The sequence below is a fragment of the Sciurus vulgaris genome (assembly GCF_902686455.1).
Source record: "Sciurus vulgaris genome assembly, chromosome: 10".
Classification (NCBI taxonomy): Eukaryota; Metazoa; Chordata; class Mammalia; order Rodentia; family Sciuridae; genus Sciurus; species Sciurus vulgaris.
The window spans coordinates 87813897-88067586 of NC_136470.1; the positions used below are offsets into that span (position 1 = coordinate 87813897).

Below are 253690 nucleotides of genomic sequence, written 5' to 3' on the forward strand. Positions count from 1 at the left end.
CACCAGTTCCAATCTAGTGGTAATTGTTGCTCCAAGTGCTATGTTGTGAGTGGTTTTGAGACTATGTAGACTTAGTAGGAAAGAACACGGTGCTCCGTAAGTAATGCTGTCTTCAGTGTTTAGGATGGAGGTGGAGGATGGTGGTATATGGTGGTGTTCTGGTATCTGGGTTAGTGGGAAAATGAGACATACCATACTGTTCTGTGCAGTAGGACAGGAATGCCTTGGATTCCAAATATTCTGTTCTGTTCTGGAGAATTAAGTTCTTGGAAGTTCAAGTAGGAATGTTTTAAGGAAAAATTGAGACATAAAGCCATGAAGAAAAAAAAGTAAAGCATCTGATTAATGAGAATGTATTCACGAAGAGGGTGCCAGTGCCCCATGATGGAGGAGGGCATTTAAACCTGATAGGCTAGTGCCAGGGAAATCCAAAACCATCACATTTAGGGTAAGACAGAAGAACAACTTAGCACAAGAAGACCTGACGTAAATGTCCAGAACTTATTAAATCCTACTAAAAATGATCTCAATCCTAGAAGGATGAATTTGTTGACACTAAATTTTAAAGTATTTGAACTTCAAGTAGGCCATCCCAAATCAGCTTAAGACAGTGAGTTAGCATCTTCAGTTTCTGGGTGGGAGCTCCCCACAGTCTTGCAAACAGGTCTAAACTTGAATGGTTGTAAGATCCACTATAATTTCAAAGTGGATGTGGGCTACTCAGTCCTGCTAACCAATTTTAAGAGAAATTGGTATTTGAGGACTTGATCTAGAAAAAAAATGGAAATTAAAACCAAATGCTCATCTGCAATATAAATTGAAACTCATCTTGAAGTGAGCTGAACATGGATCCTCAACCCGGCCCAAGGGGTTTAAACTTTCAATTGTGAGGAAGCTTGAAGTCATAGTCCCGTGAGGTTCCTTGAAGCCCAACTCAGGCTGATAGGACCAAAGAATAAGCTCTTGATTCAACTCTCTTCCAACGACTATGGAGCTGTTCTCAAGGAAACATCAATTCAAGATTTTCACAAGTCAGGCAATGAAGGACAAGGCAGTTCCCTTTTAACTTTTCTTTTTTTGAGGTGCTAGGGATTGAATTCAGGACATCACATCTGTTGGGCAAGTGTTCTACTACTGAGCTACATCCCCGCCCTCCCTTTTAACCTTGACTAAGGACACCATTCTTTTCTGAAACCTCTAGTCAATTCTACTCAAAAGATATTCAATGAGGACTTTATTAAAATCTTGACTAGTGAATGTCTGAAGATTCAAGGCTATCTACTTCCCTAACATGCTCATAATAGTAAACCAAGATAAGTTGGCATTAGTATGACAGATAGCCAAGATAAGAATTCAAAAAATTGCTCAAAATTATGAGGCATCAGGGATGGGTTTTCTAGGAAGACCATCACTGAAAAGTATACGACAAATGTTGACCTTCATATTTCTCTGTTGCCACTAAAAGTGGGTAAAAACCTGAACAAACAAGTGTGGATATATTTGTTGAACAGAAGCAGGATACTGTTGTAGCATCCTTTATTCCAAGGAGCAATGAACCACAAAGATTCAAAGTGCAGGGGAATCTGAAGTCAGAGAATGCAAAATAGCATCTTTCAGGGTACTTTTCTAAGCCCCATATCCTCTATGTGACTTGGCCTCCTTGAATTTCTTTAGTTTCATTATGGGATGACATCATGGCTAGGAAATATAAATATATATTTCTTCTTTTAGTCTTCCTGCTACTCCCATTTAGGAGAGAAGGTTGATTTTGTGGGCTCTGGCAGGAAGGAGATTACAAACCATGTTGTCGATTCTTGAAATTAATCCATGAGTCCTACAAACTTTTTAGGTTTGTTCCTCTTGGGGGCATTAAATAATTCTTTTTGCTTCTAATGCGGTCCCATGATTTTATTTCTTAAGAAATTTGAGAAAGTTTACAGTTTTGAACAATTTGTCCACCCTCTGTCATCTGCCCACCAGGAACTTTCACGATGGAGTCAAAATCACACTATGTCCATTTGGCTTTGGGGCAGAATGTGCATCTTCAGCAGATCCTCGTACACAGAAAATTAGGGACACAACTATGGTGAGTACCAGGGAGCTCCTAAGTGGCAGTCCCTTGTTCACACCGTCATTAAAATCATAAAATCCATAGTGATTCATGGTTAGCAATAAACACAATCATTGTGCTACATCATAAACTGCACCTTCTGATCAACAGAAAATAAGAATGATAATATTATAAAATAAAATAACAATGATAATGCCATAACTTAAGATCTTTCATGTAGTCCAGCTACAGAATTTATACAAAAATGGAATAATTTAATGCAAACAATACTGCTTTCTGTATAAGTTAAACATTTTCTTTCATCCTACTTAGAACTACAAATTATAGATACTAAATTTTAAATCAGTTTCTCGACAAAGTGTAAACAAATGGAGGGATCAAACAAACAAAAGGAACTGCTCTAAATTCTCTCCTGCCTTTCATTTTTGGCTGATGCAATCACTGGAACCCAGAGGAGGGTACCATTTTCTTCTGCATTGGAAATGGTTTAGTATTTGCAGGTCTTTCCTAACATCCAACATGACATACTATCAGAGGGTCTAGAGCAAGTGTAAGCTTTTTTGGAGTCAGAGACAGGAATTAGGTCAACATTTATTTGTATATAAAATTCTAGATAAAATTTTCCTTAAAGCCAAGGTACCATGAAGTACCTTTTGATGCTTTTCAGAACCCATGTCTCTGGAGACAGGAAAAACCTCAAGCTTTTGATAATGTAAAATCTTTCCAATTCCCTGCTCATAATCAGTTTTTCTTTCCATGAATTTCCAAATTCAATTAATCAAAACTGCACTGATTTAGCATGAAGTAAAATATATTTTATAAGTAGCATGTAACAAAAATGCTACTGTGGTAGAAAAGGGGTTGCTTTTTGCAAGTTGCTTATTTTACCTTTATTCTATCAATGACGGCCAGTTACTAAAGCTTCCAGGATAGAATGGGTTAATGAATAAAAACAAGGGGATGGTTTGGGATTGGACGCTGGACAGACACACACACACACACACACACACACACACACACACACACACACACACACACATCCTAGCTGCCTTCAAAGTCTATTCTCCTGTTTGAATCAATATGATTCTAGCAGACAAACCACCTGGTTCTAGAGAGGGGTGGTTCCATCTTCTCCATATAGCTGAACTGACCTTCCTGAGAACGTGCTTTCATAGATTCCACATCTGCTTTCCTAACATTGCTGTAAATGTTCTTTCTCTCTCATCCTGTTCTCCTCAGCAACTCCTCCCTTTTTCCTAAAGGAAGTGGTCAACAGGTAGAAAGGAAAAAAGCTATAGGAAAATGGCACTTGAGTCTGAAAGATCAACACATTGGTCAAGGTAATACATTTGCCAAGGTAATGACAATGACAGTATTTAAAAGGGAAGTATTTGCCAGGGACAAGGTGTGATGCTATCTGTAAGCCTCACTACCAAATGCTGCTTAAAGTTTAAAAAAATGAAGTCAGTTTCCATGTACAGTTTTGTTTGTTTATCTCCTCCTAGAGGAAGCACATGCCTTTAATATCTCTGGTCACCCAACTTTTCTAGGTCATTTCCATCACCCACCTGGACAAGCTGGTTGAACTTAATGTGGTGTGTTCACAGGTTACCTGGAATTGCGCTTTCCTTTGCTGTTCTTTGTGTTCTAAAATGCTCAATATGTCTTGCTCTGGCTCTTCTTCAGTCACTTATGGCCAAAAGACCTGGTCCCCTGTTCAAGCAGCAATAATACCTCCTGGCCCCAAATAGTCCCAAGTATGTTGCTCTTAAAGTCCTCTTCTTTCTTTTCCTTTTCTTTCTCTGTTTTTTGCAAGAAATTATTGTCTCTCTGTATATCATATATAGTTCACTCTTTACAGTACAAAGTGTTAAAATGTTCAACAAAAATAAATATCAATGTTACAGTAGCTAGAATATTCAATAAAATAGATCCCTGCCATTCTTGATTGAAATGTTCAGTGAGACTTAATTTCATTTGGATATTTTTTTCCAGAGATTTGCAAAGTCTCATGTTCCTGTTATTGCAGCTCATTTCTAGGGGTAGTACAGATGGGGCAGTTCTCTTCCCAGACAAAAAGCAGGAAGAGAAAGGGAGGAATCTAGGGGTGTGGAGGATTTGAAACACCAGCACATCATGAGATCTTCAGGATGGGTGTTCCTTCATTACCAGGTAGCAGAGCTGTAGTGTTTATTGGTCCTAACTGTGGCATCAGAACACTCTCCATCTGAAGAGTCACAGTCTGAGTCTTCGAACTGCAGAGGGTTCTGCAAAGTCAAGACAAGGTAAAACTCAGTTCATTTCTACAATTTCTCAGTGAGCACAGGTTGAACATCTTCCCCAAGACACGTACTATGTTGGATAAGGGGCTACAAAGACAAATGAGACCAGGTCCTGTCCTTGTGGGACTTATGGGGGAAAGAGACATATAAAGTTGATAATGACGATGGCGAGGCCAATTGTAACAGACCTCCACACCTTCCATTTAGGTGGTATTTCTAAGTTACAGGCACTGTTGTTAAGTGCTTTACATCTGTTAATTTATCTAATGCTCACAGCATCCCAGAGAGAGATCATATCTCATAGATATGACACATAGCTAGGTAGATAGATACTATTATCCCCACTTTACAGATAAGAAAACTGACTTTCAGAGAGGGTTAGTAACTTGGCCATGGTCTAACGGTAAGTGGGAAGGCTGGGATTTGCTTTTAGACAGTATGATGCCTCCCTCTCTCTTCCTGCTTTTTGTCTGGGAAGAGAACTGCTCCATTTTTACTACCCCTTTTAGCCATGATGCTAGTCTGTCCCTCCAATTGCAGAACTGTATATGAAATAAAGTATTACATGTGCTGTGACAGTATCTCCCAGGGAGAATGGGAACTGGAGGGATAAGGCTCAGTTCCTTAACCAGGTTGGGAGATGGAGCAGAAAGGGGGTGAGGTTTGAGCTAAATCTTGAAATGAAGGGTTCCTGAGCAGTTTAGTGTTTATGCCTCATTTGGGAAAACCTGGCCTCATTTCTGGGAGCTCGGTTACATTGAGCTTCTACCTCATGGAGGCAGCCGTCACATTTTATATACTAAATGGAAACTGTAAAGGCCCTAAGAACTTGAGCACATCCTAACCCAAAGGAACCAAGAGGGGAAGCGAGATGAGAGAAGGGAGTGGCGTCTACCTCGTAGCCACGCTCCTCCACACACAGCTTGCCCAGGGACATCTGCGTCTTCACGCGGCGCACAGCACACTCCTTGTCGGAGAGCCCATCCGAGTGGGAGGATATCTCAATGGGGATCTCCGGCGTCTGGGATAGCAGATCGTCCAGCTTCTCTGCCAGGTGGTCTTCAAGTTTATCAGCTAACTCATCAGGACTGTTTGAGTGGTCGCTAGTATTTCCCTCCTCTCCGTCAGACACAGAGAAATTCTCAGAGCTAAAGGTGGAATATGACTGGCAGCTGCTAATGCAGCGATGAGGCCTAGAAGCAGGGAGAACCACAGGAACTTAATCACAGGAGCAACTACTTCCCTTTTCTTATCTGTCAATCAGTCTTGATGAGAGATAATCTAGTTTATTTTTGCCATCCCTGAGGAAGACTAAAAACCGAGATAGGTACCATTTAATTTTAAAGCAATAGGGAGGCACTAAGGACTGAATATGTCTGCCCCAATACTCTCTTCCCTCATCTCTTCTCTTTGCCACATGAGGACACAGCAAGAAGGTAGGTGGCTGCAAGCTTGGAAGAGTGCCCTCACTACCAACTCAATCAGCTGTTACCTTGATCCCAGAGTTCAGAATTGTGAGAAATAAATTTCAGTTGTTTAAGCCACCCAGTCTGTGATTTTATTATCGCAGCCTGAGCAGACTAATACAGGGAGGTCCACTAGGAACCAATAAATTTAACCTCGAAGAGCATGGCCATCCCTCCCACTGTCCTCTCTATTGTAATGGTGATCTGTATTTACGTTCATGGTCTTCAAGTTCCTTTGAAATGAATTCTGATGAACTAGGATCTACTGTGCACAGGTAACTTTCAAAATATGGCAATGGAAGAACATGAGAACATGAACATAATGAGTTCGAGTTTCCCTATGAGGCGTCTGTCAAGATGACCTGTGGTTGCCAGGCATGGTGGCACACGCCTGTAATCCCAGCAGTTTAGGAGGCTGAGGCAGGGAGGATTGCGAGTTCAAAGCCAGACTCAGCAACTCAGGGAGACCCTGTCTCTAAATAAAATATTAAAAAGGGCTGGGGATGTAGCTCAGGGCCCCTGGGTTCAATTTCCAACACACACACACACACACATAAAAGTGACCTATGGCTGAATAGCGAAATTCAACCAACTCAAGGTTTGCCCCCTTACATTGAAAGCAATCATTGGTGTGTTGGTTTTACCTCTGTCTTCGTGGAAATTCAACTTCACTATCTACTTCCCCTTCCTCTTCTTCGGAGGAATCATCTCCACTCTGAGGAGAATAAGGAAAAAAGGCTTTTATTTATTTTGGCATCTCTCTCTCTTCCCCATGCCCTGTACCACCAGTAAAAGATTTCATTGTCATCAAAAACATTTGGTAGTAGTTGGCTGGATCTTTTTTTTTTGCGATTGAACCCAGGGCCTTGTGCTTCCAAGGCAAGCACTCTACCAACTGAGCAATATCCCCAGCCCAGTTGGCTGGATCTTTAAACATATGTATTCTTATTCATTTAGTAACTTGTCCTGGGTGCCCAAGGTGACAGGTCCTGCCCTAGATGTGGAGAACATATAGTATTGAATAGAAATTTATCTTTGCCCTCAGGGAGGAGAAGCCTCCAAGAGTGCAGCCAGAGGAGGATGATGGAAGGGAACCAGAAGAGGAGGCCATGGATTTGTGGGCTGGCTCATTGTCATAAGCAGTTCCAAGCTTTGTCACTGAGGTTCCCCAAGAAGTGATCTTTTACTTCTTCAAAGCCCAACAACCACTTTTTCCTCTTATATATAATCACTTTTATATTACAGTTACACTAAGACATACATTATTTGTATTCCTCACTCCAATCCAATGTGGCATTCAAAATAGATGTTCATCACTATCATATATATATTATTATTCATCAAATTTTTTTCAGAAAGGTGGGGACTCAGGAAGTAAATCAGTGATAGAATGCATGCTTAGCATATGAGATGCTCTGGTTTTGTTCTCTGGCATCAAACTAAATGGATGGATGGATGGATGGATAGATAGATAGATAGATAGATAGATAGGTAGACAGATAGATAGATAGATAGATAGATAGATAGATAGATAGATAGATAGAAAGTGTTTCATGCATTTTTATTGAGTGAGCATATTGGCAGGGATAAGACAGCTCTGTTTGGGACACTGGAGGCCCTGTGACTGCTGGGCTTTGTGGTCTACCTGGAAGGCTGGGTAAGTATTCTAACTGAAAAGGTAAATTTTCCTTTCCAGGGAAAATCTTATCTGACATCAAGGGCAGAAAAGCAGCCACACTTAGGAACAACCATGCTCAGCGATGTGACACACTGGACTATGTAATCTTTTGTAAGCTGGGTGACTGGGTCCAAGTCATACCAAAAATTGAGGATAATTTACCTTTTAAAAAGTCAGTTCTAAAATCCTATGACTTACTCATTTGTATTCTGGTATGGAGTTATCCTGACTGCTGAGATAGGCAGTGCACCCTGGAATCCCTGTGGAGTGGATCTCAGTTAGAGGAGGGGCTGCTCTGTGGGAGTGTGGTGCAAATGAGGACAAATGCTCAAGGTGCATGTGTCCTGGGCCTGCACTCCCACAGAGCGCTTCCAAATGGCATCAGGGTGGTTCAAAGGTCACGTCATTTGTGGGAGACTGGGAAATGGAATGACTGTCAAAGGGATGGGATTTCTTTTTCAGAGGGATGAAAATGTTAAAATTGGTTGTGGTGGTGGTTGCAGAAATCGGTGGAGAAAAACCATTAAACCGTACACTTGAAATGGAAAGACTGTATGGTGTGTGAGTTAATTTTACCAAAAAAATACATGTAACTCCCATAGGTGTGGGGGAGTGGGGAACGGATCAGCCTGAATCAACTGCACCTCCTGAAAACACAGTTTTATCCCAGGAACGCTTCATTAGTAGCAGCAACACATGTGTGGGAAGAATAGTTCTGAGACAATGGCCCCCAAGTTCGACCTCCTCAAAACATACTCATTTACATTTTGGATGCTGTCATTCCTTTAACTAAATACACGATGAACAGTGCTGAGATGAAACAATTCTTAGAAAGTGTTCTAGACACTTTTCCACTTTTCATACGTAATCTTTAAAACACACACACACACACACACACACACACACACAAGCAAGATGAGTGGGCAATTTTGGAAGGTTATTATGTTCTAGGCTGTATTCTAAATATTTCCTATGTATTAATTCATTTAATCCTCACATTAACCAATGAGGCAGAGGCCATTATTAGGCTTGCTTTATAGACAGGCAAACTGAGACAGTGGAAGAGCCTGGCTTTGAACTATGATCTCCCAAGTTCATGGTGTTAACCACTATAGTAGACTTCTTCCTAGCTAATAAACCCCAGGCAGCCAGCAGGAAGAAACAAATTTCAATGATTAGTTAGCTCATTTTAGTTATTAATTAAGGAAATATTTTCCAAAATATACTACAAAAAAAGCTACTTCCATGGGGGATTAATAGATGCTATTTTTAGAACATGGTATGGTCCAATAGTTGAGGAAACTGCTGAATTACAAAAACTTACCACAATTTCTTAAAACCTGTGGTGATGTATACTAGGAACCTCCAAGAATGGACTGAGAATACTGTTTCTCAAATTTAATTTTATAATTCAATCCTTTCTTCTTCCAACATTCTTCAAGAGTAGAGTTCTAGGGTAGAGGTTTCCAAACTATTTTGATTACATATCCCTGATAGATGCTTATCCATGAGTTATACACATTTGAATCAGTCCCTAGTTCAATAGACTTCAAAGTATCCTCCCCAATCCATCATTTAAGCAGTATGGAAAGAAAGTATTTAAAATAAAAGAAACTTCTATTTATGCTTTTGTTGTCCTTTTCCAAAATGTATGCTTTGGATGTATGTTTTATGATGTGCATAATATGATAGGATCTGACACTCTGAAGGCAGTGACACAGACTGCTCTTGTCATTACACCTTACCTTCTGAAGAGGCCTTGTTTTTCGAGGTAGCACTGGGGGGGTGACATGGTGAGGGGTGCCAAGGGATGACGCAGACCCACAGCTGTTGAATTCATTTTCTCCCATTTTCTCAGAACCCTGGACGTTTTCTGAGAGGGGATCATGTGCTGGTGACTTGGAAAGGTTGGGGCTCCTCCCCACTGGCCCTGTGGTGGGTACATCTAAAGACCCACACTGTTCTGGCCTGCATTGGAGGCAGGGGTCATAAGGGTCAGCCTGACAGCAGCCCCAGGGGCCGGCCTGGCCTTGGTCGGGCTCAGGACTTCTCCGGCAATCTGCTGCCATGGCTGTGGAGATGAGGTCAGGGCTAGAGCCAGGCATCTGTCTTTGAGCATGGTTGCTGAGGGGGCTCCGCAGGGCTGCTGCTGGGCCAAAATACCTCAGGTTGTTGGCGCAGGTTGCAATGTCCTGTCCGTGCATCCCGAGTCTGGAATGGTGACTCTGAGACAGGGCAGGAGGGGGTTGCTGGTATTGCTGCTGCAGAGGGTGATGGTGATGGAGAGAAGGGTGCTGGGATGGAGCCTGATGGAGGTAAGAGGGATGGGGTGAATTTTCCTGGGCTGGTTGGTTTTTTAAGATTGCTGCAAAGTCACTATGGCTGCCTCTACTATTCCCCCGGCGGTGGCGTGGTTTGCTCCGATATCGGCTCTTGCTGCTTGAGGTGGACATTTTGGGACTTCCAGACAAAGGGGATGCAGTGGGAGCCACCTCTGTACTGGGGATACCTTCTGATCTCAACAGATCTGGCCTAGGAGAAAAGGACAGGTTTAGTTTTAGACACAAAAACACATTCAAGTTTGGGGAAATGTACCCCGAGCTCTAAAGTATGCTCTTTGAATCAGCAGTCCCATGTACAGGAACTCATCCATTGGATGTAATGGTATGCACAAAGATATATGTTTGATGATGTTATATTATCATATTATTTAAAATATAAAAACTTGGATACAACTTAAATGTTCACATATAGAGGATTTCCTTTATTCTGCCTAGATTTCATTCTGTGTCTTCCTAACCTAGGTAGTCAATCCTCTTAAAATCATAATTCTACTCTACAGTGCTCTTGATCACTTCCTCATGATCCTATGTGTGTACTGGTACCAGAGTGCCAAAGTATGGGCTTGTGTGTGTACACCCTGGAATCTGTCCCTTGATGGAGTTGGTCAGATCCCTCAGGGGACCATATGGAAAGAAGTCTGGTACCAGAGAAAGGAAACCTCAGGTTAATTAGGCCAGAGGCTGAATTCAAGGAGCCTAGACATGATCTCTTTTTTTAAAAATTTGTTCTAATTAGTTATACATGACAGTAGAATGCACTTTGATACATCATATATAGAAGGAGTATAATTTCTTATTCTTCTGGGTTGTATATGATGTAGAAACCCACCAGTCACATAGATATATGTGTATGTAGGAAAATAATGTCTGATTCATTCTACTATCCTTCCTACCCCCATACCCCATTTTCCCTCTCTTCACTCCCCTCTACCTAATCTAAAATAACTCAATTCTTCCCTAGCCCCACCCCACTTATTGTGAATTAGCATCTGCATATCAGAAAGTACATGTGGCCTTTGGTTTTTTGGGTTGGCTTATTTTGCTTAGCATGATATTCTCCAGCTCTATCCACTTACCAGCAAATGTCATAATTTCATTATTCTTTAAGGCTGAGTATATAATATCAGTCCTTAAACTATATTACAGAGCCACAGTAATAAAAACGGCATGGTATTGGCACCAAAACAGACATGTAGACCAATGGTACAGAATGGAACACAGACAAACCCATATAAGTACAGATATCTCATACTAGACAAAGGCACCAAAAATATTCACTGGAGAAAAGATAACCCATCCAACAAATGGTGCTGGGAAAATTGGAAATCCACGTGTAACAAAATGAAATCAAACCTCTATCTTTCACCCTGCATGAAACTCAACTTCAAGTAGATCAAAGACTTAGGCACTAGAACAGAGATCCTGGAACTAACAGAAGAAAAGGTAGGCCCAAATCTTCACCATGTTGGCCTAGGATCTGACTTCCTTAACAAGATTCCTGAAGTGCAAGAGGTTAAATCAAGAGTTAATAAATTAGATGGATTAAAACTAAAAAGCTTCTTTTCAGCAAAAGAAACAATCAAAAACATGAAGATAGAGCCTACAAAATGGGAGAAAATCTTTACCACATGCACCTCAGATACAACATTAATCTCCAGGATATATAAAATACTAAAAAAAACTTAATACCAAAAATATAAATAACCCAATCAATAAATGGGCTAAGAAACTGAACAGACACTTCACAGAAGATACACAAAATAAAAAAATATGAAAAAAATGTTCAACGTCTTTAGCAATTAGAGAAATGCAAATCAAAACTACCCTAAGATTTCAGCTCACTCCTGTAAGAATGGAAATTATCAAGAATACAAGCAATAATAAATGTTGGCGAGGTGTGGGGGTTAAAGGTACACTCATACATTGCTGGTAGGAATGCAAATTGGTGTAACCACTATGGAAAGCAGTATGGCAATTCCTCAGAAAACTTGGAAATGGATCCACCATTTGACCCAGCTATCCCACTCCTCAGTTTATACCCAAAGAACTTAAAATCAGCATACTACAGTGATGCAACCACATCAATGTTCATAGTAGCTCAACTCACAATAGCTAAACTATGGAACCAATGTAGGTGCCCTTCAAGATGAATGGATTTTAAAAATGTGGTAGACATGGTTTCTTAAGGAGTTGGAATTATGTTCTATCTTCCTATGAAAAAGGATTCTTATTTATAGTAGGTACTCAATCAATTTTAGGAAGGAAAGGGTCAGAGAAAGGAGAAATGGTAGAGAGCCCATTTTGAGCAGAAGAAGCAAGAAAAGGGCTGGTGGGAAGTGATACTGTCATTCTACTTTAATCCTAATGGAAAAAGGTTCTCTTTCATTTCCAAGTTCCCACTGGGCCAGTAGTGCAAGAGGCCTGAAGATAAATCCTGCCCACACTGATTCCAACGTCCATAGGTAAACAACAAATGGTTCCTGGGCTAATGAACTGACTCAAATCAGAGACTCTAGGATTACCAGAAAGTACCACCACTTCCTTCCTCCCTCACCTGTCTTTGGGACCAGACAGACACAAATCAGTAGGAGATTTTAGAAATGGAGAGTCCAAACATTTATATATATATATATATATATATATATATATATAATTCTCTCAAACGAATTATTATGAGAAACCACTTTATAAAATGGATATAATAGGCCTGGTTGAAAGAGGGTGGGCAGAAACCCCTCCCTACAGGGCTCCCCTACCTTGTCCTTCCTACCCCTGCAGTAGCCTCTGAGACACCTCTTAAGCTGTTGGGTGTCCTGGAAATTGCCAGGAAGCCACAGATATAGTCCTGCCTCTGCCATATATGATGAGAAACCCAAAGTCATCCAAAGTTGCTCAAGGTCTTAGCCTGCTAGTGATAGAATTCAGATGAGTGAGCAGTGTGTCCTAGTGTTCAGCCTGGCTTATTGGACAGAGTACAAACTTGATGGTACATATAAATTTCTTGAGGAGCTTGTTAAAATGAACTTTTTCTTTCAGTGGGTCTGGGTGGGGCCTAAGAACTTGTACTGCTACAAGGCTGTCAGATGGGCTACACTGACAACCTCACTAGGCACAGCCAGAGCTCACAGGGCATTAGTAGGCATTGAGCAGTAGGAGATGGACTTTTCTCTTTTTCCAGGAAAAGTACAAAGCTGATCTTAGCCTTTGATTGTATGTATTGCTAGTTTATGATAAGGTAAGTAGGGTACTTATTGGCATCAGGTCTGCTATTTTGCTGCCGCCATTATTTTCCCTGCCCCACACCATTTTACAACCTAGATTGCTAGCCTGTGAACTTCCTAGTCAAAAGATATTTGTTCAGATTGTTAGCCCGTGAACCTCCTCGCCAGCCACTGGTCCATTGTTATTAGCCCACGAAATTCCATTACTTAAGAATAGCTCCACTAAGGTACACTCATACATTGCTGGTGGGGCTGCAAATTAGTGCAGTCACTCTGGAAAGCAGTGTGGAGATTCCTTAGAAAACTTGGAATGGACCCTCCATTTGACCCAGCTATCCCACTCCTTGGCCCATACCCAAAGGACTTAAAATCAGCATACTACAGAGATACAGCCACATCAATGTTCATAGCTGCTCAATTCCAATAGCCAGACTGTGGAACCAACCTATATGCCCTTCAATTGATGAGTGGATAAAGAAACTGTGGTATATACATACAATGGAATATTACTCAGCCATAAAGAATGACAAAATTATGGCATTTGCAGACAAATGGATGAAATTGGAGAATATCATGCTAAGTGAGATAAGCCAATCTCAAAAAGCCGAAGGACAAATGATATCGCTAATAAGTGGATGATGACACATAATGGGGGGAGGGAGGGGTTAGTGTTAGGGTTAGAGTTAGGGTTAAGGAGGGGGGCAAGTGTGGAGGAAGGAAGCACTGTATAGAGGGAAAAGAGGGGTGGGAGGGGTGGGGGGAAGGGAAAAAATAACAGAATGAATCAAACAACATTACTCTATGTAAATTTATGATTACACAAATGGTATGCCTTTACACCATGTACAAACAGAGAAACATCATGTATCCCATTTGTTTATAATAAAAAAATAAAATAAAAGAATAGCTCCACTGCCTTTCTTTCTCTCTCTCCCCTCCTCACTCTTACTCTCCCTCTCTCATTTTCTCTCTCTCTCTCTCACCCTGCAGGCAGACACTCTGCCTGTCCACTCTTGTGTATGTTCTCACATCTGCAGTGGTTTCTGGGTGCTTTCAGTACTGGGGTCTATCAAAAGCTTTCTGTCCCAGGGTTAGAAACTGAGGTCCAGCTGACTAACTTTGTACTGCAGAAAGTATTTGGACTGAAGAGGTTCTGAGTCTTTTTATGAGATAAGAGAGCCCTCCCAGGGTGGAGGCATCTACTCACAGGGTAACTGGCTATGGTGGTATTTAAAGGAGAGTTGAAGTGAAAGTAGCCAAAGTCAGGGGGAGGCTGCTCTTACTGAAGCTGGCAGTGGAAAAACAGCCTTGTTACCCTGCTTCACAGTTTGCAAAGCACTTTACAATATATAAAGTGCCTGGTTCCTACTATTACAATGTCCATTTTATAAATAAGGGCATTGAGGATCAGAGGTGACTTAACTTGTGCTCATCATAAAACAGAACTCATAACTTGAACCCAAGGTCTTTGATTCCAAGGCATAGCTCCCATCTCAAGCTTCCTACTAGTATATATTTAGAGCATCTTTTTGGACAATTTTCACTTGGGACAGTCTCAGAGGATCTAAAATTGAAGTCAACATTCCTTTAGTCCCTAACTAAACATGAACTGAAACCTAGATTTAAGGATGGTGAGTGGTTTCTCCTCTCTGATTTCCTCATAGGTCACTGAGCTTCTGATTTGGCAATCACAGGATGCTCCCAATAATTTGAAATTTTAATTATTTGAGGGGCAGTCTCAGTGGACAGTGTGATACTCTGCAAGTTGCCTTCCTGCTGTTCTGCTCATTTACTCACCAAGCAGATCCTGGGGGTGTTAAATATTTTCCAAGTCAATATAAAAGTAAACATGGAACTCAACCAAGAGTGGATCAGAGACTCAGGCACTAGAACAGAGACCCTGTGACTACTAGAGGAAAAAGTAGGCCCAGATCTTCACCATGTTGCCCTAGGATTTTACTTCCTTAACAAGACTCCTAAAGTGCAAGAAGTTAAATCAAGAATGGGATGGATTCAAACTAAAAAGCTTCTTCTCAGCAAAAGAAACAATACCATGAAGAGAGAGCCTACAGAATGGGAGAAAACCTTTACCACATGCACCTCAGATAAAGCATTAATCTCTAGGATATATAAAGAACTCAAAAATTTTAACACCCAAAAAATAAATAACCCAGTCAATAAATGGGCTAAGGAACTGAACAGACACTTCTCAGAGGAAGAAATACAATCGATCAACAAACACGAAAAAATGTTCAACATCTCTAGCAATTAGAAAAATGCAAATCAAGAGGGAAAAGAGGGGTGGGAGGGGTGGGGGGAAGGGAAAAATAACAGAATGAATCAAACAACATTGCCCTATGTAAATTTATGATTACACAAATGGTATGCCTTGACTCCATGTACAAATAGAGAAACAACATGTATCCCACTTGTTTAAATAATAAACAAAAAAAAAAAAAAGAAAAAAAAAGAAAAAATGCAAATCAAAACTACCCTAAGGTTTTATCTCACTCCAATCAGAATGGCAAGCAATAATAAATGTTGGCAAGATGGGGGGAAAGGGTACTCTCATTCATTGTTGGTGGTAATGCAAACTGGTGCAACCATTATGGAAAGCGGTATGGAGATTCCTCAGAAAACTTGGAATGGAACCACCATTTGACCCAGTTATCCTACTCCTCAGTTTATCCCCAAAGAACATAAAATCAACATACTACAGTGATGCAGCCACATCAATGTCTATAGCAACTCAACTTACAATAGCTAAACTACAGAAACAACCTAGATGTCCATCAACAGATTAATGGATAAAGAAAATGTGATATATACATACATATATATATATATGATAGAATATTACTCAGCTTTAAAGAAGAATGAAATCATGGCATTTGTAGGTAAATGGATTGGGCTGGAGACAATCATGCTAAGCAAAATAAGCCAAATGGAGAATATCAAAGGCTGAATGTTTTCTCTGATATGCAGATGCTAATTCACAATGGGGGCAGGGGGATAGGGAAGAATAGCAAAAATAGCATTACTTTATATTAGGCAGAGGGGAGTGAAGGGAGGGGAAGGGGCATGGGGGTAGGAAGGATAGTAGAGTGAAACAGACATTATTACCTCATGTACATATATGACTGCATGACTGATATGATCTTACAATATGACTAATCAGAAAAATGAGAAATTACACCCCATTTATATATGATCTATCAAAATGTATAAATGCATTCTATTGTCATGTACAACTAATTAGAACAAATAAAAACAATTTTTAAAAAGGTAACCATGGGTTCATATTTTTGAAAGTTAAGGGTTGGGGAGCACTTCCCTATATGCGAGAGACCCTGGGTTCAATCCCCAGCACCACAATGAAACAGAGAATTTAAATAGTCCTATTTTCTCCTATCCCCAACACACTCCTTGGTTGTAAAACTATAGGCAGAACCACGGCAGTAGGTAGACTTTGTCCTTTGTTAGCACAAGAAAAGAAATAATGACCCTGGGTTGTGCCAGGTGCCACCTGAAGAGTTTCTTCCAATTTGACCAGAAGATAGTCAGAGGCAATAAGTAAACGCAAAACTGGACTTAATCCATGTTGTTGTTACTCATTAATAACTTAGACTGACATTAGTCCTGCTGTGGTAGAACAGCCATCATTCTGACAGGCTTAAAATAATTCCTGGCTTATGTTTTCTCATTACCTTTATTCTTACTGCATTTACTTCAAATCTTCCTATTGAGTCTACACCCCAAGCTTAGGAACATTTCTTTCCTTTACATTAACTTATCTAGGACAGAGTCAATTCTCTGTTATTTGGGAATTTTAAGGCTCCACAGAGTTTGGCAATAAAAAAAGGAGTAAAAAAGTATGCCTTGTTTTTTTTTTTTGGTTGTGGGGATTGAACCCAGGGTCTCATGCATCTAAGCATGTAGATTAAGATTAAACTAATAGGGGCTGGCGTTGTAGCTCAGAGCACTTACCTCACATGTGTGAGGCCCTGAGTTTGATCCTCACACCACAAAAAGATAAATATATAAAATAAAGGTATTGTGTCCACCTACAACTAAAAAAAAAGAGACTAAACTAATAAAAGGCAAATGTGTTATAAAAATTGGAAAGGATGATTTTTTTAACTATTCAAAATGCTATTTTTTGAACACCTGAAAGGTGATTTCACATTATATAAACTTCACAAAAATCCTATGTAGGGTTAGAATGAGGGGGATAATATGGTTAGATATAGGTAATGAGCAAAGCACCTGCCTTTGTTTTTGGTATCGAGTTATTACATTATTAAAAAGAACTAACTTAATGTATAAATAAAAGTAGGCCATGCTTGAAGCATTGTGTTATAAATAAAGAATTATGATTAACTGAATTCTGTGTTCTAGGGGCCATAAAAACTAAAAGAAATCCCATGAGCTATAATCATACCTTTTACCCATAGGGTTGGAAGAGGCTGAATGGCATGGCTCAAGTCAGAGAGCGGACGAAGCAGGGCTGGGATTTGAACCTGGGCTGCCTAGTCCCCACTGTATCTCTCTCCTCTGTTTAGTACTATGTCTCCAAAAGTAAAAACTAGATTTCTAGAGTCTAAGTCGTTCTCTTTCCCCTTCCTATTCTGTTTTATCTAAAGCCAAGTGTGCTATCAATGAGTTACAGAAGCTGCCACATCTACCATACTCTGAGTGTGTGCTTTTGGGGATATCCTCCCATTTCTCTGAATGTCAAGTGGGAATGATGTCTCACCGCTTGGTCTGCACCCCAGGTTTGTGGGGCACACCCTTCCTTTTCATGAGTTTCTCCATGGCATTGGGGTGGATTATTGGACGGACAGGGTGTCGTTTGTAGGTCCCTGGATACTTCTTTTCTACGGCTTGTTCTCGCCTGTAGGATGAAAGAAAAAGACACACAGCAGTCAGGGCAGACAAAAGATGGGCAGAGTGTTTTCACATGCAGCTCTATCCAGAGTTCTGGCCACACTTAACAGGTAAAGGCTATTTGAATAACAAGGCTAATGATTATAATAAAAATGAAGATACTAAATTCAAATTAACCTGATGTGAACTTCTGCTGTTCAGCTCACAGACTTAGCTGCTGCCTTTCTCTTCCTTAATACAACACAATGGCCAAAGTTCTTATTTTTAGTAGTTGCCGCTCTGGTCAGGACCCCAGGGGTTTCTGGCCATGATTAGGAATATCTTGAAGTATTTTCAGCAACCACTTTACTTCCCCAGGGGCAGTAAGCTCCCACTTAATCACACCGAGTTCTTGAAATGAAGGTGCACACCCTCTGAACCACGCACTAGAGTGACGTATAAAAAACGCCAGTCCAGGTCACCTTTCCTTTAACCAGCTCTGCACCAACTTCACTTATCTGTTTGCCTGATCAGTCCAGAGACCTAGACATAGCACTTCCTTGAGGAATGTTGGGTGAATGAATAAAATATCTTCCAATTCTAAGTGGCAGCAACATGCAAGAGTAGTAATTTCTGTTGATTGACAGACTAAAATCAGTAAGGCCCTTCTCTGCCGGAATACATACTTAATGAGCTCCTTCTCCCGCATTTCCAGCTGCAGCATGATGGCACTTAGTTCCATGTATAAATTATTAGCTCGCTCAAGTTTTCTTTCATAATGTTCACGAATATCCAAAGCATGTCTATCAAAGGAAACACAGGATCAGTGAGGCCAACTAACTTTGGGGAGAACAAAGTTCAGCTCTAACGAAATGCACTGCACAGTTTACTTCAAAAGCATATGCCCAAGGACACTATTTTTAAAGCTCCCTTGTTTGAACAATGACTCAGATAAGAAAGTGGAAGATGGGAAAATCCAAGCTTTCTAGTTTGTTTATCCCTAGGGGCCCATCCAGCTGGATAAAAAACCAGGAGGGGGCTGGGGTTATAGCTCAGTGGTAGAACACTTGCCTAACGTGTGAGGCACTGGGTTAGATCCTCAGTATCACATATAAATAAATAAAATAAAGGTATGTGTCCATCTACAACAAAAAATATTAAAAAAAAAAGGAAAGAAAAGAAAACCAGGAGGGCCACAGATAAAATCAGAATATAATTTGTAGCCTTTATTCGGCACTAGAATATAGTATAATATACCTATACATTAATGGAAATATGAATTTAAAGCCAACTTCATAATCATTTATTTGTACTTATTCATGGCACAGATTCCACCTTTGTTGCTTTGGTCTAAATGTTTGGTATCCTCCCATTCATACATTAAAACCTTCCCTCCACAGTGATGGTAGTAGGCCTCTTGGAGATGCTGAGATCATGAGGGTAGAGCCTCATTTATGAGATTAGTGCCCTTATAAATGAAGCTTGAGGGAATCCTTTCATCCTTCTATCATGCAGACACAGAAAAGGTGCCACCTATGAGGAACAGATCTTCACCAGACACTGAATTTGCTGGTGCCTGGATCTTGGACTTCCTCACCGCCAGAACTATATGCAATACATTTCATTTGTTTATAAACTACCACATCTAGGGTAGTTTTTTTTTATAGCAGTCTACTATCTTAAGACAGTGGCTGTGCATGAGGCCAGGGACTAAATCTTATAATTATCTGGCCTTCCATGGAACCTAGGATGGTGGCTGAATGAACAAATAGCAGTGCTCAGAGATTCTTTGTTGAAGAAAATCACAAAGAAGGATAATGGAGGAAAGGATTAAAAAAATAGATATAAAGGAGAGCTATATAGAGGGTAAAGAGGGGTGGGAGGGGTGGGGGGAAGGGAAAAAATAACAGAATGAATCAAACAACATTGCTCTATGTAAATTTATGATTACACAAATGGTATGCCTTTACGCCATGTACAAACAGAGAAACAACATGTATCCCATTTGTTTACAATAAAAAAAAATAAAAAAAAATAAATAAAAAAAATAAATAAATAAAAAGTAGAAGTAAAAAAAAAAAAAAAAAAAGGAGAGCTAACTTTTTGTTGCTGTTGTTTAAACTTAAAAATAAAATTAACTGAGGGGGTTTTTGAGATGGTGGACTAGAGGAGGCTCCATGGCATGAAACCGAGAAAGCAGACGGCAGCTTCTCAGCAAGGTGAGTGAAAAAAAAAGGTGGGTGGGCACTTTACTGGAATTTAAAACTGGACACTCAAAGCAGATCAGGGACTCAAGAGGTTGAATATAATAAAATAAGGAAGAATCCCCAGTGGGGAAGCACTGGCAAGAACAGACCCTCCCTGAGCATAGTAAAAGGATAAGGAAATTAAAGAACCCACATTTTAGGAGGCCTGAGGCATGTCTGGGTATGGAGCATTTAGAGATCAAGGACATTGCCCAGTAAACCTGAAAGGTGTGCTGCACAATATCCTTGTGCAGGAAAGAAGCCACCATCTCTCCAGGCAGTGCTTGAAGGACACAGGAAAGAATCATTTTGCAGCTGAAGCACAGGGGCTGGCAGCTCAAGGGGCTGATTCCTGGCAAACCTGAGTTTGGCCTGAAATATAGGCCCAGTAAGTACACACTGCATGACATAGAGTGTGCATAAGTGACCAGGAGAAAATCAAATATGGAGAGGGGACAACTGGCCATGGAAACCCACCTGGTTCTACTCCTCCCCCTTCAATCTGACTGCTTGCAGGACCAGCTGGGAGATAGGCATCTATCTGGTCAGGAATTCAGAAGGGTGGAGGCAGGAGAGGTTGAGTTTGGAGACTGAACCCAAGACCAGGAAATGTGGGGCCTGCAGGTGACTGTCTCTCCCACCACACAAGTGGAACCCAAGGGATCTCCTGGGATAGAGTCTTCCAATGTGGACCAGCAAGTACTGAGCCCTGGAGGTGGCACTGCAGATTCAACTCTTCAGTAAAGAGCCTGGAGCACAGCGAAGCCTAAATCCTGCCTCCAGGAATCCCACCTAGGAGATTACCTCTCTCATTCCAGCAATCCAGAGGGGGAGCATCACAGTCCAGACGACCCCACCTAAAACTGCTGAGAAGCTAAGGATCTTGAACTTCAATGGGAAGAATTCTTTAACTTTTCGTTGACATTTTTTTTCTTTAAAAACTTTTTTCCTTTTTTCTATTTAATTGTGCCCTTAAAGGTACATGGACATATTAATATTTTTTTCTCATTTCTAGCATTTTTGAAGCCAGTTATTTTTCATGGATCAGTTTTTTAGAGGACTAGGATGTTTGATTATTTTAGTTTTGTTTTGTATTCTCTAATTTTTATTTTTAAAGATTTTTACTTTATATATGTATTTTTTCTCTTACCTATTTCCTTTGATTCTATTTTTCTCTTTTCTTCTCCTAACAGCCAATCTCTATTGTTCTCTCTTTCATTCTTCCTTTAATTTTTTACTTCTATCTTCTCCTTCTCCCTCACAGTCATTATATCCTATATTACTTCTGTTCTCTCCCTGTTCACCATTTGAAATTGTAAATCCTTTTGCAAACTTGCTGTTTTTATTGTAGACAATAACTGATCATATCATTTCTGCTTATTGTGATAATTAACACTGTAGAAGTTATAGTAGGAACTATTTGGTTTAATGCTCCACATTGTTTGTATTGGCTGTTATTATTCATCTCCCCCTAAACAGTGAGGTACTGGAAAGCTTCAGGGACAATGTAAATACACCGGGTAGAAACTTGATTGCCTCAGATCCATTCTGTTAGATGGGTAGGCACACAAACAACATATAAAAGGAAGGGAATAATCACCCCAAACAAATCAAGATACTTCAATAACAGAATCAATCAACACTACAGTGGAAGAAATGTCAGAGTTTAGAATGTACCTAGTTAAACTGATCTGCGAAGTAAAGGATGGCATAAGGAAGTGAAAACAGAGAGAAAATACAGGAAGTGAAAGATCACTTCAATAAAGAGACAGAGATTCTGGGGGGCAAAAAAAAGCAGAAATCCTCAAAATGAAGGAATCAATAAACCAAACTAAAAATTCGATTGAAAGCATCACCAAAAGACCAGATCACTTGGATGACAGAGTCTCAGGCAATGAAGACAAACATATAATCTTGAAAACAAAGTTGACCATGGAGAAAATACGTTAAGAGACCATGAACAGAACTTCCAAGAAACATGGGATAACCAGAAAAGTCCAAATTTAAGATTAATTGGGATAGATGAAGTCTTAGAGATACAAACAAAAGGAATGTACAATCATTATTTTGGGTATGGGGGATTAAACTCAGGGGCATTTGACCACTGAGCCACATCCCCAGCCCTATTTTGTATTTTATTTAGACAGAAGGTCTCACTGAGTTGCTTAGCATCTCACTTTTGCTGAGGCTGGCTTTCAACTCAAGATTCTCCTGCTTCGGCCTCCTGAGCTGCTGGCTTACAGGCATGAGACACTATGCCTGGCCAGGAATGTACAATCTTTTCAATGAAATAATATCAGAAAATTTCCCAAACCTAAAGAATTTTTGAAGTGGAAAATGAAATACCAGAGGCTCTTGGGACCCCCAGTATACAAAATTACAACAGACCCACACCAAAGCACATTATTATGAAAATGCCTAATGTACAGAATAAGGATAGCATTTTAACAGAAGCTATAGAAAAACAACAGGTAACATTTAGAGGGAAACCAATCCAGATCTCAGATGATCTCTCAGCCCACACCCTCAAAGCCAGGAGGTCTTAGAAATGTATATGAAGCTCTGAAAGAGAATGGATGCCAGCCAGAATATTATACCCAGCAAAATTAAGCTTCAGAATTGACAAGGAAATAAAAACATTCCATGATAAACAAAAGTTAAAAGAATTCACAACCAGAAAGTCTGCACTAGAAAATATTCTCAACGAAGTATTTCATGAAGAAGAAATGAAATATAAAAGTGAAAATCAGTAAAGGGAGGAAATATGCTAGAAGAATAGTCAATCAAAGGAAAAACTAATTCAAATTAAAAACCAGAAAAAGATTAAAATGACAGGGAATAAAAATCATTTCTCAATAATAACACTGACTGTAAATGGCCTAAACTCATCAATCAAAAAACACAGACTGGCAGATTGGATTAAAAATCAAGACCCCCCCCCCAAATACACTGTCTCCAAGAGACTCACCTCATAGGCAAAGACATCCACAGACTGAAGATAAAAGGATGAGAAAAAACATATCATTCACATTGATTTTGTAAACAAGCAGGGATTTCTATACTCATATCAGATTAAATGGACTTCAAGCCAAAGTTAATCAGAAGGGACAAAGGACATTTCATACTGCTTAAGGGAATTATACATCAACAAGACATAACAATTGTGTATATTTATGCCCCAAACAATGGGGTATCTACTTACATCAAACAAACTCTTCTCAATTTCAAGAAGCAAATAGACCAAAAGACAATAACACTGGGTGACTTTAACATACCTCTCTCACCACCGATAGATCCTCCAAACAAAAACTAAATAAAGAAGCTATAGAACTAAAGAATACAATTAATAGTTTAGACTTAACAGACATATATAGAGCATTTCATCCATCAATGACTGAATACACTTTCTTCTCAGCAGCACATAAATCCTTCTCTAAAATAGACCATATCTTAGGCCACACAGCAACTGTTCGCAAATACAAAAAAAAAAAGATAATACCTTGCATCTATCAGAACATAATGGAATGAAATTAGAAATCAACAATAAAATAAAAAATAGAAGCTACTCTAATGCCTGAAGTCTAAATAATACTCTATTGCAAGATGAATTGATAGCATTAGAAATCAGGGATGAAATTAGAAAAATACATAGAGGTCAATGAGGATTAGCGATACAACATGTCAAAATCTCTAGGACACTGTGAAGGCAGTGCTAAGAGGAAAGTTCGTTGCACTGAGCTCATTCATTAAAAGAATAAAATTCAATGAATAAATGACCTAACATTACATCTCAAAGCCCTAGAAAAAGAACAAATCAACACCAAAAGCAGTGGAAGGCAGGAAATAATTAAAATCAGAGCTGAAATCAATGAAACTGAAATGAAACAATCCAAAAACTTGACACAACAAAAAGTTGGTTCTTTGGAAAAAGTGAATAAAACTGATAAACCCTCAACCAACCTAACAGAGGAATAGAGAGAAAACCCAAATTACTAAAATCTGTGATTAAAATAGGAACTATCAAGGCAGACACTACTGAAATACAGATGATAATCAGAACCTACTTTGAAAATTTATATTCTAATAAAATAGAAAATCTCGAAGACATCAACAAATTTCTAGAAACATATGACTTACTCAAATTGAATCATGAGGACATGGAAAATTTAAACAGATAAATTTCAAGCAGTGAAATTGAAGACACCATCAAAAGTCTATCAACCAAGAGAAGCCCAGGACTAGACTGATTCTCTGCTGAGTTCTACAAGATCTTTAAAGAAGAACTAACACCAATACTCCTCAAATTATTTCATGAAATAGAAAAGGAGGGAACCCTTCCAAACTCATTCTATGAGGCTAGTCACACCCTCATACCAAGCCCAGACAAAGACACATCAAGGAAAGAAAATTTCAGACCAATATCCCTGCTAAACATAAATGCAAAAATTCTCAATAAAATTCTGGCAAATTGCATACAAAATCATATTGAAAGATAGTGTACCCCAATCAAGTGGAATTCATCTCGGATCCAAGGTTGGTTCAACATACATAAATCAATAAATGTAATATATCACATCAATAGACATAAAGACAAGAATCACATGATTATCTGAATAGATGTAGAAAAAGCATTTGACAAAATACACCATCCATTCATGTTCAAAACACTAGAAAAACTAGGGATCTAGGGACAGAAGGACCATACCTCAACATTGTAAAAGCTATCTACACTAACCTCAAGGCCAACACCATTCTATTTCTCTTTTTTTAGTGGTGCTGGGACTTGAACCCAGGGCCTTGTGCATGCGAGGCAAACACTCTAACAACTGAGCTATCTCCCCAGTCCCCCCAACATCATTCTAAATGGGGTAAAATTGAAGGCATTCCCTCTAAAAACTGGAAAAAGATGGGGATGCCCTTTTTTACTACTTCTATTCAATACAGTCTTGGAAATGCTAGCCAGAGCAATTAGATAGAAGAAGAAATTGAAGGGATATAAATAGGAAAAGAAGAACTCAAACTATCACTATTTGCTGATGACATGATTCTACATTTAGAAGACCCAAAAACTCCACCAGAAAACTTTTAGAACTCATAAATGAATTCAGCAAAGTAGCAGGGTATAAAATTAACACCCATAAATCAATTGCATTCCTATATATCAGTGATGAATCAACTGAAAGAAATTAGGAAAACTATCCCATTCACAATAGCCTCAAAGAAAATAAATTATTTGGAACTTAATCGAATAAAAGAGGTGAAAGGCCTCTACAATGAAAACTACAGAACACTAAAAGAAAAGAAATTAAAGACGACCTTAGAAGATGGAAAGATCTCCCATGTTCTCAGGCAGAATTCTTATTGTCAAAATGGACATACTACCCAAAGCAGATTTAATATGATACCTATTAAGGTTCTAATGATGTTCTTCATAGAAATAGAAAAATCAATCATGAAATTCATTTGAAAAATAAGAGACCCAGAATAGCCAAAGCAATCCTCAGCAAGGAAAGTGAAGCAGGAGGTATCACAATACCAGATTTTACAGAGTCATAGTAACATAGACAGCATGGTATTGACACCGAAAGAAACATGAATATCAATGATACAGAATAGAAAACACCTAGACAAACCCACATAAATACAGTTATCTTATACTAGACAGAAGCACCATAAACATACACTGGAGAAAAGATAGCTTCTTCAACAAATGGTGCTGGCAAAACTGGAAATCACAAGTAGCAAAATGAACCCCTATCCCTCACCCTGCACAAAACTCAACTCAAAGTGGATCAAGGATGTAGGCATTAGACCAGAGACCCCCGCGCCTACTAGAAGAAAAAGTAGGCCCAAATCTCTATCATGTCAGTTTAGGAACCAAATTCCTCAACAAGACTCCTAAAGTGCAAGAAGTAAAATCAATAATCAATAAATTGTACTGACTGTATAAAACTAAAATCTTCACAGCAAAGGAAACAATCAAGAACATGAGAGAGAGAGCCTATAGAATGGGAGAAAATCTTTGCTCCCTTCAGCTTAAATAGAGTATTAATCTCCAGGATATATAAAGCACTCAAAAAACTTAAAACCAAAAAAAAAAACAATAACCCAATCAATAAATGGGCTAAGGAACTGAACAGACACTTCACAGAAGAAGATATACAATTGATCAACAAACATATAAAAAAATTTTATCATCTCTTGCAATTAGAGAAATGCAAATCAAAATTATTCTAAGATTTCATCTCACTATAGTCAGAATGGCAATTATCAAGAATATAAGCAACAATAAGTGTTGGAAGGATGTCAAGAAAAAGGTACACTCACACACTGCTGGTGGGAGTACAAATGGAACACCATTATATAAAGTGGCATGGAGATTCCTCAAAAAACTTGGAATGGAACCACCATTTGATCCAGCTATCCCACTCCTCGGTTTATACCCAAAGGACTTAAAATTAGCATACTATAGTGACTTGGCCACATCAATGTTCATAGCAGTTCGATTCACAATAGCAAAGCTATGGAACCAACTTAGGTGCCCTTCTATAGATGAATGAATAAAGAAAATGTGGTACATATACACAATGGAATATTACTCAGTCATAAAGAAGAATGAAATTATGGCATTTGCTGGTAAATGGATGGAACTGGAGACAATCATGCTAAGTGAAATCAGCCAATCCTTAAAAAGAATGTTCTCTGATATGCCGATGTTGACTCAAAATAGGCAGGCAGGAGGAAGAGTATGGGTTCACTGGACTGGAATGGGGGAAAAGGAAGGGGATGGGAAAGACAGTAGAATGAATTGGACATCACTTTCCTCTGCTCATTCATGAATACACGATCAGTTAACTCCACATCATGCACAACCACAAGAATGGGAAGTTACACCCCATGTATGTATAATGTCAAAATACACTCTACTGTCATGTATATCTAAAAAGAACAAATTAAAAATAATTAAAAAAAAGATTCAGAATTTCAAAACTGCCTAAGACACATTCTAAAAAAAAAAAACTGATTAAAAAATTGTACATATTTACAGGTATCTTGTGATGTTCTGATACATGTATACATTGTATAATGTTCAAATTAGGGTAAATGTGTATCTCCTTAAAAGATTATTATTTCTTTGTGTGGGGGAGGGGATGTACTGGGAATGTACCCAGGTCCTCATGCATGCTAACCAAGTGTTCTACCACTGTATGTTCCAGCTCTTTTTTTGGGGGGGTGTTGGGGGTACTGGGGATTGAACTCAGGGGCACTTGACCACTGAGCCACATTCCCTAGACTTATTGCATATTTTATTTAGAGACAGGGTCTCACTGAATCGCTTAGTGTCTTGCTTTTGCTGAGGCTGGCTTTGAACATGTAGTCCTCTTGCCTCAGCCTCCTGAGCCACTGGGATTACAGGTGAGCACCACCATGCCTGGCTTTGTTTGATTTTTGATACAGGGTCTAGTTGTTGCCAAGGTTGGCCTTAAACTTAAAATCCACCTGCCTCAACCTCCTGGGATTACAGGTGTGCACCACCATGCCTGGTAATTTTAGTTTCTTTATGGTAAAAATATTCAAAATCTTTTCTAGCTTTTTTAAAAAATATAATTTAGTTGTAGATGGACACAATACCTTTATTTTATTGATTCACTTTTATGTAGTGCTGAGGATCAAACCCAATGCCTCACACGTGTTAGGCAAGTGCTCTACAACTGAGCTACAACCCCAGCCCTCTTCTAGCTTTTTTGATTAAAAATATATATACAGTACATTCTTATTGTCTATAGTCACCCTACTGATCAAGAACATCAGACTTCCTTTCTCTTCTCTAACTATAACTCTTTATACTCTTTAAAGAACTTTGCTCATCTCTCCTCACTCTCCCCAGATGCTGGTAACATCATTCTACTCTCCACCTCTACAAGACTGACTCTTTTAGATTCCACAGGAGAGCTGACACTTAGGGAAACTTTTAAAGAGCACAACAATAACAAGCAGAGGTGAAAGATGAGTAGAAAACAAACTGATGATTCATAAGAAGCATTCCTGCCAATATCCAAAGACCTGGAGGTAGGAAGAGGTAGAGGAAGAGAGATTGGCCGACCTGAGCTCTTCTCTGCGCCTCCGAATCAGCTCTTCATCTAATCGGTGTATACAAGTTCCTTCACTTTTGATCTTCTCAAAGTGTTTTTTCACTTCTTCTCTCCATTCAGCCTGCGTGAGAAAAACTTGATTTTGTTAGTATTCTAGGTGTTCCAATCCCTGGTATAATCATAGGATCAGGTGTAATGTATTTTGCCTGCATGCTTCTATATGCTTTTCTACATGCTTCCTACATGAACCTTAGTCAGAAAAGGTACTCAAGAAATATTAGTTGGCTGATAGCAAAATATCTCATGCTATTGTATCTGCATGCCCCTCCCCATATTCTAGTATATGATGCTATCTCTTTCCCAGTTTCCCTGTAGCTATGGCCACCAGAAACAACATAGCTGGCATGCAGGCATAGCTAGCATCCTGGAACAAAAGAGCTCAATTTAAGTCAATATAGTGGCCGAGAATCTGACCAGAAAGAACAGCTCTGACAACCACATGGGTACATGTATGTGTCTGTGAGAAAATGATCATCCTTATAACAGGTACCAGAATTCCTTCTGTGCTTTCTTTAGGAGGAAAATACCTTGAAAAAATATTTGCAGTAGAAGACCCCAGGGCATACACAGCAGAAAATGAGACTAAACATATGGGAAATTATACAAAAATTGGGAATTGAGGGGAAAAAATAAGGAGAGGAGAGGAGAGGAGGGAGAGGGGGAGGAGGGAGAGGAGGGGGAGGAGGAGGAGGAGGAGGAGGAGGAGGAGGGAGAAGGTACAGCCAAACAATTTAGTAGTCTGGCAAAATGTTTAGGACAAGGCCTGGATGTCTAATATGGGATTTAAGTTGTTCAGAATTAAACCACTTCCATTTCCCACAATGCCAGTAAAGTCTCTGGCATTCACCCTGGCTTTGGATTAGTGTTTTTGTTTGTTGTTTGTTTTCTTAAATCAAGGAAAAGTGCTGAATTTCACATTTGGGTCAATGACAGGACAAAGGAACAGCCATAGGGTGGCAGAAGAGGGGGTCAAGAATTTTAAGAAGGCAAAGCCAGAGTGACTTTGAAATCAAGAAATCTATCAGCAATTCACATAAGTGTGAGAGAGAACACTGGACTTTTCACAGGATTTTTATCTTTCCAATTTTATCTAAATTTTAGGGAGGCAAACCTCTGCTGATATATGTTCTACAGGTAGTTTCTAGAGAACAATTAAAAGTTTATTTTATGTGTAGACTACCATCCCAAGAAACTAATGAGAATAAGGTAACTTTTAGTGAAAGCTAGATGTGTAACTATCTCTAATTATATAATATTCTCTTAGAACTATTATATTACCTTCACATATATGTTAAAAAGTAAATCTTTGGACTATATGTAGTTCCATTTTTAATTTGTTGAGGAACCCCCATACTGTTTTCCATATCAGCTGTACAGTTTGCAATAGTGTACAAGGTTCTGATTTTTCCACTTCCTCACCAACACTTACTGTCTTTTCTTTTTTTCTTGATAATAGTAATCCTATTTCTGGGTATTCTTCAAGTATTTTTTTTTTTTTTTTTTTGTACTGGGGATTGAATTCAGGGGTGCTTTTCCACTGAGTTATTTTCCCAGTCTTCTTTATTTTTTAAGTTTTTAAAATTTTGAGATAGAGTATCACTAAGTTGCTAAGGGTGGTTTCAAACTTTTGATCCCTGTGCCTCAGCCTCCTGAGTCACTGGGATTACAAGTATGTGCCCAACTCTATCCAAAAGAACTGAAATCAGGATCTTGAAGAGATATGAGCTCTGCTATGTCCCTATTCACAATAGCCAAGATGTGGAAACAACCTAAATGTCCACCAAAGGATAAGTGAATAAAGAATATGTGGTATATACATACAATGGAATATTAGTTAGCCTTTAAAAAGAAGGAAATTCTGCAATATGTGAGAAAACGGATGAACCTGGAAGACATTATATGAATTAAAAAAATCAGGTGCAAAAGGACAAAACTGTATGATCCCACTATACGAGGTATTTGGAATAGTGAGACTCTTAGAAGTAGAGAGTTGACTGATGGCTGCTGGGGAAAGGGTGCAGAAATGGAGACTTACTAATGAATGGTTATATAAAATTTCAGTTATGCAAGATGAAAAAGTTCTAGAGATATACTGTACCACATTGGTCTACAGTTGACAATTATGTACTTCACACTTAAAATCTGTCAAGAGGGTGGATCTCATGCTAAGTATTTTCACCACAATAAAAAAAATCTGAGTCATAGAAAAAAATTATATTTAAGTGACTATGAATTGTTTTCCCCAAATTATCTATTTACATCAATTTTTATATAGGAAATAATAAAATCATTTAGAAAATGACCATCCTGCTTGCTTATTTACAATATACTAGGTTCTCTCCATATGTTGGTGATTGGAGAGGTGTTTCTGCCAGCTGGTTGACTTTTGCTGAGCCTTCTGAATGTCATCAGAAAGCCAAGATCAAGAATATGCTATCCCATTGTTGGGTAAGAGTCTTTGACAGCATTTAAACAGTATATGAAGGTTCAGTTAAGCCCCAGGTAATGCTGCTCTCTGAGTCATCAGATCAAAACCATGGAATAGGAACTGCATTTCAACATTAGGAGATCAAAGAATGATAAACAAGAACTTTTAGAACAAATAAGGGTAAAGGAAAGGATCAAATTTAGACCTGAAAACATCCTCTTTAGTGCAAAAACAAAAAATACAATACTTAAAGAAGTTAACAAGAAAAGGAATATCTCCCTCTGGTGGTAAAGAATCAGATATGACATGTCAGATTTTAATTCTAGAGGAAATAAACCTCTTGAAATCTTGCTTATCATTATGGGAAACTTAAAGAGAACCTTCTGAAGCTTGAAATCTATAAGAAACTAGATTTCTACAAGGAGATTCCCTCCTGTGAAGAGAAAACAAGATGTATGGGAAAACACCAAAAACTGACCAACAATGCATTTTCCTCAAAGGTATCATATTCCTGATGGAAGATACTTTGGAGTTTCATCTGATATACTTAGAATCTTTATGTTACCAGGAGCTACAATTTGACTTAACCTGCCATTCAGACCTATCTGGCATATCTGAAGGAATGGAGGTGGGGCAGAAGCCAATTTGCAGAGACTGAGGAGCTGCTGAGAGAGGGAACAGTGTGCGTCAGCTTGGCCTATAACAAAGCCACTGTCACACAAGTGGATGGGACATTTCCCTTTGTTTACCTGACATACGTGTAGAACATCAGGCCACAGCCACCTTTCACAGAGTGAACTCAACAGGGAAAAGAAGAGCTCATTGCATAAACAGAACAACGTGCAGCTTTGGAATCCTGGAAACTCCAGAGCTCTGCTGTAGCAGAGGATAGCAGCTCCCAGTGGATGACCACAGTTCCTTAAGGATATGGCAGCATCCAATGGATGGCAACCGGGGATACAATCTTCTAGCAGAAAACAGTGAGGACTCACCAATATGGAAATGCCCAGCTATGCCAGAAGGGAGATGGCTGCGTTTAGTCAGAGTCAGTAAAAAGGACAGCAGATGACAATGTGAGGCTATTTGAGATCTCTCCTCCTTCCTGAGGACTCCCTGAAAATGCGTGTGTAATGTGTAGGTATGGAAGGAGGGGAACGCTTAACGAGTCCCATGTTAAGGGAACAATCAAGTGAAACTTGGATTACTAACATTAATTATACCCCCTTTATGTCCCAGAGAAGGCCTAGGGAAATCTGTGACATTTAGAAGGTTTCCATCTTTTCCAGTCTTCTGGTTATTCAGTAGATGGAAACTCTTATACCAAAAAAAAAAAAAAAAAAAAAAAAAAAGGTTATATTTATCTCCCATAACAGAGATGTCAAAATGAAGTTTAATTAACAGATGAATGGATAGAATGTGGTATTATACAATGGAATATTATTCAACTATAAAAATAATAAAGTTCTGACAAATGCTACAATATATATGAACCTTGAAAACATGCTAAGTGAAACAAGTCTTACACTAAGGACAAATATTTTATGATTCCACAGAAGTGAAATATCTAGAATAGGCAAATTCATAGAGACTGAAAGTAGAATAGAGATTACCAGGGATCAGAGGAGGGAAAGGGGGTTATTGCTTAATGGGGTGATGAAAAATTTTGGAAACAGTAGTGACCACTTACAACATTGTGAATTTAATGAAGAAAGTCATTGAATTATACACTTAACCCGGCTAAACTGGTAAACTTTAAAATAGATTTTACCATCATTTTCATAAAGGAAAAAAAATAGTTGAGCCAGTTCCAGCCTAGTTCAAGGAATACAGAAGTAAGATGCTGGGGGCTTAGGAGTGGGCAATCATAGATGATCAGAAAAGATGCCTTAGAGGGCATCTGATTCAGTCCTTCGCCAGCTCTTGGTTGCTCCTTACTGCCTCCACAGCCTTGGCACCTACTCACTCGATTGTTTCACTAATAGGCAGCACAGGCTAGCCCTGTGACAAGTGCAGCACCTCTTTAACTTTCAACGCCTAAATCTCTGGATGGTTACAGTGTGGTATGGTTTGAATCTGGAATGTTCCCCAAAGCCTCAAGTGTTCTGAGGTGGAGTTTTTGGTTAGTGATTAGATCATGAGGGCTCTGACCTCATCAGTGGATTAGTCCACTGATGGCTGAATAGACCACCAGGCCTAGTGGAAGGAAGGTCACTGGGGGTGTGTTCCAGAAGGCCTTGTCTTTTCTCTGGCACTCTCCTCTTTCTCTGCTTCCTGGCTGCCACGAGCTGAGCAGCTTTCCTTTGCCACATCCTTCTTTCATGCTGTTCTTCCTCGCCTCAGGCCCAGAGCTATGGAGATGGCTAACCATGGACTAAATTGTTTTTGTCAGGTATTTCGGTCACAGCAACAAAAAACTGACTAACACACAGTGGCTCTCAAGAGGAAGCAGGGACGGTGCAAAAGCAGAGGCAAGTGTGAGAGTTTAGAAGCAGAGCACATGAGCAACCAGGATGTGGGACAAGGCTGCTTTCTAAAGACTCAAATGAAATGCAATTGAATACTAGGAGCAATTAATTGCCTCCTTGGAGAAATGGGTGATTGTCTTGGAATGAAGTAACAGCCTTGGCAGAATCTTATATTGTGTTGAAATTGGTTGCTTTGTCATCTGTTCTATTTGCACGGCATCTTTACACACGTGCTGCTGCTGCAGATGAAGCCCTTTTTCTCAGGAAGGGCTCAGCTGGACATTTGGCAGCACTCCTGAGTGACAGTTTTGGTGGAAGGTGCAGATCAGGAGCTAATAACCACTGATTGAGAATGACGCTGAGAACATCTTGTCAGCAGGCGGGAGGAGGCAAGGCCTCAGGTATAATACTGCTCTAGCAAGAGCAAAGCCCTGTGAGCGTGAAACAATCAGAGCTTCCCTATGGGGGCAGGATAAAGTCAAAGCACAATTACTAAGAGTTTTTTTTTTTTAATTACCATCTTATTCATCTCAGGAGTTCATCAGAAAAAGCACCCAGAAGGTAACAACTCAACGGATGCTTAATTTGTGTGGCTTTGCAGGAGGCGAATAACATTTTACAATCAAACAGCTCTTAATAGTTTACAATGCACCTACATTTTAATCTTTTCATTTGATTCTTACAAAAACTCCCTAAGAGAAAATACAACTGTCTTCATTGTTTGGATGAGTAAGCTGAGCTTAGAAAATTTAGTGACTTATTCAAGGTCATATAGTATAAAGTGATAGGACAGCGGTTTAGATTCAATGTCCATTGCTTTTCCTAGTAACTCACTAGCCAGTTCATAAATAATTTATTATCATTAGTCAGAGATAGTCTCAATTTCAGACCCAGAGACATATCAGCTTATAAATACCTGAAAAAAAAATCTTGAAACTATCAAGAATAGCAGATTTGGGGTTGTTGAAGGAGAAGTAAAATTTTATGTTGGGAGAAAAATGTGAATGAATTAATAAATATTAAAAGTGCTGTTATAGTCTGAATGTTTGTACCTTCCCCACTCCAAATTCATTATGTTGAAATCTTAACTCTCCAAGTAAAGCTATTAGGAGGTGGGGTCCTTTGGGGAGGTGCTTAGGTCATGAGGGCTTACCTATTTTTAATGGGATAAGTTTGCTCAGAAAGCAGGAACGAGGGAGCTTGTTCACCCTTTGTCATGTGAGGACACAGTGAGACGGCATCATCAATGAACCAGAACTTGGGCCCTTACCAGACCCAAAATCTGTTTTGAACTTGATCTTGGACTTCCCAGTCTCAGAACAATGGAAAATAAATTTCTGTTGTTTATAAGCCACCCACTCTACGACATTTTGTTGTAGCAGCCCCAACTAAGGCAGATGCCCAATGTACTACATTTTCTCCTCTCTTATTTTCTCTGAAAAGAACCTTTCCTGAGCTCAGTGTAGATACTTCATGCTTTGGGTATTTCAAGAATAAAGTAAGTTGGCCCATTAAGGATACTGACTGTTGGTACTTAGTTGCTCAAGTTGGACTAGCTTCAGAGTGGTATTTAGGGAGAACTTCAGTAAAAATATGTTTAGAATTTGTAGTTTTCCAAATATGTACAATGGAACGGACTGTCTCAATGACTTGTCACTTAAGAGTACCTTAAAATTTTTTAAAAATTGGGACATGTAGTTTCATTGTAAAAGAAGCAAAGATGTGATAGCAATGGTTTGAAAGATTGACTACGTCATGATATATCATTCTCTTTCATTTTGCAAAAGGACTAAGTCTTTTCTGAATACCAGAAAAGGACATTTGAAAGATTTCTTATCCAGTGCCTCATACCTGCATGCATTTGAACAGACTGGTTTTAATAATTCTAAGGGAAATTATCTGAGTACATATCAAAGAGTACATGAACTGTCATGAAGTCAACCTCTTAATCATTTTATTTTCTCTAAAAACAAACACTTTACTTACATAATAATTTCTCAGAAACACTAAAAAAACTGTAGGGGCAAGTCTGACTATTTAAAGCCACAGCTATGGTAAAAGTTAAGTTCATAGATCATAGAGAATATGTTAGAACTTTGACTAATAGGACAAGTCTCTGATTTATTATTCCTTAGAAACTGCAAAAACAAGCCCATGCTAGCCTGCTAAAGGATTAGAGGCCATATGGAGAACTGAGGTGCTCCAAGCTAACAGTCAGAGTTTCCCCGGACTTGTAAATACGTCTGTCTAGAGCTAGCCAGCCTCCTGGCTGACCTGGTAACTGCCTGCAGACATGTGATCGAGCCCAGTCAAAGGCAGCAGAAGAATCACCTAGCACAAATCGCCATCTCACAGAATGGAGATCTAAATAAATGCTTACTGTTTTAAACCATAAGTTTTGGGAAGTTTTAATACTGTGAAGGCAAACAGATACATTAAATTATATTTTATTTGGAGCTACTACTAGGTAACACAGAATTAGAGAAAAGGTTTTCTCTGGGCTTAATTGTTTCATGGGTTCATTCTGGTATTCAGTGTCTTTCCTCTGTACTTCAGCTTTTCTGCTTCAAGGAAAGCAATGCTTTCATGAAGGTCAGCCATGATTCCAATTCAAATGGGGGTACATTATATATTTTGCATCCTCTTTTCTTCTTTTTTCCTTCAACGATTTTATCAGAACCCATTCTAAGAACAACATTCAAATATGTTTTTTTCAAATGAGATAATGTACATCAAGTGCTTAACAAACTCCCAAATGCCATATGTGTGATGTATCATTATTGTTTAACAAATAGTTATTAAATTGTTATAAGAATGAGAATGGCCTCCTTCTAAGAGTTACCTGTCTCCTTAAGAGTTCCCTGTCTGTTCAGTAGCATCTGTTAGAAAGTTTCTGAGCTTACCTGAGACTTGAAGTAAGTTTCCTGTGGGGTGGCAAGTACATCTGCAGATGCGATATCTAAATGCATGAGTGTCTGCCGAAAAGAAGGTCGGTTCCGAGGCTTACTCTGCCTAAAAGTAAAAAAGACAGCTTATGCATTTCAGAAGTTATGTCCAGGAAGATAAAAGATTTTATTCTACTTAATGAAATACATTTTTGTTTTACTCCAAAATAGTTGTATCACAGATAGTTTTGATGTACTGAAGGGCAAACAGAAAAGGTAATTTGGAGATACCTCTATTGAGGAAATGGAAATTTAGGAGCAGTGGCCTATTTGATAATAGTCTATTAGGACTGGTAAAGTATTAATAACTATCATTAACTAGGGCCTACTATTTCAAGATATCATAACAATTTCTTCACTTATAAATTTTAATAAATCATAACACAACTCCATAAGGAAGGGCTCTCTCTATAAGAAAACTGATAATTGATGTCAGGCTCCAAAGCAAACAGATAGAAAAATGCAGGGGCAGCATTTGAAATCAAGGGTCTCAAACTCCAAGGCTCTATGTAGTCTTTCCACCATCAGGTGGTTGACTACAAACACACATTACAGACTTCCATGATTGTTTAGAGGAGTTGTATTACGCCTTTGAAGAAGAAAGTAAAGAGAATATTGGAAGAAATGTATTTCTTACCATGTCTGTTTCATAAGGATTTTGAATCCATCAGGGCAAGTAGAAGGAACTGGAAGGTGTAGGCTGTTGCTTCCAACACCCCAAATAATGGCTGATGAATCTACATCTTTGTAGGGGATCTCTCCTGTCAGCAGCTCCCAAAGCACCACTCCAAAAGACCTACATAGTAGTACCAGGAACATGTACAGAAGACATTTCAGAATGACTGGTTTATATTTTAATTTTCAATCAAACTAATATTTATGTCCAGTTTTAAAATTAGAATACTACTATTAAAAAAAAAATTGAGGAAACTTCTGAAAAAGAATCAATGAAGGGTAACCAACATTTCCAGATATTAAGACATTATAAAGTCTCAATAATTAACTCTGGTGCATGAATAGACAAACACACTAATGGCCTGGAATTGAAATCTAGAAATTAACCAAATACATTCAAGAACTGAACATATAATAGAAGCGGCATCATAAACTAGTGGGAAAATTGATTAGTTAATAATTGCTGTTGGGACAAGTAGGGAAAAAATTAAATCTATCTCTCACTGTATATCAAGATAAATTCTAAACAAATCAAAGAATTAAATGCAAAAAAAAAAACATAAAAAATCCTAAAAGAAATCGTTAGAATTTTTTTTTTTTTTTTAAAACAATCTTAGTGATGAAAGCTTTTCTTCTCTTTTTTGGTACCAGGGATTGAACTCAGGGGCACGTGACCACTGAGTCACATCCCCAGCCCTATTCTGTATTCAGTGACAGGGTCTCACTGAGTTGCTTAGTGCCTTGCTGCTGCTGAGGTTGACTATAAACTGGAGATCCTCCTGCCTCAGCCTCCCAAGCTGCTGGGATTACAGGCGTGTACCACCATGCCCGTCTGATGAAGGCTTTTCTAACCATGAAATCTAGAAGCCAAAAGGAGAGGTTGATAAATTAGGCTATATTAAAAATTTTTTTGGCATGATAAGAAAATGCTATAATCAAAATAACGAAATATAAAAAGTATTTATCTATATAAATCATCTATATAAGAGGCAAATCTCCCTAACATATAAAAGGTTCATAAATTGATAAGAATAAAGATCAGAAATCTGAGCAAAGGTTGTCAATAGTTCACAAGAAATTAGGAATGACTCAAACATATAAAAATGTATGACCTTACTTAGAATAGCAGGGATGCAAATGAAAACTGCTTTCAAGATGCTATTTTTTGACTTACATAATAGTTAAAAGTACAAAAATGTAGCATATTTTGTTGAGAAAACATTTATACATTTCTGGTTGGAACATGAATTGGTATAATCCCTAAGGAGGATACTTTGGTAATGATCAAAATTATGAATACTATATTTTATCCCATTTACACTGATGCTATATGCAATTTTAACATATGCTATTATTTTCTTAAAGCCTAAAAGTTTTCAGTAGCCAATTTTAAGGATGGGAAAAAACAATTACAGGGAAAATAATGCTAAAAGTAAGGGCTTATGACCTCAGAGGAAATGTTGATAAAGATTAAAAAATAAAAGTATAGCCCATAGGAGTTATTCAATAAAAAGGCAAATAGCCTCATACACTTCAAATAGGTCTAAAGCACAAAACTGTATCACAACAAAGTACATTACAAATATGTGTAATGCTGATGTGAATCATCAAGAATAGGTTTTTTTTTTTTTTTTTTTCTTCTGGTACTGGGGATTGAACTCAGGGATGCTCTACCACTGAGCTTCATCCCCAAACTCCCCCGTCCTTTTTTTGAGATAGGGTCTTATATGTCACCATGCCTGGCTTAGGAAAAGTTTTGTTTAATGTATTTTACTCAAAAAGGTGAGAATTATGCAATACATTTCAGGAAGACTATACTAAATGGTCATTTGAAGTGATCTTTTAGTTTTCCAGAAAGGTCAGCATATTTTCTGAGTATCCTCCAAACTGATGATTTACTAAGAAAATATTCACCCTAATTCCTTTTCTGATCCTTCCCACCATATAACATTGTCACTCACCATATATCGACTTTTTCAGAGACAGGTTCATTCCGTATCACTTCTGGTGCCATCCATGCAACTGTGCCAGCAAAAGACATCTTGGTACTTTTATCGCTGAGTTCCTTAGATGTACCAAAATCTGAAATTTTTACTGCATCTGTATGAGTCACTAAAACACTTTAAAGAGAAATAAAGAAAATATCCAGATCATTAGTAGTAATGAAAACCATGACTCTAAATGGCAATTAGAGATTTTGTTTGCTGCCTCCTGTAGAGTTCAACTTGCAATTTCCGATGTGACTGAGGCATTAGCTACACACTGGAAACAGCAATGGTGAGGCAGCTTAGCAGAATAGGCTTTCAATGCCCAGTTTTTTTTTTAATAGTTCAAATGCAATTTACTTGTTCTAATTAGTTATACATGACAATATAATGCATTCTGACACATCATACATAAATGGAGTACAACTTATCATTCTTCTAGTGGTACATGATACAGGATCACACTAGTCATGTAGTCATATATGTACATAGGGTATTAATGTCTGATTCATTCTATGATCCTCACAATGCCTCGTTTTATCCTGCCTCCACCATTTGCTAACTTTGGCAAGTTACTTAGCTCTTTGAAGTCAGTTTTCTAATCTATTAAGTGGAGACAATTCAGGTCTCAATATCTTATCCACAACTCAGAAATGTAAAAGGTATCAAAATGGTTTGCAAATACTTTTCATATGTATAAGGCAAACTCATTTTATCCCATTTTGTGTGAATTTTTTCATAGATTTTGCCACAGATATGTTAATGCAGCTGATTACAGGGAGTTCCTCTGAACTTCCTTGGATGTCTAAGGTTCTGTACTATATTACCCTTCTGAAATCATCTGGCTCCATGAGTCATACTTTTTTTTTTTTTTTTTTTTTTGCGGTGCTGCGGATTGAACCCAGGGCCTTGTGCTCACAAGGCAAGCACTCTACCAACTGAGCTATATCCCCAGCCCACTCCATGAGTCATAGATAAGAGATTATGGGCCTGTAATAATGATCCCATAGAATTTTCACTTGAATTAAATGAGCTTAGGTACATAAAACACCAGTACTCAAAATTTTTGGTTTTCCCCTTGCCAGTCTCACCCAACCCACTATGGAAAACACTTCTTTTAAAACATTATTAAATAATGGCCAATTATGTCATGCATGGGGCCATGACACTAGAGATTTATTACATTAAAAGACTCATATGAATGCTGGGATTTCACTACTGCTGAAAAGGAAAAGCAGGAATAAATACAAGCTTAAGTAGCTTCCATCCAAGTCATGTTTTACGTTTCACTGCGTACTGGGGCAGAAGCTGTTGCTTGCCTTAAAAGTAAATACAGATCCAAAGTATTGACAGTCTCGTGCACTAGATTGAGTTCACTTGAAAAAATCTGCTAACAACTTTAGAATGTTAATGAGTTATGGTGTCAGAGCCTTAATGTTATAGGGACCTATTTTTAAAGATAGGAGACTTACCATTTGTGTAATCATACATGTACATAGGGTAATGATGTTCGTCTCATTCCATTATCTTTCCTTCCCCAACCCTCTCCCCAGCCCTTATTTCCCTCTACAAAATCCATCCTTCCTCCATTCTTCCCTTACCCTTCCCTGCCGTTATGTATCATCATCCACTTCTCAGAGAAAATATTCGGCCTTGTTTTTTGGGATTGGCTTATCTCACTTAGCGTGATATTCTCCAACTCCACCTATTTACCTGGAAATGTCATAATTTTATTCTTCTTTATAGATGAATAATATTCCATTGTGTATATATACCACAGTTTATCTATTCATCTGTTGAAGGGCATCTAGGTTGGTTCTACAATCTAGCTATTGTAATTGAGCTGCTATAAACATTGATGTGGTGCATCACTGTAGTATGCTGATTTTAAGTCCTTTGGGTGTAGGCTGAGGAGTGGGATATCTGGGTCAAATTGTGGTTCCATTCCAAGTTTTCTAAGGCATCTCCATACTGCTTTCCAGAGTGGCTACACCAATTTGCAATCCCACCAGCAAGGTATGAGTGTACCTTTTCCCCCACATCCTCGCCAACACCTATTGTTATCTGTATTCTTGATAATAGCCATTCTAATTGGGGTGAGATGAAATCTTAGGGTAGTTTTGATTTGCATTTCTCTTATTACTAGAGATGTTGAACATTTTTTCATATATCTGTTTATTGCTTGTAAATCTTCTGTGAAGTGTATGCTCAGTTCCTTAGCCCAACTTATTGACTGGGTTATTTGTATTCTTGGTGTAAAGTTTTTAGAGTTTTTATAAATTCTGGAGATTAGTGCTGTATTTGAAGAGCGTGAAATGAAAAGTTGTACACCATTTGTGTACAATGAATAAAACAATGAAAATAAGAAAATATGGAATATATATATGATAGAATATTACTCAGTTTAAAGAAGAATGAAATTATGGCATTTGCTGGTAAATGGATGGAGTTGGAGAATGTCATGCTAAGCAAGGTAAGTCAATCCCTCAAAACCAAAGGCCAAATGTTTTCTGTTAAGTAGATGCTGATTCATAATGGGGGGCAGCAAGGAAGAATGGAGAAACTTTGGATTTGGCAGAGGGAAGAGAGGGGAGGGGAGAGGCTATGGGGGTAAGAAGGAGAGTAGAGTGAAACAGACATTATTACCTCATGTACATATATGAAAGTCTGACCAATGTGACCCTACAATATGTATAATCAGAAAAATAAGAAATTATGCTCCACTTACGCATGATTTATCAAAATGTATAAATGCATTCTACTGTCATGTACAACTAATTAGAACAAATTAAAATTTTTTTTTAAAAGGTAAGAGGCTTAATACTCAAAAAGTATCAGACTCAAGGAGGCTAGAAAACAGAAAACTTCTGAATCCATTCCTACCCTTCTCATTTGAACCAAGGACTTCACACTTGCTCATCTCCACCAGCAATGCCAAGTGACTTTCTACTTACTCAACAGCTTTGTGCTTACATTTGCTCTGGAATACCTCCATCCATATTCTACCCCTGGTTTAGCACTGGATATGTAAAATTTACATAATTTAGGAGTTTTTATTTTATAGTGTTGGTTTTAGTGACAATGCATGTGGATTAAAATATTATGAGATATCTGAAATAATTGGAGCATTGATAGTATCATATACCATGAAATTAAAAAAAAAAAGAAGATCATCCCCTAGAAACAGAAACACTGTAGGAACTTCCTCTTCTGTCTCAGTTGGTATGAGAAGAGGGAATGGATTTGGGAGGAGATTAGGGATGATATAACACTGAAACTTTTCTGAACTCTTCTGAGACAAAGATGGGGACACACAGACTGCAGATTTAATGTTGGTAGTGAAATCTTTCCTTACAACAAGCCAGGTTGATCTTTGTCTTCTTGAAGTTCACTTGAAACCCAAAGAGGCCTCAGGCTCAGGGGTCAGGTGGTATTATTACTGAATGAGCAACTCTAACCTTTAATTCTCAAGGAGAACAGGTTGGTTTCAAGGAATCATTTGAGGATGCCTTTGGCAAGTATTTTTTTTTTTTCAGTTGTAGATGAACACAATACCTTTATTATTTTTATGTGGTGCTGAGGATCGAACCCAGTGCCTCACACATGCTAGGCAAGCACTCTACCACTGAGCCACAACCCCAGCCCCTTTGGCAAGTACTTTGCATATTTTATGTGTATGTAGGGGATGACAGAGGCAACAGACTGTGTTAAGAATATGAACAGAAGGAATAAACACTATATAGTAGTATTTATTTGCAAGAAAAGGAAGGAGTTTGTTCAGGGAACTAACCATTGTAATAAACATTGTTGAGAATGATGGTGTTAAAAAAGAGTTGCTTAACTATTTAATCAAGGACGATTTTATCGTCCATTGGAGAAGAGGCAGGAATCATTATAAATCCCTTATCTTCACATAATGAGGTAGGATGCTGTAGTCTGGTTCCAAAGTTCTAGATTCAAATCATATTCCCATAATTTTGGGCTGAGGCCCACTTTCTCTTACATAAAAAAAGAATAATGATATTATCACATCTATCACACACAGTTTTTGCCAGGGTCAAAGATGTGATAATGGCTATAAAACATGTTGTAAACTAATAAAGCACCATGCAAAAATGTTTTAGAAAAGAGATTGTCTTTCTGCTTCTGTAAACCAAAATGTGGTGAGAAATAAAAAAAATAATGTTTAAAAGTTGGAGCTAAATAATATGCTATTTTATCCATTCCTTTTTGGGAAGTTGAATAAACACTTAAGTGATTATTGGTTACCAAGGAATCACTTGGAAATCAGAGATTAATAGAAATAGTTCTGCTTTACTTAAATAACGGTTTTTCTTACAGCCACTTTATAACTTGTACTGGTCTAGTTTTTCCTTTGTTTATACTCTCAGAAGCTCAATGCCAAATTTATAGTCTTCCTTAAACAACTGTACAGAATCTTATAAGACAATTTTTTTTTTTTTTAGTAGTATCAGGGATTGAACCATGGGTGCTTTTCCACAGAACTACATCCCAAGCCATCTTTTATTTTGAGATAAGATCTTGCTAAGTTGCTCAGGCTGGCCTCAAACTTGCAATCCTCTTGCCTCCGGCTCCAGAATAGCTGGGCTCATAGATGTGTGCCCTTGCACCTGGTTTATGGCATACATTTTGTGAACAAATTTTGGTACTAATGTTTTTATGTTCTCTTTGCCTGTTTATTATCAACCATTTTTACCCTATCATATACATTTCTGAAACTAGGTTTAATTCTTTTTTTTGGGGGGGGGCAGGGGCAGTGGTGCACACCTGCAATCCCAGCTACTCAGGATGATGAAGCAGGAGTATCAGAAATTTGAGGCTAGCCTGGGAAATTAGGCAAGATCCTGCTTCAAAGTAAAAAATAAAAAGAGTTGGGAATGTAGCTCAGGGCCCCTGGGTTCAGTCCCCAGTACTGTAAACAATCAATCAATATATATATATATAACAGTAGGAATACAACAAACCAAGCCTTCTGGAGAGGAAGTTTGACATTAATTATCAGAGATGATAGAAGCTGAATACTTCACATAACAATGAATTTTGTTGTAAAGTTGTAAAAGCAACAAAAAGGGGAAATTAGTATCAGGTACCTGGATGTATCTGCCACATAGGTAAGTGAGTAGCTCATCAATAATCCAAAAGATATGCAAATAGAATTACCCACTGTGCTGACTTTAATCTGAACTCAAAGTATGATGACTGAAAACTTCAACTATAGCTGATAAAAATTCCTTATTTCAAAAAACAAAACAAAACAAAACAGGTGAAAAATTAGCTTCAAAACTCACTTAGGTGATTTGAGATCACGATGAATAATTTTATGGAGGTGCAAATAATTCATTCCACTTGCAATTCCTGTGGACCAGTCTACTAGTAATCGAGGTGTGATCTTCCTGCCAGCTCGCAAGACTTCATAAAGTTGTCCATGGGCACAGTATTCCATGATGATACAATAACACGGGGCCTGAGTACAAACACCCCTTCCAAGAAAAACAAACATGTACATAAATACACACAGACATACAAATAGGTATACATACACAGTTATATTTTAAGACTATTCAATAAAGACAAATTCTTTATTCAATTGATTTAAAAGATGCATATAGCTAATATTTCCTAATTCTTTAGCATTAAAATCTCTCTAATCTATAGGTTTGTCTATTATGCATATAGACAATTTTTGTTTTGTTCTTTTCACTCTAGATAACTATAGGCTGTGCTGTGTCTGGTGGTTTCATGTGGAACCATTCCACTCTGGGACAAAGAGCACCCTTTTCTGAGGCCTATATAGGCTGGATACTGTGTTACTTTAGATTGTTAAGAATAGCAATATATCTTTGATTGTTAAGAATAAAAATATCTTCATTTTAAATTAAAATGAGGGTATAATATAAAGGGGACTGAGAATTCAAACATTATTTTTATTATTACTTAATGGATTTTAAATCACTCAAATTCAAAATAACTAATGAGTCAATTTTTTGTTTTATATAATCTGAAAAGCATTTTTGTTTAGAAAAAGGTAACATTATGTAACATATTATATATTTATGCAGAGTATATTTCCATCTTCCATGAAACCTTTTCCGATTATTCCAATCCAAAAAGATCTTTCCCTTCTCTAATTTCCTATGTAATATATAGTAGCCATGAATTTTTTTATATGCAATTTTTCTCTGCTCATAGAGATTATAGACTCCTTGAAGGGAAAGGTCTTCGAATTCTTTTCTCTCTCCCACAAGGCTTGGATGTTCAGAGCAAGTCCTTGATAAATATTTCTTGACTTCACCTCAACATTCATAGCTGAAGAGAGCCTTCACGCATCATGTACAGGGGCATGGAGTAGGAAGAAGGATGCCATCAGGAAAGAATATCTTATTGCAGGCAAATGGATGAAATTGGAGAATATCATGCTAAGTGAGATAAGCCAATCTCAAAAAGCCAAAGGACGAATGATATCGCTAATAAGTGCAGGATGACACATAATGGGGGGGAGGGAAGGGTTAGTGTTAGGGTTAGAGTTAGGGTTAGGGAGGGGGGCAAGTATGGAGGAAGGAAGTACTGTATAGAGGGTAAAGAGGGGTGGGAGGGGTGGGGGGAAGGGAAAAAATAACAGAATGAATCAAACAACATTACTCTATGTAAATTTATGATTACACAAATGGAATGCCTTTACGCCATGTACAAACAGAGAAACAACATGTATCCCATTTGTTTACAATTAAAAAAAAAATCAGGTTAAAAAAAAAAAGAATATCTTATATTTTTTATATTTTTGTCTTATTTAATAATCCAACACAATTTGTCTTATTTAAGTTCTATCTTACGAACCACTGGAAGATAGATATTATCCCTTCCGCTTCCACAGGTAAGGCTCAAAGTGAGTGACTTGTCTTAATCACAACTAGTTCATATAACTAATAAGTGACAGAGGTCAGTTTCAAACTCAATCTAACTTCAAAGCCTGACTCCTCTTTCATCTGCAATTCTTTGTGTTCCACCTTTTAATGGTATGTATACCTCCCTTTGAAACTTTCTAGAGAAGTTAACAGAGTGTTATCTATATGACATCCATTTAAAGTCTTGAGCCAACCACCAATTCATGTCCTATCTCTTGGGCTGCGCTGAGTGAGGAAAGACTTTAGAGGCCATAGTTCGAGGTGCTGATAATGCAAAGCTCTTGTTATGAAGAAGTTTAATTAGTCTTCATTTTCCCTACCTTGATGTGCCTGTCAAATGCCACAAAACTACTCCTATTACTCTCCTATTATTTTCTAGGCTATTCAGAATTCTCATCTTGATTTTTAATGTAAACTCTTTCAAGTTTCATGTATATCTAAAAAGAACAAATTTTAAACTTTTTTTTCAAGTTTCTATTATTTTACCTTTAAGAAAGCACAAAAAAAAGAAAAGAAAAAAGAAAAAAGTGCTCAGATAAGCACAAGCATATGGCAACTACAAACAGATAATTTAATTATCATTGTAGAGAAATAATGAATAGGGCAGGGATTATATAATATACTTAAGAATATCAAGATCAATATTTGTTTGAAGGTACTCAGCATCCTATTCATCCTGTGTGACTATGCTTTATTGTCACACAAACACGGCAAGTGTCTAACAGTGATACGTTTTTAACTTTTCATCTCTCTTGACTGATGAATAAGAAGCAATCATTCCATCAGCCTTGTACTATGACAAGATTTCTTAGTTGCTATAAATAACAGCTTTATAATCACTTCTAATTGCTACCTTTTCTTCCACTGGCACTGAATTTATTAGGTACAGTCGGGTTGGATTTTCTTAAAAGATTACTGAAAAAAATGGAAGAAAAAATCTATAGTATTCTTATCTTGCACTTCCCTTTCTATACATGGTTCTTACTAACTTTAAAAGAAGCTATAAGCACAGAAATAGGTATCCAGGGAGATGTATTAAAATCAAATCGTGTCCTCATATCTTCCAGACGGTCCTGAATGTGATTCACTGGCCAAGCAACACATGGCACAGATGGCTGCAAATATAACACTGCACAATGCCCCAAATGCATGGTGTAATGGGCCAGGGACACAGTCTCACTATTGTTTGCCATGTAGAGGTGAAGGCGATCGAGGATCTTCAGCTTAAAGAGTTGGGTACTAGTGCAGCAGAACTCGCCCAACAACGCTGAAAACTGCATACACGGGTAGGAGGGTCAGAAGGGTGAGGTGGGAAAAAGACTGGGAGGAAGATGGAAGAAACAAGAGGATGGAAGGAAAAATAAAGCTTCTTATTCCTTCACCCCTTAGGGATACATTTCTACCTTCCATTACCTAGGGCATCCTCCTTAGAAAGCTCTCTTACCTGGGATGCACAGCCTAGGTCATTTCAGGAGACCAAAAAGTCATGCTCATTTACCAAATATTCTTTGTTTCAACCCACTGTTCTTGTTATCTGAGTTCTTGGCCCTTTCTTCCATTTAGGGGGGCACAGCATGGAGGAAGTCTGATCATTTCAGTGAAATAAAATGAAGAAAAGAGGGGGGTCTCTATTAATTGCTTAAATAATTCTCCAGTTATCTTTTGAAATATATCATCTTTGGAAAAATTATATTTGGTCTCTATAGCATTCAACTTTAGTCATATGTTCTCCTAGATCCACTAGGGCAACAAAGGATGGAATTATGACAGAAATTGGAGCTCACCGTCATGTACTCTGCATGAATGGTCCTTGCACGAGGAAATCAATCCAAATGCTTCCTTCAGTCTCTGAGTATTCCAGTGGAATGCTTTTCCTCTTTTTCACATCTTTCCCTTTCCACAGAGTCTTACAAAGGAATCAAAACCTAACCTAAGTACTCATTAAAACCCATTCTACAAAACCTGTACCCAAGACTTCTATTCCTTTCTTTGTGGGTGTGATTTCAGTTAAAACTCACCACGTGACATTTTTAGCTTTGTAACTTGAGTTTTATAGTGAAAAGATCTCTCTTAAGGTTGCTAGGAAAGATGCTCCTAGTAAAGGATATGTAAGTTATTTCACTTTTAGCTATACCCTTGTTGGTTATACTATTTTCCAGGAAGAAAAAATAAATATAAAATATGCCAGAATCTCTAGTTTCTAAACTTTCATCTCACCTAAAACCACTTAGCATTCATTTGTTCAATCCTATGGCAATGTGTGAAGGCTGGTGAGAGAGGGAACTCCAGGAAAAGGTACAGGCAGAAGAGGTTAAAATATATTCACAGCTTAGCACTTCCAAGTTTGGTGACCTCCACAAAATTGCCTTTGACTCTCTCCTTCTGTTAGGGATTCTAGCTGATACTAAGAAATGATGGTCTAGACTAGAAAGATATGCTCACACACATATAACATAAACTTAAATATCATCAATAACTCCACTATCACTAGATTTAGAAAATTGTTTTGCATTGATAGAAAAGGGATCTAGCAAAACCTGAGATTATGTTCTGAGAGTACCTGTTATTATAAGTCAGTATGAAAAAGGAATGCTAGGGGCTAGGGTTGTGGCTCAGTGGTAGAGCATTTGCCTAGCATATGTGAGGTACTGGGTTCAATTCTCAGCACCACATATAAATAAATGAATAAAATAAGGTCTATTACATCTAAAAATTTTTTTAAAAGAAGGGATGCTAATAGAAACTAGTAAATATCTACTATTGAAGGATTGAATATTCTCTGAACACTTCAGACATTGGCTTTGTAAAAAAAATTAACAGAATTTTAGGATGTTCAGGTTATTTTGAAGTGATCTCTGTCATCTCATTGATAAATGGGGTTGTTGCAGAACTGACAGCTTGGTAGAAACCCACTTCCTTTCTCCCTGCCCCATGTGCATCTCTCGCAGGCAGTGCATGCTTGTGGAAAATGAACCTTTAGATTAAAAGATGCTTCAGAACATGACTCAAGATTTAATATTCTTTAGTATCCTTCCAATCAATCTAGCAGAGTGCTAAGTCTATCCAGTGATTTTGAAATGTCTTTCAAAGTAAGAACCTAAGCATATATATTGAGAGGAATAAAATATCTCTATTTCTTCTCTATTTCTTAAAAAAAAATAAATAAATAAAGCCTTGACCTACTTGAATGCGATGATGTTAGGGTGCTTCAACTTCCTCAAGTGCTTGATATCCGTCTCATTCTGTTCTCTCACTTTCTTGATGGCCACTTCCTCTGCTCGGAACTTGCCCAAGAAGACAGCTCCCTGGGCTCCACTACCCAGCCACTGCAGCTCTGAGATCTCCTCAAATGGCACTTCCCAAGTATCTAGGCACATAAGTGAGAAACAAACTTGAAGAGATCTTGAAATCTGCTCAGGGACCATTCTACGAGGCCATTCTACCCATATCACCATCACTGGAAATCCTACTCTCTGACTCCCAATGAAAGACAGCCTTTCTATGGATCTTGGTATTTCAAACACACACACACACACACACACATAAACAATTATTATAGATTATATATATGTTTGCATTAGTTTTTAACCATTGAAAACTGAACAGATTAGAGATCTCCAATATAATATCTTTCAAGCAAAGCATGTCCCGATACTTCTCCAACCCTACCTTCTTACCTTAAGCTTGTATGTTTGGTCAACTTTTCTATCTATCTCTGCATCACAGTCCCTACTCATTGCCCATTATAGATGTGATTTTATTCCTCTTTGAATCTCTAGTGAAGTTGCTCAACAAATCTTGCTGAATACATTTTCAATGACACTATTTTAAGAATCTAATTATGTATAATACTTATTTACTATTTACCTTTTGTTGAGTACTTACGTGGCACTATGTATTGGACACTAGTATAGTGCTTTCTATATATTGTATGTTCAATCCTTACAACAACTCTACAAGTCTGGAATTATTATAGTATTGAAAGATAAGAAACTAAGGCATGGGATGGTTGCATAACCCAAAGACACATGACTGGCAAGTGGCAGAACGGGGCCAAGAGCCTCAGAACTGGCCAATTCCAGGCACAGTGTTTTCTTCACTATACCACATTGCCTTTCATAAAGTAATCAAGAGGGCTATTTATCATTAGTCATGATGCCATGTAACTGCAATATTTAAGTTACTTTTTTCCTCACAGTTTAATATTTTTGCACAAAAAATGTAATGGGTGGTTTCTAAGTAGTGGTATTATTAATGATTCACATTGTATTTGTTATTCTTTCCTGTATCCTTTATTTTACCATATGCTTATGCTACTTTTATAATGAATAAAATGCTATTTTAAATAAAGCACCTAAAATTCAATCAATATGTTATTTTAATCTCATGAAACTTGGAACATAATCTACTATTGGTCTCCTTCTTGTTCTCCTTCTTACCATGGGATTGATAATCACAGGACAGAAATAAACATCAAAGACCTAGGAGCTCTATGGAGAAAGGAAAAGACAGATGGCAATATTAAAGACTATGGGAGATTCTCGATTGGTCACTAACAGGCTACTGTTTACAGAACACAAAGCAAAGTAGTGTTGAGTTAGATTTGAAGATAATCTGACCTTGAAAGCAAATCAATTTACTGTCTACTATGTTGATGAAGCAAGAACAGAAAGAGTTCATCAGTATCTAGAAGCAAGCTGTACTTCCCTCTTCTTTAATTTTCTTGACTTAAATTCTTTAGATTCTTGATAAAATGTGGTTTCTCATTACAATGGCTAAAATTTGACCTTTATAATATAACGACATAAAGTGTAAAAAGATTACAGTGGAGGTGGTACACAGCATGGGCATTCATCGCATTCTCAAGACAAAAGCAGCATTAAAGGTTTCTGCCCTATTGAAAATGAATAGAGGCTATAGAAACACAAATCTAGGGCTGGGGAGATAGCTCAGCTGGTAGAGTGCTTGCCTTGCAAGCACAAAGCCCTGAGTTCGATCCCCAGTACCACCAAAAAAAAAAAAAAAAAAACCGCAAATCTCTCTAAAATTCAAATTGTGCACAAATATGAAATCATCAAAGGAACAAATGATACCAAATGAGATTTGGGAGGAGACAGCAAGCTGTAGCCTTGACTATCAAATATCTTTAGGGCTTCTATGACAACTGTTACATGGCTCATGCAATCTCACTTCCATCCCTTGTAGGTTTACTCATGTAACACACACAGTACACAGATACCCATGGCATACTGAAAGAGAATGTTCCTCATTGGGGTCCAGTGAAGAACTCACACACTGTCTTTTTGACCATTCTGGAGGCTAAAAATGGTACAATTGCTGGATCCTGGGGTGAGAACATAATTGGGCAATATGTCTTTGAACCACTTTATAAATGTGCCATTAACCTAACTATTAAAATAGCTGCTAAATTAGACTAATATAGGATTTTTTAAAAAAAAGATACACTGGTATAAGTTACTCAATCTTTATTTACTGTTTACTCAATTTATTTACTATTAAATATTAGAAACATTAGAAAAAATTATAAAATCAGAAAAATACTTTATCTGAAATTCTATCTTACATTTATTGTTATCTTCTAGTTTTTGTTTATATTTATAGCTGTGTAAAAGTTGTATGTGATATGTATTTTTCTACTATTTCATGTATTACATATTCTTCATCTACTTACTGTTTTCACTGTAAATTTGAATAGTTGACTGTATCCTCTTGCCTTTTCTCATGCATGTCTTCATCTTTCTGTTTTGCTAATTTAAACTTCATACTTTCTCTCTACATTGTTTCCTTAGATTCAATCCTTGGGTGAAAAAGTACAAATATCTTCCTCATTCTTGGAATACTTACATTCCCAACTGCTGTCCAAAAGGATTTTGCTAGCTTTGCTGAGATAGTAGCGACATCTGAACCTGTTGGTTTCACCACAACTCTGCCAGCAATATTGTCAATTATTTTTTGTTTTAATCTAATTAGGTATAAAATAGTGTTTTATAAGTTTGAACTAGTTTAACTATCAAATATAAAAACATTTTCCTCATATTTGTTTAATATGCATATCTGCCTTGTATGAATTGTCCATTTATCTAATCAGGATCCAGACAGGGTCAGTCTCATAAATTTGAAGAAGTTCTCTAAATATTTTTTTTGATAAAATGAAGAGAATATTTTCATAAGCCTTTTTATTCTCATTTTATTTTTTATATTTTGTAGTACTAGGGATTGAATCTAGGCCTTATGAATACTAGGCAAGTGTACTACCATTGAACTAAATTCTGAACCCTTAAAAAATTTTTTTTTTAAATTTTGAGACAGGGTCTCAAAGTTGCTGAGACTGCCTTAAACTTATGATCCTCCTGCCTCGGCTTCTTGAGTAGCTGGAATTTCAGGAATGTGCCACCATGCCCAGCTAATTTTACTATTTTTAAAAACAAAATATTTCATTATAGTTTAATATTTACTTTGTAACTTTTCCCATTGTAGGCAATGTAGTCTATCTACTAAAAACTATTTTAAAAACTTTAGCTTTTATATTCTTCTGCAGTTTATTTTGGTATGAGGTGTGAAGGCAAATATAAATTTTATCTGTATTGCTATTTAGTAATTCCAAAATAATTCAATTAAATAATTAATTAAATTAGCCTTTCCTTTTAATTTTTTATGATGCTTACATTGTAATTGCTATATTTTTAGAAATAATACCTAGTATTTAGTATTTTTACAAAATGAGTAATAAGTGAATTAAAATGAAAGTGGCAAAATTATTTGGCACTTAATCAACTGTTTATGGTATAAAACTGTTTAAGGGATAAAATGCTTTTCTTCCAAAGGTCGCTCATGCCTGTGCTGTTCAGCTATGTTCAGTCAAGTCTTAACTATCCATGGAAAAAATAAAAGGGATAGCACTGGCCATTTAAGAAAAAGAGTGTAAAATAAAGAAGGCAATACTTCAACCATATATCCATCAATCTTTTTGTTGGAAATAATTACCAGAAGTAAAACTAATTAATGTGAATTTAGTCCTGTCTGCTTCATCCTTTGGTCCCTGTTGGTTATCTAGGAGAAAGCCAAGGAATGGGAAAGTAGCAGAAAAGAGAAAGCAATAAGGAAGGACATACAAATTTGGATAGCTGGATAACAGTCAGGCAAGATAATTAACCTCATTGTAAGAGAAAACTGGCTATATTCTCTATAGAGTTAGTTCCAGAATTTTTGCTGCTCTTATATCTGTCTCATTGGTACCCTTCCCCAGCTTCTCTCTCTCCCTCCCTTTCTCTCTTTCTCTCTCTCGTTCTCTCTCTGTCTCTGTCTCTCTCTCTCTTACACACACACACACACACACACACACACACACACACACATTCTCTCTCTCTTATTGATCACAGTAACAATTAACTTAATTCCAACATCCACTATGACTCATAGTACTGAGGAAAACCCTCATATCACCCACTTTAAGGCAAAAGTTTTCTTTTGTTTATTCAGATAGGGCCATGACAATACCTGCTTTAAGACTGGAAACTATTTGACAACAAAAGATTTCAATAACACATATTACCTTACTTGGGTTTTATTATGAAAATACTTAAAAGGGAGATGAGGACATCATTAATATTTTTTTAAATCTAGTGACATTTTCTCCTAAATACCAAGAGTAGGGGGACACATCTGTTACATGTGTTATTCTGTGGTTGATTGCAATGTAAGATTAAAGATTAGCTCCCTGATCCTAGAGATGAGAAGGGAACACTACATTCAGTTTCTGGCTGGTAAATCTCTCTTGAAGCCTACAGCAACACTAGCCCTCAGTGCCTAACTAACTCTTTACAATTTGCTGAAGAGTTAGGCATCTGCTACACCATGTTAAGAATCTTAATGCTGACCAGGTCTGTTTCTTAATCTTTCCTGAAAATCACATAATTGGAACACAAAATTGAATTCAAGTTTGTAGAACTAAAAAAATTAAAAGGCTCCATTTAGCAAGCACACAGGATATGTTTGTTGCCCCTTTTTATGAGTCTGAACCTTTTCAGTCATGTGTTTGGATACTGAGATGTCCAATTACCACCAAAATAAGAACAAGAATGGACAAGAGAAAACCCTCAAAACCAAATATCATTTTTTACACAAGTGGATATTAGCAGGTTTTATGTCTAAGCAGGGAACAAGAAACTTTTAAAAATGATAAATAAAATATGGTTATTAATAATGGATTATGGACAGATGGGGACATATGAGTGGTAGAGCACTTGCCTAGCATGTGAAGGCCCTGGGTTTAAGTCTGAGTACCACAAAAACAGAAAGAAAGGAAAGAAAGAGAGAGAGAGAGAGAGAGAGAGAGAGAGAGAGAGAGAGAGAGAGAGAGAGAGAGAGAGGAAGGAAGGAAGGAAGGAAGGAAGGAAGGAAGGAAGGAAGGAAGGAAGGAAGGAAGGAAGGAAGGAGGGAAGGAAGGAAGGATGGGTGGGTGGGTTGTGGGATGACAAGTAATTTTTATTTTCTGTTTGTGCTTATCCTTGTTTCCAATTTTTTTCCTTTGGTATGAGGCATTGAACACAAGGGTGCTTAACCACTGAGCAACCTCCTCAGCCTTTTTTATTTTTTATTTTGGGATAAGGCCTCGCTAAATTGCTGAGGCTGGCTTTGTAGTTGGTATTCTCCAGCCTCAGTCTCTGGAGTCATCGCAATTACAGGCGTGTGCCACTGCACCCAGCCCTTATTTCCAATTTTTAATCCATATTGCTATTTAGCACTGCTTAACACAGGACTCTCCAAACTTTGTGTAATAAGGAACAACTTTAATTTCCTTGAAACCTAAAAATCATGGAAGGCAGCTGAGAGTGGAATGTAAAGAATCATTTAAATAAGGCCATAGGATATGTATATTAAAAAAAAAACTTAAAAACAACAAATCTGTTGGATTCAATGATTGCTGTTCTAGGAATTTATACTAAGAATTAATCAAAGATATGTGCAAAAATAAAGTAATAGACAATGTTCATTGCAATGTAGCTTATAATCACTAAAAATAAAAACAAATTCAGACTCGAGCAATAGGCGATCCCTTACATAAATGTTGGCACATTTGGACAATTTAATATTAGATAGGCATTAAAAATGATGCTAAAAATTATATTTAAGAAGTGGACAATGTTCATAATATGGAATGAAAAATGTGTTACAAATAGTATGACTCCATTTTAAAAAGTATACACATGCACAGGCGACATATATGTCGATTTTTTTTTTTGGCAGCACTGAGGTTAGAACCTAGGGCCTTGCTCATGCTGGGCAGGTGTTCTACCACTGAGTCTAACATAATATATTCTTTTTTTTTTTTTTTTTTTACATAATATATTCTTAAACCATTAATGGTTGTTATTCTGAAGAGACTAAGGATCATAGATTATTTTAGCACTTTTTAGGGAAATTACCTTTATTTTTCAAATTTCATACATGTGTTGCTTTTGTTATCGGTTAAACGTCCTTTTAGAGAATAAAGTTAGGTTATAAAGGACACCAGGGACATGTGTTCCCTCTACTTCAAAAGTATAATACTTGAATTCTAATATATGAATATACATGTTATACAATATTGGGAGCTAAAAACTCACTATTTAAACAACTGTGGGATCTAGAATAATATTCTTCTCAAGATTGGTTAGACAGTTTGGTTCTTTCGTCAAAACGTGAGCTTTCTATGCTTTTACTATAACTAATTATTCCTTCTTACAATAATCTAAGGTAGTCCTGTGATCCTCAGGGACATTACCAGTAACTTCCATCTGGTTATGAATTAGCCCAATGACCATCAGGTGTTTTTTCTTTTCTTTTGAGATGGGGTCTTGCTATGTTGTCCAGCCTGTTCTTGAACTCCTGGACTCAAGTGATCCTCCCACCTCAGCTGCTGCATAGTTGGGACTATAGACTCATGCCACTGTGCCAAACTCTGGCCATCAGACCTTTTGAAATTATAAATACTATCAATAAAAAAAATGCTTAAACATGCACTCACTATGCGATTTATTTAAAAATTTTATATCTATACAACTATATTAAAATATCAAATATACCTGAAGATATGCATGAAAATAGAAATTTTAAAAGATGAGATAAAGAGGAGTTCTAATATTTTCTTCTTATAAACTCATGGATTGTGTTGTATGTTCTCTACTTTGGACACTACTAGACAGGATAACCACAAAAGATGGGTCTGACCAAAAAAAACACACCAAATGTGCATCCGGTCCATTCAGAAGGTCTACAGGAAACTGACGGGGTAGTTAGTCATCTGACCTACTTCTTTAACTTACCTAAACATCAAAGGTTATCTAGTGTTTAATGGTGGTGGTGATGGTGCACTTATGCAAGAAATATTCTCCAAGTCCACCCTCATCTTTCTTACCTTGCTGCTGCAATTTGTAATCAGTGGAGTAGGCCTTCCCAATGATGTTCCATACAGGCCTTAAGCATCCAAACAGGCCTTCAAGAAACCCCCCACTGCCGCTGCCCGACCTGCTGAACTGAATCTTGATGTCTTCAGTTCCACTCGTGTTCTCCCCATCCACAGTGCTGCTGTTCCCATGAGACACAGCCATCTCTGATTCATCTTGTTCCCTTAGCTGAAGAACACTGTTCTCAAACTGGTCCCTGGAATCCTCACTCACACTGGTCAACACTGTTGTGGTGACAGGGCTGTTCATGCTCTCAATGAGCTCTGTTCGCACAACCCCCCTTTCCTGCTGGTCCTCAAGGAGCTTGGGTGGAGGGTGGTTCCCCATAGCTGCAAGCTCATCCTGCAGTCCACTGAAGGTTTTGTTTTCACTCAAGGGTAAATGTGGAGAAGAGGAGCAGCTCAGGTGCTCCTGAGGGTTGGCCATCGTGCCATGAGTGTGACCAAGGTCCTGAGATGACACTCAGAGGATTATTAGAATAGAGGTGTGATGCAGAAGAGGTCTCCAAAACCTGGAAAAACAAAAGGAGGACACAAGATCACTGTTTCTTTAGCGTCCTTGCTACTACACCTGTTTATATAATAAAAACATTGAAACAATCAGGAGGTTAAATTGTGGTTGATTCCACTTGATCCAAACTGTGCAGTGATGAAAAATTATGTTGTGAAAGATTAAATGTTAACATAAAAAAATGTTCATGACATATCATATAAAAGGGTTAGAACAATATATATAATATCTTAGAAATTTTATTTAAAAGGTTACACAAACATACACACAAAAGACCAGAATGATTCATCCAAAGAATTGACAATAGTTAATTGGTTAGATTTGGGAGCAGTTTATAGCATTGAGATTTTCAAGGTATTCCAAGCATTCCATACTAATAACTATTATTCCCCCCACGCCCCTGGCATACTGGGGATTGAATCCAGGGACGCTCTATCACTGAGCTACACCCCCAGTCCTTTTTATTTTTTATTTTGAGGTAGGGTCTTACTAAATTGCCCAGGCTGGCTTCAAACTTGTGATCCTCCTTCCTCAGGCTCCAGACTCATTGGGATTATAGGCATGCACCACCGCCCCTAACTCTGCTATCTCTTTAATCAGATAAAATGACTTTCTTTTCTACAAGGGAAATCAGTATATATGTACTTACATTATTATAACTTATGTTACTATAAATTACAACTAAGTTTTCCTCCTTGCTTTTTAGGGTCTTATCTACTGGGGTGCTGCTTTACTTTCTAAGGCATTCATTACGTCATATAGATAAATATCTTCTGTGTATGACAAGACAAATTTCTGAGATATAAATGTTTTTATTGTACTGTACCAAATCTGGAGCAACACAATTAAGCCCCAGCTCTTTAAACATGTTCTTTGCTTCTGATCTGTCCATGAGCAGTATTTCCTTGGGGCAACCTAACCTTTGAAACACAGATTTGTTCTAGATCAGCAAGATATGCAACACCATTCTTAAATCTGTTCAAAGCAGGATAAGACCCCCCAATTTTTTGCACAGGAAACACATGAAAAATACACAAACAGAACATACAGTAAAGAAAATAAATCAACAGGATGAAGAGACAACCTCCAGAACGAGAGAAAATATTTGCAAACTATACATCTGACAAGGGGTTAATATCCATAACAGATAAGAAAGTCCGCTTAATAGGATAAAAAGAAATAATATGATTAAAAAATGGGCAACAGACCTGTCTAAATAGATATTTCTCCAAAGAAGACATGCAAGGGGCCAACAGATATATGGAAAAATGCTTGACTAACTAATCATCAGGAAAGTGCAAATCAAAACCACAAGGAGATAACACCTTACTCTAGTTAGAATGGCCATTCCTCAAAAGATAAGTGCTGGCAAGGATGTGGAAAAAAGGGAACCCTTATAACTGTTGGTGGAATGTAAATAAGAACAGCCATTAAGAAAAACGGTATGGCAGATTCTCCAAAAATTAAAATTAGAACTACCATTTGATCCAGCAGTACCACTACTGATTATTTATCCAAAGGAAATGAAAGCAGTATGTTGAAGAAACTTCTGCGCTCCCATTACCACTGCAGCACTATTAATAAGACCAAAGCATCTATCAATGGATGAATGAATAAATAAAGTACATTTGCATGATGGAATATTATTCTGCCGTGAAAAAGATGAAATCCTGTCATTTGGGACAACATGGATGCAACTAAAAAACATTATGTTAAGTGAAATAAGTCGGGCACAGAAAAAGAAGTGCCATGTGAACTCATTCACATGTGGAGTCTAATGCAGTTGCTCTCATAGAAGTTGAAAATAGAATACTAGTTACCAGAGCAAGTATAGGGGAGAAAAATGGAGAAAGGTTAGTCAATAAGTTACTAAGTTACAGTTAGAAGGGAGAAATAAGTTCTGGTGTTCTATTCCACAGACAGCAGAGTGACTATAAGTAATGATAACATCTTCTCTATTTCCAACAAACTAAAAGAAAGGATTTGGAATGTTTTTACCACAAAAAAAGGATAAATGTTTGGGCAAACAGATATGCTTACCCTGATTTGAATGTTATACAATGTATACATGTATTAAAACATCACATGGTACCCCATGAATATGTGCAACTTTTACATGTTAACTAAAAATAGATTTAAAATTTTCATGTGAGGGTCTGGGTCAATCTCCAGCAACACACACACACACACACACACACACACCCTGTACATATGTGTGTATGTATATATTTAATTTAAAAAATTATTCAAAGTACATTTTATCAGAAATGTACTTTCATTGCCTTCCCTGTATGATATCCATTTGTTCCTTCACTCTGTATTAGGCACCTAGAATGTGCTAAAGGCCAGAGTATAAAGACCACTTGACTTTATAGAAGTCAAAAGACAGACTGGCAAAGATTGACACTGCAGTGCTTATCATGAATGAAGTGCTCTGAGAACACAGAAGAGGGAGGGTTAGTTTCAGCAAAAAGTGCTTAAAAGTGGTAACTTTTGTTTCATTTGAAGGAAGCGTAGGAATTCATCAGGTGAGTAAGAAAGGTGTGAGTGATAGAAGAGAGAGAAGGCATCACTGGTACTGGGCAAAGCATGAATTACAGTATGAAAACATGAAAGCACGAGAGACTCTGGGATAGACGAGAAATTTGGAGTGGCTGGAATGTGGGCTACTTATAAGTGCACAGAGAAAATCTCGAAGGACAGACAGGGGCTAGACTGAAAGGAGTTCTGGATTTTATCCTGAGCCGCAGTATCCTATATTGGGGAACATGGATAAAAATAGACCATCCCTGTTTTATTATTTTCTCTCCTCATTATTGAGATCCTTTAATTTTTAAGCCTTTTTTCACTTTTATAGTGTATGAATAACTTGTGTTTGTAAACCAATGAAAATATCCTATCTTCTATACTCTCATCTGTTCAAACATTTCATGAGCTCCTATTATATGCTACACAATGTGTCAGGCGTTAACAAATGGTCCTAGTTCCTACTGTTTGGAGCTTACAACCTAGAGGGAAAGACCAATAACAACAGCCACATGGTTAGACATGGTATAAATGTGTGCACAAGGGGCCATGGGAGCTCAGAAAATATACGGAATACATTTAGAGATGTCATGGAAGAAGCTTTGGATTGGGTCTTGAAGGGTTAACAGGAGTCTTTAGGAATGAAAGACTGGTCATTTCAGGTAGGTTTGGAAAATAGTAAGAGACAGTTCTTAAAAAAGACAGGCAAAGGTCTGACTATGGTGGAACTGTGTGACAAGCTATACCTCTTAGATTTTATCCTTCAGACAACAGAGAGCCATCAATGAGTTTTGAGTAAGGGAGGGATTTGGTCAAGCTTGTAAATTAAGATCACATCTATAGAAGTGGAAGTCGGACTGAAGGGAAAGGCTAAAGGATCAGTTAGGAGGTAGAGTTCAAGAAAAAATGATGATGAACATAACCAAGGCAGTAGCAATGGCAACAAAGAGAACAGGATAGATTTAAGAGGTTGTTTTGATAAGGTTTAAGCATCGATCATAGACATGGAAATGGAGAAAAGGGGAGAGGGGGAGCCTTTTCAAGTAATTTATTTGGGATATGGACAGAAGGACAGTCTCAATAACTGAGACATGAAATACCAGAAGAAAGGAAGGTTTAATAAGGAGATAATTAGCTTAGTTAAGGAAGTAGAGAATTTAAAGTCCACTGTGTGTCGTGCACTAAACTAGATTTTTATTTATGTTTTCTCATTTGAAAAATAAACTTTGGGCTGGGGATATAGCTCAGTTGGTAGAGTGCTTGCCTTGCAAGCACAAGGCCCTGGGTTCAAATCCCCAGCACCGCAAAAAAAAAAAAAAAAAAAAAAAAAAGAAAGAAACTTTGTAGAGAAGAATTTGAAAAGAGGTAAAAATGAGGGATCATTTAGCTCAGGTGCAGAAGTTTCTAAATAGTACAAGTTAAAGATGTATTTATTAAATGTACCAGGAGCAGTGCTGGACATATCAGGTTAGGTTCTGTGGACACAGAACATTATCATTACCATTACTATTTTCATTACTGAGGACTGAACCTGGGATGCCACTGAGCTACATTCCCAGACTTTAATTTTTTTTTTAATTTATTTTGAGATAGGATCTCACTAAATTACTGAGGTTGGCCCTGGAATTTGTAATCCTTCTGCCTCAGCTTCCCAAGTCTCTGGGATTACAGATGTGCACCGCCAGGCCTAGCATCATCACTAATTTTAATGATAGTGCTTTATAATTTACACAGCACTGTTTGAACTATCAACTATGTACTGGTAAATCAACTCTCCAAAACAATAAGCATCTGATTTGTAGTGTTTGCTTATTTCCCCAGTATAAATACTCCCACCATAGCAGATTTCAAGTTAATAGGGGCTTAACATTTTGCTTACAAAGTTTCTAAATATTTGACAATTGGCTCCTACAAACTGGTATATAAGCCAGCTCTATCACCATAATCCTTGTTAGTGTCATTCTCATTTTGCAAGAGAAGTAAGAAAAATTTTAAAAGGCAATATATTAAGTAGTGGAGCAGGAATTAAATCTAGCTCAAAATTCAGATTCCCAAATCCCTTTGCCTTTTTAAAATAACATGATGGAACTTATGATAATCCTTCACTTTATTAGAGTTCTTAATAGGTTAAAAAATGAGGTTACCTGTAGTGATTAGATATAAACTTTTGATTACCTGTGTAAGGAACTCAGAGCATGGGATCATAAATCCCCATTTTTCACAGAGGGAAATTAATTCTGGTGAGAGATATATGTTAAATGAAGGTCACACTGAAAATCAGATTATTTTTCCTAATCCCACTCTCTTCTATACCATGCAGTCTCTAGAAAACTTTTCTGGTTTGTGAACCTTTTAAAGTTCACAAACTACTTAAGGAGTTAATAATTACATTAAGGGGATTGTTCGCCCCTCCCCAGGATGAATGAACCATATTCTGTTATACAGGGGGAGGATAATGGGGGCGGAAGTAGCTACCACAGGATAAATGAACCTCTGAAGACCAGATGTGATAAAGGGAAGGAAATCAGGGCGGAATAAGCATCAGCAGAGGCAGGGAAGCAGGAATGACCAGGGCATGTGTGAGAGGGCAGATGACCCAGAAATAATGAAATAGCAACCAAGGTTGAGGAGCAGGGTATAATAAAGGGAACTCGCCTCACACGCGGGCTGAGAGTGTTGGATACAATGCAGGTGATTCTTCTATTAAACACATTTAGAGAGATCACTTTAACTGGAAGAGGTCAGGTTAAGAGGAATTTAAATTCTAGGGCATGAACTCTAGGCTTTGGGAAGCTGCCTGGGATTATAAGGTTGGAAGAAAAAGAAAAAAAGAGAGAAAAGCTGGAAGCCTTTGTTACAGCAGTAGATGTTTGCTGAACTGGCCCCCATTCTCCCTACCTCATCCTCCCCGTCCTGTTTCTCTGTACTCATTTCTACACTTCGACATTACAGTTTAGTTTTCTCACTGTTACCAGTCACAACCTTGGGCTGTCTCTTGTCTTTGACCTTTTCGACCTTGTTGGGCCTCATCTCTTCTAAGACTGCTGACTTCATACTATCTGACTGGCCACTGCCTCAGCAGTTATTTCCAGTCTGCTTTGCCACTGGGACTCCAGGCTATCCTAGTTGTACAGGACATTCATGAGGCTATTGGCTTACAACAAATTGGAGAATTATGCAAGTCCCCAAATGTAGATGTGAATTTCAGTCAAATGTCTATTTGTACGATTTATTTTTAAAAATCAAACTTCAGGACTTCATATTAATTTTCATATTAATTCCTGGTAAATTTCTGGTTTTTATATTTTTTTTTTTTTTTTTCAGTTTTTGATGCCTGATGACATATTGCAAGGGGTACATACACAAAACGTTAGAAAAACACTTTTTAAAAAATATATCTTTTAGTTGTCAATGGATCTTTTATTTATTTATATATAGTGCCGAATATTGAACCCAGGGCCTCACACATGCCAGACGAGCGCTCCACCACTGAGCCACAACTCCAGCCCCAGAAAAACACTTTTGTTTCACAATCTCTTCCTGTTTCTAAGAGAGTAAGGGTGAGTATGAAGTGGACCTATCCCACAAACACTGGGAATGAGTCTAATCACAATAATAACATGCAGTTTGATATTTAAGAGAGCAAGAAAAAGCAGGACATTCATACAGTTCACTCACTTGTTTTACATGAGAATCAAATCTCAAATTGCTGATTTGCTCAAACTAACAACTAAGTGGTGGCAGAGCGAGGACAAATTCTCTTCCCTCAACCTAACTCCTTCTACTAATCTAGTTGTTTGTTAACCAAAGAGAAACAAATAGCCAGATATCATGACCACTGATGACAAAAATGATAGCAATTCAGAGTGTTATTACATGCTTGGGCTGTGGCTCAGTGGTAGATGCTTCCCTAGGCAAGAGGCCCAGGTTCAATCCTCAGCACCACAAAAACAAACAAGCAAACAAAACCAGAGTGCTATAGATGTCCTAAAGCCACTCCCAAGCACAAGCACCACCTAGAACATCCCTACCCATCTCAACAGAGCAGTAGGGATTGCTACTATTGGGATTCAGCACTCCTCTGAGTGGGCAAGGTGAGGTCAACCTCAAGGTGTGCGTAAAGATGTGCAAATAGGCTTTCCTCACGCTCACCAGGAATATCAAGTCCAATGTGAATCAAGAAAGGCAGAAAAATTGAGAGGCACAAGAACAAAGGGAAAGAAAAACCATCACCATGACTATATTCAAATATGATCAGAGCTGACTCTACATTTAAGAAGAGTGTAGGAGGATAAAAATATCTAAATTTTACCTGTGTTTGTATGTACGCCCACACGCTGCCATTGCGCAGTGAAGAACTGGCAAGTGGAAGCTGAGGGTATGCAGGAGGCCCGGCTCTCTTGCTGCCTTTTGCCCTCTTTGCTCCTCTCTCCCTGTCCCAATTTGGTTCAGATACCCTCAGGGCAACTGACCATTCTTCTTTTAATTCATGAGTGTTATTTTTAGATATGAGGTGCCCCCCCCCACCCCAGCTCCAGTATTGGTGAGGGACTATTCAGAGGCGAATGATTAGATTTTGAGAGCTGTAGCCTCATTAGTCCATCCTAGTTTGAAGGAACTGACTGGGTGGTGACTGTAGGCAGGTGGGGCTCGGCTAGAGGAGGTGGGTCACTAGGGGCGTGTCCTGGAAGGGTGCATCTGCCCTGAACCCCTTCTCCTCTCTCTGACTCTCTCTCTCTGTCTCTCTCCCTCCCCACCTGCCACCATCCTTCCCAGCTGACATAAGGTAAGCAGTTTTTCTCTGCCTCCACTCTTTGGCCATGATGTTCTGCCTCTCCTTGGGCCAAGAGCAATGAAGTTGGCCAGTCATGGACCAAATCTCTGTAACCCTCAGCCAAAATATACTTTCCCTTCACTAAGTTGTTCTTGTTGTGTATTTTGGTCCCAGCGACATAAAGCTGACTAACACAATGAGAAATCAATGCTAGTCATTATTAGAAGAAAAGGAAATAAAGCAAGATTTTGAAACATTGAGAGCTAAATGGAAAAAAAATAAGGACTGTCAGAAAGGAAAAGGGCAAGGTTGGAACATCACCCTTCCCAGTAGGACTTGCTATTGGAAGCCCATAGGTGATGTGCAACTTCTACTGCTAGCCTTGTGACAGGTTCTGGGTCTGCAGGGAACACAAAATGATGCTCCTGTATCTTCCCTCGAGGCACACTTTCCCTGCCCTGAGAATTTCTTGGCCCCAAGAGGAGGAAGTGGTTTATGCAAAATTAGTAGGCAAGGGCTGGAGACAGCAGCAGCTGTGCATTTGGCAGGGCACTGCCAATCTCTGGAAATTACCTTGGCTTTGTGCCATGATCCCAGGATGCAGCACAGAAAAAAAGGAATGGATGGGGCAATCTGGGCACGTGGCCCTCAAAGTCTCAGGTTTTTATTGTGCATTTTCCCCATGTTGCTAATTGAAGCTAATATTATAATGATCAGATTTTGAACTTTATATCATAAGCAAGAGTATATCAAAATTTTGAAAAGTTGAACACCACAAATACATTCTTCAGTGTGACTAAAATTGAATAGAATTTTAAATTAAGCATTATGAGATGTGGTGATTGATGATGAACTTTTCCCAACTGATCTTCTCTTGGTATTTTCTTACCTATTTCTTAGATAAACATACTATTGCCATCTTAACCTTCTGGTCACTTCTCTAAAATTCATAAACCAGTCTTGAGAGGATAAAGAGAATTTCTGCTATTAGGGGTAATCAATCCCGTTTTAAAACTGGGACAAAGATATTTATAGTAATAACAAAAAATGATCTTTCTAGCATAGAAGTCTGTCACTCAGATCTTAGTTTGAACTTTAAAAAGTTATATGGCTTTTTTGAATGGAGTTACACAATTGTAACTATGAAATTTCAAAAATCAGATAAACAGAGTGGCCCACCATTCTGCTTTTACCCCTCCTATGATAAACTCCCCTTTGAAAAGGCAATGATAACTAACTTCACATTAGCCAAATCCACTACCTTACCTCACTCCATCTTCTTTATGTTTCATTCAATAATCAGGCATTCAAAAAGATTGATTCTTTGCTTACCATGTGTTTATATTTTTGGTAAAGACTATACATGCTTAATAATATCAGTGTACAAATGGTCTCCAACTTACAATGGTTTAGCTTACTTTTTTTTTTACTATAATCATACAAAAGCAATACACATTCAATAGAAATTGTTTTTTGAATTTTGATCTTTTTCTGGGCTGGTGATAGGAGATATACCATTCATTCTCTCAAAGTGCTGGGCAGCCTCAGTAAACTGTAGGTCCCAGTCAACCTTGTGACCACAAGTTATGTTTGTTAGGTTAGGTATATTAAATGCACTTTGACTTCTGATATTTCCAATCGTACTTCAGTGGGTTTATAGGGATGTAATTCCATAGTGAATTGAGGAGCATCTGTATGCTGGATTCAGCAAAAAATAAAAATTACAAAAGGACAAATCCTCCATGGTGATGGATCACTTTCTGAATATCAGTATCTATAACTGTGATTAAAGTTAAATTTATAGCAGGTTTTTTTTTTTTTTTTAATTAGGAATTTAACCCAAAGGTGCTGTACCTCTGAGCTATATTTCCAGCTGTTGTTTGATTTTATTTTGAGTCAGGGTCTCACTAAGTTGCTGAGGTTGGCCTTGAACTTGTATATGGTAGGTTTTTTTTTTCCCCTCCACACTTTTTTCTCATTGGTGCATTATAGTCGTACATATGATGGGATTTGTTGTTATGTATTAGTATATGTGCATAATATAACTTTATAATATGATCAGTATTATATGAGGTTTAAAAATGAATAAAGATGCTTTATTTTAAGAGCTGTAAATTCATCAAAAATACAGAAATATGTTAGGCTTTTAAAAATACTTAAGTCAGACGCTCAACATGTTTCTCAACCAAAATAATGATTTGTCCATAACTTCCATAAATCTTTAATAAATAAAATACATCACTGTATACTAATAGTCCAGAATAAAACTGATATTTTCTGATGTAAATATGACTTACAATATGAAGAACAAAATCAGCTGAACCAATTCACTTAAAATGTCTTTAAAAATAAGATACAAACATAGATGCCTTTAAATGTATAAATATTGAACTGGGCATGGTGGCACATGCCTGTAATCCCAGCTACCTGGAGGTTGAGGCGGGGGATAGCAAGTTCAAGGCCAGCTTGGGCCACAAAGTGAGACCTTGTCTCTAAATATGTATATAAATATTAAGAAGTATAAAATAATTATACAAACTTTTAAGAAAATAGGTTAAAAAAGTCTGCCTGGGGATACTGCTTGGGGATAGAATGCTTGTCTATCACGTGCAAGATCCCCAGTTCAATTACCAGTACAAAAAAGAAAAAAAAAAAGTTTGAATTCGTGAGTTGAGGATGCAGTAGAGAGTTTGCCCAGTGTGTGTGACCCTGGGTTCAATCTCCGGTACCACACACACACACAAACAAATCAACAGTGGTTATGCATATTTCCATAAATTTCTATAATTAGCATACATTATTTGTTTAATCAGAAATTTCAATCCAAATCTTTGTTGCTTTAAACATTTAAATGTATGAGTCAACTTTTCTACATTTGCAGAAATAAAAAATGATATGAAATTAAGAACACTGTCAGGAAATCATTGTCAGTATATGCTGTAAACAGGTTTAAGAATAATTATGAATTCAAAACAAAAAGAATTAAAAAGATAATGAGGAAATAAAAGTTCACAACTCCTCTTTGTGATTACCTTTTCTTCTAGTGAGAATCATATTCAAAATATAAAAGGTAAAACAATCATGACTAAAAAAAACTGAAATTCAAAACGGGTGATGAGATAATAAGAACATATGGAAGTGTTTTGATTAATTCAAGGTCTAAGGTCCAAATGAATTACATGCTAATGCACTAAAATGCCTGTATTTAGGATCCCCAAAACAAGCTTTTTTAAAGAATTAACTTTGAGAGCTGTGAGCATGTTATTCATGAAAAGCAGAAGGTAGAGAATTAAAAAAAAAAAAAAAAGGATTAGTGAATATATAGAACTGTGAACTCGGGTTGGCATCTGATAAAAGCATCAATTATTCATTAAATATCAAATTCCAAGGCTGGGGATATAGCTCAGTTGGTAGAGTGCTTGCCTTGCAAGCACAAGGCCCTCAGTTCAATCCCCAGCAACACACACACACACACACACACACACACACACACACACACACACAAAAAAAACACCTCAAATTCTACTTCCTTTCTTTTCATTTCCTGTTATTTTATGACTTTCCCCTCTCTGGAATTCTATGACTTTCCTCATTGTAAATAGTTTAGAGCAAGGATTGAAATAACAACTGAAATTATTTCTAAAATTATTTTTCAAAATTAAAAGTATTTTTAAAAATTTGGGCTAAATGCACATTTTAATGTTGCTTTGCAATCAATAAATAAATATTCAGATCCATGTACCTCATCTTGACAGCTATATTGCAAGGGCTTAGGAAAGCACAGGAGGAAGATAAACCTGGATTTAAATCCTAATCATTAATTTGACCTTAACTCTCTAAACTTCAGTTTCACTCCATAACAAATGGTAAGTGCAGAATCCACCTCATAGAGTAGATTGGATGATTACAGCAGATAATACTATACCACACCTGGTATAGAGTGAACCCTCAATATGTCAGCTATCCAAATCTTAAACAGAAAAACTAGAATCAACCGTTACATGTCAGCATGCTCAATATACATGTCACACCAAGGGGAATAAAAAGAAGGGCCAGGGGAAGACAAGATTTTCTTAAAGAAAGATGAACAAGAGAGAGAAACCTCAAATACATGCAACTTCTTTTTCATATAGCATTTCCTTTGTTTTTAACTATATCAATTATTTTTATATTCCAGGCTTTAGTAAATTGCAAAAAGAAGGAAAGCTCAAAACAGCTGCAATATTTGAAAGGATATTAATACTGTGTAGTTCTGTTATTTGGGAGGAGAAAAAATTCATTCCTATGTTTTTAACTTTGCTATGTTAAATTAGGAGATGATGTTATCGATTTAAGAAAATATCTCTAGGAAAACATCACTTATGCTTTAAAAGAAAGAGCAATTTGGACAGAAGAGAACCATTTCAGGGCTGCGTCCTCAGGGGTGATTTTGGAATTTTTTTCCCTAGAGATCTGCAGGTTTCCACACCAGGCTATCATCTATCAACGCATGAAGCCTGCCTGCCTTCTGGAGACGGCTACTTCTCCACTTGTGTGACCACCTTCCTGGTGCTTCTGTCTTCTGGCAGCTTACCTTTACTCTTCATAGGAAGACCATCAAGAAAAAGTCCAAGAAGTTTTCTGTGGCTCTAGGTCTAGAGAACTCTGTATAATAGCAACTCTTTCCAAGTTAGAAAAATCATTTAAAAAATATCCTTAGGCAACAAATTTATTATTATTGTAAAATTCGGGAACTCTGGATTCAAACTTCCTGGGCCCTCATACTGTTTCTGTCACAGGCAAGTTACTTATCTTGGTTCACTCTTTCCTTGTAGGGTTGTAACAAGCATTATGTGAGATAATACTTGCTGAGTGCTTAATCTACTATTGGTGTAGAGCAAGCACTCAATAAAAATTTGCTATTTATATTTTAATTAATAAACATTTGATTCTCAAATAAGAACATATATGCTTTACTATTATCTATATAATTAAAAGAGTAGCTCAAATGAGAACATAACTTTTAAAATAGATTTGTCCTTGGTTATTTTAGGGATATGACCATGGAAAAAAAAGCAACCTTAAAGTGGCCCCAAAGAATGGCTATTTCCTTAAAGAAAACCTTAGAAGATGGAAAGATCTCCCACGTTCTTGGATAGGCAGAATTAATATTGTCAAAATGGCCATACTACCAAAAGTGCTATACAGATTCCAATTAAAATTCCAATGATGTACCTCACAGAACTAGAGCAAGCAATCATGAAATTCATCTGGAAGAATAAGAAACCCAGAATAGCTAAAGCAATCCTTAGCAGGAAGAATGAAGCAGGGGGTATCGCAATAACAGAACTTCAACTATACTACAAAGCAATAGTAACAAAAAAGGCATCATATTGGCATCACAATAGACAGGTAGATCAATGTTACAGAATAGAGGACACAGACACAAACCCAAATAAATACAGTTTTTCATACTAGACAAAGGTGCCAAAAACATGCAATGGAGAAAAGATAGCCTCTTCAACAAATGGTGCTGGGAAAACTGGAAATCCATATGCAGCAGAATAAATTAAACCTCTAACTCTCACCCTGCACAAAACTCAACTTAAAATGGATCAAGGACCTTGGAATCAGACCAGAGACCCTGCATCTTATAGAAGAAAAAGTAGATCCAAATCTTCAACATGTTGGCTTAGGATCAGACTTCCTTAACAGGACTCCCATAGCACAAGAAATAAAAGCAAGAATCAGGCTATTTGCCTGCCTCTCGCCTGTCCATCACCTGCCTTACCCCTATCCATCACCCAACGCTCGAGGTTCACCTCCCGATCGACTGACAGCTGCCAGCAGATTGAACGCAGACCGCCAGTGGAGAACCAGCTGCCTGCTGCTGCCTGCAAGTTCACTGTTACAGTACCTGAAGGTTTGATTACACGTGGCTGCCGCCATTTTGAGACAACAGCCAGGTCCTGTAGGACCCCTGGCCGGACTGACCAAGTCCCGTCTCCAGGATCCCTCAGCCCAACCAATCACTCCCTGCCTCTGGGCCCTCACATCAACTGACTGCTCCCTGCCACCAGGACCCTCAGACCAACTGACTGTGCCCTATCACCGGGAACCCAGACCAACTGATTGCACCCGGCCTCCTGGATCCCACAACCACACCAAACACACCCAACCTCCAGGACCCCTGCCGGACCAACTGCATCCTGTCTCCAGGACCTCCAGCTGACCACGTCCACCCCTGAGCTGCAGCTCCCCATTTGCCAACACATTTGGAAGCCAGAGCAGCCATCTTGGATGATCCTGGAAGCCATAGCTCTGATCTTCGGGTGGGGCAAATCCCATCCTGAGACGCCTGCTGGAGGCTTGAAGCTCATTGTCAGGGGCTATTTGGTCTAGGATTGCATAGTGTCTGATTTGGGTACTGCTAATATTGATCTCCCCTTAAAGAAAGGGTTTTGGACACCTATAGGGCCACTATAAGCCTATAGGGGGAAATCTGCAATACCCCAGATCTGCAGCACTAGAGGGGAAGATACATGAACAACATGAAAAAACAAGGGAAGAAAATGATCCAAACAAATCTAGATTCTATAGTAACAGAATCCAATGACAGTATGTTAGAAGAAATGTCAGAAAAGGACTTCAGATTATACATGATTAAGATGATTTGCAAAGCAAAGGATGAGATAAGAGAGCAAATGCAGGCAATGAATGATAATACCAATAAGCTGAAAGAGCACCTGCAGGAAGCAAAAGATCATTTCAAAAAAGAGATAGAGATTCTCAAAAAAAACCAAATGGAAATCCTTGAAATGAAGGAGACAATAAACCAAATAAAAAACTCAATGGAAAGCATCACCAACAGACTAGACCACTTGGAAGACAGAACCTCAGACAATGAAGACAAAATATTTAATCTTGAAAATAAAGTCGCCCAAACAGAGAAGATGGTAAGAAATCATGAACAGAATCTCCAAGAACTATGGGACATCATGAAAAGACCAAATTTAAGAATTATTGGGATTGAGGAAGGCACAGAGATACAAACCAAAGGAATGAACAACCTATTCAATGAAATATCATCAGAAAATTTCCCAAACCTGAAGAATGAAATGGAAAATCAAATACAAGAGGCTTACAGAACACCACATGCACAGAATCACAACAGATCCACACCAAGGCACATTATAATAAAATGCCTAACATTCAAAATAAAGATAGGATTTTGAAAGCCACGAGAGAAAAGCATCAGATTACATATAGGGGGAGACCAATATGGATAGCAGCTGACTTCTCAACCCAGACTCTAAAAGATAGAAGGGCCTGGACCAACATATTTCAAGCTCTGAAAAAACATGGTTGCCAACCAAGAATCCTATACCCAGCAAAACTAACCTTCAGATTTGAAGATGAAATAAAATCCTTCCATGATAAACAACAGTTAAAAGAATTTACAAATAGAAAGCCTGCACTACAGAATGTTCTCAACAAAATATTCCATGAGGAGGAAATGAAAAACAACAATGGAGGTCAGCAAAGGGAGGAACTACCTTAGAGAAAAACCACTCAAAGGAGAAACCAAGCCAACTTAAAAACCAAAAATAAGCCAAATGACTGGGAATACAAATCATTTCTCAATAATAACCCTGAATGTTAATGGCCTAAACTCATCAATCAAAAGACATAGACTGGCAGAATGGATTAAAAAGAAAGACCCAACAATATGCTGCCGGCAAGAGACTCATCTCATAGAAAAAGACATCCACAGACTAAAGGTGATAGGATGGGAAAAAACCTACCACGCACATGGACTCAGTAAAAAAGCAGGGGTTTCCATCCTTATATCAGATAAAGTGGAATTCAAGCCAAAGTTAGTCAGAAGGGATAAAGAAGGACATTTCATACTGCTTAAGGGAACCATAAAGCAGGAAGACATAACGATAGTAAATATTTATGTCCCAAACAATGGTGCATCCCTGTACATCAAACAAATCCTCAATTTCAAGAATCACATAGACCACAACACAATAATTCTGGGCGACTTTAACGCACCGCTGTCACCACTAGATAGATCTTCCAAACAAAATCCAACCAAAGAAACCATAGAACTCAATAACACAATCAATAACCTAGACTTAATAGACATATATAGAATATTCCATCCATCAACGAGCGGATACACTTTCTTCTCAGCAGCACAATGTACCTTCTCGAAAATAGACCATATGTTATGCCACAAAGCAGCCCTTAGGAAATGCAAAAAAATAGAGATATTGCCTTGTGTTCTATCAGATCATAATGGACTGAGAGTAGAAATCAATGACAAAGTAAAAAAAGGAAATTACTCCAACACTTGGAGACTAAATAATATGTTATTGAATGAAACGTGGATAACAAAAAACATCAAGGAGGAGATTAAAAAATTCTTAGAGGTCAATGAGAATGATGATACAACATATCAAAATCTCTGGGACACTATGAAAGTGGTACTAAGAGGAAAATTCATTGCATGGAGCGCATTCCAGAAAAGAATGAAAAGTCAACAATGAAATGACCTAACATTACAGCTCAAAGCCCTAGAAAAAGAACAGAATAACAGCAAAAGTAGTAGAAGACAGGAAATAATTAAAATCAGAGCTGAAATCAATGAAATTGAAACAAAAGAAACCATTCAAAAAATTGACATAACAAAAAGTTGGTTCTTTGAGAAAGTAAACAAAATAGATAAACCCTTAGCCACACTAACAAAGAGGAGAGAAGACTCAAATTACTAAAATACATGATGCAAAAGGAAATACCACAACAGACACCACTGAGATATGGAACATAATGAGAAGCTACTTTGAAAATCTATATTCCAACAAAATAGAAAGTACCGAAGACATTGGCAAATTTCTAGAGACATATGCTCCTCCCAAACTGAACCAGGAGGACATACACGATATAAACAGATCAATACAAGCAATGAAATAGAAGAAGCCATTAAAAATCTACCATCCAAGAAAAGCCCAAGACCAGATGGATTCTCAGCCGAATTCTACAAGACCTTCAAAGAAGAACTCATTCCAATACTTCTCAAAGTATTCCAGGAAATAGAAAAGGAGGGTACCCTACCGAACTCATTCTATGAAGCTAATAACACCCTCATACCCAAACCAGGAAAAGACACATCAAGGAAAGAAAATTTTAGACCAAGCCAATCTCAAAAATCCAAAAGAGGAAAGATCTCACTGATAAGCGGATGATGACACTTAATGGGGGGTGGGAGTGGGACAAGAATGGAGGAAGGAGGGACTGTATAGAGGGAAAAGAGAGGTGGGAGGGGAGGGGTGGGAAGGAAAAAATAATGGAATGAATCAAACATCATTACTCTATGTAAATTTATGAATATGCAAATGGTATGCTGTTACTCCTTGTACAAACAGAAACAATATGTATCCCATTTGCTTACAATAAAAATAAATTTAAAAATAAAAATAAATAAAAAAAGAAAAAAAAATAAAATAAAAGCAAGAATCAACAACTGGGATAGATGCAAACTAAAAAGCTTTCTCTCAGCAAAGGTAACTATCAGTAATGTGAAGAGAGAGCCTACAGAGTGGGAGAAAATTTTTGCCACTCATACTTCAGATAGAGCACCAATTTCCAGAATATAAAAAGAACTCAAAAAACTCTACACCAAGAATATAAATAATCCAATCAACAAATGGGCTAAGTAAATGAACAGATACTTCACAGAAGATCTACAAGCAATCAACAGACATATGAAAAAATGTTCAACATCTCTAGTAATAAGAGAAATGCAAATCAAAACTACCCTAAGATTCCATCTCACCCCAATTAGAATAGCGATTATCAAGAATACAAGCAAAAAGAATGGAGGAAGGAAGGACTGTGTAGAGGGAAAAGAGGGGTTGGAGGGGTGGGGGGAAGGGAAAAAATAACAGAATGAATCAAACAACATTACCCTATGTAAATTTATGATTACACAAATGGTATGCCTTTACACCATGTACAGAGAAACAACATGTATCCCATTTGTTTACAATAAGAAAAAAAAGAATACAAGCAACAATAGGTGTTGGAGAGGATGTGGGGAAAAAGGTACACTCATACATTGCTGGTGGGGCTGCAAATTAGTGCAGTCACTCTGGAAAGCAGTGTGGAGATTCCTTAGAAAACTTGGAATGGACCCTCCATTTGACCCAGCTATCCCACTCCTTGGCCTATACCCAAAGGACTTAAAATCAGCATACTACAGAGATACAGCCACATCAATGTTCATAGCTGCTCAATTCCAATAGCCAGACTGTGGAACCAACCTAGATGCCCTTCAATTGATGAGTGGATAAAGAAACTGTGGTATATACATACAATGGAATATTACTCAGCCATAAAGAATGACAAAATTATGGCATTTGCAGACAAATGGATGAAATTGGAGAATATCATGCTAAGTGAGATAAGCCAATCTCAAAAAGCCGAAGGACAAATGATATCGCTAATAAGCGGATGATGACACATAATGGGGGATGGGAGGGAGGCAAGAATGGAGGAAGGAGGGACTGTATAGAGGGAAAAGAGGGGTGGGAGGGGTGGGGGGAGAGGAAAAAAATGACAGAATGAATCAAACACCATTACCTTATGTAAATGTATGATTATACAAATGGTATGCCTCTACTTCATGTACAAACAGAAAAACAAGTTGTACCCCATTTGTTTACAATAAAAGAAAAGAATGGCTATTTCCTTTTTTTAATGAAAAGACCATTTGTTTCCAAGTAGATTGATAGAGCAGGTTTCCTAGAAATAAGAAATACATGCAGGCCCTCAGACCATTCTGACCATTCTGATAGTCTCTATGCCTTGTTCAGTTTGAAAAAAGAATAATTGGAATTATAGATGCTGAAAGAATAGGTAATCTGCCTAACTGGGAGTAGGTACATTAGTAATTTGATCATGAAAATAAGGACATATTTAATAATTACTTATAGTAAGTGTCACATTAACATGTAACTATAATTACTTGTTAGATCACATATTTCTTTGTAGATGAGGTATGTTGCTAAAGAAAAAAATAAACAGAATCTAATTAGAGATTAATTCATATTCCAAATGTACTAAGGATTAAACTGAGGAAACTTTTTGAGCTGTACAGAATCATTTTTCTGAAGTCTTGTTGAACACTGTCTATATGATGCTTGAACAGCAGAAGTAGGTGCTATCACTTAAGTTACCATATGGGTTCCGGTCCTGGAGAGAAACAGATGGCACACTCAAATGGGGATTCAATAAAATACGAGAAAATAAAATAAGGAAAAGCAACAGGGATGTGCCCTAGAGCTAACAACAACCAGGACACTGTTAACTAGGCAAGGCAAAGAATGATTGCCAGGTATGGAGTGCATAGCTACAGAAGGCCATTCAACAAGAGTGTTGCGACCAAAGTGTGGTGACCTGAGGGGGAGGGAGACAGGGAAATTAATATTGAATCCAGACTTCACTTTCCTCTGTCCTCTGAGATGCTGCAGGTACTTTCCATTAGCTGAACAATGGTCCCATTAGAAAATCAGAGGGCAAAGAAGCCCATTGAGGCACTCCACATGCGTCAACTTCCAGAGACAGAGAACAGGGTGCACGAGAAGGACAGAAAGTGGAATCCATCTTAAGCACCACATCAGGAAACATCCTGGCCAAAGCTGCAAATATAACCTGCAGAGCTAAGCCCCTGCGACAAGGAGGTCTACCTCTGGCTTTCAGACCTTTTGGTTTGGTGAGAAAACTGTAACTCTGGTGTCAGTCATAGGCTTTAGAGACACTGGGTACCACTGAATAATCTGTTCCTCCTGACTGAGCTGAAGTATGGGGAATCTTTTCCCCTCTAAATACAGGAAATACTATTTATTACATTTGGGTCATTCATGTGTCTCAATACTATGTAGTACGCTCAAAAAGCATTTTTATCAATGAAACCTAAATGATATTCATATTATGTTAAACATTTACAGTGGAAACAGCTTGCTACACATGGGTTCTGAAAAATGGGAACAAGAAGTTTCCCTCAAAGGTTTTGTGTATTAAATGAGATCATAGATATGAAGGTGCTTTTCAAGTTATTAAATGGCATTCTGATGTGGGTTGTGCTATTAAAATAGATGCCAGCTCTAGGGAGGTGACAGATATGTGCTGCTTATCAAGAACTGGCTAGCTCTGCTGTCAGAACTTTATGACTTTGAGAAAGTGAGAAAGAAGGGAAAACTTTAAAATTGAAATTATATTATGAAAGTTCTCTTTTCCCATCGAATTCACTGTCAGTGTTTGGATTGTCTAATAAATATAAATAGTAAAATATATGAATAGAACACATTCTGCACTTTCATACTTTATAACCTCATTGCCAGTTTGATATATACAGCTGAACAGGGTTGGTAACAGATTTCAATGAGATATTTGAAAGTTCTCTCATAGCTACACAGTCTACACCCTGCTCCCTGGGTGAATCCCACATGTCCTTGGCAGACAAAGTGCCATCAGGGTCCTTCTGCCACCCTTTCATAGCTTCTGGTTTTGCATAGGAATGCTAGAATTATAGATTGTTCAGACAGGAAGGAGAAATGAATGGGCCACGACTTCTATTTTTCAGGAGAAACTTCTGATTCTCATAAGTTTGTGAATTTATTAAGGAGAATCAACGACTGTTCACCTCAGGATCTTTTGCTTCTTCTTTTCCTCCCTATTCAGCCCCAGCACCAAGTATAGGACCAGAGATAACATGATGCAATTCACCTTTTGGTTAATAAAACTTTACACAAACACATAGCAATGCTATAACAACATATTAATGACAATAGCTAAATTTACTGAGATTATGTGCCACCCCTGCCTTAACACTTTTCATATGTTAATTTCTCCAGCCCTCACATTTGCCCTTTGAGAAAGGTACGGTTATTATCCCTGATAACAAATGCTGAGAAAACTGGGGCACGGAGAAAGTTTAAGTAATTCACTGACAGCTACTAAGTGGTGAATACAGGAGTTGAACCCAGTTCCACTCTAGCTCCTGAACCTGAGCCCAAGCCTAAGCCTAAACAGTTCTTAACCACATTCCACTACCAAGATCAAATTAAAAGAGATTTTTTTTTTTTCTTGCTTGTTTGTTAGGATTTTCCAAGAGTTCATAGCCAGGTGTCTAAAGTCATCAAAAGAGCCAGAGGAATAATTTTCAAATATCTGAATGGATTCAACAGTCATTTGAGGAGAATTTTAAATTGAAATTGGATTGCTACTATCATCATTCCTTGAAGTTCCTCATCACAGGACTAGTGTAGGTCAAAGCAGAAAACTAGGAGAGGTCTAGTGAAGGGAAAGGTGAATATGACCTGAGGTTTTTACCAAATCACCAGCAGCTCATGTCACTTCTCAGAGAACACTGTATTACAGATACTCAGGATAAAAGCTCCAGATAGAGCCCCAGGACTAAATCCAATGTCAAACTTAATAGAGATGTAATTAAAATTAGTGAGAGATCCTGTTGTTTTAGACTTTTACATTCTTCCTTACTTAACATTGCTTTTGCTCGCAGAAGTATTTCTGAGTTTTAATTTTCAAAGTAGTGATTCAATCCAGATGATATCCTAGAAAACATACAATAGAACATTTTGAACTTTACCAAGAATAAAAATTTGAAATTGGCAAAGATCAATAATTTTTCACTTGTCTCATGTCATGGTTTTACAATGTGGATTTGACATTGTGCTATAGAGTAATCTGCATCTATTATTTAATTATTCTTTGGGGTAGTTTCCATTTCAACTCCCAATATATAGCTGAAATTTGCAGACTACTAGTGGATCTTTGATAAGTTCCAACTGTCCAAACTGAGTATGACAAGGAAGAACATCAATAAATATTAAATATTTATTCTAAGTGTTAAAAAACAATAATAAATATATAAAATAGTTCTAATGGAAAGAATAATAAGAATAATAATCTATGTGACAGCGAACAGTATGTAGTTCCTCAGTACAAAGACTAAGATTAGCAGACAATTTAAAAACGTATCTAGTTGCTTCCTGTATTGAAATTACAATTCAATTCATTACAAGTGCACATTCTTAATAAAAGTTTTCCTTAAAAGTCACATACAAACTTTTTTTTTGAAGTCAACATTTAAATATTACCAATAGAAGTCACTAATTGAAATATCACTGGTAAATCTATTTGCAAAGTGAAGAATCCTTCTAAAAGGCAAACAATTGCTTTATTGTTGCACTTGTTTGGTTAATTTGATTTTCTTCTTTTCCAGTGTCTGGGTATCAACATATAAACTTTTTTTTGAAGTCAACATTTAAATATTACCAATAGAAGTCACTATTTGGAAATAACATTGGTAAATCTATTTGCAAAGTAGAGAATCCTTCTAAAATGTGAAAGATTGCTTTATTGTTTCACTTGTTTGGTTAATTTGATTTTCTTTTGTTTCAGTGTCTGGTTATTAGTTGATTTATTAGTCACTAACTCTCAAAGAGCTTAGTAAATCTGCTGAGTAGTTAGTGTTTGTCATGGACTGGGATCAGAAAACCAAACCTGTTAGAACTGTGTATAAAATAATAGGTTCGCACAAATGCTTGAAAGCTCTTCCTATAAGTAAACTGGAGTTTCAGTTTGTTTGTTTCTTAAGAGGCAGGGTCTTGCCATGTTCCTGGGCTCAAGGGACCCTTCTGTCTCAAAATCTCCAGTAACTGGGACTGTAGGCTTATACTACTGTGCCCAGATAATTAAGCTATGAAGTTTTTGTACATGGACTTTACATGGACTTCATAACATCAATTTTGGTTATGTGAGAACATTTTCCCCCTTTATTTTCTGGTTTTTTTACTTGTATTACAAATAACTGATTGCAAATTCCTTTGTATGTACAAGGCTATTCTTAAAACAGCACGATCTACAATTCCAACATCTTGTAAACGGAGAACAAGAAAAGACAACTCCAAGAAGTCAGGAAATGTCAGTAACCCTGTTAGCCAAATACTTTGCTTCTGACAACATCTTTGAATGGGATATAATTTTTTGTGACTTCTACTTCCAAATGGAATGGGTATAACACAAACATCACCTGCTCTCCTTAGTAGTTCATTAAGGAATCTTATTCACATGTTGAACTTATTTTTTATATTAAACCTTCATGCCTTTATTTTATCACTAACACTTAAAATTATAAATGATCCCCAGATACAGCAGTCATGCTTATAATCCTGGCTACTTGGGAGATCGAGGCAGGAGGATGACAAATTAGGGTCCATCCTGGGTAACTTAGTGAGACCCTGTCTGAAAATAAAAAATACAAAGGGCTGGGAATGTAGTTCAGTAGTAGAGACTCCTGGGTTCCATTCGGAGTACACACACACACACACACACACACACACACACACACACACAATATCTTCAACAAGCATGTTTTTCTCACTAGATGAGAAGTTTATTGAGAGTACAGACTGTCTTACTGTTTTCCCCAGAATCTTCCATGGAATCAGGCATTAATATAAGGGTTCTATGAATTAATGAATTGAGGTTTAACAATATGTCTTTTCAAAATTTAAAAGTAACAAAATTTAAAAATTTGTCCCAAAATGGTTCATGTTTTCTTCTTGAGGTCTAGAATTCCAGAATTTGTGTACAATTATTTTATAAATGCCAATCTTCTTCCCCTCAACATTGATAAATCTTAAAAGTTCTGGCCTGTAATCCTAAGGCAGGACACCCTGATTGATCTCAATTGCCCTTTGCCTGATCTATCTCCAACTCTACTCCATCTTTCTGTAAGATGACCACCCAGAATTATGCTCCAAATGTCACTGCTCCCTGGTTATGGATTAAGGTGAGGACACTGTTTCCTATTTTACTGTTAGACCCTTTCTGATGATGGCCAGCATGGTTAGGAAGTTAGCCAAAAGAGTATACTGAGAAAAATAAATCCGTACAATCTACCATTCCTGCAAGGTTCCTTCCAGGGCTATAATATAGCAGACTGTAATGAAGTCTACTATATTATAAATAGTTGCTTTTCCCATGGCCATTACATTATGTTTATGATGCACTATAATTGGAAAGAATGTAGGTTTTCAAGTCAGGAAGAACTTATTTGATTCCTGGCTCTGCCACTTATCAGATATGAAATCTTCACAAGTTATATAAACATACTGAACACTAGTGAGTTTGTCATCATTTTGATGCTGTGACCAAAATACCCGACAAGAACAATTTAGAGAAAGAAAGTTTATTTTGGTTTACAGTTTCAGAGGTTCCGTACATGGCTGACTGACTCCTGCTCTGGGCTCAAGGTGAGGCAGAGCATCATGGCCAAGAGCACAGTGGAGGAAAGTTATCAGCTCATGGCCAGGAAGCAGAGAGAGAAGGGTGGACCTAGGAGGACAAGATCCAAACCCCAGGGGCACACCCCCAGTGATCCACCTTCTCCAGCCTTGCCTCATAGGCCTGGAGTTACTACCCAGCACAATAGTACTTTCAAATTAGGATGAACTGATTAGGTATAGCTTTTATAATCTAATCATCTCACTTCTGAATATTCTTGCATTAACATGGGAACTTTGGTGGGGCACATCATACTCAAACCATAACAACTACTTGCCTCACTTATACACAAGAGATGATAAACCTTCCGTTTGGGGTTGTTGTAGATGCAAATCAAGTGGATAGGCATTTTATTGAATGCTTACAATGAAGAAAACTACAAAATCTTCAAATGTTTTCTGTTGTCTTGTCATTTCTCACCTGAAATAAGTTTGATTTTCACATTACATTTCTACTTTCTGAATTTTTTCCTAAAACTACCAAATAAGATTTCTAATTAAATATGGCAGATTGAACATAAACATTTCATCTCTGTCTGCCCCCACACCAAACTCCATGCAGATGAATGTAAAGGAAACCAAAAATAAAAATCATGCAATAACATGGATGAATCCCAAGAGTCAAAGAGAAGAAGTTAAAAACAGCAAACACAAAAGGCTATATACTATATGGGTCAGAAACCAGAGCCATGGCTAGCAGCCACAAAGTAATGGAGAAGAGGGGACTGACTTGAGCTTTTCTTCCCTCAACTCCAATGTTGACACCAGAGAAAGGCACTCTGAAGGTCAAGTCCCCAAAGTGTCCTAAGCATGGGTAAAATCACCAGAAAACAATAACAGGATTCCAATGACATGGGTACTTTTCCTGACACCTTTACTAGGATGCCTTTGACAAAGTTGAGTTGTGTATGTTGTAGCAAACTTTGTTGCTATGCAATCACATTGTTTTATAGTTCTAACTTGCTATTTATGTGAATTAATTTTGTATTTGGAATCATTTAATACTTTGAGACAGAAGTATCTCAAGTGTATCTAAATGAAAATTAAAACTCAGGGTCTAGAGAATAAAATGAAGTGAAAGTTTAGTACAGTCAAGGTTACATGTCTTAAGAATCTGAAAGTTGGCTGAGGTTGTGGCTCAGTGGTAGAGCACTTGCCTAGCATGTGTGAGGCACTGGGTTCGATTATCAGCACCACATATAAATAAATGAATAAAATAAAGGCCCATCAACATCTTTAAAAATATATTGTATCCCATTTGTTTACAATAAAAATAAATTTTAAAAGAGAGAAAGAAAAAAAAAAAAGAATCTGAAACTCATCCTTAGAGATTCCCACTCCAGAATCAATGCTGGGTTAAGGGCCAAGATCCAGGTCTGGTGCTGGCAAAAAAAAATAGACATTAGGAAAATAGACATTACTTATATCCAGAGGTTTCACAAACAAATACATAATCAGCTCATGAAGCCTTTCTCTCGCTTAGCAAAGCAAATCAAATGAGAGCACCCTTCCATGTCATCTTTAGGGTCTCCTCTGTCTTATGATTTACTTTCCTTTCCTGGCATGCTTTTAATATCAACTTTTAACCTTATTTTGCTGGATAAAAGTTTTGTGGGAACATAGCCCACATCTCTTCTGGGATGATCCCAGAATATTTCTAACTTTCACCCAAAGGATTTTTCCACAGAGATCTTTTTTACTTGCTTAGCAGAAAAACAAACAGGTTCATTAATGAGTATTGCAATGGGGCACCCATTCAATCCCACTAAAAGGAATTGAACATCAAAATATGAAAATAAGCCAAGCATTATACCACATGCCTGTAGTCTCATTTACTGTGGAGGCTAAGGCAGGATTGTGTGAGTCCACAAGTTTGAGATCAGCCTAGGGGATGTAACAAGACCCCCACTTGAAGAAGAAGGAGGAGGAGGAGGAGGAGGAGGAGGAGAAGGAAAAAATGAGGAGGGAGAAGAAAAATAATAAAAGCAAATTGAATCATTATTAAAAACCAATGAAATCATAAAATCCTTATATCTAGTTTATTAAAAGGCCTCTTCTCATTATTACTGAAATGAAAAAAAGGTTAGAATCATTCAGGTCTTGAACTAAAATCTTGGAAATTAACCAATCTACAATACCTTGGACAACCCGGGCTTTGAGATTAATGGCTTTTCCTTTTATACTACATATGTCTAATCCCATTGGAAAAAATTAGAAGGCATGTTTGGCTACGATCACAGAAAAGCTTAAAGAATAGTCTCATTATTTTTAAATTCCAGTAGAGTCAGATTCTGATTTATTCTCTCTTTCTCTCCTTACAACTACAAGGGAATCAAGAAAAGACTCAAATGTCACAGTAGCTAGGATTAGTTTGAAAGTTTAAGTAGTAGAATAAAAATGCATTTGGCATACTTCTAAATATGCCTTGCGTGTTACTGGCTTTCTTTCAAGCCTCTTCTTGACATGGCAGGATAATTTAATTAAGGAAGGTGCTACAAAAAGAAAAGTTGAGAACAAAATTGCTAGCTAGCAATGGCTAAATTGAGAGTCAAATGGTACCTTGGGCTTCCTGTTTTTCTGACTTCAAACTGTTTTGAGTAATTTTTCTTGGCTATTCTGGGGCCTCCTACTTATGATACACTTCTGGAATTGGGCTCTCACTGTTCTTACACCTGGAGTAACAACGGTGTATAATTCTAGGGAGCTTCAATCCCACTGTCAGGTCTGCTTTTTAAATTTCCCTCTTGTATAAATGATTCTCAAAGTCAAAAGTATTTCCAACAAGATCAACTGATGTCAACTGGCTGTTTCACCTTAGGGGATTACAACCCCAGTTTCAAACACACAAAACAATCCCGTAAAGGGACTAAAGTAGTCCTTCCAATTCCCTCCTTCAGTAAACATGTATTGAACACGGGCCAGACATTGTGTTACAATGCCATTGATGATGAAATAGAAACTAATCAGACAGTTATACTCCATGGAGACACGGGCCAGACATTGTGTTACAATGCCATTGATGATGAAATAGAAACTAATCAGACAGTTATACTCCATGGAGTGTCAGATAGGCAAGTAAACCAGTAACCAACACGTAAGGCAGAACAGAGCCTTCAAGTGCAGTCTGAGCCAAGGAGCAGCAGAAGAAGCAGCAATGAACTCTGAGAATATAAAAGAGCAAAGTTTCATAGAGGATGAGATTTCTGAGCGATAAAGTGGGGCCTTGATGGAAGAGTAAGCAAACCAGAGGGGAAAGGGTGGAGGGTGGGAAGATATGGGGATGCTATTTGGAAGAAAGCATATATTCTTGTGAAAGAACACTGCATAAAGAAAGGAATGGAGGGCAAGAAAATAAATGGCATTTTCTAAGAATAGCAAACAATTTGGAATTGTTGGAACATAATGTTCATGGAGAGCAGTGTTCAGTACTGCTATAACTATAGGGTGGTGTCACATCATGAAAGGTTTTGAGTGCTGGGCTTACTACGGGTTTCTTTTCTCTGATCAAAAGTATCTGACCTCATAAAAAACATATTCAGTATGTGTGCAATGATCGGAAAGCTGTTGTTCAGGATGGTAGGTACTGGCATGAGTAAAATGTGTTGTTTCTGAATTCATGCTATTACATTAAATAACGCATACATAGTATACACCTTATTAGCAAAGCAGTATTTTGAGGGGCATAAAATAGAAGCAGGATCTTCCTTAAGTCATTCATTGGCAAGGACACATTCTTCAGAGCTACTTCTGAAAATTCTAACAGTAGCAAGACAGGAAAAAGCATGCTGGCTGTTGAACAAATAGAGATATGACACGGGAAGGGTTTGGTGTACTGAGAACACCATCTGAGAGCTGACAACACTTTTATACATCGCCAGTAGGACTGGCTACAAAATTTGTAAGGCCAGTACAAAATGAAAATGAAAGACCCCTTATTCAAGAATTTAAGATAGAGACAACAGAGCATTAAACCAAGTGTGAGGCTCTGTGCAATTGCATAGGCCACACAACGGTGAAGCTGGACTGATTGCCAACCCTGTTTATTAATTTTATTGAGGACCCAACCCAGGGCCTTGTATGTGCTAGGCAGGTGCTTTGCCATTGAGCTATTTCCCCAGCTCTTTTTATTCTTATTTTGAAACAGGGTCTCACTAAATTGCCCAGGCTGGCCTTGGGCTTGCCGTCTGCCAGCCTCAGCCTCCTGAGTGACTGGGATTACAGGCGTGCGCCACCACATCCAGCTGCAAACCCTAACTTTTAATGGTTATCTGTTCAATGTACATAGCCTGACAAATGTAAAGCAGCTCTCACATCAAGTGTGAGCCTTTGTGACTAATTCACCCCTGCATGGAACCCACTGTCACCACTGTTTTCCTCCCAGGTTTCACTGGCAGTGGTGACTACATGACAAGCCTTCCTAGAGAAGTGCTGACCCCTTCACCTGTTCTAAAAGCACCATTCCTCTGCCCCCTGAACACCCAGGCTCTCTCCCCTTAATCTTTTGTGTCTTATATTTCCCCTCTTTATCAGTCTTCATTAAGAGGGGGTGAGGTAGGAAGTTCTCGAGTATGTCCAGTATTGAATCTGAAATGGATGCATTGTCTATGCTGATTATTATTGTTAAGAAGTGTAAGTATGATTGCTACTGCTGCTGATGTGATGGCATGGGCAGTGGCATATTCTTGCTGAGTGTCTTGGCACTGTGCTTTGTATTTATAGTCCTAAAAAATGATCAGTGAACGATCTCATTGTTATTTGATTTCCTTGTTCTTTACATTTTAGTTCTATTCCTCAGCACTTCCCTCAAAGGAAAACATCTTCCCCAAAGGAAAAGGAAAGGAAGGAGGAAAAGAGCTCAGGTTGATTAATTTTGCTACTTGTTAATAAAATTGGTTTTTTAATTTTTTAAAAAAAGAAGAACTATTAATGACTTTGTGTCACACACACACGCTAGGGATTAAACCCAGGGCCACGTGCATGCTAAGCATATGCTGTACCACTACGCTGTACCCCAAATCCCCTGTTAATTACTTTTAAAAAGAGATTTGAAGCCTGGAGAAATAACTCAAGGATATAGAGCTTGTCTAACATGCTTGAGGCCCTGGGTTCAATTCCTAATACCACAAAAAGAAAAAAAAAATTAATATTAAAAAAAGATTTGAAATAACCACTTAATTATAGCTTCTGTATTATCTGTGGCATTTCATTTATGCTCCTAACCTTTAATGTATATATCAGTCACTAGGTTTATCTATAAGTTGGTCATTTTACATAATAAAATCATAGTGGAAAGACACTCTCCTATTTTGTTCTTGTTTTCCAGTTTTACTGAGTTATAATTAACAAAAATTATTTACATTTACAGTCAGATATAAATTGGCAAATAAAAACTGTATAGCTTGATGTTTAGATGTACATATGCATTTGAAATGATTACCATGATCAAGCCAATTAATATATCCACACCACACCTTTTTGAATTACATTAGTACAATATAAACAGAGCATAATTGTCAAAGGAAAATACTAAAACAGAGCATTTAATGTAGCTGCAAATTCTACTCAACCAATTAGTAAGTATGCATATTATACTGAGTCCTGTGCTTTATGCCATATTTACAAGGTTCAAGTTTTTATAATTGTGAGGATACTGTCACCATTGAAGAACTTCAGATTAGTCCACCCTGTGGCTCCAAGTCAACCAAGGAGATGGATACAGTATTTGGTTCAGAGTGGGGTTAATTCATTTAGACTTTACCGATTTTAGAATAGCAGCAGATCTAAAGTCAGATACTTTCAACTGATCCAAATTAAATGCTTTTGATTAGATTACTCCTATTTGCTTTGGCTAGATGGGAATTATTTCAGTCTATTAACGATTTCTAAAGTCCCGTATGTGTGGCTGAAGTTGGCACACAGTTTTTCTCTATCTCCATTCGGCTGTTTTATTTTTTATTTGGAAGACTATATATCACTATACTCTGAATATTAGAAAAAGGGAGGTTTTTCTTTTTACTTGCATAAAATATATCTAATACCTCAGGATATTTTGCCTCCTGAGCCACAGCTTAACAGCATTAGCAAAAGCAGTTCAGCCAGAGGGGAATTGAACAGCAGCTGAGTCAGTCTAATAATTTACACTGGGGAAAGCCCTTGGAATTCAGAGGCGCTTTGCCCAGCTGGAGAGACAAATCTAATCTCTGCTAATGATGTTCCTCCCTCTCTTTCCTATCAGGTCTGAGCTTTTTACACATGCGCACATAATTATATATGCACACTCAGAGTCCAATGAAGCCAAACAACACAGCACTCAGGATTAAATTACACAGTAAGACTTCCAGGCATCATCTGGCCTCTACATCCTGTCTAATAAATGCTGTCCATGGTTCACATTATTAAAGATTTGAAGATTGCAAAGACATATACACCAAAATACTAAAATTCAAATGTGAAAATATTATGAGAGTCAATATAATAGGCTTGGTTTCTTAAATAGATTTAAATTTTTAAAAATACATTCTGGAACACTTTGTTCTTGAGACATCAGAATTAGAATAGGTAAAGAGGTGAAGGGAAAATATGAAGGAAAAAAAATTTTAAAAATAGGTAATATATGTAATAATCAGTAGCTAAAAAGAAAAAAAAAAAAACAATTTGTATGCTAGCAACTTTTAAAAATGGTTAACAAATTTGGGCCAGAGCTTTCTGTGGATCTAAGTAAAGAGAGACACAAGTAATTATTCAAGTAACATAAAAACATGAATTGTTCAGGAGAAGCAGTTTCTACAGGTAATAAGGCCTGAGAGGCCTTCCTTTCATTCATACGCCCCAAATAAAGAAGATAAAGGAGCTTCAATAACACCCCCATAGCAAATGCAGTGGCATCTTTCCTAGGACAGTTTTTAAAAGAGTACCTTGCCATGCAAGATGATATTCCCAAAATTCTAGAAAAGCAACACTTAGAGTAAAACATTCTGAATCAACAGTTCTTCGAAAGTCTCTTTTAATCCAGATGGGAAAAGGCTATCTCTCCTTCAGGAAATCTTCCATGACCATTATTCATCACACTCAAGCTTTCAAAAATATTGAGCAGCTCAAAATTATAGGCTATATTCTCTGGCAAGAACCTGTAATACAAATAGCCTGAGTTCCCATGTAGTGGATAGACCCGTAAACTTTAACAATCAATAAGAAAGAAAGAACTGACACTCTCTGATGAAAATGTAGGAATCAGACCAGAATTTGTGCCTCAAATTTTCATTTCCACATGGAGGTATGCCAAGAAAAAGAAATCTGATCATGTGGTTGTTTACTTTTTTATTATAATGCATGATGTTATTCATATTCTGATGAAACTTTACCTTTAAAAATATTTTCACAAGTTTAAATATTTTTATGCAGAGTCCTTTGCAAATAGCATCAATTATTTTAAAAAGAGAGAAGCAATTTAATAGTTAATACCTCTGCTAGTTTACTGAAGTAAATAGGGAGTGGTGGGGTAAGGAGTCACCATCTGGGTCCATAAATTATAATCCTGATACATGGTAATGGATGGAAGGCTGATCCATGAAGCTCCCCTAGGAGATTCCATCTATCAGTGCAACCATCCATAGCAGGGCCCAAAGAAAAGGGCAGCTCTGAGTCCAGACAAGGGACTCTGCTATTAGTGGCAGGATACAGCACTGCCAGATTTTTCAAAAGCAGTTCTTAGACACTCACCCAATCCTATATAAATTCCTGAATTTGGAAATTATAAAGAAAACTCTCACACTTTAAATATAGGCAATTAAGATGGGTATAGTGGCATACAGCTATAATCCAGAGACTTGGGAGGCTAAGGAAGAGGCCAACCTGGGCAACTCAGCAAGATCCTGTCTCAAATTAAAATTATAAAGGTCTGAGGACGTAGCTTAGTGATAGAGCACCCCTGGATTCAATCTCTAGGACTGAGAATATATATATCCAATTAGAGGGAAGTTTAGAATTCAAAGCACTCTGGGCAAATAAAATCCTCATGTGAAAGAGAGCAAAAAATAGGTTTAGGGCTGTTTCATCTATTTTTGGTCAACTTTGAATATCTCTTGAAAAGAACAGTTGTATTATGTACCATAAAATGAAAAGTATTAATAAGAAGTTAACCTAGCAAAAAGCTACACAATTTTTGCATGAATGTGTGTGTGTGTGTAAACTTGCACAGGCCCAAAACAAGGAGCCCTAGCGGCTAATTATTTTTTTCTTTCCCTTACTGCAAACTAAGAGGTTACCTGCCTTAGACTGTTTCCCCTTAATATGATTAATATTTTTTTGTACTGAGGATTGAACCCAGGGGGGCTCCCAAACACTAAGCCACATTCCCAGTCCTTTTTTATATTTTATTTGGAGACAGGGTCTCTCTGAATTGCTTAGGGCCTTGCTAAGTTGCGAGGCTGGCTTTGAACTTGTGATCCTCCTGCCTCCGCCTCCTAAGCCACTGAGATTACAGGCATGTGCCACTGCACCTGGCCAAATATGATACTTTTAAAGATGGGATAGGCTGGTAAAAGGAAGAAAAGCCAAGTGCACAGGCCTGTAACCCCTGCTACTCAGAAGACTGAGGCAGGAGGACTGCAAATTCAAGGCCAATTTAATGAGAACCTGTCTAAAAATAAATATAAAAATGGGCCTAGGATGTGACTCAGAGGCAGAATATTCCTGGGTTTGATCCCAGTACCTAATACAAAAATAAATAAATGAATAAATAAATAAATAAACAGACAATAAAAATGAAACAGAGTACAGAAATTTAATTTATCTAAATCATTAGAAAATGAGAAAAAAACTCAACCTTAAGGGGCACTCGAGATCATTTTTAGGAAAAGAATACAATTAGCAGTGGTATGGTGCTGTTTTCTGGAATGCTGCTTAAACACTTAAAGTTTAGATTCATTGGGTTTTCTAGGACATTTAAGGGCCGTCTCCATATCAGTTCTTGCCAAGCTCTCTGAGAAAGATACTACTCAAATTTTCCACTGAAATCACAAGACCACACCTAAAACTCCCTTTTCTGTGAGGAAGGTAGTCACTTATCACAGATTTTCTATTCATTCATTCACTGATTCAACCAAATGGTTTGTGAATCATCTACTGTGCTGACGTTACCATAAGGATGATGCAAAGATGAACACACAGTGGACCCCTACTCTAGAGAAGCCTCCTAGAGGAGAAATGTGTGAATAAATAATTGCTATGTAGTATGAGAAGCTCTCTAAGGGAGATGGGTCCAAGCTGTTGAGGTACAAAGAAAGGGAAATTGCCATCCAAGATGAAGAGGGAACATCAATCAGAGGGACAGGCAAGCACAGAGATGTGAAAGGAATCACAAGGTTATTTGGGGAGAGAGGAAACACCAACAGGATGATGAGATGTGATGAAAGATGTAGAAGATATGACTGGAAAGGTGGACTAAAGGACTTTTTTCCTCCTATGAGCAGAGAACTATAGAGGTGAAGGGAAGAGACATGATTAGATTCAAAAGATACTCTGTTTAAGGGTAGCAGATGGAGGGAGGGAGGATGGTGTGGAAACAAAGTTGCTTCAGAGGGAATGGAAAGAATATGAGGGCTATTTAGAAGACAGAATTGGCAGATTATATGGATTGGTTGGATGTGATAGTGAGAGACGGTTTTCTGGCATTGAGGAGTAGATGCTACACTAGAAAATCCAGAAGAGGTGCTAGTACAGAATGCCAGTGAGGAGGTAACAAGTTCGGGTTTATACATTGACATACTCTATCAGAAAAGTAGTTGGAAACAATCAGGAAGTTGCTACACTGAAACTGGGACAAAGAACTATAAATATTGTTGGAAAGGCAAATACAAGGGAAAGTTTCATATAACATACTCAGGTCAGGAGACCTAAGTTTTATGGGCTCACTTATCCTTAGCTTGGAGATCAGTGTAAGTCCTTTCTCTGGGGTAATTTTAACTTTCTCTTGTTTCTTTTTTATTGACACACAAATAATCTCCTCCCCTTTCCTCAACCTGACAATGTTCCTTTCTTTGAGACTCTCTATTACCCATAAGCCATTCTTTGGTCTCAATAAATCACTGATGGCTAAATGATGAAACAATGAACATGGATAACACACTCTTAATCTTAAAGGACCAAATCCATAGTTCCATTAGCTATACAGTTATCCCTCAGGATCTCTGGGAGATTGGTTGAAGGATCCCACACAGATGTCAAGATCCATGAATGTGGATTTATAAAATGACATAGTATTTGCATATAATGCAGTGTAAGTGCAGTCCAAATTGTTATACCGTACTATTTGGGAAAGAATAACAAGAAAAAAATCTGTACATGTTCAGTACAGATGTGACCATTATAGGCTTAACAACATTTTAAAAATATGTACATATAACTTTATTTTTTATTTGTTCTAATTAGTTATACATGACAGTAGGATGCATTTTGACACATTATACATAAATGGAGTTTAACTTCTTATTCTTCTGGTTATACATGATATAGAGGTATACTGGTTATGTAATCATATATGCACTTAGGCTAAAACATCCGATTCATTCTACTATCCTTCCTAGCTTCAACCCCCCCCCCCCCTTTTTCACTCCCCTCTGTCTAATCCAAGCCTAACTACATTTTTTTTTTTGAGGTGCTGGGGATTGAACCCAGGGCCTGAGGCTTGCAAGGCAGGCACTCTACCAACTGAGCTATATCCCCAGCCCCTAACTACATTTTTGATTGCTGTTGGTTAGATCCACATGTGCAGAACCCACAGATATGGAGGACCAGCTGTATATACCCTTATTGTTTTACTGCTTCATTTAAGCTTTAAGTCTCCTGAATGGACTACTTGGCTACCTCTGAGTTCTAAAGACCATTAATAAAGAACTGTCTAAGGTGGATATGGCTACTCAATGGCATTTCAGAGCAGTACTATTTCCATAAATATCAGAATATATTTGCATTGACCCTAAGAGCTTAGACCCCCAGAGAAAATGATTCTGATCTCACATAATCTTTAAAGGGTTAAAAAGATGATTGTATGTGTGTAAGAGGGAAGCCAGTACCACAATTCAACAAATCTCTCCCAAGTGCTTGCCACATGCTAGGTACTGTGCTTTTTAGAAGCCATATGGAGATGTTAAGGTATAAAGATAGCACTCTGTTTATTTTTTTGGTATGCCTGACATGTTTCATAATTTAAAAAGCAAGCAAGAAAAAAGAAATAGTCTGCTCTTCAGAACTCAAGTCTATCCTGGTAGGAAGACAATAGTATCTGGAAGGGAAGACAGCTGCAAACATTCGTTTTAAATGAAGGCAGAGCTTATAATAGAGGTACAAAGTACAGTGAGATAAAACAAGAAAAAGATTAATCTTTCTGCCTTTGGGGAGCAAGAGGCTGGCCATCTGTCTTCACAGGGATATGAAATCAAAAGTTTGAAATCTGGATGTGGGGATGTCTTTGTTACTGGTGCATCTAATAAAGCTTAAATGAATATTTTTATATCACTAACTAAAAAGATATTAAAGCTAGCCTACTGGCTCACATACCCAAAGGTGCCACCAGGTCCCCTTTTTAAGGCTCTTGGTTATTTCTTGGAACAGATAGCATTGTTCGTCAGTTCTTTACCTCACACCATTTCTACGGCTTCTTTCCTTAATCCTCCCAAGTCTGTCTAAATACCTCAAAACCATTTCAGGGTCTTTGCTCATATCCAATCAATGTTTGCCCTCTCCCTTATGGTCCCCACTCCCATGGAGAAATGGGAAACCTTACAGCTTCCAGCAGGTAATTTTGGAGAACAAAAAGGTTGCGGAGTCCCTCTAAGTGCAGTCTTTCCAGGTGGGGGGAGGCCAGGCAACCTTACAAAGTCTCCCTGGCATATGGGCAGGCTTTACTCCAGTCTCATCCACATTGCCACTGACAGGCCTGGGACCAATGCCATGCCACAACCCTCATGTCGGGCAGAGAAATGTGATTTGCATTTTTTTCTGGCCATTTGACTTCTTAGAGTTCTTTTTCCCTTACCCCTCTTAAAAGAATAGCAAAAAGGAAAAAGAAAAAAAAAAAAGTCCTGTTGGAAGGAGGAAGTTTCTCAGGAAGCTTTAAAGAGCTCTTTGAACCCGAACAGGAAAGATTTAGTTTTCTTCATTGAAATCAAAATAAGTTTATCCACAGTGCAACATAAATACTTGCTATGCTAAAATATGCTGCATACTAAAGCATTTATATGTTGCATAACAGCATTTACTACTATTCACCATTTATGACTTCAGCAATTTTGCAGTTTAATGATTTGGAAAGAAATTACCACAAATCAGGAGTACCAGCTGTGCCATAAATTGTTAGGCCTTGGGCAAGTCACTTAACCTCTCTAGGCCTCAATTTCCTCATCTGGCAACTGCAGGAATCGAATTAGAATAATCTCAAAGGTTTTTAAAGCAATTTTTAAAAAATTCTCTGAATATAAGGAATCAAAACAATTCAACAATGGAATAGACTATTTCACAACTTCTTACCTCCTTGTCATTGGAAATTCAATTGTACAACACATCTATCAGAGAAATTATACAAAAAAATTCTTAATTTGGTAAAGAGGATTACCCAAATGACTTTCACAGTGTCTTTCAAAGAAGATTCTCTCATCTTACTGATTAGTTCTGGAGAACCTAAAACAACTAAAGAATGAAATTAGTTTTATAGTAAAAGCAAGGGAGGAAATGCCCTCCTCTAGGTACAGTAAATGTTTGAAGTTATGTTAACAGAACAATGACAGGTATAGCAAGTCACTCTGTGGCTGATGGGGACTGTTTGCCTTGGGCCTGGTTGCTGGGTGGTGTAAAGAACTCTGCAAACACTACACCCAGCAATGAAAAGGCCTACATGCCTCCAGTCATTCCAAACTGAGCACACAGGGTTTGATCACACAAACCCTTTTGATTGCCGTCAGAAAAATTAAGGCAGGGAGGGAAGAGAATCACAACCAACTCTCATTTGTTTGGAGCATACAGAAGCTCCTGACACCAGGTGTGCCCCACTGGTTTATGTCCTTGGGGACATATATCAAAATGGCGGCAAATAATACTAATTACTATTCTCTTATATTTGTATACTGAGTTGTGTTTCCAGAGTAATTTCATATAGTTTAATTTCATTTAAGCCTCATAATATCCATGTGAGGTGGGTAAATGGGTATTGTTTTCCTTCTCTGAGGAAAACTGAGGCTGAGTGAGGTTTAGTAAGATGCCCTCTCCTCAAAGGGAAACAATTTAAATCCTATTATTTCACTTTTGACTCCTTTAAATGCTTTAGTCACAAGAGGTCTAGAAAGATATGTTTATCTGTTTATGATTTCAGTATATTTATGTGTATTCAGGTAATAGAGGAATAAAATATTGATATGGAATTTCAGGAAACCAACAATCATGAATTGTAACAATATTTTTAAAAACTGGATTAAAATACACATTGAATTAGTAATACTTGTTACATCTGAGAAATTATAAAGGGGACAAAACAAACTACAACAAACCCAACCTAATTTAAGTTACAATCTAGCAATGCCATTTTGGAAGCATGTAATAGTAAGGCTTAGAATACTGGAAAGAAAAAAAGCTAATATATCAGGAAGAGAGAAAGTAAAATGCCTGAAATAAGGGATAAATATACAAAGAAACAAGAATCTTTCTACAGAAATCATATTGAAAAACTAAATTTAGCCTGATGAGAATTAAGCAAAAGCACCAAGAACTAAGTATAGCCCATGTTCAAATAAAGACGGATTTTAGTATAAAATACACATGCTAAGCTTTACACTGTAGGAGAAAAAAAAATCAACACCTGTTAAGGTATATATTATGATTAAACTGTTTATATACATTATCTTATTTAATCTTTCTATTTTTTTTTCAAAAAATTTATCAGGGATGGAAGTCAGAGGCACTTGGCCACTAAGCCACATCCCCAGCCCTCATCTGCATTTTATTTAGAGACAGGGTCTCATTGAGTTGCTTAACTCCTCACTTTTGCTGAAGCTGGCTTTGAACTCATGATATTCCTGCCTCAGCCTCTCAAGTCGCTGGGATTACAGGTGGGCACCACCACTCCTGGCTCATCTTTATATCTTAATAGAGGTCAGGGGGCTGGGGAGATAGCTCAGTCGATAGAGTGCTTGCCTTGCAAGCACAAGGCCCTGGGTTCGATTCCCCAGCACCCCCACCCCCCCAAAAAAAATAGAGGTCAGTAGTATCATTTTATAGATGAGAGAAACAAAGTACAGAGGGGTTAAATAACTTATCCAAGGTTACATAGTAGTAGTCTCTTAGATTCATCTGATTTCAAATTAGTTTCTTCTTGAAAGTTAACTCACTTTAGAAAGAGTAGATTTTGCAGTTATATCTAGTTTTTGGAAACAGAAATATTAAGAAATAAAGAAATATTTAAAAAATCATTCCTATACTTGTGTGGCAGAAAATCCATAAGATGTTGTAACTCACTAATCCTAGTGACATGAGCCTTAGGGTCATAAGAATTGGGTTTGAAGCCTGATCCTTATGTGAGCAGCTGTATGTTCTGGGGTAAGTCCTTAAATGCTTTAGGCCAATGTCTATAGACTAATCTTCCATTCTGTATATTTATGAAATATAACTCCTAGATGTTATGCTAAGCTCCTTGGGAATAGAAAGATGTGCAAGGCATGGTTCTCTGTCCTCAGAGGTTACTTTTATTAAATCAATTTAGTTAAATTGAAATAACTTTTTTGGGGGTACTAGGGATTGAACTTAGGGGCACTCAATCACTGAGCAATATCCCCAGACCTATTTTATTTAGAGACAGGTTCCCACTGAATTGCTTAGCACCTCACTTTTACTGAGGCTGGCTTTGAACTTGCAATCCTCCTGCCTCAGTCTCTCGCCTCAGCCTCCCAAGCCACTGGAATTACAGGTGTGAGCCACCATATCTGGCCTGAAATCACTTTTTATGTTCTTAATCAACATTATCCTTTTAGGTTTCTATTCCGCTATAGTTTGCCTCTTACCTGTCTCCCAAAGGTCCAGGTATTAAAGGCTTTGTCCTCAGTCTGCGGCAATCCTGTGAGGTGATGGAACTTTGAAAGATGGGGCCTCATGGGAAGAAGTTAGGTCATTGGGGGTGTGCCCTTCAGAGGGATATGAGGACCCTAACCCTTTTCTCTCTTGCTTCTTCATCATGAAGTGAATGACCTTCCTCCACCATGTTGCCACAGGCCCAAAACAATGGGTCATATTGGTTACAAACCTAAAGCTCTAAAACAGTGAGCCAAAACGAACTGTTTCTCTGTATAAGTTGATTATCTCATGTATGTGTTACAGTAACAGAAAGTTGACATACTGTATGCAAGAAGATACCCAGGGACAAGTGCCCAGAGGAACATAGGAAAAATGAACAGTTCTAAATCCCATCTTCCATCACATTCATGTTTTTTGTTGTTGCCTAAGATGGAAGCTCCTCTGGTTTACAGTCTGTCCCTATACTCCTCTTTGCATCCTCTTCCCTGGCCCCACCTCCCAATCTCCTCTCTCTCCAAAACTTTGCCATTGGATCCCCTTGCTCCATCTTCAAAATCTTGGCAAAATGTTGCCTTAACCTCTTGAATACATAGTCACATTTGGTTTTTCTCTCTCTTTTCCACCCTGGTCACCATCACTACACCCAATTAATCATCAAAATCCTGTGGTTATTTTCTTGTCAGGAAAAGATTGTAAATGAGCAAAAAGATTATTATGTAGTCTATGTGGGGGCACCATTCTTAGTTTATCCTTGTTTCTAAGATATTTACAGCTCTGTAGATTATAATAAATAAATTGAAATGCAGCTGATCTTTGCCAATAGAAATGCAAATGAACTGTGTATGGTGAAATGCAAATGATTATTGCCCTGTGGATATTAACTGTTTTTTCCCCTAATTATAAACTTGTTTCAACAGTTTGGCATTCCTGATTGCCCATATATGTGTATTTGAATTTTTCTTATAACATCTTACTATTTCCCTCATTAATATATGAGTTCAGTAAACCCTTTAACACTGCTGTGGTTTGAGTGTGTCCCCTAAAGTTTCATGTATTGGAAGCTTTGGCTCCAGTGTGGCAGCCCTGAGGTGACAGAACCTTTAAAAGTTGGAGCCTAGTGGAAGATAATTCGATCATAAGAGTACCATTCCCAGAAGGAATTAATACTGGTCTTGAAGGACTGGATTAGTTCCTGAGGGAATGGGTTGTTATAAAAAGTTCAAGCTTGGCCTCTTCTTGGTCTCTTGCTTCCTGCCTTGCCATGTGATTGCTCTTGCTTATACTCCTATCATTGTAATGCCATCTGCTATGAAGTTCTCATCAGAGCTGAGCAGATGCCACTACCATACTCTTGAATCTCTAGAACTGTGAGCTAAATAAATCTTTTTTCTTTATAAAGTACCCACCCTCAACTATTTTATTATAGCAACACAAAACAGGCTAATACCCATTCATTTTATATAGCAATGAATCATTTTACCCTTTAAAAAAGTGTCCTTTAACACTCTAAATGTCTCTTGAACTTATGTACCTTTTTCCATCCTAATAACTCTTTTTAGCACAAGTCATTATCTTTAGATTATTTTAATAGACTCCTAATTGCATCCTTGTCTCTAGTCTCTCCATCCTATTCCATTCTCTCCATAGCCAGCGTGCTTTTTCTAGTGTGCATTCTGAACATGCCAGCCAACTTTGTAAAATCTCCTGCTCCTAGGAAAAAGTACAACCCTCTAGGCATATTTTGCTTCTCTTGCCTCATGCTTGATATTGCCCTGTAATCCACCAATCGGACTCATTTCAGTTCTCCAAATTCACTGACATCTCTGTTCCCTCTGGAATTGAACACCTGCAGTTCACTTTGCATGCAAAACCCCCTACCACTCTCAGCACTTAATTCTTGCTCGTTCTTCATGGTTCATCTCTATTACCACTGGATCCCTCAAGTCTGTTAGATTCTCTACTTTACTCAAGTCTATTAGATTCACTCCTCCTCAATCAGCCTGTACTTGTCACCACTTCACCCTCCTTCCAAAGAACACATATCATACTACATTATAATTGCTCTTTAATGATCTCCCCCGCTAGTAACCTCCGTGAGGGTAGGTCTTCAGCAGCTGAGTAATCTAGGGTAAATCCTTGAACTTTTTAGGCCATAATCCAATAAATAATGAATTTAATATTTTATGTTTTATGTCCAAACCTGCCACTGGTCAGCACTATATCCCTAGTGCATGGCACAGGATATAGCACTCATTCAAAAACATATCCAGAAAGCTGAGTTCTCCACAGGGTTCCAGATAACAGAAATTTCCTATAAAAATTCTCAGCTGGGTGTGGTGGTGCAGGCTTACAGTTCCAGCTACTCAGGAGGCCAAGGTGGTAGGAGTTTGAGGAGTTTGGGGCAAGTCTGGGCAACAGAGCAAGCCCCCATCTTAAAAAAAAAAAAAAAAAAAAAAAATTCTTCTCAAGAAACATGACCCATCCCATGCACCCCAATCTTGCCCCCTCAAAAAAGAAAAATAGAAAGCACATATTTGAAGTATATTCAAATAGAATGTACTTGTTTGTTTAGGATTTTGTTTTATAGAGTTAGAGTAAAATATAGAACCCCTCTGCTTTTTAATTGTAAACAGTTCCATAAAATGGCCACTCCTGGGAGAGATGAAAGAGGGTTTTGTTTTACTTTATGACAGGGGAAAGAGAAGAGAAGCAGAAAAAAGCACCAGAAAGGGAAAGGAAGGCTAGAATTAAGTGAAATAGCTACAGTATGTGTGATGGGGTCTGTTGCTCATCCTTAAAAAAAAAAAAAAAAAAAAATTCTACTGAATTCCTCTTAAATTGACCCAAGTGATATATTATGAGTTTTAGGATAATTGTTGAAATTGTTGAAATAGTAACTTATTAATAATGCACAGAAGCAAAACATTATATGTTTATGTTACTTTCTTTAAATTCTATAGTATTTTACATTCATTTAAAAAATAACTGATATTTCTTTAGGTCTTGAAGAATTAAAAAAATCACCAAAAAAACCAACCATAAAATAAAACCCCCAAATAAATCCATCAATAAATGTGCAAAGAAACTAAACAGACATTTTTCCAAAGAAGAAACAAAAATGGCTAAAAATATATAATTTATTCTTAACAAACAAAATCCATCTTTATTGTTTGACCTAGAAGGAAATTGTAGCACAATGTACAATGTAGGTGAAGCTTGAATGCATTATGCTAAATGAAATAAGCCAGTCGCAAAAGAGAAAAAAAAAGTATCTGATTTCCCTTATATGAGGTGCTTAGAGTTGTCACAGTCACAAAGACAGGCAGTAGAATGGTGGTTGCCAGTGTCTCTGAGCAGGAGGAATGAGGAGTTAGTGTTTAATGGGTATGAAAATGTCCTGGCAAGGGATGCTGGTGATGGTTACACAACGACATGCATGTACTTAGTGCCAATGAACTGCACATTTAACAATGCTTAAAATTGTAAATGTCATGTATATTTAATCACAATTTTTAAAAAAGGAAAGGGTGACAAATCCTGTCTTTTGCCTCAAAATTATAGTAACTGGTATCTGCATTTAATAGGAACCTTGGACAGACTAGGGTGTGTAGGATGAGCAAGAAAGGAAAAGATTCTAAATCTAAAGTGATTTAGAAGAAACTCATTGGGTAAAACTAAAGTTGAAAACATAGAATAAGCGCTGTGTTTAAGAATATGTGTATACGAGTAAGATTGTGTCTAAGACTCCTTGTTCTTGTGTAGTCTTTAAGAGAAATGTTTTCTCTATGAAATTTTATTCATTGCCCAAAGAGGGAAGCCTTTCAGTGACATGGAGAGGTGAGATCTAGAAGCTAGACTGAAACTGAATGTTGGCTCCATCTCAATGAATTTACCTTTGTTGATTTTCGACTAGAAACTAGGAGCAACAATAACAGCAGCTGGCTTGCAGTGTTGGTGAGGTTTAAAGAGTAAAGCACCGTGAACAGTGCATGCTGCGTAGGGAGCATGGTATAGATTTAGCTGCTATTCTTGCTCTTTGCACTCATATCCTATCAACGCTGCTTATGGTATGCTCTGGGGATTCCTGTGTACCCTTGCGACCTTTTATGGGGTGTGAGAACTCAGATTATTTTAATAATAATAAGACAATATTTTCCTTTTTCATTGAGCAGTGAAATTTCCCAGTGGCCACTATGCACCATTTGATATTACCACAGATTAAAATCAGAAGCAAATAGGAGAATCCAGCTATCATCTATAAGTCAGACATTAAAGAGATCTGCAAAACTCTTTTCACAATGCCACTCTCCTTGCAAAAATCTTTTGAAGGTTTGGAAACTATCTTTTTTTTTTTTTTTCATTAAAGAAAATATTCTTTAAGTTACTGTGTAATTAGTTATTTTAAAAATTAATATTTTAAAATTTCTCAGTTTTAATCTCTTTTTTCACATTTTTATTGGTGTATTATAGTTGTTCATAATCATGGGATTTATTATTACATATTGGTACATGCACACCATATAACAATTTGGCCAATATCATTCCTCAGTATTTCCCCTTTCCCTTCTCTCCCCCATCCCCCAGTCTCTTCAGTTTTAATTTCTAGTCTAATAAATATAGAAGATACAACCCATATAAACAAGACTTTTTGGGTCCATAATTTTTTTTTTTTTTTTGGATCCAGAGACCAAAAAGAGAACTGCTGTCCTATTATAGTGTATGTGATCTCTCCAAGTAGACTGTGAGTTCTTGGGATAGGAATAATATCTTATTTTTCCTCTTTTTCTTTTCTTTCTTCTATTTTTAAATTTTCCCTAGACTTTTTACATAGTAAACAATCAACGAAGGGAAGAAAGTTAACATATATTAGCAACTGCCATAAATTCAGGGCTTAGTATACACTCTACATTGTGCTTAATCTTTACATTGTATCTTATTAACCCTCACTATGTTCTAAAATGATCTCTATTATATATTATATATAATATAGGAGAAACTTAGAGACCATTAAGTAACTTACCCAAAGCTTGTAGCTACTAAATGGAAACAATAGGATTCCACTCTGATCCATCTGATTTTATAGGCCAAACCGTTAACCATGTTGACAGAGTTGGAAAATGTTAAAACATTCAGACAGCTATTTAAGCAAAACAAATTACTTACAAAGCATGGTTCCAGGAGTACCTATTAAGTACCTAGTTACCTCTGCCATAAGGTCTTACTCTTGGATCTTCACAATGTCTCTTCAAGCAACTCTTATTTCGTTTGATACCGAGAGCATATTTTCTAATACTCATGTTATACAGGTCTTTCCTAAGGTCTACTACTTAACCAGAATGCCTTGCCCCTGCTGCTCAGAAGATGAAAAAGAAGTGCCTTTTAGTATCTTAAAGAACTAGAAGATGCAAATTTTTAAAGTGCAACATTTTTTTTGGAATCTATATAACAATAGTACAAAAACTGAGAAATAGAAAAAAATAATATCACTCAAAAATTTTGGGTACATTTCCTTCAATTTTTCTATTTTAAAAAATTAACATATAACTGTACTTGGACTTTGTCTCCTTAAATGAAGCATATTTAACACACAAATTTTCTCTATAAGGCACATGCTATGATTTGGATGTGGTTTGTCCCAATCAAAATTCATGCAGAAATTTAGCTGCCAATGTATTGATATTGGGAGGTAGGGCCTTAAGTGGGATTAATGTCTTTCTCCCAAAGACATTAATAGATTGTGAAATAGATTAATTTTTCTATTGTGAAATAGATTAATTTTCACAAGAGTAGGTGGTTATAAAGCATCTGGCCCCCTTTGTTCCCTCTTCTGCAAGCACCTGCTTGCCATTCCACTTTTCTGCCATGCATGGAGCAGCATGTGGACTTCACCAGAAACTGAGCATATGCCAGATTCTATCAGACTTTGAGAACTGTGAGCCCAAAGAAACCTCTTTCTTTATAAATCTCCCAGTCTCAGGTATTCTGTTATAGTAACAGAAAAAGACTAACATGGGGCTGGGATTGCAGCTCAGTGCTAGAACTTTAGCCTAGCACGTGTGAGGCACGGAGTTCAATTCTCAGCAGCACATATAAATAAATAAAGGTCCATCAGCAACTAAAAAATACTAAAAGAAAAGAAAAGAAAAGGGCTAAGACAATATATTATAGCTTTCCATACTTAGGAACACTAGACAGCACTTTAGCAGTATGCTTGGGGGCCATTTTAAACAGCAAAATCACCAACAAGGACAAAAAATGAAAAAAATCAGGGCACTAAATAGAGCGCAAGAAAGACATTTGTTTACAATAGGAGAGCCAAAACAAGAAGGTAATGCCTCACCTTATTTGACCTGGGTTGGGAGATTGTCAGGTGACTCAAATTTTTGCTATTCTGTGCTTCTTTGCAGAAGATTATAAAACCAGGAGCTTTTGGAGTTAAAAAAATAAATTTTAGCTATAAAGCAAATGCGTAAATTTAGTATTTGTGAATCAGAAGGACTGACTATATATTTCCTATAAGAAACAATTAAACCATTCCTTTTTCCTTCTATTAAAATAATGCTATGATCAGTATCTTTAGGCATAAAACTTCTTATTTTAGGGGTTTTTCCTTAGGAACTACAGGGGTGGTTTTAATTTTGATGGAGCATACTTATTGCAGTTGTTCTTAGTGTGGTTCAAGACAGTTTTTCCAGATGCTTATGTGTTAATGACTTTCCATAACTATAATAAATACTTGAAATAATCAACTTAGTTTTTAAAAAGGCTTATTTTGGCTCACAGTTTTGGAGGTTTCAAGCCCATGATCAATTGGCCCTGTTGCCTAGGCCCCACCTCTTATAGGTTCCGCCACCTCCTAATAGCACCAAATTGGGAACCAATCTTTAACACACAGGCCTTCAGGGAACATTCCAGATCTGAACTATACAAAATGTGGTCCTAGAACTGCATTAGCAATCTCCTGGGAGTTACTTGACAAAAGCACCCCAGACCAATTGACCAGAATCAGGTTTTTAACAAAATCCTTAGGCAATTTTATACACATTTAAAGTCTGAGAAGCTCTGCTATAAATCAAGGATTCTCCAACTTAGGAATGCATCATCTTCAATTAGCCAGTTTGTTAAAACACAGATGGCCAGGCCTCACTGCCAGCATTTCTGCTTGAGGAAATCTGGAGGAGGCCTGAGATTTTGCATTTCTAACAAATTCCCAGGTGATGCCAATGCTCTGCCACACTGTGAGAAGCACTGTTTTGGCTGGTTCATGGGTAGCTCTCTTGCAGAACTGATGCTTATAAACTGCTAATTCATCTTTTGTGGTGGTGACGTGGAATAATAGTTATAGCTCATCAAAAGAAATCCTTCTCACTGTATAGGGCCAGACTTTGTGGAGGTGGGTCAAGTCAACCAGGATGGTTAGCTCTAGTCATGGTTGGCAGGAGTAGGCCAATATGGATGAGTCAACTGAGAAAGAGAAAAAAATTTTTTTTAAATGTCTTTTTCTCTTGTTATTTAAACAAACTCTATAAAAGAACCTATTACTAAAGTAACTGAAAAAATCATATTGAATGTTTTTTTCATAAACTATATTTTATGAATTACATACAAAAATAGGAGAATCTGAAGAATTTCCTTGGTAAAGTTTCAAACTTTTCTTACTTTTTCAGTTTCCTATAATAAAAAATAATATGTAGCAATGAAAGGATAGGTTCAAAACAAGGCCCAAAGCTTACTTTCCTGGTCTCTTATAAATTCTTGGCTGCCTCCACTCAGGAATCAACTGGCTATTTCTTGGAAGATAAACATTGCAAGATTATAGTTTCTTCACACTGAAACTTCAACACACAGTTGGCTCCAAGTCATACCTATTCCTCAGCATAAAGTTATTTCTGGGTACAGGGTGTACACATACCAAGTAAATCACAGTTACCATTTCATATTGCTTGTGGGCTTGGTGAGGCATTAAAGCAGTATGGGTACTCCATTGAGCGACTTCCTTTTTCTTCTCTTGTGGTCCCCTTTACTCTGCACTAATAATGAGGTTCTCCTAAAATTCCTCTTTACTTTTCAGATGGATGCAAGGATTTTTTTTCCTCCCCATTGAGACATATTTCTATTTGTATGAATGTAATGCAATCCTAGAAAAATAATTCTAAGACTTTTCTTCATGTGTGTTTTCATCCTGCTTCATCCTGGCCCATGATGCCAGCTGAGGCAGTCAGTAGAGCAGAGCCAAACTGACAGGGTGGGAGCAGATTATTCTGCCATTTTTGTAGATCTTTCAGTAACAACAAATCTCAGCTGATCATGCCACACTTGTTTAACCTGCCTAAAAGCTTCATGACAATTCCCAGTTCTGCGATCATCAGTGATTTCAAATCTGCCATTGTAACCAAGCTTAATCATTATAGGAAGAAACCAAATGATGACTTTGGAGCAAGGCCTAACAAGCACTTGGTATTTGCCTCTTTTCAGCACTGCTGATACCCTTGAGGGCAACAGCTAGGGCATTCACTCATACCACTATGGCAGCAGGGAAACATGGAGAAAAGAGTTGGTTCAAGGCTTTTAGAACTTTGGTGACTGTTTTCAAAACCATCTCATGGTCTTTTAAAAAATTTATTTATTTATTTATTTATTTATTTATTTATTTATTTATTTATTTATTTATTTTATGGTACTAGGGATTGAACCCAGGGCACTTAACCACTGAGCCACATCCCCAGCCCTTTATATATATATTTTTTGAGACAGGGTCTTGTTGAATTGCTGAATTGCTTAGGGCCTCACTAAATTACTAAGGCTGGCTTTGAACTTGCAATCCTCTTGCCTCAGGCTTCCAAGTCTCTGGGTAGCATGTGTGCTACCATGACCCGCTTCACAGTCTTTTAAAGAATTGACAGGGAACTGTAATCCCAGCAGCCTGGGAGGCTGAGGCAGGAGGATGGCAAGTTAAAAGCCAGCCTCAGTACCTTAGTTGCTAAGCAACTCACGGAGGTGCTAAGCAACTCAGTGAGACTCTATCTCTAAATAAAATACAAAATAGGGCTGGGGATGTAGCTCAGTGGTTGTGTGCCCAAGTTCAATCCCTGGTACCTTCCTCCCCCCCCCCCCCAAAAAAAAAAAATAAAAAGAGTTGGCAGGGAGAAGACAAAGACTATTTGGAAAACAATCTGTGGCAAAAGAAGTTGAAATCTAGCAAAAGTCAATAACAAAGGTGTAAGATTCAGTTAAAAGAAATCTTTATCAAAGTAGATACTCCACCCCACTTTATTCATTCATTCATTCAGCCAGGGTCTCACTCAGATGCCCAAATTGGCTTCAAGCTCTTTTGGGCTCAAGCAATCCTTCTGTTCTTCAGTTTCCTGGAGTAGCTGGTGTGGCACCACCACACCAGGAGTCAGGTAGATAACCTGATCAAAGAAGAATAGATGATGGGGGTGGTAAATTCTGTTTCAATGTGTTGTGGAGAAATCATTGCAGAAAATAAAAAAAGATGATGTGATTGTTTTTCTTTCTCCAAGAAACCCAATCTGGTCTCCAGGTCAATGAGAATACTTAAAGCTTAGATTAGAGAATAGCTTCAAAAATTAATGCTACCAGTAAAAAGCAAATGTTCAGTTATTTTTTCATAGACAAACAGATGGAAGGGATTCTGTTCAAAGATGGCCAGAAAGGGGGTGTGGGGCTAGCAAAGTAGTAAAATTTGTTCTTAAATTGGCTCTTAAGCCCTAACAGCTGTACTGTCAGGTGGATATTTCCCAGGAGTTTCTATGCTTAGCAAAGATTAAAGTGAGTCCATAATTTAGGTTTAAAAGAAGTGATAGGAAATATCCAAAGGTACATTGCATCTGTTTCTCCTTAGTGTGCATATGTATTTAAATTTGTTATGTGAGAGGAAATAATTGGTAATTAGTAAAATGCTTAATCTCACTTTAACAGAGAGATTATTTTCTCTGGAAAATGCAATCCTGGCTTTGTATTTTGGTGAGCTTTATCTCACTAGTCTCAATTATCCATGGTTATCCATGCCTGCAGATAGCCTAATGTGTCCCATTAATGGCAGGCGGGCCAGCTACTAAAAATGCAGGCACAGTGCCTCAGGGTAATAAGAAGCCTCAGTGGGCTTATTTTGCAAATTGAGCCCTCTTTAGTAATAGCAACTGTGACAGCCCCCTTTAGGACTCTAAAATAGTCTTTTTTCAGTCTGGGTCCCAAATCCACTCCCTTTAGCTTAAGGTGAAAACTGCTGTCCCAGTTGCCACCTGCCTCATCAGCACTGTGTCCCTGGGCTCCGTTCTTTTTTTTTTTTGTTTGTTTTTTTCCCTATCACCTTTCTTCAGTCCTTCATCTTTGGCTCCTTCCTCAGTCCTTCACCCTCAATCAACTCATTCTTTCACTTCTACGACCTTTTTCGAATCCAGGATCTCACTAAAATGTCCTCTAAGAACTGCTCAGTTCTACCATTACCCCTAGCCCAGGAAATCATGATACAAATTAGCACATTGGAGACAATCACCATCTGTCAGCTGAAAGTCCTACATTGTCTTTCCTTAAAATTTTTAAACAATTAAAATCGCACAGTTACTGAACATTCTCTTCGGGTTTCCCTGCAATACACTATTGCTTTTTTCAAGATGTTTTTTACCACACTGCCACACAGATAAAGTATTGTTACTAAATGGAACCACTATATAAAATTATTACAGCTGTTAAGACTAGGCATCAGATCTCTCTGCTCGACAATTATACAAATGAAAAAGGATATAAGGAAAATTCTGGGCTAATGAAATGAACATAAAAATGAAAAGGGGTTTTTCTGTTTTGCTATTTTTAAAATTAATTTTTAAATGCAATTTATTTTTTTTTCTTTGACAAAACCTCCAAATCCAAAACACTAATCCATCAACCAATTTGTTATTTGGGGAATTATGAAAATAATTTTCAAAAGTCCACAACTGTTATACAAAATAACATAATCTTGTTTTTACAAAGACTAAATATATTGTTTATAGATTTGGATGGTATTCATTTTCTGATTTAATACAGTCTTCATCCTTTATCAAGCTTCAGCCTAAGTTAAAAGACAATAGAAAAAAATGAGAGGACAGAAATAACCAATATGATGAATTGCACTTAAGAACACTAATAAAGGTCACAAGGAAAAGGCTATAACACACAACCAAACTGAGGTGACTGGATTATCTTCTGGCACATCCTTTTAGCCCAGACCACCCAAATCGCCAGTCTAACAAGGGCTCTCTTTTGACTATAGAGAACAATGACCAAGACAAATAACATTTATAATGGGCAAACCCCAAAATGGAAAGGTCATATCCCATCAGAACTCTTTCTTGCTTATAAGGAAGTCCCTGGGCAAATGTGAAAGTCATTTAACCTTTTTGTCTTGCCCAGATAGCTCCATCTGAAACCCTCTGACACCCTTCTCCTCCTTAGTTATAGCAACATTCCATGGAGGTTGACTTCTATAAAAGTACTGTGAAAAAATTGAAGTAAAAGTAGATTTAAAACTGTCCTAGACATTGTCACTTGCCTATCTGATGTTGGTAATCAACAACCAGAATCCTACATTTTCAGAATTAAAAAGAACATTTGGGACCATTAGGAACAATTTCTTCATCTCATATGTTAAAACCAAAGCTGAGGAGACTGAGAGGACAACTGCCTTGCATGACCTGAGACTGCTCAGGAGGCATTACAGGCTTAGTTTAACTCTTTTTCCTCTGCCTTGTTGTGCCTATTAGCAGATTTTTTAAAATGTTGGATTTTATCTATTTTAATATAATTAACTAAAGAAAGAAGAAGGTAGGTGAGTAGTCAAATAACAAAGCTTCCTTAACTATAAACTCACCCTTTATTCAAGGTGGTGTTTGTGATTCTCCTAGTAAAGTGGAAAAAGCAAAAGAAATTTAAGCGTCTTTAGAATTGCCTACACTGGTGATTCTCTGTGCAGGTCATCTGAGAATAGAACACTTCCCCTTGTTAACTATGGCTTACCATGTGGTGGTTGTCAGTGGTGACATTATGAAGGATACACCACACCCATACGTGTACTTAGGATCTACACCAATAGAGTGGCGAGCAAAATTTGAAAGAGCACTCACTCTAAGCAGCACTCCTGCCCTGGTCTCCACCTCTGTGGAAAAATCACTAGCTTCCCAGCTCCCTGAAAAGGTACTTATACAATAAACAAATGTTTATGGAGTGTATTCTGTGTCAGGCACTGGGTGTTAATGAATGAAAAGTTGATACTAAACATTCACTTTGAGTTTTAGGTAGAAGAAACTCTATACTTTTAAGATGCCTGACTTGGTCAATCACTGATAGCTCTGTATGACGATTCATTAATCTCTTTGAGGAAGACATATCTTCCTCAATATAATGAAGAAGTCCCTTTTTGCTTTACCCTACCTCTAGCACTCTCTAATCTCCTCCAACCTATATTTTTCTCTTTAACATTTATTGCTAAACAAAATTTACTTATTTACTGCTCATCTCCCTCCATTAGAATAAAATAAGCCCCCCAAAGCAAGAATATTTATCTAATTCACTGCTGTGTACCTAGAACACATAGTAAATATTCAAATTTATTGCTTAAATGAATTAAAAATTGAATAATACCTCTTCTACACTTGCCAATTCTACTTGGTTCATTGTCTGTCCCCTCATGGTTTCCCTGTCACCTCTTCAATCATTCTTTCATGTCCATTATGTTGGCCTTTGATCCTCTAGCCAGTTGGGGCTCTGCAATTATCTGTGACATGATAATCCTCTTTACTCCTACCATCTTATCTTCCATGGATGCACCTGCTGTACCAACCCTCAACCCTTGATGACCACCACCCTCCAACTTATCTTTGTCCAGCCCAGAGCAATCCTAGAGAAGATATTAAATTTATTCAACACTCAAACTACATGGTATACGGAAGAAATAGAATAGGATTAAGCATTAGAGCTGTGTTTGAAAATTGAGTATAACATCCTACTAGCTGGTATCTCTGGTTGAGTCAGCAGCCTTTCTGAGTCTTTTTCCTCAATGGAAAAATGGGGGGGATAATAGCACCTATTTCATATCATGAGGATTATATTTTAAATATAAAAATATATATGTAAAAACTCCCAACAGATATAAAGGCATGTAGAAAGTGCTTAATAAATATTAGCTCCTCATCTTCCTTTAATGTGACATATTTCACAAACATCTAATGATACCTTCACTCACTGATTAACAAGAAATTCTATGTTTTCTGATATGAATCTCTCTCTTTTATTTTTTGGTACCGGAGAGTGAACTCAGGGGCATTCAACCAGTAAGCCACATCCCCAGTCCTATTTTGTATTTTATTTAGAGATAGGGTCTCACTGAATTACTAGTGCCTCACTTTTGCTGAGACTGGCTTTGAACTCATGATCCTCCTGCCTCAGCCTCCCAAGCTGCTGGGATTACAGATGTGTACCACCACACCTAGCTAATCTTAATTTTCCTTTCTTCCCTCCTTTCATGTCAGAACTCTATGTTTTCACTCATTCTCTCTTCTGATTCAGAAAGTGTCTGTCTTCTTTTCTAAGACTAGCCCTCTATCTATGCCCATAATTTTCAGCCCTGGATACACATTAGAATCATCAGAAGAACTTATAAGAAATGCAGATAACTGAGCCCCACCACAGACAAATTAAATATGAATCTCTAGAGGAGGATCATGGCATCCTCATTTTCTTTTAAGTTTCCTGATAAGATGCCAAGACATTTTAACATGGGGAAGAACAGTCTTTTAAATATTACTGGAACAACTAGAAATCCACATTCAAAAGAATGAAGTTGAACCCCTTTCTTATAGCATTCAAAACATTAACTCTGAGTGGATTACAGACCTAAATGTAGAGTTAAAAATATAAATGCTTAGAAGAAAACATAAGAGAAAATCTTAATGAATTGGGTTAGGTTTCACTGCTTTAGATATGACACCAAAAGAACAAATAACCAAAGAAAAAATTAATAAACTAAATACTATCATCAAGAAAGTGAAAAGACACCCCAGAGAGTGAGAAAATATCTGCAAATCATATAGCTGATAAAGAGCTTGTATTCTTGTATTCAGCATATATAGACTCATAACTCAACAATAAAAGCATAAATGATCTGATTTGTAATATACGTAAAGGGTTTGAATAAACATTTCTCCAAAGAAAATATACAGATAGGCAATAAGTACATTGAAAAGATGCATGTTCACATCATTAATTATTAGGAAAATGTAAACCAAAATCACAATGAAATACCACTTCGAATTCATTAAAAGGGCTCTATTTTGAAAGACAGATATTAACATATTCTCACAAGGATGTGGAGAAATTGAAAGCTTCATACATTGCTGATGGAAATATAAAATGGTTCAGCCACTTTGGAAACCAGAATCCCCTCAAAATGTTAAACTTATAGTTATATCATATGTCCCAATAATTCTACTACCAAAATGAAAACATGCTTACACAAAATTTGTACATAATGTATTACTAATAGTTAAAAAGCACAGACAACCCAAATGTCCATCAGCAGATGAAAGATAAATAAAATATTATTTGGCAATAAAAAGATGTAAAGTACTGATCTATGCTACAACATGGATATACTCTGACAACATTACATTAAGAAGAGAAAGAAGGGGCTGGGGTTGTAGCTCAGTGGTGGAGCACTTGCCTAGCACGTGTGAGGCACTGAGTTCAATTCTCAGCACCACATAAAAAAATAAATACAATAAAGGTATTGTGTCCATCTACAACTAAAAATAATTTTTAAAAAAGAAGAGAAAGAAGCTAATCACAAAAGACCACATATTATATGATTACATTTATATGAATGTCCAGAATAGGCAAATCTATTCATAGAAAAAGTAGATTAGTGGTTGTCTAGGGGTGGGAGTTAGGAGAAATGAGGAGTGACTGCTAATGGATATGTGTTTCTTTTCGTGATGAGGAAAATGTTTTAGAGTTGATTGTGGTGATGGTTGCACAACTCTGTGAATACTAAAAACCACTGAGTAGTGAAAAAGAAGAGGAAGGAAGCAAAAAGGGAAGGGAGGGAGGGAGGAAAAGTTCCACAGGTAATTCTAATGTTGGAGCCTATTCTGATAACTTATCTTCTAGATTCCTTGGGAGTAAAGATTGCATTGTCTAAATCTTTGTCTCCTCCATATCTTTACAGAATAATAACCAGCACAGAGCAGGAGTGTGCTATCTTTTGAATGACTTTTTGTTTTGTTTTGTTTTGTTTTGTTTTGTTTTGAAGCAGTAGAGTGTTCTTGGGGAATCTTCATTTTAACCGAAATTTTAAGAGTCAGGTTGCCACCTGGCAGATTTGTCATCTTGGCTATCTTGATTCATTTGAGCTCCCCAAGCAATTAATTCAGCTGTAGCACACAGAAAGAAGGCAGGTAGACAGAGCAAACCAAACTGACCGGTTCCACCATCAAAGTATGGTTGTTCTGTCATATAGCAGTGGATGTGGCCTCTGGCCCTTAGGAACCATTCTTTTGACAGTTCCCCAGGACACGGTTCTGGTTTGTCCGACTTTGTTTACTAAATAAATTAATTCCTTCTTCTGGAGTAGTTTCAATTTTTAAACAGAAAGCCATCTATTGACAGTCACTGATACACAGGATTTTATTGTTTGATATTAAACAATTAAGAGTTATTGTTTTTTTTTTTTTTCCTACAAGTACACTATACATGAAAATAAATATAATCTGGAACACAGCCACTAGGAGTAGGGAGAAAGGGGATTCTACATCCACCCTGTGCCTTAAAGGAACAGTTTTACTTCAACAAATCCAAGTGCAGACTGTATTTCTTTCAAGGAAGTAAAACTCTATTTTGGCAAGATGTGCCTAAAAGAGTCTGGTGAACATTTCTTTTTCTTTTTCTTTTTTTTTTAATGTAATGCTGGGAATTGAACACAGGGCCCTGTGCATGCTAGGCAAGCATTCGACCACAGAATTACATCCAAAACCCCTAGTGAACATTTCTTAATATGAGTTTGATTATATAGACACAATATTTTTTTTTCCAGTGCTGGGGATTAAACCCAGGGCTTCATGAACTACCACTGAGCTACACCTCCAGCTCATAAACACAATATTTTTTAAATGTCAAGAATTTGATCTTTGATCTGGTAAATGTCAACAATTTAAAATAACTTTGAAATTGCTACTTTCAAAGTCTCTAAAGGTATACACACAAAAAAAGGGAAAACATTGAAATAACTGAAGATGTTTACAAATATAGGGAAGTTTGTCTGAAATATTATCTTGTTCAATCTAGCAAATAAAAAATAGCAAAATAAGAAACCACAATAGTCTCAGTATAGGATAAGTATAGTCTGATATGAAATTAGGCAGAGGTTTTCCCTTCCATAACTTGAGCAAGTTCGATACACTTAGAAAAACAAAATCAGGGAGTGCAATGCCAATTTGAGAAATAAAAGAAAGTAATATATCCTTAGGTATGATAATTTTGAAATTAAATGAATTTACAGTTGGAAGATTCATTAAGAAGAACAATTCAAAAGATATCATTAGAGTCATAATTCAGAAGCACTGCTTCATGAGAAAAGATAATAATATGAAAGTCTCAAACTAAGTATTGATTGCAGAAGGTAAACATAAGGCTGGATAATAAATAACTGGCATTTTGATGTCTCTCTCACTAGAAAGAAAAACCAAGGGCATGTTGCTGACTAGTATATAAAATGCTCAAAGTGAGATAGTTGGAAAATGCTACAAGATTATTTGGGTTGAGGAGTTGCCCCAGGGGCAGAACATGTCACAATGTCACATCCCTCATTTTTAGTATCACAACTTCCACCAGAATAAACCAGAGCCTTGGAAAACAAATTCAATCACAGATACTTTTTGTTAAAACTACAAGCAAACTATAAAATCAACCTCATACATGTCACACATCAGAACTTTTCCATATTTCCCAAATGTAGTGTAATAAACTATTTTCAGTTGGAAGTTCATCTTAGAAAAATATTCATGTGCATTTCTACATAATATAATTTTGGAGCTTAGCAAAAAATCACTTCATTAGTGGTATTTTAAAAATTAGAATTCAAGGGTAATTTCTCTTTTGCTTCTGGTACAGATTTTTAGGTCTTTGATAATATAAATAAAGTATATGGAGTGGCATAGAGAAGAGTTCCACATACATATAAATATAACCCCCATCATAAAAGCTTTTGAAAAACGGTTGAGCAAGAAGTATTCATCTTCCCCAAAGTGCACTCTCAAGATATTGATTGTTACACAATTATGAAACAAAGGCAAGGTGAAGGGTGAGTAAGGGTAGAAAGGACCGGCAAGGAAGAGTGCTCCGCAGGATAGAACCTGCTCTGTCTTGCTGGCCCCACTTTCCACAGCACCTTTCTAGTGTTCTATGCTTTTCCTCTAATACCACCCACATCATCTCAAAGAGAAATGAATCTCCCTTTAAGGAACGCCAAGCCAGCATCCAGAGGTAACGTGCAGATCCGTAAATGAAAAATGTCCACGTCTAGCAGGCAGACAAGCAAAGGAAAACCAGCTGTCAGTTTCAGAGGCTCCTAGCTGTAACCGGGTTTCAGGTTTCTCTCCGCCTGTCTCTCTCAACGTTTCTCCCTCAATAATATCAATTTTCTAATCATCTCAAATCACAAACACATTGTCCGTCTATCCTTGTGAGATAAATACTGATGAAACCGAAAAATACAGTGCAATACTCACAACAATGAAGAATTCCTACACATGCTGTTCCATTTTCTTGCTTTAAAAGGATGGAAGCTTATTAAAGAGACTTGCAGAATTAGAAAAATAAAGGGGAGGGGGATTCCACCCGCACAATCCTCCAGCCCACCGCAAAGGAGCCCAGAGGCTTGCTGACGTCACAGATTCATGAATGGATGTAAATTGGGCTGGTTTAGGATTCCGCACAGACTTCGCTGTGGTGTGTGCCATGGAAAAAAAAGGCGGGGGCGGGGGAGGGGGGAGTGTGTGGGGAGGAGGGTCTTGAGCATGCACAGCCAATAGGCTTCAGGCAGTCATGGCCAGCCTTCCTTTAGAAGGAATCTGGTCACAGAATAAACACAGCCTGCCAATCAGGCGTCTGCCACAGCCTTAAGACAGACTGGCAGCTTGTGTGTGTGTGTGTGTGTGTGTGTGTGTGTGTGTGTGTGTGTGTGTGTGTGTGTGTGTGTGTGTGTGTGTGTGTGTGTGTGTGTGTGTGTGTGTGTGTGTGTGTGTGTGTGTGTAGGTGTGTGTGTAGGTGTGAAAACATTATTGCTATTTTGCTATTAAATGAGGGAATTAAAATAGAATTCTGGTGTGATCTGTGTGTGTGTGTGTGTAGGTGTGAAAACATTATTGCTATTTTGCTATTAAATGAGGGAATTAAAATAGAATTCTGGTGTGATCAATAAATACTACTAAAAATACTAAAAAAAGGGCTAGGAATAAAAAAAAGAAAAAAATTTATAAACCATCAGGTTTATAGGTCAGTGGCAGAGAGCTTGCCTAGCATGCATGAGGCACTGGGTTCCATACTCAGCACCACATACAAATAAATTTAAAAAAAGGCCCATCAACAACTAAATAAAAAATATATTTTAAAAAATGCATATAGAAGATCACATCTTTTATACATTAGAGCTTTTTTTTTTCTTAACCCTTTTCTTGCTGTTCGGCAATATGCCTGACGTGATAAAAACAAACCAAAGTCAGGGAAATAATTTCTAAAACCGGTGAGCAGTAGACTTGCATGCATGCTGCAACATGACTTGTAACACCAAAATAGTGCATGAAATTAATAATCTAGTGACTAAGGAAACATAAATATCTAAGACTATATTACATAAATCTAATTGCTTTGTATAATAGTAACATGTTACTGACCTTTGTAGTGTGTCAAAAGGGAATGTAGAAGAGTAAATTACTGCTATGTTTAAATAAGGTACAGCATTCCTTCACTGGTTTACTCAACTCCTGAAATTCAATTAACACAGGGCTCCAAAAGGGCTCTTAATGAATCCAAGCAAACTGTATCGTATCCAAGCAAGATTTCAGTAAGAAGTTTTATCATTATCAGCAAAAACTACTGTATTTAAATTCTTTGAAAGGGCTCTTCCACTTCTTTATTTTTTTTATTTCTTGGTACTGGGGATTGATTAAACCCAGGCACTCAACCACTGAGCCACATTCCCAGCCTTTTTATATTTTATTTTGAGACAGGGTCTCACTGAGTTGCTTAAGGCCTTGCTAAGTTGCTGAGATTGGCTTTGAACTTGCAATCCTGCTGCCTCAGGCTCCTGAGCTGCTGGAATTACAGGCATGTGCTGTGGCATTTCTATACTCTTTAAATTTTTAAAACGTTATGCCAAAGCAGAGGGAAATATAATTTATTAAACTATTCCCCATCATTTTACTTCACAGTTACCACAATACTGACCATGACTCTTTTGAACTTAGGAAATGGCCCCAAATCCTTGAAACTAGAACAATAGTGGTTAATATAAGGTCTCAGTTATGAGGTGTCCAGTGACCAAGAACATTCTGCACAGGCATCTGCTTTCTCTCTCTCTCTCTCTCTGTACTTTGCACAGCCAAAAGAAGGAACACAGTTGTCTGTTCTATGTAGTTCTGGAGAGTACAAACCTGACCACTACTAAGTATTACTGATTTGGAAAAAGACACTTTCCAGGATTATTTTACACACAGCACAGATGTGTGAGCTATATACACTATATGCTCAAACACTAAAATACCACTGACAAACATAGTCAACAAATTTCTCCAAAGGAGTTTATTGTGGAACATCACTGCAGAAAAGATGTACCAAAAAAGTTTACCCAGGTAAGATAAGAAGAGTACTCAAGGCCCATGTAGTATTGGTACATTAACAGTAGGTCTGAGTGTACCACACGTAGACTCATAACAATATGTCCATGTACCAAGGTTATTTTAGAACCAATAAAGGGAAAGAAGACAAAGAATATACATGTTCTCCTTCCTCCAATTATTATTATTATTTGGTACCAGGGGCTCTCAACCACTAAGTCACATCCCCAGCCCCTTTGTTTTTTTAAAAAAATGTTTATTTAGTGACAGGGTCTCACTCAGTTGCTGAGGCTGGTTTTGAACTTATGCTCCTCCTGCCTCAGCCTCCGAAGCTGCTGGGATTACAGGCATGTGTCACTGCATCAGGCTACATTTTCTTTTGGTTTCTTTTCTTTTTAACATGTCTTTTACTAACAATCAAAGCCAATCAAGATATACTAAAAGAATTTGATCTTTAAAATACATTTTTTTCTCCTTGAATCATATACATGATATTTTTCATAGAAATAGAAAAATCAGTCATGAAATTCATTTGAAAAATAAGAGGCCCAGAATAGCCAAAGCAATCCTCAGCAAGAAAAGTGAAGCAGGAGGTATTACAATACCAGACTTTAAATTATACTACAGTCATAGTAACAAAAATGGCATAATATTGGCACCAAAACAGACATGAAGACCAATGGCACAGAATAGAAGACACTGAGACAAACCCACATAAATAAAATTATCTCATACTAGACAAAGGTGCCATAAACATATACTGGAGAAAAGATAGCTTCAACAAATGGTGCTGGGAAAACTGGAAATCCATATGTAATAAAATGAAATTAGACCCCTATCTCTTACCCTGAATAAAACTCAAAGTGGATCAAGGACGTAGGCATTAGACCAGAGACCCTGTGCCTATTAGAAGAAAAAGTAGGCCCAAATCTCCATTATGTTGGCTTAGAAACCAAATTCCTCAACGAGACTCCTAAATCACAAGAAGTAAAATAAAGAATCAATAAATGGGATTGTATCAAACTAAAATCTTCACAATAAAGGAAATGATCAACAACATGGAGAGCCTACAGAATGGGAAAAAAATCTTTGCCCCCTGCACCTGAGATTAATCTCCAGGGTACACAAAGAACTTAAAAAACTTAACACCAAAAAAAAAACAAAAAAATCAATAAATGGACAAAGGAACTGAATAGTTACTTCACAGAAGAAATACGAATGGTCAACAAATACATGAAAAAATGTTCAACATCACTAGCAATTAGAGAAGTGCAAATTAAAACTACACTGAGATTCCATCTCACTACAGTCAGAATAAAAATTAGCAAGACTAAGTAACAATAACTGTTGGCAAGGATGTGGGGGGAAAGGTACACTCATACATTGTTGGTGGGACTGCAAATTGGTACAATCACTCTGGAAAGCAGTATGGAGATTCCTCAGAAAACTTGGAATCCAGTTATTCCACTTCTCAGCATATACCCAAAGGACTTAAAATTAGCATACTGAGTGATGTGGCCACATCAATGTTCACAGCAGCTCAATTCACAATTGCTAAGCTACGGAACCAACCTAGGTACCCTTCAGTAGACGACTGGATAAAGAAAATGTGGTACATATACACAATGGAATATTACTCAGCCATAAAGAAGAATGAAATTATGGCCTTTGCTGGTAAATTGATGGAACTGGAGACAATCATGCTAAGTGAAATAAGCCAATCTGGATAAAGACTGTTCTTTCTGATATGAGATGCTGACTCAAAACAGGCAGACAGGAGGAAGAGTAGGGGTTCACTGGACTGGAATGAGGGAAAAGGAGGGGTATGGGAACGGGAAAGATAGTAGAATGAATTGGACATACTTTCCTATGTTCACATATAAATACATGACCAGTATAACTCCACATCGTGCACAACCACTAGAATGGGAAGTTATATGCCATGTATTTACGATATACATTCTACTGTTATGTATAACTAAAAAGATTAAAGAAAAATGATTTTTAAAAAATCCAAAATTATTATAGAAGTTAACACATTTGTAAGGTTCAGTAGTAGCATCATTACTAATAATAAGTTAAAGGATGGGGGTAGTCTCTGCAGTGATTCAGCAAAAAGGTCTTATAAGTGCTTCTCATAACAGTTACCCGATTATTGGCCCAATATATAATCTAGCAAATGAAAACTAGCTGGCTTTATGGCCTTGCCACTTTAGTAAGATGAACTTGGTCTGGGTTAGTATGCTTCCCTGTTCCACAGAAATAACAACTGGACCAACAAAGATTCCTCCATGTAAAATATCATGGGAAATCATTGGGAAGATATGTTATGGAAGCTACAGAATTAATTCCTGAAGGAAGCAATTGTTGTTGTGGGAACAGAGGAAGGTGGAAGGGGCATGAAAAAAAAGCAACCACTAAAGCAGCACTGCCCAGGAGAACTCCCTCTGGTGATGGAAATGTTCAATAACTTGCACTAATATCACCGCCACATGTGGCTCCTGAGCATTTGAAATGTTCCTAGTGTGCTTGAGGAGCTAAGTTTTCAACTTAACATAATTTTAATTTAAATTTTAAAATAAATAGTCACAAGTGTTGGTGGCTACCATATGGGACAGGTTACCTTTTTAGAAATAGCAAGCCAAGTTAAGTTACATCATCATAAGTACTTTTTTTTTTTTTTTTTTTTAAAGACAGGGTCTGTGTTACCCAGACTGGTCCCTAACTCCTGGGCTCAAGTGATCCCAGTAGCCAAGATTGCAGGTACGAGGCACTGAACCTAAGTAATTTTTTATTTCAGCATGTGGGCATGCTAAGTGTGGAGAACTACAAAGCCATTCTGGAGGTGAATAAGCTCTTTTAAGAACCAAATGAACCTCTTCAAATTTCAATAATGACTGGAAGATGATGCTGGTCTCCTTACCTAAGAAGATATTAAAAGCTCATTTCTAGATAAAAATCTAAGGGTAGAAAGAAATTAAGGTACACTGTTCTGCTATAAAAATATGAGCTATTCTAGTTTTTGTTTTTTGAGGAAAATTGTATTCTTAAAAAAGGAAAATGACTCATTTAAGCTAGAATTTGAGAGAAGTCGAAAGTATCATGACTCAGTGGCAACTTTTGTCAAAAAATACTAGGGAAAAGAAAGAGTATAGTGACCTCAAATGCTAATGCATGAAGACTCAGATTTCCTTCACAGGCATCAGAATGTAGTGGTAAAAGCTGGTAAAAAGATGTGGGTTCACATCCTGTCTCTGCCACTTATTAGTTATATAATTCTAGAAAGATTTGAGTTCCAATTTTTACCTTAGTAAATTGGGAATAATAATAGACTATACTATTATTGGAAAGTTAAATAAAGTAACATTTATAAAAAGTTTAGTACAGTACCAGCATATAGAAGCACATAGAAGATAAAAAAAAAAAGACACCAGTACCTGTTTTGTTTGTTGTTATTATTCAAATACTATGACTCTTCTACTCACTCAATAAGGGAAATTTCAACAGTTGTGCAGATCCAGGAATTAAAATTATACAAAATAATACAAAAATTTTTATTGTGTTTATAATAAAACTTGATCAGGCCCTTTCAGGATATTTTAAAAATATCTATCAGAGACTCTTATTCCAAAGAAAAACTAATCCAAATTATTTTCCTTAAAGAGATTATGGAATGTTCTCTGAGGTTCTGAATCAGAGGAGAAAAACCTTGGGGTAATTAAGCCAGTTGATTAAGAATTCTGTTCATTTTTTTTTTTTAGCAGTTAAGTTTTTTTTTTTTTTTACATAAAGATGTAGTTTTATAAATTAATATGAACTAATATGGAAAATGATCTGCCTACTAAGTGGGAATACTGGTCAGAATTCTCCACTTCCATATCAGAAAGTTAAATAAGCTAACCTATCATTTTCTATCCAAAACATTAGGAGGATCCTTAGTCAACAAGTGAATTTCAAAGATTTCAGCAGACTATTACTTTAATTTTTTTTCTGTGCTGCTGCCAATAACTGTCTATCTGAAAAAGTGACTCTTAAGAAACATTTAAGGAAAAACATTCTTATAAATATCCCTAAAATCTATTATTGTATTAAAGGAAATAATCAGAAAACTACATGCTTTCTAAATATCATTAGCCTAGTATCCCTCAGCAGAATCACTACCATTGAGTATTATTGATTTGCTTTTGTGAAGAATTATTATAAGGAAAAGCCATACTGCTTTTGCATTGTCAACTTGTAAGGAATTCATATGAAGAATTTGTATTACAACTTAATACCAGGGAACTTTCTGTTCTTAGAGAATTATTAGATGTCCACCTTTTATTCCCTATTTTTCTGTCCCTGCTGCTGGGAAACTCAGAGCCAACTTTATATTCTATATATATGCTTTTGAGATTAGCATTTTTGCTTTCTCTTCCTTGTTTTGAGTTTGACTTCCCTTTTGTTAACCTTGTTGTATAGATAATTCCTTAATAATAAGCACTTCAAATCCTTCTTGAAAAAGTAGACTACAAATAAAATTTTATACTAAATACATCTGTAAACTTTTAAAAAGACATGTGGTAAATTCTACAATCATCTTTCTGACAAAAGAAAACTCTAAAGGTACACACAAATATGACGAACTTAGAAATATCATGAGTTAACTGGATTTGAACTCTTTGATGTGTTTTTTTCCAAAGGATAACTAAACATCTAGTAAACCGAAGAAAAGCAATTGCTTGTAATTTTATATGCCATTTAGAATAAATCTTAATAGCTTAATGATGTTTTAATGTATTGTCTCTGTCAAAAGGATGACTATAAATGAGGGATGTAAGAATTCTTTTATCAAAACTGCAACCGCACTGAAGCAAATCAAAAGCAAATGAATTTCTCATTAATAAAATATTTAACATGCTCAAAATACACCATTCCATAATGTACAAATTATGGCAAGATACCATATACCAAAACTTTGTAGGACTAGAAATAATATCTGGCATTTATAAAGGCACTTTATACATTGAAAGAGTAAAAGGAAACTTTATACATTATTTTTACACACAGAATTCATAATACTTTCTGGGCTGGGGGTGTACCTCAGTAGTACAGTGTGTGCTTAGCATGCTTAAGGCCCTGGTTCAAACCCCAGCACCAAAAAACACAGACCAAAACAAGAGTGATGTGGAGCGGAGAAACTACTTACTTCCTGAGAGCTCATGTAAAATATAAATCTTAACCATATAAATTCTATTCATTACTCTATCTAAATTTGTTTCCATTAGCTAAATACAAATTGACATTTCTACTTTAATTTCATAGCACAGGCAAGATAAATAAAGATCAGAATGTGAGAGTCGTGGATGTTGGGCTTTTAAGTTTGCCCCTACACCTTCTCCATTTGAGGGAACTGTCTGTCCCCGCACTATCAGCCTATATGGTGCAGAGGGAGCTGACCTCACTTGAAGCTAGGGCTGAAGAGTGAGAAGGTGGCACAAGGCTGGAACTCATCTCCTTGGGCATAATGATTAGTGAAAGGAGACACACATGACCCAAACCAGCCAATGAGGATCAACTGACTCATCCCCAGGATGTTTGCTACAGTTATTGGGGATGAAATGTACATTTCTTTTATCAGGTTACTAGCTATAAGCACAATAAAAGCAGAGGGTTATCATCTTTATCCATATATAGGACAGAGGAAAGCAGCCCAGAGGAGTAAAGGGAAGAAGACAGATTCCTGATAACAGAGACTAACTTAGCCGCTCACTCTGCTGGACTCTCAGTTATGTAAGCCAATCAATTCCTTCCTCCTCCCTCTTTTTTTTCCCCCACTTAAACCAGTTTAATATAAGTCTCTATAACTTGCAGCCAACAGAGAGGCCTTATTAACACAATGTCATTTATTGATTGTCTTCCATCATATTCAACAAAGCAAAATTAAAATCATATTTTCTGTTCCTTTTCCTGATGCTAATAATTTTAACGCTTCGGTAGATTAACTATGAAATTCTGTTTTCTAACTCTCGCTTCGGGATTACACTTTGCAATTGTCTGTGTCATCCACCATATACAACATTCTTAAAACCCAACATTTCTTCTCAATAGTAAGCTGTCTTTGATTTCTATTCATTTGTTCATTCATTCATTCATTCATTCATTTATATTGGGCCAAGGTCTCACTATGTTGCCCAGGTTGGCCTCAAACAAATGATCCTCCTGCTTCAGTCTCCTGACTAGCTGGGATTAGAGGTGCATGCATCATGCCAAACTGTTATCTTTAATATTTTTTAAGTCAATGACTTTCACAGAAATAATTTCTACTGTTAATCTCAATTAATTCAAGCTTTAAAAATACATTAACTTGGAAATCCTAGGTACTTAACTGTTCCATGCCTCACTGCAACATGGAGGCGATTACAAAGTAGTATGAATCTCATCATGGTAACCAATGTTAGTTACATACTCAATAACCTCATAACCAAAACCATTACTCAACTTACTTTTATTTCTCTAAGTTGCATGCATTTTCTTATTGGTTATTCTTATTCTGAGATTGACAGAGTACAACTTTGGATCTCTTAAATTGTTTACTGTCTACTCAAAGTTTATAAAAACCGATTTTTTATTCTGATCTATCCTTTTCCTGGCTTTCATTTTAAAGTCAATGGTCGACTCTCTTTGAATATCCACTTTAAGATTTTCCTTTCTATGATCAGTGTACATATGCTGAAGGAATTTAAGGCCAAGCAAAATATAAATAGAATGGCAAAGAATCTGCCAAAGAACATTTTGTCCCAAGTGAAAAATTATTTTATCATTTACTAATTTGAATTATATGTGCCATTACCCTCTTCCATAATAAAAATGAGCATAAATATTGAGTACCATAATAAGAAAGCTAAAAATTATCAATTTTTACTTTATGTCAAGCATTGTGTTAAGAGCACCACATACATATTTAATTTAGTTCAGACAAAGATTTAAATAGGTATTTTAATCCCATTTTAGGATGAAAGGTTAAAGGCATAGAAAGGTTAAATTATTTGAAATAACAAAGCCAGTTTAAAAGAGAGAGAACAGTGGATTCCAGAACCTATTTTCTTATTATGCTCATCTGTTAGTAGGAAAAAAGAATTTAAATGGTAGTCTCACACTAGAAGTATCCAAACAATTGGATATGATGAAATATGTATAATTATCCATTTAAAAATTATGCTACAGTAATTATTGAAGAAGCCCATTTTAAGAGTATGATCCACAGGCCCGTGAATAAGTAATACAGGGTGTCTGGCAGCCCCATCTGTGATAGCAGTAAGAATAGTAATAGGCAAATGAAAAACCAATCTGTTAGAACCTACTTCATGAAGTGTACCCAGGCCGACTAATGTGTGTGCTTAGAACCCCAGTGAAAAAAAGAGGCATCTGAAATATTTACTTTTGATGGAATCAGATATTCTATATATTTGTTTTGAAGAATCAAACTTGCTATTGTGGGGGAAAATGAGAAATATATATATATATATATATACACATATATATGTGTGTGTATATATATATATATATATATATAAAATATTCTTAGCATTGATTTTTGACTTAATGTTTAGGCCAGAGGAAATATTTTTTCAGTGTTTGGGACTACATAGGTCTTAATCCAGCCTTGTGTTTTAAAACACAATAATCTCATAGATTATTATAAGATTATTAAAGGTTATTGTGTCCCAAATGGGAGGTGTTCCAGATGCACACTGTGTAAGAGCCAGCTGAGTGCTAGAAGGTGGTGCAGGAAGATGACTAACCTGGTGTGTCCTTTCAGGAGAACTGCTATTCTGTCTTCTCATTCACAGAAGCTGGTAAAATAAGACCAGAGTTTCTTAAAGTGTTAAACATACCCCAACCAGATGATACAGTTCTGCTCTTAGCTATTTCTTCATATGAAGACTTGCATATATTCATAATAGCTTTATTTGTAATAGTTTCCAAATGAAAACAACCCAAATGTCCATAGCATGTGAATGAATAAACTGTGGTTTATCCATACAATGGAAATACTATTCAGCAGTAAAAAGGAATGTGCTATTGATAAATGTTGCAATGTGGATGAATCTCAGTGTAGTTATGCTGAGTGAAAGAAGTCACATAAAAGAGTACATCCTTTATGATTCAGTTTACATAAGATTCTAGGAAGTTCAGATTAACTAGTTGTGACAGAAAACATGCGATAATTATTGAAGGCTTGGTCCCAAGGGTAGCAATGTTCAGAGGTGAGGCTCTGAGAAAGTGATTGGATCATGAAGACTTTGACATCTTCAGTGGGTTAATCCATTGAGGCTAAATGGATTAACCATTGAGGCTGAAGGGAAAGTAGCAGAGGCTGTGTGGGAGGTAGGACCTGGTTAAAGGGAGTGGGTCCTTGGGGAGGTTGCCCTTGAGATTGTATGTCTATATATTGCCCCAGTGCACTCTCTCACTCTCTCGCTCTCTCTCCTTTCTGGCTACCATGAACTGAGAAGCTTTTCTCTGCCATGCTGTTTCCATGATGTTCTGCCTTGCCTCATGCCTAAAATAATGGAGTCTGCTGACCATGAACTAAAATCTCTGAAAGCATGACCCAAAATACTTCTTTCCACCTTTAAGTTATTTTCCTCATGCATTTGTCACAGCAATGAAAAGTTAACTAACATAGTACAAAAGTTTCAAAAACTACTATTCTATGACATACACATTTAATACATATCTATTTGTTGCTATTCTTTATTTTATATACCATGCCTTTCATGCTAAACTATCTTCTTTATATTGTGCTCTTTTTGAGTTGTAGATTTCTAAATCCCAGAAATAATAATTAGGAAAAAATTGGTCCTAGATATATATAATACAATCTTGTATTGCACTCTACATCTCACATAGTACTTTAAAAAGAGTTGTTGCTAGTCCCATTTTATATATAAGAAAATTAAGGCCCCAGGAAATTAGTTCATCTACTCCAGCTTTATCTAAACTCTGTAACATATTGAAGACTTACTATACTTTTAAATTCTATCCATTACCCTTTCCCCTCCCTCCGTAAAAACCTGTTTTCTATAATTTAATGAATAAAAATTAAAGACTATTTTTGTTGATTTATTTTTGCAGTGCTGGGGCCTCCTAGACAAGCACTGTACCACTGAGCTATTTATTCCCCAGTCCCTAAAGATTAATTTTTAAAAGTGGCAATGCAATGATGAAAAAATCAATTTCTGGCATCAAGGAGCTTTGGTGAAATGTGTAACTACACAAATGGTGTGAATGCTAAATTCACAGGGTAGACAGGAATGTTTTACTTAAGGTTGGAAAACGTCAGAAGGAAATTAACTGAAATTTGGAGGAAAGTCTTCCTTGAATTGAACTATCCTGTACACAGCAAAATGCTTAGCACATACCTAGCATCCCTGCAACTGCTCCAGTCTCATCATAGCTTAGGAAGTTTCCCATGCACTTGTTCCCCCAGGCACTAGGGGGACTGAGACTGCCAATTTGAGACCCACAGGTTAGGTTACAGAGTGGTGCTCTTTGCTGCCCTCTGTTGACATAGGGAGGTAAGAGCAGGCTCTTTGCAAACAAACGTGCTGGTATCAGTTAGGGAAAAATGTAAATCCCTTGAAGAAAAATACACCAAAGATAAAGATGTCTCATAGTGAGTCTAAGAGCTCTGGGAATGTGAGATGAAGCTGAAGAAGGCCTGAGAGTTGATCTTTCTAGCTCAGATTATAGCCAGTACTCGGGATTTGCTTGTCTTTGGCAAGGTGAAGTGTTTGTAGAGGGAATAAAGGGCTTGTTCTTACACAAACACACCCTTGTCCTTACGCTGCAGTTTGCTCTACCACTCCTGATTTGCACTAATGCCCTTTTACCCAAGGCTTGAATTAAGTCTTTCTTTTGTTTCTGATAGAATGATCATTTGGGGCTGGGTGATTACAGTCAGTTACAATAAGGAGGTAGACTGGAGCTGTGCCTTGCTGAGTAGGGATTGGGGGAAACTAGATAGGAGAAAGCAGGGACAATTCTGCCAAGGTAGTCCATATCAACTGTAAAACTGGTAAGGCATATACTAGTACTTCTCATTCCAATGTGAGATTATAGTGTATAATACAGCAGCAAAAGAACTGGAAGTTAGAGAGGATAAGATGTGAACTGAATCTGTAAAGAGTAGCCTTAGTTTTAAAAATGAGCCTTATATAACTATCTACAAACAACTTCATGATGTGTAGATTCACACTCAGAACTTCAGTCATCTCTTCATCATTAACACTAAAGGAAGGAGCAAATAAGACAGAACCCAAAAATCTTTCAAGAAAAACAATCCATTTTAAAATTTACTCATTACTATTTTTACACCCAGGTGATACACTTAAAACCAGATAATGAAGCCATGCTGAAAAGTTTTCCATTACATGTAATAAAAGTACCCCAAAAGGGGCAGTCCTATCTTTATTACTGACTTCAGAAGAAAAAGACAGAGTTACTACTAGTAACCTGCCCCAAATTAATCAATCTATAATATATTTTTAAAGTTCACTACCCCGTAGGGTTCAATCCTGGCTCCTCAACTAGGCTGAAAATGAAAAGCTTTACATGTAACATTCTCTAGGTAAGTAATAAGTAGAGCAGAGCAAAGTGGTAGGGAAGCAATCTGAGCATAGTGCATACCTACATACCCTGAAAATTAATATGTAAATAAAAACAGATCTATGTTTAAGATACCTTAACATGTGTTGTTGGGCATACACATAGAAATCACAGACCCCGATTTCAGTCTATTTCACTGGATTAAAAAACACAATATATTGAAAATTTAAAATGCTATAGAGGCCTAAAATCACAACAGAAAGCATAGTGGTACACATTGTCTCCCAGTATTCAATTTTCTCTCTTTCCTGTTAGAGAAGCCTTGACCTCCCCAACCCATTTTAAAGGTTTAGGTGGGAGACAGGCATGGGGGCACATGCCTGTAATTTCAGCAACTTCGGAGGCTGACACAGGAGGATGGCAAGTTCAAGTCTAGTCTCAGTAACTTAGGGAGATCCTGTTTCAAAAAAGTGAAAGGACTAGAGATGTAGCTGAGTAGCAGAGCACCCCTGGGTTCAATCCCCAGTACCACACACACACACACATGCACATGCACAAAGAAGGGGGTATTAGGTAGATAAGTGTTTACTCTGCTAAAGACTTCTCTGCTCTCCTGGCTGCAGATGTGACCACATGAATAAGTAAGTTCTAGCCAATGGGATGCGGATGAGAGTTGTGTCTGCAACTTTGAGGTCCTCCTTTGAGGAAAAGCTGCCTGTCCTGGATTCTTCTCCTACCCCATATTCTCATGCTGAATCAGCCTCTGCCATGTAGACAATATACTAGGTAATGGCACAGCAACAAAACAGATGTAACCTTGGGCTTTGAACAGTCTAGAAAATCACAGCTATCTATCTGTTCTGGAATACCTATCTACTTTAGGATTGTTAATCAAGAGCAAAATAACATTCCTTTTTTGAGTCACCAAATTTTTTGAGACTCTGTTACTGTTGCTTAGTTTGTATTCCAACTTCAATATATTGCAACTGGTGGTATCTGCTACAGGTTATTTCCTAAATTAGATAAATAAGCAATGATTGTTCTAGGCACTCAGTGAATCAATGACTCAGAGACTCAAAGAGCTGGGAGAAAATTTTAAATGATCTATTCTTCTTTTTCACATATGAAGAAAGTAAGGCTGAGAAATTTGTTCACAGTTGTGAAATTTGTGGCAGCCAAAAAGTGACCCCAGGTTCCTGAGTGTTCTTTGCATTTCGTCTTCTATCTGTGCAACCACAGTGACCACTAATGCTGGCTTTTTCTTTTCTTGGCACAATTAGTTAAGATTCACTCAGTACTCTTGGTACTATTCTCAATTCTAAAGGACAGCCAACAAGAATCTTAAAAATTACTTGTTCTGTCTCAAAGGTATCTGCAGTTTAACACAGGATAAAATAGTATAAATATATGGTACTACTAAAACAAGAATAAACAAACAAGAAACAGACCAAGTAATTAGATAAGAGATCCAACAAGATATAAATGGAAATGGTCACAAAAGTCTTATGGAAGCAGTCAGTTTCCTGGTAACTTAAGTGCTTTGGAAATATAGAAAATATGATCAAGAATACTTGAATCAACTCAAATTGAAATTTAATCAGACATGCCAGGGCCTGGGAATATATTTTCAAGTATCATAAAAATTTCTTCCTTTTTCTTGATCTGAAAATTGTTGATGCTTTTATCTCTTAAAACCACCTCTGGGCTGGGGATATAGATCTGTTGGTAGAATGCTTGCCTTGCATGTACAAGGCCCTGGGTTTAATCCTCAGCACACAGGAAAAAAAAAAAAAACAAAAACAAAACAAAACAACAAACACAGGCTAGGGATCCCTTCTGTTTTGTCTAGCCAGCAGTAACCATTCTTCACCAGAGACTTCTCTTCTAAGCTGTGCCCTTACTGAGGAGGAACAATTCATGCATACTTGATTGTATGCACACAGTCTGCTAAAAAGTATGTGAAGAAAGGGGCAGTTTTAGGGAGACATGAAAGGAAAAAACAAGAATAAGGAGTCAGGATGAGGAAGTTAACTTCATTTATTCAGTCAATAAAAACTTTGCTAAGTACTCAGTACATGCGGGCAGTGAGCTGAGATCAGGTGATAAATAAATACATGGTGCCTGCCCTGAAGAAGCTTTAGTCTAGAAATGGAAACTCCTTTCTTAACATATCTTCAAATATAGAATTCAGACTGGGGTGGAATTATGTGTGAAAGAATCCTTCACCCCCAAACACTATATCCTTGGAGTAAGAAAAACCACTCCAGACCATCTTTACTTTGTTGAGTTTCAATGTTCTCTCATTCTGAGGCAGTCATATGTAAGTCAGGGTATAAATAAAAGTCACTGCTTGCATATTTTTCTTATGGCCTCTTGTTGCCTCTGGTTCAGAACAATCTAGTCTCTCTGCAGTCAAAACCACCATTAGCTTTCAACTGGTCCAAGTAGTAAGTGTTCCTTTTTTCTACCCTCAAAATCCATAACCATAGAATACTTTCTTAGAGTAAACATATGCATTCACTCAGAGAGTCTATTAAAGGGAAAGACGTGAATGCATTGATGCCATGTTTACATTAAGATGCAAATTTTTAGATTCTGTTCCATATAAAATACAAAAAAATAAAAATAAAACACACACAAATGTAAACATTTTAAAAACCCCATAACTATTAGACCTACCTTACTGTCACCCATGTGGGCCTATGGAACACAATATCCACCTGGCAGTATAGTTTGGAAACAAAAGTAGGAATGCTGCCCGCCCCTCTGAGGTGGTGGTGCTTGCTCCTGCCCTGAATGTATTAAAGACACTATCTATCTAACTTCAGGGGGAATACTACAATCTAGAGACATCTAAGATAAGTACTCTGAGATATATTGGGCAAAATGAAGATATATTAGCAAAATGAAGCCCCATTGAAAACTATTCATGATGGAAGCAGTAACCCAAATGGACCACATTTTCTTAGCATGTATTTTTAATCTATTAAATTACCCAAAGCTCTATATTAAATGCTCATCTTCAAAAGGACTCTCCTCCAGCAAAGAGACTGGTAGACTAGTGTCTTGAAGTGGTTTTCACTATAAATAAACATAAAAGGAGGCAGGAGGAAAAAGTAAAGCTAAAAAAAAACCAGTAAAATATAATTACTAAACATTACAACATTTGAAAAATAAAATGTGTTTTTCCCAGGATAGTATTTGTTGTCACATACTGTTAGTTGGGCTGTTAAATAGTCATAAATTTCATGATAAATTTACATTTCTAGAGTAGCTCCCATCACAAGCTCTTCACATTTAGAACAAGTTCCTCTATTTTTCCCCCCATAAATGCCTTATTACATTCTGAATTAAATGAAAAGAATGCTTCTACTGCTGCCACCTACTGCAAATAGGAGAAATATTCTTGAAAAAAAGTTAGAATGGCAATCATCAAGAATATAAATAACAACAATTGCTGGCAAGGATGTGGGAGGAAAAGATATACTTTTTTGCTGTAGGTAGGCTATACATGAGTACAACCACTTTGGAAAGCAATATGGAGATTCCTCAAAAAACTAGGAATGCAACCACCATATGACCCAGCTATCCTACTCCCTGACATTCATTCAAAAGATCTAAAATCAGCATGCTATAATGATATATGCATACCAATGTTTATAGCAGTGCAATTCACAATAACTAAGTTATAGAACCAGCCAGGTGCCATTCAACCAATAAAAAGATAAAGAAAATGTGATAAATCCAGGTATGGGGGTGAACACCTGTAATTTCAGTATCTTGAGAGGCTGAGGCAGGAGGATTGCAAATTAGAGGCCACCCTCAGAAACTTAGTAAGGCCCTAATCAATTTATGAGACCCTATCTCAAAAATTTAAAAGGAAAAGAAGGGGACAGGCTAGGGATCTAGCTCAGTGGTAAAGTACCTCTGGGTTCAATACCCAGTACCAAAAAAAGAGAATAAAGAAAATGTCATACACACATACACACACACACACAATGGAGCTTTCCTCAGCCATAAAAAAGAATGAAATTATGGCATTTGCAAGTGAATGGAAGGAACTGGAGACTATCATGCTAGGTAAAATAAGACTCAGAAATTCAAATGTCAAATGTTACCCCTCATATGTGGAAGCTAGAGAGAGAAGGACCTCACAAAAATAGAAGGGACACCAATAGAGTAGAAGAAGGAAATCTGAGAGGGAGGGAGGGAGGAAGGGAGAATATGGAGAAGTACTGGGAAATGAAATCTACCAAATTATCCTCTGTCCATGTATAAACATACATGAATCCCACTTACACATAAAATTATACTGCACTGATTAATAATAATAATAATAATAATCACTAATAATAATGGAAGGGAGATCAGTAGAGCAAGCAGATCAGGAAGAGGGAAGAGAAGAGGGAAAGAAGGTACTGGGAAATGAGATTGATCAAATTATGTTATGTGCATGTGCAAATATGGAATACTGAATTCCACTATTATGTATAAATAAAATGAATTGATAAAAATAAAACATGGCAATTTTAAAAATAGGGCTGGGGCTGTAGGTCAGTGGCAGAACACTTGCCTAGTATGTGTGAGGCACTGGGTTCAATTCTTAACACCACACAGAAATAAATAAAATGAAGGTATTCTGTCCATCTACAACTACAAAATTTTTTTTAATTTAAAAAATAAAATGCAATACACTGATTATTCAAGAATATTAATGAGGCACTTAGACTGAGATAATTGTCATATTTTCCCTTTAATTCAACTACTAATTATTCCACAATCCTGAATGATAATTAATAAAGCAATGAAGAAGGAAATAGAGTATATAAGCTACACAGAATAGTATTAAATGGCTTTGTCAGGCAACAGATATACACATACACACATGTACATGAGTAATCTCTTGTTTATTTTATATGCAAAAACAAGTCTCTCTTCCTTTGCATTGAGAAAAACTCTTTTCAAAGTTGTTAGAAAGGAAAATACAGGGACTGAGGATGGAGCTCAGTGGCAGAGTACTTGCCTAGCATGTGTGAGGCCCTGGGTTCAATACCCAACACAGAAAAAAAAAATACACTTAATAATTTGAACAACTGTGAGTTCAAGAATTATAAAGGTAGACTAATAAGGAGGAACAGGAAAAGGTTCATGAGGTAGTTGAGGTAGTTCATACACAAAATGATTCAATGGCTAATAAGAAAAACACAATTTAAGCATCAAATGAAAATAAAATAAAATACCAGCTTTTCTGCAAAGTGGTTGAGATCTTTTGTTTATCCACATGCTTTGGGAAAGGGTGTAGCAAAACAGGAACTTACACACTGACGATGGCTAAATAATTAAGACTTTTTTTTAAAGACTTTTTTGATGTACAGTTTGTCAACAGATGAACAGATATCAACAGGCTTAAAATATAACAATCCTTTTAAATGAAAATTTAAAACATTTTATAAGTGAAAATACCTTTTGACCTAAAATTCAACTTCAAGGAATTTATTATAAATGAATAATCAGGAATTTGAAGGGGGAAAAAAAAGGATCTAACTACAAAGATTTCATCACATAATTGTTTAAAACAAAAATAACTGGAACTAATATAATGCCCTTACAACTGAGAATATGTTAAATAAGTTATGGTAAACTATAAGGCAGAATATTTTAAACCTCTACAAATTATATGCTAAAGGATTAGGGATGTAGCTCAGTGGTAGAGTGCTTGCCTAGCATGAGTGAGGCCCTAGATTCAATCCCCAGCATACACACCATACATACCATATATGTATATGTATATGCATATGTATATGTATACAGTGTGTGTGGTGTGTGTGTGCATTTATCTATATTACATATATAAATACAGGCAACAATATTCATGAGGAAGTGTTAAAAAAGGAAGGTAACATAGTAAGAGGTACCATGTGATCTGACATACACACATATATATCTAGAAGAACACAGAATATTAATCATGGTTATCTCTAGATGAAGGGACAATGTGATCTTATTTTCTTCTCTTTTAATCTAAATTTCTAAATTATCCATGAAGTACAAATGTATTTACTTTTGGGAAAAGTGTTAAATGTTACTAAGGTAATAAATATCCACTGCTATTATAACTTTTTAAAAACTTCTTAGGGAAAACAGGGGAAATGTTGGTCAAAAGATACAAAATTTCAGTTAGGAGAAATAAATTCAGAGGAGCCAATATACAATATAATGTATACTTGAAAATTGCTAAGAATAGAATTTTAAGTGATTTTGCCACAAATAAATGGTTAGTATATAAGGTAAAACAAAAACAAACTTAAGGAAGATAACCTGGAAATTATTCTGTAATACCCTAAGTTATAGTAGAGAGTGTGCAGTCATGGCTGGGATAAAATTTGAAGAGGTTGGAGAGTCTGGGACAAGAAGCCTGACAGAAGGCATATGCATATGTGTATGTTGTGTGTGTGTGTTTGTGAGTTTTGTTTTTTAAAAAGAAAATAGGAAAGTGCAGATGGCAATAAGAGATTATGAGGCAAGTTGAAAGGAAGCTGAGAAATCCCATTTTTAATAGCATTAGAGGAGGCATGGTTATCTGGCAAAAGGGAAGGATAGAGTTGGGATTATGGGAAGCAGCAGAAGTGTGAATAACCACTGTGGAAAAAGCAATAGATATGAATTAAAGGCCACCAATCAGCATTGAGGACCCTACAATGGATGCCAAGAAATCAACATGGTAGCCGAAATCAGGATTAGGGAGGTATGTTAAGCACAGTCAGAAGAAGGGCCAAAGGTGGAGTGGAGAATGTGAGACTTGAGGAAGTGATTGAATGGATGACCATGTTTCCAGGTTGGATGGGGCATAAAGGGAAAGAGGAGAGGGATGTATTCAGTTTGGTTACTATGGTACTATGGTATTGCTATGTATGGCATATAATAGAAGAGTATAAAATATGTTTAAGAAAAAAGAGTGAGGTGGGAGGATCACTTGAGTCCATGAGTTCAAGGTCAGCCTAGATGAGGAGGGCAGTGGGGCGGGGGGGTGGGGGGGGGAGAGACTGTATAAAGAGAGCAGAAAGACAACTAGTAAAACTGAGCACCTACTACATAACAGATTATTATGGCACAGAGAAATATATCAAATTTGCAGTCTCTTATTGTTTGGGCTTCTCCTTTGCCTCCAGGCACACCGTGTGGGGGTGGGGGGCGGTTCTGGGGACTGAGATCAGGGGTGCTCTACCACTGAGCTATATCCCCAGTCCTTTTTATTTTGAGAAAGTTTTCACTAAGTTGCTCAGGCTGGTCTCCAACTTCTCCCGAGTTGCCTGGATTCTATGTGGGCACCATGGTGCCTGGCTATGTCTCCTTTTCAAAATTTCTTTCTAACTTGCCTACTCACTCTCTGGTCCTTTTCAACCAAACTTTTTGAAAAACACTATATGCCAGACCTGCTAAATACTTGGCAAATGTTCTTTTACTCCCCTTCCCACGCTCATAGCAGGGATAGCAATAAACATGAAAAACAGCAGCACTTAGCAAAGGCCTTGCACATGGAGTACGTTCAGTAGCAATTACGAAACAAGTGAACAAATGCATACATCAGGGTAAATTTGGGATCTATCCCATCTACTGAAAGAAAAGCAGCTTTTACACTGTATCTTTGACCTTGAAGAAATGGGCTCCCTTTATGCCACTGGCAGTAGCACCTTGGGCCCCTCATATGCAGGAAGTCTTTGCTTAGGACAGTCTAACTAGCTGCATGCCAAGCTATTTCCAGCTACAGAACATTTCAGTTTGAAGCTGTGTTTTGGGATTAGGTATATCATTTAACCCCCTGCTTTTTATTATCCCATTTCTATTCATTAAAAAACACCCTACTGGGAGTCACCCATTTGTAGCACAGAGGGGGTTAAATAAAGAGAAAGTACACAATGCCTTTTTAGTCACAGAAACCATCTTTGTTAAGGTATTAAATTAATCCTGCACATAGGATTTGCATGATATCCAAGTCCACATAGCAGACAAACTCTCAAGGTGGCCTTAACTCTCCCTGTTCACATGCTGTGTGATCCTTTCCCCTTGAGTGTGAGTAGGACTTGCTCCTATCATCAACAGAACACAGTGATGGTGCTGGGATGAACATGATTACATGCACATCAGTATATCACTACGTTAAATACAACTGCAAAAACCTGTCTGGAGTTTCTCCCTCACATGCTAGCTGTGAGGAAGCATGTGGTCATGCAGGGGAAGGAAAGGTGGCCTCTATGAGCTCTGGCAGACTCCAGGCAACAGGAAGGAAAAAGTTAAAATCAAAAGCTTTCAGTCCTACAACCATAACCCACAGCCACCAGAACTGAACATTGTTACCAACTTTAAGTTCCCTACTGAGTCAACGCCTTTATGTTAGATGCTAAGCAGAGGACACAGGTAGGCCATGCCCAATAACCAAAGTAATAAATGTATGTTGTTTTAAGCCACTAACTTTGTGATAATATTGTTATGCAATAATAGAAAACTGATACACCCTCAGAACTTGATACCATCCCAGCTAGAGACAGCATGGTTTACATTTATAGAAAGCATCTAAATCCCTTAAGGCACACCTAATAGAGTTATAATGGCATACTCTACTACTCCTTTTTATATAAATAATAGTGACTAAGAGTAAACATCCTGCCTGATGACTCAAATAAGCCTGGGTTATAAGCCTAAAATTGGTAGCAATGAACATACACAGTGTTGTGTTAGATAGTAAGGGGAATTATAAAAACAAACAAATATAGCCCCTGCCTTCCAAACCTGTTGTTTCCTAAAAATCCTGGCTATGTCACACTGGAGTTTCTTGACATAAAGATCTCATTCCCTAGTTTTTTTTTTTTTTTGTGGTGCTGGGGATTTGAACCCAGGGCCTTGTGCTTGCGTGGCAAGCACTCTACCAACTGAGCTATATCCCCAGCCCTCCCTAGTATGTTTCTGAAATAGCAAAAGCTTGTGGCATGGGTAAGACACACACAGAAGCTTGTGGACAGCATGGAAAACTATAGAAGGGGAGAATGAGTATATTTGTTGTGTATTGCAGTATAACTCAACATCTTAAAACAACAGATTATTTGTTACTTTACAGTTTCTGAGGGTCAGGAATCTGGGTGGGTGGTTCAGGCTTAGGGTTTCTCATGAAGTTATATCAAGTTTATTGACCAGAGATACAGCCATGTGAAGACTTGACTGGGGCTAGAGGAATACTCCCAAGATTGTTCATTCACATGGTTGTTTGCAGGAGGCCTTGGTTCCTTGTCACATGAGTCTTTCCACACTGTCCTCGTGACAAGGCAGCTGGCTTCCTGAGAGTAAGTTATCAATAGCAAGCAAAAACCAGAAGTGCTTTTTATAACCTAGTCCAGGGCTGGCAAACTTTTTCTTAAAGGGACAAATAATAAATATTTTAGGCTCACATTCTGTATAGACTGTTGCACAGCTACTCACCAAGGTCGCTGAAGTGTAAAACAGCCACATACAATATAGAAACAAATAGGCATGACGTGTTCCAATAAAACTATTACAAAACTGGCAGCCAGCCTCTGGATCATAGTTGACCAACCTACACCCTCACTTCTTCATTATTCTATTTATTAGAAACTAGTCATTAGGTCCAGCCTATACTCAAGAGAAGAGGAATTAGGTTCGACTTTCTGAAGGGAGGAAGAAAAGTATACATAGATATATTTTTAAAACCACACTACTATGGGCTTAATACAGGAGATAGAATGTGGCTTAAATAATACATTTCCCCCCTAAGGATGGCATGATAAATTACCATACACAAGTTGGCTTAAAACAACAGAACTTTTTTTTTTCTTTCACAGTTCTGGAGGCTATAAGTCCAAAATCAAGGTGCTAGCAGGCCCACACTCTCCCTGAAGGCTCTAGGGAAGAAACTCATCCTTGCCTAGTTCGTCCCAGTTTCTGGTGGCTCGTGGAAAGTGCTGGTGGCCCTGGCTCTACTTCACTCCAATCTCTACCTTTATCTTCACATGGCCTTCTTCCTCTCCTCTTCTTATAAGGACACTTCTTATTGGATTTTGGGCCCATCCTACTCAATCTGGCATTGTATTAACTAATTATATCTGCAAGGACCCTATTTCCAGATGAAGTCACATTCTGAGGTTCTGATGAACATTAGTTTTGGGGGGACACTATTGTATATTGTGGTGAGTTGAATAGTATCCCCCATAATTAATATCTACTCAGAACCTTTCAGAACCTCAGAATATGACTGCTGCAATTTGTGTCCTAAATGTCCTCAAAGGCCCTTGTGTTGTAGGAGTGGTTCCCAGCCTATGGTACTAGGGGGAGGTGTTGAAACCTTTGGGAGGTGGGGCCTGGTGGAAGGAAGTTAGGTCTCTGAAGGGTATTCTTTTGAAGGAGATCTAGGGATCCTGGCCCATCTCTCTTGTTCACACCCTGGCTGCCATGAGGTGAACAGGCCAGCTCTATCACATACTTCTGCCGTGATGTATTGTGCTACCACAGACCCAAAGCAATGAGGCAAAGTGACATAAATTGAAACCTCTGAAATCATGAAACCAAATACACATTTTCTCGCAGTAAGTTGATTATCTCAGGTATTTTATCATAGTGAGGAAAAACTGAGTGACTTATTTGGAAATGGGTCTTTGTAGATGTTAGTTAATTGGAGGTCATAATGGATAGGGTGGGTTCTAAATCCAATGAACAGTATCCTTTAAGATGAGGACACACACTTAAGTCCTGAAACATTATCCTCAGGATAAAGTACAAACCCCTTAACTTGGTATATAAAACCATTCCTGATGTGACCCCACCAACTTCTCTGTCCCCATTTCCTGCCATTCCTCTAATACTCATTCTAGGCTCTAGTCAAACTGAAATGTTCCTTCTCTGACCAACTAAGATACATGATGACCTTGCTACTGTTTTTCCCTAGAGTGCCCTGTCACCTCTTCCTTGAATTTTGGAGGGTATACCATAATTTATATCAGGTTTTATTTGTAATAAAAATGTCACTGAATGTGAACTGCAAATTGTATTCCTGAACTTTATTTTGTACTTAAAAAAATCTTTAATTGACATATAATTTACCTACATGAAATACATGGTCTCAAATGCTCAGTAAAATTAGGTTGACAATTCTATACACTCACATAATGACCACCTAAAATGACAGAACATTTCTACTGTCACTAGAAAGTTCCCTGGAGTACCTCTCCAGTCAATAAAATACCTTCCCCCATCCTTCACCAAAAATGTTTTGATTAAAAAATTAAGGGTCATGAAACAACCATAATTTTTCCCACTGATTATTAAAAGTACTTTACACAGTTTCAGTTGCATGCAATTGCAATTCAGCTGTCCCATGCAATTGCAAAGTGAGGACTATCTATATTTTTAAATATTTTATTTTTATCATTTCATATATGTGTGTATGTGTATGTATGTATGTGTGTGTATGTGTGTTTGCTCTGAAGCAAAGGTAGGCAAACCATACAGATCATGGGCTACATTCAGCTGGCTACTTGTTTTTCTAAATGACACTTTATTTGAACACAGCCCCTCTTGTACATTTACAGATTGTCCATGTCTGCTTTTGTAACACTATGGCAGAGTTAAGCAGTTGTTAATCAGGCCATATTTACTAATAGTTGCTATCTCTACAAAAAGCTTCCCAACTCCTGCTCTCTAAAGCAGTGATTCTTAAATTTTACCAAGTATCAAGATCTCAAAACAGGGTACTATGCCATAACCCCAGAGTTTCTGATTCAGGCAGATCTGGGGTGCAGACCCAGAATTTCCTCTCTATCGGGATCTCAGGTAACTGTTTCCAGATTCCCTCTCTTATACTCAGGAGAGTATAGGGTTTCTGTGCTACACAGGGTCTAAAAGAACCATAGGGAGAACACTGGGCACCCTGAAAGTCAGGAGGAAATGCACGACAGTATGAAGAGTTCCACTGATGTACACCTCTTCAAAACTGATGAGAATTACAAGGAGAAAAAACTGCAACAAAAACCCAACCATTTAAATCACTGGTCCAGAAATACGGGCAAGTCAACACAGAGTGCATGTAAAGAAACCTTTGACATTTGGGGATTTGGCCATTGATTTCTCTGAAGAGGAATGGGACTACCTGGATCCTGATCAGCAAACATTTACATAGAGAGATGTGATGTTAATGATCTATAGAAACCTGGTCTTTTTGGGTGAGGAAAACTTCCCTTTAGAATTCCTAATTCACTATCAATACTTAATTTTCTTCCTTTGTAGACTGTCTCTTGGGAGCTTCTGTTCTTCATGAATGAATTTCAAATTCTTGATTTTAAGTAATAAAATTTGGCATTTGTTGTTATTGACAAGAAAATGTTACTATTTCTTTTAGTGTTTAACCTTCCTCCTTTTTGAGGTGATAAACACCCCTCACTTTAGATTTGTCATGCTTATAGTAAGTCAGTGCTATAAAATACTGTGAGATATACCTTAAAGTTCAATTTATTCCTTTATCTTTGATTTATTATTTTTGGTTTTGATAGTTCAAAGTCAGAATCTGCAGATTGAAAGTGTTTCTTAAGTATTCAAAAGTTTCTGTCAGCAAAGTACATTTAGAGAAATCTTTTTCTAGAATCTTTTATTGTATCTTTTTTCTAACAATAACAGTAGTTAGGATAGAAACTTCAGTATTTATGGGGAGAATACCACAGAAAGTCATATTCCATTCAACCTGTTCCAATCAACAGGTCTTTCTTTCTCTAAGCCATCCCTGTCCACCTTTCTGAACCAAAGGAAACAGCCCTGGCATTTGAATAGTCAAGAGACAGTAGCCATATAACCAGGTGTGTAGAAATTAATGAAGCAAAGGACACAGATGAGAGTCCCAAATGCCCAGGAGGAAGTCATATTTTCAAAATATTAATTGAGCATCTATAATTCAACAGAAGTGATTTTTTAGAAACCTAGGTTTCTTTCTCTTTCAATTATGGAAGAATATGTCCTACCCTGTATTTATTATACTTTCAAATCCTTAAAGCTCTTTGTTCCCTTCAGTGACCTCTCAGTACATTCAAAGTAATAGTACTCCCCACTGTCTGTGAGGTTCTGCATGATCTGACAGCACTTTATTTATCTAGGGGGTCTAGAAAATCTGTGTACATTTCTGAATACCTCTAATTTAAACCATTATAATATATTAATATCAGAATACAATTTATCTAATATGATTTAAACATTTATTCATTCAAACTTTCTCATTAAAGCTCTTTATGAATGTTTATAATGGATTTTTGGTGAACATTTTCTGCTATATAATGAATGTCAATGATTCACAATGCCTGCTCCTTGTGAGTCTATAGCCACAACTGAAAATTGTATTTTTAAAGAAGGATTTTTAAACTAACACTCTTATGGTTATTCAGGATTTTGTAGGTTAAATTTTCTATCATTTTTGTGTCCTTTTCTGGGTTGCATTGTTTAGAGTAGCTTCCATGTTGTGCAATAGGTTTTTTTTCACATCAGTGAATATTTTCATTTTTTTTAATGCATTACGATTGGATGGAAATTTGTATTACTTCACACTTTAGGACAGTATAAGTTGAAATTAGAATATGGATGAACCATGTGCCTATTTTCAACAAAATTATATATGCTTCTACTTGTATTAAAAAAAAAAATCTCAGGTAATACTGATGCTACTGGTCTGCAGAACACATGTGGAGAACCACTGTTCCAAGACAACATTATAACTTTAAGTTATTTACATCTATCTCATATATTTTACCATTTTATTTCTGCCCTTTGTGCTCCTGTTATATATAGTTTACTTATTCATGTGCTTATAACCCTATTATACATTGTTATTTGTTTAAACAGAATTTTTTGAAACACTTTTTTTTTATAAATTAACACAATGAAGTTGACAGTTTTAGGTGTTCAGTTCTAAGAGTTTTAACTTATATTTGGATTCTTGTAATTATCACCACAATAACTCTCTTGGTTAAAGGGTCTAGTAGAAAAGGGAAGCTCGAACAAATGGAAAATTTGACTACAGAAATGTAAGTATAAAAAAGAATCAAGAAAAAATGCTACTAATAATCAATACCAAAATTGAAGAATTCACTTTATAGGAATAAGGGCAATGCTACTAAATGAAAGTAACACCTGTAATGAGTTGTTTTCTGATCTTTTTCTTTGTTCAGGGAAGCAATGATATTTACACCCGACTATATGTTGGTGATTTCCAACTACTTATTGCTTGTAATGCATTTTTTTGTATTTCTTTTCCCTTTTTTTTTTTTTTTTTGGTACTAGAGATTGGACCTGGGGCCTCACAAGTGCTAAGTGTGCATTCTACCATTGAGCTATACCCCCATTCTACCATTTTTATATTTCTTAAGTATATTGTTTGGATACTTTATTCTTGAATCTCTCAAATGGAAAACATTCTAGCAAAAAAAAATTTTTTTTGCAACTTCTCAAAGCAGCCATATAAGCCACCTGTTTCCCATGTCTGTTCCTTTATTTTCCAATCATTTTCTGGATAATGGATTATACAATCAACCTTTTTCCAATTTTTCAATTAGTGACTGTTTATGGTCTTTCCTTGATGAGTTTGTTCCATAGTTGTGATTCCTTATTTTAGGGACCTTAAGTGAGAAAAGCTTCCTGGATACCTAGAGGCTATTGTGCTTCCCCCATTCCCACCATATTATTAAGTTCTGAAAGTTGAGAAGACAAGGGGAAGAGAGTTTAGAGGTGGGTTTCAGTAGTTCTTAAATCTTCCATCTGGATTATAATAAAGAATCAAATTGCTGAAAAAAAGAGAGCACGTTTTCACTCAGCTCTCAGGTCTGTGTTAATAAGTATTAGAGTTACACAAGCATCTTACCACTTGATCCCTGAGAACACCTACATGTCCTCCTGTGGCATTTCTCACTCTTCTAACTATTCATCTTACCCTAATACAGGTCAAAATTTGTTTTTCAAGTTCTGATGTGAAATTCTTATCACCTGTGTGGCCATCCTGCCTTTACTTATTTGCCTAAGTATTTCTCCTGCTCATTTTTCTTTGATGAAGTATGCCATAAAGTATGTGCAGGGTGTGTTTACTTTGTGTTGCATTTACTGAGAAATAGAAAAAAGGTTGGTCTATACTTTCCAGGTGTTCCATAATTGTTTTTGATGTCTGTGAAACATCCTGTGTAAGTTGCTTCTGCTCAATTTGTATTGCAAATGTACTTTGAAATGAATTTTAACAGGATTGATCACATCATTTTGCTAAGGAAACCACTGATACACACTTCACAAACAGCATTCAAGATTTGTTCTTTAAATTATAGAGTAATGATCAAAGTAGTATGTTATCTGGTTATGATCACATTGGTTGTTTTGTGAAGGCAGTGTGAGATATTATTCCATTTTTCCAGATTGAGGAATCTGGGACACAGATGATTAAATAAGACAGCACATGAGAAAGTATCTAGAACAGATCCTGGTGTGTCTGTACACATACACATATACATAAACACATCTATAAATTTTTTTGATGGGGGAGTAACAGGAACTGAACTCAGAGCACCAGACCACCAAGCCACATCCCTAGCTCTGTATTTTATTTAGAGACAGGATCTCCCTGAGTTGCTTAGTGCCTCATTTTTGCTGAGGCTGGCTTTGAACTCTCGATTTTCCTGCCTCAGCCTCCTGAGCCGCTGGGATTACAGGCATGTGCCATCACACCCAGCCCACACCTATAAATATTTTTTGCAGTAAGGAGGAAAGCAATCATTTTTTTTTAAAGACTATATTTTACTATAAAAAAACAAATTAGTGGCAGATCTAAAATTAAGCCTCGTTTCCTAGTCATGTAAACTCTCCAGTAAGCTCTATTCACATGGTGTAGATGACATTAGCTATTAGTTTTCCACATTTAGGAGAAACTAGTATCTATTAGAACTGTTCAAGTTTTAAATATAACTCAGATATATTATTAGGACACTTCCTTAAACTTTCTTTTCTTTTTAAATTCCTTCTTGCATTACATACCATTTTGATTTCTTTCAAACATCTCTGAACAGGATGAGCCTTGGGCCAAATTCTGGTTGAGTTTACCTCAGGTTTCCTTCTACTTTCTCTTTGGTTCCTTCCTTACTTCTTATTTAACAACTCAGATTCCATAAAACTTCATTTAGTGGGCAACAACAGCAGGGAGAGGAAACTGATTAGGTGAGTGAAGTATGAGTCAGAGACCAGGCATGCCACCTGTCTGCCTAAAGGCCTTCAAGCAGTTAGGGACTAGAGCTATAGGAGTTGAGCAATCAGAAAAGCAAAGGGTTAACACCAATAGGCAAAGGGGGGGGGGGTAAGGTTGACTGAATAAGCATAGGGAACAAATAGCAGGGACGATGCAAATGCTTTGCACTCTCAGTCACTTTCCCCCCTCCTCTTACTATGAAAATTCTTGTCTAATGTGACAATGGCCAAGAATCCTACCAACAGTTACAATTGCAACAGTTGGCTGGCTGACCAGTGAATGTGGGAATAATCACAGTTCTTTGGGTTGACAGGTTTTCTTGTTGATAGGAAATAATCCAATTACATTAATTTGTACCAAAAAGGAAGAAACTGATCATCACTTAATACAACTCCCCAAAGTAGTATACTTTCAGGAAAGAACCAAAGCAATATTTCTCCAAGTATATTCTGTTAACTTCTGCAATTTAGTTCTATACTCCAGATTTTTTTAAAAAAAGGATTCTATGACCAAATATTACATGACCCTCTCATAGAAACATTAACATGTTAAAGGTTCTGGGAAATCTTGTAGTAAGTGGATAAGCTCATTTAATTCTATTTAGCTTTATAGTTAGTGCTCTTAATGTCCTGCTTAAGAAATCTGTGCATAACTCAAAATTGCAGAAATATTTTCCTTTATTTTTTTCCCCTAGCTTTCTGGTTCTGAGTTCTATGTTTAGCTCTATGATCTATGTCTATTTATTTTTGTGTAAGGAGTTCTTCCCTCATACCCCATAAGAAAATCCATGTTTTAGCAATATGTTAAAAAGACTACCTTTTTCACAATGAATGGACTTACCGCCTTGTCAAAAATCAATTAACCTTATATGTCTGTCCATATATAGCAATATATGAGCTTATTAAAGCTTTTTAGTTAAGTTTTGAAATCATGTATTATAAATCATCCACCTTGCTGTTCCCTTTCAATATTATTTTAACTATTTTATATCCTTTGCATTTCCATATACATTTTAGAATCAGCTTGATTTCTTCAACAATGCCTACTTGAATTTTAATAGGAATTGCACTGGATCTACATATAGATTGATTTAGGGAAAACTAGCATCTTAATAACATTGAGGTTTTCTTCTTTTGGAGGTTTTGTTTGTTGTTGTTTTTTTTGGTTTGTTTACTTGTTTTGGTACTAGGGTTTGAGCTCAGGGGTGCTTTACTACTGAGTTACATTCCCAGTTCTTTTAATTTTGAGGCAGGGCCTCACTAACTTGCCTTAAACTTGCTAGGGCCACCCTCCTGCCTCAGCCTCCCAAATTGCTGGGATTATAGGTGTATGCCACCATACCCAGCCAATTTTGAATTTTATAATCCATGATCATGGTATATATATTACACTTTTTATTTATACTTCTCAAATTTTTCTTAGCAATGTTTTATAGTCTTTAGTGTTTTTGTTTTGTGCTCTTTTAAAGGGCCTATTTTCTATGTACTTGATATATATATATATATTTGGGGGCGGGTACCGGGGACTGAACTCAGGGGCACTCAACCACTGAGCCACATCCCCAACCATATTTTGTATTTTATTTAGAGACAGGGTCTCACTGAGTTGCTTAGTGTCTCACTTTTGCTGAGACTGGCTTTGAACCCTCAATCCTCCTGCCTCAGCCTCCTGAGCCGCTGGGATTATAAGGCATGCACAACCATGCCTAGCTTGATATTTTTAGTGATGATATTTTCATTTATTTTCTAACTTCAGCTGTTCCAAATACTTCTAATGATTATGTTGACTATAACTTGTAGCCTTGCTAAATTCATTAATTAATTTGAGCTATCCCACTCCTTGGCCTATACCCAAAGGACTTAAAATCAACATACTACAGAGATACAGCCATATCAATGTTCATAGCTGCTCAATTCACAATAGCCAGATTGTGGAACCAACCTAGATGCCCTTCAATTGATGAATGGATAAAGAAACTGTGGTATATATACACAATGGAATATTACTCAGCTATAAAGAATAATAAAATTATGGCATTTGCTGGCAAATGGATGAAATTGGAGAATATCATGCTAAGTGAGATAAGCCAATCTCAAAAAACCAAAGGACAAATGATCTCGCTGATAAGTGGATGACGACACATAATGGGGGGTGGGAGGGGGCAAGAATGGAGAAAGGAGGGACTGTATAGAGGGAAAAGAGGGGTGGGAGGGGTGGGGGAGAAGGAAAAAATAACAGAATGAATGAAACATCATTACCCTATGTGAATGTATGAGTCCGCAAATGGTATGCTATTACTTCATGTACAAACAGAAACAACATGTATCCTATTTGTTTACAATTAAAAAAAAAAAAAAAAATATATATATATATATCTACAGGGTTCTCCTACTATGCACAGCCACATGTATGAATAACCACAATTTTACTTCTTTTCTGAAATCTAGGCCTTTTATTTATTTATTTTTGCCTTGCCATACCAGCCCTGCACTAAGCATTTAATATACATGTCATCTCATTTAATCTTTATAGCAAACTGGTGTTATTCCTATTTAATAGGTGCTATAATTTGGATCCTAAATGTCCCCCGGAGGCCCAAGAGCTAAAGACATGGTTATCGTGATGCAACTGAGAGGAATTGAAGCCTAGTGGGAGGTCTTGCAGGCACTGAGGGCATGCCACAGAGGGAACTGTGGGACCCTGGTTTCTTCCTCCCTATTTCACATGCATCCCTGAGGGGAACAGTACTGCTCTGCCATGTGCCCCAGCCATGATGTGCTAACTCTAACTCCTGGTAATAGATTTGCCTACTTATGAACTAGCACTTCCAAAACTGTAAGACAAAATAAACATTTACACTTTCTAAGTTGGTTATAAAGGTATTTTGTAATAGTAACAGATAAATAACACAACATTTAGAGCATAAGGCTCAGAAAGGTTCAATGGGTACTAAAGTAATGGTAGTCATCAGGGACTGGGAGGTGGAGGAAATGGGGAGTTGTTATTTAGTGGAACTATACGTTTCAGTTTTGTATTATGGAAAAGTTCTGGAACTCTATTGCACAACAATATGAATCCCCTTAACAATACTGAACTGTACACTTAAAAAATGGTTTTAGATGGCAAATTTCATGTTTTAAAATCTTAATTAAAAATAAAAATTATGGGCTGGAGATATAGTTCAGTTGGTAGAGTACTTGCCTAACAAGCACAAGGCCCTGGGTTCAATCCCCAGCATCGAAAAAAAAAATTTTTTTTAAACTCTAAGACAAATTTCATTATAAATTCTAAAAACCAAAAGCTATGCTGCAACTGTTTTTTAACCTATCAGATTGACCAAATTCCAAAAGTCTGATAGCACTCTTATTTGATTAAGATATGGGAAACAGTACCCTTATAAGCTACTGGGGGAGTATGAATTGGTATAATCCCTATGGAAAGCAATTAGGCAATATCTATGATTCCTTTTTTTTTTTTTTTGATCCTGGGAATTGAACTCAAAGGCACTCAACTATTGAGTCACAACCCCAGCCCTATTTTGTATTTTATTTAGAGACAGGGTCTCACTGAGTTACTTACTACCTCGCTTTTGCCAAGGCTGACTTTAAACTTGAAGTCCTCCTGCCTCAGCTTCCCAAGCCGCTGGGGTTACACCACCAAGCTGGGTTTATGATCCCTTTTGATTCAGTAATTCTACATTGTGGAATTCAATCATACAGATATACTCTACACATGTGTGAAATGATACATGTACAAGGCTATGAACTTCAGCATTATTTATAATAGGAAGACACTGGAAATAACCAAATGCCCACTGCTGTGTGACTGGTTATATAAATTATGGTATATCCATACAGTGGAACATATACAGCTTCTTAAAAATGAGGAAGTTCACTACATACTGATAGGGGAAGATAGTGAACATATTACAAGTGAAAAAATTTGGAACAATATGTAAAATATAATGTGTAAAAAAGGAGAGAGTTTAAGAATCTATTTATACTTTTGTATATCCTTGCTATACATTAAGAAGTTTTAGAAGGATACATGGAAAAATAATAGCAGTGGTTTAGGGGTCCTGAATGGAAATTAAATGCACAGGAGACTGGCTGGGGTGGGATTTTTAAATGTACAGCTATGTTTTGGTCTTGGAACCATGGGAATATATCATTTATTCAAATATTTCTATACTTAGAAATAAATTTTAATGCCACCAATTGATACTAATCTATTCATACAATTATTTGCCAAATGCCTACTATATATTAACTAGACACTATTCTAGACACTGGCAGCAGCACTAAACAAGACATGTTCTTGCCCTCTTGGAATTTATATTTTAGGAGGAAAGACCCCCAAAATATAAGTGTCTGTACACACACATTTATATATACATTTTATATATATGTGTGTGTGTATATATGTATACATATATCATATACACACACACACTTTAAAATATTTATAAAATAAATTAAATAATGCCCAGTAGCTATTATAAAAAAAACAACAAAAGGAAAAAGAAGTGATGTGGTGGAAGAGTAGTGGTGTTATTTGGCTGGGGTAGACTGGGAAGGCCTCCCCGAGGAGGAGGGATTTGAGTAGGTATCTGAATGATTGGAGGGAAGAAACAATGGGGGTGGAGTAGAGGTGGAGGGCTTTCTAGACAGCAAAAGCCCTAAGGCAAGATGTGTTCAAGAAAAAGCAGATCACATCTGTGTAGCCCGAGCAAACTGAGTGAAGAAAACAATGATAGGCAATGATGCAAAACAGATGCTCAGAAGCCAGTTTTTGCAGGCTTTGTAGGGCATGGGCAATGACTTGGGCGTTAAGGGAGCCACTGGAGGCTTAAAAAAATTCCCAGAGGGGCTTGGATAAGATTCAGCCAATATATATCTTATGCCTTTCAAGTAAATGACTAAAATATTTCAAACCCAGTCAGGTAAAAGCTTCCTTGGTAAGAGTGACACATGCCACATTGGCTTCTTTCCCAACACCTCTGCCCACTCCCTACTCTTGCCTCATGAACCAACAACTAAATAAATAACCACGCTCAGAAGAGGTTTTTGACTTGGGGAATTTAATCAGTCCAAGAACCTACAATCACTGAGATTCGGCAACCTAAACAGTGTGTAAAGATTTTCACTTCCATTACAGACCTAGAACCTGCTTAGAACAGTGCATCCTGGGCTTCCTGAAGCCCAATACAATGGTCTTGGTACCCACATGATACGGCAGGAATGGGAAACATGTTAAAAAAATAGACTGAATGTCCCTATGTTCTGAAATGATGTTAGAGGAAAGGAGAAACTCAGTGAACATCTACATAAACAGTTTCTCTCCTTAGGACTCTCCGAATGATTTGAAAGGTTACTGGCTAACAGCCAGTCTTTACAACTTTTATACATAAACTAAAAGGTACTTTATTTCCATATTCAAAGTCATTTGTCATGCACCAGGAGTTGTTTTTCTATTTAATGTATTTTGGTAAGAGGGAAACAAAATGTTAATTTTTCAACACCAAATGCGACCTTAACATTTTCATATTTGCACTCAATAAAGTCAATATGTTTGTGTAACAATGTGTAGTTCCTGGACTTCTAATCACAAATTGGAATGAGAGCCACAAAAACACAGCAAATCTACTATCATATATGAAACCTATTTTACATACTATAATACTGGTAATTTCATCTGGAATATCAGTACAGATGTCAAAATCTTACCAAAAAAAACAAAAACACACAATTTTCTCCAAAGTGGCATGAAGTTTCTCAGGCTTTTGCCACTTCCATCTGTTTCACAAAGTTCTTTCTCTTTGAAAATACATTCTGCCAGTCTCAAACCTAGGATCCTAACATTTTGTCACAACATTTTTAGTTCTACTTTATTCTCATTTACTTTCTTTCAACATAAATTCTCCAGTTTAATTACCCCTGAGTAATATTTGCTAACATGAATTCATAGCATAGACCTAAAGGAAAAGCAACTGGAAGGGATATGGAGAGAAAGCTAAGCAGCTTTTAGAAAGAAATCGATCTCTGTACAGCAGATACATACTCACTCCCTTCTATTTTCTAACTGTAAACACCTTCACACAACATAAGACAAGACATTAAAAATTGTTTTCTGCAAGCAGAACCTGCCTTAGCAGAACAGTTGCTGAAACACTTCATGGCTTTCCTTTTCCTTTTTAAAAATAAAACGACTTGTGCAATGCTGAAACTTTCAGCAGGTCTAGTACACAAGATTGAGAGCCAAGTAGGAACTTGATTTACTCTTACAGAAATTATTCTTACAGTCCTTTTTATATTAAAATGTCATAATAGTTTTTAAAAACTACTTACACCAAGCTGAAGTCTGGACAAACAGCATGAAATAACAAGCAGCCAACTATTTCCTCACAGACTAAACTTTGTCCTCTTCCTGGCAGTTTCTGGATCAGGTTCACACTGATACACATTGACAGTGGCCTTGGAAGCTACCACCCAACAAGCAAGGTGGGAGGGTACGTTAAGTCAACTCCTGCTCCATAACTGCTTATCAGCAACTTCTCAAAGGTCAAGTTAAATGTGTTTAAAGAGACAAACTTAAGGAAGATTACAAGGAAATCCTGAAAAATCTTATCATATCTGATGACTTGAGCTTTGGTTTTAGAGTGGATTTCTTTTCTTTTTTTAAAAAAAAATAAAGGATGTCTTCTGAGCTAACAACTATTTCGCTTTCTTCCTTTTACAAAATGTTCCCCTCCTCTTCAGGCTCTAACATTGTGCATTCATAACAAAAAGAGGCCAGAAAATTGCTTCTATTCTAGTTTCCTCCTCCATCTCCATTCTCTGATTCTTTTACTAGTGAGAGAAACAATGCAAAATTCTTGGCAAAATTAAGCACTTTCTGACATTCAAACCACCTGCTGATCTAATGTAAAGTGAGAACTTGGATCCCAATTTCTGTTCTTTGTAAGATAAAAATGTTACGCTCCTTATCCCCTTTCACTTCTCTAAGCTGCTTTCTCTTCCGAGCATCTGTATGTCTGTAATTTGCACCATTACCCTTTGAAGTAGCAACCACTTATAATGTACTCATTGCACTAATCACTTTATAAACATTCTTATTCTCTCCCAGACAATACATTCTGGGATCATCTTCAATTTTTAGTCTAATACTCTGTATACAATTGGACTCCTTAAGTATTCCGGTGATCCTCTGCCATGACTTTCCCAGAAAGATGTCCATGTCCTAATCATTGGAACCTGTGAATATGTTGTTACATAGCAAAAGGGAATTTGTAGATGCAATTAAGGTTAAGAACTTTGAGATGGGGAAATTATCCAGATGAATCCAACCTAATCACATAAATCCTATAAAGGCAGTGAACGATTTCCAGCTGTGGTCAGAGAGATAAAGGATTCACTAGCTCTTGCTCTTGCTGGCTTTGAAGATGGAGGAGGACAGCCACAATCCGAGGAATGCAGGTAGCCTCTAGAAGCTAAAAAGGCAAGAAAACAGATTTTCCACTAGAACCCCCAGAAAGGAACACAGTCTGATGAGACCTTGATTTCAGCCCAGTGAGACCCATGTTAGATTTCTGACTTACAGAACTGAAAGATAATAAATTTGTGTTCTTTTAAGACTCAAATTTGGGGCTGGGGGTAAAACTCAGTTGGTAGAGTGCTTGCCTTGCAAGCACAAGGCCTTGGGTTTGATCCCCAGCACTGCAAAAAAAAAAAAAAAAAAAAGACTCAAATTTTATGAAAATACTTATGACAGCAATAGAAAAATAACCATATTACTTAAAATGCTCTTTTAAAATACAATACTGAATACAATACTCCAAATAAATGCTGATGAAGAAAAAAATTGTGGAACTATCAAGTTCCTTAATCCAGATGCTGTAAGTTTATTGTTTTAGATTTTTAATGCATTATACTCTTTTTGTTTTATTTTGTTTGCAGTACTGGGGTTCCAGGGTGCCCTACCCCTGAGCTACACCCCCAACCCTTTTTATTTTATATTTTGAGACAAGGTCTTGCTAACATGCAAAGGCTGAACTTGAACTTGTGATCCTACTGCCTCAGCCTCCTCAGTAGCTGGGATTACAGGCATGCACTACCTTGCCAGGCTTAATGCATTATACTCTTAACTTATCAGACTCTTGGGTCTTTGTCACATGATCTATATCAAACCAGGTACCTGACTCATTCCTCCTTTTTTTTTTTTCTTTCCTGTGTTGGGATCAAACACATACAAGTTTCCTGACTGCAAATCTTGGTTCTATCTATAGTTGACGGAAGAAATCTAAAAAGGCCCTAAACATATAAACATACTCAACCTCACTCAGTATGGGAAAAATGGAAATAGTAGAGTGACATCATTTAACCTATATTTTAACCTTAAATTGGCAAAGTTCAAAAGTTTCATAAACTGTAATGTTGGTGAGATTATGTGGCAATAATAGAGGATAAATTGATAGAACCCTCAAGAATAAATGGGCAAATTATGAACAATGCTTTCTCACCAACATTTTTATTTACAAATATAAAATGTGTATGTTTACACATGGATATTCACTGCCACATCGTTGCATATAAATTTTAGTATAGGTATCTAATGGAATAAAGGAATAAAAAAAAAAAAAATAAGGCAACTTTGTTAATGGCCAAGAATGAACAAGCAATGTTAAGTTTAAAAAGAGGTACTGGGCGATATATTGAGAATGCAATTGTTGTGTGTGTGTGTGTGTGTGTGTGTGTGTGTGTGTGTGTGTGTGAGAGAGAGAGAGAGAGAGAGAGAGAGAGAGAGAGAGAGAGAGAGAGAGAGAGAGAGAGAATCTCTGAGGAAGGGTATCTAAGAAACCAGAAATGGTTGGTGCCCTCTATGAGAGCAGCCAGATATCTGGCATTCAGGAATGGAAAGCAGACTTGTATCTCCTTTGAATGTTTTAAATTTTTTTAACCAAAGCTGGTATTACCTACTTTTTTAGGTATATATTTTAGTTGTAGGTTAAACAATACCTTTAATTTTATTTTTCTGTGGTACTGAGGATCAAACCCAGGGCCTCATGTGTGCTAGGTGAGTGCTCTACCACTGAGCCACAACCCCAGTCCTGATATTATCTATTTAAAAGTAGACATACTAAAAGCAATATGGTACCCTGGATTAGGTCCTGGAATAGAAATACTACAGTAGTGGAAACACTTGTGGAAACCAAATAAAGGGGCTGACATTGTGGCTCAGTGGTACAGTGCTTGCCTAACATGTGTGAGGTACTGGGTCGATCCTCAGCACCACATAAAAATAAATAATATAAAGGTATTGTGTCCATCTACAACTAAAAACTTTAAAAAAAAAACAAAGTCTAGATTTTAGTTAATGGTCATGTACCAATTTCCTAACTTTGACAAATAAATTGTGGCTATAGATGATGTTAACATGAGGAGAAACTGGATGAAAGTTATATGGAACTTTCTGCACCATCTTTGTAACTTTTCTGTAAATGTAAAATTATTCTGAAAATAAAAATTTATTAAAAAATTAGAGAAGCTTTGAGGAAAATGGCTTAAAGAGAGATCTAAACCAAAGAGGTCAAGTGGGAAAATGTGGAGTAATCTTGGTGTAAAGTGTTGAGAGTCTACATTGGGGTAAACATCATGAAAATAGCTGGGTATGATGGTGCATGTCTGTAATCCCAGTGGCTCAGGAGTATGAGGCAGGAGCATCTCGAGTTCAAAGCCAGCCTCAGCAACTTAGTGAAGCCCAAAGCAACTCAGCAATACCCTGTCTCTAAATAAAATACAAAAAAGGGCTCAGGATGTGGTTCAGTGGTTAAGTGTCCCTGAGTTCAATCCCAGGTACAAAAAAAAATCATGAAAATAACTAATCAGAAGATACATTTAAAAAGAAAAGATCAAAATATTTTCAGTATCACTGAGAGATCAGAAAAGTGGCATTATTGATAAAAGTGAAAATTAGAGGAGGAAGAATAATGAGTTTCAGTTAATTTCCTCATTCAACAAATATTTGTTGGTACCTACTATACCATAGGGTATGAGGATGAGTTTATAAATGCCAGTTATGGAGTGTGCAGGTTCAGAATGTCCTAGGTGAACTGTCCAAAAGGCATACGAATAAAGAAATTAAGAGTTCAGGCCTGGGGTAGTTAAGAAAGATTATACAGAATGAGGAAAGGGAAGCCAACACTGAACCACAGGACATAAACACGGTTAGAGAAAGACAGTGGCAGCAAAGAACACTAGGAGGGAATGGGCAAAGGGTTTGGAAAGAAGCAGAATAGAGCAATTTTCTGGAAACTAAGGGGGAAGACAACAACAAAGATCTAAGAAGAAGGGGCCCATCGAATGCATTGTCCAAGAAAGGAGGATACATAGAAGACACAAGACAGCTAGTTCAAAAGAGAGAGGAGAGATCCATGGCGGCAAAAGCTCACTCAATGAGGTCTCTTTTTTTCCAGTAAAGACTCAATGGAACTGGATTACAGAAGCTGAAATTTTCACGGAAGAAAGCACTTCTGAGCTAAAGGCTTTTGGGATTCCATTTACAATCATGCTTCTCAAACACTTGAAGCAACAGGATAGATCTTTATGTAGTATTATCTTTATTTTGAAGAAAATACAGTGAAACAGAAAAATATAGAATTCACATGAGCTTTAAGGACAAATTCCAAGATTCAAGTGTAGGATGTCTTTATAGGCTGTCACTTTACTATTTCTGGGGCTACAAATTCACTTTTCGCTTTTATAAGGAGATAACTGAATACAATTTGAGAAGCACTCATATAATGACCAGTTATATTGAAATGTGTGTGTATTACTAAACCTCAGGGTATCTGTAGTTTAAAAAAGTAACTTCATGAATTATGGCTTCACAAGGAAAATTACAATAAATATTTCACATTCAAAGGAGAAAAATAATGAATAAAATCCCACTATTTGTTAGTGAGCCCAACTTATGTAACCATTTATCTTGTATGCCTATAGCTAAAGCTTAGTTATACATTAAGAGGAAAGTCAGTTTTGTCTATATCTAGAGGCTTAATCAACACTATATGATGATAAATTTATACTGAGTCCCAACCAATGTAAATATGTATATGTAATATGTGCATATCTGTGTGTGCATGTGTATATACAAATACATATGTACATACATATACTGTTACATACTATAGGTGTTAATAAAGTAAATTGGTGAGTATGTTTCAAATTCTAATTTGTATTAAAACTGTGAAAACCTGACTTATGTATAGGGCATAGTATGCCAGTAAAACAGAAATGTAGTTTTCATCTATAATTTTCTGCCAAGAAAATTAAAATACTTTGGCATTACATTTTCATAAATCAGGCTAAGAATGAGCTTGAAAACTTTGCTCTGATATTTTTCATCTCATTTTAAACAGACTCTCTCAAGCAAGTGAAGATTACTTTAAGTCTTTCCTGTAAGAAAACCATTAAATCAGTAACAGTAGAAGTAATATATGAAAGTTTCTTGAATATTTCATGGAAAAACTATGACCAGTTAGTGATTTTTTTTCTAAAATTAATGTCTAGTTTGATGTCATCTGAATAGAGAAATCAATATCATTATTCATTACCATAATATAATCATAATAATTAGAAACCTTCATGGTTTAAAAGAAAACCAATTTTTAAAATAGTCAAAATAAACCAACTTGTTTTCTAAATGTTTGGATTTCTAAACTAAAAGTTACTTACATAGTAAATAGCTTTCATTACTCCATCTTGTATGCATTACATGACATTACCTCTTGTGGTTAAGAAACAAAAAGCCAATGCAACACCAAACCTGGAGGACTGAATTACATCTCTCATAAGTAATTCATTCAGCCCAGGCTGTGGCTTTCACAATTAATAACTATGGTGACATATTGTCACTTCTTGACATCTCCTACTGCCTACTGCTGTCACATTTTTGAGAAATTCTGACATGATCATGTTTGGAGACAACAAATTTGAATTGATATCCTAGGGAGTAATAAATTATTTCTTTTCCAACTTGACATTCATAATCCTGAGATTGGTAAAAATTCTCAATGATTCCCTTAATTTAAATAAAGATTCAGAGAATATGCGAATATGCATTGATACAAGCACTATGGATGTCAACCATAATAACTAATACCACTATATAATTGGTATTACCTAGAAGGGTAAAGGAAACATATACCTACAACCAGCAATTCAACTCCCAGGCACACACCCTAGCAAAGCTTCCCACTTAGTGTGCTGAGGCACCTTACCTAGTATGCAATGAACATGCCCAGACGTGGAACGCAGCCCTCTAGCCAAGCAATGTCAGGGACATGTCAGGGACACAGCTTTTTTCCTCTAATCCATTGTGTTGTACAAATATTATCTATCATTTTCTATGTGGATTATGATATGAAAAACATTAAGAAATGTTGGGGCATATGTGTGGCAAATACATATAAAATATGTGTATATAGGAGCAACCTTTGTAATAACTAAAAACAAGAACATCCCAAACTCCATCAGTCAATTCATCTGCTAATAAATTCTGGAATACTCATACAATGCAATACTATGTAGCAATGAAAACCAATGAGCAATAGTTAAATATATTGATGTGGTCAAATCTAAGGCTAAAATGTGGCACATTTTTTTTTTTTAAAGCATGTCCCAGAAAAAGACATAAAATATTACTTCATTTTATAAAGTCCCAAAACATATAAAATTAAGCAATATATGGGTTAGCGATTTACACATATGTGCTAAAACTACTAAGATAAAAACTACTAAGAATTATTACAGCAAAATTCAGAACTTTGGTTATCTCTCCAGATCTGGGAGGAGTACATAGGAGATATTAGGGGAAATGGTCATATTGCTTTCTTAAACTGGGCTGTAGATATAGTCACATGTTGTTTATGTAGTTATTCCATAAATATATTAATAAACATCATGTGTAGGGGAATGCTAGGGATCAAACCCAGGGCCTCACATGTGCTAGGCAAGCATGCTAGCACCAAGCTACACCTCCAGTCCCTATTAAACATCTTTGTAAACAGCTTTCCTTGGTCTGAATGAATCCACCATGTCTAAGGCACAATGAGGTCTCTGCAATACAAGAGACACAGAACAAAACAAAAACACCTTATCCAGAACCTTTTACAAAGGCCTCGCAGACTCTTACACATCTCCAACAGAATAATTTGAAAGCTCTGAAAATAACTACACTTAAAACTAAATCCAATATGCTGTCATTTTATGAGGCACCATATGTGTAAATTTTAACACTAAATGAAATATGGATTTAAATATTCAGGACTGAATGAACTGCCAGCCTAGCGATAAAGTAACTGTTCCTGCTATTTTTCTAAACAGTTAACATTTCATTGTGTATTTAGACCACACAAAAGACACTGACAGAGTGACAATACTTTAATTCATCATGTATATCCAACAATGTTTTCTTAGTCAAATGCGTATCTGTTTATTAATGTCATTTAAGGGCAGGTTTATAAAGCTCCAAGAGCAAGAACTGGGTATATATCTACCAAGGAAAAGACACTAGAAATGTTTTAAGAATTCCTGCCTGTATTCTGTCCTATATTTTCTGGGGTAGATAGTAGGAAGTCAATTTTCTAAGCACTGGATATTTTACAGACCCAGAAGAGAGATAATAAACCACAAAATTATAAACTCAAACTAATTAAATGTATTAGTTATTATTTTTATTTGAAATATAAAATAAATCCAGTGTGAGCTTTTCCTTTAGTATTAAAACAAATAAAATTAAGAGTCACTTAAAAACAGGTGGGTTAATGTTTATACAAAGGCACTTTTTTCCCTTTGTGGTTTTTTTTTTTTTTTTTTCCTTTAAAGTTTTAATGGTTGAATGACCTTGCTGGAATTCCCCTGTCAGCTCTGGAGTATCTATTTGGAACTTTCAAATAGAAACTACTTTCACATGATACATGAGAATGGTATGCCAAGTGGTATCTGTCTCTGCACCTTGGAACTTGGATATTAGATGGCAGGTGAATCAATAAACTTCACAAAATGAAAGGCTTTATATTTTAACTCTCAGGACATTTAAGATCAATTTAAAATAAATGTGACATTATATATTTATAGGGTTAACTGTACACAGAAAGCCTTTACATATTTACCTAATTCAAGAAATTTACCCTTGATAGAGCTTCAAGCCATCAAAGACAGGCTCATATGTCTTTCAAACAATGAATATATCACGCTGAAGTGAGAATCTCAGTTGATATTTGATTCCTGTTACCTTAATGTAACTGCCTAAAAATGTAGATAACAGAAAGTCTTTATTGTTTTTGCTTTATTTCACAATTTCTAAAAATATCTATTTTCACAGAGAGATATTATTTCAGATTTACTGTGAAAGATTTACTGGGAAACCTGTCCTTTCCAGTGTGAGCTAGTTTATGAAGCTAACCCTGTACCTGAAAATAAACAGAGCCATAAGCAACAGTGTGGACAATTTAGAGTTGAAGCAGAATATTTATTCCATTTAGCTACACCTCTAGTTTCAATGGTGGCACTAGTGAAAGCACAGCAAGTGTTGCCTGAGAACTGTAGCTCCGTCAATCTATCCTATATTCAAAAGGTATTATCAGGACAGAAGAAGAATGTAACATTTCACAATCAGAATATTTTGATGTTTGAGAAGTTGAGATGGAGAGTACACTGAGAGGAGAAAGAATAGAGTATCAGGGAAAGTTGGTATCAGGAAATGCTGCTTTTTAAAATACTTTTTAACAAATTCCTTTTAGTTATAGATGGACACAATATCTTTACTTATTTATTTTTTATGTGGTGCTGAGAATCCAATCCAGTGCCTCACACGTGCTAGGCAAGCACTCTACTACTGAGCTACAGCCCAGTCCTAAAATAATTTTTCCTAGAATATCACAATGCCTATTTTGTAACAGTGGTTGGAAACTTCTTAGTAATACAGGTTTTTAGAGGAAAAAAATTTTAAACTCTTCACATGTTAAATAAAAATTACAGAAGGCCCCTATTGTGGGTTAAGTTCCTGTATGAGGCCCTAACAGATTAGGTTAAAAATCAGAACGGAGTTGCCCAGGCTATCATTCCACTAAAATGTTTCTCTGAGTTTCTGAGAAATCAGGATTAGAGAGATAACAGCCAAATCTCCCAAACAGGTCAGTTTCAATTGGCAGGATAATGAAGTTTCCTCCACAATAATCCTGACCAAAAAAAAAAAAAAAAAAAAGTAACCTGAAGTAACCTGATGTTAACCAATCATTTATTTTTCTTTTGTCCCACTCTACACAGAGGGTAACTTTGAAATAATTATTTTACTTTTCCTTCTTGGTTTTGCTTTCTTAAAGTCCAGTTCTGTCTATAAAACTAACCTCTTCTGCTCAGTTCGTCAGAACATTTATTCTATTTTATGGAATGAAGTGTCACCAAATTCTAGAATAGAAAATAAAGCCCATTAAAATCTTTGAATTGTTGTAATTTTCTTCTTTGACAAGCATGACATCACAGTAATTACAGAATTAAATTAAAGGCCTGGTCATTGTCCTTCCTTGCCCAAGCTGAAATATTTCCTTCCCTGCTGCCTCTGATTTAGGAAAAAGCAGTAAATGGGATACTAATTCCACATATAACTGCAATCCTGATTTTTCAAATAAAGCTGGACTAAAAATGTAATAATTATGGGCAGTGAGGAAGGAAAAAATATTGCTTTCTTGCAAGACTTCTATTTCTACCTTCCTCTCCCATGTAATTAGCAAAAATAAAAAACACTTGATGATTTTTGGAAATATTAATAAAATATTTAACACAAAGAATTTATAATTACTTCCTATCCTCTACTAAGTATCTCTACATAAGCTAATGCATTGACCTATGGCTGGCAGCCCTTACGTAGCTTCAGGAGGATATAGAGCTGGTAGTAGAAAGACAGATTTCAGGGAGGGAAGAGGAGCTGAAGATTAAATAGGGCAGTGATGTACTCAATCATGCTCACGTAATAAAGTCTACATAAAACCCCAAAAAGGCAGTTTTCAGAGTCTTCCCAATAACTGACCACAGAAGTTTCCTGAGTGTGACACCCCAGCAAGAGCATGAAACACCTTGCCCCTTCCCACCGCCATGCCCTGTTCATCTCTTTATCTGTATCCTTCGTGATATCCTTTATAATAAACTGAGAAATGTAAGTTATTGTATCTCTGAGTTCTGTGAGCCACTCTAGCACCCTGAGGAGGGAGGTGTAGGAACCTTGACTTATAGCCAGTCAGACGCACAGGTAAAACAGTTTGGGGCTTGCAATTGACATCTGAATTTGGGAAGCAGGCAGGGAATGATCCCTCAACCTGTAGGATCTGATGCTATCTCCACATAAAGTCAGAACTGAAATTAATTAAAGGCTACCCAGCAAGTGTCTCCTGCAGAATTGATTGCTTTGGTGTGTGGGGAAACCTAAAATTGTTCTTCTGCATTGATTGTTGTTGAGTGAGAGTATAAAAGAAAATGAGTGAGTTTATTCTACTCACTTTCTTTAAAAGCTATTCACTATATAGATATCTCAAAGGGTATTAATAAAAATGTTGGCTTCTGAAAGAGAAAGGGGTAGAATTTCAAAAACATCTTTTCTTTTGGTTATAAATATATTTTGGTTCGAATATAGTCAAATATATTTGTAACCAAAAAAATCCCAATAAAAAGTTATTTTCAGTGCAAAGATTTTTATGTGGCTTTATCTCTCAAAGAGTAAACTCTCAAAGGCAAAAATCAAGAAGCATTTTTATTTCTAAGACCCAATTGCATTTTCTCAAGTAAGGAAAAAATACATTCAATGCCTTTTTAGTTGAGGACTTTCTCTTATTTACTTCTTATATCCTAATGACTCCCAAATTGATGCCTTCTGTTCAGACCTCTCTCTTTTCTTTTCTGTGGTTAGTTTTTAAATATCTTAGCCAAAAATGTAATAATAGCAATATATGGTGAGCTAAGCACTATTCTGAACACTTTTCTTAATTGAAGCCTCACAAAATCCCGTGAGAACTCTGTAGTTTGAAGATACACCATTTTCTTCATTTTACAGATCAAGACCCTGGAAGCAAAGATAATTAATATTGCATTTGCAATAGGATGCATTAGTAAAATCTGTGTTAAAATTAAATAATTTGATTTTGAGGTTTCTTTTCTTTTTCTATCTTTTTAAAATCTCTTTAAAAAAATTTTTTTTTGTAGTTATAGATGGACAGCCGGTCTTTGTTTATTTTTATGTAATGCTGCGGATTGAACCCAGTGCCTCACACATGCGAGACAAGTGCTCTGCCACTGAGCCCCAGTCCCAGCCCCTCTTTATAAAATTTCTTTAAGAGGCATTCTCAAAGGAAGAAAGCTATATGTGATTTTATTATTTTCATTATGTATTTCCACATTTTTCTCCCAGATACTCAACTATGGTCTTTGACCAGCCAGCATCAATATCACTAGGGAACTTGTTAGAAATGCAAATTCTCAGGCCTTTACCTAAACCCACTGAATCAGACATTCTAGGGCAGGTCCCAGGAATCTGGTTGTTTAAACATGCATGCACGCATGCATGCATGCTTGCTGTGCTTTCTTCTCCAGTGTGATTCTGATGCAAACTAAATCTTGAGAACCATTTTTCTAATGTGTAATGTATCCACTGGATACAAAAAATTACAGTTGGCCATATATTTCATATATCAAGGTATAAGTATACATTTTTGTTCATTTTATTGCACCTCTTGGAAGGGGGCACTCACTTGCAGTCATTTCACAAACACCTTTATTAAGCACCTTCTATGTGCCAGAGAATGAATGTGAAAAATTAGCAGTCTAGTAAGATAAGCAGAAATCTAATGATTATGAAGCCAGGTGGTAGTACAGTGATGGCGACACACCAGATGCTGAGGAGAGGAGAACTGGAATAGGTCAAGGAGAGTGTCTCCATTTCTTAGAAGAAACATTGGCTTCTGGGAAACATTGTTTCTTGGTAACATATCCTGCTGTCCTAACCTAGGAATCCATATCCAAAATAGGGACATTGTCATAGCAGAATTTCCAATGCTATAGTGATTAATAAATTCAGTAAGGTCCTTCCTCCTTAGAGTCAACAGGTCATGAAGGACCAGTAGAGAAAGTAGCCAAGCTAAGCTGCCTCATCATCCAAAGAAACTTCCAATTTTAGTACACAAGTAACTTTACAACAATTCACTCTTTTCCCAACACTACTTCCTGTTTTTCATGATTGTAACAGAGATTTCAAAGATATCTGAAGTGTAAACTTTTTGAACATGCTTTATGCCTTTCCAATTTCACATTCTCCTATTAATTCAATCATTATTCTGAATTTAGTGTTTATCATTTTAAAAAGTACTATTTCTATTTTCATGAAAATGTAAAGATGCTTTTGAAACTTGTTTTACTTAATATCTTTCTAATTTTCAATTTCTTTATGATTTTTATTTATTATGAAATTCGGAAAGCATATCCATAAGTCTTAGTAAAGTTTTACATTCATCTAATATTTACTTTCTCTCACTGGTTACAAACAAGGAATAGGCCTTCTAATAACCACACTACTCTGACAACTGTCAGGAGTTTTCCTTGGAGAACTTTATTATTTTCTCACTGTTCAAAATACCATCTCTGGTACCAAAAAAAAAAAAAAAAAAAAAAATCTGATTATTTTGCACATAATGCTGTAACTGAATTGCATCAAGATGATGTTGATTTCAATTTAGGGTACTTCCTCAACTGATATTCCATATATAAGTACTTTCTAAGCATTGTTAATTTAAGAGCACCTGGATTGTATTTTATTCCCTTCCTAAGGCAGCACAAAGTGGGAAATGTCTGCACTGTATAAACCCACTTCTCCATTGGGTAATGTTCATACATTTTGATCCTTCCTGTCCCCATAGACACTACAATCTCCTACAGAATCCTGCCAGGGACAGAGCCAGAAGGGTGGTTCCCCATTCTCTGTCCACACATCTCTGCAAAACCCTGAATCACATATGCAGAGACAGACTCACAGCAAAACAGCCAAAGAGATAAAATTAGAACTGAGACCTGAGCCTTCATTTTCCATTGGCATCCCAGAGACTGAAAAGAAGCAGTGGTACTGGAGGGTCATGTGGCTCAATTGGAGGAGGCAGCTTATAAGTAAATGCCCTTCTCCTTGGCCTACAGCCTATGGCAAACAGTAAGTCAAATCTTCCGAATACACAGGGGAGGAATAACTTCATGTGAAAAAATGGAATTCAAAAATCCCAAGATTTCTCCAGCCCCCTGAAATTATTTGTGACACCAAAGACATCGTGGCTATTTACCCATTGCCTTTCTAAATAACATTCAGGCTCTTAAAGAAGCGTTAAGTTTCACATCTTATACTTAACATGATTTATTTATTTATTTATTTATTTGCAGCACTGGGGATCAAACCCAGGGACACTGTGCTACTGAGCTACATTCCCATCACTTTTTTTTTTTTTGGGGGGGGGGGACAGGGTCTCACTAAGTTGCTAAGGTTGGCCTCAAACTTGCAATCCTCCACCTTCAGCCTCCTGAGTAGCTGAGATTACAGGCATGCCACCACCATGCCTGGCTCAACATTAGTTTTTGTGACTGACCCATTTGAAACAAGAAGCTCTACAATGAATTCCCTGTTGAATTTTATTCCAATAAATGAATAATCCAGCAAAGCTTGCTCATTCATTCTCCTCTTGATGGAAATTTAGGTTGTTTCCTAATTTTTTTCTTTTAAAATGATTAAGTGGACATTGTTTATAGATTACTCCAGCAAATATGAATGACTATCCCAATAACCATGCCCTTTTACTTCCAACCAAAAGTAGAAATTCTTCCATAATGGTTGAATGAAATGGAAAAGAGAGACAAAACTAGAGGGTCTATGCTCCAATCTAGGGGATTGAGAACTCTGAGACATCAGGGAACCTAGATGGACTTGAGGGCCTCCCTGGGCTGACACAAAAATAAAGACAATTCTATGGTTGAACATCAACAAATGGAATTGCTAGATTAAGAAAGAAGGAAACAAAGAATACCACTACTAGGATCAGGAACAGCAGTGGATCTGGGCCTGGAATCTGGATAGAAGCATTTTCTTTCCTTCCCTCAGTGCCTTACATTGTTTGCTTCATATGAGAGAATGGTAGGTAAAGTGGGCAGGGTTTTGTAACTGTAACTCTGTCCAATTTTCTGTATTTCCCTCAAAATTTTTATGAGCACTGTTACAGGTTCAGTTGTGCCCTCTCAGAATATAAGTTGAGGTCTTAACTCTTGGTGCCAAATATGACCATATTTGGAAACAGGCTCTTTGCGTGTTAAAATGAGGTCATGTTAAAATTACAGTAGGCCCTAATCCAGTATGAATGGTGTCCTTACAAAAAGAAAGACCATGGCAGTATAAGAAGTCCCAGACCTCATGTCCCACTGAGATACTAACTTAGTAATATGATTGAAAATCCTTTAGAAGAACTCCAGAAACCAGTTAAAAGACATAGGATCTCAGGCAAGGTCGAAGCCAAGAACAGTCACACTGAAAGAAGTATGAAAAGTCATTTCACTGCACCTGCAACAGCCCTCCCCACAAGTCAGTCCAACTTTTTAAAAATGGAAGTAAACAAACAACTCAAGGAGTAGAACATGCATCCAAAGTTTTTTAGTTTTTGGAGGGACTGCCCAAGGGACTGAGTTCCATCTTGCCTGATTTGGAGCACTAATGGAACCTGCTTACTTCTGGATACCTGGAGGCTGCTGAAAACAGGAGAGAGCTTAACACCTAGCTAGATACAGCACCTAAGAACCTATAGCACCAACAGGCAGAAGATGGAAGAGCTTAGTGCAATTGGGAGAAAATGCCCAACCCATGACTTCTCCCTCTAGAGGGAAAGGGAAGAGGAGAAAGTTGTCCAATTTCCCACCTTTTCAGGGGAACACCTGTAGGACTGGTTTCTATCAAGCCTGACTTGGAGTGCAAACAGAATTGGGAACTTGGGTGCCTGGGAGATGCTGAGAACAAAAGAGAACTATCAGAAGCCTTCTGGAGCACCAGAGAACATGCAATACCATAGTAACACACCAGAGGGAGCAACATATCACTACAAGTTACTGAAAAGAAACCCAAATATATGCACAGCCCAAAGAAAATGCATCTCCATTAAAGGGTTTGAGGGGTTCTAAAACTCTCTGGCTGGGCTGATTAGTTAAGGTCTTCTCTGTATTAAGCCAGTCCCTAACACTGGAAAAGGTGGCTGTTTTTTCCAAATGTATAAATACCAGCCCCCTTCCCACACTGGAAAACAAACAAAAAAAGAAAAAAAAAGAAAACCAACACAACACCAAAACCAAATCAAACAAACAAACAAAACCCAAGTCATACAAAGCAAGAGGGGAAAATGGCCCAAAGAATAAGTGAATCTTAAGAAACCAATCCTAAATAAATAGAGGTCTATGAATTAAGAAGTAATTCAAAATATTGTCTTAAATTCAGTTCACTACAAGAAGACACAGACAACTAAATAAAATCAGGCAAATGATTTATGAACCAAATGAATATTTCAACAGGAGATAGAAACTGTTTCAAAAAAATCAAACAGAAGCTAGATGTGGTGGCACACACCTGTAATCCCAGCGGCTCAGGAGGCTGAGGCAGGAGGATCCGGAGTTCAAAGCCAGCCTCAGCAAAAGCAAGACACTGAGCAACTCAGTGAAACCCTGTCTCTAAATAAAATACAAAATATGGTTGGGGATGTGGCTCAGTGATTGAGTGGCCCTGAATTCAATCTTTGGTACAAAAAACAAAACAAAAACAAACAAAAAAACAATTCTGTAACTGAAGAATATAAAAACTGAATTGAAAAATTCACTAGATTTGATCAAACAGAATGAAAGATCATCAAACTTAATGACAGATCATTTAAGGTTATTAAGCAGGAGGAATAAAAAGAGAATAGCATGAAGAACGGTAACAAACATTTAAAGAACTTATGAGACACCATCAAGTTGGCCCATATACACACTTGAGTCCAAGAAGGACAATAGAGAGAAAAAGGTAGAACTTATATGTATGAAGAAACAATGGCCCCAAGCTTTCCTTTTGATAGTACAGACAGAAATGGATATTTAAATTCAATAAACCTTAAGTATTCCAATTAGGATGCACCCAAAGAGTCTCACAGCGAGACATTGTAATCAAACTGTCAAAAGTCAAAGACAAAGAACCTTGAAAGCAACAACTTGTCACATATAAGAGAGCTCCTATAAGTAGATTTCTGAGTAGAAACATTAGAGGCCAGAGGAAGTGGAATGATATATTCAAAATTCTAAAACACAAAAAATCCCTGCCATCTGGATTACTATACCAAGCAAAATTGTCCTCCAAAAATGAAGGGAGAAAAAAACCCTTCCCAGAGAAGTAAAAACTGAGGGAGTTCATTATCATTCAACCCACTTTACAAGAACTATTAAAGGAAATCTCTCAAGTTGAAATGAAAGGACACTAGACAGTAACACAAAACCATATGAAAATATAAAACTCTTGGTTAAAGGTAAATATATAGACAAATAAAGAACACTATAATACTGTAATGGCAGTATATAAATCACTTTTAATTGTGGCATTGAAATTAAAAGATGAGAGCATAAATACATAACTAAGATGTTCATAGATACAAAATATGTAATTTGTGTCATCAATAACATGAAGTAGGGAGTTATGTAAAGAAGAGTTTCTATATGATTGAAATTGTTTTATCAGTTTAAAACCAATTGTTAAAGCAATAAGATGTTTTATGTAATCTCCATTGTAAACACAAAAAAAACCTATAAAGATATACAAAAGAAAATGAGAAAGCAATCAATGAATGTTTTCACAAAATGTCAGTGAAGACATACAGAACACAATTAACAAAATGGTAATAAGTCCTTCCCTATCAGTAATTACTTTAAATATAAACAGATTAAAATCTGAATAAAAGGAATAGAGCGGATGAATGGATTTAAAAAAATCAAACTATATGCTGTCTATAAGAGACTCATTTTAGATTTAAAGACATATATAAGATGGAAGTACACAAAAGGAAAAAATATATTCCATGCAAATATAGCCAAAAGAGAAAAGAAGTGACCACACTAATATCAGGCAAAATAGACTTTAAATTAAAAAATTCTCCCAAGAGACAAAGAAAGACAGCATATAATATTAAAAAGTCTAATCCATCTGGAAGATATAACAATTATAAACATACATGCACCAAGATATAGCATACGAATATATTAAACAAACATTGAAAGACACAAAAGGAGAAATAGTCACATAATGATACTATGAGATTTTAACACCCCACAGTTGACAATGGATAGAGAACCACATGACAGAAAATAAGAAAACAGAGGACTTAAACAACACTAACAGACAAATTGGAACTAACAGACAAATATGGAATATTATACCTAACGATATCAGAATACACATTCTTCTCAAGCACATATGGAACATTCTTCTGACTAAATCATATGTGAGGAGACAAAACATGTCTTAAGAAATTTAGTAAGACTGAAATTATACCAAGTATCTCTTCCAACAACAATGGAATGAAACTAACAATCAACAATAAAAGGGAAACTTAACATAATGTGGAAAATAATCAACATACTTAAAGACTGGTAGGCAAAAGAAGACTACACAAGGGAAATTAGAAACTATTTTTAAAAAATGAAAACAAAACACAACACACAAAAACTTATGCATCAAAATCAGCACAGTGGGCTGGGGAGATAGCTCAGTTGATAGAGTGCTTGCCTCACAAGCACAAGGCCCTGGGTTCGATCCCCAGCACCGAAAAAAAAAAAAAAAAAAAAAAAATCAGCACAGTGAGAAGGTTTTAGGGATATGTGCCTACCTTAAAAAAGAAGAATGATCTCAAATCAACAATCTGACTTACTGCCTCAAGGAATTAGAAAAAGAAAAACAAGTTAAATCCAAAGATGGTAGTAGGAAGGAAATAATAAAAACTAGAGTAGGAATAAACAAAACAGAAAAACAATATAAAAAAAAAATGAAATAAGCACTGATTTTTCTTGAAAATCTGAACAAAACTGCCAAAGTCTTAAATTAGATTAAAGGTTCAGATAGATTAAGATTCAAATAACAAAAATCAGAAACAAAAGACAGTATATCTTGATGCTACAGAAATTTTAAAGACTATAGAAACAATCAGAAAAATTATTCACTTAGAAAATATGGATACATTTTTAGAAACATACAATCTGCCATGACTGAAATATGAAAAACTGAAAAATATGAAAATATCTATGACTAATGACGAAATTGAATCAGTAATCAAAACTCTCTCACAAAAAAGAAAGTACAGAACCAAGTGGCTTCATTAGAGATTCTACCAAATATTTAGACTAAAATAAATTTTTTCTCAAAATCTTCCAAAATTAAAAAAAGGAACACTTTCAAACTTATTTGAAAAGACTAGCATTACCCTGATACTGAAATCAGAGACAGATACTACAAGAAAAGAAAACGAGAGGGCAATATCCCTGATGAATATTAATGTAAAAATCCTCAAAAAAGTAATGGCACCCTGAATTCAACAACACATTAAAATAATTATACACCATAATCAAGTAGTACTTATTTCTGGAGTACAAGGATGATTCAACCTACAAAAATCAATGTAATATAACCACTAACATAAAGAAGGCCAAAACCATACAATCATTTCAATTGAGGCAAAAGCAGAACCTGACAAACTTCAGCACACTTTTATGATTAGGAAAAAAAAAACACTCAACAAACTAGTAATACTTACACATTACCTCAATATAGTAAAGGCCATATATGAAAAGCCTGCAGGTAACATATAGTCCAGGGTGAAAAACTATAAGCTTTCCTTCTAATATCAGGAACAAGACAAGAATGCCCACTCTCACCACTTCTATTCAACATAGTATTGTACATGCTAGCCAGAGCAATTTGGCAAGAAAAAGAAATAAAAGTAAGTCATTCAAACTGGAAGATGTAAAATTATTTTTGTCCACAGGTTACACAATCTCATATGTAAAAAATCCTAAAGATGTCACAAAACAATTATTAGAACTTATAAATGAATTCAGCAAAGTTGCAGGGTATGAAGTTAATAAACAAAAATCAGTTGTGTTTCTATACACTAACAATGAACAACCCAAAAAAAGGAAACTCAGAGAATTATCCTATTTACAGGGCTATCAAAAAAAAATAAAATAATTAGGAATAAATATAACAAAGGAAGCAAAAGACCTATATGATGAAAATTACAAAACATTTCTGAAAGATACAAATAATGGGAAGATATCTGATCTTCAGGTAATAGAAGACAATATTATAAAAATGCCCATACCACTCAAAATGATCTAGAGTCAACGTAATCTCTATCAATATCCCAATGGCATTTTCTGGCAGAAATGGGGGGGAAATATCCTAAAATTCAAATGGAAGCTAAAAGGAACCCAAATCAGCAAAACCAGTCTTGATAAAGAGAAACAAAGCCAGAGGCCTCACATGCCCAGACGTCAAGGCTTAATACTAGAACTACAGTAATCAGAACAATATAGGATGGCATAAACGGACATCATCCCATGGCACAGCACAGAGATCCTGGAAATAAACCCTAATAATATATAGACAAATGATCTTTAATCAGGGTGCTGAGGCTGTACAATAGGGAAAGGATAGTCTTCAACAAAGGTGTTGAGAAAACTAGATATCCAACATGCAAAAGAATAAAGTTGGTCTCTCACCATGTACAACATACAAAAAATAACTCAAAATGGATTAAAGACCTAAATGTAAGATCTGTGGCTGGAAAACCGTGGCAGGAGCAGCGCAGCTGGCAGTAACTAGGCAGCACATGCCCCATGTGCCACCAGGATGCCCAAGAAGGTCACTTGTCAACTAAGACTAAGCCAGCTCCTGCCAAGGTGAACGCCAACCCCAGGAAGGCAGTGGGCAAGGATAAATCTTCAGACAGAAAAATTCAAACAGAAGGGAAAAGGGAATCAAAGGGAAAACGGGCTAAAGTGGCTAACCAAGAAACTAAAGATTTACCTGCAGAAAATGGAGAAACAAAAAACGAGTTAAGCCCAGCCTCTGGTGAAGCAGAAGAGAAAGAAGCCATATCTAACTTATCATATACCATGTCTTATCAGTGGTCCTCTCTCTCTTCTTGTACAATCCAAAGGAATGTTTTTATCAACTATTTTGTAAATGCAAGATTTTTAGGAGCTCCAGAAATATTTTTGAAAAGGAGTGAATCCCACCTCATCCCATTTTTTAAGTGTAAATGATTTTTTTTTGGAAGTGAAATCATTTGCTGGTTGTTTATTTTTGGGTAAAATCAGAAAACAGTGCAATATTGAATTATGGGAGGTTTGGACTATCTTGGGTGTCAATTTAACATTCCATAGGTGGGGGTTAGTTTTATGTCCTACATTACAAAGCATATTAAATGGCAGTTTGGACTCACAGTCTTGCATTTAATGTCTTGAATATTTTAAATTACTTCTGTTTCCATGGTTTTTAGAATTGTTTCCTAAAGAAGACCACTACTGGATCATTGCTGTCAAAATCGTATGTGCTCTGTACCATCTTTGGTCGTGGAAGTCTAGGTTTCCTAATATTTTTAGTGTGCTGTGAAAGATGGAAAACTTGAGTATGTAGTATGTGTGACAAAGTTTTGAATTAGCAGAACCTAAGTAACAACAGCATTCAAAGATACTGGTACTTGATATTTTATCAAGAAAAACTTGCCTTCAAATTCAAAGCTGGAAAGTCACTGGAATAACTGAAAAAGAATCACAGTATAAGGCTTTTAAAATTTTGGGTACGTGTGTTAAGAATTGTGTAAAGTGAAGTGTCTATGTACTGATTCTCAATACAGCCAATAAAAATCTCAAATATTAAAAAAAAAAGATCTGAAACCATAAAAAAATTCTAGAGAAAAACATCAAGATGAAAGCTTCATAATGTTGTATTTGACAATAACTTCTTGGCAGTAATTTGTTACCTGCACACCAAAGAATTGCAAATTTGAGGCCAGACTTAGCCACATAGCAAGACCCTATCTCAAAAGAAAAACATTTTAAAGGGGGTAGGAATGCAGCTCAATGGTAGAGCACCCCCTGGGTTCAGTCCCCAGGGGGTGGGGAGCAGTGGTTAATTCTTGCCAGAATGGCTTAGTAACTTCCACAGTGGTTTTTTACAAAGTTAGGCAGTCCCTTGTGTTTTGTCTCTTCTGTACATGCTTGCTTGTCTTTTGTTTTTCCACTGCATTGACACAGAACAAGACCCTTGTCAGATATGGCCGCCCAATCTTGGACTTCCAGCCTCCAGAACCATGAGCTAAATAAACCTCTTTCTTTTGTAAATTACCCAGTCTCAAGTAATCTCTGATAGCATCAGAAAATGAACTAAGACACTAAGGGGAGTGTCTTAGGGTAACAACAGTTTAAATCACTGTTCAGAACTGTTATACTAGCCAAGTCAGTATTTAAAAATTCATTAAAATCTTAGTTGCTTTCTTCTTACTTACTTTTTTGGTGGCTGTCTTTGCCATGCTCTGTCAAGGATAACAGACAGTTCCTGTGTCCCATCTTTCCTCAGAAGGGCTTGTCTCTCTGGAATTTCAGTCCATTTGATTGCCTTGTGACCTCAAATCTCTGATGGACTCTAGTAAAGTTATGACTTTGTGGATTATCAGGATTTTTCTCATTGTTAGTCTCACGTTCACTTGAGACATTCCCCAACAGAAGCACAACTCTTCTCATAACTCAATACAAACATTTTTAGATGAGAGAGATTTCTATTTTTTAATTTTTACTTAAAACTACAAATGGTTTTTGACATAAAACCATACTTTCTCATTTATTTTATGTTATTAATGCTGTTAATTTTCTCTATTTTTGACATAAATCTAAGAAAATGCTATTATATTTTAATATAATAAATATTAAATTTATTAATTCCATATTTATTAAATCATCTCTAAATGATTTCATTAATTTCCTTTGTTTGGTATTTGCTTCAATTTCTGTCTTCATTCTATACATGAATCTGCAATGTATATACTAGTATTTTTTCCTTTGAATTGGATCTATGCCAACTTCAGATTCATGGGTTAGCTTTCAAAATATTCTTCTTCATACTGATGAATGTAATTCTGAGTGTTCAGTTTTGCCACTTAACATTTTAATATATTTCTATATTAGTAACACCACATGGGTACAATTAATATAAAATGTAAATATTTGGAGGTTATCCTTCTCTCCTTTTGTGCCATGTAATTTTTCTATTTATTTATATCTGTTCTCTTACTGTCTCCAATTAAATTAACTACCATTTTATACATGCCTATTTTTAAACATTTTAGAGGCTTCAGAAGAAGATACTACCAATATTTTGACCATTTATATCTTTTCCATTTGTCTTAGTCTATTTTCTATTGCTATAATGAAATATCTAAAGCTAAACAATGCAGAAAGAAAAGAAAGGTATATTTAGTTTACAGTTCTGGAGATTCAAGAGCATAGTACTGGTCAGCTCTGGCGAAGACTTCATGGCAGATGACAGCACCATGGCAGGAGTGCATGTGAGAAGGGCAGGGGCTACATGTGGCGGGGAAAAAATTCAGGGGAGATTCCAGGCTCCCTTATAATAAATCATTCTTGTAGCAAGAATCTTACATCTGGCCCTATAAGAACTAATTAATCCAACAGTAGTAATGCTGCCAGTGACCTACTCCATCCCACTAGGCGTCATACCTTCAAAATTTTAGTACCTCTCAAGATAGCCACACTGGGGACCAACCTTTGAACACATGAACCTTTGGGGACACACTCAAATCACATTCAAACCACAGCTCCACTGAAAAGCAATCTACTGAACTTGTTGAAAGTATTAATACTTAATTACATGTTAATACCATATCTGTAAATAGCAAATATTCAATAAAAACTATTTGAATGAGTATAATATATATTGACACTTTGAAAAATTCTTAGTTTAAATGTATAAATGAAACCTTTATTTTATATTCAGCCACATTAAGACAATTCAGAAATATGTGGCACACACCTATAATTCCATGACTTGGGAGGCTATAAGGCAGGAAGATCACAAGTTTGAGGCCAGCCTCAGCAACTTAACAAGACCCTGTCTCAAAATGAAAAATATAAAAGGACTGGGGATGTAGTCAGTGATACAGTGCCCCTAGGATCAATCAATCTCCAGTACTGCAAAATAATAAAAATATTAAAAATATATCTAACTAAGCAATTCCATACAAGATAAACTCATTAATTCACTCAATAAATATTTATTTAGTACTTCTAAATCAAATATTGCTGTGGAATATATTATATATGTGTGTGTCTGTGTATGTACACAAATATATTAATATACATATTATTTTAGATTTATCTTTTAATCTAAACAGCATTTCCTAAAAGACTAGTCCAAAGGTTGTTAATAGATTTTTATAAGCAGAAAAAAGTTATGGCTACACATAAGTTTGGAAAAAGCTAACATGTTATAAATTTCCAAAAAGAAATGTAATGTTTCCTAAACTTATGTCAATACAGGACTGTTTCAGTTTATATTGTCTCTTTTAGTTGTGTCAGGCATTCTAAGTTAACACAGATTGGGAAATGCTAAGATAAAAGTCCAGATATATTTTCATCCTCACTATATGACAAAATTTGTGTCAGCAAATAAGTTGGGAGATATTTCCTTTCTGCCACTTCAACACTTTTACTGAAAATCTTTCTGCTTCTACATCATTTATGCTAGAAGATATGATGACCTCTGCATTATTTTTACCCTGATGTTTCTATCCGTTCTTAGGTTTTCCCCTATTACTTATAAATGACAAAAAGAAGAGATGCTTGTTTCTTAAAAAATGAACATAAAGTTCCACCAAATAAACCTGTAGGGCAAATTCAATCAAATTTGAATTTGAATTAATACATTTCAAAGGAATTAGAACAATGTATAGCTATAGATTAAATACAATATAATTTAGTCAGCAACATGTGACATACATGTAACATAAATCTTTTGGCAAAATTACTTTTCCTTATGTGCACTGTTAATTTTAATGGTCCTATGCTGTTCTTATCATATGTTCTCATTTCTTTTCCTTGAAATATGTGGAACATAAATTTATATATAAGTATATACATATACACACATATGTGTATATACATTCATATATATATATATATATATATATATATATATGCATTATTTCCCTAAAAGTCTTCTGTTAGTTTAGTTCTTCTCCTTCAACACTGAAGAACAGGGCAAGGCCAACAATTTCACTTCAAAAAGTACTATTTATCTCCACATCAAAGATAGAAAAAAGATTTTAAAAAGAAAAGGAAATCAGGTAAGAGCTAGCACATTTTCCATGGAACATCACTTAGCTAAGTATTCTTATCTTTAGCCTCAAAATACCAACTTTGTTGAGGAAGTTCAGCAGAGTTTACCTAAAGACCTGCAAACCATCTCTACAACCCCTGCTTTTTTTTATCTCTGGCCTGTAGCTATCAACAGAATTCTCAGACTTAGTTTTAAATGATAAATAGTATACATACTCTGAACAGAAAGATGTGTACTGTATGTATAATGTCCCATTTAACTTTATACACCCATATACGGTAGCTCTGTTTTAGGTTATTATATTGGTGAGAGATTTTTAAGAGCTTAATTCACTCCCTTTCATTCATCCTCCCCAATTCAGCTGTTTACTACATAAGAACCTATTTCTAAGTTGCTAATTATCCATCTCAAAAAGAAGGCAGGGTCCAGGCGTGGTGGTGAAAACCTATAATTGCCTATTATCACAGCTACTCAGGAGACTGATACAGGGGGATTGCAAGTTTGAGACCAGCCTCAGCAACTTTTTGAGAACCTCAGTAACTTAATGAAACCCTGTCTCAAAATAAAAGATAAGAAGGTTGGGAAGTAGCTCAGTGATAAAGTGCCCCTGGGTTCAATTCCCAGTATTTAAAAAAAAAAAAGAAAAAGGCAGGCACAGCTACTGGACTTTCATACTTCTTCATGATCAGAGTAGGAGAAACTAGAGCAATTAATGTGTTGGTTGGTATTTTTGACTGCTGACTTTCAAAAATATCCAGTTACTAAATTTGAATCAACCTTGGAAATGTCCTACACATGACATAAGCAGAGGCTGATAGGCACAACTGCCATCTTTCTGATGGAAAGATTCATTACAATGGACCCACTGTGTGTATTTTGTGCCAATAGGTAATTTCCTAATACACAAAGCAATTTTTTCTAGAAAAGGAATTTCACAACTTCTTACAAATAGGTTTTTAGGGTTCATGACTCAAGTATTTGTGACCCATGCCACAGGAGAAAGTTCATGATTCCAGGGCAGTCATCGTTTCTGAGTAATAATTACCTCTGAGCAAACTCTATAATGAGGCAAACTTACAACCTGCCTTTTGCTACTATGCAGGACCTTCTGTACATTAACTCCACTCACTTTAATGTTACTATTATATTGTTTTGTTCTCTTTATGTCTTCTTCACATTGCACTATATTTTTAGAAGTCATTTCAGATATTCTTTAGACCAAGGCAGTATATAAATTTAATTAACTAGCCTTTTAAAAACATTTTAAAATATTAAACTCTCATAATTTAGGTTATAGGCCTCATTGTCCCAAAGATGCACCTCTGTGAGTACAGGTTAAATTTATATATTGAACAAACATGTTCTAAGTGCCTACTGTGTCAGCCCCTGTTCTTGGTCCTGGGGAAAACACTGATGAGGAGCTTGTCAGTCAGAGAGTAAGTACCATGGAGTAAAATACAGTAGAGAAGGAAAACAGGGGTGCCATGTAATTAAGACACTCACAGAGGGCCGCACTAAGGTGATCGATTGATCTATCTATCTATCTATACACACACACACACACACACACACACACACACACACACACAATTAGATCAGGGGACCAAAAAGATTAAAAGATTAGAATTGTACTTTCAAATGATTACTCTAAAAGCAATTACACTGAAGAAGGGAAAAGTGAATGCAGAAGACCAATCATGAGACAGTGAGGACTTGCAGGTGAAAATGACAATGGAGTAAGTGTAGAGGTGAGACCAAAGAGGGAGTTTAAAAGATGCTTAGGAGGCAGAAAAGAGAATGTGGCTCAGTGGTAGAGTGCTTGCCTAGCATGTGTGAAGCACTGGGTTTGGTCCTCAGCACCACATAAATAAATAAAATAAAGGTATTCTGTCCATTTGTAACTAAAAATATTTTTTTTAAAAAAGAGAATTTGTTGACGGATTAGATTCACGAGAGTTGAAGAAGGTTGTCACAGACAGCTACATTTCTCCTATTACATTTCTTGAATTTTGGCATAGGTACCAGTATTTTCTACATGGAAAGGTAGCAAACATTAATGTGATTTTTTGGTGTGAGTGTGTGGGGGAAGTTGGGGGGGAAGAACAACAAAAAGTCTATTATATATGGTTATAAGTCTTTATGTCACAACTGTGAATTATCATATACATAATACTTAATTTGCAAAATGTGTGCAATTTGTTCTGTCTCCACCAGTATAAGAAGCTTGGTCATGACTATTCAGGAAAAAATGAAGCAATGAGCTCTACATTTTAAATCTCCTGATCTATATTGCTAGCACTGTATACAAATTACACAATTTTTAAAGAGAAAATCAGTATTTTGTACATTTACATAATTCTTAAGCAGAGAAAAATCAGTACTTTGTACAACTTTTTATCTGAGTTTAAGCAACTTCATGATACCAAATATAACATTTCGGTACACTCAAGAAATAATTACTGCCTCATCAATGAATCGGAAGACACAACCCTTGGAGGAAGAAGTCACTCCCTGTTGTTCAGTAGTACTACAAAAGTCATCTATTCCTAACCAATGAAATCACCAGAGGCAGATATATATTTTTAGAGGAAATGACTGAATTGAGTTAACTCCAGTGACTTATTGATCTTAAATCATTAATCTAAAGACAAACTCAGTTACTCAGAGAAAGAAAAAATGGCATTTTCTCTTTTAGAGACCATCAAACTCCCAGTCACGCTAACTATATCGTCTTTAGCCTCTCTCCAATTAGTCCTCAAGCAATGCTAAACAAAAGTGGGAGTTTATTTGCCATGAGACCAGAAAGATAAGTTTTTTTAAAAAAATTTAACACAATCTTCCCATTAGTAGAGGCTGAACCAACCATTTAAATGCTCTAGCAGTCTGGGTGTCAGAATAAATAGAAACAAAGCCTAAGAGATTTCTCTTTTCTATGAAGTAAAAAGTATTCCAGTTAAATCAAATGTCAAATTAATACTGACAATCAATTCCTTTGTCACAAATAGCAGTATGTTGTGAAGAGATAATCCAAACATGTACAAAGGCATTAGTACCACAATTATACTTTAAGAATTGAAAAACTCCAATTGCAACTCACAAGAAAAAAATGATTTTATTTAATAACCAACTATACACACATTCAAACATTCATATAACTAAAACAATGTTTACTCTTCCTGTGTGGGTGGCATTGTGAAATATTCTACTCTGTTCTTTCATTAAAAAAAAAATGCTGGTCACAATTTAGTACAAAGGATATTGTAAATCACTCATATAACACTTAATTACTTTAGAACATCATCAATGCCAATTTATAATTTAAGGGAAATTTATAGTCTTCCTCCTTCTTAGAATTGGCCCACCATAGTATTTAGGGGAAATAAGTACTCAGGGGAAAAAATATTGATGTAGCCTTGTTTCCATGTGTCCAGCTTGGACATGGTACATGCTTTCAACTTGTGTTTAAATCTTCTACCTTCCCAGGCCAAAGTGCAGAGAGAATGATTTGCAACTATATAAAACATCCCTACATCTGTACTTCACATTTTATTGTCTTTTTTAATGTACATTATTTCATTTGAACCTCACAACAACCCTGTGAGGTAGGCAGGAAAATACCAGGTTCATTTTACAGATAATGAAGTTGTCAGTTAAATGACTTTCCCAATTATCATATAACTAGTAAGAGGTAGAGGCAGAGATAGAATAAAAACCATTGAATTTCTCGTTGGGGGCTCTTTTCTCTAAAACACACGAGTATAATCTAACCTCATAAATATATGAGAGGTTTTTTGTTTTGTTTTTTGTTTTTTTTTTTTTTTGATGCTGGAGATTAAACCTAGGGTCTTGCTCATGCAAAACACATGCTCTACTAACCTCTAATATTTCTAACATTTAATTCTCATTTTTACATTCTTGATTCAACTTTGTGTAGGCTACAATAAAGGACCTAATTCCAAACTTTCCATGCCAAGTTTATACTTTCCTATCAAGAAAAACCTATCGGCATAGAACATATTTTTTGGAATGCACCATTTTATTGGGTCTTGTCTAAAGGAACATAAGCAACATGAAAGACCCTAATGGTCAAGGAAACTAAGTCAGAGGAAGGGATATTTTAAAAGTATATTAATGGAGTTGGGTCCCTTTCAGTTTTTACTTTTGTGAGAGGGTTTAATGGAGAGCTTTAATACAGATGACACTTGAAGCTTTTGAAGAGGATCTAAGTCTTGATGTGGTTACTCAACTCTTGAATGCATAATGATGGTGAGCCATGGTCTTCAAAAACTTGGTACTTGCTGCTTGAAAAAAAAAAAAAATTCTACTAGCGAGTCTAATTTTTTAAAGGGAAGTTAATAAGTTCTTTGGTCAACAATTAATTGGATCACTATATGTAATGCTGAAAGAACGAAAAAAATATTTTGAAAATCCACAGTAGACAAAATATATTCACTAACTTATCTCTTTGGTTAATGTTCTTCACTACAAATTGCAACAGAATTTGAAGTTCTTACTGAATCATGTAGAGGTAGTAGTCAGATAAAAAATGATTTAAGGATAACTGAATTTCTTTGATCATTATCCAAGATATCAGATTGTCTTACAGAGCTTTTGATCTCTGAAAGCACAATCAAAATGCTTGTTGGAAGAGACAGTATAAAATAAAGTTGATTTTGTGGAATAGAGAAAGAAGTTGAAGTAGGAATATTATGGTTGGAAAATATTTTTTTGAATGATGAATAAAAGTAACAAGCCTTCAAATGGAAAAATTCAGACCACTTTGCAAGGTTCAAATGAAAAACAGCAAAAATACTGTAAACATGTGTACAATGTAATCAAAGAACAGTTATAGTCATCTGAAATTCCAGCTCAGTAAATAATAACCAGCAGCCTATGCCCCTTGGGGAATGCCAGCATATGTTCTATCCCCATCCCCTTCACTTTTCAGAGAGGATTTTTAATTTCCTTATCTTAATTTTTTGCTCACCATAACCTTTTGTTAAATATGCTCCTATAAATTTGCCTTTTCCCTAAGAAAGTTAAGTTTTTTAAAATGTTAATAAAAATAATAGCAGTTAATATTTGCTGAGTCTATAATCTCCTCTAAGTACTTTGTGTAGATTAATTCATTTAATCTTCACAACTGCAAGAATTAGACACTACAATTATCCTAATATGGGGATAATAAATGAAGATACCAAGGTGCAGAAAAATTTAAAAATTCGGGTACTTAGGTAATAACAGAGTAATAGAATATAAACATATCTATAATAAATCAATTTATTGCTTTATAATAAAAATTTTATGATTTGAAAGGGGCCTTCAAAATAATCTAGTACATTCTCCCGTATGATGAGAACCCTTGCCCCTTACAATATTCCTGATGGCCAAACTCTGTTTAAGCAACTCTAAGGACTCAGAGTTCACTGAGAGACAGTGTGCCACACAATCTGTTCCACTCTCAACCAGTTCTATATCTTCTCCAGAGTTAATTTTGGAATCAAATAACAGAACAAATGTACTTCCTGTAAAGTTTCCCCACTTTTCCAAAGTCTTCTATTTTCTGAAAAAAGTTCCAGTGGCCTCAATCTAGATAGATTATCACAGCTGTCCCTTTATATAATCACAAAATTAATTTTAAAAGTTCTTTTATTCAAGGCAATTTTAGTAATGAAATCATTTTTTGTATATTAATATTCTGTGGGTTCACAGGTGTTTAATCTTGGTTAATCTTGGCCATATACAACTGGAATGCTAGGAAAGGCTTATGGACCTAGTTTAAATCAAATTAAAAAGCAGTAATTTTTGAATTTTCTTTTTTTTTTCTCTCTCTCTCAAGACAGTTACCACAAAACAGAATCTTACTGATACCTTACACCTTTTCTTAGATTTTCATTTTCTCACCCTCCGGCTTTTGTCTGCCTTCCTATCACTTGGACCTTGTGAATGACCTTAAAACTCAAAATTCTTTAAACTACTCTCAAAATCATGAATTATCTCACCACAGGCTCAGATCTGACCCCTCAAAATGCTGACATTTTTTTGTTGTTGTTGATGCACTAACTACATAACTTCCTATCTGGGATTTCTGGTTTTCCAAGAAGTTTTTAATATATTAAATATGTAATATAACTTATCATATATCTAAGTGTATGTATATATAGGCATCTTCCTTGATTCTATGTTCTCTACATGTAATTTATAGGTTCATCTCTTTCTTTTCTATGTCACCTTTATCATAGTCCATCATCTTGAGTCAGGAAAACAATATACCCCAGATTCTCAGTTTCTTAGCAAGAACAGATTCCTACTCCAGCCATCCAGCCCAGTGATTTTTTCCTTTGCGATCACAGTGATTCGTTCCAAGGATTTTCAGAAACAAAGCATCATTTAACAGAGATGACTATATCCAAAATACTAAAGTACGGTATAAAACATGCACACCTCTAGTCCCATCTCCTGATTAGGCTGAGACAGGAGAATTGATTGAGCCCAGGTCTTCAAGACAAGCCTGGGGAATAAAGTAAAACCCCATTTGAAAAACAAATAATATGGTATGGTTGTAGCTCAGTGACAGAATGCTTGCTTAGCATGTGTGAGGCACTGGGTTTAATCCTTAGTACCACATAAAAAATAAAATAAGGTATTTTTAAAAAACCAAGTAATATAATAGCCAGGGATGGAGGTATAGCTCAGTGGTAGAGTACTTGCCTACCATGCACAAAGCCCTGGATTTTACCTCCAGATCCACAAAATAAATAAGTAAATAAATACCTCTTCTATTCTGTTCATCATGGCTCAGTCCCTAGATTAGTGACCTTCATTATGATTTGAAAAAGATAAAAAATCAGTGGTATCTTATAGATATGTATCTTACATAACTTTTCCAATCAACTTTCAAATAAAACCCCTCTACTAATAAAATGAAGTTTTTTCATTTCTTAAATAGTTCATTTTATCACCTATTACTGTTATTACAAATGTTCCACAATAAAAGTTTGTAAGAAAGATGGCTAGAGGACTAAAAGTTACCAAACATTTCTGCTGAGTCCAGGGCAGATAATCAGTCAATTCAAAGCAAAACAAAATGAGATTATGCATATATGTTCACATCGCCTTTCTGGTTTACTTATTTTACTAACTAAGAACAAGCTGTTCTTTGGAATCCCTTGCCATTTGTAAGCATCAAGAATAAAGTGAAATAAAAACTGTAAGACTTGTTTAAACAATATGGAATCTAGGGGCTGGGGATGTAGCTTAGTGGTAGAGCACTTCCCTAGCATGTGCAAGGCCCTGTTTTTAATCCCTAGCCTCTTCCCCAGCAAAAAAAGAATACAGAGTACCTAAACAACAATTCAAATAAAACAAAGTCCATTCCATTCGGCAAAACTGAGAAGCTCAGAACCATACCAAAGCAATACAAACAGCTTGCAAACAACAACCACATCATTTGATCAGGTTAGCAACATGCTATATATTGTACAGGAATATTGAATTCAGCAGCATCTAAGCACTCAGTATTCTGTAAGTTTTTATTAATTGTAAAACTCTAATGTCAAGGTTTAAAACCTATTATAATAATTTCACCAAATCTTCCTTGCAGCTCTGAAAAAACTTAATGCATTATATCACCCTACTCCTAAATAGTACAAATAATTAAAAGGACAGAAAGTCATAAAGAATATTCATAGGCTCCCACATTTATTAAATTATCCTAAGGCCTTGCTGCTTATTTCTGAGTATCATGAAAATAAGAATGTGATCATAGTAAAAAACTTAATCCACCAGAAAGAGCACAGATAAAAAGCTACTCTTCTTCCTATTCTAGAACTCAAGTCTCATTTCTCAAAGAATTCTATTTAGAATTCCTTATATATGTTTGAAGAAATTTTCTATGTGTATATAAATGTATGCTTTTTTTTTGACAGTCTTGTTAAGTTGCCCAAACTGGCACCAAACTTGGGATCTTCCTGCCTCAGCGTCCCAAGAAGCTAAAAATACATGCCTGGCTTATATATATATGCTTATTAAAAACACAAATGAAAGCCATGTGGGGTGGCAAAACATACATGTAACTCTAGTGACTGGGAAGGCTGAGGCAGGAGGATCACAACTTCAAGGCTGACCCGGGCAATTTAGCAATTTAGCATGACCTTGTCTCAAAATAAAGAACAGAACAAAACAAAACAAAAAAATGGAAAAATGGAAACATACTATACATACAGCTTCTTCTTCTTCTTCTTTTTTTTTTTTTTTCTTTCAGTACTGGAGATTGAGCCCAAGGGCACTTCGCCACTGAGCTACATCCCAGTCCTTTATATTTTCAGACAGGGTCTTGCTAAGTTGCTGAGGGTCTCAACTTGTGATCCTCCTGCTTCGGCTTCCCGAGTTGCATGGATTACAGGCATATACCACTAAATCCAGCCTATGTGTACATTAGTTTTCTCAGCTAACAATGTATCTTAGAGATTTTCATATCTGCATCTCTGGATCCACTTCGTTCTTTCTAAGAGCTGCAAAGTACAATACTGCATAAAAGTATTTATTTAACCAGACCTCTGTTGAAATATGTCTATATTATTTCTAGTTTTACTTTGCTTTTTAATTTCAAACAATGTGGTGATTAATATCTTTGGAAATTTTTATATCCAAGTACAAATACACATGAACAATGAATTCCTAATAGAAGTAATGCCTGCTATTAGAATTACAAATTCTAAACAAGAAGCCAGAATATCTTCAAGGAGACCAGAAAAAGCTAAAAGTTAAATGCTTAGTGATTAAAAGGTGCCAAATATTATCACAAAGTTATAATTTAAGGTTTTGAAAATAAACAAACTGATGAATTATAAAAAAAAAAAATATAGTAGAAAAAGGAACAACTTTAAAGGCTGGGAGAATGAATCATGAGAAAGAGAAGACAAAAGAGAAACAAAGGAAAAGAAAATAGCATGAACAAGGCAACACAAACCAAAAAAAGACACTTTTGGACTTCTTAAACCTAAGGCATAATTCATCAGTAGATTTGAGAGATATACTATTACATAGCTGAACTGGGAAGCAACACGATTTAAATGACTATTCAAGGCTTAATTTATACAGGGTGCCTGCAAATTGATTTATTTCTACCAAGCTCTAAAGTGCTGAAAGGAAATTCCCCTTCTCCCACAAAAGAAAGCAGAGCAATAATCCTCCAAGTACAATACAGTTTATCAATCTCTTTAATTTCTGATCAACTTGACAAAGATATAGTAGTTGCTTCATACATACAAAACAAACCTCTCTTGGAAAGGTCCTAATTAAAACATGGAGATTTAGGTCTGTATTTTTCAATTATAATCCTGAAATTTCCTTGGCCTATCCAGGGCTACTCTAGTAGCTCACCTAACATAAATCACAGTCAACAACTTACCTCTCCCAAAGTGCTAGGATTTGAATGCCACAATACAAATTGATTCATGTTTTTGTCCATTAATGGTCCGTGGGTTTCTTTAAATGAAGTCCATGTTAAAGTCCATAGACAGCAATGTTCTGTAAAAACTGAAAACCTCAAGAATGTCAATGCACATACCTAAGTTACCACTTGGATACCAATTCATCATAAATAATAGTTATACTATCTAGACAGATGTGGAAAGTTTAGTGGACATAACATTGAACAGCAGATTGAGGTGGCAAAATTAGACTAAGACAATATTTACTTAACTTAGAGGATCTCAAAATACTACTTTGTATCATATTTATATGCATTGTAAACAAGGTACCACAGTAACAGCATTCAAAGATGGGGATGATTTGGAGACCAACACTTACAGAAATCAGAGAAAGATTAAAAGATAGGGAAACTTGTAAATTTTACTGCAATAATGTAGTTGCATGTCTACTTTTGGAGTTTTCAACCTATTTGAAGAACATCTTAGGCTTTAAATCTAAAAATGCTTACTAATTTCCTCTTGTAGAAAAAAAAAGCAAACTACATACACATACAACACAAAAATTTACAATATGGCATAAATTCTGGGTTTCCTATACAACTCTAACCAATCTAATCATAGGATTCTGGAACTTCTCAAGAGCTACATTTCATTAGCTATTCCATACATACAAACACCTCACTGGGACTGCAGCTAGATAGTGATTCATGCCCATATATCACATAGCCTGTGTGTCATCTGCACCTTACTCCATTTAATAACAACAACAACAACGAAAATCTGGTTACAGTATTCGATTTTTAAGTACTTGTTCACCCTTCATGACATTTAAGACACTTTTTACAAGGAAAATACTTTAATCTTCAGGGATTCATTCTTCTGTGGTCCTCCTACAACTGTTTCTTATGTGTATATACCTGGTGAAACCTCTGGAGTTTTATAAGTTCCTAACATTTTTGGAAATATAATATCATTCTAATTTACATCTAGTATCCCAACATCAGAAAATATTAACAAAAAGGAAATTAGCTTATATTGCTGAAAAGAAAGCAATAGTACTTAGGATACTAGTTAGTAGCTCAGTGAACCAACTGTAGCCTATCATTTTACGACCTCCCTGGAATCACTCCCTTCAAAGTTCTTCCCAGAAAAGTAAAGGAACTAGAGAAGCTAAATAATTGCTTTATCCTCTCCACCCTGAGAAAAGTATTAACACACATTTGTAAATTTTCCAAATGCTAACAAAACAAAACAACAACGTCCTGCATGTCTCTTGCACCAGCATCCTCACAAATTACTGGTTACTAAGTAAATTGGAGTCATGTCTACATTCGGAAATAGGGATACTGATATGGAAGAAGTTGTCCCACTGAGCCAGAATCAGGTTCTTTAATTCAGTAATTAATTTATTACTTCCACAGCGTCTATACAGACACCTAAAACCGGCAAGGCACTGTCCTATGAATTCTGAGACGAAAGGGGGTCCTGGTCCCCTACTTCCATAACGGATGGGGGTAGATGGTAAGTGAGCCCTACGTGTATAGCTCATCTCAGCGCCCAGACTCCGTCTCTCCACCACGACCCTCGGTCAGGACCCACCGATTCCTAGAAGAGTAGAAGACTGTCAAAGACCTCGACCCCCACGATCCTGTTCCCAAGAATTTTCCGTTTCCCTATCCATTCAGGGAGTCTCTTCAAGGAGCCTTCCTGCAATCACTACTAATGTGAGAACCATCTCTCTCTGCCCAAGCCCAGGGACAGGAGCGACTCAGGACATCAACCCCAGGTTCCATCTCCACCCAGGTTCAGTTCCCGCCGGAAGGTTACCTGCCAAGGATCCAACGCTCCCAGAGACCACAGACGCCCCGCCCCGCCCATCACGGCGCCCTCTGCAACCAGGTGCCTCCTTCAGGCGCAACTTCCGGTGCGTCACGTCCGGCAGAACTTCCGCCCCGCTCTCTGTCCGGCTCAGCGTTCAAGTACTCTAGTGAACGTCACTTCCGACCTGTTCCTCGGTTGCTGCGGGATCCCGGCGCTTTCCAGATCTTCTTTGTGGGTTTCTGTTCTTCCTGCTTGCCTAACCTCTACATGTGTGATCCTGCCCGGAGAAGTGTTTTTTCTCTTTTTTTCGTCTTCCTATTTTTCTTCCCCCACCCCGCACTTCTTTGGCAGCTTATACTTCTTTTCTGCAGCCACTTAGCCACTTTCCCCTGCTTGAATTATCAGTCTTCCACAAAGTAGCCCGGCCTCTGGGAGAAATTCCAAGATTATTCTTGTGTGTGTGTGTGTGTGTGTGAGTGTGTGTGTGTGTGTGTGTTCGTGTTCTCATTCCCCTGCCTAGGGAGTGCGGGATCTTAGGTTGCACTCTCTGCTTTCAAGTGCTACCTCTGTCACTAACGGTGTTAGTTACCTAGGCAAGTTCCAACCTAGGACTGTTGTATTACTTGCGATGATACATGAAAGCGCTAGCATGTTGAAAGCACTCATAGCTATTAACTTATTTTTGTTCGACTATGTACTGCCTTGCTTCCTGTTGTTACACATAACTGGAAGGAAGATGAAACCCGGTTTTTAATTACGTGATTAATTGATGTTTCCTGGTACCTTCCCTAAAAAACTGTGAGCTCTTCCAAAGATGGATTCGTATATAGTAACCAACTTTAACCCTACTTGAAAGCACCTCCTTAATTATTGTTATAGGTACTGAAGGAGAGATGAATAAAACCCAGGTTCTGCCCTCAAGGAGTGGAGGCACTCAGTAAATGATTATGGAAGGAAGAAAAACCCAGAAGGGGGTGGGAGGAGAAAGAAAACAAGAAACCAATCGAACTGAGGAGTTATCTTAGGACAAAAAATTCACGGAAGAAAATAAAGGAACTTAAGAGGTTCTTTTAGTCAACCTCTTGCCTTTGCAGGTAAGGAAAATTGGATCCAGAAAAGCAACTAACTAAAAGTCACTATTAGTGACAGTGCTAGGGTCAGAAGTGGAGTTTTATAATGCTCACCAACTCCCCCTTTCCAAATGAACCTCAAGATGTTAATAAGATAAAAGCAGATTCACTTTTGAGGTCTTTGCTCCCAAGTGCAAAGGACTAGAAACAATCCCAGTCCAAGGAGAGAGATGGACAGTGTAACCTAGCAGATGCCACACAATTCTTATGATCTTTAGAATGCTCTGGTGTGGCCACTGCTGGGTTCATTTAGAGGACAGTACACTTCCCTCCCCTGGTGAACCTCTCATACTGACCCAGAAGTGAGTGGTAATTTATGAGCTCTCTCTGCAATTTTAACTGACTGGACAGGAAGAAGTAAGTGATCCCAGCAGCTCTGAAAGGTAAACATAAACTGTGAATGCCTTACATTCACATTACATTACATGGCACAATTTCATTTAATTGGAAGAAATTTAATTATTCCACCTTTGCTTTAGGAATATTATGAAACTCCATAGGTATTATTACTATTATTATTAAAATATTTGTAATGACTCTGTGTTCCAAATGACCCAGTAATCCCATAGACCCATAGAATAATGTATTTTGGACAGATAAAATTTGAAGTTTCTTCCAACTCTTATCATTAAATGCATCAGTGATATTTTTAATGAATTTATGGATGGTATGAATTCAGTAATTTGCCCAAAGTCATAAAGTTAACCAATGGTAGTCAGTTCTAGAATCTAAGCCTCCTAATTCCATTTGTATATTTATTCAGATAAGACATTTAGCCAGGCATTAAGGATACAAAAATTAATAAATCCCTTGCCTTCAAGGATCTTTCTATCTGGTAAGGGAGGCAGAACTCTTAGTAGAAAAATAATTCAGTTAATGTTATAAGCTCACTTAGTTTTTTCATTCAACCAATGGCATTTCCCCTTCCTTTGCTATCAACATATCATAACTATAACTGTAATTGAAAATACATAATTTGTAATACATACTTGTAAATGAAAAATATGTTTAAATCAAATTTTAAATCATTCACAGAATTTGAAGCAGTCAAAATTTACATATGTCTAAAAGTTTGAGTATAAGAGACTTGGACACTAAGCTGTGTGACCTTATGTTTCTTATTATACAGTCTTTAAAAGAGGAAATTAAGACTTGAAAATGTCACAGTTCCTAAAGTCCATTCTTTCCAATGGTATTCAAACTTCATCCATGGTACCACACCTTTTCCAGATAGCAGGGAAGCAGCAGCATATTAAGAACTGAGTGATTTTTCTCCTCATATGCATATAATCAAGGTCTTATTCTCTGTTTTCTGTGATAGTTGATTTTATGTGAACTTGCCTAGGTCACAGGACCCAGATATTTAATCAAACATTATTCCAGATGTTTCTGTTGAACTTTTTAGATGAGACTGACATTTCAGTCAGTAGGCATTAAGTAAAGCAGATGATCCTCCATAATCAGTTAAAGGTCTTAAGAGAAAATACTGAGGTAGGTACCCTAAGGAAACTGGAATTCTGCCTCCAGACAGCCTTTGAACCCAAGTTGCAAGATCAGCCCTTAATGGTTCCAGTCTGTTTGCCTACTCTGCAGATTTTGGACTGCTAGCCTTCACAATTTCATGATGCAGTTCCTTAAAATAAATATTACCTAGTCTATGACCTTAAACAGACCATTTTATCTATCCAGACCTCAATATCCTTTTTTAAAAATATTTTTTTTAGTTGTAGATGATCACAATATCCCTATTTATTTATTATTTTTATATGGTGCTGAGGATTGAACCCAGGGTCTCATGCATGCCAGGTGAGCACTCTACCACTGAGCCACAACCCCCGCCCCCTCAATATCCTTTTCAAGTAATTTCTTGCACAAAACCTGTAGTGTTCTAAGAAAAAATGTATGATACCACTCTGATTGCTAGATGGCAGGTGGTGAGGGACTCTATCTTTATTTCTTATTTCCTTTCCTTCTCTTTTATTATTTTTTTCTTTTTTTTTCTGGTTGATCTGATGAAAGGCAGCATGGAGACACCTATCTGAAGAACCATGTTTTCTGACAAAAATTGAGTTTCCCCAAGACTTTAGGAGATAATAATGTAATGGGGCTCATTTACAATTAGAAATTTTCAATTTTTTTTTTTCCTCAGTCCCTAGCCATTTTCTGCTAACCTGATAGTTAAGCTATTTTCTCTAACCTACTTCCTATGGGTGACCATTTCAGGCTAAAATGGGAGCTGAAAGTGCCCCCAAAACCCCAACCTGGTGTCAGAAGAATGCAACAAAAGTCAAAAAATCAGAATTATAGCTCTTGATCACATAGCCTGGCTGAATTTACCTATGTGTATTTCTTGGTTTTTGTTCCTGTGAATTGTAATCCTATAGTATAAGCAAAGGAAGATTAGTTGTCTTCCTAGTTTTGGCCAAGTGACATGAAATTTTTTTTTTTTTCCTTTTTGTATTACCTTTGTCTTATTTCTTATGTGGGTGGGTGACTTAAGTATAGTTAGTCAGGACCCCAGATTCAGGCCTTTGGCCTGGGTCTTAGTAACAAGAAATCTAAAATACTTGCTTAGTGAATGAAAGACTGAATGGATTCCAGGGTTAGTTCTGGGCTCTTCTGTCCCTTACTACTTTGGCCCCTTCCCCTTTTCCCACTGAAACACTTCTTTTAAAAAAAACCGTGGACCAATGGATCAAGGACCTTGAAATCAGACCAGAGACCTTGCATCTTATAGAACAAAAAGTAGGTCCAAATCTTCACCTTGCTGGCTTAGGAGCAGACTTTCTTAACAGGACTCTCATAGCACAAGAAATAAAAGCAAGAATCAATAACTGGGATAGATTCAAACTAAAAAGCTTTCTCTCAACAAAGGAAACTATCAGCAATGCGAAGAGAGCCTACAGAGTGGGAGAAAATATTTGCCACTCATACTTCAGATAGAGCACTAATTTCCAGAATATATAAAGAACTCAAAAAACTCTACACGAAGAATACAAATAACCCAATCAACAAATGGGCTAAGGATATGAACAGACACTTCACAGAAGATCTACAAGCAATCAATAAACATGAAAAAATGTTCAACATCTCTAGTAATAAGAGAAATGCAAATCAAAACTACCCTAAGATTCCATCTCACCCCAATTAGAATGGCAATTATCAAGAATACAAGCAACAACAGGTGTTGGCGAGGATGTGGGGAGAAAGGTACACTCATACATTGCTCGAGGGGCTGCAAATTAGTGCAGCCACTCTTGAAGCAGTGTGGAGATTCCTTAGAAAACTTGGAATGGAACCACCATTTGACCCAGCTGTCCCACTCCTTGGCCTATACCCAAAGAACTTAAAATCAGCATACTACAGAGATACAGCCACATCAGTGTTCAATTCACAATAGCCAGATTGTGGAACCAACCTAGATGTCCTTCAATTGATGGATGGATAAAGAAACTGTGGCATATATATACAATGGAATATTACTCAGCTATAAAGAATAATAAGTGGGCAGGGGATATAGCTGAGTTGGTAGAGTGCTTGCCTTGCAAGCACAAGGCCCTGGGTTCAATCCCCAGCACTGGAAAAAAAAAGAATAATAAAATTATGGCATTTGCAGGCAAATGGATGAAATTGGAGAATATCATGCTAAGTGAGATAAGCCAATCTCAAAAAACCAAAGGACAAATGATCTCCCTGATAAGCAGATGATGACACAGAATGGGGGGTGGGAGGGGGCAAGAATGGAGGAAAGAGGGACTATATAGAGGGAAAAGAGGGGTGGGAGGGAAAAGAGCGGTGGGAGGGGTGGGGGGGAAGGAAAAAATAACAATGAATCAAATATCATTACCCTATGTAAATGTATGATTATGCAAGTGGTATGCTGTTACTCCATGTACAAACAGAAACAACATGTATCCCATTTGTTTACAATAAAAAAAAAATGAAAACAACAACAACAACAAAAAAAAAAAAAACTGGACTTCCTGCAGTGTGGAGGCTGTGGCTGCGTCCCCAGCAGTTCTTCATATCTGAGAGGATGGCCTTGGAGACTGTGCCCAAGGACCTGTGGCATTTGCGAACTTGTCTGCTGTGTTTGCTGGTCAAGACAATAGACCAGTTCGAATATGATGGTTGTGATAATTGTGATGCATACCTACAAATGAAGGGTAATCGAGAGGTGGTATATGACTGCACCAGCTCTTTCTTTGATGGAATCATTGCAATGATGAATCCAGAGGACAGCTGGGTCTCCAAGTAGCACCGAGTCAGTAACTTTAAGCCAGGTGTATATGCAGTGTCAGTCACTGGTCACCTGCCTCAAGGAATCATGCGGGAGCTGAAAAGTCAAGGAGTGGCCTACAAATCCAGAGACATGGCTATAAGGACCTAGCAAGATGCAGGCTGCCAGCATCTTTGCTCTCTATCTCATTCTTCTGCTTTTTTTTTTTTTTTTTTTTTTTTTTTTTGTGTGTGTGTGTGTGTGAAAATAAACAACTGCAAATACTCCTTGCCCTCCAACTCTGAGAATCAGCAGACCATTGAGAGAGCACATCTTGTCTCTGGGCCACTTCACCCTGGGACTACTGGTGGAGGTGGAGAGGTTGGGACTGGAGGGTTCACAGAGACTGAATTGACAGGAGAGGGTGCCGGTTTTCCTGCCCACATCCAGGGCTGTGCCCTTGCCCATGAGCAATACTTTGGGTTAAATTCCAATCAACATGAACCACTGGAAAATTCTTAAAACCATGACACATAGCTTGCCTCCCTGTCCCTTTCTCTTAGCTCAGCACAATAAGGGCTCACTTGCCCAGTAAGCACCATCCCAGCACAGTAGAGGCTCTTCTGCTCTTGTCACCTGTCTCTGAGCCTTCAGGGGTGGTCTCCTAGTGTACTTGCTGGAGCTTCATTGGAAGGTCTGCTGTTCTGAGGTACTGTAACCCTTCAGTGTAGTCCCATAGTCTAGGGCTTATAGCTTACCCTCTAGACCTGGCATCATCAGTCTCTCTTGAAATCTTGAAGCTTCTTAGTGTTCTTTGCTCCTTGACATTGTTTAATACTGCTTTTCCTTCTTTGTGTCTTTATTTTTACTGATCTTCCTATACCTTTGGCCAGTTTCATCCTCGTCTTACATTCCCCTCTCTGAAGACCTAGCCTCAGGGGGCTTCTGGGTCTTGTCTGGGAGTTTGTGCCTCTGTGGGAAGTTGGCCTTTCCTTCACTAGCTTGGTAGGGGGCTTTGGGTAACTATATTGGCCAAGGTGTGTTGTTTGTTTTAAAATTTAAAAAATTACCATAAATTCTCATGTATTTAAGTGTTCCCAGAAATCCTATTAGTATCCCCATTTTGATTTAAGTTCGTCCATAAATGAAAGTGATTGTACTCTACCTCAGGATTCTTGGGCTCAGAAATGAAGCAATGTGCTGGGCTTGGTGGCGTATGCCTATAATCCCAGTAGCTCAGGAGACTGAGGCAAGAGGATCACAGGTTCAAAGTCAGCCTCAGAAACTTAGAAGAGCTGGGGCTAGGGCTCAAAGGTTAGGCACCTTTGGGTACCAAAAAGAAAAAGATGAAGCAATGTGGAAATTCTGTAACAAATCTTATTAAAAAAAAAAAAAAAAAAAAAAAAAAGCTGTGGTGAAGGGAAAAGGAAGCAATGATAAGACAATAAATAAGTGTTGGATTGGGAGGTGAATGGAGAAAATAATGGCATTACATCACATCTCAAAACACCAATGCACAGTAGTATTTATGAATGGGATGATATATTGTCTAGGGCTTATTTTAAAATAATGTGGGATGTGGGAGGATAACATAAATGTTTGTTGTATATTAATATCATTGTTTAATTCTATTTTTTGTGTATTCTTGAAAATTTCCATAATACAAAGTTAAAACTAGATCATGAGTGCCTTTCTTTCCTCTAGACCAAACTTAGTTCAGACTATCCCATGGAATCTCAGAATTCTTTTTGCCTGATGTACAGAAAACTTGTCACAGATTGGATTTTCCAGTAGAATTGTTCAAAAGAAGAAGTTGAACTGTTTTTCAGGTCCAAATAATCTGCAGGTATCTTGGGAGAGAGCTCTAGAGTAAGTATTGTCACTGGGAGTGTAACCTCCTTGTCAGGCTAAAAGGACCTGCCTATTATTCCACATGCAGTCTTCACCCCAAAGGATGTGATCTCAAACCAGCTAGTTGTCTGCCTCAGCAGACTGGAAAAGCTGAGAGTTGGAAGATGCCTGTAGCTGGGCAGAAAGTGCTTCCTTGAAAGGGAATCTGTGCAGCACATCTTTGCATCTTCCACAAAATGCAACATAAATTGGCCTAAATAATAAGTGGATGTATTGTATAACTGGAATGTTATGATAGGAATCAGGGTTGGTTGCTCCAGCAACTCAGTGGTATTATCCATGATCCATATTTTTTCCCTCTTTGCTCTGCCTTCAGAAGCATCTGCTTCCACTCATGAAGACCAGCTTTCCTCAAGGTAGTAAAATGACGGTGGCAGCTTGCTCTAACATCTATACACTGTGTGCAATATCGTCAAAAACAATGAACACATTCAGTAATTCCAAGGAGATTCTCAGGCTAGTAAAGAGAGGTATATACATTAGTATCTGCACCAAATCTGCTTCTCTGTACATATTTGTCTTTTCAACTTTAGTAAAGGAATTTACATTAGTCACCATTAAATTGGGATAGGCAGACTAGTACCACAATAACTAAACAAACTCATTTCAGTTTCTTTAAGCAACTCGGGTGTATGTCTTACTCATGCTACAAGACTACTTGGGACTGCAGGGTAACTGCTCAATTGTGGTCACTCAAGAACCTGCGCCAACTGTACAACCACTACTTTAAACATTGCCAGTAACCAGGCCAAAGGTAAAAACAATCTAGTGAAGCACACATTGGCTGTTAATGCACCTATCCTGTTAACATTTTATTATTGGCCACAGCAATGCCACATGAGCTACCTACTTCAAGGAGGCAGGCAAGTACAATCCTACCAAGGATAATAAGGGGAGAAAACTAGAATATTTGTGAGTAACATTAATGTTATTAAAAATCCAACTCTCTAAATGTGGGTCTCAGTAACACAAACTCTAGAAATCAACTCTGCCAATCTGTGACTAAAGCACAAAGCAGCAGAAAATTACCTTGACAGTTTTTCTAATTTAATTATAATGTGGGCAGTTATACATATATCTGAAATTGTTCTCACATTATTAGTTGCTCAGCTTGGAAAATATATAGTTCAAGGAAGAATGGTGTCAACAACAGTGCAGTAGAGTACAAAAACCTCCCTTCTGAGAATTTCTTAACCAAGAATATAGTTTAAAACTCCCTATTACTTTATTTTATATTTCTGGTGCTAGGGATTGAACCCAAGGCCTCACACATGATAGGTAATCACTTTGTCAATAAGTTACACCCCCCAGCCCTGGGGGAATTTTTTAAAAAACCTGTTGAGTCCACCCTGAATCAGAATCTCCCAGAGTGGGTGCCAGATGTGTGTATTCAAAGCATGCTTCTCTTTACTTCTCCATCAATTAAGAACTGTCCCATGATTAGGAACAGTAGTGGGCACCTTGTGGTCCCAGCTACTGGAGAGGCTGGAGTGGGAACATCACTTGAACTCAGCAATTTAAGACCAGCCTGGGCAACTTAACATGAGCCTGTCTCAAAATTAAAAATAAAAAGGGATCAGGATTATCTCAGTTTAGAGCACTTGTCTAACATGCAAGTAGACCTTGGCTTCAGTCCCCAGCACCACAAAACAAGCACGCAAACAGTCTATAATTCTATTTTGCAAGAAACATAAAGGCAAGTACCATGTCTGTTTTGTTCACATTGCATTAGCAGTGCCTAACACAAATAATTGCTCAATAAAAATATTATTGATCAAATATTTATTCCTAAAACATGGTTATCAAACAACCCACATATATCCACAGAGGTTCCTTTATTTAGCATCATGAAATTCCTTTAGGAATCTCAGTACAACATTAGTGTAATGTGTTAATCCTCTCAAACTGGATATAAAACTAATTCGGTATATCTTGTTCTTAGTGAACACTATATATCTTCTGATAATCACAAGTTCCTTGATTATTCCAATATTTCATGAGGTATCTGTATAAAACCTACTAGTCAACAGCATCTTTTATCATCTTTTTGCCCATTCCAAAATCAAAATATTTGCTCATTCTTAGTCTCTGCACCTCCCATTTTCCTTAGAATTTCTTTAAGTCATAATCATATCAGCACAATATTCATGCTTAAAAGTCACTTTATGGGAAAACCTGGAATGAAAACCTGGAAAGCTGTTAGAACATATGATTTATGTCAAACTGTTTTACTTTGACCTTTACAATGAAGGGTATATATATATTAGTTTGTATTCTGTTTGTTATTCAAAGAAATACAATCATAGAGGAAAGACAATCTAATTTAATTCATCTCAAATGAACGTGATTCTAACAATAGCTAATAACATGACTGTTTTTATTGAATGTTTTCCATAAGCCAGGCAGATTTTAAATATGTATACAGCCAGAAAGGGAAAAGACCATTCCTGGTGATAGAGAAAAATGATATATCTCATATCTAAGAACAACTATCCTAATAATAAAAGAGATTGATAAGAAATATTGGTGAGGACATGGAAAAAATGAAAACCTCATACATTGCTAGTGACAATGTGAAATGGTACAGCCACTTTAGAAAACAGTTTGGCAATTCCTCAAAAAGTTAAACATATCAGAGCACTAATCTCTGAAGTTTATAAAGAACTTAAAAAACTTTACACCAAAAATACAAAGAACCCAATCAATAAATGGGCTAAGGACCTGGGCAGACACATCACAGAAGACATACAGGTGATCAACAAATACATGAAAAAGTGCTCATCATCTCTAGTAATTAGAGAAATGCAAATTAAAACCACCCTAAGATTTTATCTAACTCCAATTAGAATGACTATTATGAAGAACACAAGCCATAATAAGTGTTGGTGTGGATGTGGGGAAAAGGCACACTCATACATTGCTGGTGGAGTTGCAAATTGGTGCAGCCACTCTGAAAAGCAATATGGAGATTCCTCAGAAAACTTGGAATGGACCCACCATTTGAGCTTGCTATCCCACTCCTCAGTTTATACCCCAAGGACTTAAAATCAGCATACTACAGTGATGCGGCCACATCGATGTTCATAGCTGCTCAATTCACAATCGCTAGATTGGGGAACCAACCAAGATGCCCTTCATTTGATGAATGGATAAAGAAACTGTGGTATATATACACAATGGAATATTATTCAATCATAAAGAAGAATAAAATTATGGCATTTGCTGGTAAATGGATGAAGCTGGAAAATATCATGCTAAGTGAAATAAGTGAAGCCCAAAAACCAAAGGCCGAATGTTTTCTCTGATAAGTGGATGAAGATATATAATGAGGGAGGGTGGCGGTAGTGGTGGGGAGAAGAGAAGAATGAAGGAACTGTGGATGGTGTAGAGGAAAATGGGGCAGGATGGGGTGGGAGAAGGAAAGATAGTAGAATGAGACAGACAGTATTACCCTATGTACATGTATGATTACATGAATGCTGTGAGTCTACATTGTGTACAACCATAGAAATGAAAAGTTGTACACCATTTGTGTACAATGAAACAAAATGCAGTGTGTAAAAATTAAAAAAAAAAACTTTAAAAAGTTAAATATAGTTACTATATGACCCACCAATTCTACTCCTATGAGTAGACCCAAAAGAATTAAAAACATGCAAACACTTGTGCATGAAATATTTGTAGCAGGGTCATTCATAATAACCAAAAAGTGGAAACCACTCAAACATACATCAACTGGTAAATGGATAAAAATAATGTAGTTTATTTGTGCAATAAAATATTTAGTCCTAAAAAGAGAGGAAGTACTGATACATACTACAACATGGATGGCGCTCAAAGACATGTTAAATGAAAATAGCCAGGCTGGGTGGACGTAGTGGTGCAAGCTTGTAAGCAGCGTGGGAGGAGGACTGCAAGTTCAGGGCCAACCTCAGCAACTTAGCAAGACCATCTCGAAATAAAAATAAAATAAAAGAACATGGCCAGGCACCAAAGGCCATACACTGTATAGTGCCCATTATATGAAATATCTAGAATAGACAAATTGTGGAAACCAATGTCTCTATTAGAGAAGATTATGGTTGCATGGGGATAGGGTAGCCAAAAAGGAGTCAGACTCAAAGCGGCTGAACAAAGCTTTATTGGGGTTGGCTCTTCGCGAGATTCACCAGTCCTTCAGGGTGAAGGCCAGGGTGGAGGGCCAGGGGATCCGCGCGTGGCTCCGGCTGGCTGGGGTCTTCATAGACTGGAATTGGCTGGGGTCCCGCTGAGTAACAGGCGGGTGCCAGGCGCCATGAGGGTTCATCTGCCAGCGTCGATTGGTTGTTCTTTGGCCCACGTGGGCTGCCTGATTTCCCGCCCCCATCTAGCTGCTGGGACCTCCCTACCACTATTACCTGCAGCATATGTGTGATCTTTAAATGTGCTCAATAATGCATCATGGAGCTCTGCCTTATTTCACCTAGTGAAAATAATCAACAGGTCTTCTTTAGGTGTCCTGGTGGCTTATCTTCATCATTGAATACTGAACACACACACACACACACACACACACACACACACACACAATCTCCAATGCTCAACAGTTGACACTTGAACAAGCCAAATGAAATTATGCAAGTTGTCATTATGAATATTATTGATGTAGTGAAAAAGTTCTTTTTTCAATTCCATCTCTCATTTCAAACATGTCTGTAGTAGCTTTTTTCCCTCAACTGTCAGCCAGCTTTGCTGTGGAAGAGCAGATTCCCTGCTTGTTTCTTCATTGCCTCAGGACAGCTTAAACTTCTTTCACATACAGACCCAATTTAAGTATTATTCTGTAATAGCCCATGCTGGTGCTGTCATGGAATAGCCTTCCTATACAAGCTATTTCAAAAATCAGAATTCTTACATCTGTGACTGTGTCCTCCTCTGGGCCTTGTGTCCATCTGTGTCCCACTGTGAGAGCCCAGGGCATGGTAGACAGTGTATGAGAGATTTTACCACCATGGCAGGAAAGCATTATTTTGTTTGATTCAGGAAAACCTGATTGGTTTACCAGAGAAGTCAGCTTTGAAGGCTTCATGTCACTGTCAAATGAAGTTTCACACTTAACATTTGGGTTCCAGAGCAGGGGAAGTAGATTTTATAGCCATTCCTGTTCTTACTGTGAATGAGATTTGCATGATCCAGCATCCAGAGATTCTGTATTTGTATTGGAATCCAGTTCTCGCCTTACCCTTTGGGTATTGTGCTACGTTGTAGTGTTAACATTCTTTTATTATTCCTTTAAGCTTTTATAAATTGCTTCTGAACACCTTGTCTATTTTTGTGAAACAGGGATATAATGCAATATAAAGACAATGAAAACTTACTTAACAAGGAAAAGCAGCGTCATTCAAATGGTAGGGAAATGCATTAGTCAAAAGGAATGGCATCTCATTAAGTATCATGATACTGAGACATTAAATGACAAGATAATTTAAGAATACAACAATTCATACCAATGACCAAGCAAGCTATAAGCAGCAGCATGGTGGCACCTGCTAAGTTAGATTTTCATACTTCCATGACTCAACAAATAAGGAGCCCATAGGAACATGGACAGTTTATTATTAACACAAACAGCAAAAGAAAAATCAACATGCTATTAGCTTCCTCTATCCTGAGTCCCACAGCATGACAACAAAAAAGGGGACTAACTGATGTCAGGAATGGTGGGTGGCTCTGTGTGGAGGAGCAGTCAAGGCCAGCATTGCACAAACCTGGGGTAAGTGTCCTCTTAAATTTTGTCCCCTAGGTACTTCTTTTGCCTCACCTTGGTCCTCTGCCAGTAGAGGAGAAAATTTAAACAGTTACCACCCTGTTTTATAGATGTAAACAGTAGATTCAACTGTACCCTAAGGTGGGAGCACAAAGTTCTGCCTTCAACTGTAACTAAGGAGATAGATGAGAAATGACCTAAAGATGCAGATGAGTAACTGTCTCAAGATGGCTCCATACCAGGCTGATTCTCTTTCCTGGCCACAGGAGGGATTTCAGGCCATTGGGAGCTGTTCAGCTTTGTCAACTTGGCCTTAGGGGAGATGCTCAGGTTGCTCGGATGCCACCATAGAGTTGTTCCTCTAGAAACTAGTATCTGAAACATGATAAAGCTCAATTTATTGCTTTCTGTGGGAAGGTAGAAATGGGCTGATCATGCACATTCTCTCCAATCAGAACAAACTATTGATCTTGGACCTTTTTTTTCTTTGCCAGGAGGGGTTTAGATAGTAGCCATTTTCAAAGGCATAGGAGAGATTCATATCACCTGTAAGGAGTTGGTTGTTCCTATGAGGCTGTTGACACTCAGAGTCACATACACTGAACTCTTGGAGACTGGCAGTCCTTGACAGGCTGGCTTTGATCATTGAGGCTATTGGCCTTCCTGATCAAATGGGGTTGTTACTACTACTTGTTATAGGGCTTCAGGGCCATCAGTACTTCTCTAGTGCTGGAAATCTGTTTCTATTGTCAAGTAAATACTTGGTGGACGTTAGTACCATGCTCATTTGGGTTACATGTACGATGTGTGTATTAGCTCAGTTCTAGGTGTGCACCATTTCACATAATTGTCAGGGCACAGTTACCTGGTACCTGTCCCTATACATATTGTGAGGATGGATACTGGGATGAAGACAGCTTGGCCAAATCCAAGCGCTAGAACTTGCACGTAGGAGCCCTCGTCTCTGCTCTAGGGAGTTGCAAAGCTAACAGATTCCGCCTTCTATGGGACAGGAGACAGTGAAGAAAATCAGGCATTGAGTGTTGCCAGAGCCGGGCGTGGTCACGGTGGTAGGGTGTCCGCGGGATAGTAGTAGGGTGGATGGAAGGAGGACTCCTGACTGCAGGAGGTGGTGCAGCGGGAGGCGGAGCTCGGGTTCGCATTGGCCAAGGAGCAAGCCTGGAAAAGTGGCTGAGCCTTGGGGCGGGAGACACTAGCAACATTAGCAACAGGGGAAAATGAGTACTTGTGACTGCCCCGCTCACTGGTACTGATCCGCCTCCGAAGTCCGCCAGTCAACGCGATCAGGTAACTGGCTCCATCCCCTCTGCGCGCAGGCGGGGACAGCGGGGCTTTGCTGGTCTGCGGTCTCTTCAACCTTTGACTCTCCCTGCTAGTTGAAACTGAACACACTAACAACAGGGGCCGTGGTTTGTGACAGGGTCTTTTCACTTATCTTGGTGGGAAACTCTCCACCCTGCTTGACTGGTCAAGAAACTGAGTGATGCTATTGAGCGGTGGAGCTGGGCGCAGGGCGCGTCACTTTGGATCGTGTTGAAACTTTCTGTTTGCTTGTAACTTCTACTTCTTGAACTTTCAGTTCCAAAGTTCTTGGGTTAGTGCAGTACCTTGATCCAAAGCTCCGGGTGTCCTACAGTAAAGTGGCTATACCTTTTTAAAACATAAAGGTGATGGGGGCTTTGCTCCGTGGTAGACCGTTGCCTACTATGCGTGAGGCCCTGGTTCATCCCTTGGCACAACAAAAAATAGAAAGATAAATAAGATAAGTCCCGGTGAATGCCAACGCAGTGAGTGAAGGTTTGTCCCTGGACCAGAAACGCTAAATTATTTCTTCTGATCTGTTCTAAACCTCAGGGCCAGAGAGCTTCCTTGGAGGATCCATTCAGAGTAACCTCCAAGTAGCATTTTCTGAAAAATTGCATAAAATACAATTTTTCTTTTATTTAATTTTATTCATTTATGCAGTGCATGTAGAGCATTACCTTAAAAGTAAGATCAAAGTTCACAGTTTGAAAATTGATTCATTTGGTTCATTTGGTGTGGTTCTTCCATATCTGAATAAAATCAAGTTCTACATTAACCTTAGAAATCACTTATCTGCAGAGTCAAATTAGTGAAAATTATAACTTACAGAGAATATAATGAATAGTTAAAAGGTCTTTGGTGAAAATTCTGATTACATGCTGCTGGAGCAAACAGAGATGGAAAGAGACCTGCTAATTTTAACTGAGTTTTTATCCTTCTGTTATTGTATTTGATTTTTAGTCTTAGTTTTAATATCACCCTTATTTTAAAGTGAATGATAGGTTAATTATACAAAAGAGAAAAAATTAAATCACAAATGTCTAATTGTCATTCCCAGAAAAAAGCACAATATCCATTATGTTGGTTTTGACAAAGAAGCATGTACTTCTTTGAACTGTGTACAGATTGGATTTCTAGATATTAGGATTCTGCTGCTGCTTGAGCTTCTGCTCATAATGGGCAACTATTCCCATCAAGAACTTCAGAGAAAAGGTTTCACAGTCTAATATTCATAACTACCAATATTTTGTGGTAACTGCTTGCTATATTTCTGGAATTTAGCTTGCTAGCCCCACACACCAGAAATAATATAAATACTGACCTCATAAAGTCATTGTGTGAAGCCAGTGGCAGTATGTGCACCTAAATTCAGTTACTTGGAGGCTAAGGCAGAAGGCTTGCAAGTTTGAGGCTAGCCTGGGCAGCTTAATGAGACCCTGTCTCAAAACAAAAGAAAAAGGTGTGGGGATTGTTAACACAAAAAGACCCGGCAGGATGCAAACCTCACGCCTCATCTCAGCTCTTTATTCAGGGGGATGAAATGGTGCCCCTGGACCCACTCACCTGGTGGAAAATGAGCCACTGAACAAAGTAGGGACTGGGTTTATATAGGTTATTTTGAGGGCTGGTCTTGTGAACATATGTCGATTTTGCTTACACAGTCAGGAATGTGGGCCCTTTTGGTCAAGGTCTGTGAACAGTGCCTAAAAAGGATTTTGCTTTGGAGCAGATAATGCCTCCTAGAGACTGTTTTCTTTTGAGGATGATAAAACATCCTCAACAAACATCTGGAAAACATTAGGCCTGGGAGATGAAAGCTGTCAATGTATGGCCTTCATCCTTACTCCTTTTTCTTTTCCTCAGGCCTCATTATTTTGGGAATTTCTTATTCTTCATATGCATTAGGGATGAAGTTCAGTGGTAGAGCACCCCTGGGTTCAATCCCCACTATCAGAAAAAAGAAAAAGAAAAAAAGAGTTGTGCAGATTAAATGACCTGGAGGTTTTAAACTGGCACTTAACACTTGTTAACTGTTCTTTTTCCTATTAGTGGAAAAGCCTATTACAAGCCCTTATTGGCAGGCCCGATGCTCAGGATCCACTTCTGCTTTATCAAAGCAGAACAAATCCTTGGGAACAAATCCTTCCCTGTCCTTTTTCATTTGTCTTTCTCTGACCTTTTATTTTAGTTAGGGTGCACATGCCTGTGTTCACCAAGTTTAACAGGTCTTTTTTTTTTTTCTTTAGGAAGTTTTCTCTTCCAAGCTCACTGAGAGATTCTTATTTGAAAAATTCTTTTTTTTTTTCATTTTTACCCAATTTAAATGTTTTATTTCTAGTGCAGCCAGTCATGTTTCCTTCCATTTTGATGTCAACCCTCTTTGTGAGTGTGGGACATGCCTAAATGGGTTTATTTTTCCATTGTAATCCATACAGTAAGAAGTCTCATGTTGTACAGAACAACTCAAGATGCATACATACATAGGCATAACAGAAAAGAAAGTTTCCTGAAACCAGTCCTATCCTTTCATATTATATAATTTGGCAAATTCTACTTTCTTTGTATTTTTCTTTTTTGAAAAAAAAAAAATGCTAATGACAAACCACAAACTTGATTTGATGAACTTTGACTTTAAAAAAAGAGAAAAAAAAATTCTGTGAAAAGGCCAAGACCTGTTCTGACGAAGATCCTGAAGCCTTGTTGTCAGCACTCAGGAATGTCATCTTCCCCCACACTCCATGCTCCTGGCAGTGTTGAGGCAGAGAAATACTTTCTTAGCCCATGCGGCCTCTACCTTTCAGGGAAGCTGTGGTCCCTGGCAGTCGGCAGAATCTACAAAACTGTGTCTGTTATTTCCCTTTTCTGTTTCTTTCCCCTGTTTTTTAAGTTTTTCAAAGTTAACAATAACATAAATAAAACAGAAAGGCTTGGTTGGAATGAGAAAAGCTAGTCTCCTTTTCTCAGTGGCCCTGATGGAGATAATTTTGGCTCATTTTGTAGTCATCTTTTACCCGGAAGAAAATCCAGTCAGCCCTCTATATCCCCTGGCATTGAACCAAACGTGGAGAGAGAATGTCCTTTGGTACATGATGGTTGGGTCTCTAATGAACATGTACGGTCTTTTTCTTCTTGTCACTATTTCCTGAACAATGCGGTATAACATGTGTTTACAGAGCACTTGCATTTTGTTGGGTGTAATGAGTAGTCTAGAGATGAGTAGGTTATATGCAAATCCTACACTATTTTATGTAAGGGACTAAGCATATGAGGACTTCGGTATCCTAGAGGGTAGTTGGAGTAGATAGTTCTTGGTACCAGTTTTCCATAGATACCAAGAGAACTGCATATGTGTTCTGGACCTTTCAATATTACATAATGGTGTGTATCTGTTTTCATGGTCAAATTTGATTTCTAATTAATCTGCAGATAGCAAGTTGTATTATTTGACTTAATCTAGGTTAAGAGGTAAAAATTACAATACAAGAGAGCAAGTATCTCTTTTATGCCCTGAGGTTTTTGACTCATAGTTGCTGATTTTAACAATAGGGTTTGTTGTGCCCAGATCGCGAATCCCCAAAGACCACCAGGGAGCCGTCTCCAATGCAAAAGCAAAAGGGTCTTTACTACAAGCTCACAGCGTTCACTGACACAGCAGGTACTGGCTGAGAGTCCCCAGTCTCGATTCAGTGGGATTTTTATGAGCTCCACAGTAGAGCGGGAAATTTGAACAAAGCAAAGTACACAGTTGGCTGATATTCCAACATGTGAGGTTTGGCATGTTTCCATTGGCTTAGGGTACCCAGGTCTTAACATATTGACATATATGGTTTGGAATGTTAGGCATTGGCTTGTTAGCTCCCGATTGGTTGTTTGCCAAAGGCCGGTCCTGATCTAGTAGCCTTCCTGGAATCGGCTATCTAGGCCTGAAATCTTTCATGCCCTAAATGCAGCTTGTCATGGCCACGGTTTAGCTCCCTTTTCAGGTTTTTATAGAAGTTAGTTGTTTGTTGTTTTTAGTTTCAGCTCTTTTTATTTTTTTATTTTGAGACAAGATCTCACTAATTTGCTCAGACTGGCCTTGAACTTTTGATCCTCAGCTTCCTTAGTTGCTGGGATTACAGGTGTGCACCACTGTGCCCTGCTACAAATCCTTTCTTTAATTGAATTTCTTCTTATATATAGGTATATATATTATATGTATAAGTAATATGTGTATATAATATATGTATATATGTATATGTGTGTTATATGTGTGTATATATGTTTTATCCATATTTTGAACCTAATATGAATATATTTCATCTAAAAGTTTTCTTATAATTCACTTTTCCCCCAGTGTAGCAATTTTTTCACTTTTTGTTTAAATAGACATATTTGTTCCCTGTCCTATTCTTTATTAATATTAATTCTAATTAGTTGTATATGACAGTAAGAATGCATTTACACATTTTGATAAATCATACATAAATGGAGTATAATTTCTCATTTTTCTGATTGTACATATTGTAGGATCTTAGGTAGAGGTGAGTGAAGGGAGGGGTATGGGCATGGGGTAGGAAGGATAGTAGAGTGAAACAGACATTATTACGTCATGTACATATATGACTGCATGACCGATGTGATCCCCCAATATGTACAATCAGAAAAATGAAAAATTATACTCCATTTATGTTGTTTGTCTTAAGATTATTTTCACCCTGTATATTGAAGAACACAGATTACCCAAACTACTGAGAATTCTAAGGCAAAACTGAATAAGATCTGTTTCTATCATTTTTCTTTTAAGCAGTTTTTCACTACTTTTTGTAGTTCTCCTTTGTTAGATCCCTTGGCCCTATTAATCCTCTCATTTATGGGAAATTATCCTCTCTTGGTCTTTGGGCCTTAGGTTCCCTTGGTGGTGGATCACTGAGTTGGATTCTCCTGTTTCTTAAATGAAGACATATCCAGAGAGTCTTCCCTCAGCTCACATTGTTTTTCCTTTAGTGGAATCATCCAATCTAGGTTTCCACTATCTTCTCTGGATGACTTCCTCGTATACTAAAACTCGGCAAAATTTGCTGTATATACCCTTATGTTGCCTTCACATCCTAAATTATCTAGGACTAGACCAAATTTTAGTGGCAGAAAACTGACAGTAATAATGAATTAAATATGAAAAAAATTTTCTCTCACAGCAATTTCCTGGAATGGTATTGGTACTCCACAAACATCAATGACCTCAATTCTATCTTTTGCTCTGCTATCCTCCATACGTGGCTTCTATCTCTTGGTCCAATATGGCTGCTCCTCATCTATTTATCCATCATATCTGCATTCCTGTCAAGAGAAGGGAGAAAAAAAAAAGAAGAAAGCATACTCAACCCTTTAGGAACACTTCCCAAAAATCGCATAACTATGATTTCATCTAATTAACCAGAACTTAGAGCCTTGAGCTCTTACTTCAAGGCAGGATGGAAAATGTAGTCTTTTTTGGGCTACCATGTATTCCCCGAAAATGTAGGTGTTTTCATAATTTGAAGAAGGCAAGGAGGGATGGACATCTGAGGTAACCAGCAACCCCTGTCTCATCTTCTGGACCATTTCTCTGTTACTTTCCTTCTATTTCTGTCAGTATGACAAATTGAAAGTAATGTGGTCCCCTCTGAACTTCCCCACCACTTTCTTTGTACCTTTAGCACAGCCCTTACCTTACTGCACCTTCCATGAGAGTTGTGTACGTTTGCAGGTGATTCCTTGCACTTTTCTATATTATGTGTAATAATATATTAAAATTGGTTAGTGCTAATTGTATGTGGTTAACATTAGAGCAGAGTGGAAGAAAAAAATATAACTATTCAAGGGGACTCATTTAATTAGCTCATTGCTTAATTTACAATAGACATATTGTGTGATGAACAAATTAGTGAAAGCCTTAATGTTAAATCTCTATGGTTTTTATACTATATGTATGTGTTTAATTTTTCAGTATTAGGAAAGGAAAAACTCTGAGATGGTAGAACTTTAATTATAAATAATTAGTTTCATGTAATTTTTTTTTCTTTTAGTTTGGCTATACTCAATGGAATAAAAGAGGGACTAAAGAAAGCCATACGGTAAAAGCCATTGTGATATCTGGAGAAAATGGAATATTCTGTGCAGGTAACACTTGTCTGACCCTCTCTCATTATTTCTGTAGAATCTAGTCACAGAGATCTGCACTGTATTGAATGTCCCACTTAATGTGGGTGGTGGATATGGGAGACCAGAGTGGGACCAGAGACACTGTGGGAAAAGGGACAGGTCCTAAGTGAGACCCAGAGAAGTTGGCTTTGTCTCTTTTCTACTGGGTTGGGACTTTGGAAGACATTTAGTTCCAGGCTTAATGGCCGTGATACCTGCTGCTGTACACCTGCTGATGCATATACTGGCTTTGCACCCTTTCTCTGTAATCTCCTGAACATCAATTTATCTATCTATGAAGTAGGGACAGTAACATCTGTCATAAGCAAGTGTTGGAGAGGTTCAGTGAGACGCCTCACCTGAACTCTTCATGCAGCGTCTGCACACAGAAGGTGGTCAGCACGTGTTACTGTTCATTTCACACAGTCTTGAAATGGAGTTCTTTCCCCTTTTGGTGGGCACCCACCTCAGTGCCCACAGCACTGCTTTCTTGGGTCATTGTGTGAAGATGCTCAGGTATGGCAAAAGTATCTGAAGTGGTGACTTATTCAGTGATATAGCATCTCTTCCTTATTTCCCAATGAATGGAACCTTTGGCAAAGGCAAAAGGATATTAGGGTTTAGTGATTTCACCTATCAGTGCTATGTAGGTTATTTATTATTTATAATGAAGATAGTAGTAGTATTATGCATATTATATTTTAATGCTGAGTAAATCCTACACTCTCCATTTACAGATGAGGAGGATGAGGTGGAGAGAGATTAAAATACCATGTCAAGCATTAACCAGCTATGAAATGGCTTTCTCACTGGACTCTTAAACTTGATGGGCAGCTAATGTGATGATTTTGGGGCACAAAAAGAGAGATCAGAATTATGAGAACTTTACATTAGAAGTGGAAAAGATAGAAAATAATTAGAGTTCACAGGCAGAAAAAATTACTCTTCTAGAGCATTAGAAATTCTCAAAGTTCACATAATTGATATGTGTAGTATAGTGCACCAAAACATTGGAAAATATGTGTTTTTCTTAAATACATATGGGGAATTTACAAAAATTAAGCAGGTCCTAGCTACTTGGGAGGCTGAGGCAGGAGAATGGCAAGTTCAAGGCCAATCTTAGCAAATTAGTGAGAACATGTCTCAAAGTAAAAGATAAAAAGAGGTGGGTATTTAGCTCAGTGGTAAAGTATTCCTGGATTTAATCTCTAATACTGCAAAAAATTTTGAGCAAGACCTGGACCATTAAAGTTTGTCTTGGGCTTGGGGTGTAGCTCAGTGATAGAGGTTGTGCTTCATGTTCTCCAGGCCCTGGGTTCACACTCCGTCACCAAAAAGAAAAAATGAATCTGTCTCGAATTTCATTAAAAATATATTTTCTGACAACAATGATATTAGGCTAGAAATAAATAACAAGAATATAACTAGAAATTCTCACGTGTTTGGAAATTAAATCCATTTCTTAACCTCTGAGTCAAAACAGAAATTATAATGGAATTTATACAATATTCTGAACTGAATAACAATGAAAATATAACATGAAACATGAGGAATGTAGTAATTGTAAAAGGGGAAAATAGTTTTAAAAGTCTATATTAGAAAAGAAAGAGGGGTGAAGCATAATGAGCTAAGCATCTATATGATATAATTGGCAAACAAACAGTAAAATAAACCCAAATATAGTGAAAGGAAGGAAATAATGAAGAGGAAAAAATTAATGAAATAGAAAACAAATGAGAATCAAGGGAAACAACATTGTCAATGTTTCTTTGAAAAGACTAATAAAACTGACAAACCTCTGGGAGACTGATCAAGAAAAAAGAGAAGGCAGAAGCAACGCATATGAGAGACCAGAAATGATCTGTGCAGATGCCGTCACCATTAAAGAAGAGAATGAAATTGTTATGAACCAGGAAAAGAATGGATACCAAAACTGACTCAAGGAGAAATAGAAAACCCCAGAGGTTCTGTAACTATGAGAGAAATGCAGTCAGTAATCAAAAAAATCTCACCAAGTAAGTTCCACGCCCAGATGACTTCCTTGGCAAACTCTGCTATAAAGACAAGGAGAATATTATTCCAGTGTTACACAAAGGTTTTAGAGAATCAAAGGGGAGGGAACCCTGCCTTTATTAGTTTCCTAGGGTCACCTTAAGACATTTCCACACACTAAGTGGCTTACAACAACAGAAGCTGATTGATTGTCTCTCAGCTCTGCAGGCTAGACATTTATTCGTTTCGTCTGTTTTTTCCACAATCCCACAGTGCTGGGGATTCAAACCCAGGTCTTGCGCATGCAAGGCAAGCGCTTTACATGATGGGTTATATCATCAGCACCAGGATAGACATTTATAATCAGGGTATCAGCAGGGCCACTCTTCCTCCTAAGGCTTTAGGGAACAATCCTTCCAGTCTCTTCCAGCTTCTTCTGATGCTATCAGTCTTTGACTTATAGATACTTCACTCCAGTCTGTTCTTGTCTTCACATGATCTTCTTCCCAATAGGTCTGTGTCAAACTTCCTGAACTATATAGAGCCACTCCGATTGAATATGACCTCTCCTTAATTTGATTACATCTGCAAAGACCCTATTTCCAAATGGAGTCACTTTTCGGGTTCTGTGTGGGCACTATTCAACCCAGTCCATGTCTCAACTCCTTTTGAGAGGCTAACGTAAGCTTGACACCAATACTTGACTGGATCAGTATAGGGAAGCAAAATTAAAAGCCAATTTCATTCACAAACATAAATATAAAAACTTTAGTGCTTCTTAAAACTGGACCCAATAATAGCATATTCTAAACTTGAACATCTATATAAAAGGCATACTATATCACTTGTGTCTTAGAAATATCAGTTTGGTTAAACACAAGATCAAGGCCTGATGTATTTATCTAAAAAATGTTAATTTCTACTATTCATGAAAACCCTATTAGTTTGAAGCTACAGAAAAGATAGGCCTGAAGCTCAAATTGGATTTAATTTTGCTTCTCTGGAATCAAAAGGAAAAACAACACACTGAACTAAACTAAACGATGGATTGGTGAGAAAAAAGTATAATTCTGGATTGATGTTGGATATGGAGCAGGTAGCAAAAAGGAAAGAAAAGAAAATGAAATAGGTGAGTTGGCTAAGCATGGAATAACTAACTTTTAAAAACTTGTACCAAGCTTATTGTTTTCAAAAAGTAGATGTTACTATATGATAATGCTCACTACATATGATACCATGTGAAAATAAGAAAATATAAAATAAGATTTTATGGTATTCTTTCCATATTAAATATATATATTAAATATTATATATTATATATATGTTTTATATATATATATCAAACTTTCACTTAGTTCTCACATCAGTCACTTAAGATAGGTATTGAGACAAAAGAGTCAATAACTTACTTAAGGTCATAAAATTATTTACCTATATGCATGGAGGAAAGATTAAAAATTTGCCAACTCTTAAATTATTATTTTTGTGTGGTGATATTTAGGGTGATCCATATGTTCTTCATAATTTTGCACATTTTTCAACTTTTCATAATACATGTGTTATTTTTATTATCAGGAAAAGCAAGAAGTATTGTTAGTTTCATTAATCATAAAAAAGTCTATCAAGGTATAATTCTAAGTCAGTTGAGTAACACAGCTCACAAATATATATACATTTTACCCTGATATTTTGTGTTATAATTCATGCTCTTAGCAAAGATAAAATGCTAAATTGCCGTGAACAAGGATGATGAACACATCTTGCAAAAAATGAGAGTCCAACTCAATCTCAGAATGATGGTCTTGGGTGGAGACCCCCTGTGCACCTCCTCTGACATTTTAAATTTGCCTAAAGCTAGAATTGCTACCAATTATATGGAAAGACAGATCTTAGAACATTATAGGGTTCATGGTAGATGTTTGAAGATCTCATTTTGTTCTACATTTCTCAGGCTACTTGTTTTATGTGTCTCCAGCCTGAGGACAAAATGTCTCCTGGGCCCAAAGAGATCTCAAGGTGATCAGGTCCTCTCATGTTAATAACAAAGCACTTGTCTTTCTCAACCCTCGGTTCTCCTTGTCTTTGTGTCCTGTAGGTGCAGATATCCACAGCTTCAGCACTCCTATATCCTCTGCCTTTGGATTGGGAAGTTTAGTAGATGAAATACAGAGATACCAGAAGCCTGTGGTGGTGGCTATCCAAGGCATGGCAGCTATCCAAGGCGTGGCTTTAGGAGGGGCACTGGGCTGGCCTTGGGCTGTCACTATAGGATTGCCCATGCAGAGGTAAGAGCTGAGGCTCCTGTGGAGGTTGGTGTGGGGCTTTTCTTTAGGGCAAGCACTAACATGAGCTAATCATTCAAACTTCCCACTAGACATGAGCAGTTTGAATGGTTAGCTCGCTGGTTAACAAGTCCTGGGAATCTCCAGCACTGGTGCTGAGCTATCCAGTGATTATTCAGATGTTGAAATACTTGCATTCTGGTTGGTAAATAGCCTCTCTCTCTTTGCTTCCCTTAACCTTCAGTTAGTGGCCTCCTCAGGATCCACTAACTAAAGGGAAACTCCATTCTTTTGTACTTCCTACAGGTCTTTTCCCTATCATAATTTTATTTTAATATCCACCCTCCCTTGATACCCTTATCATATGCAGTTTATTACATATTGATATTGTATTTCTCCCATTATTAAATATTCTTTATTCTGCCTTGTTTTCTGTTTTTTGATTTCATTTGAGGAGTTGTGTGTGTGCGCGCACGCGCACACATGTGCCTGTGCACCCTACTGGGGATGAACCCAGGTCCTAAGCATTCCTAGGGAAGTGCTCTACCACTGAGACATATCCCTTGCTCCACGTCTACCTTTATTAAAGATTTTAATATATGCTTACATTTAATATATTTACTGATAAGGAAAAATTCTGACATTTTTCTCTTTGTTTTCTGTATTTTATGTCTTTGTTCCTTAGTTTCTTGGTTGGTACTTTCACTTGTGATAAGCAGGTATTTTTCTAGTGTGTTCTCTTAATTCTCCTCTGATTTCTTTTAATGTATACTTTTGAGTTATTTTCTTAGTGGTATTGGCCTTAGGGGTTATAATTAAATCCTTATTTATATAACAGTCTAGTTCAGTTTTATATCTACTAATTTTCCATAGTATATAAAAATTTTCTCCATTATAGCTCTTACCCACTGCTTTATGCAATTACTCTCCCAACTTATAAGTTTATATATTGTGTGCCCATCAATACATTTATGCTTATTGTTTTTGTAGTGGTCTTTTAAATGCAATGATAAAAAATGAATTGCAAACAAAGAAGTGTTAGCACTGTCTTTTATGTTTATCTACATAGCTGTGCATTACCGGAGTTATTTGTTTCCTCAAGTAAATTCTAGTTCCTGTCTTGTATCCTTTCATATCAGCTGAAAGGATTTGTTGTAGGATCGAACTGCTAACCATGAATTCAGTTTTTGTTTACCTGGAAATGTGTTAATTTTGCCTTCAGTTTCAAAGAATAGTTTTGCTGGATATAGAATTCTAATTTTTTTCTTTTAGCACTTTGTGTTATTTCATGCCTCTGGCTTCCATGGTTTCTATTGAGAAATCATGTTGGTTTTATTATAAATATTCTTACACATATGATTTTATAAGGCTGCATCATTTTCCATCCACAGATATAAAGGTTGATCATTTCTACTCCAAAATACTCTAAAATCTCAAACTTTTTGAGTGCTGATATGACGCCACAAGTGGAAAATTTCACAACTGACCTCATATGATAGATAAAAGTCAAAAGGTAGGCATACTCAAAATATTGTATAAAATTATCTTCAGGCTCCATGTGTAAAATGTGTATGAAATCTAAAAGAATTTGTGTTTAGATTTGGAATCCATCCCTAGTACCTGGAGGTGAACATTCAGGTAGCATCCTCCTCCTACCCTGTGACTATAAATGACTAACAGAACTTTGGCCACTTAAATGACAGAAGAGCAATGTGAAAACGATGCAGGCTCACCCTCTCGTCTGAACTGAAGTTGCTGTCTGGCATATGTGTGTGAGTGTATGTGTGTGTGTGTGCCCATGCACACACATGCACACTTTACTGATACATTATTCACTAACTATACAAGTCAACCCTCTAAAGCAGACCAGTCACTTGTGTGGGAGTATATTCATAGAATCCACCATTACCACAGTGGATTTCAGAACACTTCGTCACCCCCAAAAGAAACTTTGCATCATTTAGACAGAATCCCCCATCCCCTTCTCCTCCAATGCTAGACAACCACTAATCTACTTTCTGTGTCAATGGATCTGCCTATTCTGGATATTTGACATAAATGAATCCATACAATATGTGGTCTTTTGTGACTAGTTTCTTTCACTTAGCATAATGCTTTTATGGTTCATCCATATTGTGACCTGAATCAGTTCATTATTCCTCTCTTGTGTTGAATAATATTCTGTCATATGGCTATACCACATTTTGTTTATTCATTCATCAGTTGATGGATGTTTGAGTTGCTTCTGTTTTTTTTTTTTTTTTTTTTGGTTTTTATGAGTAACGATGCTTTGAAAATATGCATAAGAAAACTTTGTGGGAGTCGAGTTGTTGCCCTGACTTGAAATGGACATGGGTTCTGCTTTACTCGTTCTTGCAGTCTTCATTTTCCACCAGGTTGTATGCCAGCAGTATGGCCCATAAGCAGATCTACTACTCAGACAAGTACTTTGATGAGCATTATGAGTACCAGCATGTCATGTTACCCAGAGAACTTTCCAAACAAGTACCCCAAACTCATCTAATGTCTGAAGAGGAATGGAGGAGATTTGGTGTCCAACAGAGTCTAGGCTGGATTCATTACATGATTCATGAGCCAGAACCACATATTCTTCTATTTAGATGACCTCTTCATAAAGAACAACAAAAATGAAGTATATCTGGGATCATCAATTAAAACTTTTGCAAATTTAATGTATATGTGTAAATAAGGAAGTATTCAGTGAATACTTGAAAAATGTACAATTCGTTCATCCATACCCGTGCATGAGCTGTATTCTTCACAGCAACAAATCTCAGTTAAATGCAACTGCAAGTAGGTTATTGTAAGGTGTTTAATATAAAATTTCTTCTAGTCAGTTTTTCTCATAATATAAGTGCCTGCTTACATTACCTGTTACTTTTTTTTTTTTTTTTTTTTTTTTTTTTTTTTTTGTGGTGCTGGGGATTTGAACCCAGGGCCTTGTGCTTGTGAGACAAGCACTAGCACTCTACCAACTGAGCTATATTCTCAGCCCTACCTGTTACTTTTGTTAAATAAAGTTTGTATGTTGCATTAAAAAAGAAAAGAAAAGAAATCTTTGTGGGCACATGTTTTCATTGCTCTTGGGCTTATTCCACATGGCCTTGCTGGGTCACATGATAAATCCATGTTTAAAAATTTTGAGAATCTGCCAAACTGTTTTCCAAAATTTCTGCACTATTTTACCTTTCTGCCATCAGTGTATGAGTGTTCTATCTTTTCCACATCCTCTCCAACAGTTGTTATTGTCTGCCTTTTTTCTTGTATTCACTCTAGTGGGCGTGAAATTATATCTCATTGTGGCTTAGGTTTGCATTTCCCTGATGGCTAATGATATTAAACATCTTTTCATGTGCTGATTGGGCACTTTATCCCTTCTTTAGAGAAATGTCTATTGAAATCCTTTGCCCAGTTTTAAATGGTTGTCTTTTTATTATAGAGTTATAAAAGTTCTTTGTATATTCTTGATACAAGTCCTATATCAGATCTATAATTTGTCATTATTCTCTCCCATTTTGTGAGTTTCCTTTTCCTTTACTTTCCTTCCTGTCTCTTTCAGGTTCCCAGAAAGCTGTTCCTGAAGGCTACTAATTTTGTTGTCTGAAACAATTCATAATTGACTCAGAGAGAAAAATGTGCCAGAGTTAAAAGTGTATTTGAGCATGAAGACTTAGTATAGCTCTGGTTATGCTATTAATTAAAGGAGAAGATATGTACTGATTCGCCCTGTGGAAACTCTTGCGGAATCCAATGAAAAATATTTTTGAGGGTATAGGAAATCCAGGGGTTTGTTTGTCTTAAATCTGAAAGTATTATCTCATTGTTGGCCTTGATACCTTCAGTCTCATAGCCTCGTTGGCTTCCCAGAAGTCACACTAGGAATTCTTCTTGGCGCAAGAGGAACTCAGCTTCTCCCCAGACTCATTGGAATTCCTGCTTCACCTGACTTAATTACCTCAGGTCAGTGTAAACCTGGTCGGTGACTATCTAGACTAATATGAGGAACTGGACCAGCATCTAGAAAATTCCTGACTTGGCCATGCTACCACATAACCTTAAGGGGACAGTTTAACTCCTTTGTCTCCAAATTTTCTCATGTACAAAATGGAAACAGTATCTTTCTTGACAGCTTCTCAAATGTTACCCTGAAGACCCCATGTGCATATCATAGAAGGAAAGTATATGTAAAGCATTAATCAAATTTTGGGTTGTTTTATAGTTTAAGTGACTGTTCATAGACCTTGCTATTCACATAGGGAACATTATATTCAGATTGAAAGAATGGACATTTTTTGTAAGCTGTTTTATCTCAACTCCCTAAGGTCTCCCTCCCATTGTCTCAACTCCCTAAGGTCTCCCTCCCAGTAATGGGAACAAAGCCCCTAAAGCTGTTCCAAGAAACAGCCCCAAACAGAGAGTAAAAGAGTAAATTGAGCCAGATAGCTAGATAGTGCTCAAACAATAGGATTACCAGAAACGATTGACCAGAATCTACGCCCTGTTGTAAAACATTGTGAAACATGTTGTATATTATCAGCCAACTCAGACCCCCTTTGGAATTTCCCGGCAGCTTTGTTCCCCTTTTTTCCTTTTTCCCCTTTTTCTTCCTTTCATGTGCGACCCCTCCCGATGTGTGGTTTCTGCCTTTATAAACCTACAAGATTTTCTGCTAGGGACTCGACTCCTGGACTCCTGCGTGAGTCACGAGTCGGGTCCCAGCGGGCTGGAATAAACACCTCTTGCGGTTTGCATCAAGTGACGCCTCCTGCGGTTGATTGGGGTTGCCGTCGATCCGAGGGATAGAGTTGGGGTCTCCTTTTTGGGGGTCCTACAAGATCTGGTTTAGAAATTTTAATGACAATAAGGTTCAAGACCAAAATTTTCAAGGCAAAGTTTCAAGTTTTATTTTACAAAGGATAAATTTTCATTTTTCAAGTGTTAAGATATTAGCTACAAATGGACATTTTTTTCAATAGTGATTATCAATAATATGCTCACAAAATCATCACAAAAAGAAACTTAGTGTCCTTTAGCAGTAACTCTTCATCCCCTTCTGGATTTACCAAATATTCAGGTTTGTAAGACATATAGAGACTTTCAGTTGAGGTAAGGATGATAGGAAGACATACTGTAAGGCACCCAAAAAGGAAACCCCAACTCTGTCCCATGGATCGACGGCAACCCCAATCAACCGCAGGAGGCGTCACTTGATGCAAACCGCAAGAGGTGTTTATTCCAGCCCACTGGGACCCGACTCGTGACTCACGCAGGAGTCCAGGAGTCGAGTCCCTAGTAGAAAATCTTGTAGGTTTATAAAGGCAGAGACCACACATCGGGAGGGGTCGCACATGAAAGGGAAAAGGGGAACAAAGCTGCCGGGAAATTTCAAAGGGGGTCTGGGTTTGCTGATAACATACAACATGTTTCACAATGTTTTACAACAGGGTGTAGATTCTGGTCAACAGTTTCTGGTAATCCTACTGTTTGAGCACTATCTGGCTATCAGGCTCAATTTACCCTTTTACTCTCTGTTTGGGGCTGTTTCCTGGAACAGCTTTAAGGGCTTTGTTCCCATTACTGGGAGGGAAACCTTAGGGAGTTGAGATAAAACAGACAGCTTAAAAAAATGTCCATTCTTTCAATACAAATATAATTATGAGATCCTATGTTAGGTAATTTATCTTGCTTTTCCTTAGATTTCTCAAACATGTGCTTAATAGTATAGACTATATGGTGATGTGATGAAGACTAGGTAGGTTGTTTGTACATACAATGTGCTTAGAACCCTTTTAGATGTGGTAGAACTTAGTTACCTTCTGTTATTCATATATATCTTTTTCTGAATAAAATTAAAATGAGAATCTTAGTATTAGACTGATTCTGAAGAATGTGCAAGAGAGCAAATTATTGTATTTTTAAAAATTTATTTATTTTGCCTAAAAATGTATGTTAAACTATAATGAGTTTATCACTCTTATTTTTAAATTATTTCATATAGAAGCATTTTTGAAGTTCTCAATTTTAATACCTTATACAGTAAATATTGATAGATATAACCTATATGAACAATAGATTTTTGGAGTTATTTATAACATATAAAAATGTACTGGGGTCCTCTGACTCAAATATTTGAGAATTGGTAATAGAAATGTGTATGTTTTGATAACTTCCCTATGTTCATATATGAATACATGACCAGTGTAACTCCACATCATGTACAACCACAAGAATGGGAGGTGATACTCCAGGTATATATGATATGTCAAAATACATTCTACTGTCATGTATAATTAAAAAAAGAAATGTGTATATTTTGACACAAAGACTATGATATGAAAGTGCATATGAGATATTATCGACAATAATTTGGTTCTGTATGCATTAAAAATGACTTGTTTTAGATGAGGTGGATTTTATAAGTCTTATAGAATATGAAAGGAGATTTAGAAAAAGTCAAAGTATTAAGTTTATTTTTAAAATCAACTTAAAATTGTTTTAATTTAAAATGATATGATAAGTATATTTTAAAGGATGTGAGCCATTTTTAAGGGTGTGATTTAGAATTCTTAAGAGGATGCTCACAATCTGACATACTAGAGAAACGCACAGCACATGAGAGAGTTTATTGTGCAAAAGACATAACAGGAAGGAAACAAGCCTGAAATACATGAAGAAGTTGCAATTGTGTGAAATGACTCTGAAAATCCTGAAGTGTGCTGAATTAAGTGTACAGAGGAACACTGAGGAATTTTGTGACCCTATTTTCAGTAAGAGATCTGAATGGCTGGCGATAGTATCTTAGGGAAAATCAGGAAGAAAACTGACTTCTGTGACAAGAAGAAATGAAGCAAGCTAGAATTGGTCTATTCCTAAAGTGCTGCTTCAAGAAATGCCACCATATTTAACATGATGAAGAGAACAAGTAAAAACAGCAAGAGGTGACAGATTTTTTGATTTGCATAGAAAAGGTCACAGTGAATTAAAAGAAAGCTGCCATTAGAATCATACACCTGTCTTTTTGAGTAGACTGTATAATTTCAGGAAAACTTACAAATGACATTTGGGAAGGTTCCATGAAGAAAAAAATTTAAAGTTTGGAATAAAGTGATGAAGAAAATTGGAAAAATTTGAGATTCTCCAGCATGAAGAAGAATGTTTTCTCCCTTAGTTGTCTTGGGATCTCCTGACATTGACCTACTCAGAGCTCTTCTTGGAGCCTGTTGGACAGGGGTTGTCACCTACACTGAGGGCTGCCCAAGGAAAACAAACTTAAAACACAGCCCGAGGATTTGATTTGCACATTGTAGGTCCTTGGTGTTGCCGAAAGCTTGGTCCTTGTCTCCAATGCCAATCCAATATTGAGGACACAGTTTAGAGAAAAAGGAAAAAGGTTTATTGCTTTGCTAGCAAAGGAGAAACACAGGGGATCCCAGAGACTGTGATTTTGCTCATCAGCAGGAAAAGGGGGCTTTTAAAGAGGTGATTCAAAGGCTACATTCCACATGTTCTCTGTTGGAGCTGTAATTCACTTGTTAATTTGGGAGACAGTTATTTCTTAGTTATTTCTTCTGGTACCATCCCCAAAGTCTGGATTGCTTTCTCCTACGGTGGGTGTGTACTGAAGGACAGATAAATCTGCCTAAAATGGGGGAAAAGGTAATCCTATTTCCCCTGAGATTAGGGAGGGGAAGAGATTAGGGAGGAGCAAGGAGAGAGGAAGAGAAAGAAACAAGTCCATTTTAAAAATAAGTTGCAGTAGCAGAGCAGCAAGGGCTATGGTCAAAGCATAAAGTGGACCATGGTACATGTGTTCTTTGTGTTCCAAGTGTGCTTGGAAAGGAATTGACACAGAAGAACAGCAGTGGTACTCTCTTTTTTGTGAAATTAAAATCAGAAGAAATTGTTTCAAATAAAGAGCTTTTCATTCCATTTGTGGGTGGATTCTATTCCCCTGCTTTGTTGTCCCAGAGATCCTTTAGGACCCAGGTTTCCATCTTCCTTTTATATCCCCTCAGTGCCCTTATCTTGGTTAGGGTTGAAGCCAGAATTGGGGACAGGCAGTTAGTGTAGAAATAGGGGATCGGGTCAGATCGAGGAAATGGGGGCCATGAAAGCCATCTGCCTCTGGAAGTTGGAGACTGCCTTGGGAGAATGGAAGGTCAAGGACCTGCAGAGCCTATTGATTACCAAATTTACCTGGCCTTGTCAGGGACTACAGGCAAGGAGATGCTAATTAATGCCCCCTGGGCCCTTACCTGCCTGAATCACCTTGGCCCTCCCCCTGCCCACCACTTCTCACTTTATGCAAAACCAGGCCTAACCCGTAGGCAGGAAGGAAAGAGATAAGGGGGAAAGAATGGGAGAATAGAAACTATAAAAAGGACAAGATTTGCTCAATCCGATGGATTCCGCCTTTGGGTCCCCTTCTTCCACCCGGGGCAAGTCTGCTTTTACTTTTCTTTAATAAAGCTTCTTACTTTCTACTCTACGCTTGCCTGGGTGTGCTTCTCTGGCATTATACTTCAACACCTGAGGAAGCAGGACTCCTCACCGGTAAAATGGCGGTATCAGGGTGATTTACTTAACCTTCGCCCAAGCAACTGTGTACATGGGACACTTGACCTCTGACACCACTCACCTACTGCAGAAGAGGGTCTGGAAGCCTGATTTCAAGGGCACTTCCAGAAAAGTGCCCCAATACTGCTCTTCCAGCAGGATCCCTGGAAAATCACCAAATTATCTGTGTGGTCAAGAAAACCCGAAGCTCTCATAAGAACCAGGAATGGAGGTTTTGGTTGCAGAGGTGGCATCTGCCAACACCGTAAGGGCAGGGAAGACATGGGAATTATTGCCACCAAGACTGATTTGATGATTGCTTTTTGTGAAGTCAGGATTGTGAAAGCAAGTGCCTTGTCATTGTCTCCTTCCTTCTGGCCCTGTGCTTAAGCCACAACCCCTTCTTCAAACTATGCACAATGGCTTACAGATTACAGCTGGTGAGGAACTGCCAGGACAGTTCTTTGTGATGCAAACCCTGATCAACTTCTGTAACTCCCTTGAGGTGACCTTCCATACCAAGGCTGCCAGGACCACCCTGAATAGCGGAGGCTACCAGCACCACCACTCTGACACCCAGTGTTGCCACCTGTGAAATGAGACTTAACTGTTGCTGTTGCTGAGTGTCATTGACACCAGACTGACTCAGACCCTCAACAGAGCACTTGCTTCAGCAGGCTTCATGGGCCACACCCTGCTGCCAGGGGACTACAGGAGCAATTACCTCTCAGCTCTGCTTCCTTTTCAACCTACATAGTAGGAGGCAGTGCTCCCAATTACACATAATATATTCTACAAACTAAGGAAGGGTCTTGGTTGCCAATAACTATTGGAAGATTACCCCATTTGTCGTTTGTAATTTTCATTGTACCTTATTAACGTCAACTTAAATGATACAATACTTCTCTTCCTGTCTCCTCAACTATGTTTATGTTTGGTGACTATTTTGTAAATCGACTCCAGTCCTGGCGTGTGGGAGATTTAAGATACATAGTAGTGCTGCTGCCACTTCTATTAATTTTATCCAACAGTCACCCTTTTTTATATTTCTATAGATTTATAGGTTGTAAAATGCTTCCATATGTATCTAGAGACAATTAAGAGAATATATTATCTTCACCTACTACTCAGAATTACCGAGATAAGTATAATTGTCCTATTGATCGGTGAGGAAATTGTGTTCCTGGTGCAGATCCTCCTGGTCACAGAAACAGTAAATGTGGAACTGTACCCTGAATCCGGGTCCTCTGGCTACATGTGCACGATCTTTCAACTCCAACGATCAAGGGTCCCTGTTCATTTCTCTTCATAGTAGATGTTTATGTAGGGGGAAGACAGCCTTCCCTGCTAAAGAGAGCAAGGCTCTCACTGTAAGCTCACATCATTCTTTGATTTGTTTTATTCTATTTTGTTTTAGGAAGACACGTTTTGGCGAATGAAGTACTTAATCTGGGTATTCTGGATGAAGTTGTGAATTCAGACCCAGTAGAAGCAGCAATCAAATTTGCCCAAAGAATTTTAGGTAAGAAAATAATGATGATAATTACACAAGGTTGGAAACAAGCTAAATGTCCATTTTAATAAGACACTCCTTAAATACCTTATGGGCACCCATGTGATAGAAGACGATAGAAACGAAAAATGAATGTACTAAGACGACATAAACTCTATAACGTATTATATTATTTAGTGATATAACATCATCATTGGTGGTAGTTTGCCACTGGTATAATGAAAAAGGGTGACGGTATAGAATGTATAAATGGGTAAAATGGACAAGTGTCACTTTCGACCTATGCACAAAATATTTATGCTATAATTCACAAGAAATGGAGTGGTTGCTTTTGGGAAAGGTTCTAGTCAGCCCCCAGAAACAGTTTAAAGGAGACTTTTTACAGTATGTCCCTTTGTACCATTGGAATTTTTAAAATCAGAAGTGGTTTTTCAGTAAAGAAATAGCATTAAAGCCGAAATAAATGGAGGAGCACACACACACTTCAATCAGTAGAAGACATGCTCAGAAACACCCCCCAGTAAAGCTCCAGCGGGTCTCTGAGCTCCTGTCTGGAGCCTCCAGGGCTTCTTGCCTTACACACTCCAGAGTGTTTAAAGGAATTCTGAGAGCTCCTTTTGTGGCACGCCTGAAGTTTGCTTGCTCATTTGCTTGATTTTAATTGTTCCTTTTCAGTCTGCGGAGGTTGTGAGCTCTAAGTGAGCCAGGAGCAGGGGTAATAAAATCCCAGAACTAATAACTGGGCCACAGGCAGGGTGGAGTGTGTGCTGGTCTCCCGCTTGGGGGCAGCAAAAGCTCAGGGTCATTCCAGGGTTTACCTGGGAAAGGGTCATTGTTTTGCTGACCCTGGCAAACACTCGCTTCAAGTCTTGTTTGGTTGTGTGTGTGGCTCCAGCCAGTTACTCTTCCAGTGCAATGGTAAGGCTTGCACAGGGACTGTGGGGAGAAAATACTGGTGGCTCCTAAAGAATTGGCAAGTCCGCACCCAAGTGGAAGAGGATTCCTTGCTGTCCTCTGCCTCCAGGCTGTCTTCACTGGTCTGCACCGCTGTGCTCCCTGAGGGCTGCTTGTTTTGTTAGAAGTGACTTGGTGGGGGCTGGGGAGATAGCGCAGTCGGTAGAGTGCTTGCCTTGCAAGCACAAGGCCCCAGCACCACAAAAAAAAAAAAAAAAAAAAAAAAAAAAAAAAGAAGTCACTTGGTGTACTCAGAGCAAAGGCTTTTACAATTGGGTCTTTATATTATTCTTTGCACGGGGCCTCAAGGTACACCCAGATCGACATTCACTCCTGTGGTTTTAGTTTGTAAACACTTCAGCTCTTTTCCTTAATTTCCCTGGATTCTGATTTCAGAATTAAATTGCTTCAAGAAATAAATGAGAATCATGATCCAGTACACTTCTAAAATGATGTGATTTTCCTTTTTTATTGTTTTAAAATTAATTTTAAGCAGTAAATTTAAAAATTTAAATGTATAAAACAGAAACATTCCCTGTCAAGAACCTGACATAATTTGTCCACTTGGTGGCATCCTAACATTGAGACTTGTGTGCTTTAAAACTTGGTAATTCACCAATAGTTCTGGCATTGAAAAATTTTAAATTATAACCATGAGGAACGTATACAGATAGTGTCAAATGCTTGTGATCCAAAAATGTTTAAAATATAAGTGTTCATGGCTGCATAGTTGCTCAGTAGTAGAGTAGGCCCTACCCCTGGGTTCAATGTTCAGCCACATAAAAACAATGCAAAATAACCACTGGAAGTGGTTATTCATAACCATAAATAAGAACAAAATAAAGATATTTTGTTCCACAATTTCTTAAACAGTCTTTGCTTGTTTTGATTTTTTCCTCTAGCCTGCCATGTGCTAATTTTCCCAAGCATTCCAAAATTTTTTTTGGTTGTGTTTTTATTTTTTTCAGCTTTACACGTTCATTTATTTATTTTGCAGATCTAATTTGGCTTCTTTTGTAATTCTAGAATCAAGCAGTATTTTTAGACCACACACAACTCAGCAGGCCCCCTTAACTTCACTGAGGTGTAATTTCCACACAAAAAATTCATCCAAGTTGCGTGTTGAGTGGTGAGTGTTGGTGATGGTGCATAGTCGTGTGTCCAGTGCCACACAAAAGTGCAGCCCTGTCGCTCAAAGAAGTATCCTCAAGCCACTTTCTGGTAGATCCCCTTCTCTTTCCCTTAGCCACAGGCAACCATGGGCCTGCCTCCTGTCGCTGTAGTATTATGTTTTTCAGAATTTCATATAGATGGATTCCTGCATGCAGTATGGAGTCTTTGTGTCTGGATTTTTTCATGTAGAATAATGATTTTGAGTTCATCCGTGGCTTTGCATGTCTTGAGTTAGGTTATTCTGTATTACTGAAAAGTTTCCATAATGTGGGTAAACCCCAATTTTTTAATCGGTTCATCAATTGATGGATATTTAAGTTGTTGCCACTCCAGACCTTCCCAGGTCTTTGTAAGTATATATTTTCATTTCTCATGGTAAATCACTAAAAGTGGGATGGCTGCATTGTAAAAGTAAGTGTATGCTTAACTGTGAAATGCTTTCTAAACTTGATAAATGAGAGAATCATTAAAAGTCACTAAATTTTACAAAGCAAATAGGAAAAGATTGAAAAGTAGTGGAGTGATATTGAATTTAAATAAGTTCTCATTGTACTGCTTATAATACATCCTATCAAGAGGGCAATTAGGCACTCAGGTATTGGGATTTTAAAGTATTCATAGCTTTGCCTGGTGCTCCATTGCTAGCCTATAATCCTAGAGTCTTGGAAGCCTAAAGCAGGAGGATGACAAGTACAAAGCCTGTCTCTGCAACTTACCAGGTCCCTAAAGCAACTTAGTGAGACTGTCTCTAAATAAAAAATTGAAAAGAGCTGGGGTGTGGCTTAGTGGTTAAGCACCTCTGGGTTCAATCCCTAATTCCAAAAAAGAAAATAAATAAAGTACTCATACATTTGACTTAGTGTTTCTATTTATTCTTGGTAATTTTACTATAGAGAAACTATCACAGAAGTACAAAGATTTGAGCATAGTATTGATCACTGAAGCTTTATTAATACAAAATATTGGAAATAAAATATCTTAATTTTAGGGGATTAGTTACCTAAATAATGATGGAAATCAAAGAAGCAACTCCATTTAACCATTAGAACTTCCATTTTTGAAGAAAAATGAAGAACTTCTAAAGACAAATATATTGCATTTTTTTTCTTTTTATTTTGGTACCAGGGATTGAACCCAGGGGTGCTCAATTACTGAGCCAGATTCCCAGCCCTTTTTATTTTTTATTTTGAGACTGAATTTCACTAAGTTTTTTAGAGCTCTTAAGCTGTTAAGGCTGGCTTTGAACTTGCAATCCTCCTGCCTCAGGCTTTCAAGCCTCTGGGATTACGGGCGTGCACCATCACGCCTGGCTACATATAATATTAAGAAGAAAACACCCAGAAAGGAAGTTTCACAAATATCTCTTATCTCTGTGTTCATTTACTTATTTGCATAAGGAAAACTTGAAAGCACCCAGAAAACCACTCCAGACACGGGAACTCATGGAAGAGATTTTATTAAGCAGACAAGCAGAGTGTCTGCCCACAGGGTAAGAGAGAGAGAGAGAGAATGGCGGGGGAGACGTTCTTAAGAAGTGGAATTTTGCTGACTACTAACAATCTGGACCAATGACTGACTAGGAAGTTCATGGGCTAGCAATCTATGTTATAAAATGGTGTAAGGGAGGCAGCACTTCAAAACTCTTATCAGGAGATACAACAGATTTTCAACAGAAGTTGTATTGGAGTGGAGTGGTAATTGAGATACTTGAGATACACACACACACACACACACACACACACACACACATTTATTATATATATATTTGTCTTTTCCTAGTATCTGAGTCATTAAATGTACCAAAATAAAAAAGGGAGGTCCCACCAATGTGGAAGGGGTGCAGTCTCAAAGAGAAGGCTCAGGAGTGGATGTTAGAAGACCTGGATTCAATTCTCAGTCTTAGTTGTGTGGACCACAACAGATTTCTTTTTGGGTTCTTATCTTCATTATTCATAAAAGGAAAGTGCTCCTCAAAATCGGTTGGTTTCAAACCATATTCCAAGAATGCAAAGGCTACAGGAGGGCTCTCAGGGTTCAGTTCTTTTATTTTTAATTTTATTTTATTGACTCTTTTTTGGTTATACATGACAGTAGAATCCATTTTGATAAAATTATACAAGCATAAGATATATCTTATTCTAATTAAGACCCCATTCTTTTGGGTGGGCACAATGGTGAGTGTTTGGTTCTTAACTACAGTTGAAGGTGTCTGTACTGGGTCTCTTTGGGAGTTTAGTAATTAAAATTCCTTGGGAAGCTAGGATGCTGTTTACTTTTATTTTTTAATGCATACCAGTGTTTAACACTGTGATATCGTGGTGCTGCTTTGTCATAAATAAATGCTAAAGCTAGGAGGTAGAGAAATGGGGCTGATCAACAAAGGACAGACTCGGAATCTTATCTACACTTGTTATTTGTTATTTCACAAAATGTTTAGCTGAGCTTATTGATTTCTTTCCTTTCCTTTGTATTTGCACACATTCTCTCAATGCTTCCTTGCTTTCCTCTTTTTTTTTTTTGTTGTTGAATTTTTCTTTGTTTGCTTTTAAAGATAGCTATAAGAATGTGGTTATTTGACAAAACAATATTGCTACAAACCTGATGGGGAGGATCCACAAAATACTAATGCATTAATTAATACTACATACATATGAATTTATTATAAATAAATATATGCACGTGTTAATCTATTCTTCAATAAAGTGAGTGCAATTGTCTTCATGTGGAAAAATCGTTTTCTAATTTTACTGTGTATCAGAATCTCTTGGTTGGCTTAAAACATAAATTGGAGGGATCCACCCATTACTTTCTGATTCAATAGTTTTAGGGTAAGAACCAAAAATGTACATCTCTTATCAAGGGCCTAGGTGATGATAATGCTACCTTCTGGGGACCACCCTTTGAGAAGCATTGAGGTTGGGAGGGTAAGAATGGAGACAGCGTTTTCTGGGGTCTCCTTTTTCTACATGCATGCAAGCACTTCCTAGGTCTTAAAGATATCAGTAACTCAGCTATGAAAGTATGTTTCAAATGCCATGTGACTTTTGTGGTATGTGAATGATATCACAATTTAAATAATTGATGTAAATGTTTTGAATTAATTCAGTCTATTCCCCTACCACAGCTCAAATGTTGGGTCAATAAAGAAATAAATAATCAAATAAAAATAAACCAAAAGAAAAAGATTAGGAAGACTTATTTAATTTCCACATCTTATAGGAAAGAAGGGAGGGAAGGGGATTCCCAGTGGTCAAAATTCCAGTCAATACTTTCGGAACCACGTATGGGTGAGAAAGGACTATAGAAGGTTACATATCAACTAATGTGTCTTGGGATGTTGCTGCAGATTTCCCTACAAACTCAACAACATGTTCTGGAGAGTTGGCCATTTTAGCTAATTAGCTTCACACAGCTCAATTTTCTTGTTATGGGAAGCCCCCTAGACTACTGCGGTACAATAGATTTAGTGGAGGAATGCAGGATTCCTTGGCCAGACCTGCTTGCTTTGGCTCACCTGGGGAGGGGAGGGTCCTGTGAAAGGCCATCTCTTTGCACTTGCATGTGGCCAGCAGCTTCCTTGCTCCTGAACTGAACTCCAAGTTCCCATGTGTTTATTTCTGGCATGAAGCTGCAAGTGACAGCAAAGACCAACACTCTGTGGCTCTGTGCCCACCTTTCCAGCAGGGATGGGCCCAGGCACATCCACCTGGGAGCCTCATGTTGGGGCTCTTTTTGTGTCCATGTGGCTGTGGCTCTGCTGGGCTGTTTGCCATTTGAACAACTCAAATTCTGCCCAAAGAACTTGGTGTATCGGTTCATTGGGATTTGTGGCTTTTAAAAAAAACCTTACTGGTTTCCTTGGCCTTCCCTCTCATTTTACCTTTTGCTCTTTGTAATTTCTTTTTACTCTCTGTGAACATTTATGTAAACAAGTTTCAAAATACAGAGTGACCCTGTCTCATGTTGGAGGCCTGAGCACATGTCCACGTTGCGCCTTCTCTTGACCTGCTACACACTTACTGTGGTCGACCTCCCTGAAGCCTGTGACTGTACAGTTGGTTCATTGTTTGCAGAACCTCAAGGGTGCCAGAGGCTATGCTTATCACAGGTAGGGAGGAGACAGATGGTCCTGTGTGTTGAGGAAGGGAATTGTGTGAACTGCATGCTGAGTTGCTCTTTAGCTTAGGCAGAGAGAATCTGTTCCCCTCAGGTTAGCAGGAGGGTGAAGAAGAAATAATCGGCTGCTTTCCTTCCCTCAGAAGCACATTACACTATGTTTTATCAAAATTTGAATATACATCATCTCATCTTTATAATCCCAAACAGAATGAAGTAAAAATTCATGTGAATGGGCCAACGAAAGAGTTCAGTCATGAGTGCACTTGAATCCCGACTGGGTTCCTCCCTGCCCCATTCTCTGGGCATCTACTGCTGACCTGGTCACACTTGGCTCTCTTATTCTGTAGGTACTGCTGAGTGACATCATAATTTCTCATTTTCAGCTGTGTTATGACTTTATTTAACAACTTAGCCTAAGTCAAAATTTATAGTTCTCATCATGGTACCAAGAGAACAAAGTTAAAGAACACGGAGTGGCTAAAGAAAAGGCATTCCATCCAACACTGGTCTGAGTGACTTTAAAACTACCAAGTGTAGAAAAAATACTTTCCAAACAACTGTCCCCGTAGATGTAAAAGGGAAGTTCTGCATATGTTCTGTGCTAATAACCCAACAGTAGAAGAAAACAGCATCCTTCAACTAAAACCACAGCAGGAGAGGGACAGGAGAGGAGGCAGGGAAAAGCTGGCTGATTGTGTCCAGTGACTGTGCTTGGCTTGGCTCTAGGCTGTTCTGGACAGGTGCCAGGGAGCGCTCCCAGGATGCCCAGACACAGTCTGAGAAGTTCTGAGGATTCCCGGGATAACAGGATCATGCTGGTCAGAAATAATTGCTGCATTCCATGAAGCAGGCTTTGCTTTTCTGGTTGATTTGCTCATTTTCTTCTCTTCTATTCTTTCCAATTTCTGACCTCAGACAAACTTATCAGACACTGCAGCTGTCTCAGGGACAGTGGCTGACACACCCCTGCCCTCCTGGAGGTATAACTCAAAACACTGTTAAAAACTGTTTTAAAAAATGTCCTGCTCAGAACCCACCCTTCAGGATTCTTACCTGGGCCTGTGGTGGCCCCAGGCATCTGAACGTCTTAAGTCTTAAACTCTCGAGAGGAATCCAATGTGATGTGCTGTGGAGAGATGGCCCCAGGCACGGTGGGAGCAGCAGCGGTGTGGCAAGGACAGAGTTCCAGCTCTGGGACGTCCAGATCCCTCTGCCCTGTCCCATGGCATGAGTTACGCCAGCAGTAGTTTCGGGTCACAGTGTGGACGGCTCGGCCTCTTTCCTCATCCACTTGCTCCTCCACACGCTGTCCTCTCCCTCCTGCTCTCCCCACTGTCCACTCTCGCCTTCCTTCTAGGCCACCAGTGAATGGAGTCAGCTGTGGACTGTAGGCCGTCCCATCCTTCTCTGCTGAGCTGGCCTCCCCCACGTTGCGGGTTGGGCTGACTCACTGGACAGTTGAGCAAGTAATCTGTGGGCCTCTTGGGTACAGTTCACGTTTCTCCAAAGGAGCAGGGTGAGCAGGGACCTCATGGTCTTCGCTCCTCTCCTGAATGCCGCTCTTACCCCGTGGGACATCATTCATTTAGAAAAGCGTTCTTCTCAACTCTGCAAGTAACCAGGTGTTAGGAAAGGCCCTTGCCTGTAGCCTCCAGCAAAGGGATGAGATCACAGATGCCCGTGTGCCCATGATGACGTCCAGACCAGGCTCCCTCTCCTGGGACGCACCCTTACTCACTAGAGCCAGATTCAAGGCCTGCCTGGATTACAAGGAGCTGCCTTGTAGGTTTGGTATGATTCCTATGTACATAACTAAGACATACATTTTTCATACAATGGTTTATTTTTGAAACAGCAGCACTTGTAGAAAATAGTGTCTGTATAACTGGACTTTTGGTACGTACAGTTTGTCTCATATTTACTCTTTTATGCAAATGGTGGGAAAACTTGAGCACATACATACCATGAGGATATGATATGCCAGTGGCTAATAAGCATGTGATAAAGACTCAACATCACCAGTCATAAGAGAAATGCAAGTTAAAACCACTAAGAATGTGGCAGACAACCTCGAATAATGGGATGTCATTTCTGAGTCTGGGTTACCAACAGGCTCTGGCTTCAGTCTTGTCCACCATCTCTTGCTCCTTCACTTGCTCACACTGACAGAAGGTAGTGACAAGATGTGAGCTGCCCCGTGGAGAAGCCATGTGGCAAAGAACTGAGGGTGGCATCAGCCCTTAGGGAGGAACCAAGGCTCTTGGTCCAAAAGCACAAAAGGGACTGAACCCAACTAACAATCCTTTGAGTGAAACTTGAAGCAGGTCCTCCCCCAGTTATCCCTGAGATGAAGACAGCCACAGTCAATGGCTAGAAGCCAAATCTGGTTTGTAGCTTTATATGAAATATGTGCTAAAGATAGCTGTTACAGAGTCACCAGACTGAGTGTAATAAAAACGACAGCAATACCATGTGTTGGTAATGATATAGAGGAACTAGAATCCTTCTCCCATATAAAAGCTACAATGTTGGTAGTAGGTCCAGATTACCACATGACGCATCTCTGACCGTTCTTGATTATTGAATTTCTCCCAGGTGATTATATTGGGTCACCCAAATAATAGAGGGTAATCTCCCATCTCAAAGTCTTTAATCTTAATTCCACCTATAAATCCACGATAGGGTGGCCAGCATCCCGACAGAGCAGGTTCCTGCTCAGGAGGAGTGAGCCACCTGGGAAAACAGAAAGTCTGAAATAATCAGTAAAAGATAAAAGACAAAGACAAACATTGAATTTTAAAAGGGGAGTGCCTGATGGGTCTTCTAATCCTGATAGGAACTGGAACTGAACAATTGAAAAAGGCCCTGATTCTTTATTTAAGGGGAGTACATCAAAGGCAGGGATAAGGTTTCAGTGGGAGGAGTTTCAGTGCTTGGTTCTTGGTATGGCTAGGGTCTTGCAGTGAACAGGTTGATTGGCATTTGGCATACTACACCTATCTCCCAGGAGCTGTACTTAAACTAGAGCAGTGAGCAGATCAGGGTGCCAGCATGAAGTGGGCAGTTGTTCACCAGGGAATTTACACTTGGGAGTTCCCAAGACAGTGACTTCCCTGTCTATGGCTTGAACATCACTCAATTCACGCATGTGGTTCATAGATGGCTCCCAGCATAAATCCATTTGCCAGATTAGTTGATCTGCTCATAGGTTTGGGATGTGGGCATTTGGAGGATGGCACTATTCTGTATTCTGCCCACCACTCTAATATTTTCTCCTATGCTTTGAATCTTCATGTAATTTTATTAATAATGTCCTTTGTAGTACAAAAATCTTTCATTTTAATTTGTTCAATTTTTAAATTTTTTTCCTATGGATTATGCTTTTGGTATTATATAAAAATAAGACATTGTTTAGCCTAAGAACACAAAAATGTACCTGTTTTCTTCTAGAAATTCTTACTGTTTTTTTTTTTGTTGTTGTTGTTGTTGTTGTTTTTAATACCAAGAGTTGAACTCAAGGGCACTTAACCACTGAGCTACATCCTTATCCTTTTTTATGTTTTATTTAAAGAGGGTCTCACTAAGCTTAGGGCCTTGCTAAGGCTAGCTTTGAACTTGTAATCCTCCTTCCTCAGTCTCTGTTATAGTTTGGATATGAGATATCTCCAAAAAGTTCATGTGAGACAATGAAAGAAGGTTCAGAGGAGAAATGATTGGGTTTTGAGAGTATTAACCTAATCAGTGAATTGATCCCTAACGGGATTAACTGAGTGGTAATGGGAGGCAGGTGAGGGTGGCTGGAGGAAGTGGTTAATTGGGGGCATGACTATGGGGTATATCTTTTGTACCTGGAAAGGGGAGTCTTTCTCTGCTTGCTGATCATGATGTGAGCTGCTTCCATCTCCCACCCTCTCCCACCATGATATCCTGCCTCACCTCAAGCCCTGAGAAATGGAGCTGGCCTTCTATGGACTAAGACTTCTGAAAGTGGGAGCCCTCAAATAAACCATTCCTCCTGTACAGTTGTTCTGATCCTTTTAGTCATAGCAGCGAGAAAACTGACTAAAACAGAAATAGGTACCAGGAGTGGGGTCATTGCTGTGACTAACCTGACCATGTGGTTCCAAACTTTTTGAGCTTTGTGGAATTGGTGGGAGGAATTTTGAGATGTGTAGCAATGCAAGCTAGAAATGCTTTACACTGTTTTAAGCAGAGATTAATGGCCACTTCTTGTGGAAACTCAGAAGACCAGAATGTCAATAGGACTGTGATCAGTGAGACCAGGCTCAAGAGGATTCAGAAAAGGAGAATTCTGTTGAAAATTGGAGTACAGGACATCTGTGTGTTATGTTCTGGCTGAGAAGTTGTCTGCATTTTTTCTGTGTTCTGAGATTTCCTGTGAGGCTGATTTTAAAAGCAATGGACTTCTTAATCTGGTGGAGGAAATTTCTAGACAGCAGAAAATTTCATGCAGTGACATGCATATTGCTGGGGGTTTTTAACCAAATTTATTGTGATAATCAGGAGCAGAAAGACCATAAAGATTTGAAAAATGTGGACTTGAAAGGCAGTAGTAAAGCTAGGGCTAAGGAAGTTGCAGTTGTTAAAGACATTACTGGGCTGGGGAGATAGCTCAGTTGGTACAGTGCTTGCCTTGCAAGCACAAGGCCCTGGGTTCAATCCCCAGCACCGCAAAAAAAAAAAAAAAAAAAAAAAAAAAAAAAAAAAAAGACATTACTGCCACTAAAGGAATGCTAAAGACTTTGGGGAGATACAATAAGAAAGATGGCTTGAGGGCACCTAAGGAGCTCTCAAGACCACACCCTTCTCAAGCTCAAGGGAGTAAAGGTGAAAATTCTATTGAGAAGAGACCAGTGGGGCACCCTTCTTGCACAGGGGACTTAGGAAGTTTTTTCAACCTACTCAGCCACTCAGACACTCAAAGGATGTTGCAGCAAGGGACCGTGGAGGCTTGGCTACTGCTGGAGATGGCGACAGACCTTGGTGTCAACTATGTGGTGCTGGTTCTGCAGGAATGCAGGATGCTCGAGTTAGGGGTCATGGAGGCTTCCACCAAGATTTCAAAGGAAGGCCTGGGAGGCCAGGCAAAGTGCAGCAGGGTTGGAGTCCCTGCAGGTGCACCCTGAGAAGGCAAGGTGTGGAGATGTGAGGAGGAAGCCAAAGCTGCTGTGGAGACCCCTGAGATTAAGAAATGCCAGTAATGTGGGACATCGTCCTAGGAAAAACTGCGGGAATCCAGAGGAGACAAGCCAACAAAAAGGCCTTGTGGGCTGCAACTAACAAGCCCACAGGGTCAGAGCTACACAAGCCCTTTGGAGAGATCATCATGCCATGTGCTCCAGATGCTGGACACAGAACTACAGGACTTGTTTGCCCAATGGATTCTGGTCTTGCTTTGGTCTTATCTGCTCTTTTTATGGCCCTAATTTTGTGAATGGAAATGTTCACTCTGTTCCATTATATATTGGATACTTGTAAATTGCTTTAAATTTTACAGGAGCTCACAATGTGAGATTGCCTTGAGTCTCAGAGAAGACTTTGGACTTGAAATTTGAGCAATCTGGGAACTGTTGAGACTATGGGGACTCTTGCAAATGGACTAAATGCATTTTGCATTATCAGATGAGTGTGAGCTTTTGGGGGTCAGGAGCAAAATGTTATGGTTTGTATATGAGGTATCCCCCAAAAGCTCATGTGAGGAGAATGAAAGAAGGTTCAGAAGAGAAATCATTGGGTTTTGAGAGTATTAAGGTAATCACTGAGTTGATCTCTAATGGAACTGAGTGGTAATTGGAGGCAGGTGGGGGTTGCTATAAGGTGTATATTTTGTACCTGGAGAGTGGAGTCTGTCTCTGCTTCCTGATAAATATACAAACTGGTTCCCTCTGCCACACTCTTCCACCATGATATCTGCCTCACCTGGAACCCTGAGAATAGAATCGACATTCTATGGACCTGAAACCATGAGCCCTCAAATAAATTTTTCCTCCTCTATAATTTTGCTGGCCAGATCATTTAGTTACAGCAGTGAAAAAACTGACTAAAACAGCCCCCAAAGTTGCTGGGATTACAGGTGTGCAACACCAGCCTTGGCTCAGTTTTCATTCTTCAATGAATTTATGATTCATTTTGATAATTTTTATAGATTGTGCTAGGTGAGGATCTATGCTTAACTAATTAATTAATTAATCGATTTCACAATTGGGTATTCAGTTCTTTCAGAAATATTTGTTGAAAAGACTCTCCTTTCCCCCATTGAATTATTTTCCGTGTGTTGAAAATCAACTAGCCAATCTGGAAAGACTTAAAATGAACTCTCAATTCTCTTCCATTGAAATGTATGCCTACCCTTGCGACAATATTACACTGTTCAGGGCAATTGAAAATTTTCATATTGTTTAGAATGGAGTTTAGATTATTTCAGATCTCAAAAAACTAATCCTGAATTGTTTTCTATAACTAAAAAGAATAGGGGTTAAAAGAAAATATAACTTTTATGCATGCATTTGGTAACTTAAAATCCTTTGAATCTCTTAAATTCTATCTTACGATAAGTTATCAAAATGTCATAAATATGGTATTGGTGGTCCATTAAAAATCTTAATGGATAGTATGTAGTTTTCTACTTTGAATTTGAACCAGGTGCTGTTGTTGTTGCTGCTGCTGCTATTATACAATCAATTTCCTTTAAGTAACAATTCCAAATCTCTGATCATTCTTCCTCCTTTCAGATCGACCTCTAGAACCCCGCAGAATCTTGAACAAGCCAGTCCCAAGCTTGCCCAACATGGACACCGTTTTCAGGGAAGCCTTTGCAAAGATGAGGAAGCAGCACCCTGGGTGCCTCGCTCAGGAGGCTTGTGTCCGTGCAGTCCAGGCCTCTGTGAAGTATCCCTATGAAGGGGGCATCAAGGAGGAAAAGGAGCTGTTTCAGTACCTGCAGGGATCAGGGCAGGCCAGAGCCCTGCAATATGCTTTCTTTGCTGAAAAGAAAGCAATTAAGTGGTCGACTCCCTCTGGGGCCTCGTGGAAAACAGCATCAGCAAGACCCATCTCCTCAGTCGGTGTCCTTGGTAAGCACTTGGGGCAGTTCATGGGCTTCTCCAAATGTGTGCATGTTAAGAGCTAACATCTACTTCAGGACACCAGGTACCAGGTTCTGTGCTGGACCCACTACTCCTGTGAGCTCCAGGAATTCTCACCCAAGTCCTTGAACTGCCTTCACTTCATGCGTGAGGCCCTGAGATGCTAACCTTTTCAACAGTGAGCTAAATTCGAATGGAGTAAGGACCTGACTTTGGCTGTCTGCTTGCAGACTGTGGGCCATTTTTACTCACTGAAGGCTAAGAGGGGATATAATAGAAATCTCCAGGGACATTATAAGTCAATAGAGGAAATCTGCAATATCTCAGCAGTCCACTGATACTTGAATAATATGAGAAAACAAGGGAAGAAAATGCTCCAAACAAATCTAGATGTTACATCAATAAAACCCAATGACAGCATGGCAGAAGAAATGACAGAAAAGGAGTTCAGAATGTACACAATTAAAATGATGAGGGAAGCAAACGATGAGATGAAAGAGCAAATGCACACACTGAATGATGAGATGAAAGAGCAAATGCAGGCATTGAATGATCGCACCAATCGACAGTTAAAAGAGCAAATACAGGAAGCAAAAGATCATTTCAATAAAGAGTTAGACATATTGAAAAAAACCAAACAGAAATCCTTCACATGAAGGAAACAATAAACCAAATTAAGAACTCCATAGAAAGCATATCCAATAGGATAGAACAACTGGAAGATAGAACCTCAGACATTGAAGACAAAATATTTAACCTTGAAAACAAAGTTGAATAAACAGAGAAGATGGTAAGAAATCATGAAGAGAATCTACAAGAACTATGGGATATCATGAAAAGGCCAAATTTAAGAATTATTGGGATTGAGGAAGGCTTAGAGAAACAAACCAAAGGAATGAACAATCTATTCAATGAAATAATATCAGAAAATTTCCCAAATCTGAAGAATGAAATGGAAAATCAAGTTCAAGAGGCTTATAGGACTCCAAATACACAAAATTACAACAGACCCACACCAAGGCACATTATAATGAAAATACCTAACATACAAAATAAAGACAGAATTTTAAAGGCTGTGAGAGAAAAGAACCAAATTACATTCAGGGGGAAACCAATACGGATATCCGCAGATTTTTCAATCCAGACCCTAAAAGCTAGAAGGGTCTGGAACAACATTTTTCAAGCCCTGAAAGAAAATGGATGCCAACCAAGAATCTTACACCCAGCAAAACTTACCTTCAAATTTGATGATGAAATAAAATCCTTCCATGATAAACAAAAGCTAAAAGAATTTACAGAAGGAAAGCCAGCATTACAGAACATTCTCAGCAAAATATTCCATGAGGAGGAAGAGATGAAAAACAAAGAAGCAAATCAGCAAAGGGAGGAATTATCCTAAAGGAATTGTCAAATAAAGGAGAAACCAAGTCATGTCAAATAAATAAATAAATAAATAAATAAATAAATAAATAAATAAAATAAAAAAATGAACCAAATGACCAGGAATATAAATCATATCTCAATAATAACCCTGAATGTTAAAGGCCTGAATTTATCAATCAAAAGACATAGACTGGCAGATTGGATTAAAAAAAAAGATCCAACAATATGTTGCCTGCAAGAGACACACCTCATAGAAAAAGATACCCATAGACTAAAGGTGAAAGGATGGGGAAAAACATACCATGCACGTGGACTCAGCAAAAAAGCTGGGGTATCCATCCTCATTTCAGATAGTGTGGACTTCAAGCCAAAGTTAGTCAGAAGACATAAAGAAGGACATTTCATACTGCTTAAGGGAAGCATAAATCAGCAAGATATAACAATCATAAACATCTATGCTCCAAACAGTGGCTCATCCATGTATGTCAAACAAATCTTTCTCAATTTCAGAAAACAAATAGACCATAACACAATAATACTAGGTGATTTTAACACACCTCTCTCACCACTGGACAGATCTTCCAAACAAAAATTGAATAAAGAAACCATAGATCTCAATAACACAATCAATAATTTAGACTTAACGGACATTAATAGAATATATCATCCAACCAAGAGCGAATACACTTTCTTCTCAGCAGCACATGGATCCTTCTCTAAAATAGACCATATATTATGCCACAAAGCTACTGTTAGCAAATACAAGAAGATAGAGACACTACCTTGTATTCTATCAGATCATAATGGATTGAAATTAGAAATAAAGGAAAGAGTAGAAAACACAAACTACTCCAACATCTGGAGATTAAACAATATGCTATTATATGATGAATGGATAACAGAAGATATTAGGAAGGAAATTTAAAAATTCTTAGAGGTAAATGAGAACAAAGAAACATCATATCAACATCTCTGGGACACTATGAAAGCAGTACTTAGAGGGAAATTTATTTCATGGAGCGCATTTAATGAAAGAAGTAAAACTCAACAAATAAATGACCTAACACTGCAGCTCAAACCCCTAGAAAAAGAACAGACCAGCACCAAAAGTAGTAGAAGACAGGAAATAGTTAAACTCAGAGCTGAAATCAATGAAATTGAAACAAAAGAAACAATACAAAAAATTGACAAAATAAATAGTTGGTTCTTCGAAAAAATAAACAAAATTGATAAACCTTTAGCCACACTAACAAAGAGAAGACGAGAGAAAACCCAAATCACTAAAATTTGGAATGAACAAGGAAATATCACAACAGACACGATTGAAATACAAAACATAATTAGAAGCTATTTTGAAAATCTATACTCCAACAAAATAGAAAATTTCGAAGACATCAACAGGTTTCTAGGGACATATGAATTGCCTAAACTGAATGAGGAGGACATACACAATTTAAATAGACCAATTTCAAGTACTGAAATAGAAGAAGTCATCAAAAGCCTACCAACAAAGAAAAGTCTGGGACCAGATGGGTTCTCAGCCAAGTTCTACAAAACCTTTAAAGAAGAGCTCATTCCAATACTTCTCAAAGTATTCCATAAAATAGAAGAGGAGGGAACCCTCCCAAACTCATTCTATGAAGTCAATATCACACTGATACCTAAACCAGACAGAGATACATCGAGGAAAGAAAATTTCAGACCAATATCCTTAATGAACATCGACGCAAAAATTCTCAACAAAATTTTAGCAAATTGCATACGAAAACATATTAAAAAGATAGTGCACCATGATCAAGTGGGTTTCATCCCAGGGATGCAAGGTTAGTTCAACATCCAGAAATCAATAAATTGAGAAAGATTTGTTTGACATACATGGATGAGCCACTGTTTGGGGCATAGATGTTTATGATTGTTATGTCTTGCTGATTTATGCTTCCCTTAAGCAGTATGAAATGTCCTTCTTTATGTCTTCTGACTAACTTTGGCTTGAAGTCCACACTATCTGAAATGAGGATGGATACCCCAGCTTTTTTGCTGAGTCCACGTGCATGGTATGTTTTTCCCCATCCTTTCACCTTTAGTCTATGGGTATCTTTTTCTATGAGGTGTGTCTCTTGCAGGCAACATATTGTTGGATCTTTTTTTTTAATCCAATCTGCCAGTCTATGTCTTTTGATTGATAAATTCAGGCCATTAACATTCAGGGTTATTATTGAGATATGATTTATATTCCTGGTCATTTGGTTCATTTTTTTATTTTATTTATTTATTTATTTATTTGACATGACTTGGTTTCTCCTTTATTTGACAATTCCTTTAGGATAATTCCTCCCTTTGCTGATTTGCTTCTTTGTTTTTCATCTCTTCCTCCTCATGGAATATTTTGCTGAGAATGTTCTGTAATGCTGGCTTTCCTTTTGTAAATTCTTTTAGCTTTTGTTTATCATGGAAGGATTTTATTTCATCATCAAATTTGAAGGTAAGTTTTGCTGGGTGTAAGATTCTTGGTTGGCATCCATTTTCTTTCAGGGCTTGAAAAATGTTGTTCCAGACCCTTCTAGCTTTTAGGGTCTGGATTGAAAAATCTGCGGATATCCGTATTGGTTTCCCCCTGAATGTAATTTGGTTCTTTTCTCTCACAGCCTTTAAAATTCTGTCTTTATTTTGTATGTTAGGCATGTTCATTATAATGTGCCTTGGTGTGGGTCTGTTGTAATTTTGTGTATTTGGAGTCCTATAAGCCTCTTGAACTTGATTTTCCATTTCATTCTTCAGATTTGGGAAATTTTCTGATATTATTTCATTGAATAGATTGTTCATTCCTTTGGTTTGTTTCTCTAAGCCTTCCTCAATCCCAATAATTCTTAAATTTGGCCTTTTCATGATATCCCATAGTTCTTGTAGATTCTGTTCATGATTTCTTACCATCTTTTCTGTTTGTTCAACTTTGTTTTCAAGGTTAAATATTTTGTCTTCAATGTCTGAGGTTCTATCTTCCAGGTGTTCTATCCTACTGGATATGCTTTCTATGGAGTTCTTAATTTGGTTTATTGTTTCCTTCATGTGAAGGATTTCTGTTTGGTTTTTTTTCAATATCTCTAACTCTTTATTGTAATGATCTTTTGCTTCCTGTATTTGCTCTTTTAACTGTCGATTGATGCGATCATTCAATGCCTGCATTTGCTCTTTCATCTCATCATTCAGTGCGTGCATTTGCTCTTTCATCTCATTGTTTGCTTCCCTGATTATTTTAATTATGCACATTCTGAACTCCTTTTCTGTCATTTCTTCTGCCATGCTGTCATTGAGTTTTATTGATGTAACATATAGATTTTTTTTTCTTTTTTCTTTTTTTTTTTTTAGTTTAGTTTATTTCCCTTTTCTTTTTTTTTAGCATTTTTTTTTATTGTAAACAAATGGGATACATGTTGTTTCTCTGTTTGTACATGGCGTAAAGGCATACCATTTGAGTAATCATAAATTTACATAGAGTAATGTTGTTTGATTCATTCTGTTATTTTTTTCCCTTCCCCCCACCCCTCCCACCCCTCTTTACCCTCTATACAGTACTTCCTTCCTCCATTCTTGCCCCCCTCCCTAACTCTAACTCTAACCCTAACACTAACCCTTCCCTGCCCCCCATTATGTGTCAATCTTCACTTATTAGCGATATCATTCATCCTTTGGCTTTTTGAGATTGGCTTATCTCACTTAGCATAATATTCTCCAATTTCATCCATTTGCCTGCAAATGCCATAATTTTATCATTCTTTATGGCTGAGTAATATTCCATTGTATATATATACCACAGTTCCTTTATCCACCCATCAATTGAAGGGCATCTAGGTTGGTTCCACAGTCTGGCTATTGTGAATTGAGCAGCTATGAACATTGATGTGGCTGTGTCTCTGTAGTGTGCTGATTTTAAGTCCTTTGGGTATAGGCCAAGGAGTGGGATAGCTGGGTCAAATGGAGGGTCCATTCCAAGTTTTCTAAGGAATCTCCACACTTCTTTCCAGAGTGGCTGCACTAATTTGCAGCCCCACCAGCAATGTATGAGTGTACCTTTCTCCCCATGTCCTTGCCAACACCTGTTGTTGCTCATATTCTTGATAATCGCCATTCTAATTGGGGTGAGATGGAATCTTAGGGTGGTTTTGATTTGCATTTCTCTTATTACTAGAGATGTTGAACATTTTTCCATATGTTTGTTGATTGCTTGTAGATCTTCTTCTGTGTAGTGTCTATTCATTTCCTTAGCCCATTTGTTGACTGGATTATTTGAAATCTTGGAGTAGAGTTTTTTAGTTCTTTATAGATTCTGGAGATTAGTGCTCTATCTGAAGTATGAATGGCAAAGATATTCTCCCACTCTGTAGGCTCTTTCTTTGCATTGCTGATAGTTTCCTTTGCTGAGAGAAAGCTATTTAGTTTGAATCTATCCCAGTGGTTGATTCTAGCTTTTATTTCTTGTGCTATGGGAGTCCTGTTAAGGAAGTCTGATCCTAGACCAACAAGGTGAAGATTTGGACCTACTTTTTCTTCTATAATCTGCAGGGTCTCTGGTCTGATTCCGAGGTCCTTAATCCATTTTGAGTTTAGTTTCGTGCATGGTGAGAAATATGGGTTTAGTTTCATTCCGTTGCATATGGATTTCCAATTCTCCCAGCACCATTTGTTGAAGAGGCTATCTTTTCTCCATTGCATATTTTTGGCACCTTTGTCTAGTATGAGAAAATTATATTTATTTGGGTTTGTGTCCGTGTCCTCTATTTTGTACCATTGATCTACCTTTCTATTTTGGTACCAATACCATGCCGTTTTTGTTACTATTGCTTTGTAGTAGAGTTGAAGATCTGGTATTGCAATACCCCTGATTCACTCTTCCTGCTAAGGATTGCGTTAGCTATTCTGGGTTTCTTATTCTTCCAGATGAATTTCATAATTGCTTGCTCTATTTCTGTAAGGTACGTCATTGGGATTTTAATTGGAATTGCATTGAATTTGTATAGCACTTTAGGAAGTATGGCCATTTTGACAATATTAATTCTTCCTATCCAAGAACATGGAAGATCTTTCCATCTTCTAAGGTGTTCTTTCATTTCTTTCTTTCGTGTTGTATAGTTCTCATTGTAGAGGTCTTTCACCTCTTTTGTGAGATTGATTCCCAAGTATTTTATTTTTTTCGTGGCTATTGTGAATGCGGTAGTTTTCCTAATTTCTCTTTCTGAAGATTCATCACTTACGTATAAAAGTGCATTGGATTTATGGGCATTGATCTTGTAACCTGCTACTTTACTGAATTCATTATGAGTTCTAAGAGTTTTCTGGTGGAATTTCCAGGTTCCTCTAAATATATAATCATGTCATCAGCGAACAGGGATAGTTTGAGTTCTTCTTTTCCAATTCGTATCCCTTTAACTTCTTTGGTTTGTCTAATTGCTCTGGCCAGAGTCTCAAGAACGATGTTGAATAGAAGTGGTGAAAGAGGGCATCCCTGCCTTGGTGCAGTTTTTAGGGGGAATGCTTTCAGTTTTTCACCATTTAGAATGATATTAGCCATGGGCTTAGCATAAATGGCCTTTACAATGTTAAGTAATGTTCCCACTATCCCTATTTTTTCTAGTGTTTTGAGCATGAAGGGGTGCTGTATTTTATCAAATGCTTTTTCTGCATCGATTGAAATAATCATGTGATTCTTGACTTTAAGTCTATTAATATGGTGAATTACATTTATTGATTTCCTGATGTTGAACCAACATTGCATCCCTGGGATGAAACCCACTTGATCATGGTACACTATCTTTTTAATATGTTTTTGTATATGCAATTTGCTAAAATTTTGTTGAGAATTTTTGTGTTGATATTCATTAAGGATATTGGTCTGAAATTTTCTTTCCTTGATGAGTCTCTGTCTGGTTTAGGTATCAGTGTGATATTGGCTTCATAGAATGAGTTTGGGAGGGTTCCCTCCTCTTCTATTTTATGGAATACTTTGAGAAGTATTGGAATGAGCTCTTCTTTAAAGGTTTTGTAGAACTCGGCTGAGAACCCATCTGGTCCCGGACTTTTCTTTGTTGGTAGGCTTTTGATGACTTCTTCTATTTCAGTACTTGAAATTGGTCTATTTAAATTGTGTATGTCCTCCTCGTTCAGTTTAGGCAATTCATATGTCTCTAGAAACCTGTTGATGTCTTCGAGGTTTTCTGTTTTTTTGGAGTATTGATTTTCAAAATAGCTTCTAATTATGTTTTGTATTTCAATCGTGTCTGTTGTGATATTTCCTTGTTCATTCCAAATTTTAGTGATTTGGGTTTTCTCTCGTCTTCTCTTTGTTAGTGTGGCTAAAGGTTTATCAATTTTGTTTATTTTTTCGAAGAACCAACTATTTATTTTGTCAATTTTTTGTATTGTTTCTTTTGTTTCAATTTCATTGATTTCAGCTCTGAGTTTAACTATTTCCTGTCTTCTACTACTTTTGGTGCTGGTCTGTTCTTTTTCTAGGGGTTTGAGCTGCAGTGTTAGGTCATTTATTTGTTGAGTTTTACTTCTTTCATTAAATGCGCTCCATGAAATAAATTTCCCTCTAAGTACTGCTTTCATAGTGTCCCAGTGATTTTGATATGATGTTTCTTTGTTCTCATTTACCTCTAAGAATTTTTAATTTCCTTCCTAATATCTTCTGTTATCCATTCATCATATAATAGCATATTGTTTAATCTCCAGATGTTGGAATAGTTTCTGTGTTTTACTCTTTCATTTATTTCTAACTTAAATCCATTATGATCTGATAGAATACATGGTAGTGTCTCTATCTTCTTGTATTTGCTAACAGTAGCTTTGTGGCATAATATATGGTCTATTTTAGAGAAGGATCCATGTGCTGCTGAGAAGAAAGTGTATTCGCTCTTGGTTGGATGGTATATTCTATAAATGTCTGTTAAGTCTAAATTATTGATTGTGTTATTGAGATCTATGGTTTCTTTGTTCAATTTTTGTCTGGAAGATCTGTCCAGTGGTGAGAGAGGCGTGTTAAAATTACCTAGTATTATTGTGTTATGGTCTATTTGTTTTCTGAAATTGAGAAGGATTTGTTTGACATACATGGATGAGCCACTGTTTGGGGCATAGATGTTTATGATTGTTATATCTTGCTGATTTATGCTTCCCTTAAGCAGTATGAAATGACCTTCTTTATCCCTTCTGACTAACTTTGGCTTGAAGTCCACATATTGGAAATGAGGATGGATACTGCAGCTTTTTTGCTGAGTCCATGTGCATGGTATGTTTTTCCCCATCCTTTCACCTTTAGTCTATGGGTATCTTTTTCTATGAGGTGAGTCTGTTGTAGGGAACATATTGTTGGATCTTTCTTTTTAATCCAAGCTGCCAGTCTATGTCTTTTGATTGAAGAATTAAGGCCATTAACATTCAGGGTTATTATAGAGATATGATTTGGTTTCCCGGTCATTTGGTTCATTTTTAAATTTTTATTTATTTATTTGTTTGACACAACTTGTTTCCTCCTTTATTTGACAATTCCTTTAGGATAATTCCTCCCTTTGCTGATTTGCTTCTTTGTTTTTCATGTCTTCCTCATGGAATATTTTGCTGAGAATGTTCTGTAATACTGGCTTTCCTTTTGTAAATTCTTTTAGCTTTTGTTTATCATGGAAGGATTTTATTTCATCATCAAATTTGAAGGTAAGTTTTGCTGGGTATAAGATTCTTGGTTGGCATCCATTTTCTTTCAGGGCTTGAAAAATGTTGTTCCAGACCCTTCTAGCTTTTAGGGTCTTGATTGAAAAATCTGCGGATATCCGTATTGGTTTCCCCCTGAATGTAATTTGGTTCTTTTCTCTCACAGCCTTTAAAATTCTGTCTTTATTTTGTATGTTAGGCATGTTCATTATAATGTGCCTTGGTGTGGGTCTGTTGTAATTTTGTGTATTTGGAGTCCTATAAGCCTCTTGATCTTGATTTTCCATTTCATTCTTCAGATTTGGGAAATTTTCTGATATTATTTCATTGAATAAATTGTTCATTCCTTTGGCTTGTTTTTCTAGGCCTTCCTCAATCCCAATAATTCTTAAATTTGGCCTTTTCATGATATCCCATAGTTCTTGTAGATTCTCTTCATGATTTCTTACCATCTTCTCTGTTTGTTCAACTTTGTTTTCAAGGTTAAATATTTTGTCTTCAATGTCTGAGGTTCTGTCTTCCAGTTGTTCTATCCTATTGGATATGCTTTCTATGGAGTTCTTAATTTGGTTTATTGTTTCCTTCATGTGAAGGATTTCTGTTTGGTTTTTTTTCAATATGTCTAACTCTTTATTGAAATGATCTTTTGCTTCCTGTATTTGCTCTTTTAATTGTCGATTGGTGTGATCATTCAATGCTTGCATTTGCTCTTTCATCTCATCATTCAGTGCATGCATTTGCTCTTTCATCTCATCGTTTGCTTCTCTGATCATTTTAATTATGTACATTCTGAACTCCTTTTCTGTCATTTCTTCTGCCATGCTGTCATTGGGTTTTATTGATGTAACATCTAGATTTGTTTGCAGCATTTTCTTTCCTTGTTTTCTCATATTGTTCAGGTATCAGTGGACTGCTGAGATATTGCAGATTTCCTCTATTGACTTACAACGTCCCTGAAGATTTCTATATATATCCCCCCTTAGCCTTCAGTAGGGCGAAGTCTTGGAGGAAGTTGATAATGCGGTGCTCCACAAGGAAGCTGCCTCTCTAGGAGTGGTGGCCTTCAGGTGGGGTATAATCCCTGCTAGTGGGCAGAGGTGCCTCCACTTGTTGACCAATGGTCATCCAAAGGGGACCTAGGCTGCGGGCTGAGTCAAGGCCTGTTTGGGCCTGAGTGTCTGGTTTTACCGTCCTTGTGGGGAAACCTCACCCGGCAGGGAAGACTCACCCAGTGGGGAGATCTCGCTGGTCTGTTCCCTCCTAGAGGTTCCCCTCAATTTACAGCTACCGCCTGGGCCAGGCTGCCTTCCTCTGCAAAGTTCCCAGGGGCCCAGCCCTACCTCCTGGGCCTGGGAGCCTCACCCTTCGCAGATGAATCTCCTTAGGCTGCCCCTCCTCAGAGAATCTGCCCGCAGGCCTGGAACCTTCGCTCCGCCCTAAGCCTGTCTCTGTGCGGCTCTTCCACCAAGAAGCCCCCTAGATCCTGGGACCCTGCTGTGCACCCAATCGCCTGGCTATGCGGCCCCTTCTCTGAGCAGCCACCTGGGGCCCCGTACAATCACTCTGAGTCCCAGAGACCCGCCACATACCTCTTCCTCCAGACAGCCGCCCAGTATTCCGGTGCGGTCACTAAGAGTCCAAGAAACTCACTGTGTGCCTCCACCTCCCACCAACCACCCGTAGCCCTGGGCAATCAATCACTCCGAGTCGAAGTGACCTTCCCCGTTCCTCCTCCTTCTCCAGATAACCCCCCGGGTGTTCAGGAGCGGTCGCTCTGAGTGGCTCTGAATCCACGTGACCCGCTGCATGGGTCCTCTGGGCAACCGCCCGGAGCTCTGGTGCGGCCACTCAAGACCAAGCGACCCACCACGCTTCTCCTCCAGGCAGCCCCCCTGTGTTCAGGAGCTGTCACTTTAAGTCCAAACGACTCACCACTCGCCTTCTCCTCTGAGCAGCCACCTGGAGCGCTAATGCAGTCACTGCGAGTCCAAACGACCCGCCGCGCACCTCCTCCTCCTCCTCCTACTCCTCAGGGCAGGCCCCAGTGTTCAAAAGTGGTCTGAGTCCAAACAGCTCGCCACGCAGCCCCTCCTCTGGCAACCGCCTGTAGCTCTGGTGTAGTCCCTCCGAATCCAAGCGGCCGCGCTCCTCTTCCTCCTCCTCCTCCTCAGGGCAGGCCCCGGTGTTCAGAAGCAGTCGTTCTGAGTCCAAACAGCTGGCTGCGCGGCTTCTCTGGCAACCGCCTGTCGCTCTGGTGCAGTCACTCCGAATCCAAGCGGCCACGCTCCTCCTCCTCCTCCTCAGGGCAGGCCCCGTTGTTCTGAGTCCACACAGCTCTCCTTGCCGCTCCTCCCCTGGGCAGCCACCAGAGCCCCAGTGGTTGCTCCGAGTTCCAGCGCTGTGCTGAGCCCCCCCTTTACGGCGCTCCCAGTTGTCCGAGTTCACTGCTTCAGCGGGGGGAGGGGTGTCTCGCCTGCAGCTCTACTTCACAAAGTTTCCTGCGTTCCGGGACCACCGTCCCATCCGGGAGGCCTTCCCAACAGGTGAGAGTCACCCGGCTGCTTTGAGTTGGTCCCAAGTGTCTCAATATCTCCTCTTTTGAATCCTGAGTCCTGGAGCAACATGAAATGCAGCCACCCTCTAGGCCGCCATCTTGAAACCTTACATCTAGATTTGTTTGCAGCATTTTCTGTCCTTGTTTTCTCATATTGTTCAGGTATCAGTGTACTGCTGAGATATTGCAGATTTCCTCTATTGACTTATAATGTACCTGTAGATTTCTAGTATATCCCCTCTTAGCCTTCAGTAGCCTGAAGTCTTGGAGGAAGTTGATAATGCGGTGCTCCACAAGGAAGCTGCCTCTCTAGGAGTGGTAGCCTTCAGGTGGGGTATATTCCCTGCTAGTGGGCAGAGGTGCCTCCACTTGTTGACCAGTGGTCATCCAAAGGGGAACTAGGCTGCGGGCTGAGTCAAGGCCTGTTTGGGCCTGAGTCTCTGGTTTTACCGTCCTTGTGGGAAACCTCACCCGGCAGGGAAGACTCACCCGGTGGAGAGGTCTCGCTGGTCTGTTCCCTTCTAGAGGTTCCCCTCAATTTACAGCTACCACCTGGCCTCGGCTGCCTTCCTCTGCAAAGTTCCCAGGGGCCCGGCCCTACCTCCTGGGCCTGGGAGCCTCACCCTTCGCAGATGAATCTCCTTAGGCTGCCCGTCCTCAGAGAATCTGCTCACAGTCCTTCGCTCCGCCCCCAAGCGTGTCTCTCTGCGGCTCTTCCACCAAGAAGCCTCCTAGATCCTGGGACCCTGCTGTGCACCTAATCGTCTGGCTATGTGGCCCCTCCTCTGAGCAGCCACCTGGGGCCCCGTACAATCGCTCTGAGTCCCAGAGACCCGCCACACACCTCTTCCTCCAGACAGCCGCCCAGTATTCCGGTGCGGTCACTAGGTATCCAAGAAACTCACTGCGTGCCTCCTCCTCCCAGCAACCACCCGTAGCCCTGGGTAGTCACTCCGAGTCGAAGTGACCCTCCCCATTCCTCCTTCTCCTCCAGGTAATCCCCCGGGTGTTCAGGAGTGGTCGCTCTGAGTGGCTCTGAATCCACGTGACCCGCTGCACGCATCCTCTGGGCATCTGCCCGGAGCTCTGGTGTGGCCACTCAAGACCAAGCGACCCACCACGCTTCTCCTCCAGGCAGCCCCCCTGTGTTCAGGAGCAGTCGCTTTAAGTCCAAACAACTCACCAATCGCCTCCTCCTTGAGCAGCCGCCTGGAGCTCTAATGCAATCACTGTGAGTCCAAACGACCCGCCGCGCTCCTCTTCCTCCTCCTCCTCCTCCGGGCAGACCCTGGTGTTTCAGAAGTGGTCTGAGTCCAAACAGCTCACCGCGCAGCTCCTCGTCTGGTAACCGTCTGTAGCTCTGGTATAGCCACTCCGAATCCAAGCGGCCACGCTCCTCCTCCTCCTCCTCAGGGCAGGCCCCGGTGTTCTGAGTCCACACAGCTCTCCTCGCCGCTCCTCCCCTGGGCAGCCGCCGGAGCCCCAGTGGTTGCTCCAAGTCCCAGCGCTGTGCTGAGCGGCCTCCTCTCTGATGCTCCCAGTTGTCCGAGTTCACTGCTCCAGCTGGGGGAGGGGTGTCTCGCCGGCAGCTCTACTTCACAAAGTTCCCTGTGTTCCGGGACTACCACCCCATCCGTGACGCCTCCCCAACGGGAGAGACTCACCCGGCTGCTCTGAGTTGGTCCCAAGTCTCTCTATATCTCCTCTTTTGAATCCTGAGTCCTGGAGCAACATGAAATGCAGCCACCCTCTAGGCCACCATCTTGAAACCTCCTCTATTGTTTCTTATAAAACTTTGGTCAAGAGTAGAAATATATTCAGGCAGATAGATGTATATACCATACAATAGCAAGAACAGTAGAGCCCAACTAATGACTTTGGGTCTTAAAAATAGAAGGCAATTAAAATGTACTCAAAGTTACATTAAGAAAAGCTTTCACAGGGTAATATTGAAACAGTCACAAAGGTTAAGAAAATACTGATATCAAAGTACAAATGACTACAATATTAAAATAGACAAAAACTACTATACAAGAGCCTCTTTTAAAATTAAAAATAAAGAACACAATGCATGAGTCAGGATGATTTTCCTGTTCTACTCATGGATTTTAGTCTTGTATTTATAAGGATGGTTATGTTGACATCTGGTAGAGTTTCTTAGGACATCTAATGAAGTCTCATTCCAACTTCATAGAGTGGATCTTCCCCAAAGAACCTCTAGATATTGGTTATATCGTGGTCATTGTACAATTTCAAAGTAGTGTAAAATCGCCATGATGTGCTGGGGCATGAAGATGTATCTGGTGTACAATGCCATCCCCACAATGGAAACCAGCTTGGAATGGAACGCAGTCCACTCCCAGGGCTCCAGCATGTACAGTGCTGTGACCAGCAGGTACTGGTAGTAGAACCAGGACATCTGCTTCCAGGCCTGTGCCAGCGCTATCCCCGCCATGCGCCTCCTGCGATGCAGCCACACATCAATCTGTCCCACATTCTTGTCAGTTCTTTTTTTCCCCCAATCTTATCTATTTAAGTATATGTGTAGTAGTATCTCATTGTAGTTTTAATGTGATTTCTTTGATAAGTAATGATGTTGAAGTCATTTATGTGCTTATTTGTCATCTGTATAATCTTTGGTGAAATATCTGTTCAAATTATTGACTCACTTAGTTTTTTATTGTTGTTGTTTGTTTGTTTGGTACCAGGGATTGGACCCAGGCCACTTAACCACTGAGTCACATCCTCAGCCCTTTTTTATATTTTATTAGAGATAGGGTCTCACTGAGTTGCTTAGGGCCTTGCTAAGTTGCTGAGGCTGGCTTTGAACTTGTGATCCTCCTACCTCAGCCTCCCAAGCCACTGGGATTACAGGCATGCACCACCATGCCCAGCTTAATTTGTTTTGTTTCTTAAACTATACGGTAGTGAGAGTTCTTTGTATATTTTGGATATTAGTCCTTTGAGACATGTGTTTTTACAAATATTTTGTTTCAGCAAGAGGATTATCTTTTCATTTTCTTAAAATGTCCAGAGATGAGTTTCAATGTCAATGAGGCCCAATTAAACATTTTTTTTTTATTATGGTTTGAGTTATTTATATTCTGCTTAAGAATTCTTTGCCTGATCCACAGTCACTAAGATTTCTTCCTGTGTGTTCTAGAAATTTTGTAGTTTAAGTTTCACATTTAATTATGTGACTCTTGCATTTCAAGTTAATATTTTGCAAAATACAAAATAGATTTTGTTACTTTTGTATATAGTTATATGTTAGTTGGATTTTCTTTCATTGCATATGGTTATTCAATTGTGTGAGCACCCTTGGTTTAAAAGACTCACTCCTTGGAATTCCCTTGGCATTCTAATTTAAAAGCTATTGACTATAAATGTGCATAGCCCTCTATTATGCTGCATTGATCTGTGTGTTTATACTTTCACCAGTCCCACACTTAATTTACAGGCTTATTAGCAGTCTTGAAATCAGGCAGCGTGAGCCCTCCAACTTTACTGTTCTTTTCCAAAGTTTGTTTGTTTTGGATACCAGGAATTGAACTCGAGGACACTGGGCCACTGAGCCACCTCCCCAGCCCTACTGTGTATTTTATTTAGAGACAGGGTCTCACTGAGTTGATTAGTGCCTCACTTGCGATCCTCCTCTCTCAGCCTCCCAAGTTGCTGGGATTACAGGCGTTTGCCACCGTGCCTGGCCGCAGTTGTTTAAATTATTATAGTTCCTTTGCCTTTCCATGTATACTTTAGAGTCAGCTTCTGGATTTATTAGATAAAACAACTACAGGATTTGAATTGGATTGGCATGGAATCCGTTCATCAGTATAGGGAGATTTGACTTTCTTTTGTATATTTTGAAACTCTGTGTTTGTGTTTTTATGTATTTAGGATTGTATATTTTTCGATCAATTAACCCTCTTCTTGTTAGGTAATAATATTCCTACTTCTTCAGAACAGTTCTTATTCTGCAATCTACTTTGATACAATTATTGTTACCGCAGTTTTCTTTTGAAGTATATCTCCCTTATGCTTTTACTTAAAAGAAATTTATATCTGTGTTTAAAGTAGATTTCTTGTAGATAGCATAATATTGTGCCCTGCTTTTTAATACATTCTAACCCGCTTTCTCTGAATGTCCTGCGTGAACTGGCCTCCTCCTCCAACCTCTAGGCTCTTATTACATGCTCCCTCCTCTGCACTAGTCTACCATAAGATTAGCCTCAATTCAGCTTGAACTTGCAAAATTCTTTCTTGCAAAACGGCCTTGTTCTTGCTGGTGTTTCTGTCAAGAAATTCTCAAACCCCAGTGCATCCTCTCATTCACAGCCTTTTGGGCTCTCATGCTGTAAGCTTCTAGTAAATCCCCTTCTTGTCTTAAATCCCCACTTATGCACAACACGACATGTTCACAGGTGCCTTTCCTGACCATCCTCTCTGGAGTAGGCCTGACTGTTCTTTGTAATAGAATCTTTCCTCCTAACCATAACCATAGTCTTTGCTTATTTGCTTTTACGTCTGCATGTTTACTATACTATCTACCCCTCTCCCCCCAAGAATGACAACGTTATACAGCTAAAAGGACCTTATATATCTTGTTCTCCTCAAATGGTTAATATTCAGTAGTACAATGTGTGGTATATAGTATGTATTTATTGACTGGAAAAGTGAATAATTTTCAAAAATGGGTTCTTACTAAGAGTTACAAAACCTCACATGCTTATATGTACTGACCATAAGGCAGAAACGTATTTGTATTTGCTAAATTACAACATTCCATTAGAAATCACCTACCCAGCCCAAATAATCCATGTTAGTATTATTATATAATTAATAAAGAATCTTTGTAAGATATTTTATAAAGCTTATTTTCATTTTCCTGAACGCAATCAAAATTCTCAACACACAGATACCCCCAGCAAACTCTAAACTGAAAATAGTTTGGTGGTGTGCTTTTCTAACAAATTCAGAATTAGATTAGCTGAAAGTCTAACTCAAAACTATATACTCACTTATATGTGCCTTTTTAGTTCCTTTTCACTTTTGCATATGTAATGAGATATGGGTACACTGCGTTTAGATGTGACATTTGACAAGTAATGTGAAGCTCTGTAAAATGCTGGTAAATCAATAATGAGAACTTAGAATCTGTTTATCTTCAGTTAATCATTAGGTTCAACAAAGTTTGTTGGTGGGAAGGACAGGTCTGTTTGAAAAGTAATTAATACTTTTTAAAGGACCTTTGTGAAGAATGTATTTTTAAAATGACATTTTAAAGAGTAACTTATGAAAATAAGGAACTTCCAGGCGAGACTATGGCATGAGAAAATAAAGTAATATCTTCCTCCTCCCACAAACCCAGATAAATTTTGGATTAAATATTGCAATAATGAGCTGGGCATGGTGGCACACACCTGTAATTCCAGTGATTTGAGAGGCTAAGGGAGTAGGTTCTCAAGTTGGAGGACAGCCTCAGCAACTTAGCAAGACCCTGTCTCAGAATAAAAAATAAAAAGGTCAGGGGATGTAGCACAGTGGTAAAGCACCCCTGGGTTCAATTCAACTAGAATTCTTTTCATGTGTAGCACTTTTGAAGGCAGAAAAGACCAATCTCTGGGTGCCAAAGGGAACTGAGAGATAAGAAATTAAAGTCTGGGGATCCATGAGACAGGAATTAGATGAGATAGTGACCTCTGGGGTTTTAAACCAGACCAGGACTGAGAATTGAGATCATGGCACACATAAGTCCTGAAAAAAGAGGTTTCTCAAGTACTTTCACTTCAGGAATCAGATCATATGCAGGAAAAACCAACCAACCAACAAACAAAAAAACCAACTAAAAAAATGTCTAGATAAAAATAATACAATTTTCGTTATAGAGTAAAACAATGGTCTGCCCATAAGTTATCTATTTGGATTTGATCAAAGATGAATGTGTTACTGTCACTCATCTTTTATTACTGGAGGCCTGACTCTGGGAATGCTAGTACACAGGTTCAACCATCTCCCCCAAAACCAAGGAGAAAAAGTAATGGTGAAAAACAAGAAAGGAAACTTCAATCAATAGGTTCATTTTGGGGAAGGCAAAGTGAGATCCAATATCTCAGCCCTGTTGTTAAGCTGTTGCCATCAGCTGTATAGTTACAACTAGAGGAAGAACTGGGACAGGAAGCAAGAGGTGTGCGTAAATATATAAGCAGCCTTAGTCAATTGATGGTCCGATTTGCTCATTATTTCAGCTCTGGTTCTGCAAGATAACTCCAGAAAAATCTTTATCCCTTGAGGGGTGATTTCCACTTGTTGCTCAGGATGTTTTATCTATTACACCTGTGATCCTTGAAGGGAATCTATTGTCATGAGATGATTGCTCCTGCTTAGGGGCACTCTCATTGTGGGGTGCTGTGCCTGTGCTGTGCCTGCTTCCTGCTGTTCCTGGAAGGCATCAGACAATGACTGAAGACTTCTAGGCATCACTCCAGGGGTCTGATGCTGTAAAATCTAATTGTTGAATGTCCCTGCACATCTTGTTTCAGTCTTAAAGGGGGATGAGACAGGTTAAGGAAATTTAGGGCTAATAAACCTTATATTGCTAATTTTTAGACAAATACACCTTAAATTATTAACATGCCTCCTTGCACAGCTGAGCAGATTAAAGAGTTTAAAGTAATAAACAGATACAAAATAAAGAGATGCCAGACTTTATTCTGCTTCAAATTACCCTTTGGTATCTGCAGACCTAAAAAAAAGAGAATCTCTGCTTTTTGGAAAAGCAACCTCTCTAAATCCCTGTTACACTTTTGGTCTCTTACTCTTGTGCCCCTTTTTCCAATTGAGTTTTCATTTTATTGCACTTTAAAGTTGTAGCACACAAAAACAGGTAGTCTCTTGGTCATTAATTTATTTTTAGGTTTCTTGGGTATAATTGATAAAAATTGTATGTATTCAAGGTGTACGAGCATCGGGAAATGCTTCTCTCAAGCAAAATGTTAACATATTCATCACCTCACATTATTACTTTTTGTGATTATATATGGGGATAATAAGATCTACTCTCTTAGCAGATTTCAATAATATATTAACTATAGTCACCATACTGTACAGAAACATGTGATATGTTAGTACATGAGGAAGAACTTAAAAAGGATGGCTTAGGATGGACTTGGTAGCATCCTTATATATTTGATGAAAGACCATTCTAGTAAAAGAAAAGTTAATATATAATTTCTGAGAAATAAATAAAATTGTCAGGTGGAAGGTTCTTTTTTCCCTCTGTGCTAAGAATTGAAGCCAGGGCCTTCTGCATACTAAACAGGTGTTGAGCTACACTCCCAGCACCAAGGACATTTACTTTTATTGAGCAGAACTAACTACTATGTAGTGTATTGGGGTCTTTATCACTGAAATCACTCAGAATGGTGGGCAAACAATCTTGGGCTAGGAATGTTGTTGAGCCCTCTTATTTTAGAAGGCATACCAGCTAATTGGGTGTGATGGCGAACACTTGTAATTCCAGCAGCTTGGGAGGATAAGGCAGAAAGATGGCAAGTTCAAAGCCAGGCTCAGCAACTTAGTCTAAATAAAGTATTAAAAAATAGGCTGGGGATATGGCTTAGTGGTTAAATACCCCTGGGTTCAATCCCTGGTACAGGGGGGCAAAAAAAGGAAGGAAGTAATACCAGGCTAAATAACCTACATATCTCACACTTATGTCTCTATCTATAGTATCTTTCCAAACAGTGTCAATTGTTGGAAAAGAAGAAAGGGGTTATCATTAGACATATTTTTTCAAGTAAAACACATGGTAGAAAATGTGTAGATATAACTTAATGTAGTTTTCTTTCTTTCTTTCTTTCCTTCTCTCTTTCTCTCTCTCCCTCCCCTCCCCTCCCCTCCCCTCCCCTCCCTCCCTTCCTTCCTTCCTTCCTTCCTTCCTTCCTTCCTTCCTTCCTTCCAGTACTGGGGACTGACCCAGGGATGCTGTACCATTGAGCTACTTGTATTTTGAAGCAGGGTCTCCCTAAGTTTCCCATGTTGGCCTCCAACTTGCAATCCTGCTTCCCAAGTCACAGGAACACAGGTGTGCATCACTGTGACTAACAACTTAATGGCATTTTCTAAACAAAATGAAATTGGAATCACAAAAATGTGTTGTTCTGTGAAAGTTGCTTGTTCTGTACAGAAGGAACATTTCTTGAAAGATTTTTAGTTCAGAATCTGAGAGAGATGACATCATGGAAAACTGCCTGCAAACCTGAGGTGACAAGAAAAGCTCACTGAATAGCAAATCTCAATGCATTCTCAGCTCAATTCTTGGCTGTGTTTAGATCTGGTGTTGTTGTAGTACATGGGTGTGATCCTTGAACATGCTCAATAACACGTTGTTGATGCATTTCACCTGGTGAAGGTAATCAGCATGTTACTGAGTCATTTTTGCTACAGTTGGTCTTTAGGTGTCCTGGTGGCATGTCTATATCATTGGACACTGAATACACAAATTCACTCTCTTCCCCCACAAGGATTGTCACTTGACAATTGAACAAGCCACTGAAAATTATAATAAATAAGCATTTCTGATATTATTGATAGAAGAATTTCTTTTTTATCCCATCTCTCATTTCAAACACTTCTCTGAACAGTTTTTCCCCTCAAATGTCAGCCAACTTCACTGTGGAAAACTGTACTCACAGTTTGATTCTTCATTGTCGTAGTTAGTACAGAGTAAACATCTTTTACACACAGATGCAAATTTGTGTCTTGCTTCTAATAACAGTACATACTAGTTCCAGTTAATAGATATCCCTCTTCCACAAAGCAATTGGGCTTCTTTTATCTGTGGCTGTGTCCTCCCCTGGGCCTTGTGTCCATCTGTTCCCACAGTGAAATAGGAAAGGACATGGAAGACAGTATGTGAGAGATTTTTATCACCATGGCAGGAAAGCATTACTTTGTTTAAAACAAACAAACAAAAAAACCACTTGATTGACGTAATAGAGAAGTCAGCTTCAATGACTTTATGTCACTACTGAATGAAGTTTCACATGCAACACTGAGTTCCAGGGCTAACAAATTACCAATGCAGCTTTACACAGATATTTCTGTTCTTACTACAAATTCGGATTTGCATGTTCTAATTTGCAGAGATTCTGTAACTGCTTTGAATCAAGTTCATGATTTACCCTTTGGACTTTATGCTTAGTTATAGTTTTACATTCTTTTATCTTTCTCTTATGCGTTCATGAGCCACTTTCATGAAACTCTGAATGACAAAAACGAAAACAATGTGCTTAACAAGCAAAACTAGTAACATACAAACGGCATGCAGGTGCTTAGCCAGGAGGAATGTCATCCTCTTGAGAAGTGCTTATTGATAAAAATTAAATGAGAAGAAATTTTAAGAATATAATAGTTCATGCCAACAATCAAGAGACCTTTGTATGGTTAGGCAGTCTAAAAAACAACAGCAAGGTGGTACCTGCTAAATTAGCTTGTCATGCTTCCTTGAACCTTACAAGTAAGGAGCCCACACAGAGGAAGACACTTCATTGCTTACACAGGCAGAAAAACATGATCACCACCGTGTCAGTTCACTCATTCCCACAATGTAGCAGCAAATAGAGTGGCAGATGAGTTGCTTGGTTGTTGAGGATCAGGACAGAGTCAGCACTGGGACAACTGAGAGCAAGTGTCCCCTTACATGTTATCCCTCAGGGGTGTCCTTGGTCTTACCCTCGCCCTTGCCTGTTAAGGGAGCAACTCTAAACAATCACAAACAGTTTTATGGATTTGCATGGAAGTTTACAGATGTATGTTAAGGTGGGGAGCAAGACAGAAAGTTCTGCCTTCAAATGAACCTAGGGAGATAGAAGAGGAATGGCCCATCACTGACTCCTACCAGGCAAAGATGAGTTACTGCCTCAGGAT

The 253690-nt window shown here is 37.6% G+C and overlaps 4 protein-coding genes, 1 long non-coding RNA gene and 1 pseudogene across 16 annotated transcripts; 4 read left to right on the plus strand and 2 right to left on the minus strand.

The window, feature by feature from the left end:
- Nucleotides 1-1867: 1867 nt before the first annotated feature.
- Nucleotides 1868-184271, minus strand: MAP3K13 (mitogen-activated protein kinase kinase kinase 13). 11 transcript variants are annotated; one of them, XR_013757269.1, is made up of 17 exons: nucleotides 183919-184271; nucleotides 183628-183696; nucleotides 182070-182197; nucleotides 56164-56723; nucleotides 48930-49113; nucleotides 44133-44324; nucleotides 38800-38958; nucleotides 36801-36959; nucleotides 36122-36230; nucleotides 28277-28386; nucleotides 18613-18729; nucleotides 17817-17954; nucleotides 9243-10029; nucleotides 6464-6534; nucleotides 5249-5546; nucleotides 3640-4338; nucleotides 1868-2054 (listed from the first exon to the last, which is right to left on the minus strand). XR_013757269.1 is itself a non-coding variant. In XM_079100600.1 (16 exons), exons 4-16 carry the CDS (start codon nucleotides 56636-56638, stop codon nucleotides 4237-4239), a joined length of 2901 nt encoding a protein of 966 aa, XP_078956726.1. In that variant the 5' UTR covers nucleotides 56639-56723; nucleotides 182070-182197; nucleotides 183628-183696; nucleotides 183919-184271; the 3' UTR covers nucleotides 1868-4236. The 11 variants fall into 11 exon arrangements, 10 of the variants coding, with proteins under 10 accessions (XP_078956726.1, XP_078956729.1, XP_078956730.1 ...); XM_079100600.1 differs by having other exon boundaries at nucleotides 1868-4338; XM_079100603.1 differs by lacking the exon at nucleotides 183628-183696 and having other exon boundaries at nucleotides 1868-4338.
- A 4807-nt stretch (nucleotides 184272-189078) lies between these two features.
- Nucleotides 189079-189505, plus strand: LOC306670988 (transcription elongation factor SPT4-like; annotated as a pseudogene). Its single transcript has one exon. The product of its transcript is annotated as a transcription elongation factor SPT4-like (transcript).
- Nucleotides 189506-198157: 8652 nt separating this feature from the next.
- Nucleotides 198158-208683, plus strand: LOC306637815. Its single transcript, XR_013757281.1, has 3 exons — nucleotides 198158-198226; nucleotides 204292-204385; nucleotides 208494-208683. It is a non-coding gene; the product is annotated as an uncharacterized lncRNA (long non-coding RNA).
- A 2406-nt stretch (nucleotides 208684-211089) lies between these two features.
- LOC306670359 (cyclin-dependent kinases regulatory subunit 2-like) lies at nucleotides 211090-211305 on the plus strand (the record flags this gene model as incomplete). Its single annotated transcript, XM_079155061.1, has 1 exon — nucleotides 211090-211305. Exon 1 carries the CDS (start codon nucleotides 211093-211095, stop codon nucleotides 211303-211305), a length of 213 nt encoding a protein of 70 aa, XP_079011187.1. The 5' UTR covers nucleotides 211090-211092.
- Nucleotides 211306-212560: 1255 nt separating this feature from the next.
- LOC306637836 (peroxisomal bifunctional enzyme-like) lies at nucleotides 212561-232198 on the plus strand. Its single transcript, XM_079100660.1, has 3 exons — nucleotides 212561-212661; nucleotides 218675-218779; nucleotides 231769-232198. The coding sequence occupies exon 3, from the start codon at nucleotides 231825-231827 to the stop codon at nucleotides 232164-232166; it is 342 nt and encodes a 113-aa protein (XP_078956786.1). The 5' UTR covers nucleotides 212561-212661; nucleotides 218675-218779; nucleotides 231769-231824; the 3' UTR covers nucleotides 232167-232198.
- A 13393-nt stretch (nucleotides 232199-245591) lies between these two features.
- Nucleotides 245592-246249, minus strand: LOC306671012 (serine palmitoyltransferase small subunit A-like). The gene has a single exon (XM_079156070.1). The coding sequence runs from the start codon at nucleotides 246216-246218 to the stop codon at nucleotides 246003-246005; it is 216 nt and encodes a 71-aa protein (XP_079012196.1). The 5' UTR covers nucleotides 246219-246249; the 3' UTR covers nucleotides 245592-246002.
- Nucleotides 246250-253690: the final 7441 nt, after the last annotated feature.

What these genes read in the sequence shown, in the direction of transcription:
- LOC306671012 (XM_079156070.1), bottom strand. Translation starts at nt 246,218, where the DNA reads ATGGCGGGGATAGCGCTGGCACAGGCCTGGAAGCAGATGTCCTGGTTC.
- LOC306637836 (XM_079100660.1), top strand. Translation starts at nt 231,825, where the DNA reads ATGGACACCGTTTTCAGGGAAGCCTTTGCAAAGATGAGGAAGCAGCAC.
- MAP3K13 (XM_079100603.1), bottom strand. Translation starts at nt 56,638, where the DNA reads ATGGCCAACCCTCAGGAGCACCTGAGCTGCTCCTCTTCTCCACATTTA. An exon ending in CGTGATCTCAAATCACCTAA is followed by an intron (nt 38,959 to 44,132) that starts GTGAGTTTTGAA and finishes TTCTCTTTAAAG; the next exon opens with TGTTTTAGTGACTCATACAG. An exon ending in TGGAGGAGCGTGGCTACGAG is followed by an intron (nt 4,339 to 5,248) that starts GTAGACGCCACT and finishes TTGACTTTGCAG; the next exon opens with AACCCTCTGCAGTTCGAAGA.